The sequence below is a fragment of the Lacerta agilis genome, chromosome 13 (assembly GCF_009819535.1).
Source record: "Lacerta agilis isolate rLacAgi1 chromosome 13, rLacAgi1.pri, whole genome shotgun sequence".
Lineage (NCBI taxonomy): Eukaryota > Metazoa > Chordata > Lepidosauria > Squamata > Lacertidae > Lacerta > Lacerta agilis.
The window spans coordinates 9,679,545-9,967,902 of record NC_046324.1 but is presented as its reverse complement, the minus strand read 5'-3'; the positions used below and the strand labels follow the sequence as shown (position 1 = coordinate 9,967,902).

The 288,358-nt window shown below is 42.4% G+C and overlaps 4 protein-coding genes across 17 annotated transcripts; 3 read left to right on the top strand and 1 right to left on the bottom strand.

The window, feature by feature from the left end:
• The first annotated feature begins 22,202 nt into the window (after positions 1-22,202).
• PKM (pyruvate kinase M1/2) lies at positions 22,203-43,564 on the top strand. 2 transcript variants are annotated; one of them, XM_033167391.1, is made up of 11 exons: positions 22,203-22,325; positions 27,524-27,684; positions 28,828-28,919; positions 32,409-32,540; positions 32,866-33,052; positions 33,324-33,594; positions 33,974-34,124; positions 34,904-35,056; positions 39,159-39,325; positions 41,971-42,152; positions 42,444-43,564. In XM_033167391.1, exons 2-11 carry the CDS (start codon positions 27,543-27,545, stop codon positions 42,548-42,550), a joined length of 1,584 nt encoding a protein of 527 aa, XP_033023282.1. In that variant the 5' UTR covers positions 22,203-22,325; positions 27,524-27,542; the 3' UTR covers positions 42,551-43,564. The 2 variants fall into 2 exon arrangements, with proteins under 2 accessions (XP_033023282.1, XP_033023284.1); XM_033167393.1 differs by lacking the exon at positions 39,159-39,325 and adding an exon at positions 38,468-38,634.
• A 9,151-nt stretch (positions 43,565-52,715) lies between these two features.
• On the top strand, positions 52,716-134,110 carry GRAMD2A (GRAM domain containing 2A). 4 transcript variants are annotated; one of them, XM_033167037.1, is made up of 13 exons: positions 52,716-52,798; positions 53,087-53,201; positions 101,097-101,192; positions 103,672-103,732; positions 104,516-104,588; positions 105,596-105,699; positions 110,787-110,885; positions 119,960-120,031; positions 124,707-124,769; positions 126,607-126,763; positions 128,754-128,853; positions 128,963-129,070; positions 130,464-134,110. In XM_033167037.1, exons 3-13 carry the CDS (start codon positions 101,107-101,109, stop codon positions 130,465-130,467), a joined length of 927 nt encoding a protein of 308 aa, XP_033022928.1. In that variant the 5' UTR covers positions 52,716-52,798; positions 53,087-53,201; positions 101,097-101,106; the 3' UTR covers positions 130,468-134,110. The 4 variants fall into 4 exon arrangements, 3 of the variants coding, with proteins under 3 accessions (XP_033022928.1, XP_033022927.1, XP_033022926.1); XM_033167036.1 differs by lacking the exon at positions 53,087-53,201 and having other exon boundaries at positions 52,724-52,798; XR_004427745.1 differs by lacking the exon at positions 52,716-52,798 and having other exon boundaries at positions 52,817-53,201; positions 128,963-129,124.
• A 9,108-nt stretch (positions 134,111-143,218) lies between these two features.
• SENP8 (SUMO peptidase family member, NEDD8 specific) lies at positions 143,219-153,434 on the bottom strand. Its single transcript, XM_033167034.1, has 2 exons — positions 153,281-153,434; positions 143,219-145,214 (listed from the first exon to the last, which is right to left on the bottom strand). Exon 2 carries the CDS (start codon positions 145,168-145,170, stop codon positions 144,535-144,537), a length of 636 nt encoding a protein of 211 aa, XP_033022925.1. The 5' UTR covers positions 145,171-145,214; positions 153,281-153,434; the 3' UTR covers positions 143,219-144,534.
• Positions 153,435-153,886: 452 nt separating this feature from the next.
• Positions 153,887-287,171, top strand: MYO9A (myosin IXA). 10 transcript variants are annotated; one of them, XM_033166759.1, is made up of 45 exons: positions 153,887-154,048; positions 156,197-156,278; positions 188,878-189,790; positions 196,917-197,011; positions 200,719-200,781; positions 201,774-201,873; positions 203,857-203,913; positions 206,270-206,367; positions 207,751-207,877; positions 216,070-216,159; positions 221,561-221,677; positions 222,019-222,153; positions 224,522-224,643; positions 227,907-228,048; positions 229,181-229,376; positions 235,511-235,618; positions 240,287-240,362; positions 240,526-240,669; positions 241,424-241,463; positions 242,170-242,292; positions 243,884-243,964; positions 245,164-245,274; positions 246,993-247,115; positions 248,197-248,346; positions 249,653-249,972; positions 250,521-252,152; positions 253,484-253,571; positions 254,338-254,553; positions 262,180-262,292; positions 263,890-264,050; positions 264,574-264,782; positions 266,203-266,319; positions 267,284-267,472; positions 268,814-268,861; positions 270,275-270,386; positions 271,086-271,147; positions 274,403-274,595; positions 275,377-275,505; positions 277,005-277,110; positions 278,406-278,537; positions 279,782-279,905; positions 281,074-281,127; positions 284,033-284,235; positions 284,563-284,705; positions 285,955-287,171. In XM_033166759.1, the coding sequence occupies exons 3-45, from the start codon at positions 188,948-188,950 to the stop codon at positions 286,437-286,439; spliced, it is 7,977 nt and encodes a 2,658-aa protein (XP_033022650.1). In that variant the 5' UTR covers positions 153,887-154,048; positions 156,197-156,278; positions 188,878-188,947; the 3' UTR covers positions 286,440-287,171. The 10 variants fall into 10 exon arrangements, with proteins under 10 accessions (XP_033022650.1, XP_033022651.1, XP_033022652.1 ...); XM_033166760.1 differs by lacking the exon at positions 156,197-156,278 and having other exon boundaries at positions 254,341-254,553; XM_033166761.1 differs by lacking the exon at positions 156,197-156,278 and having other exon boundaries at positions 263,893-264,050.
• Positions 287,172-288,358: the final 1,187 nt, after the last annotated feature.

Here is a 288,358-nt window from a genome sequence, read left to right as displayed (position 1 = left end):
AATTACTCGTCCCTTGCTAAGCATGTTCATTTGGAAATGGTGCCATCGATTCCAATGGGACTCCTTTCTTCCCAAGTAAGTGTAATTAGGTGCACAGCATTTATCATTTATGTGTGGGCAGGGCAAGTGTTTATGTACCTGCCTGGTTTCCTCATTGAAACTTGATCCAGTGACATACATTGTCCTCTTCCACCATGAAACGTGCTGTGTTTGCCCTCTGCTGGCAAAACTACAAGGTTGCACAGGAAAGATCCTGCCTCACTTCTGAGTTTCTGTTCCTAAATCTCTCCAGAAATTGGTTAAGAAGGCTTCCCATTGTCACAAACAAGAAATGTTTGTGATTTATTTTCCCGTGTGATCCACACTGATCACTTTTATTAACATTAACTGTTAACGAAATGTTAAAAAACCCAAAACCCTCTGTTCTATAGCAACAGATTATCCCATTTTTTGTTTTGTCTAAGCTGGCATTTTGTGCACGTGTGACGTGCTGCGGATAATATTTCAAGGAGGAGTTACCAGCTGCATACTTCCTAAGATTTCAAAGCGAAATGTGAGGTTAGTATATTCATTTAATCCTTCACCAATTCAGAAGTCTATAGATAGCTGACACCTATGAACCTGCCCATGTTTTAAGATCAGTTTCCGAGACCCTCCTTGGGTGTCTGCCATTAAGATCCATTAGGGTGGTGGGCACTATAGGCAGGGCCTTCTCAGTGCTGGCTCCCACCCAACAGATATACAGCTAGTTCCTTCATTTCAGGTTTTATATAAGGTTCTAAAAACTAATCTGTTTTTGTCCTTGGATGTTTAAAATTATTTATTTATTTATTTTGAAATAAAGAGAGTACAAAAGCACAAAATCAGCTGTCATACATTAATGTTACATCCATATCAATGGTAACAATTCAGTTTTGCTCCATCTTAGAACTGATGGGAAAGGAAGAAAAGAACACACCTGCCTCCCACAAGAAAAACAGCAGACATTTATATCCATGTGATCTAGGAAACAAAAAGTTCAACATCCAATTTGGGTTAAGTAAAAACTCTAAATAAACAATGACTCTTTCCTTCTCCCCACTCCCCCCAAAACCACTGAATGTATTCAATAAATACGACTCAAGAATGCAAATGGAAGTTTAATGGTGTGCAATTTTGTGAGGTATGTGAACAGTGCCGGATTTACGTATAAGCTAAACAAGCTACAGCTTCGGGCCCCCCAAAAAATTAAAGGGAAAAAACTGGACGTACATTTCCAAAATCTGAGATAAAAAACAAATAAAATAAAACCTACCGGTACATACAGCAACAGTGTTTTGTGTTGTGTAGGCCTGCTAGCCTGCTCCATAAAATATCACATATAAAGGTCCCCCTTACCTTCAGTAGCTTAGGGCCCGATCAAACCTAAATCCGGCACTGTATGTGAGAGATAGCAAAGAAAAGAAAAATGGGTTACAAATAAGAAAAAGTCAAGCCCTCAGAATTCTAGCATAAAATTCTGCTTAAAAACCTCCAAGGAGAGTTCATCACCTTCCTTGGAAATCCATTCCACTGTCAAACAGCTCTCTCACTGTCATAACATCTATGCTATGTTTTCAATATGGATTGGGCTCTCCCTAGTGGTTCCCTTTCTGACTCCAGATTTTTGTGGGGCAGCACTGCCCCTTTTCTTTCAGCCTCTTGCACTGCAGGAGTTTGGACTACAGGTTTGGAGTTTAATATATGATATAGACTCATGACATTCAAAGCGAGATATGTCAAGCCTTTGCTTGTTATAATTGTGATGATTATGGCGTAAAGCTGATGAGAACCCTAAAGTTGAAATTGTTACATTGGGGTTCTCATCAGCTGTACGCCATAATCATCATAATTATAACAAATAAAGGCTTGACATATCTCGCTTTGCATGCCATGAGTCTATCTCATATATTAGTTTCACCTTTTAAGTTGAATTACTGAAAGAAGTGAGAGCTGGACCATAAAGAAGGCTGATCGCCGAAGAATTGATGCTTTTGAATTATGGTGCTGGAGGAGACTCTTGAGAGTCCCATGGACTGCAAGAAGATCAAACCTATCCATTCTTAAAGAAATCAGCCCTGAGTGCTCACTGGAAGGGCAGATCCTGAAGTTGAGGCTCCAGTACTTTGGCCACCTCATGAGAAGGGAAGACTCCCTGGAAAAGACCCTGATGTTGGGAAAGATGGAGGGCACAAGGAGAAGGGGACGACAGAGGATGAGATGGTTGGACAGTGTTCTCGAAGCTACTAACATGAGTTTGGCCAAACTGTGAGAGGCAGTGAAGGATAGGCGTGCCCGGTGTGCTCTGGTCCATGGGGTCACGAAGAGTCGGACACGACTGAACGACTGAACAATGACAACAGCAACTGAAAGAAATGAACCTTTCCACGATGTTCTAATTTTTTGAGTTTCACCTGTAGATGACCCTTGTGGTCCTTTCCATTTCTACAATTCTAAGATTAACAACAGAGTTCTAACCATGTTTACTCAGAAGTGAGTCCTATTAGCTTTACCTTTAGCTTTACCCTAAACAGCCTCAGTCCAGTATACCTGAAGGAGCGTCTCCACCCCCATCATTCTGCCCAGACACTGAGGTCCAGCGCCGAGAGCCTTCTGATGGTTCCCTCGCTGCGAAAAGCCAAGTTACAGGGAACGAGGCAGACGGCCTTCTTGGTAGTGGCACCTGCCCTGTGGAACGCCCTCCCACCAGATGTCAAAGAGAAAAGTAACTACCAGACTTTTAGAAGACACCTGAAAGCAGCCCTGCTTAGGGAAGCTTTTAATGTTTAACCCAGCCAGATGGGTAGGGTATGTATGTATGTATGTATGTATAAATAAATATTATTAACTCAGAGGTAGTGGTGTTAGGTTTGCAGCCTTAGGAATCAGCTATGTTTAAACCACTAGGTGTCAGTATCAACATTTTAGATGCCTTGATAACCAGGCAACTGGGATTTCCCAGGCTTGGGAAAGTATGTAAATCTTTCCCTCCCCCTCTGCAAGGATTCACTGAGCTTAGTCAAACAGAGATCTCATGTGGTACTATAAGAATTAGTTCCCTGGGGAACTAGCTTGACGATTACGGCAAAACTTTCCTCCAAGTCTGCATAGCAAAATGCCCAAAAGTACCAAGCAAATGTTCCAATGGAAGAGCTTGTCTGCGGACTATAATTTGTGCAAGCTAGTTTGAGAGATTTGCCCAAATTAAGTGACAGGAACAGAGACACAATTTATGTGACTCTACGGGTGACGCTGTGGTCTAAACCACAGAGCCTTGGGCTTGCCGATCAGAAGGTTGGCGGTTCGAATCCCCGCGATGCGGTGAGCTCCTGTTGTTTGGTCCCAGCCCCTGCCAACCTAGCAGTTCAAAAGCACATCAAAGTGCAAGTAGATAAATAGGTACCGCTCCGGCGGGAAGGTAAACGGCGTTTCCGTACGCTGCTCTGGTTCGCCAGAAGCGGCTTGGTCATGCTAGTCATTGTGGGATAGTCAGTCAAGTCCAACACTCTAAGGGAGGACCAACTGCCACTTTGTGTCAGTTAGCTTTGGTCTGTTGGTGTTAATAGAATCACTAATATACCGTAGTTTGTATAGTTTATATATTTTGTTTTGTAACCTAAATATGTACATGAATGAATCTGTCAGTAAATTACTTTACTTTGGTTATTAATCAGATTCATGTGTATCTTTATTTTGAGAGGGATAAAGGGATTGACAATCAAGAAAAGGACGAAAGACTCAAATGAGTCAGCAAGCCGTTTGCCGCTGTGCATGTTTAAACAAGGAACTTTTAACTCTGCAACTATATTATATAAAAGTTCCCACAATTTGAGTCTTTCGTCCTTTTCTTGATTGTCAATGCCTTTATCCCCCTCAAAATAAAGATACACATGAATCTGATGAATAACCAAAGTAAAGTAATTTACTGACAGATTCATTCATGTACATATTTAGGTTACAAAACAAAAGATATAAACTATATAAACTATATTAGTGAGTCTCTGACTTAACACATCTTTAAGCAGCAGCAGCCTAACCAACCAAAAGACCAAAGCTAACTGACACAAAGTGGCAGTTGGTCCTTGCTTAGAATGTTGGACTTGACTGACATCATCCCACAGTCACATGACCTGGAAGCTGTCTGCGGACAAACGCCGACTCCCTCGGCCTATAGAGCAAGATGAGCGCCGCAACCCCAGAGTCATCTGCGACTGGACCTAATGGTCAGGGGTACCTTTAGCTTTAGCTTTACTACCTTCAGTTTCCTACCTTTGTTCTAGTGAAAGGCATCCTTTGTTGTATTTGCATGTTGTGGCAAACAACAACCCTGTGCGGTTGGGTGGGACCATCCCCCAGTAATGAAGTTCTTTTTTATTCATGCCTAGTAATCGGGCCATCAGAAAAGAGAACTGCATAGCCGTATAAAATAAGCAAAAGTTAAAATAAGCATAAACAGCACACAAGCAACAAAAATTAAAACAGATAAACTGAACAAATGTTTATTTATAATTAGATAAAAGCAAAATTGACCTTAGTGGTGTCCTTTAAGAATTTGATAAGGAGAAAAGGATGGAGGCATAACTAGAATAAGTTTGGCTTTGGCGCCACCTCCTGGTGACCTCCCTTCTTTTTGCCCTACCAGTCCCAGGGGATATGGTACCAATCCCTGCTGCATCCAATGAGCAACAGTTATTCATTAAACCTATTCCCTGCTTTCCAGCCAAGAATGGCTCCTGAAGCAGCTTACAATTAAAATCCAAAAGTACAAAATAATTTGCAATGTATTGGTGTGTGTATGACCCTATCAGTCCCAATGGACACCAGCCGCCACCACAACACCCTCCTCACTATGCCACTGGCTTTGCTTTCTTCTGTGTTGTCAGAAACTGTCTCTTTTTCTAAACAGGTTATCATTGCTTTATAGCACATTTACTGAACATTTCCTACATTAGGACTTTAGAGTGGCATATAGAAATTTAATAAATTCAGCCCAGACACTGAGGTTCTCCTCTGAGAGTCTTCTGCTGGTTCCCTCACTGCAAGAAACAAAGTTACAGGGAGCCAGGCAGAGGGCCTTTTTGGTGGTGGCACCTGCCCTTGGGAACACACTCCCATCAGATGTCAAGGAGATGAGTAACTATATAACTTTTAGAAGACATCTGAAGATGGCCCTGTATCGGGAAGCTTTTTAATGTTTAAAGTTTTAATATGGTGCTGTGGTCTAAACCACTGAGCCTAGTGCTTGCTGACTGGAAGACTGGCGGTTCGAATCCCCGTGACAGGGTGAGCTCCCGTTGCTTGGTCCCAGCTCCTGCCCACCTTTCAGTTCGAAAGCACGTCAAAGTGCGAGTAGATAAATAGGTACTGCTCCGGCGGGAAGGTAAACAGCGTTTCCATGCGCTGCTCTGGTTTCGCCAGAAGCGGCTTAGTCATGCTGGCCACATGATCCAGAAAAACTGTCTGTGGACAAACACTGTCTCACTCAGCCTATAGAGTGAGATGAGCACCGCAACCCCAAATTTGTTTGCGACTGGACCTTACGGTCAGGGGTACCTTTACCTTTACCTGTACATGTTGTAAGCTGCTAAGAGTGGGTGGGGTAGATTGGTGGGGTAGAAAATATTAAGAATAAGAATAATTCTGCTGAGGCAGTGGGGGGAGAGGAATGGGACCAGGGGGTCTCAAGATAAACCATGGAAAAGTCGGCCAAGCCTGCTTTTGGCTTGCAGATCTTTGTACTAAACATCTGCAGTGCGAATAAGTCCTTTTCAGAAGGAAGACGCAGAACAGTCCCACCCACAGACCTGCTGCTGAGAGAGAGAAAGGCAATAATCAAAATGATTCAGAAAAAGACTCAGGAAAGAACATGAGCATGAGTCATAGATAGACTCAGGATGACTGTGTTAGCTGAGCTGTTCTCCTTCAAAGTCCTGTGGTGATTTCAGCACTGAATAAAAGAAAATGCTGGTAGTCAAATTTCTGTTGGTGTGAAATTTCTACATTCTGAATTGTATGGTCCTATGGGAAAGCTACACGTCCTCCTGGTAAAGACAAGCTTCCATTTAAAATAATAATAATAAAATTTAATTTGTTTTGCTTTAGGCTAAATGACATACAGTATTGCATTAACTACATCTTCTTCTTTGGCGATCACTCGTAACCGAGTAAGATTGTCTTCCGTAAACACGGTTTTAACAATGAGTCTGTAAATGACTGTGGAGGTCAATTCTGGACCCACACGTCCTTCCACAGTGGGGACATTGGTTCGTGGGTGGGAGTTGATCACGGTGTGGATTTGCCAAGCATACCTTCCTCTTAGCTCATTTCTCCCTTGCGTTCTGAGTTCAAGTGTCTTCAAAGCTCATGATACCTATGGTAAAGGCTGTTCTCCAACTGGAGCACTCACAGGCCAGTGTTTCCCAGTTTTCAGTGTTTATACTTAAAATCCGAACCTCTCCTAGCTGGTGTACCTGGGTGTAAGGATAGCACCATTGATTAATATGACTGTTGTAGCAAGAAGGAAAAGGAGAAAAAAACTTGGGGTTATTGATTATTTTAGTCCGAGTATCACAGGTAATAGTGCCAATACAAATACTTTAAAAGGTAAAGGGACCCATGAGCATTAGGTCCAGTCATGTCCGACTCTGGGGTTGCAGCGCTCATCTCGCATTACTGGCCAAGGGAGCCAGCGTACAGCTTCCAGGTCATGTGGCCAGCATGACAAAGCTGCTTCTGGCGAACCAGAGCGGCGCACAGAAACGCCGTTTACCTTCCCGCCGGAGCGGTACCTATTTATCTATTTGCACTTTGATGTGCTTTCAAACTGCTAGGTGGGCAGAAGCTAGGACCGAGCAACGGGAGCTCAACACGTGGTGGGGATTCGAACAGCCAACCTTCTGATCAGCAAGCCCTAGGCTCTGTTGTTTAACCCACAGCGTCACCCGCACTGTGCAGCCAATTATCATAACATGTGAGGAGCAAAATTAATAATATTTGCAGCACCTTTGCAGAACTGAAAGACAGGGTATAAATTTTGTTTGTTTATAGAAAGAAGTCTGATTGTGCAAAATGGGAGATATTAAAAACAACAACAACCACCTCCCTTTGCATGATTGGCTTCATAAAATAAAGAGGGTAATGCTTTTGCATAAGATTAAGCGGTTGCTGCATTGCAAAATGGGAAATGTAAGTGCTAATAGTAAGTTCCTCAAAGGCTTGGAACTTCTTTATTTTATACCATACTTGAATGATAGATATAAGCATCACACCGTTACATCTCAAGCTTTGAATTTAATCTGATACGATTTACACCTAAGTTTCATAAAGTACCATCTGGCTTCCTGTTTTCTTACTGTGTGACTTTTATCAGTTTCTTTCCTTTATATTTATTTTGTATTTTATTTTTTGATAAATAAAAATAAAAAAGAAACCCAATATCTTTAAAGCCATTTTTTATCCATTTAAATTTAATTAGAATTTTAAGTGAAGAATGCCAGTGTCCATTCAGGTCCATTATTCTAGAACAGGGGTCAGCAACCTTTGTCAGCCATGGGCTAGTCCACTGTCCCTCAGACCATGTGGTGGGCTGGACTATATTTGGGGTGGGGTGGGGGAAATGAACGAATTCCTATGCCCCACAAATAACCCAGAGATGCATTTGAAATAAAAGGACACATTCTACTCATGTAAAAACACGCTGATGCCCTGACCATCCGCGGGCTGGATTGAGAAGGCAATTGGCCAAATCTGGCCCCCGGGCCTTAGGTTGCAATGCCTGCCCCTGTTCTAGAATGATCATGGGCTAGTTCCATTCAAAATGGAGAGTTTATGTCTAGCCAATGTGGTGTTATGTGACTAAACCATTCCCAGCCCTCCCTCCCTCACAAGCATAAAACCACAACCTCAAGGGTTTAATTGTTAAGGAGGAAGTGACTGGGTTTTGAATAAGATGGGGGAATGACTATAATGTAGAAGTGGAAATATTTCATTCTGAGCTCATTTTCAAAAGTAGCATCTGAAAAGGTTTTCAGTTAAGAGAAACAGAGCTGGAGATGAAATTGGTACTCGAGCCCCATCTGCAGTATAGTGCAGATTTTAAGTAGTATCATGCCACTTCAAGCATTCATGTCTTCTCCCAGAGAATCCTGGGAACTGTAGTTTGTTAAGGGTTCAGATAGTTCTCAGAAGAATCCAATTCCCCTCCCATAGCTAATTCTCAGAGTTCCCTGGGAAGAGGACTAGGCTCTGGGAGTTTTAGCCCTCCAGATATCATGGCCCTCCAGATGTTGCCGAACTACAGCTCACATCATCTCTGGTCATTGGCCATGCTTGCTGGGGCTGAAGTTGTAAATTCAGCGACATCTGGAGGCTCAGTGGTTCCCCACATCTGGGTTAGCGGATTGGACTAGGACTGGAGTAACCATGATTAAAATCCTCACTCAGCCACTACATTCATTTTGTGACCTTCAACCAGACCTTAGCTTAATCTACTTCACAGGATTGCTGAGACCACAAAAATGGCAGAGAAGAGAAATATGTTCTCTGAGGGAATGCTGGGATAAAAACCACATATACTTAATATAATTATATAATATAATATACTTAATATACGTATAATACTAACTCATCCAAGGGTCCTTCACCTTTACCTGTAATACATATAACCCGACCATACCTTATTCACACTGCAATCAAAGTAAAAAAAAATCATGTTTATTTTGAAGTAAATCTCGGTGAGTTTAATAGAGCCACCACCTTTTCATAGGAATGCAGTCTTAACAGTCCAATCCTAAACGTGCTGAATCAGAAGAAAAGTCCCATTAAGCTTATTGAGATTTACTTTCATGGAAGCAGGTCTGTCAGGAGCAAGCCAGCAATAAATCACATGGGGTAAGTGAAGTTAATTCTTTATTAAAAGAAACAGGATCTGCTCAGGAGTACCAGGTCTAATGAGCACAGCTGCTCTTCTCGGTAGGCTTTGCCCCTTTGAGGAAGTTGTGGAGGCTGATGGTCGCTGCTTTCCCACAGCAACCAAAGGCTCCTCCTCTCCTCTTCTGCCACTCTCAAGTGGTTTTTTTTTTTGGGGGGGGGTGTTTCTGAACCCTAAGTTGTGGAATTCCCTTCCCACAAAGATGCACCTGGTACCTTCACTGTACAGCATTTAGTGAATGCTGAAAACACACCTCTTTACCCTTGCATCTGATCCCTGGGCAGTGTTAGAAACTGAGATAAATGGCACCTTAAACCTAGGTTATGGGCGCAACAACGGAATGTGCACTTTTTATAACGAGAATACAAAGCTGAAAATGAATGAACTTATATTCATTTTTCACATGGTCTAGTCCTCACCTGAATATTGCAAAAAACAAAGCCCTGCTTCCCCTGCCCACCCTCCTAATATTCTTAAGAGGGTCTCTTCTCCCTCCCTGCAATTTTAATCTAAAATCTTAGACTCAGTACTGTGTCCAGAGCTCAGAAACTGCTTGCGCTAATGAAATTCCTTGTCGCAAAAACGTCTAGAACAATGTGTTATAAGAAAATTTCTCTGTCTCCCTTGTGGGGTTTCTAGAGCCCCGTATAGAGTTCCTTACGAAGGTCTCTATTGGTTGGAGAGAAGAAGCAGAGGCCAACCAGGGTATATGGAAGCAAGGCAGCTACGTAGTAAGCCTGATCTTTATTAATAGAAATAAGCTGTTGCAAAAGGTCCCCACTCACCACAAGCAGGAGGGACCCAGAACGAAAGAAAACCATAATTTTTATACCTTTTGATCCACAGGCAGATCTTCCTGCCCAGCAAGAACGTCAGTCATATATCAGAAATACAGTACATCACAGAAAGGAGGCACATTGGATAGTTACAGGTAAGTTTCACAGGTTACAGGTAAGTTATTGACACCTCCTGGGGGGTATTATTTAGGAGAGGCAGGCATGGGTGGGTTCCACCTGTCACCTCAAAATATCTTCCTGCCAGTTCCTGTTTTTTTGCTTATATCCTAATATCAATAACATGCTAACAATTACTTGTTGTCTTTTGCAGGAACAAACAGTGGAGAGCACATTCTTAAGAATGTGAAAAGGAAGTATCAAAGGAGCGTCTAAGACTTGGAGTTTTTCTAGCATAAGACTTGGAGTTTTTCTAGCGTAACAATGTATAGAATGTATAGACTTAAATGTTGTAGTTTAATGTTGAATTTTGGATATAATGGAGATGTAAAAGATTTGGATTATTATAAAAGATGCAGAAGGAAATGGTTAACAAAAGGACCCACAAAGGGGAGGGCATCATGCAGTGGGGGGGGGGGAGGAAACACCACTTAACAGCTTATGAATCCACTGAATGGAGTGGATTGACATTGTGAATTGGTGTTATTCATTACAGACGCAGTAGACGTCGCTGTGTAGCTGTTAGAGCTCCTTCACTTTTGCCAGATGCAACCTTATACCCAAGTATCAATTATTATACCTAGTTTCATTTGGCTTATGATAATTTCTTATAACAAACAGGAGTTTTGAACGCTGTGCCCGAGATATGTGCTTTCAGGGCCTGCCCTATTCCTGTGATTGTAATTTAACTGTTTGTAATACCCAAGTTTAAATTGTTGTAACCCGCCCTGGGACCTGCTGGGGAAGAGTGGGTAAGAAATTATTAATTAGAATAATCAGGGCTATATTTCTAGAGAAAGAGATGGCGGAACTCACCATGAACGCTTCCTTTGTTCTCTGAGAATGGCAATGGCGCCCACCTGAGGTGCAGAAAATGAGTTCTGGTGAGTTCCGGCTGAAAAAAAGCCCTGAGAATAATAATATTAATAAGAATGATTGGGATTCAACTAATGAGTCCCATCAGTGGGTGCCCAGTGCAAGGACTTCCATTTGCCTGACAGGGCTCCCCACCACCACCCTTTTCTCCTCCCCTATATGTTCCCCTCAAATTGGCCCTGTGTTGGGGTCAAGAGAACCCCTGGAACAGCACGCAAGGGGAGGAGAGGGGGGTAATTCCACCTGGCAAGCCGAAATGTTCGTGCTGATGGAACAATCGTCGAATTCTTCCTCCTCCTTTTCTTAATAATAGGCTAATCAGTGCTTTCAATCCTTCCTTGGCAAGCAGAGCGCCACTGGAACCGGTTGCGCTCAGAAGTTTTCCATCAATAACTCCCTAGTGTAGCCAGTGAGGTTCTTGGTCAAGAGCCATTATCTTGAAGACCCCTTTGCCAAGTGGTTATTTCATGGGTAGACAACCTAAGGCCCAGGAGCCAGATGCGGCCCAATCGCCTTCTAAATCCGGCCCTCGGACAGTCCAGGGATCAGTGTGTTTTTACATGAGTAGAATGTGTCCTTTTATTTGAAATGCATCTCTGGGTTATTTGTGGGGCATAGGAATTCGTTCTTCTTCTTCTTCTTTTTTCAAAATATAGTCCAGCCCACCATAAGGTCTGAGGAACAGTGGACCAGCCCCCTGCTGAAAAAGTTTGCTGACCCCTGCCTTAGTTTATAGATGCATGGCAAAAGACTTCAAGGTTATAAAGTTTATGACCACACTAAACCCTTTTAGTTGTGCATCTGCATTCTGCCCTCCAGCATCTCCCGAGGGAAGAATACAGCTGTACAACAAGGGACTTAAGTATGGCTACAAAATTTATAGCCATACTGAACTCTTTGTTGTGCACCTACGGCCTTCTCTCTACAGTGGTGGAGAAACCCTCTCCGCCCCTCCTTCCTATGCCACTGTCTCTCAAGAGAGGTTGGAAGACATGCGCCTGAAGCAGTATGGGGGTAGAATTTCAAACTCTGATAAGAAAGTGGTCTGTGTTGCCACCTTTAGCCAGCTCTATGCAGCACAGCCCCATACATGTACCCTCAGAAATAAGCCCCATTATGTTAAATAGGGCATTCTCGCAACAGCCCTATGAGGTGGGTATGGCTGAGAGGAGACTTTAATCCAAAGCCTTTACGGTAGAGTTCTACTATTGTTCTACAGTGTGCCATGGGAGGATAGGTTTGGAAGGGACCCCAAAATCTGGGGTTCTTTCCTGTGTCTGGAGGATACAGCAGGATACCAGCTCTGTTTCTGAGCCTCTTCCTTTCTACCTGCTTAGACTCTCCTGCAGTCACAAACATTTACATAGGTGCAGGCTTTGGGTCTGCATTTCTGCAACTTCTGAAACTCTCCCGCTGCTCTGAGGCTCTGGGAGTTGCTTCCTTTCATGGAGGAAGGCATTATGTGTGTCCTTTGCAAAGGAGGAACATCCTTTCCTCCGTGTATGAATCAAGCATTTTGTCTGGTTTGGTTTCCATGTCTGAGATATTCGCTTTATCTTGTTGATAAAAGAAGTCTATTGTTTAAACAGGTCATGCAGTTACTAGGACTTTTCTTTCATAACCTCAGACATAATTTTCCGTCTTGTTATATAACTTTAATTTATTCTTCTGCTGTGAACTGACCTACTGTACTGGAAAACAAGACTGTAGGCTACTCTCCCACCTCCCTGGCAGTGAGATGCTCCTGAGACAGGGATGCCTGATCCACAGTGTGATTCCATCTTTGTTCTTACAGATATAAGTCCCACTGAGTTCAATGTGACAGACTCCTTTCTTTGGGTCTTTGGGCAAGGGCTCTTATTCAATATTGCTTGCTCCCTTTTCTTCTATTTGGGATTGCATTTTTACAATGCAATCCTAAAGGTAAAGGTGAAGGGACCCCTGACCATTAGGTCCAGTTGCGGACGACTCTGGGGTTGTGGCGCTCATCTCACTTTATTGGCCGAGGGACTCAGCGTACAGCTTCTGGGTCATGTGGCCAGCATGACTAAGCCACTTCTAGTGAACCAGAGCTGCACACAGAAACGCCACTTACCTTCCCGCTGGAGCTGTACCTATGTATCTACTTGCACTTTGACATGCTTTCGAACTGCTAGGTTGGCAGGAGCAAGGACCGAGCAATGGGAGCTCACCCTGTGGCGGGGATTCGAACCGCCAACCTTCTGATTGGCAAGCCCTAGGCTCTGTAGTTTAACCCACAGCGCCACCTGCGTCCCTATTTAGCAATCCTAACCATGTCTAATCAGACAAGTAAGACCTATCAAATTCAGTGGGAATTGCCCCCAGGTAAATGGGGCCAGGATTGCAGCCTCCGTATCATTCAGATTAGAAAGCAGAGGAGACTAAAAATGTATTTGCAATGTTACGCACAGCACAGAGACTTCAGGGGTGCCAGCACATACCCCGGCTTTGATTTCCTTGGAATGAAGGTCATCAGAGACTGTGGTGTCTTTGGGGTATATGGTTCTACTTACACAGATACGTGAGCTGAGCATAAGATGAAAGTCTTCATAGAATTAGCATCCCAACAAATCTTGCTCCCCCATTGGGTTTCCAGTGGGGTTCCCAGAGATAGTTTTGGGTTCAGCACAGAAAGCAAGGTTTTCCCAGCTCCAGAGGAAACCATGCAAGATGGGCCTCTGGCCTGTTTTCCTTTCACTTGGAATGACCTTGCCTCCTGCTAGGTAAGAGGTGAAGACCTGCAAGCCCAGCAAGTCTAGCTGCTGTATGGTCCCAGCTCCAGAGACTAGAGCAGACTCTGTTGCTCCTCAGTAGGATATCACCTCCAGCCAAGAGAGGGGAAGGAAGCGTCACATCTGTGATGGCCAACTCTTTAGTCATATAAAGAGATGCTTTATTATGAAACCTTTAAGATAATATTTTAGTTTCCTATTAATTTTGTTGCTTTGAATGCATACATATTCGACTTATTCTGTAATGCTTTATCATAGAATTGGAAGGGACAGCATCTAGTTCAGCTCCTTGCAATGCAGGAATCCTGCCCACAGCTGTCCCTGAGTGGACTTGAAACACCAACTTTCTGTTTACAGCCAGACGCACTAACCCATGGTGCCACTGGGGGCTCCTTAAATGATGTCTTAATGTCAACCATTTGAGATTTTTTTCTTAAAAATATAAAGCAGTATACAGTGGATCCTCGTGTTACGTACCGTCCCCCTTACGAATGCTTCGGGTAATGAGCTCCACTAACCCGGAAGTAGAAGCTCCTGGTAGTGAACTTTGCCCCAGGATGCGAGTGGGGAAGTCGCACACCGGCGGCGCAGCCACAATGGGAGGCCCCGGAACGTTTGTAACCGGAGGTACCACTGTAGAAATGAAAGGAATATGACGACGACTAATGCTTAATGGATTTGGCTACACTGGTTTGACCACTGTAGCAGTTCATTCTGCTACAAGAATCCATTTTATATACAGTACATATGATACATTTTGAAGATCAAACCTATCCATTCTCAAAGAAATCAGCCCTGAGTGCTCACTAGAAGGACAGATCCTGAAGTTGAGGCTCCAGTACTTTGGCCACCTCATGAGAAGAGAAGACTCCCTAGAAAAGACCCTGATGTTGGGAAAGATGGAGGGCACAAGGAGAAGGGGACGACAGAGGATGAGATGGTTGGACAGTGTTCTCGAAGCTACTAACATGAGTTTGGCCAAAATGTGAGAGGCAGTGAAGGATAGGCGTGCCAGGCGTGCTCTGGTCCATGGGGTCACAAAGAGTCGGACACGACTGAACGACTGAACAACAACAACAACAAGTTTGGATGGGCCCAACAGAAAGCATCCAGACTAATCCCCTCCATCCTATTTGCTTTATTCAAACTTCCTTTATTCACACAGCTATAAGCACAGCGCCCACCTAGCAGTTCGAAAGCACGTCAAAGTGCAAGTAGATAAATAGGGACCGCTCCAGCGGGAAGGTAAACGGCGTTTCCGTGCGCTGCTCTGGTTTGCCAGAAGCGGCTTTGTCATGCTGGCCACATGACCCGGAAGCTGTCTGCGGACAAACGCCGGCTCCCTCGGCCTATAGAGCGAGATGAGCGCCGCAACCCCAGAGTCGGACACGACTGGACCTGATGGTCAGGGGTCCCTTTACCTTTACCTTATAAGCACAGCGCAGCTGGATGCAAATATTTTTGGAGGGGTCTCTGTGTTAGTCTCTTGCAACAAAAATAACAATGGGTGTTAGCCTTTAAAATGCCACAAAACTCCTGGTTGTTTTTGGAAGCAAAGAGCCACTCGAAGGACTATTACCCTAAGTCAGACCCTGAGACAGAGTCCTGCACCCCACAAGGTGCCTTTAGACTTCTTTACAATTCTTTCTCTTTCTCTGAGATTTCAGCTGCCCCCCAGTCCTGCAGCCGCCACTGGTTAACTGAAGTTCTCCAAACCTCTGATGGGGTATCTCATTCAAGAAACAAGACACTTTGAACTGCAAGGAAACCATCATTGACATGACCATTATCCCCCATTCATTAAACATCAACTGAACATCCTGGACCATTAACCAGGAATGTGCCTAACAGAGCCATGACACCTTCAACAATACTCAGTTTGGTTACAGAAAAGAAATGCAAAGGAATTAAGTGCCCTTCTTAAGCTCTTTTAACATACTGTAAGTACAAAGATGAAGCATTTTACTGGCCTCTGAGGAGGAATCCCTCTCCTTCAGAGATGGGGAAGGAACAATAGCATAAGAGGGGGATGGGGAAACTGTGTCCTGCCATGTTGTTGGATTGCAGCCTCTGCCGCCCCTGTAAAATGGCCATGGTGACTGCTGAGGCTGCTGGGAGTTGGCATCCAACATCATCTAGAAGCCCATAAATGTTCCCTCCCCATCATGGGCATAAGACATAGTTTTTGGATGGGTTTTTCTTTCCTGTGGACCAATGCAACTGCCTTGGTAGGGGTTTTGTTGTTGCTGTTATTTTGCAAGTGAGAGACTGTTTTTCACCCTTCCCTTGAAGTAGATTCATTTCTAATTCCCAGTGCTCCTTCTTAAGAACATGAGAAGAGCCTCCGGATCAGGCCAATCTAGTCCAGCATCCTGCTCTCACTGTGGCCAACCAGATGCCTATGGGAGGCACAAAGGCAGGACCCGAGCGCTTTGTGCAAATCAAGACAGGAAGCTACTACCTGCAGCGACAAGGAGAGACATGCCTTCTCTTGGTAAAAACAGGGCTAGTGCAGACACACCTTAAGTGAATACGGTACATCCTGTGTTACATACAACACTGGGCTGCTTTGCCTCAAGAAAGCCACACCCAGGTTTAGTTTATTAGTTTCTGCAATGCATTTCTGGGAAGCCTGCTTGCCTACCGCCGTCATACATTATCCCTCTAAAACGTCAATTTTAAATCTCATGGGGAAACATAGCATCCTTACATTTTCCAACTGTACAGTAATTTTTAAAGGAACAATAAAATCTTCCTGGTCCTGCAAGGCAGATGGAAAACAGACCTATGTGGCAGATGACTGCCATTCATTCATTATATTTATCCTCTGCTTCTTTCAGCCAAGATTAACTCTCAAAGCAGCTGAAAATCCACACAAATGTACAATATTTTTATGAGTATTTTTTTTTGGGGGGGGGAATAGGCTATATGCCTGAGTCCCTTAATAAAATCAATGGACATAACTTACATCCTGGTCATTAACTGGATGGGTCTACTCTAAGTAACACTTTGTTGAATGCCATCCCTGGTGCCCTTCAGGTGTTTAGGACTAGAAACTACTATCAGCAGGAAAGATGAGACAGAACATCAGCTGAATCAAGTCAGGCTGCTTTATGGTGGTAACCAACTCTTTTAAATCCGTTGACTGCTAACAGAATAAATATATTCAAAACAAAATAAGAAATAAAAAACATTCCTTCCAGTAGCACCTTAGAGACCAACTAAGTTTGTTCTTGGTATGAGCTTTCGTGTGCATGCATCTGAAGAAGTGTGCATGCACAGAAAAGCTCATACCAAGAACAAAAATACTTGGTCTCTAAGGTGCTACTGGAAGGAATTTTTTTTATTTCTTATTTTGTTTTGACTATGGCAGACCAACAAGGCTACCTACCTGTAACTAGAATAAATATATGATACTGCCACCTACAGTTAAACCTCTGTGCACCAATCTGTACATGGAGGCAGGTGACCACAAGGAAGGAAGCAGACACAATTTCCTTCTTTAGAAACTCTGGGGCTACCCAGCTGTTCCATATGGTAAGCAGCTCCTTGCTAGGAGAGCCAGCTGATTTATCTCCCAACTCCTGACAGATGATTCTCTTCTCCAGCACCCACAGCAGTGCCACTTCCCTTTGCCCATGGGTTACTATTCTGGAGTTGACATTTTGCTGGCCCATGGATTTAGCAACTGCTTATCTCTGCCATCTGAAACTGCTCCTGCTGCCGGGAGCCTGGCCTTAGCAGACGCGGGAGGCAGTGCAGCCAGGGTCAGAACATACGGATATGAGACTAACCCAAGTTTTCTGTTTCTGTCAGGATTGTTCTGTTGTTATTTGTAAGATGCTTAAAATCCCCAGCACTATATAAACAATCTAAAAGGTGGATCCCTCCACTACATAACAACAACAACAACAACAACAACAACAACAACGGCTTATAAGGTAAAGGTAAAGGTCTACTGGACAGTTAAGTCCAGTCAAAGGCGACTATGGGGTTGTGGCGCTCATCTTGCTTTTCAGGCCGAGGGAGCCGGCATCTGTCCACAGACAGCTTTCCAGGTCATGTGGCCAGCATGACTAAACTGCTTCCGGCACAACAGAACACCGTGACGGAAACCAGAGTGCACGGAAACGGTGTTTACCTTCCCACCACAACGGTACCTATTTTATCTACTTGCACTGGTGTGCTTTCAAACTGCTAGGTTGGCAGGAGCTGGGACAGAGCAATGGGAGCTCCCTCCTTTGCAGGGATTCAAACCACCAACCTTCCGATCAGCAAGCCCCAGAGGCTTAGTGGTTTAGACCACAGCACCACCCACTTATAGTAAGGGAAGGCAACCAGAGGCCTCTGGCCTAATTTCTCGTGGGTAGCAATAATGGAAATATGGGGTGAAGCAGTATGCTTCTGGATACCTGTTGATTCCTAGCAAGACAGAGAGGCACTCTGTGTGATAGTTTCCGGTCTGAGAAAATGGTCACTTGTACCTCCCCGGAAGGAGTAGGTTTGCAGTCTTGGCTCCAGACTGGAGGGCCAGGCCATTTCAGTGGTTAGAATTGACTTTTACCAGCTGAGGCTGGTGCAACAGCTACAACTGTTCCTCAACCAGGAAAACTTGGCAGTTCATGCACTAGTTACTTCAAGACTGGATTACTGCAGTGTCCTCTATGAGGGGCTCCCTTTGCACTTGATATGGAAGCTGCAGTTACTGCAGGATGCTGCTGCCCGATTGCTTATGGGTGCAAAACCCTGTCCACTGCTGCTCTAGAGTCCTGTACTGGTTGCTGTTCTACTGCTAGGCCAAGTTCATGGTGTTTCTGTTTAGTATTAAGGTAAAGGGACCCCTGACCATTAGGTCCAGTCACGGACAACTGGGGTTGTGGCGCTCATCTTGCTTTACTGGCCGAGGGAGCCGGCGTACAGCTTCCGGGTCATGTGGCCAGCATGACTAAGCCGCTTCTGGCGAACCAGAGCAGCGCATGGAAACGGTGTTTACTTTCCCGCTGGAGCAGTACCTTTTTATCTACTTGCACTTCGTGCTTTCGAACTGCTAGGTTGCGGGGATTCGAACCGCCAACCTTCTGATCAGCAAGCCCTAGGCTCTGTGGTTTAACTCACAGCACCACCCGCATCTGTTTAGTATATGAAGCCTTTAAAAGCTTGGGACCAATTTACCTGTGAGATTGCCTTACTCCATATACGCCACAGGACTACTTGGATTTGTGGAACTGGCACTGTTACAGGCACCACAAAATACTTATTCTGCGTTTGTAAGAAATTGATATTTCAGTGTAGCAGCATCCAAACATTGGAATTCCCTGCCTACTGGCATCAGGTAGATAGATGCCTTCACTGTACACTTTTGGGGATATGCTAAAAACATTTTTTAAAAATATAGCCTATCCAGATATGTAGAATGTAAACATGTGTTTTCATGTGGTTTTTAGTTTATCATGGATTTTAATTATTTTTGAATGCTTTATTGTTTTTACTGATGATTTTAGTGCTCTATTCCTTTTGTAAATGACTTCAAGGCTTTATTACAATCCAGTAGTATATCCATCTTGCACAATAAAATAAAATAAATTCAAGACAGATGCCAACAGGGGCAAAGATTTTAATAAGGATTGTTGAAAGAGGACAGTCTTTAGCAGGTGTGTGAAAAGACAATAGACAAGGTACCTGTCTGATATGCAAAGGAAAGGCATTCCAAAAGGTAAGTGCCCCCACACCATCATCTTTAGTGGGAAGGATTATCCAATGTAGCTGGTTTGCAGGAGATTCAGGGCAGGGAACAAAAAGTGTGGTGCATAACAAATGCATAGAATTAGCTGTCACAAGATGTGATAATGGCTACTAGCAAGGGCTGAGGAACCAGTGTATAATAGCCTAAACAAAAGAATATTGTAGTGCCTTAAATATTAAGTCTGCAAATTCACCTTCCTGGAAGTAAGCCCAATTGAATTCAACAAGTCTTACTTGCAAAGAATTAGAATTACACTAACACATTTAAAATGGTGTACACTTTAGTTATCAACAACTATTTCTTTAACGATTACCCAGTTAACTATGACCACTGTCTGTACTTTTCTGCATTTCATTTTATTCCTACCTCACTGTTTATAATTACACACACACACACACACACACACACACACAAATAATTTTACATTCACATTTATTTTAATAGTAAATGATTACAGTTTGAAGAAACTTGACATTTAAAACTTAACAACAAAACCCCTCCAAAACGCGGTTTTTTGTTTGTTTGTTTACAAAATCCCACTCTGCATAAATCTGCAATAGGCCTCCTGTCTCCGGTTGAAAGGAAGTGGACAACAGCAGGCCAGGGATCCTAATAGGCTGTACCAATCTCATTCAGAGCTATGTTTAGCTGTGCATTAACAACCATACTTGTTCACATGCCATCCACTAGTAGATTAAGCAGAGATTTTCTCTCTGGGCCACACTTTCAGTTTGCCCTGGGAGGGGTTGGGGTTTTTAATTGCTGACAGAACTATCTGCATCACACCACAAGTTATGGGCAACAGGTGGTGAAGACTCACCAACAGTGAACATCCTAAATCACTCCCACATGGGAGATGTGGCACTTCAGAAAATACTTGCCATTGTTTGCATGCATCATCTACAAATGGACCATCTATCCCTAAGAAGACTCTGGTGCCCAGTATAAATCCTGCTTTCACAAACCGTGTGAGTGGTTGTGTTGATTGCAGATATTGGATATTATTATTGTTCTTTATTCATTGCCTTCCACATATATGTCTTAGGGTGAGGTAAAAAAAAAATTACAGAAGCAGCTAAAAAAAGTTTAAAACAGCACAAAATTAATTTAAAAACAATGCAAAGCAGACACCCATGGTACAGACCTATCCATCCTGGGAAAGCTTGTCAGAAAAATAAAATGTCTTCAGTTGTTTCCAGAAATGCGGATAGCAGGTCTCTGTCATATGTCAACGGACAGAAGACTATCCACAGACAAGTTCTATCCCAGGCTTCCTCAACCTCAGCCCTTTAGATATTTTTGGCCTACAACTCCCATGATCCCTAACTAGCAGGACCAGTGGTCAGGGATGATAGGATTTGTAGTCTCAAAACATCTGGAGGGCCGAGTTTGTGGAAGCCTGTTCTATCCTATGTTCCCCTATGGACAAGCATGGTCTCCCAGAGCAAGTGCCTGATGTAAAACCTGGCAAAAGCAAGCTCACACCTCTGAGTTTGTATGCATACTTAAGGTACATATGCAAGAGGCTCATTTATCATTATGTTTTGCGAATGATTCATGCTTTTATGTAGCTGTATTATTTTATGTTTTCTGCCTGTCCCTTGATCATATTATAAAGGAGTTGTGTTTTATGTTATAAATCAAGTACTGCTAGGAGTTGTTTGTTTTCAAATGTTGTTGTTGTTCAGTCGTTCAGTCGTGTCCAACTCTTCGTGACCCCATGGACCAGAGCACGCCAGGCACGCCTATCCTTCACTGCCTCTCGCAGTTTGGCCAAACTCATGTTAGTAGCTTCGAGAACACTGTCCAACCATCTCATCCTCTGTTGTCCCCTTCTCCTTGTGCCCTCCATCTTTCCCAACATCAGGGTCTTTTCCAGGGAGTCTTCTCTTCTCATGAGGTGGCCAAAGTACTGGAGCCTCAACTTCAGGATCTGTCCTTCTAGTGAGCACTCAGGGCTGATTTCTTTGAGAATGGATAGGTTTGATCTTCTTGCAGTCCATGGGACTCTCAAGAGTCTCCTCCAGCACCATAATTCAAAATGTATTTCTTATCAATTAAAAAATCCTGAAAGTGTGGCCCAGAGAAAAAAGTTTGTGAACTGCAGCTCTAGATAAATCAGTTTCAGACCTGCAGTTGCTCCACAACCACCCTCTCCACCACCTTTGCCAGGAAAGGGGCGATGGTGACCGGTCTGTAGTTTTTACACTCTGTTGGGTTTAGGGTGGGGTTTTTTTTGACACCACTTCCTTTTTGAGGACAGTGCAAAAATGTCCATTGTGCAAAAATGCATTTACCACACCTCTGACCCATTCAGTTGCCACTACCCTGGCCAGCTTTAATAAGGCAGGGTGGTCTGGGATATAATGAAACATCACTGCAAGTTTCTTGTCCACATCTGCAGGCCACGTTAAATAGGGATGATCCCACAATAAACGGCTTCAAGGTTGCATTGTACCTCTAATGGTACTGCTGCAATAACGAGCATCTAAATTGCTGCGGGGCTGAACAACTTTATCCTTGATTGCAGCTACCGTAATTGTATCGGGTGCTCCACACAGGTCTCGGTTTGAATTTATATTTACAAAGAAAAGCGGGGTGCCAGCAACTGAAGTAACTATATAATTGATGGGCTGCAACACAATCCGGCTCTTGTTTTTCCTCAGAAGCAACTCCCACGGGAAGCCTTTATCACGTCCCCTTTAAGAGCCGCTTCATCACGTCCCCTTTAACGGCCGTTGCCATTCAGGGCCCGCGTGCCCGACGGCTGGCCGTTACCCCATTGGTCCGTTACTTTCTCTTGTCGACCGATTCCTTCCACGCTGCATCTTATGAGTCCGCCAAACGGAGGAAAAAAATAAGTCCAGTTGTCCCGCCTACTATGGAATATTTACGCGGGATTGGAGGGCGAAGGAGGGCTGACGACCGGCGGAAGGATCGTGGGGGCGGTGATATGTCCTTGCTCACAACTACCTTAAACGCCGTTACCGGCAGCTCGGCTGCTCAGAGAGGTCGAGACTCTCCGAGGTGACTGACGTTTGATAGCCGGGCAGGTAAGGCTGGTGAGATGGGTAGGGCGGGGCGGGTTTGGTTATCCATCAGCCGCTGCACGTAGCTCCTGCAGAGGTGTGAGGAAGAGCCCTGTCTCTCTAACCTCTCCCCAGCGCCCCACATCCTTCTCTGTCCCGCTTTTATTCACCTACGACATATTCTCCATCTTTATAGCCACCTCACTCAATGCAATTTAACGATTAAAAAAAAACCCACCTAAAGCCGTATAATATATACCCCCCCAAAAAAACATTATTGGGCTTGCGAGCAAACGGGGAGCATTCACCGCACACACCCTGAGGGCGGTTAGGTAATGGCCTGGCACGCGGCCTACTGTCCGGAGGAAACCCCAGGAAATGAGGGGGACCTCCTGAGGCGCCGAGGTTTGCGAGGCACAAAAGTGCCCCTCGTTTCCGTCTCCATAGCAACGCGGGGGGGGGAAGAAGAGAGGGCCGGGAAGCACCCACGTGGGGGGGGGGAGAATGCTGCGCACGCGGGAGCGCACTTTTCGAGGTGCCCATCATGGCTTCCTCCATCTCTTCACGCTCTTCCTACCCCCTCTGATTTACTTCCTCCTCGTCGTCGTTATTTTCCACGCTCTCTTTCTCTCCCCCTCCTCCCCGAAAGCCGCCTCTGCGCATCCTTGAGCTGATCACCCCCCCCCCGCGCCAGGAGCCTCCCTCTCTGCTGGTGGAAGCGGGAGGTATCAAGTTTCACCGCGTGCCAATTGTGGCTGGGCTATCATATTGCGAAGGGCCTGGTTTCATGAGCGTTATCTTTTCGCAGCGACAAGGCAATCAGAGTTTCCTATTTCCTTGCTTTCCTCCCGGATCTAACCCCAGTACCACGCAGGTTTATGCGCGAGGTAAACGCCGCTAAACCACAGTGGGTTGTAACCCAAGTTGTATGCAGAATAGGTCCATTGAAATTAATGGATCCGAGTTACCCATGTTTTAAAATTGGTCTACCCTTGAGAAGGACCAACACTGGAGACATCCCCATAAAAAAGCATGCGTAGCATTTGCAGCCTTATTCTGACCTCGAGTAAGGATGCTTTTCTCTAGTTGCCTAAGGTGGTATTTTAACTCCCGCATGCTTTGGAGTGAGTGCAGGGACGGCAAGACTTCCTTGGGAGCACAGTCTACCTACCATGAGGCGTTTCCCTAGGGTGACCTTGGCTATTGCAGCAGCAGCTCTGTGCAGGCCAAACAATTCACGCTTGCGGGAGTAGGAACAAATACTAAGAGATTCCATCAGTGTGGTTGCCTGCACCTATTGTTGCTTTTGTGACAATACTGGGGTGGTTTTTGGAAGAGGCATGACTAAGGAACCATAGCATGTCAGTTTTTTTTAATCTGGAAACAAGTTTCACCTTCATACTGGTTTGGTGGGGAATGAATAATTGTAGCTTGTGATCAATATTTCTCAGAATAACAATAAATAGTGCTGAATGAAAACAGTTCTTCAATAAGCACAAAAATTGTAGAGAAACTGTTTCACATAGGTAAGGTTGTGTGAACCAATAGCAGGTTAGGAAGCCGACCAGTAGTCACAATACTGCTGCCATGCCAGTAACAGGTTCTTTATGGTATTCTGTACAGGGGTCCACAAATTGGCTACTAACAGCATGTATTCATTTGTTTAGTAGCCATGCTTCATGCAGAGGTTTGGTGGTGCTTCGAAGCAGTATTTCCAAATCTTGGTGTGAAGTGAGATTGCTTCCCATTTTTCTGAGACATGAAAATTTAGAAGGGGAGAAGTCATTACTAGCTGCTCAACCCTTGGGCTTTTTTTACAGATGTGATGTAATTTCCACTTACTGGAAGAAGGAAATGACTGAGCGATTAGCACAGTTAATGGAAATTTAAGTAACCAGCTTAAGTTGTTGCTTCTTATTTCAGTTCTACCTGCCTGCTGGAAATACTTTTAGATAAAACAGCTAGTGGGGGACAACAATTTATTTCAGTTTAACATGTTCTCTCTGTATCATATAGTACTGTATGCTGTGTCTAACCTGTAGCAGCTTTCCCTTGACATTTGTTGCCATGTAGAAACATGTCCACAAGCCGATCGTTCAGTAGGCCTTTTTGGCTATAATTTCTTTGAAATCTTTGTAGCTGAGTCATCTTACATTGCCAAGGCCAGTTGGAACACCTGCAGTTGGCGCAAATCTTTTCAACCAGGAAATGACTTAAACTGGAAATGCTCATATATGGAATCAGATTAGCTTTTCAGGGAACAGAATTTATGACAGTAGCTTGATATATGTTTATAATTGTTTTCAAATACGTTTATAGATGTTCAATCAGACATATTAAGAACTCAGCTTTTCCATGATGCTTTTGGCTTGCTGCAGTATTCTGTGACTTCTAGCACGTAGGATTTGAATTAGACTGTAGTAACAGCCTATCACCACTACTGTGTCTGTGCGCAAGAAAGCTTCAGGCAAATGATGCAGCCAATTGATGGCACAACCAATGTATCTAAATTTAGCTAAGGGCTTGCACTTTTGACTGGGTATAAATTCATTCATTTCACTTGGTCAGCAAAGTAGTCTTTACTTTCTGAAAAGGAAGGACTATTAAAGCAGCACATCCTAGTGAAGTAGTTTAAAATTTATGTTGGAAGTTGATAGAGATTAGATAAAGACATATTTTAGTGAATAGTGCATGTGTTCTTAAAATAGTCATGATCCACCTTTTTGCAAAAAGAATAGCATGGGGCTAAAATGTTTAAAACCACTTGCCCTGGGATATCCCAATCTTATCTGTTCTCACTAACAGCTCACAATAGACTTGTTTAAAGCTCGTCACATAATTAAGCCTTTCTTTGTTAGTGAGTTTATATTAGATTATATTGCCCTGCCTGCTTGTTCATCTGTTCTGTTTTGTGTTGAGGGCCCATGTGATCCTCCATTTAAAATTGATCTGCACTAAATTGAAATCATTACCTTAAGAGTTGTAGACTACAGATATCCTGGTTGGATCAGAGTATTTAAAATGATATTTGGGGTAACAGTCAGGCTACCCGTCTTGTACAGATTGTAGGGAAGCATTTAAAGGTATATACTGCTTATTCTACTAAGTTTCTGGTAGATAAAATGTGATAAGATTTTAAGAATTAGATTCTCTAAATTAGGTGATAGACATGATGGTGGAGGTGTCACTTCAGTCTGCAATCATTATTGTGTGCTTTTCATTAAGAGTGCTTAAAAGCCCTATTATGAGTTGGAGTGACATATAACTCTGAAGTGGCATATAGTTTTTTCAGGTCTAGGCAAATCCCAATACATAGCTGTCAAATTTCTTGGATACATTGATTTGATTATCCTGTTCACTTTAAAATAATAGTCTCCTGTTTGCTTGGCAAAAAAAGAAAATGTGGATTAAGGAGATTACTGTTAAAGTCTTTATTTTTATAATGTTGCCTTATGTCTTAATTGTAACATACATTGTAATTGATAGGCAGCGTGACACATTCCTTGCACAAATGACTGCTTTAATGTCTGGATTTAGTAAACTTACTGTACTAGGACAACCTTCCTAATTTTCAGAGGGATTGCTTGTTCTACCCCCAAATATTATATAATGGTTTTGCAGTTAAGCCAGCATAATATGTTTACCAATGCATGGGAAGGTGCAAACTTTTATATTTCTTTATTGAAAAATTAAAAGTATAAAATTATAAATGCACAAGGTAAAATAAGCTGTGAAAAGAAAAATGTAAAAAAACAACTCATTAGTTTTGTATAATGTATTGAAAAAGTGGAGCAGTACCAAATGTAGCAGTAAATGGAGAGTAAGAGTCCTAAATTGCTTAATACTGTTTCCCATTGCAATGTTGTGCCAAAGTTTTTTGAAGCCCAATGTAAACTGTCTTTACGGACCTACAAAGAGATGTCATTTGAGTAGGGGGTGGCCTCCTCAGAAATGGATGATAGTTTAATTCATAAGAAAAATGCTAAGCTAGACTAATTTAGTAAAGAGCTGAGACAAGCTTAAGCTGAAAGAGTGCCATTTTAATACAGTAATGCTTAAATAGATATTTGCAAAAAGGTTGTATAAATATGAACCTGGTTGCATAACAATCTTCCTGTGCTGGGAAGACATTGGTCTGCATCACTGTAGCAGCTATTTCCTGTCTATCTCTCCCCCCCCCCCCCCAGCATACTTCTGTTAATTTGAAAGTGAGTCAGCATCTTCACTGAGGCTAGAGCTTTTATTTCCTCTGAGAATTGGCTTATTCAAAGGGAAGGTGAGGGATAGGAGAAAGGAGAATGATGCTTGCAATAAGCTGAATCTGAATCGGATGAGTTAAAGCTCTGACTACGAGGGGAAGCTGCACGAGGGAAGCTGCACGTACTACAGAGATCCTAACCAGAAAGGGTGGAGCTAATGCACATAGCCTAGAGCTGCTGGGAATAACCATACAACAAAAAGGGGGACAGGTTTTACTCTTTGAGAGTAATTAGTATAAATTAGAAGTGCTTGCATTGTAGGTTGTAGAACACAATATTGACAACGCATTGCTAGTGAGAACCATTTGTCCAGGGATAGCATGAGAAGCCAACATCTTGTATAGTTGAAACACATTGAGTTTAGTGGTATGTCTTTTTTCCTGGATGCCTGTCTTTCTTATTTATTTAGCTAGCTATGCTCACAAGTTAAGTGTGTGTAAGTTGCAAGTTACTTTTATAGGCTGGCTGCCAAAGTGCAGTATTAAGTGTAAGTCTATTTAGTTCAGGTTTACTGGGTTAGTTTTAAACTTCTATTTAGATTAATCCATTATATGTTTGGCAGTTCCTAAACATTAGTTAAATAAGTGTATGCAATAATGTGCCCTTTTATGAGAATAAGCAGCAGCAAACACTCAAGTTGCTCCATCCTTGGTTGAGAATGCATTAATGCAATGCTGTGCATATGTGCATTTTATATACACGCAAAACTGCATAGGAGTAAGTCGATTTGCTAGCTGGGACAGACCTCAGCCTGTTCCTTCATGGCAGTCTGTCTCTTTTGCCAATCTGAGCATGGGCTGAAATCTTTCCATTGAAGTTAATCAATTTGCAATGAAGGGCTTCAACCTATCATGTAGGAATCTCTTCTGCATGGCTACATCCCAGGAATGTATTAAATGGGAAACATGTTCAGTTGATTGCTGCAAGGTCAAGCAGATGTATTTCCTTTATTTCTTTTTTTAGATACCAAATCTCAGCAGCCATGTCAAAACAACACGATGCTTTCATCCAGACCCAGCAGTTGCATGCTGCCATGGCAGACACATTCCTGGAACACTTGTGCCGTCTGGACATTGACTCTCCCCCAATCACTGCAAGAAACACTGGCATTATCTGCACAATTGGTAAGGAGTTTAATCACAAATTTAATGTAAATTTTGAACACTATTTGCTCTGCCACCTTACAGTTTTTACTAGCCTACTTTACATATCAGCTAAGTCAGTCACCTACCTGAGTAAAGTTTTGAAAGAAGCCTTCAGATAAATATTGGAATACAAATAGATCTTCTTAATTGTTTTTATTATATTTTGTACATCATCTCAAGATACGTATGGAAGGCAAGTAACAACAACCACAATAACTGCTGCTATAAAAATGATCATATTTTCCAATAGATAATTTATGTGTATTCCTTCTAGCAGTATTAGTGAGAAGTAAAAAAGTAATGAATGTAGCTAGCAAACTAGAAGATGGGAGTTAGTCAGGTACTTGGCTATGTTGGAACACCCTTACTTTTGCCCTGCGTAAGATTAAGGAAGTAAAATCCTGTATGCCAGGGGTCAGCAACCTTTTCCAGCCATGGACCGGTCCACTGTCCCTCAGACCTTGTGGTGGGCTGGACTATATTTTGGAAAAAAAAAATGAACAAATTCCTATGCACCACAAATAACCCAGAGATTATTTTAAATAAAAGCACACATTCTACTCATGTATAAACATGCTGATTCCCAGACCGTCCGCGGGCAGGATTGAGAAGGCCCATGGGCCACATCCGGCCCATGGGCCTTAGGTTGCCTACCCCTGCTGTATTCTATGTACAACTTACTTACTTATCACATTTATATCCCACTCTTCCTCCCAAAGGAGCCAAAGGGAGCAAACAACAAATGATAAACATTTTATGGCTGCTATGAATATTTTAATAGTTGAGAGGCTTTCCCAATAAATGTGTTCATTTTGGCTGTGTGCCCCTCTTCATGTTATACTAGCTAGAAGGCTAAACATAGGTTTTCCATGTTTTTAAGACCTAAATGCACATTTCTAGCATCTAGCCTATTGTTTAATAATAGCTTAAACAGTTATTTTGCAGACAAGAAGACAAAGGTGCAGAATAGTCAAGTAGCTCTGGACAGTTATCTGGACTTTAATACTCAGTTAGCAATGCTTTCAGTGCATCTGCTCTAAGTATGACTTAGTTGGATACCACCTTTAGACTTGTAACTATTAACTGGCATATGCTAAAGAAACTTCATTTTCAAATCTCTAGGCCCGGCTTCTCGGTCAGTGGAAATGCTAAAAGAAATGATTAAATCTGGAATGAATGTTGCTCGTCTCAACTTCTCTCATGGAACCCATGAAGTAAGTAGATTTGAGGGCAAATATTGCACTCACTTGAGAAAGAACAGTTCTCATTAGATCAGTCCTAAGTTTTACCTTGGGGCTAAAGACTTGAGACCTCCTTTATCCAGTCTGATGTTAAAAAAACAACACAACTTTAAACCAAGCATTCCAACAAATATGCAAACCTCTTAGCATCCATATCTAAAAGTGCAATTGAGTCCTTGTTAAAATGCTGGTAAAATACATTTTCTTGTTGGTCTTCTACTTTCAGATAAATGTGGTAGTCGAAACTTTAAATGAAAGTTAAAACTGCATATAGCTGGAAAGCAAAACGATGAAATGAGTTAAAATAGTTTCTCCAAGAAGATTGTGGCCATCTTGAATATGGAACTGTTTCCATGCAGCCACTGTGCAGACTTTGGAGGCACAGAGCAAATGTCAGAGGCTGGATCTCAAAAAAAAGATGCCTGTTACAAGTACAGCGTGTCCATTTCAGTATTCACTGAAAGTTCACCTGTTAAAGGTCACTCCTCTGTTACCAGATACTGCTGATGCATGCCTGACTTCCAAACAAGATCTTGAAACATGTTCACCCTTGTATCTACAAACATCTCCTCCTGTTAGGAGTGGTTAAATTAAACTGCTATGCTCTGGTTCATGGGGTCTGCTCAGGTACAGTGTCATTTGAAGCTGCTGCTTCTTTATTAAGGTTATAGCAGTACCTATATTAAGAAAATTTAACCAGTATTACTCTTTTTAGGATATGTTCTAGTTACTTCCCTGCAAAATTATGAGATCTGCAGGGAGCCAGTTAGATATGACTGAAATGGAGTTGCCAGTCTGGTAAGATACAGCAAATCTGCAAGGCTTGCCAAGTAAGATTTGGGAATAGAATTATGTTGATAGGATTTTGGCACTTTAAAAGCAGAGTGCTTAAGGTCACAAGACTTGCAAGTAACTTGTAGTAGAAGGTAACCCCCCTTCTTCTATAAATAAAGCAGCCTTCTCACTATTGCTACAGGATGGGAGGCTCTCAGGCTCCCATTCCCAACTGCAACTTTCCTTAAAGGCCACCTGAATGCCTTTGGGCTGGCTGCTGTTAACTCTTTGAAAGGTCAAGCTGCAATCTGGGCAGCAGCTTGCAGAATTATGTTAGCTAAGAAAGTGTTTTGGCCTCTTCTATTGGTCTTCTCTTTAAAAGGCATCACGTTGAATGTGCATAAAATACATCAACACTCCTAGACTGTTTCATTATTTTAGAAACTACTGTATGTGATGAATTACAAGTGGTCATTTTTACACACACACACACTGCAGTATGTGCGCATAAGTCTTACTGGTGGTATTATTTAATTTCTATACCAGTCTTCATTTTTAAATAAAATGGGTATGCTTCATTTTTAAATAAAATGGGTATACTGTGGTGAGCCAGGGGAGGCTCACCACAGTAGGTGTGTGCCATATCTTAAGCGGGAGAATCATTTCACAAAGTGGGCCACTTTGGAGAAGGCTGTCTTGCACCTCAAAATTCTGCAAGACTGACCCAATTGGTTAGCTTCTCAAGTTCTTGGTGAATGAGCAGGTCTATATGGGAGAAGGTGTTCTTTCAGATTGCCTGGTCTTAAGTAGTTTAGGGTTTTATGAATTGATGACAAAATCTTAGACTTTGCTTGCTAGCAGGGTGATGGTCAGTGCAATCTCTAGCACAGGTGTTATATGTGCATGGTAGGATGCTACTTGGTAATCTAGCTGCTGCATTTTGTACCACGCAGCTTCCATACCAGTCTTAGAGGCAGCCCCACCTTGGAGTGTATTGCAATAGTCCAGTCTCGAGGTTATCAGTGCATGTGTCCCTGTAACTAGGCTATCCTGTTCCAGCAACAGTTGTAGTTTGCACATGACCTAAAGCTGCAAAAAAGTACTCCTAACCACTGAGGCCACTTAGATCTCCAATAACAAAAGTGGAGGAAGGAGTTCTCTCATCTGAGTACCTATTAACAGAAATAAAGCTGGCTATCATCAGCATATTGATGGTACCATGCTCCAAATCCTCTAATGTCTGCTCCCAGTGGCTTTATATAGATATTAAAGAAGGTTGGAGACAAGATGGTTCACTGTGGCAGCCCACAGGACTACTGTCTGGGAGTGAGAATCACCAAATGCTCTCTGACACCAGCCCTTCTTCAGCTAACACGGTGCCTCCCAAGCAATAGACTGTTGTGGAGGATGCCGTGGTTGATGGTATCAAAAGCTGCTGTGAAAAGCAAGCAAGAGTAGCAGATCACACTCCCTTTCATGAAAGGCACCCATCTGGCAACAGAGTGAGATTTAGTCCCCAAACCTGATCTGAACCCAGAGTGTAATGTGTCTAAATAATCCGCATCCTTCAAGACCATATTTTGCTGAACTGCAACTAGTCTCTTGAGCTTTTTGCCTACAAAGAGCTACTAGGCAGTAGTAGCTGAAAGCTTCTGGGTTCAGGAACAGACACACTACTGTCTTCTTAAAATTTTACCTGGGATCCTAATGTCCCACTGTTAATGCAATTACTTATTTTCTGAACCTGTTTTAATGCTGATTAGTTAAACTGCTGTTCTGTATGGTGATCAAATGAGCTAGTTAGCCACTTACCTATTTCTTCCTGCAGAAACTTAATATTTTGGCATGGTATAGTACCTTGCTGCTTTCTTCTTTTAATAGCTGTAACAGTAAAAGTTTACCTAACCTTGATTGTAAACTTTGCCTGTCTTCTATTGCTGTTTGATCAAGATAAGAAAACAGTTTTCATAGGCTAAACTGTGAAGTGAAACCTATCTTTTAGTGAGGATTCAGCTAATCTGACTTTAACTAGAGGTGAAAGCTCTTTTCAGCAGAGCCCTGTGGAATCAATAATTCTGGTGCTAGTTGAAGATGAGAGCTTGATTACCACCTAACTTAAATCAATCAGATCTTTATTACGGTCATAGACCAGCATACACCTAACTTCATTTGCAGGTGGCTGTCTCTGTCTCTGATACATTGCTATCATTGAGCAGTGGATGAAACAAACTGAGTGTGTGTAACTCGCAACTTGCATTTTAACTTTTGTGCATTCAGCTTTGAGCACTTAGCTTTGAGCACTTAGGAAACTTTGTCAGTCCCACCTGCCTTTAAATCCGGAGTGTTTTGAGTTGCCTATACACAGTTTTGGTTTACACACTATCCCTGAAATGTAACACCTGTAAAATTTGAGAATCTCCTATATTGTGTTAAGTTTTCAAAATAAAATGTGGAAGTCTTAGGCCATATTTACTTGTGCTAGAAACTGTTCTTCATTCTTCATATTTGACAAGATGGAAGTAAAAGTTATAGGATATATTAAGTATTAATATATATAATTGTCCAGCTTCTAGACACAGAGCCCAGGCAATACAAAATGTAGTGTCCATTGCATCTAGTTAGCCAGACAGCTCTGTGTCAAGGTAAGTGATTATTTTTGTTCTGTAACCATTGTATCTTCTGTATTAGTACCATGCAGGAACAATCAAGAATGTACGAGAAGCTACTGAGAGCTTTGCTTCTGATCCTATTTCGTACAGACCTGTTGCTGTTGCACTGGATACTAAGGGACCTGAAATTCGAACTGGACTCATCAAGGGGGTAAGTGTTGGGATGTAGTCTTCTCCACAAATCCAGCAAGAGTCATCTGCCAGAGGGCATTCAATCTATCCAAGTCTTGGTGGAAGAAGGGGAACTTAATTGAGGACTGTTTTCTGCCCTATAACTTCATGTTTCCACTTCCAGATGTACCATGCCTGGTTTCAGCACTTGGTTGAAAATTGAGGAAATTCTAGGGTTATCCTAATAGGGTTAGCCTTTCTGCTCCACTTGTTGCATTTACACTGTGGCAGCAGTCAGGATGACTTAATTCTGAGTGAAGTGGATATCCTCTGGCAATGTCAGTAACAGTTGTTTGTCCTTCCAGAGTGGTACAGCAGAAGTGGAGCTTAAGAAAGGTGCAACTTTGAAAATGACCCTGGACAATGCCTTTATGGAGAAATGTGATGAGAGCACACTTTGGGTGGACTACAAAAATCTCACCAAAGTTGTTGATATTGGCAGCAAGATCTATGTGGATGATGGACTCATTTCCCTGAAAGTTATGGAGAAAGGTGTGTTTGGAACGCATTCCTGTTATTGTGGCCATACCTTAAATAGGAATACATATTTATGTGGTGATGCTACTTGCTATAACAGTGGTATTTAGAAACTGCATAAACGTAATTGCTTTCAGCATATTAGAAACTGATATGAAGAAACCAGGTGTCTGCATCTTGACAGATTAGGAAAGAAATTAGGGATAATTGTGGACACAAGGGGATAATTATTTTGGAAATGACCTTATTTTGAGTTACAATGCTGAATTCTTGGAACTCTGTGCAGGTGCTGATTTTGTCATCACTGAAGTTGAAAATGGTGGGCTGCTAGGCAGCAAGAAAGGTGTAAATCTGCCAGGTGCTGCAGTAGACCTTCCTGCTGTTTCTGAGAAGGACATCCAGGATCTAAAATTTGGTGTGGAGCAGGATGTAGACATGGTGTTTGCTTCCTTCATCCGAAAGGCAGCTGATGTTCATGCTGTCAGGAAGGTGCTGGGAGAAAAGGGAAAGAATATCAAGATCATTAGCAAGATAGAAAACCATGAGGGTGTACGTAGGTAAGTTGGTTATTAAATTTGTTATTAAATACGTTTCTTGAAAAGTGAGCTGCATGCCAGGTTGCACCTCCTAAAATGGGTCAGTAGCTCTGTACTTGCTGTCAAATGTTGACAGTACGCTGTGAAGGATGCAGATTGTGAAATGCAGTGCTTAGAAGCATCCCCCCTGTGTGCTCAAATATATGGGGGCAGATCCTTCTCCGGAAGTGGGCTTGTCAGTGATTTCTTTCTCTTGATATCTGGGACAATGTGTGGTTTTGGTGTGCTACAGTATTCTGGAAACTCCATATAAGGTAGATAGGCAATTTGACTCTGACCCCTTGCACCCCCATTCAGTATCAGTTTCACAAGAAATAATTTTGTCTTTTGTGCATTTCAGGTTTGATGAGATCATGGAAGCTAGTGATGGCATCATGGTAGCTCGTGGTGATCTTGGTATTGAGATTCCTGCAGAAAAAGTCTTCCTTGCCCAGAAAATGATGATTGGTCGATGCAACAGGGCTGGCAAGCCAATCATCTGTGCTACTCAGGTACTCGAAGAAAAGTTGACTCTGAAGGCTTGTTATGCTATTAAATGATACCTTCTGTCGCAATCAGTAAACATGGAAAATGTTAGTCTAAAATTCTGAGGTCGATTCCACATCTCTGATAGGATCCAACACAGCTTGAAGAATGTTTCTTGAAATTCTTAATCAGAATTCTTATGGGTACTGCAACAGTCTAGTTGTAAAAATGGTTTAAAAATGGAGGCTATGGCTATAATAATAGTAGTTACAAGTTATAATAGTAGTTACAAGTACTAAATAAATTGCATAGTGCACCATTGTACCCTCCTGCTTGTTTTGAACAAGTTGAAAAAACTTAAATGTGTGGTTTAGGAAACATAACACATCATTTTGACAAGTCTTTGAGCAAGCAGAATTGAGATTTGATAGGTTTGCATTTTTGTTACAGCACATTTTGTGATTAAACATCATAGAAAATGTATATAGGCTGTATATGAATATTATGAACTAATGTGAGTTTGGATACCGAAATAACTGCAAGCAAGAAAGCATGTTCCTATAGTGCTATTGCGTACATGTTTCATTGGAAGCAACTCCCAATGGGTTTGTTCTTCATTGTGCAAATAAGATTGCAGTTACTTTTAATTTCTTAATATGTCTTTAACCTCTGGATTTTATAATGCTGGCATGGTTACCAAGGATTCTGCTTTGATGAACAGTACAGAAACTAAGCATTTCAAATTTTATGTAAATAAGATGATTATCTTGCAGTGAAACCTATTAACTTCACCTTGTCTCATTAGATGTTAGAGAGCATGATTAAGAAACCACGGCCAACACGTGCAGAAGGGAGTGATGTAGCTAACGCTGTCCTGGATGGAGCTGACTGTATCATGCTTTCTGGAGAGACTGCCAAAGGAGACTACCCTCTGGAGGCTGTCCGCATGCAGCATCTTGTAAGTGATAACCATTCGAAGTCAAAAGACAGTACCTGTATACCTAGAAATATTAGCATTGCTTATGCCTTGTTACCCATTTTCCCATCTGCTCAAACACCATCCAGGTCTGGTGGCTAGCTTAATATTTTATACATGACATGTGGCTGTTTTCTCACTATAGCTTGCTATATGCCATAGGTCCCTCATGCTGCCATAGACTTCTTTAATGGCATTGAAACACAAAGTGCTTTCTTGCACTGACTGCAAGTATAAAACTTATGCAAAGGCAAGTAGAACAAATTCTGAACTGTAGTGATTAGTTTTGACAGCCTTAAGTGGGTTCCTTCCTACTGAAGTGTCTGAAATTGTCCAACTTAGTATATATTGTATTTTGAGACAACTTCAGATACTGTATCTGGGATTCCAATTATTGAATTGTATTGTTTTGATGAATTTGTTTGATTTATTTATATACTGCTGTGTTAGATATTATAGTGATTGCAATGCTTGGTTTTTTTAATGCTACTGTGATTGTTGTGAGCTGCTTTGAGTTCAACATTTGTTGTTGGAAAAGCAGAATACAAATACTAAATCAAAGCCGAGACAAATCAGGAGTGGTCCTGGAGTATGTTCTCCGTTTCACTCCTCATAGGTAAGAGAACTTGTGAATTGGGGACCATCCTATATTTTAAGTTCTGTAAGTGGCATGGGGGAAAGTGTGTGAGCCCAAGGCCCACTCCCAATCTCATCCTGGAGGGAAAAGAACATCTGATTCACACTCTTCCCCTTTGGGATTGGACTGTGACAGTTAATTGCCAGCACAATTGTTTTATGCACAACGGTTGTGCCCTTGGAACAGTGTTTAATTTTTTGTGTGCATGACTGACACTTTTTACATGTTTAAACTGCCAGAAAACTCTCTGCTCTGCTTTTGGAATTCTCCAGTTTCTCATTGACAACATGGCACTTTGTGCCAGAATGAAAGTACTGATTGTGTTGATTGTCTGCTGTGAATTACAGCCTTGATAACCTACTAGTTTGAGAGCTGCAGTTCAGGTTAGCTAGCTTACTCCGAACAACTCTCACATAATAGTATGCTAACTACCTCTTTGCTTGGACTCGTCCTTATGTAACCTGGTCCATACTGTCAAGCAGTTGAGGGAACCAGTTCATGTGAGCTGGTGGCAGATAAGCATGGTTGTGTTGTAATGCAGCCTGATTTCTAGCCATCTTGAACTCACTTTCATTGAAAGTGTTGACTTTACTGGCTTTTGGTATCTTGCCATTGTACTCATACCTTGCTATTTGCTTGAAGCATGACTGTCTGAAAAAATGGGGGTTTCATCAGTGCTGTTTAACAGCTACAAAAATTACGTATTAAAGTGTCTTCAAAATGCCTAGATGAACCTGGTTTTCCTGTAGAGTTCAAATGCTCTTCTTTAAATTTCATAATGGAGCTTACCACCATATTAGTGCATGCAGGATCCCTGGCTGAGTTAGTAGTTCTTGATGCATTCTTCTGAAGTAGTTAAAGAAAAATAAAATGGGATGCCTGGAAGTTGAACCTGGAACATTGAAAAGATTAGAAGTTAAGTTCAAGCCCCTGTCCCTGCTACTTTAAACACCAATACATTCAATTAATAGATGTAAAGAATGCCTTACTTTTAAGAACGCATGCATATAATTGTGCAACTTAACCCCCTGCCAATTATAAGCTAGATTTTAAGCCTCATTTGAGAAATGTACAAGAAGGTTGTAAGATTCAGCCAGTACATGCTGATATGGACTTACTATTGGGTCGCTCTTGGTCTTCTTAGAGCAGTTTTGCCTCTTTATGTTACCCTAATGACATTAAGTATTTCGAGGATTTTAAATCAAAAGTTTAGTGCAAACAAACTTCTTCCTTGATTCCCATTATGTTGGGCATATGTTGACATAGCTTGGCAGATGCCCTTCTGGGGAAAAAGTAAGCAATACTTTAAATAGGAAATAGGAGGGGGAAGAAAGATAATTCAGCTTTGTGTTGTGCAAAGCTTCTAACATAACACAACATAACTGCTAACCCAGAATCTTGTTCAAGACTTGTTGCTCCTTGCTTTTGGTGCTTGGTATATGTCTGAGATCTAGTTCTTACAGATGGGGTTGTAAACCTGTTCCTGGACTGTACCTAGAACAATTTTCACCAACATGCCAGTTTTCTACGTGGGATGAATTTTTCTTCTGTATGGAGGAGCATTCAGTCGTGTGAGCCTCCATCTGCTGAAGACCTGGGTTTACCATTTCATCTATGAAAACCAGGGCTTACTGTTGGGCCACACTGCATTGATTCTCATGAGTTGCTCTGCAGCTGTGCAACACTGAGTATTCTATTGATTCTGGTCATCTAAATAATGATGGGTTCTCTGGCTTTGTACTTTCTTTCATGTTCACCTACTGCTCTTCTATAAAATATGCCTAATATTGCCTAATAGGGTTGAATGGGAATAAACTGCACTAATTTGCACAGGTGGTCCTAGGAAAGTATCCTTAATATGCCATGCTCTTAACTCCCATCTGATCTTATCTAGACTGTCTAGATGCAATAATTCTTGCTGTCTGCATGCTTTAAAAATGCTATGCAAGTCTCTGGCTGATAAGGACACATGTAGCACCGTCTATTGAAATATGACGGTGTAAACAATGTGGTAGAAAGCACATTGAATTCAGTGGTATTCCTGAGTAAGTCTACATAAGATTGTACACTCAGTTTTCAATCCCAAGAGGAAAGTTCCATCTGAACCCAATGGGGGGGCATATAAGCAAATAACCTGGACATTAGCAATTATCCTACATGTTGCCTGCCAGCTAACACTATTACTCAATTATACATGAGACTTGTATTGCCAAGTGTGAAAGATTTTATTTCTAATTAAAGGACAGGGTGGTACAGTAAAATAATGAAGCTGTCTGGACTCAAACCATAGAAGTGCCTTAATAGAGGCATTAGTTATCAAAAACTGAGGATTATAAACTTGGACCCAATTAATGTAGTGAATCTTCTATAATATTAACAGTGCTCAGACCTGCAGAAGCAGAACTTTGAAGTCATGGTTTTAACAGTCGGGGACTTCTGTCTTCTTTCTCTGCTTGACAGAATAAATAAACATGTTTAATTTCTGAGGCAGGATGCTTAAGGGCTTTTTCATGATGACCACTAATCTGTGGTTATCTTCAATTAGGCCCTGTATCATGTCCAAATTATGGCTCTAGTGATTATTTTAACTTTGAAAACCAGGTAGTTGAACCACCCTGCCTTTAATCTTGCATGACTGACAAATAAGCAATTAACTCTCCTTGCAGATTAACTTTTATCATATCACTCTGGTGAATTTCTTTCCTTTCTATGTCGCTCCTCTTTTTTTCTTCCCTCCCTCTTACTCTGGCCTACAGATTGCTCGCGAGGCTGAGGCTGCAATCTATCACCGCCAGCTGTTTGAAGAACTTTTCCGCCTCACTGCTAACAACAGGGACCCTCTTGATGCCATGGCTGTAGGCGCTGTGGAGGCCTCTTTTAAGTGCTTAGCTCCAGCTGTGATAGTTTTGACAGAGTCTGGCAGGTAGGGTTCAGAGTTAGGTACACATCTAGGATTTGTAAGGTAACTCATAATTCATTCTACAGTGGTTAGAGGTTTTAAAAGCAAGCAGCTGCTTCAAACCTATACTTGATAAAACCTGTTCCTCATATGGCATTCTTCCAAAACCAAACCATCAGTCTGCCTTCATCTTTCTATCAAAGCAGGATTTGAGGTAGGTAGAAGCAGAGCAAGAGTGACTGGCAGTTGCGCATGGATGAGTGTAATGATTTTGGCAGAATGGAGTGGGGGTGACATGGCAGATGTTGTCTTCAGAAGGGAAATCTGTGTGCCCAGTGGGTGCAGTCCAAATAGCATGTGCTAATTTTGCTTTTGTTGAGGGTGCGCAAACAGTACTCTTGGCTGAAGTTCCCCATCAATCGCATTACTAGATGCTCATTTGGGTTTGCTGCTATAAGCACTCTGCCAAGTCCAGACCCCACCTTCACTCATGCCGCTAGTGATGACAGATGTGAATGTTGTCTTCCGAACGCATGTTGCTCTTATAGATTGCTCGCGAAGCAGAGGCAGCCATCTTTCACAGGCAATTGTTTGAAGAGCTCCGACGGCTGGCCCCGCTGAATCGGGATCCCACTGAAGCTGCCGCTGTTGGCGCTGTTGAAGCTTCCTTCAAGTGTTGCAGTGGGGCCATTATCGTACTCACCAAGTCTGGAAGGTAGGAGGTGGAAGGTTCTGGCAGAAGTCACATGGACTTCACGTGTTTAAGTAGCACACAACATGAACACCTGTCCCAATCAAATACTGTATTTTTCATTGTCTGTGTGGAGGAGTGTATGTTACATTGCTACTTACTTGGATTTACCCGGATCTGGATAGTTAATTGCACATTAAACCTTTATATTGTCTCTCCAAAGGAAGTCTCAAGATAACTTAAAGCAATTAATTTAAAATAACTTTGATAGCAAAAACTAAAAGCAACATCCAGATGCACTCCACTCCTTGAGCAGTAAATACTGAAACAAGATTGTTAAAAACAAGAACAAAATCAAAGTGCAAACCTCAAATTATATGTAAAACCAGCCCAGTCTAAAAATGAAATTTGAAATACATGGTGGACTAAAAAAGTTAAAATTTGAAGCTGTAAACTGAAAATGCTGTCAGTAATCTCCAAAGGTTTATTAGACTGGGATGCAGTGCCTACAACTGCTTCCTATGGATCTTTGCCATTGAGCGGAACCTTGGAATAACTTAAAGCACAGGGAAGGTTAATATGAGTGGAAAATCCTAAAACATGCTGGGCACAAGCTGTCCAAAGCTTTACGCTAGACATGACAAAACCTTTGCTATACAGCAAGCCCATAACTTGAATGCGGTGGTTGCTTTCCAGGGATCACACCTAAAGCTAAAATCATAGTCATATCCCATTGGGTTCAATGGCAGTTGGGATTGCCAAAGTCATTTCCCCCGGAACCCCACACCCTTTCAGTTAAATAAAAATCGCTATGTGTGTAAAGCTGAATATGCACAAATTGAATGTAAGTTGTGGGCTTACTGTACTAGAATTTCTCTGGCACAAAGGGAAATGGGTGGGAAAATACATGTATGCCCCATTAATGTAGGGTTGGCACTACCGGTAATTCTATATTTTTGACACATCTTGAATCGGTTGTCTTGTCAACGTGCAGATCAAAGGCTGCGGAATACTAAGTAGCTTCTGTTTTGCCTTTAAATATAAGGTTCCTTAATGCCTGGCTGTCTGAATGTTCTGTAACAGAACCAGACAGCATGAGACTTTCACTTGAGTTCAGTTTTGTTCATCAACATATTGGAATTATATTGTAAATGTATGTGGCCATTTATCAGGCCAGTAATATCTACATTAATTGAAGCTAGGATCAGTGCAGAGTTCTCATGCCAAATTATGTAAGGAGTAACAACTGCATAGAAACACTAGGTTGCTCAAGGAAGACATTGCTTTGCATGTTTCATATATATTTAGTTCTTGTAATTATAGGGTGTGAAAGGGGCAACAAAGTGCACACCGTGATACGTCATTGTAGATGGTGCTACAGTGATATTTCTGCACAGATTTTCCTTAAAATTGGGTGGAGGTTTTAAGCTGTGGTGCAGACGTACCCTTAATATTATTCCTTGCTTGTAAAGGGTTCTTCCCAGCCTCATGCCTGACCTTTCTGAAGAAATCTGAACTTGAAACAAAATCCAGAGCTAAGTTAGACTTTCCTTCTAATAGTACTGCTGTGGTCTCCTTGAGTAACTTAAAGGTTTCTGATACTGTAAGTTTGCATTTGTGAATATCAAATAGTTGAATTTTTGTAAAGCAACAAACTGAAAAAGGTCTAAGACAGTTTTTCTGTTTAGATTTATTAGCAATGAGAATATGGGGTCTGCTGAAACCATAATGTACACATCTTAAATCTTGGGATACAATCTTTTGGTAGCTTTCTAAAGAGAAGTAAAAGCAATAGTACTTCTTACTCCATTTGTGAGTAGTGTGGTGGTTTAGTTTGCATTTCTTCCCTATTTCAAGCATTTACTACATGATCCCTGTTCTTTTCAAAATGATGATCCCCTAGCAAGTAGCACACTGAGCTCTTAGAAGAACTGAGAAAATTTACAAACTAATTAAAATAGCTAGAGATGTCATACAGTGTAAGTAGCTTTGTGGACCAAATAATGCCTATGGGTCGCTTCCTTTAAAAAAAAAAAAAGAATTTTTGAAATGCAGAATCTGATCCTGACTAGCATAAGGCACATTTGTGGTGGTTGAGTAATGTATGTCATTAGTTTTCCAAGACTTGCAGGCAAACTCAAGCACACCTGCTTTCTTAGGTAAACTAGCTTAATGTATTTGGAAGTATTTCCTTAGTGAAAACTTGTCATTATCCTGGCCTTTTAGTCTATTGTCAGGGCCCAAGTATCTTCTTCACTGCTGCTTTTGTCACCCAGGAGAGAGCAAACAAGCACATTTTTTTTTTGCTAAAATGTCTGGAGAATTGAATGAGCTTCCTGTTTGCTACTGACTTAACAAATTTGTTTACTGTGCTGAAAATGCAAAGGCATCCTTCCTTTTATTATAACAGCATTTGTCAGGAGGCTACAGTGCTTGGAGATTATACTTGCTAAATATTGTCTGGGGGTATTTCCATATATCCAGAACTTGAAGAGTATAATACCATATAATCTGGAGACTAGTGTGATGTAGACATCAATAGTTGGTATATTAAGTCTCTCCTTGGAAGCTGCCTTGACTCCTTTCTACCCTGGATTCATTGTACACAGTGAAATGTGTGTGATCTAGATGAGATGACAATTGAACCTGCCACATGTTCTCCTTTGTAGATCTGCTCACTTGGTGTCAAGGTACCGCCCACGTGCTCCCATCATTGCTGTGACCCGTAATGCTCAGGCAGCACGCCAGGCCCATTTGTACCGTGGTATTTTCCCTGTGCTGTGCAAAGAGCCAACCCATGATGCCTGGGCTGAGGATGTTGATCTCAGAGTTAATGTGGGCATGAAAGTTGGTAAGTTCATAAATGTTGCTCTCTGTGGAAGCTTCAAAAAAATCATACAATAATTTTATCTGTCAGCTGGAAACATCCCAGAGTTTTGAACCAATATTTGACAGTTTGGTGTATTAGAACAATATTACATGAGATTTTAGGCTACAATTGAAGCTATTATAGCTTTAACTAGTTTCAGAATAACTTGGTCAGTTTGGGTTCTTAGGTGTTACCAAAACCATCGCTATGCAGTTCTATAATTTATCATATGTTTTAAGACCCATTTTCTCACTGCTTTCTTTTTCTTTCCAGGTAAAGCTCGTGGATTCTTCAAGACTGGTGATCTAGTCATAGTACTTACTGGGTGGCGCCCTGGTTCCGGTTATACCAACACCATGCGTGTTGTGCCAGTTCCATAAAATCAAACCCAGCAATCTCAACGCTCCTCTTGTCTCGCCACCTTCCCCTTGCATTAGATCAGCAAATTGCTTGCAATATTGTCTTTGCCTGTAGAGTGGATAGAGGCTGCCAAAAACCACCAAGTGCAGTAACTGGGGGAAGAGAGACTAGGTCTAGAAATACTTGAAATAGTTCTCTAATTAGAACCCCTCCCCAAACTGTCCTGCCTTATTTGTTAGGAACCAGCGTAAAATTGTCTAGCGTGGCAACTTGGGCTGCCCAGTGTTTTTCTTTGGCTCTCTGGAGTCCAAAGAAACAGGAGGGCCTTCCTCCAACTAGTAAGGCATTTTATGCAGTGGCAATAACTGCCATGTTCCTTTTCTCCCACCCCAAAGGTCCCTTTTCTGTAGTTCCGTACTGTCAGGTCTCCACGCAAACACTCCGGATTAGGATCTGCCTAGATCGCCATAGCTCTCCTTTCTGTAACATCTCTAGTCTTGCTGTGTCCCTGTGGGTATACAGGGGTTTTTGGTACACTGTAACCAAAACTCTACAACGCAATCACTTGGATATCTTAACTGTACACTCCAATAGGTAGTGACAAAACATCACATGCTTGTTCCTTGAAGTTCCAGAAAACCTGGTTTTTAAAATTCGTTGCTGTATCTTAATTGCCAGCACAGCTAGAGGATAGCAATGGAAATGAGTGTCTACAGGGTTCTTTTGCTCCCAGAGTCTACTCAGGTACAGATTGCTTCAGGTTTGATATAAAAACTAAAAATGGCGTATTTTGCATATGGAACTTTAAAGGGCTGAGCAGTGCAGCAAAAAAAAATTCACCTGATGCACTCCCCACATCTCAAGCTGCTAGGAGTTGCTTGTGCGCCTGTTGCAGTGTTGTGTTTTGTGTTCAAGTTGAGTCGTGTTTCCTGAGCACTATCCTCTATAAATCAGGATGATTTACCTACTGTAACAGGTGTATCGGGCTGTAGAGTACAACTTTGTACATCAATAAAGCAGAGCTCACATACCTATCTGTGGTTTAATGGTTCTTTTCATCTTGTTATTTCCTGATGCCTTGAAACTGGTGTGTAGAAAAAATAGCTGCTGTTCTTTCAATCTAGATTATCACCAAGGTGCCTGAGAATTATAGCTTATAAGGCCCCGTGACAGATGCATACAGAGGCGGCCCTCCACATGTTTGGACAAGAACTCCCATCATCCTATTTTCAGCTGTGGGCCGGTCCACTGTTCCTCAGACCATGTGGTGGGCCAGACTGTATTTTGAAGGAAAAAAATGAATTCCTATGCCCCACAAATATCCCAGAGATGCATTTTAAAGAAAAGCACACATTCTACTCATGTAAAAACACCAGGCAGGTGAGACACATTTTAAATAAAAGCACACATTCTACTCGTGTAAAAACGCGCTGATTCCTGGACCATCCGTGGGCTGGATTGAGAAGGCGATTGGGCCACATCCGGTCCATGGGCCTTAGGTTGCCTACCCCTAGACTAGGGTTTGGAGTTCAACATATGAAGGGACACAGGTTGGCTGCTCATGATTAAGTCTGTCCAATCCAATAGAACAATAGATGTTTCCAAACCCCTATTGGGGACAAAAATCAGCGCACACACTGCTGTGCTTTGATACCCTGTGCAACATTTTCCATGAACACATTGTTTAGTCTCCTTTCCATATCCTAGAGAGTACTGGCTGTTCAATGGCCTTTTGCTGCCCCCTTCAAGGGGATCTAAAGCTTTGTACCAAATGTATAATTCTTAGTATTTCCTTAACAGTTAATTATATTTATATACTACTTCACACAAAATGCTTGTCAAAACGGTCTGCAAGCCAATAAAAATTGAGTAAGAAATTCATTGAAAGTACAAATTGAATGTATAATTTGTAGTGTTTCAATTGGGCTGGAGTGCTAGCAAATGTTTGTGCCCCTGTAGAGACACCTCCTCACCTAACACGTGGATCAACTCTGGCGTGGTTGTGTATGTCTGGTGCTGGGAAATAAATTCAAGCCGGGAAATTGTGAGGAGACCCAGGAGCCCGAAAAGGACTTCAGTGACAGTGGAGGAAGCCCCAAAGAGACCAGAGACACAGCAGGGCTTTCTTAAGTCTGCTCAGCCTAGCAGCGGATGCACATGGTAGCAAAATAAGTGTACAGCTAGTGAACTGTTATTGAATTGCACCTTTAAAACTACTAGGAGAGAATAAAGTTATTGTGCTAATTTTACAACACCTCTGCCACCATAATACAAGCGTTTTCACATTCAACACGATCCATGTTAGGACCTAGTGCTTTTGCACTGAATTTCTGAGAGCTAATTTTTCCTTACAAATACGTGTCTTCAAGAACTGGCCTCTGGGAACATTTTCAATAAGCTTACTGTCTCTGTTGTTCAGTCATTCAGTCGTGTCCGACTCTTCATGACCCCATGGACCAGAGCACACCAGGCACGCCTATCCTCCACTGCCTCCTGCAGTTTGGCCAAACTCATGCTAGTCGCTTCGAGAACACTGTCCAACCATCTCATCCTCTGTCGTCCCCTTCTCCTTGTGCCCTCCATCTTTCCCTATAATAAATGAAGGAGGCCAAAATCACCATCCTGTTAGAACGGGTCAGCAAACTTTAAGCAAGGGGCCGGTCCACTGTCCCTCAGACCTTGTTGGGGGGGGGGGCGGACTATATTTTGGGAAGGAGAAGAAAATAAGAATCCCTGCCCCACAAATAACCCAGAGATGCATTTTAAATAAAAGCAAACATTCTACTCAAGTAAAAACATGCTGATTCCTGGACTGTCTGCAGGCCAGATTTAGAAGGCGATTGGGCCTGATTCGGCCACTGAGCTAGGGCCCTTCTGAAATTCCTGCTGTTTTAATGCAAAGCCTCTAGTACTGCTGGTGGGTGCAGATTTTATATAGTCTCCCCCCCCCCATTTCCTTAATCCTAAAAATGCATCACACTTAGGCCATTTTACAGTTAAGCTGGAAGCAGTGGGACTAGGCACTAGTACATTGATTGTCACTTGGGGATTTTTGTATTTCACTGAGTGCATTTATTAAATCATCCACTAGAGGGGGAGCTTTCTCCAGAATTCCTAGTGGTAAATATTTTCCTGTAAAAAAGGAGGCTTAGATTCAGAACAGAACTTTTATCAAATCAGATTCCAAAGGTAAAAGCATTGGTTAGGTGACCTTGATAGAACTTTTTCCCCTAGAGAAAACAAAACAAAATGACTCCAAAGAACTGTCTTTTTGTGACCTAGCTAAATGGCAAGTTGTGCAGAAGACTGATGGTTTGTTTATGAATCAAGTTGCTCCCATTTAGCCAAACTGATAGGAGGAGTTACACGTAGGTAGCTGTGTTGGTCTGCCATAGTCAAAACAAAATAAAAAATTCACGAAAGCTAATACCAAGAACAAACTTAGTTGGTCTCTAATGTGCTACTGGAAGGAATTTTTTATTTTATTTTGTTTTGATAGGAGGAGGAACAATCTGCACTGCTCCTGCAAAGGCAGAGTCATGTCAAAAGTCATATTTGACTGGTCTGAGAGGTTTGTGCATGTTTTAGTTGCAACACCTGAATAGGTGACAGTCCTAAGCCTCTGAGGGGTTGTATTAAGGCAGGACACTTGGATGCGGGTGCTGCTGTCGCCAGTTTGAATCTCTGTGAGCTTCCTTTGCTCTGTCCCAGCTCCTGCCAATTTAGCAGTTGGAAAGCATACCAGCACAAGTAGATAAATAGATATACCACTGTGGTGGGAAGGTAAACTTCCAGTGTGCTGTGGCTTCCATCACTGTGTCCTGTTGCACCATACGTTGTTTAGTCCTGCTGGCCACATGACCTGAAAAAGCTGTCTGCAGACAAACACTGGCTTCCTCGGCCTGAAAGCAGAGGTGAGCGTCACACACCATAGTCAGATTTGACTGGCCTTAACCATCCAGGGGTCCTTTACCTTTACCTTTTTACTGTAATCTTATTTTATACTCTGAGCTCATTTGGAATGATTTCTCTGCTGTGGAATTAGATCAGAATAGGTTGGACAGTGTTCTCAAAGCTACCAACATGAGTTTGATCAAACTGTGGGAGGCAGTGGAAGGCAGGAGTGCCTGGTGTGCTCTGGTCCATGGGGTCATGAAGAGTCAGAAACGACTAAACAACAACAAAGGATTGTAGTTCTATCTGTGGATAAGAGAAAATTGTGTTCAACTGAAGCTTATTGGGGATACCTTTTCCCACTTCTGGCCACCCAGGACATTAAAAAGTAAGCAAGCTTTTGGGTCCTCCAGAACTCTAGCTTTTAAGATGCAGTGTGTAAACCTAACAGACTAGGTTCCCCCAGGTGCTGTGCAGATTTATGGTCACACCTAGAGAGGCTGGGATGAAGTAACTAATTGGTTGGTTCCTATTTCTTCTCATTTGACTACTAACCCAAAGATATTACTGATGGGGGCTGGGTGAGCAGCTAAGTTCTGGATATTAGCTTTTGCATCAGCAGCTCTTCAGTCCTGGTCTGTGGAAATCTGGTCTGATTTGCATATCAGCCTTTCACAATCTGCATGTCCCCCTTTGCAAATGCACTAGGGTGGCACATGTGGTTCTGTCAATGTGAAAATCTTCCATCTGGTCCCATAAGGGCAGTGTTCATTTGCAGTCTGGCACGTAAGAGACTTGGGACATTCAGAAGGAATAAAGTATTCAATCTCTGGCTTTGACGTTTATCCTGAATCTCTCCTGTAAGTTATGGATAGTGTTGTTGCCAGGACTTAATGCAGCCAAAGGTTCTGTGATATTATTTGTCAGGTGCCACCAATATTAACAGAACGAGGCAAGCAGTTATCAGATTTGCAGTCTTCTCCATCAACTTAGGCTTTGCTTCCTGTTTATCAGTTTTCCACAGTAGCTTATTTGACTAGAACTAGCTCAGTTGTCAATACGTTGTAAGAAACAAAATCTGCTCTTATTCCCTTATGGGGTACACAAGATTCCTCGTAGAGTCCTTTGCAGGTGCTCCATCCGTAGGAGTAAATAACACGAGGCCAACCAGAGAATATTTAGAAGCAAAGCAGCTAGTAAGCTTGATCTTTATTAAAGCTGTTGGAACAGGGTGTTTTCCCCCACACACAGGAGAGCAGGAAAAAGACCACGAACAAAGGAGCGCCTGGCCTTATATAGAAATTTGAAATTGCCCACACTGGAGTTCAAGACCACCCCCAGATACATCACACCTACATCTCACAAAAAGGCGGTCTCCAAGAGATTTCAACAGAATCTGAGTGCCCTTGTTTACCTTCTGTCTGCCAGTTTATGTGATAATGCCTTCTCTGATTGCCCTTCCTGATTAGTAGGCTGGCCATTCCTTTGAGATGGTAATCATTTTAATTCCTGAGACAATGGGAAGGTTCTCTCACCTCCCCCCCCCTCCCTGCTTGCAGAGAAACATTTTGTCAGTTTGGGAGTCAAAATGGTTTTGAGGCCTGTCTTCCTGTGCTGCTTCACGCATGTGGCCCATACACTTGTATATGTGTCTGCTTTGTACATTGATGAACAGGTGTGTGTGTGTGTGTGTGTGTGTGTGTGTGTGTGTGTGTGTGTGTGTGTGTGTGTAGAAGGATCTGTAGTGCCTCGCCATCAATCACAACCCTGGATTTGAGTTGGAGGAAAAGAAATGGCAGGTTACAGAAGAGCAGCAGGGAAGGGCCCTTGAATGGAAAGTAGTGTGAGAGATCTGAATTGATTGGGAAGGGAGAGTTATTTTTATTATTTTTTTAAGGAGAAAACAAACAAACAGATGGGCGCAACATAGATGCTAACACAAAAAAGGTAACAAAACAGAGCCTTTCCCAACTCCTTTCTGTACTCAAACTTTGTTTTAAACCACAACTTTAACCCTCAGTGCTCTGCTCAAATTTCTTTCCCATTGTTCAGCTGCCTTCTGTGAGAGAAAGGATGCAGAGCCCTCATATATTCCATTGTATTTTCACACAATGTATTTTCCTGGTACTCTGTTGTTTTCAACGTAAAAGTTCCAGATTCGATGTAGCAATTTATAACCAGCGTTTTATTAACACGCAAATACCCATATATGTGCAACATCCCATCTTCTTATATTCCCCCCCCATAATAATATTTTGACATTAATTAAAAAGTTAACGACAATTTAAAAATGATTATAATACACCGTAAACATTCAAGTAACACACTTTTTGGGTTGTTAGGAATAATATGGGCTCTAATTGATTCATTGTCAACCTGAAAACCTCCTTGTGTTACACGAGATACCATCAATATTGTAACTTGCAAGTTCCATTATGTTTAGCTTGATTTTATTCCGGATGCCCTTCACATCCTCTTATGTGCCCCCCAATTTCTCTGAAATCACTTTGCTTTTCCCGGGAGATCAGCAAATGGTACAGTCTACCCTTTGGTTGCTTTGGGTTACATTAAAGGAGGGAAACTTGAAGGAGAAAGCAGATTCCTATCAGAAGTACTGGCAGGAGTTTGAGCTGGCCCTGCGTCCTGAGGCTTGTTAGAGCATCATTTGTTGTGCAGGAAGAGGCTGGATGGGCTGTGGGGAGCTGGAGGAACTTCCCTGGGGATCTGTTAATGAGGCAGGTGTCTGCTTTAGAATTTCCGGCAATGCTGCAGGCTGGCCTTGTAACAGCAACAATGATCTCAGCTGTGCCAGAAGAATGAGGTACTGTACACTAAACTCCCTGCTACAGACTCTCCCTTTTCACTAAACCCTGTTACCTCCTCTTCCTAATCATCTCCCTCTGAGCACTCAATGTTGTCCCACCATCAATCCCTGAGCCAGTCTTCTCTTGGAGGTTCCCCAGCTGGTTCCTCTCACCATTCCTCTGCGTCTGTGGCATCAGGATTGGGCCCTGAAAATTCAAGGATACCTGTGACCTGGCAAACCTAATGACAGTTAGTGAGGCCTGGTTAAGCTCCTGCAAGTTCTCATTAGAGAATAGTCCTCACATGCAGAGCAGACCAAAAGGGTTAGGAAAAGCTCACAAGGTGGCATTGGATATCCAGAATTTCCTGCTGTTTGATACAGTGATGACCTTAGGCAGGGGAAGGCAACCTAAGGCCTGTGGGCCAGATCCAGCCCAAACGCCTTCTAAATCCGGCCTGCGGACAGTCCAGGAATCAGTGTGTTTTTACATGAGTAGAATGTGTCCTTTTATTTAAAATGCACCTCTGGCTTATTTTTGGGGCATAGGAATTCATTCACCCCCCCCCAAAAAAAATAGTCTGGCCCCCCACAAGGTCACACCCAAACCCTATGCAATCTGAAAAAGGGACAACTTTTCTGAAGTTTGGCCTCCATTTATTGAATACATTAAAGTTAAGGAATATGATTGCCAGCCACCGTCTTCTCATGGATTTCTATTGGTGAAGCATCATTGGATAAGATGATTTTGAGGGGGAAATGCTATAATGCTATCTTTTGAATGCTACCACTCTCTCCTCTCTCCTCACATCCTTCCTTTCCTTTCTTGCTTTGATCTTTTCTCTTAATTGTTGTTGCTATTGCTTTGTGTATACCAGTAAATGAAAATAAAGACAATTACCAAAAAAAGAGAAGCATTTCATTTTTAAAAATCTTGTAAAACAAAACTAATAAACAAACATAAATAAATTGGGAGAATTCATGAGGGAATGAATTTATACCCTGAGGATGTCTACCACACTTGGCTGAAATGGATTCTAAATATCTTTCCCTTAGGTGGGAGGAAGCCTTCACTGCAAGAGAACCATCTTTCAGTGTTGAGATTGGTAGGACGGAATGCAGGGAGACCAACAGCAGGTGGAGCCAGAGCCAAATTCTGGCAGACCCAACCAATTCTAATTTTGTTCCCATCCACCTCCATGTTATAGTTCCCAGAGAGGGGATAGAATTTAAAGCGCACAATCATGAATTATGGGAACTGTAGTTTAAGGGTACTGAGAATTGCGCCTCTGTGAGGGGTAAACTATAGTTCCCAGGAGTGGAGGCTGGTCCATTAGGGCTAATGGGGCACTGTCCCACCAACCACAGTCTGCTCTCAGACAGCCCCCATCTGCCTGTCTTCGTGGGGTGGCGCTGCCCTGTGACTGCTTCTCCTTCCGGCAGATATCTTCGTAAACGCAGGAGAGAGTTGAAGGGGAAAGCTTCCAGGATCTCCGTTCTCCTCCTGGGTGCCTTTGATCGAGCCAATGTTGTTTTAGTACCTTGGTGTGTGTTTTCCCAGTTTGTGCCAGAGTGGGCTTAGCAGTGCTGGATTGCGAAAGTTCATTTTCGTGGCAGATGCCCAGAGCAACAAGGCTGGGTGCTTTGTTTGTTTTAATGAATGGAAATAAATAACATAATGACAGGCTGAAGGAACAAGAAAGTCTCTCCACCCAGTGCTGGCTTTGTGGGAGTACGGAGCCTGGTTGATATCAGCACATACTAGAAGGTAGGAATGATTATCCAAGGAACTCATGGCAACGCTTGGAGACAGCGAGGAGATTGCCTTGACCTTATTTAAAACAAAATAGGAAATTCTTTCCAGTAGCCCCTTAGAGACCAACTGAGTTTGTTCTTGGTATGAGCTTTCGTGTGCATGCACACGAAAGCTCATACCAAGAACAAACTCAGTTGGTCTCTAAGGGGCTACTGGAAAGAATTTCCTATTTTGTTTCGACTATGGCAGACCAACACGGCTACCCACCTGTAACTTGACCTTATTTAATACAAGCTGCAGAACGGGCAACACTTGGAGCTGGAAGGGACCATGAGAGTAATCTAGTCCAACTTGCTGCAATGCGGGAATCTTATGCCCAACACTGAGATTAAGAGTCTCGTGCTCTATGACTATCCAGGTGTGCAGTCACTCTTTGCTCAACCCTGACCTACTTTGAATTAATAAATGGGGCATGTTGTGACGTGGTTGCAGGCGGCAATGGAATTGCAATGAAATCATGGAAGGCGGCCTCTGAGGTCATCAAGTCCCTTGCTCAGTGCAGGATCTGCAGTGCGCATTGGAACAGAAACAGTTCAAGGATGGGAGGAGCCACATGTCGCTGGTTCCTCAGCAGAGCCTTCTTCTCCTGATGAAATGGCAGCTGCCAGGAAGGAAAGTTGAGGGAGGCCACTGAATGGTCACCTCCACACCACATGGAAAGCACGTGGCTCCCCCGCAAACAACCATGGGAACTATAGTGAACCCTTCTCAGATCTATAATTCCCAGCACCCTTACCAAACTACAGTTCCCAGGATTCTTGGGGTCAGCTGTGTGGATGTGATGAGAAACTGTCCTTTTTGCATATCAGTGCCGTTTAACATCTAACTTGCACACTGTTTTCTTTTACATCCATGTGCATGTATATACTATAAATATATTCATATGAGGATTGCTCTTCTGATGCAGTGGACTTTAGTCCCCAAAGGTTCATGCCATCATGTCAGTCTTTATGGTGTCACATGATTCTTCGTTTTTTCAATGGGGATTTGGGAATAAGCCCCATTTAACTAAACTGCGGGAGGCAGTGAAAGATAGGCGTGCCTGGCGTGCTCTGGTCCATGGGGTCACGCAGAGTCCGACACGACTGAACGACTGAACAACAACAAAAGTACTAAAACGGACCCCTGACCGTTAGGTCCAGTCGTGAAGGACTCTGAGGTTGCAGCGCTCATCTCGCTTTATTGGCCGAGGGAGCCGGCGTTTGTCCGCGGGTTGCGGCAGCAGGGCAATCAATACTTGTACAGTATGCATGTTTCCTTTGCTAGGAAGCAAGTCCCACAGCGATCGGACTTACTTCCGAGTAAACCTCAAAAGGCTCATGCTGCAGGGCTGCAATCTTTTTCACACTCACACAGGAGTGGATCCCACCCACCGAACTGCATAAGGATGCTGCTGCCAGTTTCTCATCTGGAGCGCAAACAACCGACGACACGCCACCAACCCAACATTCCCTTATCACCGGAAAGATCTCCGCCCCGTCCGCCACAGGACGCGTCCCCTTTAAGAAGCGACACCGCCGCCGCTGCGCACCCCGCCCAAACCCTGGGGGAGGGACCTCGCGTGGAGGGTCAGCGAGCAAGCCAATGAGAGCGCGAGGATGGGATAGCGCGCGCACTCGGGGAGGGAGGGCCCCGCCGCCGCCACCGCTGCCGCCGCCAATAGGCTGACGAATGGGCGTGGCTAGTGCCGGGCGATCGCGAGCTGCCGGGAATGACGGCTCCGCGGAGGGGGGATCGCGAGGGGCCGCCGGGCAGGTATGCGGGTTACATCATCCCCGTGTCAGACTGCACGTGGGAACGCGGGAGGGATGCGTGGCTGGGACCCGGGAGCAGGGAAAGAGGCTCCTCGGCTCGGACGCGCCTCGGGCAGGCGGGCGGGGGGCTCCCTGTCCTGCTGCTGCCCGCCTGGGGCTCGGGAGCCGGGGGAGCAGCAGCCCTTTCCCCGCGCCTTCTACGTGCCGAGGGTCGGCCTGGGGAGAGAGCGGGACCCGGCGGCTCCTGCCTTCGCTCTCGTTTTGATCAGCGCAAACGATTTCCCTCCAGGCTCGTCTCTCCTGAATCTGAGCGGTGGTGGGATAGAGGCGGGGAGCTTCGCTGGCGCTTTGGCTTATGCCGTCGTCTGGAACCTTTTGGGCCAGGGCAGTCCCTCGAGGAAAGGGTAAGGGGCGGCACGCCTGACTGGGGGTCGGGAGGGAGGCGCGGGCGGGGGTGCCAAACCGGCGGCGGGACCGGCGTTTGAAACCCTGGGCTGGCCTTGGGGGCCGAACGGGGAAACGGCGGCTGCTTTAGATGGTCGTTGAAACTGTGACAAGCCAACCAGAGTCGCTGCTGCGTTTCTTTTCCTGACTGCAAGCTGCTTTAAAATGCCTTTACATATTGTGATTTCCTCTTGCTAACCAGCCCTGAGCCCTGAGACTCTACAATGATAGAATTGTAGAGTCGGAAAGGGGTCCCTAGGGTCATCTAGTCCATCCCCCTGCCATGCAGGAATCTCGACTAATTGCGAAGGGTGTGTAGTTAATAATTATAACAGGTGAATCTCATTTGCTCATTCTGCTGAGTGGGGCCCTGTACTTCTGCCTAAAAGTCCAGCCTTGATGGCACCACCAGGTATGGTCGCTGAAGTTGCATCTGCATGACTATGACTGTGGCAGCATCCTGTGGGGAATTGAGCCTGGTAACAGAGGGACTTGGCATATTCCCCCGATGGCAGCCAGAGTCTGAAGGGGCCACTCCTCAACAGCCTTGGTGTGGGTCTCTAGGCCGAGGGATAGTGTTGCCCAGTCTTAACTCCTATAGCACAGGATAACAGACAGAAGCCCTCCCTCTTGGTGATAATTCTCCCTTGCCAATGGGATCCCAGCTGCTGCTATAGCAGGTTTTCCTCTTTAAAGCCAGAACGGGGGAAACTGTGGCACTCTGGATGTTGTTGACGATCAAGAATAATGAGAGTTGTTGTCTAGCGACACGTGGAGGCCTGTGGGTTCCTTAGCCTTATTCTGAAGAAGGCCTGTGTGGTGTAGTGACAGGGGAGACCCAGGTTCAACCCACTTCAATCATTTGTGAAGCCCACTCTGTAGGCTGTTCATATCCTAACCTACCTCACAGGGTTGTTGTGATGGTAAAATGCACATGAGGTTAGAGTGGGAACAACTACATACATTTGCCCTGACCTCTTGGGAGGAAAGATGGGACCGAAATGCAATTTAATAAATAAGGTTATTGTGCTGTTTACTGCCAGAGTGGGTGTGAAAGCTGATTAAATTGCAACAGGACGTTTCAGAAATTATCCCTTGGGGGTTTGGGAACATTTGTTTGCACTACTTGGTGTAGTAGGATAGTTAAAATAAATAAACAAAAAACCTGTTTTGCTGATGAGAGAATTATAGTTCAGAGCCTACTTGCTCAATGTTACTCAATTGGTGACCCAATCGATTCGGGCACAATTTTCAAAGGCCTTCTCTGTGTTGGCACCCTGTTTACAGGGTGCATTCCTTTCAGTGGTATGGTTGTTGCTGATTCTTTTTCTTTTGGCAACAACTTAAGGTGGATCTATCTACTCAAGCTTTTGGAGGGTGATAGAAGTAAGGAGCTGTGCTGCAGCCTTAAAGATTCTTAATGTTTGTTGTATTCTGCTTACAATATTTTATTCGCTCTGTTGTTTTTGTGACATGGAATGATTGTTCGTGGCTGTCCTGGGGTCATGAATGATGAGGGGTGGGTCAGAAATATTGTAAATAATAATCAAAGTGGAAGGATGGATCCTAACCCTTTTCACTCTTACAAAGCTAGGGCATTATGAGAATGAACAGGTTGCAAGACTGAGTTCAGTTTTTGGAGATGAGCTGATAACAAGGAACACTTCTAAAAATATTTGGATCTGGTGGCCTTTTCGGATGCTTGATCTATTGCTAAAAAGTTTCTTTTAACTCGGGAATTAAAGCCTTGATGCTTCCTGTCAATGCCCAGCTCCCCTCCAGGTTTAAGAGCGATGCCTGCTGTCCAGAGACACACGTCCCAGTGGCTAAAATTGCATCATACGGCCGTGTTGGGCAGGGAGAGGTTGAGTGGCAGATTTGGAAGCCGTGGTGGCTTGCCATTTCTCCATACACAATCCTGGCTTTGTTGCTGCTGAGTTGAAGAACTAAACTGAGGAGGAAGCTTCTGCCGTTTCTGATTCCCTAGAGCCCAACAGGGAAGGTCACGGGAGACGAGTGAGGCATGCTTTGCAGCAGACACATGCGGGCTTCTGTATGTTAATGATTCCCAGGTGGAAGTTTTGTAAGCCTCTGTCTGGTGAGTTAGACAACTTTTATTTCAGAGAGTGCAGTTATGCTCTCACTTCAGCTGGTGCCTTGGGGAGCCTGTGCTGCCCCCCTCACCCTCGGCCCCCTTTCCCTTTCTGTTTGTCTCTCCTTTGGGTCATCTGCAGGTTAGATTTGCCAGGTTCCTGGGGCTGCCAGCTGACGAAGCTCTTTATGGCATGATTCTGGAAATTCTTCCCCCTTGCCCTTGGTGGGATTGCGTGGATGAGACCGTCTGGGAGGCCTGCAGTTCTCTGCTCTAACAGGCCCGGCATTGTTTGCTTTGCACTATTACACATCTATCTCTGCCAGTGAGGACAGAATGTCTGATTTCCCTCCACCTCCCCTCCTTTTCTTTCCTTTTGCTACACTTGGGCATGCTAATTATTTTTGGTGTTTTGCTCTTCCCCCACCCCGCTGCTTGCCAGAGTGCTTTCTTTTCCCCCTGTGACATATGCTGGGATATGAGAAATCGGGGCATCGCATGACCTTGAAGTTTGGAGGGAAAGCTATGCAGGGTGGTTGCAGCTCTCCCAAAGGACTGTATGTTTCCAAACATCTTGGCCACTTGGCTCTCGGCTGAATGTAGCTTTGTCTCTGTAGCTGTGTCCAGAAGCTGCTTTTGATGGTGGCAAGGCAAAGTAACAGAGCCTTGGAGGTGGGACTTAATTGCTCTCCATAGGTGGGCAATGCCTCCACCCCCAGTGCCAAAACAAGACAGTCGGTCTCAATTTCCCAGGTTGATTTGATTCTTGGATGCCAGTCTGGTGGGTATTGTCTTAGAAAATTTGATTGTTTTGCTTGGCCACCTGGCAAATTGGGGTGGAAACCCCCCAGAATATTTGGAGATCTAGGTTTGTAGAAGGACTGTTGTAGAGCACTAGAGCCACATGCTGTGCCTGAAGAAGTTCCTGGGCTTGGTCTCCAGGTAAGGCTCGGGAAAAACTTATCTCCCAAATTCTGGGCAGATGAGCTTTAACACAGATGATACTGAATTGGATGGGCCGATGCTACAGGGCATCTTTCTGTGTTCCTAACCTGGGTATGTACCGGCTATGACGTTTGCCTGCGTCAGTTCTGATCAATGTCTTGTCTTAAATGACCCCAGATTCTTCTTGAATGTGGCCACTTCCTCCCAAATGTTTATTGCTGTTGCTAGCACGTTTGTGCGGTGGATGAATAGCTTGGGATCCGTCCATGGAAGACTATAGTCCTTTACAGGTGATCGCTTTTTGAGAACATACGACCAGTGTTCAAAGTTCCCCAGGCGCCAGGTGTGTTTTGCTTCTGGTGTGGGTCCAATTGCAACTACCTGGAGATTTCTGGGTGCCGGATTGGTGACTACAGTTTAAAAACATTTGCATTAGTATATGTGAGTTTATAACATTGCATATAACAGGGTGGATAAAAATCAATGATTTTTTTTAAAATACAAAAATCAGATTTATTGATTTAAATCTGATTTTTCAAATAAAATGCTTTTGGAGGAAAAATCTTTCTAAAGATAGTTTTCTGTTTAAGTTACATTGTAGTCCAAAGGCTATTCATCAGGAAATAAGGATTTGTTTTAAGTTTTTCATGTGTGCTAAAACTCAGTCTAAGTTTTTTTTAAAAAACCGTTTAACCACATCAATTAACAAACATGGATACATATGCTATAATGTTATTGTTTTACTTAAATAAATTGTTATTAAGTAAATGATTATTTTTCTCCTTCCAATAACGTACAGCGGAAAAGTTGTCATAATATAAACAGTTAACTTATTAAACCTCACAATAATTTCATGATTATCTATCTATGTATTTCTAATAGTATAACCAAATCAGTAATGTTTGATATAACTGTAAAAACTACTCTGAACATTTATTATTCCAAACATGAAACCTTCATCTGGTTGTAGATATTAAGATTATACCAGCAAGAATGAGTCTTTCTGTTAAAAAAATGATTTAAATCAAGTCTTACTGACTAGTGATTTAAATCAAGACTTACTGACTAGTGATTTACCGCAAATCGTCACCCACCCTGGCATATAACACGTCCTGCTGCATTTGGCCAAAGGTCCATGAATTTTAGAATTTTTCATGGCCCTCCATTGTGATGAGAAGCACCAGGCCATGCGTCTGAAGCTGTTGCCATCTTAATTACTCCTACTATCTCTTAGCCCTACCTTGGATGCACACAGTGTTGGAGGCGAGGCCCAGAGGCATTTGGGATAATGAAGATGGCCGCTGTAGCTGCCTCCTCTACCCTTTCTCTCTGCCAGTTTGGGCTGAGGGAGTGCCAGGAGTCTGGTGCTGGGCTGCTTTCATTGTCGTCATCCACAGGAGCATGAGGACCTGCCATTGGTCCATGCAGCTCAATGTTGTCTGCATGGATTGTCAGAGGCTTTCCAGGGTTACAGACTGGGGACATTCCCAGCCTTAACTGGGGATCCCAAGGATTGAACCTGGGGCCTTCTGCATGCAAAGCTGAGGTGGGGAACCATCTGTGATGCATCGCTGCTGCAGCCTCCCACTGCCACCCCCCTCTGCACACACAACCCAGTAAACTTTGCAAGCTCCCAGTCATGAGCAGCTTGCTCCGACCTTCCCTAGACCAGCTGCTGCCAACCCTGTCCTGTACAGCTATCCTGCATATGTGCTCATTTTTTAAGATCCCACCAAGTTCTTTGGTCGAACCAGTTTGGCTGGTTTCTGTTGCACTTCCAAGACATACCTGAGGAAAACCAAAACTAGCTCTCAGAGGTGACCTGAGTACAGCAGCAAGAGACATTCACATTTTTGTGTGAGCATTGTGGTTGTCAGAATTATACCAATGATTGATGCCCTCTTCTGCCGTCTCCATATAATTTCTAGTTCCTAGAGCACTTTGGTTTTTTAAAAAACACCCAAAAGGATGGACATTGAAGTACTTGTGTGGAGCGTTAGAAAAATGAGCCTAGCAACACCTTGCAGGAATGCACTGCTGTCCAAGGACTAAAAAATAAATAGAAATCAGTAGGAGTTAAATTGATTAGACCAGAAGTTGCTTGCTCATCTCGTTCAGGTTATTTCACCACTGTTTATGAAAGTGGCTAAGAGCAGCAGTTGTAATTAGGAAAGCCCAAGGAACATTCAGTCACTGTAGTGAGGCTCTGTCCTTGCCCTTGTTGTGTTTTGTGTAGTTAGGGTTATGCTGGATCAGAACCTTTGGCATGGTAACAGCTGAAGAAGAACTCAGTCCCATTGCTCCATAGAAGTAACAGTCTGTACGCTGCCTAGAAAGCAGGATGAATATTGCCCATAAAGTGGTACCTCAGGTTAAGAACTTAATTCGTTCCGGAGGTCCGTTCTTAACCTGAAACTGTTCTTAACCTGAGGTACCACTTAAGCTAATGGGGCCTCCTGCTGCCGCCGTGCCATTTCTGTTCTCATCCTGAAGCAAAGTTCTTAACCCGAGGTACTATTTCTGGGTTAGCAGAGTCTGTAATGTGAAGCGTCCGTAACCCAAGGTACCATTGTACTTGTAGCTATTGCTATATCCTATTGGTGTAAGGCATGCTTTGCCAAAGGTAAAGTCCTTATTTCAAAGCAATTGCTGTATTCTGTGTTCTTGGTAGTTTTAGGGGGGAAGGTATTCACTAGGGGGGCCTTGGCAAAGTGTTTTATTTTATTATTTTATTAATATCTGACTGTTAGGAGAAGACATAAGTGAAGGCTGAAGGAAAAAGGACAATACTCCTGGGTGCTAGATCCTCCCCCAAAACTCCTGGGTCTAGTGGGTGGTGGAATTTAATCAGTGATTGGAGTATTAAAATGGGCTGCCAGGCGCTGGATTCAGCAAAGTGTTAAAATACAGGTGAAACCAGTTTCCCCGTTCAGGAAATTGTATGGGAGAAGAGCCATTACAGAGAACAAAAGGAAGTTAATGGGCGATTAACAAAGCAAATACTCTGTGTCAGTAGATGGGTCTGAGCCCCTCCTTCAATGGAGAGATAGTTAGAGACAAAGCAGAGTTGAGTCTTGGGATTGCAGTTGGGGGTGATGTGGGATGGAGGAAAAATAGTTGTAGGCTATAAGCATCAGCAAGCTGGAGAGAAAAGTGAATGTCCTAAATGCAGCAAGCTGAGCAGAGTCAGAGCTATGGGAGAAGCAAGACGCTTTGGAGTGTAATGCTGGCAGCCCCTCCATCGCTGGCTCAGGTTGTACATTTGTGTAAATAAACCATATATCATAATGATAGCACAGTCTCCACTGTGCCTCTTTTCCAAAGGAAACATGAGCCCTGGGTAAGTGCCTGGAATCCCTGGAATGTCTCACAACTCAGAGATTGCAGTGGCGTCTACAGAAATATATTCTTATTTTATTAATATCTGGCTGTTTAGGAGGAGGCAGAAGTGAGGGCTGAAGGGAAAAAAATTAAGCACCCATAATTGGGGGGGGGGGCTAAGGGAGAAGAGGTGATGTACTAGAGGTGGCCAACATGGTGCCATCCGAATATACTTGGACTACAAGTCCCATCATCCCCAGCCATAGGCCATAGCTGGGGCTGATAGGGGTTGTAGTCCAATAACATCTTGAGGGGACCACATTGACTACCCCTCCTATGAGTTTAATTAATATTGGACTCATTCTTTGAGTGTGAACCCCTGTGTAGCCAAAATGAGGAAGGTGTAAGCAAGCACAGGGGAGCCCAGCATTTAAAGCAGTACAACATACCCCTCAACTGTCCTGGTAAAACCAGGACATCCTGGGGTTTTTTGTGTGAGAGCACAGCGGCCATTTTGGGCGCCATGACCTCACGCCATCTCGCACCGTAAAAGTGCACTTTTCAGGGCTGCAGTCTCAGGTGGTGTCCCAAAATGTGCATTTTTGAGTGTCCTGAAGAAAACACATCTTTTGGGGCTATGATTTCGCGTGGGTCATGTGACTTGTGCACGATTGTTGCCCCATTTTTTCACCTCAACATTGGGGAGAGTATGGTATAACAAGGGGAGTGGTCAGATATGGGGGAGATAGCCTGGTAAGAACTGAGCATGCTCAGTAAGCTGGAGTACTGACAGACAGTTTTGGGGGTGGGGAGAGAAAGTGGCAGTGAACTAGGGCTATCCTGAGAACGGTTAGCATTCGTTGGCTGGCTGGCACCCTGCACAGACTCATGGCATTTTGTTGCAGACCCACTTGCTATATAATATTTTTCTTGTCTGCCTCGGATCCCTACAGAAAGGGACTTTGCTTAGCCCTTTTCTTCCTTGCTAGCATAGTCCCACCCCTTGCAACCCCCCCCCCCCAAACTCCCTGTGAATAAATATGACTCAAAAAGCTGCCTTTAGCATTTTAGTTATTTCATATTTGCCATGCTTTAAAGAGGAGCGCAGTGTGACCTGTCAAGTCTTAACTGCCTTCGTTCTGAGCATGATTTCGCCAACAAAGGATGCCCTTGCTTGCTGCGTGTGTCTGTGTGTGTCCGTCCCCCGCCTCCGGCTGTAGAGAAGCGTAGCATTTCTCCGAATCTGCACGCAAACAATTTCCACTGGAATGCAGGCTGGGGCAATGCAGCCGTACCCATCTAGAGCAAGGAAATGAGGTCACCGCTGAATGAGGGCTGTGTCTCGGAAATTCAGGCTGCCTGCGCGAAACTCTCGGGACTTGGCGTGGGCATTCTCGAGCAAATCTCTCCTGGGAGTTTGATTCAACATGCCTACAGCTTGATTGGGACTCTGTCGGGCTGGTCTCTTGCATAAGCTGTCTTGCTATGTTCTCGGAGAAGCCAGGGACGGAGGATGGTTCTCTGATGAGGAGTTGCTTCCCACATTAATTTTCTACTGGTGCCTAACCCGTGGCTGCTGCACTGCGGCTCCCTTCACCCCTGACGGTTGGCCGTGCTGACTGAGGTTTTCAGCGATAGAAAATAGCCAGGTGCCAGGCGTGCTTTGTGACTGGCGCGGGTCCAATTGCGACCACGTGGAGATCTCTGGATGCCAGGCTGGTGACTAGGGAAAGCGAAATGTCCTTTCGAGAAGGATCTGAAATATTTTCCTTGAAGCTTGTCTCTGATTTATTCTGGATGGTTTTATTTGATTTTTTCAGTGTGTTGTAAACCGCTTTGAGATCTGTTCTTTAAAATATAAAGCGGTATAGAAATGAAAACAACAACAACAACAACAACAACAACAACAACAACAACAACAACTTTTTTGGAACAAAAGGCACTTAGACATTCCGTTGTGGCTACCATAACCCAGGTTTAAGGTGCCATTTGGCAATTAGATTGTATATCTGAGTTACTAACACTGGCTGGTGCCGTTCTGTTTTTATTGTAATTCTTGGTTTTCATAGACTTTATATATGTATATAATTTTAATTTTATCAATTAATTGCTTATTAATACTTGTTTCCCCTGGTTCTTATAAGCTGTCTTGAGTCCTGTCAGAGGGTAAATAAATAAATATATTATTAAAAGCTAAATCAATTACAACTTTAACAGCTGCCCTACTGGATCCACCCCAAAAGTCTGCCTAGGCCATGGTTGCTCAGATGCAGCTGGACTAAAACTCCCCTCAGACTTGACCCTGGGGCTGATGGGAATCTGAAGGGCAACTGGTTCTCCATCTCCCTCCCAGAAGATAACAGCCATGCATGAGTGAAACCCTTGGTGCTCATCTCCCATCTGTAAATGAGAAATGGTCACCAAAACCCCCCACTAGCAATGTAATCCTAATACAACTGAATTTGTGGGCAGGGCTTTTTTTTCAGCTGGAACTCCCCGGAACTTAGTTCCAGCACCTCTCAGGTGGCTGCCATTGCCATTATGAGACGAAAAGGGAGGCGTTCATGGTGAGTTCTGGCACCTCTTTTTTCTAGAAAAATAGCACTGTCTGTGGGTAACTGGTTTTTTAAAATCCGGGTCCTAAATGCTCGTAAAGCGGGCGTCAGGAGGCTTACTGTGGAAACGGAATTTCCACAAGTGGACATTGCCACAAGGAAAGCCATCTCTCTGGTAGCTAACACTCCTAATCCAAACCTCTGAGCAGACCTAGACCACAGCCCCTAACACCCAACTTAAGATACGGGTAGGTTCCTGCGGGAGCAGGTGGCCCTTTAGATTTGGAAGTGAGTTGTGCATCTTCATCTCCCTGTGGAAGGGGGCCATCTGTGAATCGGTTCTGAAATTCTTCCGGGCAAGATGCAGCAACGAGGATGGGCATATTTTGAGAGCTCAGCAAGTCAGCCGGCAGCCTTTTGCGGAATGAGGCCAACAGCTGTTGGCCTCCTAATCAGGATGAACTTGGTGTTCTAAAAACGGGGAAAATATATCGGCCTTAGTTTTAAGCCTTGGTATGCCTCTGATGTGTTTATGTAACCACATCACCCTTGATTTCGGGGAGCGTTTGGGGGACTGATGGCATTAAATCGCTACTGTCTTAGGGTTACAGGGCTTTGTGCGTGGTGAAATGTTTTTGCCAGTTTTTGAAAATGAAAACCAGCTTTGCTTGACAGAATGGGAAATTTGAGCACAGAGGTCACTGGGATGCTCTCAAAGCAAAGAATGAGCGAGTCATTCTTGTAATTGTTTTGCATTTTATATATATATATATATATTGTGTTACTTTGTGTTGTTCTGGGTGGCTCTGAGGCTGCCTCTTGTGGCTAGAATCCTGTCTAAAATGGTACTTCTGGCTCATGTTCAGCTTGGAATCAACTAAGACCACCTGGACACCCTTTCTGGAATCCAATAGTTTTGGATTCTGGAACCCAAAAGGAATTAATAAAATAACAAAAACAACAACTGGAAGTCTAACCAGAATTAGCTTTATTAAATATATTTCTAGACAACAATCTGGATTCACATAATAAAGAATTAATAAGCCGTTTATTACAAATGACCCAACATAACCAGATACTGTACTGAACTGGAAATGCCTTTCTGGCACAACGATAGACAACTGACACAAAACAGTTTGGGAAACAGCCCTCCTGGAGGGATTAACAAATAAAGTGTGGTTGACACGGGAACAGATCAAGAAAGATGGCTTTACCCCTGTGTGATTTAATTGCATCACATACTCCAAAAAAAGAGAACACCCCCCCCCCCCCGCATTTGGCTCAGTCTGGTTGATATAAATTTAAATTTAAACATAAATTATATTTGAACCCCGCTTCCATGTTCATCAATACACCAACACTTTACAGGCAATGACCATTTTGCATGGGGGTTGAGTTCCTGACCCACACGCATGTAAGCCCACTCCGCCCTCTTATGCCCTCCCCCTGCCCCCTTTTCCGGCCACTTCCGGGTTGTGGTGATGTGCGCATGCACGGTCGTGCGTTCTTTGAACGTGTGCGGAATGGGAGTTGCCTGTATATTGTTTCGTAAGAGGAAAAATGACTATTGCTCATACTTAATCTAAGCACAATCACAAGGGCTCCTGGCTGGGCATTTAGCTATGCAGTGCTGAATATTATCTGTTAATTCTGTTCTATCCTGTTTCTCCTTTGTTTTTGTTTAAATCAATTGGCAAACCAAGAACCTATACATGCATTGACCACTAATAATGCACCATATGTTGTAGATATTGCTGAAAATTTATTATACTATTTTTGTTACGTACAACTGATGTGAGACTTCAGTGTTTATTATTTCTATGATCCTTGTTTATAAAACCCAATAAAAAGCTACTAGATCCTTTCCACTTACAGTTAGCCCAAGCTGCATCCCTCATCCTGCAACATTTTTGATCATCTTGGTTGCCCTCCTCTGCACACATTCCAGCTTGTCAACGTCCTTCTTAAATTGTGCTGCCCAGAACTGGACACTGTATTCCCGGTGTGGCCTGACCAAGGCAGAGTAGAGTGGTACTATTACTTCCCTTGATCTGGATACTAGACTTCTGTTGATGCAGCCTAGAATAGCATTAGCTTTTTTGCTGCTTTATCACGCTGTTGACTCATGTTAAGCTTGTGATCCACTAAAACCCTCTAGATCCTTTTCAAATGTACAGTCGTACCTCCGCTTACGTATCCCTCCGGTTACGTAAACTTCAGGATACGTAAGCGGCAAACCCGGAAGTATATTTCCGGGTTTGGGCTGTGCATGCATGCGCAGAAGCGGTCTCTCCGGTTACGAAAAGCTCAGGATCCGGCCGGAACGGATCCCGTCTGCAACTGGAGGTACCACTGTACTACTAGTAAGCCAGGTTTCCCACATCTTATATTCTTCCTGCCTAAATGCAGAACCTTATATTTGTCCCTGTCAATGTCAAGTTCACTGGTTGGTAGTTTCCTGGGTCTTATTCCCCACCCCCTTTTGAAGATGGGGACAACATTTGCCCACCTCCAGTCTGTAGGGACCTCCCCTGTTCTCCAAGAATTCTCCAAGATCATAGGCAGAGGCTCTGAGATTACATTCGCAAGCTCCTTTAGTACCCTTGGGTGCAGCTCATCAGACCCTGGAGATTTGATTTAATTTATAGAAGCCATGTGTTCCCTTACCACCTCTTTTCCTATCTTGGGCTGCAGCTCCCTCCTTACGTCATTTATTATGTTATCAGCATGTTGGGCATTGCTCTCCTTTTGGGAGAAGACAGAGGCAAAATCAACACAGGAATTACATTTGTAAAACATAAGAAAAAGAATATCGCACGTTGGTTTTTTCCAGCCTGGTGTCCCAGCCTGTTAAGAGGGTTTTAAACTTTGATCATAGCTTGTATGGTGTTAGCTGTTCCCTCCTATGCAAATCTGTTAAGCATACCCCCCATGCTCTCCTCCAAGCTGTTAATAATAATAATAATAATAATAATAATAATAATAATAATAATAATAAAACTGGGCCTGACAACGGAAATATCCTCCTGGTGTTTGTGTGAGAAGAAGTGGTCCTGGATAGTAAACGCACGGCATGACTGGGCAAAGTTTGTATGGCGAAGCATCTAGGCAGGAAGCTAGAAATGGGCCATCTGGAAGAATAAAGCGAAGGGTTGCCAGCATAGAGAATCGAGTTTTGCTGCAAAAGGTGATGGACTGTGGAAAAGTTTCACATTGAAAAGGTACTAAAGGGTAAGTCTGTGCTGTACTCCATACCGTGTGTGTACACACACACACACACACACACACACACACTGTTGTTGATTACAGCCTGTACAATTAAAAAAAGTAATACAAATAAGTGCTTTTAGAAAAGCACTTGGAATTTGAAATGAGGGCAAAGTGGGCAGATGGATTTGCAGTTTGATCAAAAAGTGGTTTCCTGTGCATCCAAGGCCACATTAAAAACTTGTTTGTGTAAGTATTCAGATAGCTCAGAATGAGGCAGCCTTAAAGTAGCTTTTAGGATAGAAATGAATGGCTTTTGGCCCTCCATATGTTGCTGGATTTCATCAGCCCCAGCCAGCATGGGCTTGTGGTGAGGGATAATAAAAGGTCAAGGCTCTCTCGGCGTCGTGTTGTTGTTTTTGAATGCGTAAGGTTTTGTGCTGTTGCTGCTGTGTTGTTTTTTTTAAATAATTTTAATTTTAAAATGTGGCCTTGGGTCAGGCTATTACTTGGCTAATTTTGGCTAAATGGAAGTACCCCAAAGTGGGAGCTGCTGGAGGAGGATACCGTGCCCCCCTGTAGCTGATTTTACTTGGCTAGAGATCCAGCATTGACTCCCTCCCTCTTCACTGGCTTCCTGCCTGGGAAGGGAGAAATGAATCTTCTGTGTCCTGTGGACTTACCTCAAGACCATCCGGAGTGAATGGAGTCTTGTTCTTGTTTAACCGTTTCTAAAAATACAAGGAGCCAGGAAAACGTTCAGTGCAATGAATAGGCTCTAGATTTTAAGGAGAAGAAAGCAAAGCGTCTTCCTTCAGTGCTGGGGGTGGAACGGCATCCTTCGCCATATGTAACAGCAACTGGATAGATAGAGGGTGCATGGCAACCCGCCATTGGCCCACAGATCTGTTATCCAGCACCTAATCACTTTTCCCCAACGCATATCACCTATTGTCTCTTTGCTTAATGGTAGGGCTGGCCCTTTGAGAACTGTTGTAGAATATACCGCAACTTGTGGTGTCGCAGCCAATGGTATGGCACTTTGAAGGATTGTTTGGATTCTTGCAGGTTAGGCATAGTAGTAGTAGTAGTAGTAATAATAATAATAATAATAATAATAATAGTAATAATAATAATTTATACCCCGCCCATCTGACTGGATTTCCCCAGCCACTCTGGGCGGCTTCCAACAAAATATTAAAAATACAATAAAACATCGGACATTAAAAACTTCCCTAAGCAGGACTGCCTTCAGATGTCTTCTAAAAGTCAGATAGTCGTTCATTTCCTTGACATTTGATGGGTGGGCGTTCCACAGGGCGGGCACCACTACCAAGAAGGCCCTCTGCCTGGTTCCCTGTAAGTTGGCTTCTCGTAGTGAGGGAACCGCCAGAAGGCCCTCAGAGCTGGAACTCAGTGTCCGGGCTGAATGATGGGGGTGGAGATGCTCCTTCAGGTATACTGGCTGAGGCCGTGGGGGGGGGGGCTAAGGAGGACTGCTATTGGGCAGTGACTGGTGGCCTGACTAGCTAGCATGGGGCACCTTTCCCAGCCTTCCTTTGAGGAACTCAGGTTGTGGTTCTCCCCTTTTTTATCCTTATGATGTAGGTTGGATAGAGAAATGATGATACTCTCCCCACTGCCAGCTGAGCAGGGATTTGAACCCAAGTCTCCCTAGTCCTAGTTTGGTTCTCTAGCCCAGGTTAGTCAATATGGTACTCTCCTGATGTTGTGGACTACAACTCCCATCAGCCTCGTTACCTCTGCTCTAGCAACCCAGCCTTACTGGCTGTTGCAGTCTATGCATTTCAGTACCACCACAATTGGTTCAGCAATCTGGAAGGCTGCAGGTTCACAGCTCCTTCACTAGGTAGTCCTAGGCAAGTCACCATTGTCACGTTCTCAAGCCGTGCTCTGTAAAATGAGGATAATGATGCTGGCCTGCCTTTCTAGGCTGTTGTTAATGGATTCCTGAGAAACTGGACATGAGGCCGTTTGAGCTGTCATGGAAAATGCTGCATAAACGCAAAGTGTGCTTTTACTCTTACGATTCATTATCCATGCTAACCTTTTCCACCAGGGAGATCTCAATGGATTCTTTGTTCAGATGTACATATCAGATTGTCATATTGGTACAGGGACAAGGCGTGTCTCTCCATCTCTGCCCACTGCCTTAATCAGATTGCCTGGTGATCAGATTAAGGCTCTTTGCTTTTCTCTCTAGCGTGCCAAGGTGACGGATCTTTGGCAGCCATCTGGATTTAAGCCTGATAGAAGTTATACTTGATATTTGCCCTATATAGCCTGACACGTACACCTCTTTGCAGCACACTGTGCTCAGATTGACACGTGTCAGATGTGCATGGCTTTGGAAGCAACTTTCGCAGGAGGTTCTTGGCTGGCAGGATGATCAGCACTTTGGAACAAGTGTGTGATCTGTCTCCCTGCCACTTTCATAGGTGCTGCCTAATGTTCGTTTCACGCTTGCAAGGTGCCAACCTTTAGTGTGCAGACACCTACACTATGGAACTCCCTGCCCATTTATATCAGGCAAGCGCCTTCACTGTATTGTTTTCAGTGCCTGCTAAAACCCTTTTTCTTCCAGCAAGTCTATCCCGACATGCAATTTTAACACATGATTTTAGTAAGTATAAGTGTTTTAAGACAGCTGGTTTCATTTTCTATTTTAAAATTTATGTTTTAATTTATAAATTTATAAATCATTTTTATTAAATTTTGAAAATTTTATATGTGTTGGAAGCCACCCAAAATATCAAACATTAAAAACTTCACTATACAGGACTGTCTTCAGATGTCTATTGAAAGTTATATACCGGTAGTTGTTTAACTCTTTGACATCTGCCGGGAGGGCGTTCCACAAGGCAGGCGCCACTACCGAGAAGGCCCTCTGCCTGGCTCCCTGCAATTTCACTTCTTGCAATGAGGGAACTGCCAGAAGACCCTCGGAACTGGACCTCAGTGTCTGGGCTGAACGCTGGGAGTGGAGATGCTCCTTCAAGTATACAGGCTGTTTAGGGCTTTTAATGGTCTGTGAAGATGGGTATTGGATCTCAAAACATATGGAGGGCACCCTTTGCTCCCCTGGCTCTGATACCTATAGACCAGCAGGTGCTTAGTGCCGCCATGGGTGTTCCTGAGCTCTTGGCACCCTGCTGTCAGTGCCCTGCCTTGCACATGTTGGAGAGGGTATACATCTGCCTGCCGGTGAGCAGCTTAAGGAGATCACCCAAAGGCTGTGGATCTCGAGGTTGACCTGCCAGGAATGCTCCTTTTTAAAAGTTGCCAGCTTCCTGATTTGGAGTTTGTATACTTGCCGTTGCTTGCAGACACAACGTTAGCCTTCAGCAGCTAAGTCCGGCAAGCAAGGAGGCACCATGGAGAATGTCTCTGCTCTGGGCAGGTAAGGCAAACTGCTTGGAAAGAGCCACTAAAGAAAATTTCTGTAGTAGGGAAAAGGGGAGTTAGCTGGAGAGCAGGAGGGATTTGGATTTCAGAAGGTGCTGGAAGCAGAACTGAATGGACGAGGGCTGCCCCCAGCTGAAGATGGGTGTGTTGGCAGCTTCTAAGGAAAATAATACTCATGCACACAATGTTAGTATTATTATTATTATTTGCATGCAGGATTGTGTGTCCAACAATTAGTTTTTTTAAAAAAATAGTTTTTTAATTGAATTTTCCAAAAGGATGCAAATCCAAGAACAGTCAAACAATACAAAACAAATCACAATAAATCAAAACAATACATTCTATATGTACATTTAAGGGGGGGAGGGTTGGGTGGCAGAAGAGCTGGTGGTCCCAGACCCACCCAGTGCTCAGACGGACAAGCAAATAAATCTGTACATGGAGTTCACGCAGCGGAGAAATCCCCGTCTTCCTTGTGCTTATGGAAGATCACCTTCTCATAAGCTGCCCGTCAAGTCATGTCTTCTGTCCATCGTGTGACTGTATGGTGGGGTAAGTGGACCTCTCCTTCCAGTATTGAAGCATATTAGACGTTCAGCCACAATGAAAGCTAATTTTAGGCTGCATACACACTGTACTTTTGAAGCACATTCTTTCCCATCAAAGTATTCTGGTGCCATAAAGTGTGTACGCAACTCAGATTGACTCTTGTATATCCACCTCTTGTGGTTTTGTGCATAATTTGTGTATTAGCCCTTGGGGTGATACTGCCAGGCTAGCCAGCACATGTGTGTGCGTTTGTGATTTTTCTCTCTTTGTGTGTGTGACTGCTGAGGCTTTATTTTGCCTTGGGGTTTCTCAACGGGCCTCTGTTCTGGATGGGAGTATGTAAGGTGAAGGATGGATCCTGAACCCTCCTCAATGCATTGCCTCTTCCCTTCCCAGCTTTATAGCTGTGGAATCCAGCCTTTGCCCAGACAGGCAAATCCTTCTCTTTATCCGCTCTTGAGAAATCCTAGCTTAAAGTATGCCTGAGCAAATCTCTGCCTTGTCTGTTTTGAGGCAGAAAATCCACTTAAGGGATGTGTGTGTATGTGTGTCTTTGTCGAAGCAGACCTGGGCAGTTGCTGCTTTGTGGGTTGGGGCTTCAGGATGGCTTAGAGGGTCAACTTGGCACTTTGAAGGCAGAGGAACTGCAAGGTTCACAACTCCAAATCTTGTCTCTATTTCTGTGATGTTTGTCTGTAGAGCTTGTGGAGTCGGGGTGAGTGGTTGAGCAGATATGTCGCACAGATTGACCTAAGAAGGACCTGCAACCATATCAGCAGTGGCATAGCATGGTGGTGTGGGGTACAGGGGTGGTTGCCCCACCTGGGTGCAAAATTGTTAGGGGTTGCAACATTTCAACACCTGGTGCTGCCTCAATACAGCTGTGTACTTCCGTCACTGGGCTCCGTTGAAAATGGCTTCTCCATGCAAACCAAGAAGTGACCTCTCCAGGCAACGGAACAGCTCTTATTTTCTTATCGCTGTGCCTGTGATCTCCTGGTTGTTATGGATGCTATTGATTAGGCAGCTGAATGCACATGTGTACTCCGTCTGTTTTCCTCCCTCCCCTGTGCGTGGTCCCAGGCACTGGCAACCCAAGCTATGCCACTGCATGTCAGAGTACTGGTGGAGGCAGGGATAGAAAATAGCCAGGCACATTTTGCAACTGGGGTGGGTCCAATTGTAAACAAGTGGAGATACAGCTTGTATAGATGCCAGGCTGGTGACTGGCGAAAGCAAAATGTCAGAGAAGGACCTGAAATATTTTTTGTGAAGCTTGAATTTGTTTTATTCTAGATTGTTTTAGTTGATGTTTTAATGTGTTGTAAACCACGTTGAGAGTCGTTATTTAAAATATAAATAACATAAAGTGGTATAGAAATGAAACCATCATCATCATTGGAAAAAGGCACCTAGACAGTCCATTGTGGTGACCATAACCTAGGTTTAAGGTGCCATTTGGGTCCTAGATTGTGTGTATGGGGAGGGGGAGGCAAAAGCTAAATAATAATGGTGCTATATACACCTTTGTTCAGGAGGGAATTTTACAGCTTTTTACAGCTTAGGGGCTGCCACAGAGAAAGCCCTCTACCGAACCGTCACCACCCATAACTTCTGAGGCTGGTGGAATTACTAAGAGGGCCTGTCTCTGATCTCAACTCCAGAGGCTATTTAGGGAAGAAAGCAGACTTTTGGAAATCTGGGGCTTTAAACACTAACGCAAATTGAATTGGAGCCAGAAACAAGTGATGTCTAAAGCTGCCCTCCTCCCCAACACCACCCCCGTCTTGTCTGGGTTCAACTTCAGCCTGTTCGCCTTCCTTCACTTTCATTTGACTACACTCCCAAGTTAGGAGTTACTGGCACAGTGTGCAAAGAATAAAGGCAGTTCTTAATAGTATTTCTTGTTTATATAGCACCAGTGATGTGGGCCGGTGCTTCACAGAGTGATACAAGGAGAAGACTGGTCTGTCCATGGAGTATTTACACCCTGACAGACCCTTAGGACTTATGCGCCCTTACTTTTGTTCCACACTTTCCAGGCAGAGGTCCTCAATTTAAAGCTCTGTGTCCAAGTGCTCTCCCCCGCCCCCTGAAAAAAACCTCTCTTTAAAGCTGAAGCACAACAAACAGCAAATTGGGTTTCCAGTGGATTGCCTTGTGCTACAATTCAGCAGTAAAAAGCGAGATTTTGCAGGGAAAGCTTTGGAGAAAGAAAGAAAGAAAGAAAGAAAGAAAGAAAGAAAGAAGAGTGCTCGGACACAGAACTTTAAAGCTTGGACCATGCCTGGAAAGTTTGGAGAAAAGGTAAGTGGGTGTGTCAAGTTCGACAGAATGAGAAGCACACGCCAAAAGGAAGTGTATTATTGCACCAGTCCATGTTCAGAGTGCCTGAAGGAAACGGTTGAAATTTTGCAATGCTATTCCAAGTGCAGAGAAGAGAAAACAGAAAGTAAAATGACCGTTAGGTGGTCTGGGCCATTGCTTAATCAGTGAAGTTGAATGCCTTTGTTCTTTCTTAAGCACCAGGAAGTGGCTGCACTTAACTGGATTAGAACCCAAGGGGTGGAGTGGCCCTGTTGCGTGGTGCTCTCACTCTCAACAATGTCTGTCCCCTGGAAACGCATTCCTGTGCCAACGCTGGAGTGCCAAACATAACATCCAAAAATAAATGCAACAGTCAGGCTACACAAGAGGTTGACTTTCCCCCTCTGAAGCCAATTCCATCTTTCATTCCTACCTCACAAGGTCATGTGTTGTTCTTTAATATGTGTGTACACACACACACACACACACACACACACACAGAGAGAGTTCCCAAGGACTCCTATCTTGCTTCAATTCTGTCCTCGCAATGACCCTGTAAGCCTGGTTAGGTGAAGGTCAAGGTGAGTTGCCCAACAGCTTTGTGGCTCAAGAAATACCATAGCCAGCTGCTATTTACCCACAGAATTCTGTCCGTTTTGTCCATAGTTAAGCTGCCATTTGTCCAGGCTTGTCTGCTCCGACTGGCAGGGTTGCCTCTACCTGTGCAACTGTAAGGGAACAGTCACAGCACCAGGCAAAAAAATGCAGCCCGTGTGTATGTGTGGAGACAGCTTGGGCACCCATAGTGGCATGTACTATGTGAGCTGCCCATCTGTGCCTTAGGATCTCAGGCACAGAGATCTGTAGCATCTGCTCTGCATGCAGAAGGCCCCAGGTTTGACACATGACATCTCCAGGTGTCTCCTGCCTGAAACTGCATAGCTACCAGTCAGTGTAGACAATAATGAGCTAGATGGACCAGTGGCCTGGCTCAGTATAAGGCAGCTTCCTATGTTCCTCTTTGACTTTCAACCTCAGTCCTGGTGTTGGCGCACTTCATCCATGGGCACCTGGGCCTCAGCACCCATACTTTGCTTGCCATCTCTTCCTTTTGCTTTCTACTTAAGGTGCTGGAACATGTTAGCTCAGCCAGTAGAGCATGAAACGCTTAATCTCACGGTCGTGGGTTTGAGTCCCGTGTTGGGCAAAAGGATTCCTGCATCGCAGGGGGTTTGCCTGGGTGCCCTCATGGTCCCTTCCAACTCTGCAGTTCTGTAGGCTTGGATCTGATGTGCCCAAACAAGCTTCTAGGTGGAGCCACCAATGCCTAATAGAGTGAACTTCCCATCACCTGCTTTCCCATCACCTTGGCCTTGTTCCTGTAAACAGCAGTAAGTCAGGTGTTCTCTGATAAGCTATGCAAACATCTATATGCCATTGGGGGGAGAGGCTTCATGGAGGAAGTGTTTGGATGGTGGTTGTGGGGAGGAAACTAGGCATTTCACACATCTTCTTGTTAGTACTTGTATGAATGGCTAACCCTACTACTGTATAGTGAGATGCAGAAAGCCTGCCCTTGTTTGCAGCACAAGTCCCATCTCAACACCTTGGCCTGGAAGCTGTGATTTCATGCTTACATGAATGAGAGAAGGCCAGCATTTCTGTGGACACTCTGGAGAGACTGCCTCCTTCCCCAGTTGCTAAAATGCCTTGCTTGGATGTTTGCCTGAGACAGGTATGGTGAACCTTTGACCCTCCCAATGTGGCTGAACTAGACAGGTCCCATCAGCTCTAGCAAGCATGGCCAATGACAACGGATGATGGCTCAGCAACATCTTGAGTTCAAAGGTCTACCATACCTAGCTTCATAGCTGCTTGGGGATTTGTACTGTTCATACCTATGGACTTCCTCCCCCTTTCCCTACTTCTACCCAAAGTCTCAGAAGTGCTGTCCTTTTGATCCCTGGGGCCATATCCTGGCAGGGAGGACGAAGCGAGTCCAGTTGGTGCATTCCTTTCCCAGTCTCAACATCTCCAGGACGAGCTGAACTCCTCTTGCTGCCTTGGCCCTGGGAATGGCTAAAAGTAGCAACAAAGCTGACCCAGAAATAGCTCCAAGATTTCCAAGAAAACAGTGGCATGTTTGAGATCAAAAGATTTCTCTCTCTCTCTCACTCTATTTCTCCCCACCCCTCCCCTTTACAAACCTCTCTTCAGATCGTTCTTGATAGAGAAGTATCCTGCATTGCATTGCCCTTGCTTTGAAACAGTGCAGTGTCTGGAAAACAATCAACTTGGGGGTTTGGAGCAAGGAAGGTGGCATGTCGCTGAGTTAAACCATGACTTGCTGGTCCAAGTGTCCAAATCTGGTTAGTGCATCTGCTGCTAATGGTGCATTGCATGCTGGTGTCTTGGTCCCGGGTGCCACGTGCCTGGGATCAAAGCATCCATGGCCATCACAATGTGCACTGGCTGAGAAGGAGGCTGAGTAAGGCATAATAGTAATAGTAATAATAATAATAATAATAAGTTGTTTATACCCCACCCATCTGGCTGGGTTTCCCCAGCCACTCTGGGTGGCTCCCAACAGAATATTATTATTAATAATAAAGCAATTAAACATTAAAAAACTTCCCTAAACAGGGCTGCCTTCAGATGTCTTCTAAAAGTCAGATAGTTGTTTATTTCCTTGACATGGGAGGGCGTTCCACAGGGTGGGCGCCACTACCGAGAAGGCCCTCTGCCTGGTTCCCTGTAGCCTCGCAGTGAGGGAACTGCCAGAAGGCCCTCAGAGCTGGACCTCAGTTTCTGGGCTGAACACTGCGGGTGGAAACGTTCCTTCAGGTATACTGGGCCGAGGCCGTTGAGGGCTTTAAAGGTCAGCACCAACACTTCGAATTGTGCTCGGAAATGTGCTGGGAAACGTAGTCTTTCAGGACCGGTGTTAGATGGTCTTTGAGGCCACTCTCAGTCACCTGTCTTGCAGCCACATTTTTGATTATAGTTGTAGTTTCTGAGTCCCCTTCAAAGGTAGCCCCATGTAGAGAGCATTGCAGTAGTCCAAGCAGGAGATAACTAGAGCACGCACCATACTGGCGAGACAGTCTCTGGGCTTGAGCTTCAGGCCTTTTGGAGGAAGTGCTTTGACTCAGTGGTAGAGCATCTTCTTTGCATGTAGAAAGTTCCAGGTTCCATCTTCATCCATCTCCAGGTCGGGCTGGGAGAAAGCCCTGTCTAAAATCCTGGAGAGCTGCTTCCTGTCCATCTAGGCAAGACTTAACCGAGATGGACCAAACCGTTTGACTCTTTGAGTACGAGGTCACTATTAGAACGGCCATATAGCCTAGGGGTTCCATATGATCTACTAGTATACTCATATACTTGTGTACCTGACTGGTTTTTCTCTGTTTTATCTGTATTTTAAGTTGTAAGGGCCTGTTGGCTACGTGAATAAAGTCTGATTCTGAACCAAGGTGGACCATTGGTTCTGACTTCGTAGAAGACAGCTTCCTAGGCTCTCCATATTTGCCTGCGTGGGGCTGTTTTGTTCTCCTTCTGCATGAGCGAACAAGTCAGGAAGTCACAGTTAGCCATCGCTTCCCCATTGTGTCCAAACTAGGGAACCAAAGTTAACAGCTTCCAAGCAAGCCAGGATGCAGAAGCCAACTTTCAACCACAGTGTCACAGTTTGGTTGGAACGGGAAGGTACGGTTAACAGCAACTATCTTGCTTGTTTCTCTCGGTTGCGCAAAGTGCCTGAAGCTCGTGCACATTTCAGTTCATCAAAGGCAAGATTTGATTGTCTAAACATGGATGCTGTGAGTAGTGGGGGAAGGTAGGAAGTAATGATGATAGATGAAGCAGTGGAGGACCTGTAGGAAACCTTCTGCTCTGCTGAACCACACTTATCAAGGATGTGCTAAAGCTTCACTTTTAAAATGTTGCTTGGCTGTGCTTGATTCTCATGCCAATAAGTACAGTAGGTTGGGTTCTTCAGAATATCCCCACTCAAGCTCTCTGTTTTGTATGTTCCACGGCACCACCTTCCCAGCTTTGTTGGACATTGCAGCTCTGGCCTTTTACTGTGGGTTATGCCTGACCAAAAGACAAAGAAAAAAATTGGTAGCTGCGACAAAATGTTGTAGCATGGAGTACTCCTGTTCATGATTCCACCTAGAATCCGCCTTTCCATGCCTTAACTGGACTGTTTTACTGTCCCCATTTATTGTGCCACCAGGTATTTTATTTGTGTACTTCTAAAAACGTTTGGGTTTCTTCAAATGCCATCCTGCTTTTGAAGGATGAAATCTTGGAGAATGAGTTTGCTAGATGGTTTTTATTTTTTAAACAAGATACCGGTACCTAAATCAGTCTCTCTACCTCACCTCTATGCCACCTTTCATTGTCTTCCTTTGTTAGACAAAGTGCTAATTCATACGACAAAACACTACCTGGCTAATTAAATTAGCAGGATGAAAGTCAATCTGTGATTAGTCTAGATGTGTGTGTGTGTGTGTGTGTGCGCGTGCCCCATCGTTTCTCCTCCGGAATGGAAGCTCCGGTTCAGTATTAAACTGCTGAAAGAATATTTAGTAATCTTGGCTAAAACATTCCCTCACTCCCTTCTATGTACTTGACCTAGTTTGAAGTTCAACAAAAAGAGAAAGTGGGAGAGAAAAAGAGAAGGTGATAAGAAAAGAAGTATTGGGATGAATGTATTGTATAAGGACAGTTCAAGGAGGCAAGCTTTTCAGCAGCTACAAACTTCATTATGGCTTTTTGCCGCTGCCTTGCAAGATTTTATCTTTCTTTCTGCTTAGTGGCATAGTATGTGTTCTGCCTGGAGGAGGCCCCAGTTTCAATCCAAGGTATCTCCAGTTAAGATAACCAGGGAGCAGGTGATGGGAAGGACCCTTCTCTGCCCAGGAACTTGGAGAGCGGCTGCCAGCCAGAGCAAACAACACTGGGCTAGGTGGGCACATCGTCTGACCTGCTATAAAGCAGCAACATAGGAATGTGGGAGAGCTGTCTTGTACTGAGGCAGACTGTGGCTCCATCTCTCTGAGTATTGTCTACACTGACGGGCAGCTGCCAGGGACTGAAGCTCAGTCGTTCTGCAAGCAAAGAAGGCACTCTGCTGCTGAGCTACGCCCCTACCCCAATAGCAAGGTGGATATATACAGCCGAAGCCCAATATACTGTATCTCATAAAATCATTGTTGTAAACAAAATCTGCCCTTATTCCCTTATGGGGTACACAAGAGCCCGTATAGAGTCCTTTGTAGGTTTTCCATCGGTAGGAGAAAATAACAGAGGCCAACCAGAGAATATTGAGAAGCAAAGCAGCAAGTAAGCCCGATCTTTATTAAAGCTGTTGCAACAGGGTGCTCCCCTCACATGTAGGAGAGAGGAGGATGACCCAGAACAAAGGTGTGCCTGCCCTTATATAGACATTTAAGTTGCCCGCCCTGGAGTCCAAGACCACCCCCAGAAACATCATACATACATCACAGAAAAGGCGGTCTACAACAGAAATCCGAGTGCGTTGTTTATCTCCTTTCTGCCAGGTCATCTGATATTGCCTTATCCGATTGCCTTTCCTGGTAGTCTGGCCATTCCTTTGAGATGGTAATCACTTAATTCCTGAGACAATGGGAAGGTTCCTTCACCCCCTCCCTCCTTGCAGAGAAGCATTTGGTCAGTTGGGGAGTCAAAATGGTTTCAGGACTCTCTTCCTGTGCTGCTTCAGGCATGTGGTTTATATATTTATGTACTTGTTCGCTTGGTACATTTATGAACATTTATTATATATATAAGACCTTAATATTTTTATTACATCATAGAGTTGGAAGGGACCCTGTGGATCATCTAGTCCAACCCCTGCAATGCAGGAATATGCAGCTGTCCTTTACGGGGATCGAACCTGCAACCTTGGTGTTATCAGCACCACGCTTTAACCAGCTGAGATAAATATGCATGCCTTATTTATTTCCTGCATCTCATCCAAGGTGTACAGAGGGTGCTATTCTAGTCTAGCCTCACCACAACCCTGCAAAGTAGTTTAGGCTAAGAGATGTGTTATAAGTTCGTGCAAAACTAATCTTTAGCGACAGCGCCATGCTCCGTCCTCTGCTATGCCCTGTCGCAAACCATAAGATCAATTGAGGGCGCCCCTTAAGTGCCCCCCCACGTGCCAAGTTCAGAGAACAAGTACTGCTCCTGTGTATTGTTGCCCACTCCCCCTGGACAATAGGAGCCATGGTTTTCAGCAGCGGCTGGAAATAAATCAATAGAAGAGTTGGCTGCAATCCCTAGAGGTTTTTTAATCTATTTTTATTATTGCTTAGATAGCACCTAAGGATCTGTGGTTGCGTCAGTCCGCTCACATGCTTTGTACCTGAAAATACTTTAAATAGCTTTTCTTTTCACTTCCTCAGTTTGCCAGCTTTGGCTAGTCAGGCCACCTGGGAGATTTTGGCCACAGCAATGCAGATGTTGGTAACTTCAAGACTGGCTTACTGAAATGCACTTTTGTGGATTCTGTGGAAACGGTAGTTAGTGCAGAATTCTGCAGCACGGTTGCTGACCAGAGTGAGATCTTGTCGGCGTATTGCACCTCTGCTCAAACATCTGCGTTGGCTGCCGTTTTGTTACCAGGACAGGTATTGGACTATAAAGGTTTTATTATTGGTAAATAAAACCCTTTAAATTTACTTAAAGGATTGTCTTGCCCCACATGACGGCTTGAATCAGCAGAATTTGCACTCTAGTAATGTTTGTTCCACAACTGGGAATAGTTTTATTTTATTGCACTTTGGAACTTTGTTTAGATTTTTTTTTAAAAGTGGTTTAATAAATGTTTCAAATGAAAACATACAAAATATAAATAAAACTAGAAATTAGAAATAGTAGTCACAGCACTGACTTTGTGCTCATGTCTTGTTTCCAGCGCTCCTAATCTTGACCTTTATTCCACGGGTTAAGGCTGCAATCCTGAGATTCCATTGAACTCAGCGAGGTGTCCTTCCGAGTAGACCTGTATAGGACTGCACTGCTCAGTGGTCACCGTTCTGCCTATTTGTGTGTGCATCCATTTTCGCATGTGCAGACATGAAAGGGAATAATTTTGAATCTGTGTTATTGAAAATGCATCTCTGTGTTATTTGTGAGGCATAGGAATTCGTTCATTTTTTCTTCTTCAAAATATAGTCCGCCCCCCCCCCCCCAGGCCTGAGGGACAGTGGACTGGCCCCCTGCTGAAAAGACACCTGATCTAGACAACCCAAGGCCAGATAGAAGTTGCTCACAGTTGTGCACAACAGCAGTGGGGCACATTGTCAGCACAATGACTGCGTTCCTTCCTGAGCAACTTTCTGAGGGCCACATGCCAGTAGGGTGTGGGGCCGAAGGGCAAAGTTGGCAGATTAATGAGTGAATTTTAGCTTTGTAGAATATAGGCTAGTTTCTACACACACACACACACACACACACGAGACCCCTCTCTATCTTCAATCCAGCCAAGCAAGAAGCATCATGAGAGACATTCCAGCCAGGTGAAAATACTGGCCTGGGGAAATAGAGAAGTTAGGGGGCACTTTTGGCCCCTGTGGCTGAGATCCCACATCTGTAGGGTATAGTAATGACCAAGCAGATGAACTACTTAGCTTGTATCTCTGAAGGAGAAGTGGAAGTATTTCCCCACTGGTTCTTACTCAATTCAAAATGCAAATATATGCATTTATAGTTGTCAATGTGACTCTGGAGCTTCAGGGGCCGGTGGGTGGAGGGAGATTTTTTGAACAGAGAAACAGTCAGCAAAGCAAAGGTTGACACCTCCCCTGCTCCGCAACCCACCACTCTCCCCCTCCCCGCCTCTTCTGCTCAAAATTACCATCAACCGCTTTTCATTTACAATCATCTGAGTACACGTATAAATAAAACTTTACACGTAAAAAGGATCAACTTGCAGTCCTATATTTACATAGCCAGGAGCAAACGCCATTGAACTGAATGGGACTTGCTGAGTAGCTGTAGGAAGAGGCTTGCAGCCCAGTTCTGATCAAGGACAAAAGAAAGGTGTGTCTGTTGGTTGGGTTAAAGATGTACTAGCAAACCATAATTTTCCTATAAAATGTTTTTTTAAAGAAAGGAATAAATAAAGGTGTGTGTATTTCTTGGGTTAAAGATATACTAGAATATACCACAATTGCCCCTATGAATTGTTAACACCCAGAGCAGCTTGGAATGGCAGGGACAGTGACTTGCAGTTCAAGCGCATGCATGCACTAGAGGTGAACATGCATCTGCTCCCCTCGCCGCCGCTCAGGTCTCTGAACTTCTTGAGATGTTAAAGAAGGTGCCCCTTAAACTCTCCCCCTCAGAAGCAAAATAGGGGCAGTAATTTTCTAGGGTCCATCAGTTTGACCCATGCAGCATCTTCCTACCCTGAAGCATTGTATGGGAACCAACTGGAAGCAGCTCCCACACTATGGGGCTCACATTAGTCAGCCCTTGGATTGCCAGTTTTTGCTCTTTCTTTGTTTTTTGAGAGGGAGAAAGGCTCTTCTTCTGCCTTGTGAGCTGCAGGACGGGTTGAAATCCAGAAGTTTGAAGCTGTATACCCCGGGTACCTGGGATTGCTTGTGTGATGGCATACTTCCTCCAAGCTTCTCAGAAGCATCTACACCAGGCTTAGGCAAACTCGGCCCTCCAGACATTTTGGGACTACATCTCCCATTATCCCTGACCACTGGTCCTGTTAGCTAGGGATGATGGGAGTTGTAATCCCAAAACATCTGGAGGGCCGAGTTTGCCCATGCCTGATCTACACTGTAATTCTGCTTGTGACTAAGCTTGCTTCATTCAGACTGCTGGTCTTGCACTGAGGGGTCGCCAGCCTTTTTGGACCAGCAGGCTCACTTCGAATTTTGAGGAAGTGCTGCGGACATCCATCACAACATGGCTGCCATGAGCAAGTGTGGAATAACACAAGGTGACTGCCGAGCAAAAAGACACTCTGGAGATGAGGGCCTGCCATTTCAACCCTTCCCCGCAAATCCCACCTTCACCAGAACCCCCCCCCCCAAGTATGACAACCACCAATTTGGCACCTGCAGGCACTGGGTTGGCAATTCTTGGTTTCCACTGACTGGCAGTGCCTCTTCAGGACTGAAACAAGGAATGCTCCTAGCGCCTGGCATGCAGATGCTGGGGGTGGAACCCAGAATCTTCTGCATGTACAGCAAGTACTCTGCCATTGAGCTACATGGCCCTTCCCAATCTTAAGCATGTGCAACTGAAACCACTAACTCTAAGCAACCAGTACATGTCGATCTTAAAACTTTAAGACTCTATTAGCTGAAGAAGAATCTCCGAAACAGGGCCTTGTCCTAGCGCATTAATTTCACCTGGCATATAAACTTTAAGAAATAAATCTATCCATAAGAGACTTGAAAAACCTGAATCATTTAAATCATCGTTGTGCCCTGAGTTCTTGTTTCTCTACTTTTTTCTGCTACTGAAACCACGGCACATCGCTTCCCTGCTTGACCCCTGCATGTGCTTTAGTTCCCCTAATCAGGGTGGTCCAAATTTTCATCTCAAATGGACCAAAAGGGTATTTTGCCATGGAACCTGTGGGCCGCACACTGCCTTGTGCATGGGGGGGGGCAACAAAAAAATTGAAGCCCCCACCCCAGCCCTCCCTCTGCCTTCACAAAGCGAGGCTCTGGCGTGGTCCTAGAGCCCTCCTACCTCCTTCCAAAAATTGGGAAGGTACAAAGTACAGGTGAAACTCGAAAAATTTTCATGGAAAGGTTCATTTCTTTCAGTAATTCAGCTTAAAAGGTGAAACTAAAATATGAGATAAACTCGTGACATGCAAAGCGAGATATGTCAAGCCTTTATTTGTTATAATTGTGATGATTATGGCGTACAGCTGATGAGAACACCAAATTAACAATTTCAACTTTGGGGTTTTTATCAGCTGTGCGCCATAATCATCACAATTATAACGAGCAAAGGCTTGACATATCTCGCTTTGCATGTCATGAGTCTATCTCATATATTAAACTCCAGTAGCTAATGAAAACAATTGCTTACATAAATGGACTTTTCCACGATATTCTAATTTTTCGAGTTTCACCTGTAGGCTTTGGGAAGGAGGCAGGAGGACGCTAGGACCCTGTCAGAGCCCTCAGTCCTGCTTGCCAAACCCAGCTCCAGGTTATTTTTTTTTGGGGGGGGGGGGTCCATCAAAAGTTGCCTAGGGCTGCCAGAAAAGGCCTTGAGGGGCCGCATGTTGAACTTGGACCACTCTGCCCCAGATTGTAAACTACTTGATGTAGAGATTTGTCCTTTTGCACTTTGGGGATTGCAAGAACATAGGTCTGTGCCTCTCTTGGTGCTTATAGTCTGAAGTTGAACACAAGAGCAATCACAAGAGGAGGGGGGAGAAAGTGGACCTGGAGATTTAAAGTGACATGCACACTGACGGCGCTCGATATGAATGAAAAAGAAACGAAAAGCACTGTTCAGGACTAGGGCCTGCATAATCTTTTCTGTGTTAACACAGAAATCAGTTCCCTGCTTCTGTGAAACGATTTCCTATTTGCGTCAGTGGAAAATCCCTCAGACCTCTGATATGCTGTGGCATGCTGGGGTGTGTATATGTGTAAAATCCGTACTCTTTATTTAAAATAAACAAGTTTTAAAGCTTGCTGTAGTGTGCTTTGCATGAGGCTGCCTTTGGAACCCATCCAGAAGCCCAGAACAAAAAGTAGCAGCTAAGATTTTGACGGGGGAGGGCGGGGAGGGCAATTCTTGCTGGGCATGCCTAATAATAATAATAATAATAATAATATTTATACCCCACCCATCTGATTGGGTTGTCCCAGCCACTCTGGACAGCTTCCAACACACATAAAAACATAATATAACATCAAACGTTAAAAACTTCTATACCCTAAATGCCTGTATAATCCTACCTTGCCAGTGATGTCATATGTGGAAGCCTTCCTGTGGGTTCTGCTGCTGCCAGCTACAATGAATTTGTGTGGTTCCTGGCCTTTGGAACCCTCTGCCCCAGGACACCTGAGTGTCTCCCTTTCTGATCTTATCCTGCTGCCAAGTGAAAAGAGTTTTCTTTTCCAGCAGGCTTTTAGCCTGAGCTCCTACCTGACTCTCCTTTGTTCTAGTTTAGACTGTTACGGAAATTACCGGGTCGAGAAGGCTCAGCTCCCGGTCCTACGGAGGAAGCCCGTGGTTCGCTGCGGAGGCAATGGAGACCAGCCGGAGATTGGAGCAAAAGCAAAGGAGTTTATTGCGCAACAAGGTTCAGGAGGATCCGAACCCCGAACAAAAGTTCCCGCGATAGCCCAGAATACATAGCGAAATACATCACAGAAACGTCAGAGATGGGGAGGGGAGAGAGGAGGTTACAGTAAAATTTACATAGGGGAAAAACAAGTTTTGCATATCAGGAAGGATGGCAGGAACCGGTGAATGGATCTAGGGTGGGTGTAATACACATTGAAGGTTTCTTCTGCGTCAGGACAATAGAAAGCTCCTAGGAGGATGTCTGCTGCCATGGTAGCTGATGGATGGGTGCTTGACTGGATTATCGGGAGGGGTGTATCTCCTCCTGCGGACGTGACTCGCTGCTTAGGGGATTATGAAAGCCACTGAGTGGAGAGTCCAAAAATTATGCAGTATCGAAATAATATACTTCTGATGATCGGAGGATGGCGGGGACCGAGGGGTTAGAAAGGTTATTTTACAAGGAGCAAATAGACACCCGAACCAGGCAAATCGGACACTGCGTTCAGGAGTTGTGGATTTTTACAATAATAAATATTTCGAGCTGTCAAAATTGGGCCACCCAGCGTCTAAATTGTCCATTTGATACATTGTTGCAAGTTATAATTAATAGTTTCCCCAACTGGTTACATTTTGGTTTCGATTCCATTGTTCTCCCAGCAGGGAGCCTGTCAAAACCCACTTAGTGTTCAGTCAAGCGTGAAGGTGATGATTGAATCATAGTAGCTGATCTGAACGTTCCATTTTGCAGGCTGAGCTGAATGCATGCTCCTGATTGGTGGGTTTCCCGTTCATTGAGAAAATGGAGCGCGTACGGAGCGCTGTTTTGACAGGAGCGCTTCTCCGAAGGCAGATTGAGGCTTGGGGCGCAGATCGGGACATTTAGGGGAAACCCTTTATCGCGAGGGTTTTATGTGGTGCTTGTGCGACTTGTGTGGTGAAGGGGTACCCGCTCATCGTCGGGGGGGGCAAAGAGAAGAAAAGAGGCTTCCAGGTCCCGCATTTGGCAGCGCGGGAGTCCCGCGAGGAGGCTGCGCGGTGGGGGAAGGTGGTGGCTGGAATTTTCCCTAACAGTCCCGCATTTGGAGATAAGATTTGTATCTGGTTCGCAGAACCACAAATCCTTTTCTCCACACCTACACCTTCGAGACTTGGTACTCACCTTCCCCACGCGCCTCGGCTGGTCGTATTTCAGGGAGAGCGGGCCGGTCATGGTTGGATGCCAACATCGGGTGCAGGCATGGTGGGCTGTCAAAAGCCAGCTGATCGGAGAGTATGATGAGCTGTCACACGGCTGTCAAAGTGGCAGGTAGTCACACCGGCGAGCTGTCAAAGGTGGCCAACGGGAGACAGGGTGTGCTGTCAAACAGCTGTCAAACGGCAAGCAGGTAGACCAAGGCAAGCTGTCAAAGTAGTAAGTCCGAAAATGTGGAGAACTGTCAAAAGCTGTCAAACGGCAAGCAGTCAGAATAAGGCAAGCTGTCAAAGCGGTGAGTCCGAAAATGTGGAGAACTGTCAAAAGCTGTCAAACGGCAAGCAGTCAGAATAGGGCAAGCTGTCAAAGCGGTAAGTCCGAAAATGTGGAGAACTGTCAAAAAGCTGTCAAACGGCAAGCAGTCAGAATAGGGCAAGCTGTCAAAGCGGTAGGTCCGAAAATGTGGAGAACTGTCAAACAGCTGTCAAGAGCTGTCAATAGCGGCAAGTCCGAAAATGGTCGGTGGGAGCGATGTACGGGGACTCGGGAATGGTGAAGCAGGAACTGGGGTGCGATGGACAGGAACTGGGTTGCGATGCTGGGGTGCGATGCTGGGGTGCGACGAACAGGAACTGGGGTGCGATGCTGGGGTGCGGTGATCAGGAACTGGGGTACGATGCTGGGGTGCGATGCTGGGGTACGAGGAACAGGAACTGGGGTGCGATGCTGGGGTACGGTGCTGGGGTACGAGGAACAGGAACTGGGGTGCGATGCTGGGGTGCGGTGCTGGGGTACGAGGAACAGGAACTGGGGTGCGATGCTGGGGTGCGGTGGGCTGTACCCCCGGGTATACGAGGGGTGGGAATTGAGCGCAGTCCAAAGGGGAAGGGCTTCAAGGTCCTGTTGGGGCTCTCCTTATGTTCTCAAGTCGGAAGGAGGGGCTTGAACGAATTGCGGGTCAGTTTGAGCTGGCAGAGGGGCACGGAAAGGATTTGGAGGGTGTGACTCTGCGGTTGGTTGGGCCACCGAGACCTGGGTGCCTTGGGGTGGCCAATTCCCTTGGGGATGAGGTGGCACCATTTGCTGGTTCTCATAACCCTGGGCCCAAGGGGGGTGCGAAGGAAAGGTGGAGTATGGTGAGTTTCCTCCGGGGAATGGGTAGGAGTTGGTTCCAACCCATGGGCTCCCCGGGTATAAATATGGGCAGTTTCGTCTTAGGTGCCCTGGTTGAAAACACAGGTGACAAAGGCCAGTGGATGGGCCCCAGGGTCGTGGCATGGATGGGCTTGCATTCAATCCTTCCCCTCTTCCTCGCCCCCTGCCTCCTCCCCTGGCCGGGAACCCTGGAGCTGGGAAGTAAGGGGTTTCCATACTGAGGGCAAGCACTGCCTCCTCCCCTGCCCTGGTGTCCATCCTTTTCTTTTCGTCCCGGTTGTTAAAGACGGACTTGGCGATGGACAGTATTTCGCTAAAAGTTTTCCCATCGTAGCCAACTAGGAGATTTAAGGCTTTCCTTATATCTGGCGTTGCTTGGTCTTTAAAAAAGCCTTTTACTATTATATCATGGTGCGGATTCTCGGGGTCTATTCCGCCCCAGGTTTTAATAGCCGCCACCAACCTAGAATAATAGTCCGACGGGTGTTCATTGGGACCCTGGATCACAGTCTGAACTTTAGTCCAGTTTATGGAGCGCTGCCCTGAAGCTTTAATGCCGTCTAAGATGGCCTTTTTAAACAGGTTCAGACACCAGACGCCATTAGGGGTATTGAAGTCCCAAGCAGGGTTGGGTTCAATACGGAGATCCCTAGGTGTCAGGGCCTCCACCCCTTGAGGTCTTCCTTCTTGGTAGTTTTCCTGGTTTAGGGCTTCTTCAGCCTTACTGAGAATGTCAGCCTTCTCAGCCTCATTGAATAGGGCATTTAAGAGTACGTGGACATCCGTCCAAGAAGGGTGATGGGAAGAGAAGATTGTAGCGATTTGCCGGTGGCACTTGTCAGGGTCATCCCTCAAAGAGGGCATCACGTTTGCCCAGTTTACTAAGTCTGCAGTCCGGAAGGGCTGGTGGGTGTAAATCATCCGTGGGGCCCCATCCGGAGTTGCAGGAGGGATGGGGAAGGCACGTAGGGGCATCTGGTAGGAGGCCGCCTGGTGATTGATTCCCCCACTCCCTTTAGCTTTTCCCTTTACTGGCTGCCGGGAAGCAGATGGCGAGAAAGCACCCTGGATGCGGATGGCAAGGTCCTTAGCAGTCTGCACCATAGAGCGGGTGGTCATGCCCTCCACGTTCTCAAGAAGATTGGAGTGGGGCGACAGAGTATAGGCAGCGTGGTCACTGACTGGCGTTAAGACCGGGTCAGGTTCCATTTGGTCGTTGGATACTGTGGCTATCTCTTCCTGGTCCATGGGTTGAACTATTAGCTGCCCGCCTTGAGCTCCTGCCTGATTGTTCGGGTCTGCATCATTTTCGGGTCCCGGGAGATTATTTTGCCCAGGGACATCATTCTGTGCAGGGGGAGCTGTGGGGGCTTGTCTGGGTCTATTATAGTATAGCGCCATGGCCTGATCCATAGAATCATCGTCTGATGGATCCTCATAAGGGGGTGGTGCAGGACCTCCCTTGGGTTTCCTAGAGGCTTTCTTAGGAGGTTTTATCATAGGCATCTGGAGAGCTGGGGCATCCTTCAGAGTAGTAAGGATTTGATATACGACCTCGAAAGCTTTTAGGTAGTCCAACTGGCGGGGTCTTTCTTCTAGTAGGTGCTTCTTTAGAGCATTCAAACGATCCTGGTTGAAGGATCCCTCCGGTGGCCAGCGGAGTTCAGATGTCAGTTTATCAGTAAAAGATGGCCAGGTGTTTTCGCAGAGTTCTTGCAACTTCTGCCTGGATAATATTTCTGAGCCCGGAATCTCTTTCCAGTGATCTAGTACAAACTCGAGGGGGGAGTCGGGTTCCGGCTGGGTAAAAGAAGGCTTGCGAGAAGCCTTCTTCCCAGCGGAAGTACGACTGGGCTTCGAAGCCTTGGCACCCATTGTTCCTTGGGTTTTAAGAGGAACCTGGGTTTTGGAAAGGAGGAATGGGAAAGGTATCTTAGTAAGTCGGGTTTTCTTGCTAAGGGAGTGGGACAGGGGGGTTTCTTAACATAAGCAAAATACAGTACACGACGTTCCAATAATCTAGCCTGGTCCCTTGCGTTCACTAGTTCGGCTAGCGGGGCGGCTGACCAGGGGGATCTACTCTAAACTACCTCTTCCTTTCCTTTTTCTGGAGCTCCCTTTTCCTCTTCCTTTCTCTTCCGTTTCTTCTCATCTATTCCTATTTCTCAACCCCCATTTTCCACCCATTTCAGGGTACCCCCACCTGGCAACCTCCTGCCTATCGTTAACAGCTAAGGAAGGGAGCCCTACTGGACGCCTGCCACTGCAGTGCCAGATCGGGCAGCCCTTTAGATAGAGTTAAACGGTCCGGAAAAACCTCCCTTGCGTTCGGAAGCGGGCTCACGCACGACTAGCGTGTTTTACATGGCCCGACCGGGGCGGCTGAGGTTTAGGATAGTGCAGAGAAGTCCTTTGCCCCTTGGCAGCTGGCAAAGTAGAAAAAGAGCCCAGTCCCTTGCGTTCGTTAGACCAGCTAACGGGGCGGCTGACTGGGTATTGGAGAAAAAGAGATAGAGCTCAGGACTCCCCTTTCGAGTTGAGCAGCAGTCCACGGGACAGACTGAGAGACAGGCAAGAAATGATAGGCAAGAGAGCAGTAGATTGCGGTTGCCAGGCTTACCTCCCCCCTCCCCCCAATCACCAGTGCACTGGATTTATACTTACGCGTCTTCCACCGCGATCCGCTGGATCGTTGGAGACGAAGCCGGCTGAACTTTGCCTTTGCTCCCCGGTTGGCTCCCCTTGAGACCTGCAATTACCGCCCGGAGGATGGCCAGGGATCCGTCGAGTCTCCACGGGAGAAAAGGGTCCCGTTGCCGGCTGAAGGCTCGGTGGGGGTCCCCAGCCACCACGGGAGAACGCAGGTCCCGGGTTTCGGCACCAAGACTGTTACGGAAATTACCGGGTCGAGAAGGCTCAGCTCCCGGTCCTACGGAGGAAGCCCGTGGTTCGCTGCGGAGGCAATGGAGACCAGCCGGAGATTGGAGCAAAAGCAAAGGAGTTTATTGCGCAACAAGGTTCAGGAGGATCCGAACCCCGAACAAAGGGTGTCCTGGACTTTTAAAAGTTCCCGCGATAGCCCAGAATACATAGCGAAATACATCACAGAAACGTCAGAGATGGGGAGGGGAGAGAGGAGGTTACAGTAAAATTTACATAGGGGAAAAACAAGTTTTGCATATCAGGAAGGATGGCAGGAACCGGTGAATGGATCTAGGGTGGGTGTAATACACATTGAAGGTTTCTTCTGCGTCAGGACAATAGAAAGCTCCTAGGAGGATGTCTGCTGCCATGGTAGCTGATGGATGGGTGCTTGACTGGATTATCGGGAGGGGTGTATCTCCTCCTGCGGACGTGACTCGCTGCTTAGGGGATTATGAAAGCCACTGAGTGGAGAGTCCAAAAATTATGCAGTATCGAAATAATATACTTCTGATGATCGGAGGATGGCGGGGACCGAGGGGTTAGAAAGGTTATTTTACAAGGAGCAAATAGACACCCGAACCAGGCAAATCGGACACTGCGTTCAGGAGTTGTGGATTTTTACAATAATAAATATTTCGAGCTGTCAAAATTGGGCCACCCAGCGTCTAAATTGTCCATTTGATACATTGTTGCAAGTTATAATTAATAGTTTCCCCAACTGGTTACATTTTGGTTTCGATTCCATTGTTCTCCCAGCAGGGAGCCTGTCAAAACCCACTTAGTGTTCAGTCAAGCGTGAAGGTGATGATTGAATCATAGTAGCTGATCTGAACGTTCCATTTTGCAGGCTGAGCTGAATGCATGCTCCTGATTGGTGGGTTTCCCGTTCATTGAGAAAATGGAGCGCGTACGGAGCGCTGTTTTGACAGGAGCGCTTCTCCGAAGGCAGATTGAGGCTTGGGGCGCAGATCGGGACATTTAGGGGAAACCCTTTATCGCGAGGGTTTTATGTGGTGCTTGTGCGACTTGTGTGGTGAAGGGGTACCCGCTCATCGTCGGGGGGGGGCAAAGAGAAGAAAAGAGGCTTCCAGGTCCCGCATTTGGCAGCGCGGGAGTCCCGCGAGGAGGCTGCGCGGTGGGGGAAGGTGGTGGCTGGAATTTTCCCTAACAATAACCTTGTTCTAGTTTATACTTGCTCCTTCGTTTTGTTTGACTCCTTTATGGCCATCTTTGCATCGTGCTGGGTTAGCCATGTGATTTTGCATTCCAAATTTGGAAAGGCAGTGGGGGGAGATGAAAAAACAAAAACCCTGGGAGATCCAGGATTTGATTTCCAAATGTTGCGAGGTGATGAAGTGCTGATTGCCCAGGAAGCAGTCTCCAGTGATATTTTCTGAGCAGAGAGGTACCAGTTTTCAGCTCCACAGTTTTGGAAAAAGTGCAAGTTTGCACCTTTTAAAGCCTTTATCTCTTATCTCAAATCTGTTTATAACCTAACACCTGTATTTGCACTGCAACACTGGTTGCAGATAAAAGGTAGACTGGGGGGGGGGAATAGATCCTCCACTTCCGTTGATGAAAACCTGTTTATTGTGTAAGAGTTTAACAATGCACTGATGATAGTCATTGTTTAGATGGGGGGCTTTTATCCATTTCCGCAGTCACACAATCAATCAATCAATCAATAAATCAATCAGTAGTTGAGCTGAGTTCCACACAGTCACAAAAACAAATTAACGGAAAAAGCCTCAAAAACAAAAACGCAAAATAAACAGCAAAAACAAAAGCGCCATACTGAATCGGCTCCAGAAGTCTGTTTGATTTCCGAAATGTTTGAAAACCAAGGCACTGATTGGTGTAGGCGCCCCGGAAACAATAGCCAACAGCTGCATCAGATGTTCAGGCTGGACTATATTTTGAAAAAAAAAAATTATGAACGAATTCCTATGCCCCCAAAATAACCCAGAGATGCATTTTAAATAAAAGCACACATTCTACTCATGTAAAAACACCAGGCAGGCCCCACAAATAACCCAGAGATGCATTTTAAATAAAAGGACACATTCTACTCATGTAAAAACACTATTGTGATTCCCGGACCATCAGCGGGCCGCATTTAGAAGGCGATTGGGTTGCATCTGGCCCCCAGGCCTTAGTTTGGGGACCCCTGACTTAGATGGAATGTGGCCCCTGAACTGAAAAAGTTTCCCCATATACATATTTTTAAAGTTTTCTGATTTTTTGGAACAAAGCTGAGTTGGGGGCAGATAAGGAAGTGGGAACCACCTTCAGGATTGTCTGTCTGTCTCTGCTTGTCATGGACCATGAGCACTAGAGTCCACCCTCCTATCTCCCCATTTTGCACCTTGGAAGTTTTTCCTGGGTCTCAAACACAAAACAAAAGCTCTTTGACCGGGAGGCACTTAGCTACACGGAACAGCTCTCGCTGGCACCATGCCTGGCTCCTGCTGCAGGCTGGGCCTCGCTGTTTGGTTTTATGGGGCCCTCTTCACCGCTTAGCCTCTCTTATCTTGAATGGTTTGTCTATTTTGGGCCATTCCTTGCCCTCTTGCAGAGCGTGAGTTGCAGCTCTTTCAAGGCACCTGAGGGCTTTGCCAGTCTCTTCCCGTGGGATAACCTTTTGGCCCAACTGCTGTTTGCTTTGGGTTTTCCAAAAGCCTCTTGCTGACCTGGTTAACTGATAATCCAGGCTATTGCAAGAGAGATAAAGAGATGGGGAGGGGGGGGGAGCACTGTTACTCCAGGACTTAAGCAGCTTTGTAACAGGATAAATCACCAGGGTTGCCAGGTCTGCTTCCAAAAAATAGTGGACAAGCGGGGGGGGGAGGTTAAAATTAAGTTAAATTATATATTTTCTTACAAACATTTTAACACGTATTAAAATACCATTTCATCATAAAGCTTTTGAATAAAAAAATGTCCACTATTTGAACATAATGTGAAAAAGTGGACTGTCCACTCAAATAGTGGACACCTGGCAACCCTATAAATCTCCAAATGCCATTGGCTCTCTGGCCTCTCTCTATACCTGATCAGTGTGGTGAGGTTTCAAGATCTTAGGGCCTTTTCGAGCTGCCAGCCCTGGTTTGCAACAAAGCGTGGCCTGACCACATCCACACCAAACATTACAAAACAATACTATTCCACTTGGACAGTCATGACGTCCCTCAATGAATCCCGGGAACCGTGGTTTGCTGAAAGTTGTTAGGCAACCCCCTGTTCCCCTCACAGAGCTACATTTCCCAGAGTGCTCGGGGAGGAGGGATTCCCACCCTGGGAATTGTAGTTCTGTTGCGCGGGTGGGGGGGGGATAGGGGTCTCCTCATGACACTCAGCACCTTTAACTAACTACACTGCCCAGGATTCTTTGGGGGAAAGTCATCACTTTTGAAGTGGTAGAACTGTGTGGACTGTGTTGTAAGAATTTTAAGGTATTTTATTTATATATAATAATTGTTATTAATGTACCAAAACAAATAAGGCCACATGTCTGAAAAACAGCACAGGAGGCCAGGCCTCACTCCATTTTCACTCCCAACTGACCAAGTATTTCTTTGTCTCAGGAACAAAGGGGGGGTTGCCCCTCCAGCTACTCAGCAGCCCTCTGCCTGAGTGATAATCTCTGGCATCCTGATACCTGAGTGTCAGACAAAAGGGTGTGATTAACTTGGCTGGGATATAGGGAAATGTAAATATCTTTTGTTTCACTTGATGGGTTTTTGGTGAAGGGCAAGAGGAGACATGGGGGCAGGGTCCAAGATGCTCAGATCACTGCTACCAGATCCCCAGATATTTTACTTTATTTTTAATCTCCAATCCTGTTAGTTGTTGTAATTCCCTTTTCTCTTTTAACTCTAAATTTTTGGTTAGTAATGATGTTTTTTGATAATTTATTTTTAATCCTGCTAATTCTCCGTATTCTTTAATGGTCTCTAGAGCTGCTGGTATACTCTCTAACGGATCTTGGGTTGTTATTATGATATCATCGGCGAAAGCTCGCACTTTATAAGAATTCTTACCTAGTGTTATTCCTTTTATTTTCTTATTATTTCTAATGTTTTGTAGGAGAATTTCTATTGTCAAGACAAACAGTAAAGGTGAAAGGGGACATCCCTGTCTTGTTCCTTTGGAAATTAAAAAGCTTTTCGTTAGATTCCCATTTATTATAAGTCTCGCCTTTTGGTGATTATATATTGCCTCAATTGCCTTTTGCATTCTTCCCTCTATTCCAATTGTTTCCATTTGTTTTTTCATAAACTCCCATGATACATTGTCGAATGCTTTTTCTGCATCCAACAATAGTAAGGCCGCCTTTTTATCAATTTTAAATTCCAGATGTTCTATTATATCTACGATGTTCCTTGTATTATTATACAGTTGTCTCCCGGGTATAAAGCCCGCTTGGTTGGGGTGTATTACTTTTTTGGCCAGTTCTTTTAATCTATTTGCTATTATTCCAGCGAAGATTTTATAATCGCTGTTTAACAGGGAAATTGGTCTATAGTTTGACATTTTTTCCTTATCTGTATCAGGTTTTTGCAGGAGTGTGACATATGCTTCTTTCCAAGAATCCGGAATTTCTGTTTTTTCTAATGTATGATTCATTATTTCCAGTAAAGGGGCTACCAAAATGTCTTCTAATCTTTTATAATATTCTATTGGTAGGCCATCTGGCCCTGGGGTTTTCCCTGATTTACTCCTTTTGATTGAGTTTTTTATTTCTTGTATTGTTATAGGGGTGTTTAATTCTTTCACTTCCTCTTTTATATTAATTCCAATTTTATATTTTTCCAAATATTGCTTTATCTCCTCTTTGTTTTCATCTTTTTTATTATATAATTGTTCATAATATTGGACAAATTTTTCCATTATTATTTGTGGATCATCAATAATTGTTTCCCCTACTTTTATTCTATTTATTAATTTTTCATTTCTCTTTTTTTTCAATTGCCAGGCCAAATATTTGCCCGGTTTATTTGCAAATTCAAAGTTGTTTTGTTTCCAAATCCTTAAATTCCAATCTATTTCTTGTTCTATTTTGATTTTATATTTTGTTTTTAACATATTAATTTCAGTTTTTAAATTTGTTTTTTTTGGATTTTTATGTAACTCTTTTTCTTTTTTCTCTAGTTCTTCTAGAATTCCCCTTTTCTCTTTTTCTCTTTCTCTTTTTTGTATGGCATTTTGTTTAATAAAATATCCTCTAATTACTGCCTTACTGGTGTCCCATATTGTTTTTATATCTGAATCTTTTTTGTTATTTAGTTTGAAGAATTCTTGTAATACTCTTTTTGCGCCATTTATTACTTTTTCATCATATAACAACGAGGTGTTCAATTTCCATCTTTTAATACCTGACTTCCATTCTGAATTTAAATGTAGTAATATCTGATTATGATCCGATATTGTTCTAGGTAATATTTTGACTTCCTGGATTCTACTTAATAGTTCAGAAGAGAGCCAAATGGCATCTATTCTGCTTGCCATATTTTTTGAATCCGAAAAGAATGTATATTCTCTTTCGGCCTCATTCTTGAATCTCCAGGCATCTTTCAAATTTAAATTTTCTATCATATTGAAGAACGATATCGGTAATTTCCCCTTTTTATTTTCCTTTCTACTTCCTGTTCTGTCAATTTTCGGATCAATTACTCCATTTAAATCCCCTAAGATTACCATTTTACTTTCAACATATTCCAGCAATTTTGTTTCAACCTTTTTAAAGAACTCTGCTTTTTTAGTGTTTGGCGCATATATTCCTATTATATGTATTATTTCTCCAAAATAATTTATTTTTAATACAATTATTCTACCTTCCGGATCTGAAAATATTAATTGTGGTTCTAAACTTGTTCTTACATATATCACTACTCCTTTTTTTTTAACTTCATCTGCAGCTACAAATTCTTGTCCTAATTTTGGGTTTATCAGCAGTCTTTTATGCTCTTTTTTAATATGCGTTTCCTGAAGACATACAATATCATTCCTTTGTTTTAATAATATGTGAAATATTTTATTTCTTTTATTTTTACTGTTTAATCCATTCACATTCCAAGAGGAGATTTTGAGATTCATTTATTTATTTATTGAAATAAAATCTGTTGGTTTTTTAAGAAAGAAAAAAAAAAAAACAAAAACGGAATAAATAATATATTTTATTATTTATTCACTTTCAGAATTGCTGTCTTGGCGTGAAGTTTTCTGATTAGGATTTCCTTTTAGTTGTTGTTTTTTTACTCCCAATTCATCTTTATACTTTCTGAAGAAGATATCTGCATCCACCGGATTATCAAACCTCCTTCTTCTACCTTTAAAGTGGAAGGATAATCCTTCTGGATATTCCCATTTAAAAAATATGGAGTTGGCTTTAAGAGGTTTTGTTAAAAATTGGTATTTATCCCTCTTTCTCAAGAGACGTGGAGGAACTTCCTTCAGGATTACAATTTCTTCCTCATCTATCATAAGTTTCTTTTGTCTTCTAGTTTGTAAAACCCTGTTTTTCCATTTATTTGAGGTGAATGTTATTAAACAGTCTCCTGGCCATTGATTTTCTTTTGCTTTTTTCGAATTAACTCTAAATAAGCTTTCAGTATTGTCTGCTAGTTCTTCTTCTTCCACTTCTAACCAGGTAGCTATTTCTTTAGTTAAAGCCCCTTGTAGGTTTTCATCCAACCTCTCAGGGACACCTCTCAGTCTTAGGGTCTTCTCCTTGGACTGCATCTGTAACATAGACATCGCGTCCCAAGTAGCCTCTTGTGTTATTTTAAATTCTTCCCTTTCTTTATCTGCCTTTCCCCCCTCTTTTTTATAATGCTTTATTTCCTTAGAGGCTTTTTTGATGATCTCTTCTAATTGTTGTGTTTTGGTTTCCCCTTCCTCTATTTTTTTTGCCAGTTCCTTATTTTCTTCTGAGAGCGCATTTATTTGTGCTCTCATCTCAACAATTGATTTTGTATTGTCTTCCACCTTTATATTCATTGTGTCTAATTTTTCCTCAATTCCATTCATTTTGTTATTCATTTCCCTTTTCAATTCAGTAAATTCTTTTCTCATTTCGCCTATATCTCCTTTCAGGCTTAAAATTAGTTCTTTCACTTCCATGTCTATGTCTTGGCCTGAGTTCCTTCTACTCTGCTGATTATAAATCACACTTTGATTATATTTCTTATTTGTTGACATAATAGTATCACCTTTTCAAATACTCTCAGCCAAGATTTCACTATAGTTTACCCCTTATTTCTTTCAATCCTTAGTCTTATTTTACTGGTCTTCAATTATATTTTAAATCCAGCCACTAGGGGTCACTATTTTCCTTTATAGGGATGTTATTACAGTTCAGGCCTCTGGTGTCGCTGTCCTCCTTTCTTAAACTTTCAGGTCAAGTTGCAGTGTCAAAAGTGGCCACTGGTGTCGCTGTCCTCACTTTTTGGATTTCCAAGTCAAATTGTAGTGTTCAGGTTGACCACTAAAGTCGCTGTTTTCTTTCCCCACAATCCTTCTATCTGCGGCCCTTCTTCCGTTAATTTTGTCCTTATTTTTTGTTCTTTACTTGTATCCTTCCTTCCTTAATTCCCAATTAAGTTCTTAGAAGTCCACGCCTCCTCACCATCCACGCTCCTCCATTTTCTTTCCAAAGTTCCCTTCTCGCCAGACAGCAAACAAACAACAGCAGATCAGCAGCTCATAACGGCAGTTCAGCAGCTCAACAGCTTATTTATTTCTCCGGTATGTTTTTTTTCCAATTACCTCCTCTTCCCCCTTAGAATTTCGTCAAATAAATAGTACGGAGAAGTTCGTCTAATGCATCAGAAAATCATGTTGTCTATAATAAATTCAAGTGTCCTTACTCCCTTTTTATCCCCCCTTTTCTGGTTGGAGTCCGGGGGGAGGTTTGTAGCAGTACAGTTCTTAAATTTTAAAAGCAATTCCTCTGAACCTCTTAATTTCTGTGCTAGGTTCTAAACAGCGAGGTTAATTTCCTCTGTTCTTCCGTCTCAACCCCCTTATTTCTACTCTTATTTTCCTAGATGGCTGGGCTTATTTTAAATTGTCCTTCTTTAATGCCAGCTAGGTTATTCTGGGGTGACAAAAATAGGAAATTTTACCGCTGACCACCTTCCCGGTAACGAGGCTTCTTGCTGGTAGGCGTTGTACCCACACGTCCAAGTCCCCCGCTCTCTCGTCGCGACGACGTAGAATTCGGAGGTCTCGTCCGACGCCGCTGGGTGCTCTGACTCAGGGTCACTCCCTGAGTCTTTTTTGGGGGTCGTGCAGCCTTCACGGAGCCCCGAAAACCTCTCCAGCAAGCGCTCCCCTCTAGAGTTAAAACGGAGCTCTAGCGGAGCGCGTCCATCCCGGTGCGCGGTAAAACCGGAAGTCCTGTGGTTAACCTCTAAAAGCATTAATTTATACGAAGATAATTATGTAAAAACCTGGAAAGACATTAAGAAAAATATGGAAACATGGAACAGGTTGCATTTATCATTATGGGGAAGAGTTTCCGTTGTCAAAATGAATATATTGCCGAAAATGATATTCCTATTTCAATCCATTCCAATTCTAGGGGGCATGAAATGCTTTAAGGACTGGAAAAAAGAATTGACGAAATTTATTTGGAACGGGAAAAAACCCCGTATAAAGTTTCAATTATTGACTGATTGTAAAGAGAGGGGAGGTTTTGCATTGCCCAACCTAGAATTGTACCATGCAGCAGCAGGGCTATTATGGATAAAAGAGTGGATTACATTGGAGAACCCAGAGATTTTGGATTTGGAGGGAGCAGAGAATCGATTCAGCTGGCACTCCTATTTGCTATATGATAAGGTTAAAGTCCACAAGGGGTTTTTAAACCATCTCATAAGAAAATCCTTATATAACATTTGGTCAAAATATAAAGGAATTCTAGAACCAAAAATACCCCTGTGGACTTCACCGGTGGAAATTATTACAGTTAAAAAAACAAATATGGAGGGGAGGTGGGCCACATATCAAATATTACTAGAAAAACAACAAGAGGAATGGTCTTTAAAAAAATATGAAGAGGTAAAGGAATATCTGAATGGCTGGCTACAATATTTCCAGATTCATCAAAGATTTATAATGGATAGAAAATTGGGCATTGCAAAAGAGAACTCAAAATTTGAAAAAGAATTAATACAAAATAAAGGTAAATATATCTCACGTATGTATAAGCTATTATTAGAGTGGGACCTAAAAGAAGAACAGGTGAAGTCGGTAATGGTCAAATGGGCCCAAGATTTAGGCCACAACATACTGATGGATCAATGGGAAAGGCTTTGGCAAGTAGATATAAAATTTACGGCCTGTTATTCTTTGAGGGAAAATACCCTTAAGATGATGTATAGATGGCACTATACACCGGATAAACTAGCCAAAATGTATAAAAATAGATCACATTTATGTTGGAGGTGCGATAAAGAATGTGGGTCATATATGCACATGTGGTGGAATTGTCAAGAGGTTAGTATATTCTGGAATAATGTTTATGAAGAATTGAAAAAATTACTGAAATGTACGTTTAAGAAAAAACCGGAATTATTTTTACTAAGTATAGTGCCAGATGAGATAAAAAAACCAAAAAGAACATTAATGCTATATGGAATAACAGCGGCCAGAATATTAGTAGCCAGGAATTGGAAGAATAAGACTATACCAAATATGACAGATTGGCAAAACTTGATGTTAGAGTATTTTGAGTTAGCGATGAACACTGGAAGGGTAAGAGAGCAGACTAAACAAAAAGTCCATACTGAATGGAAGCTATTTGAGGAATACCTGGAGAATAATGGTATTAGGAGCTCCTTTATAGCAGAAATAGACTGAACCAGATGATAAATCAACTAAGAGGTAATAAAGAGACAAAAAGGAACAAAAAGAAAAATCTACAACTGTGCGATAAATATAGACAATGAACAGCAGAAACAGCGAGTTTAGTTGGAAGTCTTTTTAATTAACATCGAAATGTTTTAATTTGTGGAAATTATGTTACAATTTTTTGTTTTTGATGTTTGTATTAGATCATTATGTTTGGTAAGAATGTAAATAATTACATCTTTTCTTTTACTATTTTCTTTTCTTTCTTTACCCTTATCCTTCCCCTTTTCCTTCTCCTCTTCTTCTTTTCTTCGTCCAAGTGGTGTTTTGTTGTATGTTATCTATATTATGTTTTGTTGTATGTTGTGATATTTGTTATATGTATGAGTGTTTTTTTAAAAGAATAAAGTTTATTAAACCAAAAAAAAAACAAAAAACAGATCACTGCTACCAGACCCTCCCAATTTTTGATGTACAGTAATTCTGATGTATGGAGGGGTGGTCTTGAGCTGGAAGGGGGCAATTTCAAAAGTCTATATAGGAGCTTGCACGCCTTTGTTGGAGGTCTTTTGCTTGCAAGACACCCCGCTGCAGCAGTTTCTAATAAAGGGCTATCGCCTTGCTTTGGGAGATTCTGTATCGTCTCTATTTGTTCTTAGGTGCTCTTGACAGGAGGGGAGCCCTGCTGAGGCTTTCCCTCGGGTTCGTGGACTCCCTTCTGGGGCCGAACCTAATTTTTATTACACCTGCCAGGGGGCTGCGGTCAGAACTGTTAGCCACAATCACATTCCCATTCCTACACCAAAGTTTTGTGCCACAAATCTCAAGTTGCACAAATCCTTGGTATAGTTATTGAGGGAATATCGGATATCAGGTGACTCTCGGTGTGCCTGTTGGGTTTTGCACTCTTTCCAAACAAGTCTTTGCCTTAGTGGCTGGTACATTTTTAGGTACATGAGCCAACTCCCATTTGCTTGTGTAAGGTGGAGGTGTGTCTACAGGTGGCATGTGTGTGTGGCAGGGGTGGGGGGTGGGGGAAGAGGGCAATGCCCTCTCCCCAGACAAGTAGCTTTCTTTCCTAGGCAACAGGAAGACCCTTATTCCCCATAGCTGAGGGGCAGACCATCTGCTTTGCATGCAGAAGGTCCCAGGTCCAATCCCCTACAATCTCCAGGTAGGGCTGGAAGAGACTCCTGCCTGAAACCCTGGAGAGATGCTGCCAGTGTAGACAATACTCAGCTAGATGGAGCAATGGTCTGACTTGGTATAAGGCAAATTCCTATATTCCTTCACCTCATTCAGCTAACATCTCTCCCCCTGCTTCTCTGACCACATCTTAATCTCCCAGATATGCTTCAAGAATTGTAATGACTTAAACTCAGCCTAGTATTAGTGTGCTATTTATTGATTTTGTTTAGGGGTTTGTTTTCTGTGTGTGTGGTAAATATGCCAATTCCCAAATGAGACAGTGAGTGAATTTGCCTTGGATAGAATAAAATTCCCTTCTGATTTTTCTCTTTTGTCTGTGTTAACTCTTGGGGTGCCTCCAGGTCCAACATCAAACAATCTCTAGAACAGAGTGTCTGGATTGCATGTGAGGATTGTTGTAAGAATTTTAGGGTATTTTATTTATATATTAATTGTTATTAATGTACCAAAACAAATAAGGCCACATGTCTGAAAACCAGCACAGGAAGACAGGCCTCACTCCCAACTGACCAAGTATTTCTTTGTCTCAGGAACAAAGGGGGGGGGGTTGCCCCTCCAGCTACTCAGCAGCCCTCTGGCTGAGTGATAATCTCTGGCATCCTGATACCTGTGTCAGACAAAAAGGTGTGATTAACTTGGCTGGGATATAGGGAAATGTAAATATCTTTTGTTTCACTTGATGGGTTTTTTGTGGAGGGCAAGAGGCATGGGGGCAGGGTCCAAGTTGCCACCAGACCCTCCCAATTTGTGATGTAATTCTAATGTATGGAGGGGTGGTCTTGAGCTGGAGGGGGGGAATTTCAAAAGTCTATATAGGAGCTTGCACACCTTTGTTGGGGGTCTTTTGCTTGCAAGACACCCTGCTGCAGCAGTAATAAAATACAGGGCAATCGCCTTGCTTTGGGAGATTCTGTATCGTCTCTATTTTATTCATAAGTGCTCTTGAGAGGAGGGGAGCCCTACTAAGGCTCTCCCCCGGGTTCATGGACTCCCTTCTGGGGTTGAACCTAATTTTTATAACAGGATTGCAGGCGTGTGTGTACACTGCACACTTCGTAACTCTTGGCAGGTTTTGTGTCGCTGAATAGAATGTGGGCTTCCAGCCGGAGCATTTTGTAACCTTGCTCTCTGTCAATATCTAGGGATCTAGGCCGGGGTCCCCAAACTAAGGCCCGTGGGCCAGATGCAGCCCAATCGCCTTCTAAATCCGGCCCACGGACGGTCCGGGAATCAGAGTGTTTTTACATTAGTAGAATGTGTTCTTTTATTTAAAATGCATCTCGGGGTTATTTGTGGGGCCTGCCTGGTTTTTTTTACATGAGTAGAATGTGTGCTTTTATTTAAAATGCATCTCTGGCTTATTTGTGGGGTCTGTCTGGTGTTTTTACATGAGTAGAATGTGTGATTTTATTTAAAACGCATCTCTGGGTTATTTGTGGGGCATAGGAATTCGTTCATTCCCCCCCCATATAGTCTGCCCCCCCACAAGGTCTGAGGGACAGTGGACCGGCCCCCTGCTGAAAAAGTTTGCTGACCCCTGATATAGGCCCTAGTGGTCGTGCATCTGCTTGGCATGCAGAATGTGTCCCAGGCCTCCATTCCCAGGTGGGTCTAAGGAAGACCCCCGCCTGAAACTCTGGACAGCTGCCATCCGTCTGCGCAGACACTTATGAACTAGATGGGATAGTGGCTTGGCTGTGTCCTGTGCAATGTGCTATGATCACCACCTAATGGCTGCTTTTTCGTTTGGAATACAACCTGTATCATTCTGTGTCTCCCTCCCCTTCTTTTTCTGCAGCACGAAACCAATGCATGAGAAAGCAGGGCTCATGCACAGCCTGGACAAACTGGAGACATTACACAAGGAAAAGAGCTTGGATTCTCCAAATGGCAGGTGAGTGTGGTTTCATTTGTTTACGTTTTGCTTTGCTTTTTAAAGGGACGGAGTTCATCTCTCCCTCCCTCTCTCCCTCCCCCCCCTCTCTCTCACACACACACCCCACATTGCTTCCCCTTCCATTTCTGCTGGGATCATGTCTAATAGCTACCATCTGGGTGTTTGTAAACTGGGCTAAGTTGACATTAGGCGTCAATTTGATGTGCTCTTACTTGGGAGAGAGCCCCATTCAAGAGCATGCTTAGGATGACACTTTGACAGCCCATGTTCAGCTGTAAGAAGTCGACACAAAGGGCCGAAATAAGTGTGACGTTAATTGCACGAATGCGATTGGGTGTTTAGCTTTTTGTATAAATGTTGTGTTTCGTTTTTCCCGTCTAAAGAGCAGCTGCAGGGAGGCAGCGCAGGATCAGGACTGTGGCACACAGGGAAGGAGAAATTAATCCTTCTTCCCCATGCTTCATCACCATTCTGCCCTGCCACCAAAACTGGTCAGACCTGGGAGGGGAGCCTCTGTAGAGCTAATACAGAATATAGGGCTGTCGCTGGCTACTGCTCACAAGGTGTATGTCTGGACCCACATCCTGTGTGTCCACCACCCACATGTTCCCTAGAGATTTAGGATCTTTTGCTGGAGTCAGAATGCACAGTCCTTACTAATGGGTGTTTTTACTCATGACCTTGTGCCTAACAAAGGAGTTCACGCACCAGGAAAGAAAGAACGGGTGGTTTGTTACATGACATAAAGGAGGCAGTGTACGCAGTTGCTGCTTTTGACAGCCTGGTTGTACGTAAGCAAGCAGGGAGAGTCATACACAGTACATACACACCTTAGATCTAAATTGGACCCCTAGCTACCCAAATGCCTGCAGAGTAGGCACTGCAACCTTCCAGAGACCCATGCTAAAGAAGGAAGAGGAAGGGGGAGTGTGTACCTGCAGGGGCGTAGCTAGGTAAATTGGTACCCGGGGGCAAAAAATTTTTTGTCAACCCCCCCCCAAAGGCATGGGAAGGTCAGGTTGTACCCGGTGCGGAAAATTTATTGTCAACCCCCCCATTGATCCCCCCCCGCAAAAATGGTTTTACGTTATTTCATATTTTCTTACAAAGGAATAATAACAAGTAATAATAATAAAAACCTTTTATTTATATCCCACCCTCCCCAGCCAAAGTCGGGTTCAGGGTGGCTAACATCAGATACATAACATTGGTATAAAATCAAACAATAATTAAATTACCTCCTAAAAACCTCTCAAAGTCTAATTAGATGGCTTTCTACGGGGTTAGGGTTGGGAATAGTAAGTGTTCTCTGAACTGAAATTTCAGCCTTCATGACATAGGAAAACAGCCAAGTGAACAGCTGTTTTGGTGGAGAAGGGTCAAGATATTAACCGATATGCATGAAATTTCATATATAGCTATATAATCCCTAGTATAGTAAGATAAGACCTTCGGAGCAGGCATTAAAAAAAATTCTTTAAAAAAAAAATCGAATTTTTTTCTCTCCCAAAAAATTGTTCCTTGATAATTTGTCATCCCCCGCCCCCCTTGCTACGCTCCTGTGTACCTGTCCTGAAGTAAGTGGAATGTAAGTTAGGGATCAGAGATCTGTGCCTTCCTTTGCGAGAGTTATGTGGCCCCCGTTAATATCCTGTACAAACAAGGCTCCAGCATCTCTCTCACCTGTTCCCTGGTCCAGTGAAGCTGGTGGAGCTTGTGAACTACCCAACCATGCAAATCTGAAGTTTAAAATACTATTTGGGGGCAAATGTAACTACGAAGCGGAGAAGGATCTTTGTGGATGCATGTGTGTCACAACACCTTCATGCTGCTCTTTTTATTTCCTACAAATTCTTAGTGGCTAGCTATTTTGTTTGCCGTGGAAAGGACACAGCCCTCGTGAGATATGACTAACAGGAAACATACAGATAACCTGTTAGTCACTTCTCATGAGGGTCATGTCCTTTCAACTTGAAACGTGACTTTACTTTCAGGAGGAAGATTCCGTTGTCTACGCGGAACCCGATTCTTTCTTACAGGAGGTGATAGCGAAACTTCGCCGGTATAACATAGGAATAGTGTGCTAATCTTTTACAGTAAGGGTTAGGGGGGGGCAGAATTACGGTAATAACTTGCCTTTTCGGTATGATACGGTCAAACAGAACAAAATGCAGCATAAAAAGGAATGGAAAGCAGAAAGACGGAACAGCAGCCAAAAGAATCGATTAGGTAAACTGAACTTCAGAAGCCTGTCCTGAAAGTGCAGGTCTTTAAAAGCCCGTCTTAAAAGAACCAAGACCTCTAATTTGGCAGACCTCAGTAAGTAGATTATGTTTGCAGACCCCAGAATGCCCTCTTGGCAGCCGCCACCAGCCTAATTGAGTTTTGAGGGGGATCTTGATAAAAGTGCAGGGTGTTTTCTGTGTGAGCCTGGCCGTGGAGGTGCCCATCCGTGGAATCTCCCTTTGTCTTACAGCCTGCACCTGAGTGATGCCATAAAGGAGGAGGAGCTAAAGAAATGCCGCAGCGAAGTCACGGTGAGTCGGGTTGGGCAGGGTGCTGATTTCCAGGACTCTGCAGCCACTGCCCTTGGTCAGGGGCAAACCATCTGGCCAGATTCTGCTTGCTTTTCCCTTGTAATCTTTCCTCCCTGCTGGACTGAAATCTGCCTCTTGGATCCTGGTCCTACTGCTCCACCTTCTGCTCTTGGCTTAAACTTTACAGGAACTGTGGCCTAGTGACACCTGCTAGATACTTACCTTTTATGGGCTCTCTGCATGCGTGTTTTTATTGTCACTGTCACCGGCTTCTCTCTTCGGGTGGGGGTGGGGGCGGCTGGGAGGTGTCTAAATAATTGTTAGGCACTGCAGAAGGAAACAAGTTTTGAGCAGACAGCACAGGAATAGCCAGCTTTCCATATAAAGCAGGAACGTTTCTCAGCCCGGGGGCTGCATTCCCTTCTGGGCAACCTGCTGAGGGCCACATGCCAGTGTGGGCGGGCCAGAGACAAAAGGAGGCGGAGCAACAAATGTCATCGTTACCTTTGTGCAGTAAGCTAATGGATTTTACTCCCAAACAGTTTACTTTCCGGACAGCGTGTTGCTTGTCTCTTTCCTGAGCTCTTCGTAATGGGTCCTGGGAGGAGGAGGAGGACATGATGTTGTTGATGTTGATGATGAGGATTTAAGTGAAAAGGCTGCAAGAATGGTAAACCTGTGGTCAGACTATTTTGCCCAATATCTGCCTGCTGCCAGTGCACCCGGGCGTGACCTCTTTGATATCCTTAGCTCTTTTTCATGTCTGTTTTTTTTTTTGCCTAGCCTCCAAATAAATACAACTCTCAGTACCACAAGTTGTTCAAGGACATCCCTACCGAGGAGAGTGTGCTGAAAGGTGAGTGGTAAACATTGCTTAAAGGGAGGAAGTGAATCATAGAGTTGGAGGGTAGCATTGGAGGCTGGCTACTCTGGCCTGGCGGATCACTCGTTGGCCATTGGCCGGCGAAATCAGCTGGCTGTATTCCGGCTAAAGCCACCTCCTAGAGGGCAACCTTAGCCCAGAGTGTCTAATCCACCTGGTTTTCTGAAGGCCAAACTAGATGCGACACAATAGATGTAATTAGTAATCGCTCAAATGCTTTTAAAAAGGTAAATTGCAGGGGCAACATGGACCTGGATCTTGGAATGGGGGCTTGTGGTTGCCAGCTTTGCCCATCACTGTGTCCCAATCTGGATTGGCCCCATTGGAGCAGGGGGAGAACTTAAATTTGCCTTGTTGATTGAGAAAGAAGTTCCAAAGTTCCAAATAACAGGAATGAGGAAACTTTGGTCCGTGGGCCAGTCTTGGCCCATCAGGAAGTCCAAGCTGACCATTGAGGCCATTTCCTACCAACCACACCCACCTTCCAATCAGCTGGTGTCACTCGGTCAGGGTGGCAACAGCTGATGGGGTTCAGTCCTGCTTCTCCAGCAAGTTCCCTTGGGGGAATGAGATGGTGAAGCAGTCCCATGGGGGAGCTTTTGACCACTGGGTGGGGCCACCCACCTATCAGTCTCCTGATGCCATCGTGACGCCACCCACCTGTCAGAGTAAATCTGCAGTGGTGGGGAAGGATAAAGATCTGATTCCTGCCCCCTGTAGAATAATAACAACACCTTCCTTAGAACTAACAGAACATCATAAAGTAGTAGGCAAGTTTCAAGTTCCCTTCCATTGTGTATTTTATTTTATTTGTAACGCTAGTGGCATATTCCAGATCTCCTTTTGTTTATGTACAGCCGATGCCACCAGCAGGGTGCATTAAATCTTGACTGGGGGCGAACTGCTTTGGGAGGTGATGTTTTTTTCCTGCAAAGCAGGACCAGCACACCCTTTCACATTGATGCCTTGTCTCTTTGCAGTCTGCTCCTGTGCTCTCCAGAGAGACATCCTTATCCAAGGCCGCCTCTACATCTCCCCAAACTGGCTCTGTTTCTATGCGAACCTTTTTGGGAAGGATATCAAGGTGAGTCAGTAAACATTAGCAGACTAAAAGAGGGAGAGTGTTAAATGGAAATCTTATGAAGCGGCGACAGTAATAAAAACCACCTACCAAATGCTTGGGCTTAGGAAAGTCTGCCTACTTGCTTTTTCAAACCTGTTGGCCAGTCAAACATTGATTGCAACATTGGATGTGCCTTCTCCAAGTGAGCAGAGTGTTGCCTCTCAACAGCAGCATCTCAAATATAGCACAAGTTCTGGGGGAAATCTGATTCTCTTTCCAGAGCTATGCTTGGAGCTGCTGGCTGCAGGGTCAGGGAGGGGGGGGGTTTGAGCCTTTTTCAAAATATATATTTATTTTTGTTAGTTTTCCAAATGACTACAAATCCATCCGAATTACTTTAATTTAATACAATTTCTTAAAATCAAGTTTCCCACTCCTGTTGCAAACATATGTCCGTCTCTTCCTTGTGTTGCCACATCTTCTCACCTTTAATTTCCATTTCAGCCATTACTTCTTGTTGTCCATTCTTACAGCAGCCATATTTTCCTCCTCACAGACAGCACCTCTGTCATCTCTTATAAATATAAAATCCATTTTCGCGTGTGCAATCTTTCATAATCTTCATGCTGTCTCAGACCTAGAGTGCTGGAAGAGTTGAATATTGTCTTCCTTTGTTCATTCTTTGCAGCACATTCAATCTAAGGTCCCAGGGTGCGATATTTGCCAAATGTTTACATTCCCACTGTCCACCACTTAGATACAGGCCCTTGACCCCACATGGTTTGGGGGTAGAGACTTGTCCTGCCTATAAGCTTGACAGGTGTTCTGAACTTGGGGTGCCCCTTGGGCTTGGCCCTAGAGGCAATCCTGCTCCTTGGCCTCTTTAACTCAGACACGAGGCCGAGCTCTGTCTCTGCTCTGAACTCAGAACACCACTTGGGTTACTAGAGTCCATCTCTGCTGCCTGAAGTCCTGAGTTGAAGTTGGATGTTGGGATAAGGTTACCAGATTTTTTTCAAAGAATCCGGGGACACTTTTTTTGAAAAGAGGGGGGGGGATTATTTTAAAAAGTTATTTAAAAAAATAAATAAGAAGTAATATCTTCTCTTCTGTGGTTTCCTCTGTCGCGTCGCACGGCCTTCCTCTGGGCCCCGGCCTGCTCTCTTGGAGTGCTAGCCGCTGTGCAGTAGGCTCGAGTCGGGCCTGGGCTCATCCCTCCCGGTGCTCTCCTACCTACAGTTCTGGGGTTATCTGTCCTTGCCCTCCCGGTGCTCTCCTACCTCTCCTCTTGAGTGGTGGCAGCGGCGGCAGCAGTGTGGCAAGGTTGGGGCTCCCCTCTTTTTTCTCCTTCCTTTTCCTCTCTCTCTCCCTTCTCTTCTCCTTCTCCTTGTGTCGGCTCCGGGGTTTTCCTGGCCCCAGAGTGCCGCTGGTCAGTCATCCGGGTGGCCAGGCGCTCTCGCTCCTGACTCAATTTGGGTTGCGGGGGGTCAGTGGTTCCCCCAGTTGACGCGCTGGGCATCCCCGGTTCCCCCTCGGCAGTGGCAGCGGCAGAGGCAGTCTCAGCAGCCCGGAGCCAGCCTGGTAGCGCAGTTGGCTCTGGCTGGCTTCAGGAGCTGCTCTCTGCCACGGCGCCCGCCATTTTGCCTCGCCGGAAGTCCCCACATGATGTGTCTTGTGCCGTTGAACCAATCACGCAACATTAATTCCCTAATAAATCTACAACACTTAAAATATAAATCCGGGGACATTAAATGAAATCTGGGGACATTCCGGGGACAGATTTGTAAATCTGGGGACTGTCCCTGGGAAACGGGGACGTCTGGTAACCATATGTTGGGAGGCACACCAGCTTGCCTCTGCCTATAGCTCCAGATTTGGGATCTCACTCGCCTGAGCCTGGCTCCCCACTTGCCATGGCGAGGGGAACAAGCAAGATGGTTGAGCCCAGCTTTCCAAGGTGCAAGGATATCTTATGGAAACAAATGTCGCTTTTTTGTTTTGTTTTGTTTTGTTTTAAATCCTCAAAGCAAGCTGCTTTGGAGGCAAGGCCTGTCTCTGTGGCATAAGAGAAACCATAGCTGAATCTGATAAGTGTGCAGAATTCTTGCTACTTTCCTTGATTTACAGTTCTGGGGTTATCTGGTAAACACTGCCGTTGATGGGTAACGCTCGTCCATATTTAGAACAGACTTCCTTAAAATGGTGCCGAATGGCTGAATTATTTATATCCTGAGCGCTACCTATTTAAATAAACATTGCTCAGGAAGAAGGCTGCTTCCAGCCCAGCCCATTTAGCAGGACTCTTCTGTCGTTACATTGCAATTTATCTAACTGCAGCCTTGAAATTTTTCCTCCGACTGTTTATTTTCCTTAGATTGAGGGTCATGTCCACAATCTGTGGCGTGTTCTTCTTTCTCCCTCATGTGCTAGGCACTAAGTAAAGGAGATGGCTTTTCTGCCTTGATAGATAGATAATACTTTATTCGGCTATAAGCCCACAAGGTAAAACAAATCAATAAATAAAACAGCATTTTACATTTTAAAATATCAACTAAAATATTTCAACGCATAATCCTTGATGTCAGGAGCCAGAGTCAGGAGTAGCTCAGCAATAAAAACAACAATACTGGAGTCCGTGAAGTTAACTCTTTATTTGAAGAAACCCAAACAGCACAGACCTAGTGATCACAGCAGCTCTTCCCTGTAGGTCGTGCCCCAGTGAGGCAGTTGCTAGGCCTGAAAGTCCCCACCTTCCCACTGCTCTCTAAGGCTCCTCCCCCAGCAACCTATGGCTCCATCATCTTGTCTCTCGTTGCTCCTCCATCTTCATTTCTCTCTGTGTTCTGGGAGACCAGGGGGAAAGAGAGCTGGTCACAGCAGGAGGGGGAGACTCCCTGGCTTCTTCAGCAGCCTGTCTCATCTCTGTCTCATTGGCCCCACTCCTCTCCTGACTCTGATTCTGCACCGCTCTCTGCCACAGCCTCTTCCTGCTCACTAAACCCTGTTGCCTCTTCAGCTTCCGACACCTCCTTCTTCCAGTCTTCTCCCTCTTCCCCCTCTGACCATACATTTGTCATCCCACCACCAATCTCCTATCTCTGAGCTTCTTTCCCTGGGGGTTCCCCAGCTAGTGCCTCCCACCACTTCTCTGCATCCAGCCTGCCCATGACACTTGAGAGTCTCCCTAGTCCTTTTGTTTTATTTCGAAGGCTGGGTATGTTTGCTGAATGCCAGTCCCTCCTTTACTGCATCTGTGGTGCTTGCTCTGACCCACCACCCAGCATAATGACAGCCGTACAAACCCAATGGAGGAGAGAGGGAACCTTGCCCTGGGAAAGACTTGGCCCCTTTCTTGTTCTAATCTCAGCCGTTTGCCTGGGGCTAATGTGTCACTGCCCTGCACCTTCAGGCTGTTGCAAGGGGCTCCCTGCCAACAGCAATGCCTGCCGGGGCCCTTTGCCTGCCAGGGCTTTTGCTGTGGATCCCCAGCAGCTTCATTTGTGGTCACTGTCCTAATTCTTCTCAAATGCAATGGTCTGGAAATTGCACCATTACAGAACATTTGGAGTCAGAAATAATAATTAAAAAATGGCCCTGCCATGAAACCTCGCGTCCAGCACATGCTTATTTACAGCAATGTGAGTTACTCTTGGTTTCCCCCCATGATATATAGTAATCTGCCTCTGCGCTGTGTCAAACTATTGATCTATCTAGCTCTGGGTCATCCACATCTGCAGTAGCTGTGCAGAGTTTGGGAAAGGAGCCTTTCTCAGTTCTTCCTGAAACGGGGACCTTCTGCATGAAATGGGGACCTTCTGCATGCTCTGCACTGAGCTACGGTATATTCCTGCAGCTTGGAATTACTGTAAGAAGTTGCATAACTGATTTCATCAGAGCCCATGATGGGGCAGAAAATGTGTACTGCAGGCAAGAGCAATTTTCTGATGTTTCATTTCAGCCTCTGCAGTGCCTTCTGTTTCATCTGTTCACAGCCTAAGTATTTCCAGCCTTTATTGACAAGGAGCAGAATGTGGGTAGGAAAAACTACTCATGGGTTGTTGTTGTTTTTAAACATCAATGTTTGACTGGCTAATAAGGTTAAAGAAGCAAGTAGACAGACTTTTCTGCTTGCAAGCATTTGATGGGTGGGACGCGGGTGACTCTGTGGTCTAAACCACTGAGCCTAGGGCTTGCTGATCAGAAGGTCGGCGGTTCAAATCTCCGCGACGGGGTGAGCTCCCGTTGCTCGGTCCCTGCTCCTGTCCACCTAGCAGTCCGAAAGCTCCTCAAAAGTGCAAGTAGATAAATAGGTACCGCTCTGGTGGGAAGGTAAACGGCGTTTCTGTGCGCTGCTCTGGTTCGCCAGAAGCAGCTTAGTTATGCTGGCCACATGACCCGGAAGCTGTCTGCGGACAAATGCCAGCTCCCTCGGCCTATAGAGCAAGATGAGCGCCGCAACCCCGAGTCATCCATGACTGGACCTAATGGTGCCTGGAGTTGTTAGGCGATCCCCATATTCCCCTCACAAAGCTACAATTCCCATACTGGTTTTAACAGCCAGTCCCTCTTCCCAGGGAACTCTGGGAATTGTTGTTCTCTGAGGGGTGTCCTCACAACTCTCAGCACCCCTAACAAACCACAGTTCCCAGGATTCTTTGGGAGAAGCCACAAATATTTAAAAACTTTCGAATGGCAGCAGTTATTTGACAGTGGAATGAACTCCCTTGGAAGGGGTTGGACTTTCCTTCCTTGGAGGTTTTTACACAGAAGTTGGATGGCCATCTCTCATGGATGTTTTAGTTGAGATTCCTGCATTGCAGGGGGTTAGACTAGATGACCACCGGGTCCCTTCCAACTCTACAGTTCTGTGATGCAAGGAAAGTGACAGGAAATGACTTTAAATGCATAGTGCAAATGGGGTCTTACTTCCATTTGCGCAAGCCTCCTCTCGTGGAAATCTATGTGGCTTGTTTCCAGACTGAATATGGTTAGGATTTGGGTGATGATTCTGCAACCAGAAATTAATGACCCAGGGAGTTATCGTGTGTGATCCCATGACTTCAGCTCTTGGCTCACGCACAAACTACATCCATTCTTCTCCGTTTCAGGTTGTCATTCCTGTCGTCTCTGTCCAACTGATAAAAAAGCACAAAACAGCTCGCCTGCTGCCAAATGGACTCGCTATCACCACCAATGCCAGCCGAAAGGTAAGTGACGCAGGCAAAATATCTGTACTATTTGAGGTCAAAGCTGTGAACATTTTCACCTATAAATACTTGGCCTTTTAGCCTCTACAGCAATAAATATGCTGTATTTTTTGGGGGGAGGGGGTCAGGGACATTAAATGCCCATGTGCAGATATCCAATGTAATCTGCTGCACCTAGGAATGAACAGAGTTGCCTTATGGCCCCGCCCACTCCAGGCCTGCAGCTTCTGATAGGTTACTCCCAAGGGAATGTGGCCCTTGACAGAAACTGGCCTAAGGAATGGGAGCTTGTGGCATTCCAGGCGTTGTGTTCTAGCACCTATCAGACCCAGCCTTCATGACCGACAGCTAGGGGTGATGGGAGTCGTAGTCCAACAACCTCTGGAAGGCCACAGATCAGCCACCCTGGCTTTGAGCCTTTGGCCTGCAAAGCAAAATCAGGACCTCTTCGCATTTCCACCCAGCCCTTCAGAACTCCCCCAGTGTGTATTGTGTCCCTTTACGACGTTGGGTTCAGTCCCAGCCTGCCCTCTTCATGGGTTACGTCAGCTTGGAAGGGAACGGGAAGTTGCTGGTTGTTTCAGCAGAGAATAGTAGGCTCCACGTCAGCGGCTAGCAGGTTCTAGTGCACTTGATGCACCCATTAACTTTTGCTGGTGAAAGCTTATGATGTAAATAAATCTGTTCGCCTTAGATGTGTCATGCAATCCCCCCCCACTTCATGTCCTTGGCATTTATGTCCGGAGGCAATGATTTCCCACTCAGTACTTATATTGCATATGTTTTTTGTTTGTATGTAAAAACCTATTATCTAGTGCCCTTTACTTTTTTTTTTTTATTTTTTTTTATAAGATTTTATTGTTTTCTATTAAGACAAAGGGAAAACATAACATAAACAACAACATTCACAATATAAAAATACAAAATACCATACATAAACACAGCACAAAAACATAATCAAACAATCACAATAAAAAGAAACATATACAAACCTTTAAACTAACATTTATCCTCTTACTTTTCTTGTTACTATCTTCTCTATTTTGAGGGACTTCCCCCATTCCCTCCACTGTCTTCAAAATCATATATATCTTCAAGGTAGCTTTGTATCTTGTTCTATTCACATTAACTCAATTTTTAATACACTTTACTTTGCTTAATCATATCTTAACTTTAACACCAAATCTTAACACAATTCCTAACAATTAAATTTTTCACACAAAAATATCTTACCAACAATTTTATCTAACATATATCTACTAAAGCCGCTATTCTATTTAATTCTGCTCAAATATTCAATTTTACTGTTTTGACTAAATAATCCTTAAATTTCTTCCAATCCCTTGACACCTTCTCCTCCCTCTGGTCCCGGATTCTGGCGGTCAGCTCTGCGAGTTCCATATATTCCATCATCTTCATCTGCCATTCTTCCACCGTTGGTATCTCTTCGCCTTTCCATGTTCTTGCCAATAAGATTCTAGCTGCTGTTGTGGCATACATAAAAAACACTCTATCCTGACTGGGTATCTCTTCATTGGTTATGCTCAGGAGAAATGCCTCTGGTTTCTTACAAAAGGTAACCTTCATTACCTTCTTGAGTTCATTATAAATCTTATCCCAGAAAGCATTTACCGCTGGGCACAACCACCACATATGAAAAAAGGTACCTTTCGCATGTTTACATTTCCAACATACATCTGACATTTTGGTATTCATCCTGGCTATCTTAACTGGTGTCAAATACCATCTATAAACCATTTTCATTATGTTTTCTCTTAAACTATGACAAGCAGTAAATTTAATACCTTTTTGCCACAATCCCTCCCAGTCATCCATCATAATATTGTGTCCTATATCTTTCGCCCAATTTATCATTGACGATTTAACCAATTCATCTTTCGTATGCCACTCTAGCAAAAGATTATACATTTTGGAAAGGTTTTTAAAGTTCGATTCTATCAGTTCTGTTTCCAGTTTTGATTTTTCTACTTGAAAACCAACTTTTTTGTCCATTTTGAATGTTTCATATACCTGATGATAATGCAGCCAGTCGGGGACCTGACTTTTCACTTGATCGTAGCTTTTTAGCTTAAAAGAGTCCCCTTCCTGCTGCAATATGTCCATATATCTTAACCAGTTTGCAGACATGTTCGGTCTCTTGTAGGCCTTGGCCTCCACTGGAGAGATCCATCTAGGGGTCTTTCTCTCTAACAAGTCTTTATATCTAGACCAAACCTGGTATAAGGATTTTCTAACTATATGAGACTTAAAAGTTCTGTGGATCTTAGCCTTGTCATACCAAAGGTATGCATGCCAACCGAACATATTATCATACCCTTCCAAGTCCAATACATCAACATTCTCTAGTTTAAACCAGTCCTTTAACCAGCAAAAGGCCGCTGCTTCGAAGTAAAGTCTTAAGTCCGGCAGGGCAAAGCCTCCTCTCTCTTTAGAGTCTGTTAAGATCTTAAACTTAATTCTTGGCTTTTTGCCCTGCCATATGAACTTTGATAAGTCCTTTTGCCATTTCTTAAAGCAATCCAGTTTGTCCAAAATTGGTATGGCTTGGAATAAAAACAGCATCCTTGGTAGGACATTCATTTTTATCACGGCAATTCTTCCCATTAACGACAGTTTCAATCTTGTCCATATTTCCATGTCTTTCTTTATTTCCATCCACAGTTTTTCGTAATTGTCCTTATACAGGTTCAAATTCTTGGTTGTGAGGTTGATACCTAGATATTTTACTGTTTTGACAAAATTGAGGCCAGTGCCTTCCTGTATTCTTTGAATTTGTTCTGCACTCATATTTTTTCCTAAAACTTTGGTTTTCTGCTTGTTTAACTTGAAACCAGCTACAAGTCCAAATTGTTCGATTATTCCCAAAGCTCTGGGGACACTGCTTTCCGGTTCTTGCAGGGATAACATCAAATCGTCTGCGAAGGCGCGTAGTTTGTATTCCTTCTCTCCCACACGAATTCCTTTTATCTGTTTGTCCTTTCGTATCATATTTAGGAGGACTTCCAGGACCGTAATGAAAAGTAAAGGGGAGATAGGGCACCCTTGTCTTGTTCCCTTTTCAACTTCAAACTCCTCCGATATCACACTGTTTACTATTACTTTAGCTCTTTGCTCTGTATAGATGGCATTAATGCCATTCAAAAATTTTTGACCAACTCCCATCCTTTCCAAATTCTTTTTCATAAATGTCCAAGAGACTTTATCAAATGCTTTCTCTGCGTCAACAAACAATAGTGCCGCATCTGTATTTATGTTTCTCTCCAGTTTTTCTAAGATGTCCACAATAATTCTCGTGTTATTACTAATTTGTCTTCCTGGCAAGAAACCTGCTTGGTCTCTATGTATATAGTCTTTCAACACTCTTTTCAGCCTTGTAGCCAATATATTTGCAAAAATTTTATAATCCACATTCAAAAGGGATATTGGGCGATAGTTTTTCATTTGAGTCTTATCAGTATCTGGTTTTGGAATCAGTGTGATAAAGGCTTCCTTCCACGTCTCTGGTGCCCTATCTCCTTCTAGTATCTTGTTGCATACTTCTCTTAGTGGCTGCGATAGCCAGTCTTTCAATGTCTTATAATATTTTGCTGTTAGTCCGTCCGGTCCTGGAGCCTTCCCCAATTGCATGTTATTTATTGCATCTTCTATCTCCTGTGTCGTTATTGGGTGGTTGAGAGTAACTAGTTTTTCCTCTGGGACCTTTTGCAATCCATTCTTTTCCAGAAATCGGTCAATTTCTGCTTCATCTATCTTCTCCTCCTTGTACAGTTGCTTGTAAAATCTTTGAAAACACCATCTGATTTCCTCAGGTTTCTCCACGTTTTTTCCGTTTACTACCAAGGTATTGATGACATTTACCTTTTGTCTTTTCTTCAATTGCCAAGCTAGTAATTTTCCACATTTATTAGCCGATTCAAATGTTCTTTGCTTCATCATTTTCACTTTCCATTCGATGTCCTGATTCATTATATTAGCATATTGGGATTGCAAGTATTTGATTTCTTTTTGGATTTTGACACATCTGGGATGTCCTCTTAATTCTTTTTCCTTTTCTTTGATTGATTTCAACAATCTCTCCATCTCTGCATTTTGTTGTCTCTTCTTTTTTGCTTTTTCACTAATGAGAAATCCTCTCATTACAGCTTTACTTGCATCCCAAGCAATTCTTTTCTCCACTTCGGAGCTCCAATTTATCTGAAAATATTCTTTCATCTTTTTCACCGCTCTTTCCACTAGCTTGGTGTCTCTCATCAAAGCGTCATCCATTCTCCATCTAAAAGAGTCCTTGGAAATCATTTTTAAATTTAACTGTACAGGGTTATGGTCTGAAAGAGTTTTAGGGCCAATTTCTGCCTTTTGTATTTTTGGAGCCAATTCATTCGAAATCCAAATATAATCTATCCTCGACCATGACTGCTGAGGTTCGCTGAAGTATGTTGCCTCTGTATCTGTGGGATTTTTTAATCTCCAAGAGTCCACCAAATTCAGATTGTCCACCATTTCAAAAAAAGTCTTTGGGAGTTTCCCATCGTTCGTTAATTTAGTTCTTTGAGATCTGTCCATTAATGTGGAAACTGCACCATTAAAATCTCCAAGGCAAACTAATTTATAATCCAAATAATCCAACAGCAAATCATGTATTTTCTTATAAAAAATTGACTTTCCATCATTTGGTGCATAGAGTCCCAGAATCAAGAATTTTTCGCCTTGTATGTTAATTTCAATTGCGATGTATCTCCCTTCTTCATCTTTAAAAAGCTGTCTTGGGCTATATTTCTCCTTTGCGTATATCACTACTCCTCTCTTCTTGGCCTTATCCGATGATATAAACTCTTGGCCTAGTTTTTTGTTCTGTAGTAATCTTCTGTGACGTCGGGCTATGTGGGTTTCCTGTAAGCATATTATATCCAAATTCTTCTTTTCTATGCTGTAGAACACTCTGCGTCTCTTTGGTCTCTGATTCAATCCCCGGACATTCCATGTCATTAACTTGAGCGCCATTTTCCTTTCTCTAGTCTTCTCCTCCAGTTGCTTCTCCTTTCTTGTCTTCCTCTGGATCCTTGCCTGGGCTGGGTAGGCTTGGTGGTGGTCCCGGCGGTGGTGGAAATACCTCTGGAAACCTGTAGAATTGTGCTGGGTCAAGTGGTGTGCCTTTAAATTGTTCCAGGTGCTTGTCCAAAAACTTCTGCTTCTCCGCCAGGGACCTTATTCTTATCTTTTTTCCTTCAAACGTAAATGCCAGGCCTTCTGGAAATTCCCAACTGAAGGGGATTTTCCTTTTTCTAAGCTCAGTTGCCAAATCGTTGTAGGGAACTCTTTTGTCAAGGAAAAATCTGGGGATATCCTTATAAAAAATTACTTTATTCTGCTCAACCACCAGGTTGTTTCTATAATGCAAGTCCAGAAAATAGTCTCTGTCGTGTCGATCGTGTAGCACAATCAAACAGTCACTGACTGTTTTGCTACTTTTCTTTCCTCTGGAGCCTCTTGGACCAAATCTGAAGGCCTTCACTATGCGCGCTGAGACGTTGATTTCTTCTATCTCCCAAAATCCTGAGAATAACTTCACTATGTAGTCTTTTAGGTCTTCCCCTTCCAATTCTGGAAGATTTCTTAGGCGGATGTTGCCCTCTCTTTGATGTAGTTGCAGAAACGCGAGAGACTCTTCAACCGACCTCTGTCGTGATCCAATACTCTCTATCTGTTCCAAATCTAAATTATCCAATTTTTCCTCCACCTTTTTTATTTTTTCCTTGACCACTTTAATTTCCTCTGAGTCCTTTTTCAAGGTGGTCACCTCTTGCCCAATCCTATTAATCTCTTCTCTGTTCTTCCTTACGTTCTCCTCAATTTGTCCAATGGATTTTTCTAGGGTCTGCGTAGAATTTTTAATGTCAGCTTTTATATCAGCTTGTAATTTTTCTATTGCTGAATTCACTGCTGTATTTCCTGATGAAACTTGATCTTGTGTTTGCTTCAACCCGTCAGTCACGCTTTTCAATCCTGCTGCAATTTCTGCAACACTAACAACTAATTTCTCCATTTGTTCCTGTAGAGTTAGGGAAACAGAGCCTTTTCTTTTTTCAGAGCCAGTTCCTTTAGATCTAGTTTCCATTCCCTGTGGGCTCTGCAGCTGTAATCTCAAGGTCACTCCAGTTTCTGTAGTAACAATCTCAGACATTCACAGCAGAAGGCCAACAGTCCCAAAAGTAAACACCAGGTGGCCAGCAGCTCAGTCCTGAGAACAAAGAGGCTGCTGAGCCAGGAGCCCACACCAGTCCCGAAAATCCAACTTTTAGGCAAAGGGTTTTAATTTTCCAAAATATAAGTTCCTTAAAGCCAAGAAGGGCCCATTTTCATGTAGCCCAAGTCAGTCACAGTTCCTAACTTGCAGTTACCACCAAAGTCCACAAAGTAACTTGTATCTGGTTACAAAAAAGTCAGAATGTCTCCACTGGTAAACAGTCACTGAAACACCAACAAAGGAAAAAAAAATGGCAACAATGTATCACAGCCCGCTACTGACCCGGAATCCTAATCCAGAGGGTGAGGGGCATCTTCTTTTGCCATATCAACTGTTTTTAAGTCTTTAAACATCCTTTAAACAACTTTTAATCAACTTTTAAAAAGTTCGCAAAACTTTTCCGTTAGTCGCGGCTTTGATCTTTTAGCGCTACCAAGCTCGCGCAAACAGTTTAAAGGGAACAGGCTTCCTTTTGCAGTTCCTCTGCAAGCAGTGCTCTTAAAACTTGTAAAAATAATCCAATTCTTTAACTTACAGAGTTTCTTTGGAAGTTTCTATGCAGGAAGTGCCGGGTGCTCGAGTCTGGCGGGATCGCTGCTTTGATCCTCCGCAGGCAGACGCTTCTTCAGTCCCGTGCCGGCGCTCCGCTCGCCCGATTTTCCCCCTTACGAGGGTCAATCGGGAACGGAGACGGCACGTCTGGGACCCACGAAGCTCAGGTCCACGGGACGCTCTTCCCGTGGCTTTAAGGGACCCGTGGCGCAGGCACAGAAGTCCCTAAAGCCTGGCGGAGGACGGAGCCGTCGGACTCCCGTCCGCCATTGACCGGCACCTAACCGGAAGTCTATCTAGTGCCCTTTACTCCTTGTGTCACATCGGGGATGGAGAACCTGTGGCTCCCTGGATGTTGACTGATTCCAACTCTCATCAGCCCCAACCAGCATGGCCCAACTGCCCAAGGATGAATCGAGCTGTAATCCAACTTCTGGAAGGGCCACAGCTTGCCCATCCCTGCCCCACATGAAAGGATTGCCAGCACTTCTGCGGTCACTGTTTCCTCACCTTTGGTTCTGCTAGCGCGCCCTCTTCTTGAAGGCGGATTATCCCCCTTACATCTGCCTTGATACCGATGCTTCCTCAAATCTTGTGCCATGCTGAGTTCAGTTGATATCTTGTTTGAGATGAGAGAGCTGGAGCTGCCATCTGTGCTTCAGCCTGTTCATGCACAGTGTACCCACCTGTTCCCTGTGGCCAAGTGCGGTACTCGTTTTGCCACCCTTTCTTGGACAGGCTGTGTGTGAGAAGGGTGCTCAGAGCACAGAGGGCAGGGGAAAGGGAGATGGAACTATTAGAAATGTGGCATCCTTCTCCGGTGAGAGCAGACACTCACAATATTTATTCTTTTAAAACAGGCTTGGGACTCCCTAAGCCCACCAGCCCCTGCCAGCATCAGGGATTTGGGGAACTGTAGTACTACAGCCGCAGCAGGGAACCTTATTCCTCCAAATGTTCCTGAACCGTCTGTGCTTTCTGAGGTTCATGGGAGTTGTAGTCCACCTACATCTGGAGGACCAGAGGTTCCCCATGTGTGCCATCTGACGGGACACAGGTTCCCCATCCCTGGTTTTAAAACATTCTAACCCTGCCTTTCGATTAAGAAAAAGTTAAGTTTTGTGGCAACAGCTTACGATTCAGAATAAATAACATGAAACAATGTCCGTAAAATTGCACAGCAACTTGAGCACAGGAAATGAAGGCTACGCCTCTGGTTGAAACCCTAGAAGAGCAGGGGTGGATGGAATGTGGTTTTTCGAACCAGGCATGTACACCACGGCTAAATGAACTTTTGCTATTTTGGCAGCCGCCTGATGGGTTTTCCTTTCATGGACTTTCCAAAACTGAAACCCATGAAACTCTTCCAGATGCATGCGTGGCTTCCATTGCAAGCCACCCATTGCGGACGGGCTGCTGGCATTTCAGAAAGAGGCCACAGGAGGCCTGGCGTAATGCAGCCTTGCAGGGTGGGGCCTCGGCCTTCTGGAGCCTTGCTGGGTCTGCCGGATTCTCATCGCTCCCATTGTAGCAGGAAAGGTTCAGTGAGCCCTGGTGATGTCCTTGCAGGGCAACTGGTTACAATGGTCTCTTGGGGGTAGGTGACAAAGGTGGAAGGTAGTCATGGGCCTATTGCTACTTGGGTTGTTGTGAGGATAAAATAGAGGGGAGCATGTTCCCTGAGCTCCCTGTGCAAAAGGCACCATTAAAAATAGAATAAATAAGGTCTTCTCTCTGCCATGCGTTCAGAGCACTGTGACAACACTTTAACCTGTCATGGCTTTCCCCCAGAGAATCCTGGGAAGTGTAGTTTGTTAAGGGTGCTGAGAGTTGTTAGGACTCAGTGAGAAACCATTCCCAGAGTTCATTGGGAAGACGGATTGATTATTAAGTCACTCTGGGAATTGTAGGTATGCAAGGGGAATAGGGAGTCCCCTAACAACTCTCAGCACCCTTAACAAACTACACCTTCTAGGATTCTCTGGGGGAAGCCATGACAGGTCAAAGTGATATCATAGTGCTTGAAATGTTTGGGGTGGATATGGCCTGTATAAAATGTTCTATGAGGCTTGCAGGCTTACAGTTCTTTGCAAGTGCCCTCCAAAGGGGGCATATTAATATCCATTGTGTGTGTGTGTGTGTGTGTGTGTGTCTTTAAACATGCAAATGCTGAATCAGCCTGGCCAGCTGCTGTGCTTCAAACTTTGCTGCTCGCACCATGATTATTCACTGCTCCTGATTTTTGTTTTGTTTCCAGTACATCTTTGTGTCCCTGATCTCTAGAGACAGTGTGTACGATGTGCTGCGGAGAGTCTGCACCCACTTGCAGGTACTTCCACTCCCTCCCTGGCAGTCCTCATGGTATCACTTAAAAGAATTGGTCAGCTGGTCTCAGCAAAGGGTCAAAAGAGTCAGATCATGGAGGAGCTCGCTTTTAAAAGCCTGCCCATTGCAATGGTCCTTAGGTGTCCTTCCATTTAAGTTGAGAGGTTGGTGGCAACAAGAAAGGAGAGGGTTTTCTTGGTGGTGGCACCCCCAGGTATGGAAATCTCTCCCTGCTATCCTTTCCGTTGCCAGGCAAAACCCTTCTTATTGTACCATACCTTTAAAAAAACCCAAACCCATTTCTGCTATTTGATGGTTTTGGATTTAAAGAGTTATATTCTGAATTGTTAATTCAGAATATAACTCTGTAAATCCAAATGTCGTTAATTTGATTTCGCAAGCAACAATTTTGTAAAATTTTTGTAAAAACTTAAAAAACAAAACCATTGTTTTGTTATAAATGTTATATAGGATTCAAAAAGTTACAGGATTTGGAAATGAAAGATTATTGAGTAGGGATCACTTACTGCATGTAGCCCTTTTGCAGTCATTATAGCCATGGGATTTTAAAAAAATCTTACAAATGAGTTTCCTCATTAATGGCTTCCCCAAAACTGTTGCCCAAGGTGAGCTGCCTCTGTCTAACAGAAGGGCTAGTTTTGAAAGCATGGCACTTAATCGGTTAAAGCAGAGCTGGGGGGCCTGCTGCCGCAGAACATCTCCCATTATCCCTAACCATTATCCACACTGAATGGGGGGTTGCTGGGAGTCCAACAAAGATTTGAAGGGCCAACTGATGGCTGTTTTTGTCTATTTGCCACTCCTCTAAGCTTGCATTTGTGAGCCACGTGCGTACGAGGCAGCTATCTCTTTCCATCCTGGGTAAAAAGTAAGTGGGGATCACTTTGCTGAAGCAAAAACAACTATTTTAAAACTCAGGTTTTATCCCAAGACACTACCCCCATGATACCCAGAGAAGAACTCACAGAGTCCTGTAATCTTGAGAGAGAATCAGGAGTTGGTGGCCATGGCATCTTGTGGAATGCCTTAACAACCCAATGTTTGGGTTGCACTGGCCTTAAGGTCTGCTTTTGGTAGGTAACTAGGCAATTAACGCTCTAAAGGCCTGTCTGATTTGTCTGGAGTACATTTCGTTCCTTGCTCCACCGGCAAAAAGAGAGGGGGGCACTTGGCTAACATTTTGTCCTTCCCTTCTTGCTTCTTAGCCTGCCTGTCTCTCAAACAGGCACTGTGCCACTTCTTCACTTCACAATCGGTAGTCATAGGACGTGAATTAGATAACTCTTGTCACAAGCTTCAGTTGGATCTATTTCTGGCCGGTGTTGTGGCAGAGGAGCAGATCGTCTTACTGGGATCTTAGGATCAGCCCCCGCGCCTGCCCCGAGCTCCTCCCAAGCAGTCCTAGGGTGTTTTTGTTCAGGAAAAACTCCCCTTTTGTTTGTCTGGATGAGGCTTTTGTTTTGAGGTTTTCTTGAAATACAGCCAGGCCTTTCATGACTACAAAAGTATGCTAGCTGCGTGGCAGAACGCACGGGAGACACTTTTAAATGCCTTCTGAAGGACAAATATTCCTTTTCCAACTTTGCCTTTGATGGCCATGTGAGTGCATGGAGCTGCTTTGCACCAGAGTCAAACCACCGGACCACCTTTGGCCCCACCCACACCACCCATTTAAAGCACACAACTCCCCCCCCCCAAGAATCTTGGGAGCTGTAGTTTGCTAAGGGTGCTATGTATTGTGGCTCTGTGAGGGGCAATTTACAGTTCCAGGGATTATTTGGGGGAAGCCAGGTGCTTTAAATTCATGGTGTGGATGGAACCTCAGGGCTGTGTGTGGCAGTGGCTCTCTGAGGTCTCAAGAAAAGGGTTTTCCAATTCTCTGGTCCTCCTAACTCAGGAATGGGGAACCCTTATCAGCCATTTTTTACCTCATGGGCATTCGGGGGGGGGGTAGGAACCAACTCCTAGGATCCAAGATCCCTTTGGTCCCCCCACTAAAAGATTTGAGGGGCTTGGCCCCCCCCAAGTTTATTGTCATTGCCATTCAAATGGTATGTGCGACGAACCTCCACTTCACACTCTCCCCTTGTTACTAAGTGAATTTCTAATCAGGTGTTCTGGGTCAAATTTCAATCCACCCCACCTGTCCCTCTGAGGTCCGTCTGTTATGTCAATCCCCTTTTATTTATAATCTGGGAATCTCTTAGTAACGGGAGTTTTCCTGTCCAGCGGCTGTGGCTGGTTATATCCTCTGCTCTGGGCTTCAGGGGTTAAACTCTTCTTTGCCTACAGTTCGGGGTCTCTCTTTCATTAGATCCCTCACTATATCAGTTAGCTAAGCCCTCTTAGCAACTCTGTGGCAATGCCAAGGTTTCCGCCCCCTAGCCCCTCCTGAGGGAACTCCAAGACACAAACTATCACCCTGCAGGTCAGTTTTGTCCTTTCCCTGAGTTCACCTCCTCATGAGCCTATATAACTCTCTGGACCAAATGAACGACGATATTTTCTTAGCTCAACAATAAGAAGTCTTTATTTCTTTCAGAACATAACGGTTTCAGTAATGGTTTATAAGCTTAGTTTCATAACAGTGTAAACTCTTTCTTTCAGCATCATATACACATCTTCAACCTAACCTAACCTACCCACCACTATCCTGGCCCCACGCCCTCCTTCCAATCACCACCCTCCCCTCTCTAACGGCTGCTCCCTCCATTTTAAAGAGCGGAATGTCCCGCCTCCCATGGGATATCTGCCACTCAAACTGGGGTACCCATTAACTCATAAAACACCGTGGGTTTCTGAAAATCCCTTAACTTAGATCCGATTCGTTACAGTATGCGTAATCAATTGTGCAGGGTGGGGTCTGCCAGCCCCCCCATATTTTATTCAAGTTAGCACCCCTGGGGGGCAGACAGGCACATGCAAATGGTTTGTGTGGCCAGAGGCAGAAGTGGGTGGAGCAACCAATTCATTGCAGCACCTTGTAGAGCAGACAGCACTGCAGCTACAGAAATAAGTCAGATTTCGGCCCACACACATCCTCTCTCCAGAGGCATAGTTCAAGGATCCATGTCAGCCTGGCAACAGCGCTCAGGAAAGTCATTGTTGAAAGAAAAATCTGCCCTCATTCCCTTATGGGGTACACAAGAGCCCCTGTAAAGTCCTTTGCAGGTTCTCCATCGGTAGGAGTAAAAAACAGAGGCCAACCAGAGAATAGTTAGAAGCAAAGCAGCTAGTAAGCTTGATCTTTATTGTTCTGTTGCAACAGGGTTGACGTCCCCACACACAGGAGAGGGGACGGGACGGGACCCAGAGCCATGCGTGGAAGCACTTAAAAAGACATTTTAAAAATCCCCCCCTTGGAGTCAAGCCCCACCCCCAGAAACCTCACGCATACATCACAGAAGGGGTGTAGCCCAAGACCACCCCCCATACCTCATGCCTACATCACCAAAAAGGCCTGGCCATTCCTTTGAGATGGTAATCTCTTTTAATTCCTGGGACAATGGAAAAAACTCCCTCACCCCTCCTTCCTTGCAGAGACCCGTTTGGTAAACATTTGGTCAGTTTTGAGAGTCAAAATGGTGTCAGGCCTGCTGCTCCAGACATGTGGCCTAGTTTGCAATTTCTTACAACATCATAGTGCAGGGCTGGGAGAGGTGTGGCCGGCGAAGGGTGTTTGTGATCTGAGAAGAGCCCTGAGGGCCAGATAGAGAGGCCTGGAGGGCCACAATAGGTCACCTTGCTGAGGTTTCCCCCACTCCTGGAGTTGCATGTGCTCTGCCACTGAGCTATGGACTTCTCAGTTCAGTGCTCAGCATGGTTTTCTTTCAATTATTTTTTTTACTGAATTATTGGTGCAATAATACAGAGACCACTTAAAATGCAAAAAAGTATAACTCAAAACAAAGGCAACTTTCCATGACTTTCTCTTAAGAAACAACGAGGACTTGTGTTAAGCCTGTTAGATACTGTGCCATGAAATACTTTGTGCCCCTCATTTAAGCGAGACAGACCCGTTCTGAAGTTACCGGTCTTACTCAATGATATGCCTGGGAATTAAATTAGCATTTGAGGTGGTTGCACCTGGTGCATATGTGTGGAATGGCAGCTTTGAGAGGGGAGTGATTTTGGGCAGGGAAATAGGACAGAGGGGAATGTTAACCTTCCCTCCCTCTCTCTGGTCCTGATCTGGATCAGCTCTCCCTGGTTGCTATTTTAAAAAGAAGGGCAATAATGAGAGGGGTGATGTCGAGGTTGATCATTACATCTAGAGAAATAGCAGTATTACTTGCACTGCTTTCTGGGCCAGGTTTATTACATGCACAATATAGCCCGTAGGCGCAGCACAGCCTTGGGTGCGGAAGAGGAACAATGCTGGTATTTCCCCAGTGTGGCTAATAGTTAAAATGCTATGAGTCTTAAGAGAGATATGTGGGTTTAAGTCATGACAAGAGTCTTACAGTCCCTGAGAACTGGTGATGCTGTACAGGCTGCTCAGCCAGCTCTTGGGGGCAGAGGGAATAGCTGATGCTTCAGGATCCAACCCACGGGGGAACTGCCCTTCGGTTGGTTTGCACATCCTTCCGGAGACCCTTAAAGCGAGTGGCGGCTCTGTAGAGAAACTCCTGTCTGTTAACGCCTCATTCTCTCTGCAGGTCTCAAGCAAAAAGAGCCTGAGCTTGAAGGAACTGACTGAAGAGCCTGACACGGTTTCACTGGTAAGATGTTCTCTTGAATCCCCACTACGGTGATGAGCTCCCATTGCTCCGTCCCAGCTCCTGCCAACCTAGCAGTTCGAAAGCATGCCAGCGCAAGTAGATAAATAGGTGTGGTGGGAAGGTAAACGGCATTTCCATGTGCTCTGGCTTCTGTCACAGTGTTCCATTGTGCCAGAAGCGGTTTAGTCCTGCTGGCCACATGACCCGGAAAGCTGTCTATGGACAAATGCCGGCTCCCTTGGCCTGAAAGTGAGATGAGTGCCGCAATCCCATAGTTGCCTTTGACTGGACTTAACCATCCAGGGATCCTTTACCTTTTACCTAGGTCCAAACCATACCATACCACGATATATACTATCAAGACATATTATCTGGATATAGTAAGAATATTTAGGATGGTATTCAGTGCTAGTCCTATTCAGAATAGACCCACTGAAATTAGTGAACAAGCCTATCTTAGATCCATTAATTTCAGTGGGTCTGCTCTTGAGTAGGACCAGCATGGGATTATGACCCATACTGTCTGGGTATGCTGTATATATACGTTATGAGTTGTATCCAATGCAGTGCTAAGTTAAATATACTGAGTTGTATCCAACATTAGTATTACTCAGCGTAGAATCATTGAAATAAACAGGCATAATTAACATAGAGCTATTGATTTCAGTGGGTCTCCTTTGAGCAGAATTTTAGTTGGCTGCAATCCAATTAGCAGCATACCGTATATACCCGAATATAAGCCGACCCGAATATAAACCGAGGCACCTAATTTTCCCACAAAAACCTGGGAAAGCTTATTGACTCGAGTATAAGCCGGTTCACCTTTGCCGCTGTGGAGGAGGAGGAGGAACGAGCAGCCCGAAAGCAACCCTTTGGGCTGCTCCTTCCTCTTCCTCCTTTGCCAAGTTTGCATTTATGCGAGCAGTTCAGGAATGGAACAAGCTGCCTGGGGAGAGTAAAGAACCGCCGTTCTTGTACACTTCTTAAGGAATGGTTGACTGGGGTGAACGGGCGGCGGCACGAGCGGAGAGAAAGGGCTTCTTTCTTGTTGCCCCCACCGCCCGCCTCACTCAAGTATAAGCCGAGGGCAGCTTTTTCAGCACAAAAATGTGCTGAAAAACTAGGCTTATACTCAAGTATATATGGTACTTGTTTTGCACGGGTGAGCCTGCCGATTGCTGCTATCTCTTAACCACATTAATTGGCATAAATTATAACGACTAGAGCTGGGCCTCTATGCTTGGCTAACTGCATTGCCTCAAAGTACTGAAGGGCACCTTCTTTCAGATAGCTCAGACTCTTAATCTCAGGGTTGTGAGTTCGAGCTCCACTTTGGGCAAAAGGTTCCTGCATTGCAGAGGGTTGGACTAGATGACCCTCAGGGTCCCTTCCAACTCTACAACTCTATGATTTTATTATTCTTTTCCTCCTCACTCTCTTTAGTGTAGAAATCTGCTTAGTCCCAGGTCAGTCTATTGTCTGTCTAGCCTGCTATTGTCCACTCTGATTGGCATTGGCTCTCCAGGATCTCAGGCAGAGAAAGCCTTCCCTCTCACTTGCTGCCTGGTTCTTTTCCCCCCAGTTGGAGATGCCAGGGATTGAATTTGGGACTTTCTGCATTCAAAACTGATGCTCTGCCACTGAGCGATGACTTCTCCCCGGAGGAGAAGGCTCACAATGTCCAGGAGGGGGCAGTGTTGCACTGGGAAGAACTAGCCTAGCAGGCTTTGTTGACAAACCTCTTGCTGCGTTAGCTCTGCCCTGTAGGTTGACACTGCAGTGAAAGATCGTGGCTCCTTCCTGCAGCCAGCTAACCCGCATTCCATGCCTTCCACAGGAGGTGATTGTCCCAGAAGTGAAGTGGAGGAAGGGCTCGCCGGCTTCGTTGTCCCTGGCCCTCCCAGATGCAGGCTTCCAGTGCATCCACCGGGCATCTATCAGCAGCCTCAGCACAAAGGAGAGCTCTTGTAACTCAGAGGAGCCCCTAGTATCAGGTACAGGGCAGCAGGAGGCTGGGAAAAGGCCCTTGGTGCCACTGCATGTTTTTCGTTTGGCACCTGCGGACTCTCAGGCAGAGCTTCCTCTGCCCCGCCTGATCTAACAGCTGTGCTGGCAGCAGCACCGACTGTTCAGCTGTCCCAAGGACATAAGCTGCGTCTTGATTGCCCCATGTAATCTCCGTCATGCCAGCCGCCGCATCACGTCCCTCCTGAGTGCATCCATGTGTCGGCTGCGCACAGATGGCCATGCTCTTTGTTCAGACTTGGGAGACACATGCTCTCCTTTTCCATTTCGCCTCACGCCCGGGGCAGTTCATCCCGTCAGCAAACACATGGATGCAAGCAAACACCATTTCCTTCTCAGAATTCTTGTATAAAACTTGGGTTTTAGATGGCGGGTTGTTACTACCTGAAAACATATAGCCTTCATGTGGGCCTTACTTGTGCCTTCTGAAGCCCCAGTGACCTTTGCCCAGCAGTAGGGAAGGCTACCATCTCTCCGCTGCTGGGTAGCCCACAAAGCAGCCTTTTCCACCAGGGCAGAAGCACCAGTCGCCAGTAGAAGTTTCTACCCAAGCGCAAATGCAATAGTTGGCTTTAAGTCTCTGTGGTGTGTTCTCAGTTGTGTGCAGCTGAGCTGCAAATGCACCCCATGGATCCACCAGGAGCTGTGCACTCAGTATTGTGGGCCCCGTTTCTTATAGATAACTTTTTAAATTCCACCTCTAAAATATTTTTGTCCCGTATCCATGCCGTTCAAAGGAAAGCAGCAAGGCAGTATTGACTGCTTGTTGAAGGAGGTGTGCTGCGGCAACGAAAATTCAAATATTTGCTAGCACATTTTGATTGGCTTTTTAATATTCTGGTCCTGCATATATAAACAAATTCTTGTCTGAAAGATAGGATTTAATCTAATTAATCTCTGCCTTCTGTATTGCTCATTGTGTGAGCAAAACCATGCAATGGGTATTCTAACCACTGTTCTACCCAATCGTTGATTTGGTGAACCTTCACACTCTTTCATGCGTGTGTGAAACTAGCCCACTGGTGGACTGCTTGTAATTTCATTTGGCTATAGTTTATTTTTTTTAATATTCTGAAAAGAACCTCTACTCTTCGAAAGCACACCAGTGCAAGTAGATAAATAGGTACTGCTGTGGCGGGAAGGTAAATGGCGTTTCCGTATGCTCTGTTTTCCATCACGGTGTCCCGTTGCGCCAGAAGAGAGCCAGTGTGGTGTAGTGGTTAAGAGCGGTAGACTCGTTATCTGGGGAACCGGGTTCGTGTCTCCGCTCCTCCACATGCAGCTGCTGGGTGACCTTGGGCTAGTCACACTTCTCTGAAGTCTCTCAGCCCCACTCACCTCACAGAGTGTTTGTTGTGGGGGAGGAAGGGAAAGGAGAATGTTAGCCGCTTTGAGACTCCTTCGGGTAGTGAAAAGCGGGGTATCAAATCCAAACTCTTCTTCTTCTTCTTTAGTCATGCTGGCCACATGAACCAGAAAGCTGTCTGTGGACAAACGCCGGCTCCCTCTGCCTGAAAGCAAGAGGAGCAGCGCATCCCCATAGTCACCCTTTGACTGGACTTAACCGTTCAGGAGTCCTTTACCTTTTACCTTACTCTTCAGCAAAAATATTTTCCCTGATCTCAAGTTTCTCCTAACCTTCCAAAGCAGATGTTGCAGGGGCACAGAAGGCAGAAAGGTTGGTGAGAATAGCCCTGTTGGGCTAGGGCAGAGATGGTGAGTCTTTGCCCTGTCCCTGCATCAGATGTTGCTGAACTACAACTCACATCAACTCACACCATAGGCCATGCTTGCTGGGGCAGATGGGAACTGTAGTCAAACAACCTGGAGGGCTAAAATTTCCCCCAGCACTGTGTTAGCTGATGCCCACTCACACTGCATTGGATCTCACCCTGTGTGTGTGTGTGTTTGCATTATATATAGTTTTAATATTCAAGTGCCTTTTTATTATTATTCCAGAAAGTGCAATAAACACTGAAGAGGAGTTAGAGGTGGAGCAGAGCTACCAAGCAGAGTTGAGGCCATCTGATTATCAGCTGCTGAAAATCTTCATTGTCTTGTAAGCCTGCAGCCACCCCCCCCACGCCCCCAATTCCTATCCTATCTTCAGGTTGGTTTTCTGACTCTGTGCTCAACGGTGCCTCTCCGTTTTGTCTCTGCTTCCTCAGGATCTGCCTCCTGGTGGTGTCCTCCTCCTACCTGGCTTTTCGCATCTTCCGCCTGGAGCAGCAGCTCTGCTCTTTGAACCGGGACTATCTCTCGCGTGTGCCCCGGAGGTAGGAAAGCCTTCCGAAGCCCAGCGAGTGTCTGCAGAGGAGCCCTTTCTCGGGGTCTGGAAGATGGGATGGATAACCTTTTGTTCTCATTATGCCAATATTGAAATATGCCCTTGGTCACCACATGAGGCAGGGATGGGGACCCTGCAGGGGTGGTCTGGATGCTTTTGGACTTCAGCTGCCATCATGCATGGCCAGTGGTCAGGGATGAGGGGAGATGAAGTCCTGCGACAGGTCTGAAGGGCCCCGCAGGCTTTCTATTTCTGCTATAAGCAAAGGTTCAGCATTGCTTCAGGAGTCTGCAGCTTGTGTACTTCTCTTTTTTTTAAAGGGCCGATTGACACCAGCTTTAGTGGCAGCAAAGCGTGGCCTGTAGCCAGTACTACTGCTACTACTACTACTACTACTAGTAGTAGTTGGTGACTTGTGGAAGCCCCATGTTGGGCAAAAGATACCTGCATTACAGTGGGTTGGACGATATGGCCCTTGCGGTCCCTTCCAACTCTACAATTCTATGATTCCGTTCTTCTGCTTAGACTGCTTCTAAAAATCCCAATTCTGCAGTTAGAATATCCCAGTTCTTGGCTGGAATAAATTGTGCACATTTCAATGAATGTTTACTTGATTCCTGCTCCTGCCACTGCCAAAAGGCAATTCTGCATCTGGACCTGTTTCCTTTTATGGACTGGGATGTGGGTGGTATCATATTCCTCGAGGTGGGAGCACAGATGTTAGGCATGGACAAAGACTTGAGTTGTACTGAGTTAAGATGATTACTGGAATTTCCCTCTCTCCCCCCAAGTGAGCTTTAGTTCCCTTAAATGTATATCATTAATTGCCTTAAAAAGGTCCTTTGACTTGAGTCATTAACCCCAGAACTTTCTTTTAATGCACATTCATCCATGTGGGACTGGTCCAAAATATTTTTGCTGCAGAGGTGGAACAGCAAATTGTGACATATCTCCCCTGTTCCCACTCCGAGTTAAGGTGCAGAGAACTCAAGGCCAGCCAAGTTGGTACCTTTTAGATATTGCTGTTGTCTTGTGGTCTTGCAAACCACCGTGATTTTGCTTTGAAATGAAGGGCAGTGTACAAATAACTGAAGTAAATAAGCAAGTGATGCCATAGGCACCTCTTCCTTCTTTGTAGCAGTAAAAATGCAATAGTAAAAAACTAAGTAACTAACAGCTTGATGCCTTTTCATGGTGGCTCGCATCAGGTTCATTAAGCAGACACTTCACTCTACCTAATATTAGGGCTGGCCCTGAACACACACAAACAAGGAGCTGCATTAAATCAGGGGAAATTCTCTTGCCATTTGTGGGGCAGTCAGGTTTCCCATAGGATTGGTTCAGAGCCTGCTAACAATGGCCTCTTTGTCTATTTCTGACAGGTGACTGTGGGCTCAATAAAGACAACAATGGAGAAAACAGTGCCCGCGAACATAGATCTGTGTTGTGTCCAAGGAGTTAACACGACTGCTGTGAAACCAGAGCAAATGAGCCCCATGCTCTTCCTCTGTGTTCCTCCTGGACCAAAGCTCTCTGCTTCCGGTGGCGAAATCTAGAAGTGCTTTCTTGCCGTCAGCAACCCATTGGGATGCTTGGCCAACAGTAGCCAATGCAGCAGCTTCCAGATGTTGTTGGGTGATGACATTCATTGCCCCTGGCTGTTGGCGGGAGTCCAGCAACATCTAGAGGGGACCGTGCTGACTGCCAAACTAGCTGTACAAGGGCAGCAGTGGTGTTTGTGAGAGTTGCCAAGGGTTGCCAGTGCAATATCGTCTCCATTGATGGTGTCTCTGGCCATACCTTCCAAAGGCCACTGAAGACGTTGGGTAGCTTGCTCTCTAGAGCGGCAAGAAAATTTGGAACTGCAGGGCTTCCTCTGAGGCTCCCCTTTGTATTTCAGAACTGCAATGTCTTCCCAGGGCTTTGCTCCAGAAGGGCTGACTGTTACCACCAGCAAACTTTTGTGGCTGGTCCTCTTTCACATCCTAATGCATCCTAGCAAGGTCTGGAGAAGTAGCTGGGTTCTCTTCTAGGAGGACTCTGAACTGCTGCTAGTTCTCGTTGCTTTCTTTCCCCTGGAGGAACGGGGCAGCGGGAGAAAGTTGATGATGGATTTTTTTTTGCTGCGGCGAAAAGCTCTGCTTTGGAAGAAAGATGGACGTATCCTTTGCCCAAGGCAGTGAAATCATCTCCATTAGAATCCATCTTCTTTCACTTACAGGATTCCTGTTGTCCAGGGAATGCTGCTGGAGCAATTCTTGTGGCCCTGCAAAATTACTGTAACTGCTGCAGCAATGTTCAGCTAAGGGACCCTGTGAACTGCCAGGCAGGCCCTGAACACTCATGGAAAGATGCCATGGGTATGCACTTTCTGGGGACAGATATGACTTAGTGGTGCATATGGCCCTCGAAGCACTTTACGTGGTTCTGCCCCACTTAACCCAAGGGCTTTGCAGCTTGGCACTGACACAAGGAAGCAGAGACAGAGGTAAAGCAAGCTGATTGCGCCATTTCTTTGTCGCTGGGGAGGTTTGTGGCCCTTTGCAGATGCGCCAGTTCTCTGCTTGTTGAAAGCAGGTGGAGCCAAGGCCGTGCCCCCTTCCATCGTTCTGCAGCACAACAACACAAGACAGCTCTCTGAACCCCAAGCCCTTGAGAGGCCAATTCATATGCAGGCTTGGAGTCAGCCATCTGCATCCCTAGCCATGGAAGCCTTGAATGGCTTGTAAAGATGACTTGGGCTGCGATTGGGGGCAGAGGGAGAGGACTTGTCTGCCCCCATCAGTGCTACTGCCCTGGACAAACTGGGAGAGTTGGCCAAGGGTAGAATCATAGAGGCAGAACATCCAGGGAGCAGTTAAGAACATCGGAAGAACCCTGATGGGTAACTGTGAGAAGCCCCACTGGATCACCGGGAAGCCATGATCCTTGCCCGTGAGAGTGAGGACCATGCTGAAGAAGCTTGGTTGTCTTCGCAAGCAAAGTTCTCCAAGGTGGACTTGAGGCCACGTGAATGAACGCCTCTCTAGCACAGACTAAATGAATGAACGAGTGTGTGAGCTAGTGTGTGGCCTTTGGATACAGAGCAAGCAGACCACTTTGGGAATGGTCCCGTTCAGAAGGAAGTGGGCCCTGCCTGTGGGATTAAGGGTGTTGCTTTTCAAGCTTCCTGCTTTCTGAGAACCCTTTCCTTGTGGTCTGGTCTGCTGGGAAAATTCCTTCACATCTTCCAGTGGACCACCTTGAGTGTCATGTAAAGATTTCAGCGCATGTTGCTGGGTATAAAGTCATCTTTGGTGACATGTCGGTTCTTGGGGCTCAGGATTGTGTGTGGTGACTGTGCAGCAAGCCAGAGGAGCTTCTTGGGGAGGGGGCAGAATTTAGCCGGGGGTGGGGGTAGATGGAGGCAGGGTGGCGTGTTGGTCCTTTATGTTTGGTGCTCCACTTCAGATAGCAACGTCTTGGAATTGCACCCAGGAAATTGCACCCATGTGCCAGCATCTTGCAGGGAAAGGAAGGCCATCCTCTAGGGACGCTTGTCTGCCATTCTTGGTCTTCTTATTGAGGGAACGCCTGGGTCCCTCAGCACACAGTTTGAAAAACATTGCATTAAAGGAACATGTTCTCATACCTAGGGACAGTTCCAGGTTTGAAAGGGCTGCATTCTGATGGGAGCCCCCCACATCCGACAGGGGGACTACTGGCAGTCCTAGGCCACATCCAAACCAAATACTTTTCAGAACTATGATAGCAGTTGTGGCTTCCCCCAAAGAATCCTGGGAACTGTAGTTCGAGCACTAGAGTTACTGTTCTTAAGAGCTGTTTTACAATTCCTTTCCCCTAGGAGTTCTGGGTAATTGTAACCCTGTGAAGGGAACAGGGGTCTCCCGACAACTCTCAGCACCCTTAACCAACCACAGTTCCCACGTTCCTTTGGGGAGGAATCCTATAAAGTGGTATGAAAGTTCTTTACATGTGTGGTGCGGATGTAAAGGGCCCAAGTGGGTTTATCTGGCTGTGGCGGTGCTTGGATCAGTGACGGAGGCTGGGCTGGCGCCTCTGGAAGATGCTGTCGAAATTTCCCAGAATGCCCTGGGGTGACACTGTTGTGTGTATTTTCATGAGTGTGTCTGTGGGAAATGGAAGCTTTCATACAGTGCTGACCTGATGACTAGAGATTTTTTTGGTGGGGGGCCAGGGCAGGTATTCTAATTTCTGCAGCTCCAGGACTGCTTGAATGAGCAAGGTTCAGGAGGCCCAGCTGGTCTGGCTGTGGCATGTCGTTCTGAAAAAGCACACCCCGTCTGTGTTCTCCTCTTCTTTCCCTGCTCCCAGTGCCAGAAGTTTACTGGGCTGCTGGACAGCCAGTTGGCTTCTTTCTTAGCAATAACGTCTCAGGTGTTCCTCTTCTTTTTAATCAGACCTCCCATCTCGTGGGAGGTAAATGTAATATTTGTGCTGATTATGATGATGATTACTATTTTGGAATGAGCTGCTAAGACAAAGTCCTTTTGTTTACTGGAGAGTTGTCTTGGCTGTGGGGTCCTGGTCTCTCGGCAGTGGGCACCACAAGGTGTGTTTGTGTGTCCAGGGTCTGAGGGGCAGGTTGAGGCAAGCAGCCTCAGGAAGTGCCAAGAAAACCCGATTTCTAGCAAGGCGGTTGTGTGCTGCATTTTCTATCACTCCCTGTAAGTCTGTGTTCGAGCATAATGGTTCAGAGCATGAGCTATGAGCCAGAAGGCCCCAGTTCAAATCTCAGCTGAGCTATGAATTTGCTGGTTGGCCTTTGGTGAGCTGCTGTCTCTCAGTTCTTGGGAGCCCTTTTCTTTTCTCTAATTTTGGGAATAACAGTACTGGCCTACCTTACAGGGATGTTGTAAGGATTTCAAGGTAATGTAAAGCGCTTTGAACACTTTGGGAAAGCGCTCTATAAATACTAAGTATTATCATTAGTGTTATTCAGTGTAAGCAACGATTCTATTTTTCCTTGTCCTTTCCTTTTCTAAAGTTCAGAACAATTGCACAAATATCCTACAAGCTCGTTGTTTTATGGCTTCGTTGTCCTGTAGGTGACATGTGTTCATAGTTGTGGGAGGATATCAGCACCAGCAGAGGCACACCAGACCTTGTAGCCTCTTTAGTCCCCTTCGAATTCTCTTTAAGGCAGTGGTAGGGAATATGTGGCTCTCTAGGTATTGTTGGGACTGCAGCTCCCATAAGCCTCTGCCAGCAAGGGATGATGGGAGTTGAACATCTGAAGAACAGATCCTTGGCAAGCAATGAAAGTGTTAAGCACATACACATGCACACCTCCTCCTGTTTCTCTTACCCTTCTGGACACAGCAGCTTTTCCTGCTTTAAAAAAGTACGCCATGTTACACAAGTTGCTTCAGTTGCAGACTCATTTATTTATCATCAATCTTTGTTTGCACAAAGTCAGCAGGGTATACACCAGCCGTTTATTGAGCATTCATTCTGATTCGTGTGTGGGGAAGGTGATGCCACGAGTCACATCAAGCGATTGCCATTCCACACACTTCGTGCATTTTTGAATCACTTTCCTTTACCGGAAAAAAGTGTTGTTTTGTTTTGTTAGTACCAGTAGGTGTGTTGCACAAGATTGCCAAACCCGCTTTAATCACATAACCAGAATTTCCTGGCATGTGATTTAATCCCACCTGTAAAAGAGCAACATCTGGAAGCACCTGCAAGCCTGCCTACGCTGTCTGATTTGGCCCTGCAAGAAAATAGGGAGTTTCTCGGCAGTATCCGGGCACATAGAACGAAGCTTGAAAGGTGTCTGGCAAAATTCACCTGGCTGCATGATGAGATTCTGATTTGCCCATACCTCCACAGCCCAGATTTCTGATTTGATCACAAAAGATAATGTGATCTTACTATGGGCCAGCTTCTTCTGTTGACTAGCTTATTCATAGAGTTTCAGGCCCGGATGTCCGTCATGGCACAAGCCATAACCTGAATCCACCTGTTCTATTAATGGAAACAGCGAGGCTGCTGAGAAATGCCAAAAAGGTTGAATTATCTGAATTGATCCCAGAGGCATGGAATTGTTCTAGGGAAGGAATGGACATCTGCTTGGTTGTCAAAGAGCAGGCATGTGCACCTACAAGCCTTCAAAGTGTGGTTTGGCGAAAAAGTCCCGTTCTCCCTCACCAGTGGATATTGGTGGCTGGAAGCTGACATCCAGCCCCATCTGGAGGGCCACAGGTTCCACATCCTGGAAGAGCATGGGAGTTAAGTTTTCCTGATTTCAGCTGCCATTTGCAGAGCTGTGATCATGGCGCTGCTTCTGCTAAGGCAGGAGGGAAATGTACAGTCAAAGGTCTGTGTTGGTTTCCCAAGCCTGTGTGCACGCAGCTAATTCCATTTTAACGGCTTCAACACACAGCTGTCAGGAGTTCAGGAGTTCACATTTCAGCTGTTGAGAGCTGAAGTGTTGAGATTCTCTTGTGGGGACGAGCCAGGAACCTCTGCCACCCAAGGCCAGGAGAAACAGTCCTTTAGTGTTTTGTAAATCCTTTTTCGCATGTGCCACGTTCCCATCGAGGCAGAGGCATCACGGATCAGCTATGCTTGAATGGGACACATGCCTAGCAGTCTGCCACTACAAGCTATGCATATTTGGGCAAGGTATTTCGGATGTAGGGCAGAATGAATGCTGCTGTGAATTGTGGCAGCGCTGGCTTTCGCAGCAATGCAAGTTTGACGCTGAATGCTCCTACCTCCTATCTCAGTGTGCTGCTGGGGCATTTTTGCAACAAAGGCTGACTCTCCAGTGTTTCTCCTGAAGGATAAAGGTGTTGTCTCGTCCAACCGTGACTCCCAGATGCTATGTTGCAACTTGGCAGTGTAGGGTAAACCACCTCACACATATCTTTAAAAGTATTGATGTCCTCAAATGTCTGCAGTGCTTCAGCAAAGTTTTGGGTTGGCAAATACTAAAATGCAGGCAGATTTTTTTTAAAGATCTGAATCTTATAGCTGAAATTGCTTTGCCTTCCAGCCTGGTGATCCACAGGTCCCTTTTCCCCTCCCTTTCTTTGCTTGCTTAAGATGCAGCAATTATGTCCCGCAGAAGAAAAATGTGAACAACGGGGACAATTGAGAAACCATGGCCCTCCAGAGGTTGCTGGACTCCCATCAACCCCCAGACAGCATGGCCAGTAACCAGATGTGATGAGAGTTGGGAGTCCAACATCTGGAAGGCTGCAAGTTCCCTATCTCTGTCTTAAAAGTACAGGCACACTGGCTGGACATATGACAACCTTCTGCAAGATGCTGAGGTGGGTCCTTTGCCAAGCTACAAGCCTAGGAGAAGCTAGCCCATGTGACCAACTTCTAGTGAGGACTACGACAGAACTCCTAAGCTGACTGATTCTCCTGAGGACTTTTGGGGGCCCTCTGTCTGGTGCTCCCCCACCAAACAGGAAAGCTGCCATCTGGGCATTTTCCAATTTGTCTGCACCAAACCCCCAGACCTTGGCCTTGTGGCTTAATCAGCTTGGTTTTTGCTGGGGGAGAACTGTAGGTTACGACTTCTGAGGTTCCGCAATTGCAACGAGGACAGATTAACAGCATCCTCTCCTGCTAGTTCAGTGCCAAGCAGCTGCTGAGCTTTCTGACCCCATTCTGACTGAAAAGCTCCCGAGTTTGTGAAATTACAACCTGGTAACATCTGCTGCCTTGCTAGGGTGGTGGGTGGGGAGGGGCTTGCCTGGATGGTGGTGCTGAGAAAGGGCTCAGGGCACTTAGCAATATTTCATAGAATTGTAGAGTCCCCTTTCAGGCTTACGTTTGAAGTGGAGAAGTTGTCCTCCAGCTCGTTCAGTGTCAGGGAAATGAATGTCCTCCACTATAAAGGACAGTATGGGAATCTCTCCCCCCTCTCCCCCAAGTATTTCCATGTTTGTTCACAGAAATACTTCCATAATCCTCTTATTCTAGTTTAATCACTGCATAGTCTGTGGTAGCAATTGCAGAGATTAGAACTGTCACTCTGCTGTTTACTCATTCTTTCAAAGGAAGGCTGCATTTGTGAGAGGATCCAGCCAAATACAGGACTTGGCTGTGTATCACTTACATAGGGATGAGCGGGGAACCTGTGGCTGTCCTGGTGTTTGTTGGACTTGAGCTCCCATTGGCCCCAGCTAGGGTGGCCAACGTTCCATCAACATTCTGGCTACTCCTTGGTTAAATCTTCTGTTGCCCTTTCAGCACGGTTACAACTCCAGATGTTGCCCAGCATTTGTCATGCTTAAGGGGTCTAGAAGGTCCCTTGTGTCTCTTGCTTCCCACAACCATTTACTGTCTAATATAGCAGAGCCTGACAGTTAAGAGAAGCTGCCCCTGGGCTTCAGAAGAAGATGAAGGAGAATGCCTGTTGCTTGTTTTCTCAGGATGCTTGTGAACCAGCCATGTCCCTCCATGCAAGTTCCTGGTCTGTGCCACTTTGTGTGTTGGCTACTGGGCATTTCCAGGGGGAAAAGATTGCACTCGCTTGCTGTAGGGTGTAATACTGTTTCAAATAAAAACTCAACATTTTTCTTAAAATGCTAGAGCCAGACAAGCAGCTGTTTTTTTCCACTGTGCTGCAACACTTATGCTGTACAAACTAAGGATAATAGTGCTGGATGCTACCATCTCATGTGTGAATGATAAACATCCTAATCTCCTGCAGTACCTTCTTGCCTGGAAGACCTTGCAGCAATTCAACAGGATTCTGCAAAGCAAGGGCTTTGGTGCTTAAAGCATGAGGGGGGGGGGGAACCCGCTCCGATTGTTACTAAATATCAGGGACCATTGTTGATTTCTCATTTTCCTTCCCTGATAAACCACTGTGCATGTTTTTGGTTTCGGGGAGTGCCGTGTTCAAATGCTGATATCGCACAATGCTAACACTGAATTGTATCCAAGGTTTTTCATACTCTGAGAAGACCAATTACATGGGCATGACAAATTTAGGTCCATCCAGTTCCATGGGTCTGAGTAGAACTTAGCTGGATACAACCAATTGCTATTTTTCAGGCTTTAGCTTTCTCCCCAGGGTCTCTACAACACCTTAAAAATCTCAATTTGAAAGCTCCCATGCGCAAAACACTCCCTGGAAATGAAAAGGCTTAAAATGCCTCTTACCGCTTACCCTTAAGAGCCCCCCCCCCCCCAGCTTTCACTGCATCTGCATTCTGAGGTGCTAAAATCTCAGAAGCATTGGGAGACTTGCCTCCCCCACTGCCAAATGCTGCAGTAAAAAAAACAGCACAAAAGCTGTGTGTGCACCCTTTTTAAAACCAGAAAAGTAACCTAAATGAAGGAAAGTGGAAACGAGAGTAAATATATTGGGTAGCAGATGCAGGGAGACCAGGGCCTGAAACTCTAGGCAGCTGAAGCCAGTCAGAGTACTACTGAGCTAGACAGACAATTTTCTTGGCCTACCATAAGGCTGGCTCCTATGTGCCTAATGCAGATAAAAAGGAAAACAGAACTGATCTGGGCGTGGGGATGTTTGGTGTATGTATGTCATAAAGACAGCTGCTTTTCTGGGGTAGATCTGGCGAGAGGTTCTAGCTCAGTGCTAGGGCAGCTATTTTGCTTGCAGAATGTCCCACTCCCAGCTTCAGTCCCTTAGCATCTCCGCTGAAAAGCTGGGGTAGGGGGAGAGAAGAGAAGGTGTTTAATGCTTCCTCTACTGTGCTGTTTTCCTGATTTAAGTACCCTGCCCAGCTGCCACTGATTCCTTGGCTAGATGTACTAGCTGGCTCCATCAATTGCGTATTCTTCCGCTTATGTGACATTTAAATGCGAGAACAGCAGACAGGCCAGAAAGGATTTTAAGAAACAACAAGTGTGCTCTATCATATAATGTTTTAGGTACTGCTAAGACTCATCTCTTTCCCTGACCCATTTCCCCCTCTCTTTATGTCTTATGCCTCATTTCACCACACACGAATTATGTTGCCGTGTGCAAGCAAATTTAGATTTAGCACGGTTAGAATGAAGTGCAGAGAGGGGAAAATGGGTCAGGGAAAGAGATGAACAAACTTTCTCATACTTTCAAATATAACACTAAATCTGCTGCAGCCCTTGCAATGTGGGGAATCTCTGGCCCTACAGTTCAAAAGCTGAAGGGCCACAGGTCTCCCCTGCGCTACAACATTTCAAAGTAACAAATGTGGAGGCATCATTAATTAAAATAAGAAACCATTATAGCTCCACCTGAACAATAATAAAGTGGAAGAAAACTAGTGCAGCAGAAAATCTCCAGCATCAGTGAATAAAATTGTTTAAGTATTCATCCTGAAAGGTGTGGGCTAATAAAAAGGCTCATCCAGCATGAATGTTTGCCACTCCAGCACCAGTATGAGCCTGCCTGCCTGTCTATCCAGAGACTTCTCTACCTTTTCCACAGCACACTGAGTGCTGGTTCTTCTTGCTGCTGTCAGTGACCACATCGTGATACTTCCAAAGGAAAGCACTGGGAGCACAGCAAGCTGTTTATTTTCCTTAGAGGTGTTCAGCAGTAAATGCTTAAATGGAAGCATTTTATCATTCTTATGTACACAAGAGGGCAGTAAAATCCTCCACGTGCATGCAAAAGGGGGGGGGATACCCTGAAGGGGGAACACCACAGCCAGGCTATCTTCCCCAACCTAGACGCTATTTCTTTGTTGTTTCCATTCTACTGTCCAGTTCACCTAAATAATTAGCAGTGCTGGAAAGTAGAGAGCGGTAGCTTGCTAGGGTGACAACTGGAGAACATGTCCCATTTGAGCTGCCCCTGTTTTTCTCCTGAAGGAGCTGTGCTTCTGCGGTGCCAATGAGGCACACTTTGCAACCTCACCCAGCTTATTCAGCAGCAACTCTCTTTGCAGTAACTACAAACAATAAAAACACATGCCTGTGGAGGGGGTGGGAATTAGGTGGGCTTCAATGAAATAAGCAAGATCTATAAAATGTTACCCATTGATTCTACTCTCCCCCCACCAACTCTCTCTCTGGATCCTGCCCTGTCTCCTGCAAGTGATACTTCCCACTTCATTATTAGTGCCTTCTTTAGCATGGAGGCTGTGTCATCCTATCCCAAGCCTGCCACCACCCCAGCTTCTCCATATAGTTAAGTCTTCTGTAGTGGTGAGAAATTGTCCAAATAGCACAGAGAAATATAAGTTTGGTTTTATCTTTTTCATGCAGCCTGCAAAATTGTTTTAGCCTCTTTGTGGCTTTACCAGCTCTAGCTGCTTTATCTACCCTGTCCTATGAAAACAGGGTTATGCACAGATCAGAGGCAGCTCCTGCGTTATACCAAGTCAGATTGCTTCTCCAGGTATTGCCCATTGTGAGGAGACCCATCTCCTGTCACCCTGATCCTTTCAACTGGAGACTTACTTTCTGCATGCAGTGTGTGTCCTCGACCACTGAATTGTGGTCCTTCTCCATATCCTACGAAGCAGGAAAGGGCCTCGATGTATTTGAACCAGCACATACAGAAAACATCCATATGTAAATAAGGAATTGTGAAGATACCTAAATGAGACTTGATAGACACTCTCAAAAGGCAAACAATAATGTTTTTGTACATCTATGAACTTTGCCTGAGATTGTCAGCAATCACATGTATCATAAGCGCACAGATAACGACAGCTGTAGCCAACTCCTCTATGATTTTCTGTACCATTTGGTTAAATGGCACAACTATCCACTTTTACCATCTCAAAAAGTTGCTGTGACCAAGTCAGGGCAAGAGGTTAGTGGAGCAGACCTCTGGCTTAATCAATAACCTTCAGATTAAGAGCTGGTGTTGTGTGGGTGCTTCAACTCCCTGCTCACACATGCAGCTCACTGGCTGAACCTGGGCCTGTCCCTACCTGATCTCAGCCTGCTCTACTTCACAGGGTTATTGTAAGAAAAAGTGTGGGGGGACGGACGGACCAGGCATACAGCCTTGAATATTTTTTTTGCACTAAGAGCAACATAAAAAACCCACATAAGTATCTAATTAAAACACAGCCCTTCCTCTCAACAGAAGGACCACAATTTTTAAGGTCCTGCCCATCCCTTTTCCTTTCCCCAGCTGTTACATCAATATTCCATTAGAGATGGCCCTGGCTGCACCCAGAAAGGAGCAGGCCTTTGGCCTTAGCTCCAGTAGCTGTCCAGCAGGTTTTTCTGGCACTGCGAGTATGCTATAGATTTTTTAAGGCTATCAAAAACACAATGCATGGATTACAGTGTTTACAGACTGGGCTTTAACAATCCATTCATGAAAAATGGAATAGGCTAAGGGTTAAGAAAAGTGATTGCACAGTTTCCTGGGTGAAATTTTTCCGTGATCAACATGACACTTTGAAAGATAAGCCTGCTGGTATGCCCCCCCCCCGTCCCACTCCAGAGAAAGGAAGGTGTAGATCAGAGGTCAGCAGAAAGCCTCCAGAGGTTTTGCCAAGTTATCGGCTGGAAAGCCAAGTGGGATTTTGACTCCCAAACAGCAAAGTTGTCCCACTTATGTGGGTAGAAAGCCTTAGCTTTTCCTTTATTCCCCTGTGCAAGAAGTCTTTCTCGTTTCCTGAAAAGCTGCTCTGCAAGTTTTTTAAAAAAAAAACAACGTGGGGAAACAACTCATTCCACACTTCATGCACACTGAAGCTGTCTCTTCTGTATTTAGGACACATGCCACATATAACGGTTGCTATGAGATACCATCTACAGACAATTTGGGATTTTCAAATTAAAGGTTCTTTGAATAGATGTTTTCCCCATTATCTCACTCTTTAGAGAGGCGGCATGTAAGTTTTTCGAACACCTACCAAAATGGCTGCAACCCAATGTACTAGTCAACTAAGTTTATCCTTTATCAAAACAGGGCTGGCTGTAGCACACAGCCAGATTAGATGGATACCTTGAGCGGCAGAATACAGGCTTCCTATTTCAATTTGGAGAATATTGCTCATACCTTCCATTATCTATATACAGCCCTTAAGCCAGCTGCATGTCTAAAACATATGAGAGGTGCTTTCACACCTTCCCTTTCTAGCAGCCTCTTCGTTTCCACAACCTCCCTGAGCAACTTTTTCCATTGTTGATCTGTTTAAATGGTTAAGTTCTGAATACTGAAGGCTCCCACTGGCAAGGCATCATATGGCAAGCAGTGAGCAATCTTAACTGGATGCACCGCTGCTTCCCTCTCTCCCCACCCACACATCACACCATCATTTGAGGCTTATCTGACAAACAGTATATAAGCAGCTCCCATCTTACAAAAAGTGTTTGTCTTTCTCTTTCTACTTGCTGACGCCCTTGTTATTTTGAAATTGTTTGCTTTTCTCCATATATAAAGAGAAGTAGTTTCACCTGAAGGCTACTGTACTAAACCTCTCTAGGCATATTTACCTTGGAGAGAGTTCCATCAAATATGGTGAGAACTACTTCTGAGCGAATGTGCATAGGACCAGATTGCAAGTTTCCTAGTCTTCTGTAGTATGAAGGGAGAGATGGGAGAAAAAGAATCTTCCCCAATGCTCAGGATCGTGTCATGCAGCGTCAAGCATTTCAAAATAAACAGCTCAAAGTCACCTAAACCTTTCTTGGCTATTTCTTGTGAAAGTTTTATCCCACCACCATCACCTGTACTTACCTTCCTAGATGTTAAACTCCTGACGCCCCTTCTTCAATCCCAAATAATTCCATTAGCAGCAACTGGAATCAAAGCAGAAAGCAGACATGTGGAGGAACACATAGTTATTTATTAAACTTTTCTGAAGTTTTAATTTGTTCTGAACATCCCCCCCCCCTACTACAAAAATGAACTCATACTCTTTGCTTTCAGTGTGATTCAATTTTTTTATGTTACACTACTATTTCACAAATATTTTGACAGGCTGCTAGATAGGCTCCTTTTCTTCTGGGGCAACAAGAAACAAATGGAAGGGGCTTGAGTCTAATGACTTTGTTCTAGCCAGGTACAACAGCAGGTTGACAGCAGGTATGCACAGAGCAGTTGTTCTAGGGATGCTTGCTCTAAGACCTTCCTCCTCCTCCTTCCTGTTATGCATCCTACACATCCCTTGCTTATTTAAAGGAGCTACGAGAACAAAAGCCCCCATGATAAACCTGAACACAACTCTTTGAAGTGACAGTTCTCTTTATTTTTGGCTGCAGATTTTCCCAAATGGAGTAAAAGTCATCAGACGTCCTCTCTACACATGTGCAATGAAAAAATGATTAAAGCTTTTCTGCCCCAACAGTGCCATCACACACTTGAATAATTGAAGAACTTGTTTGCTGTGTTTCCTTGTACAGCATTAGGAAATAGGATGTGCGGCTAAGGCATTATTCCTTGGTAAATAACAAAATAAATAAATAAAAGCAAGCAGGAAAAATGAGGGATACAGCCTTTTGGGCTCCACCACCCACCAGGGTATGCTATCCAACAGGATAGGTCCACTTACTTTTTTAAAGCAAAGCTGCATGTTTCACAGAAGGAAGCAATCCAATGTTACCCAGCAAGAGAAGGGTTTCATATGCAGCCAAGGATAGCTCCCTTACCACCCCACATATTGTTACAGGTGAAGAGTAACTGCAAGCAGGAGACACATCAAGAGGACTAATGAATCCATTGCTTTCTTTTGTTACCAATACGCTGCTTTTCTAAGTTTCAGATTCCCAACTTACTCCCCACAAGGCATGGAGCAGAATGAAGCAAGCTGCTATGCACTTGCTGTTGTAGTGGAAATCAAAGCCAATCCGTGCTCCTAATAAATGCAGATATACAAAATTGCTCTCATGCCCTCCTGTTTTCATAAGTGTATCCAGGAATCCTTAGTTCTAGGAACTAAGTCCAGCTAAACACATCAAAGTGATGCACGAAGTACTGCTAGAAACTGAACAGCAGAAACTACAGTATTTCTTGCCAGCAAGGTTTACAATATAGAAATTCTTTGTCATCATACTGATATGAACAGTTTTCTCAAGGTAGCCAAAACGTTTACTACAACAATCCTTATTCAGAAAAGCAGGAACAATTATTTTGGAGAGTTCTGAAACAAGACGGCTGGTACCACTGTAACATCTTATCTGACTTCTGATGGTTTCTGCATGAGTTTTGAAAGATGGCTGAAACAATTGAATAAAGGCAGAAATATACAATGTCACTGACTTCACTGAAAATTGATCACAGACAAAGAATTTGGGTGTTGTGAGAACTTTTTGGGATATTGGAAAGGGGTGGGATAAATGGCCAAAGCCAGAACTGCCCAACACTTCAGGGAAGACATGTAACTTTCCTACGACTCAGCTCTATTCTGATCAGCAGCAGAATAAGGCAGTGCAGAAACACAGAGGTAAATACATTCTTTCTGTTAGGAAAACCCTATGTACAAGCTTCCCGCCCCTCAGACACTGAGAGCAAGACAAGAACGACAATAATTGGAGATTGGCAGGTCACTTCTGGGACAGCTTAGCAATGAGTTCCTTCCATTCTTCTCTCTTGCCTGTTATGTAGGAGGGAGTAAGGAGCTGAAGCACTGGCTCCTGCTGTCCCCGGAAAAATTCCTGACACAGAGCTTCTGTGTTACAGATTACGTACATCCCACAGTCATAGCTATTCTGCTGGGCAGGGGCCTTCTCCTCTACAAAGGCAACTTTGCCTTTCTTGCCGAGAAAGACCTCCAAATTCCCTGCTACCCGTCTGGCATGGGCAGAGTTGCTCCTGGTGTGGGAATCATAGTGAGCAAAGCGGTTTTTGTCTTGGAAGTAAACTAGTAGGCTCCAGTGTGTGCCGCCAGCAGCCTGGCTGGAGTTGTCGTTGATGGCCAGGAACACTATTTTCTTGTGGAGGAGGTTCAAAGGCTCAAGAAATAAGGCCAGCTCCTCTTGGCTGCTCGTGCACTTGATGAACTGAGCCACCTCGGGGCCAACGAAGCACACTTGATCGGAGAAGTCTTGGAACTGGTCGCTGGCAAAGTACTCAAAGGCAAACCCGATAATGTGGTCGTTGAGCCAGCAGGGAGGATCCAGCAACAAGACATCTGATTGTCTCAGCAAACTGTCCATGTAACTTAGGACAACAGGGTCCATTCTATCCAGGCAGACTCACGGCAGTCAGAGAAACACCAACGCCTAAAATAATCAAGGGTGAAAAGAACAGATTACTATTAAAATAGGTTGGGCTTTCCTCGTTGCTGAAGATGACCAACACAGTATGGAATTATGCCAGTTAGCCTGCTGAGGGTCCTATTAGCCTCTCTACGTGATTATGATCGCCACCAAACTCCACCCCACCCCCCAAGTTTTCTGGTACATGCAGAAGAGGAAGAAATAGCATTTAGTCTCCCTGAGGTAGGGAAAAGTTAAGAAATAGTGGGAGAAGAATCCTTTTCATACTCAAACCTGAGCATAGGTGAGGGAAGATCCTGTCCCTCTCTCAAATTCTGGGAGCTTGCTGGAGAGCTTGAGGGCTTGCACTGCAGTACAGAGAAGTAACAAACAGCAGAAGACTCTGCTCTTTCTTGCCTTCTCTAAACTTCTGCTTAAGTGGGACTGGATATGTGCTGCTAGACATCCTTCTTATTAAAAGACCAGGGATTCTTTCCACAACCATTTTTGTGGATGCTTGTAACTGATAAGCATAAACAGGAGAACCAATTTATTCAGCTACAACCAAAATAAAAGGGACAGGTTCACCTACAGTTGCCATATTTCAGCCTAATGTAATTTGCAAGGTTGTAGTGAGGATAGAAAAGGACATGTAATCACTTAAGGCTCTTTGGAGGAAAGGAGGAATATAAACTTAAATAAAATACATACCAGAATAACAGACCAAAGAAACAAGCCTAAGTATTGCAAATAAGGCCATGTAAGGTACCACAATAAACCACTGTAAACTGTAACATCCCATTACAGTCCATGGGAGGGGATGAGGTGCAGCTTCTATTTTTAAGCCAATACTAGAATCTGCAAGGCTGTATAAATTTTGTGCCTAGTTACCAGAGACACTACCTGTACATTTCCTCTAGATGGACAAAAAGGCAAAAGCAGGGGGAAAGTCACATGTAGCAAACCACTTTAAAGTGGCATAATGGCATAATTTACCAGCTAGATCTGAAGTAAGATATGATATAGTTGATGACACATTGATTCAAATACCAAGGCTTGCTTAAATAGGACAGATCTACTTAGTCAATCATTAAGATGGCTCCTTTAAATTTTCAAAATTATTTTTAAAACACAAGAGGACAGCCCATGGCACTATAGAAAACAACCCTAGCAAATGATGGACTTATGGTGCATGGTTTATTTAAAAACAATTCCAGAGAACTTTCTGCCTAACAAACCCACTAGGCAGCAGGAGAGAAAAATTCCACAACCGCCTTCTCTTCTATTCAATAGACTTTTTCAGGATTTGCCTTCAGGCTGCAACTAGACATTATGCCAGGCATGGGGCTGCTGCTGAAAATGACAGCCCCATGCAGAGTCTTCTCTGAAGAACATTTATACACGCTTATAGATGCCTTTCCTCCATTTCTTCAATTCCTGCCAAAGCTGCCAGTTGTATGGTGCAGGAATGAGGAAATGGTGGCATGCTGCCACGTGTAAATGTCCCTAAGGAGTGCAGGACACATGGCTGCAGTTTTTAGCAACTGTCCTGTATCCAGTATAACTCTAGTTCTGTATTAACTGTGGCATCCAACATGCCCTCGCTGCTTCTCTAAACTGAACTGTCTTTCCAGATAAACTGGAAGGGATTCTGGAGCACTCTCATTATGAGGAAGATTGGCAAGAGTGCAATAGGAAGTGAAAGCAGAAGCCAGGTAGGAAACAATAATCTGATATGCAGGGTGCTCCATGACAGGTAGTCTAACATCAACTGAACTTGAGAGCATATTTTTAATTACCAGTACTAATCAGCCCCAGATTAGCCCTGAAATCAGAGACTTGTAGAGTTCAACAGGGCTTACTGGTAAAATAAATGTAGCCGTGAAATTATTTGAGGCTTCATGTTCTGTAAATATCAACTCTTTATCACCCAGGATCTGGTCCAGCCTTCTGAAAGCAAAGCTTGCCCTGTGCAAACATTGTCCCTCTGGCATGACTCAATGCAAATCAGGGAGCACCCACCCAATTCAGCAGGAATGAACTCAAATGTGCTGGTTTATTTACTCATCAGGAAGGAAGTGGGACCCTTCTAACTGCAGTATAATTGATTCTGGGACAAAGAAAAGTCAAATTTACCCACTACTTCTTCAGATGAACCAATGAACCTTGTCAAGCTTTGTTAGCTCAAAAATTAAGCAATATCCTTTTAAGATCTGTACAAGGAAACTAAAGTGATATACATGAAACATACTGCACGCATACACCAGTGGGAGGGAAGATCTCCAAGGAACCAGATTTTTTTTTACTCTTTTAAGTGTCTAGAAATTTCCACATATGTCAAAATGAAATGTCTTACCAACCAATGCACAAGGCACTGATCATTCCAGTTTAGCGTTATCAAACATATAATAATAAAATGTAAGGGGAGCAGTTACAGTTACCTAACACAACTTGTCACTCAGCCAGCTGTATTCTTAATCATCCCTGAGATTCAAAATAAGAAAAAAGGCAGGGCTGGTTCTGATGTATATGGAATCATCCTTTGGCTGCAAAAACAACACCTTTTAATACACGTGAGTACCGATAATCCTCAGAGTTTGCTAGCAGATAATACTGGAAACTACTGCTAGAATCCTGAACTGCTGTGGCTTATGGCTATCTATTCTCAATTCCCCCACTCCCAACCACTTGAAAATTGTGGAGGATCTTGGTGGATTACTCAATCATCTTTCTTAATGCTGATTGTATATATTCACAGGTGAAAAACAACCCAAAGCAATCTCAGAGAAGGGGTGCTGACCTCACTGTTCTTTAACTCACTGTTCAGTATACCTGAAGGAGCGTCTCCACCCCCATCGTTCTGCCTGGACACTGAGGTCCAGTGCTGAGGGCCTTCTGGTGGTTCCCTCACTACGAGAAGCCAAGTTACAGGGAACCAGGCAGAGGACCTTCTCGGTAGTGGCACCCGCCCTGTGGAACGGCCTCCCACCAGATGTCAAAGAGAAAAACAACTACCAGACTTTTAGAAGACATCTGAAGGCAGCCCTGTTTAGGGAAGCTTTTAATGTTTAATAGATTATTGCATTTTAATATTCTGTTGGAAGCCGCCCAGAGTGGCTGGGGAAACCCAGCCAGATGGGCGGGGTATAAATAATAAATATTAACTCTTTGCAGGGGATATGGGCTCCACTGCAAGTCCAAGTACCGGGTGGGTTAAAGGTCTCAGGCAAATGGCTGAGAGTTAATCCTGCAAAATTCCTCTAGTGCCTCTCCGCAGGAGCTCTTACACCAACTTGATGGCACTGTGGCTGTGTGCAGCTACTCAAAATCATCAGCAGAAAGCTCGTTGCACCCTTAGCCACCAGGGATTCCATAGGTGGTTCAAATCACATGACTTCACTTAACTCTGGGGTTTAGTACTGACCTGTGGGAAGACAGGGGCAAGGCAAGGAATAGCTAATGTGTTCAGATGCTGGTTAACTTACTAACATCTACCTGTCCATCCCCTCGCACTTCTGCAGACCACCTGAGTGGAGCTCGTGGACCACTAGTGGTTCACAAACTACAGCTTGAGAACCCGTTCTAAAGAAAGCTGAACAACCCATTTCACAAAAGAGGTTGTTTCCTAATAGCAGCGATAAGTGCAACTTTCAAGACAAGCTTTCAGTTTTCAAAATCCTTAGTTCTTATTCTCCACGAGACCAGGCATTTTGCACTAGGAGAGGATCCCTTAATTCTACCACAGCCTGGTTTTTGAACAAAATACTTCAGGAATATCTAATGGCAACAGTAGAGTACTTAATGTCTAAAAAGAGATAGGATACAAAACCTTACCATTAATCCAAGATGTGACGGTATTATTACTATCATTATAAATAAGATGTGGGATGCCTGTTTGCCACTACATACCAATGAAAGCTAAACTACACACATTTTTAAAAGCATTGTCAATTCTATGTGTGTTTCGGCTGTGAAAATTGATGAGGGACATTGAGCAATGTGTGACCATCCAGAAATAGAAATATGAAAGCAATTAAGTCTTCCACGGATACAAATATGTTGTCTTGGGCCAGGCCCCAAGAAACAATTATCAACCTTACCAGTCTTCACAATTAAATAATCTACCATTTCCCAAGATGATTTGAAAGGGAATGTCTGGCATTGAATCCTAGAAGATTATGATTACAATCTCTTCTAATGTATGAGTAACCTTGAAATGCCATTATAATCTATTCCTGTGTCAAGTGTGGTGAAGAAGTCAAGTCAAGGAAGTTATTAGAGGCAAGAAGACTTCCTTCAGAAAATGGAAATCTTCCCCAAATTAGAATAAATTGAACTACAAACATGCACCCACAAAAGCAGGTACGTAATTCAGGATATAAAAATATAATTTGAAGAATATATTGCTAAGATCATTAAGACCAACAAGTAAAAATTAGTTAAATACAACAGAAGCAGGAAACACTCTCGTGAGCTGGTTAGACTGCTGGACAAAAAGGAATTTAAAAGTTGTGCTGAAGGAGAATAAAGACATTCAGGAAAACCTGAATGAATTATTTGCCCCTGCCCTGCATCTTGTGGAGGATGAAGACACCTGAACTGACTTTTTGCAGGACGGGAGGCTGAAGAACTGAGGCAAATAGTGACGAAAAAATAAACGAACTTCTAAACCTTATTGACAAATTAAAAATTAACAAGAATCACTCCTGGGATTTTGTCTTTAACGCTTGCTTATAAATGACTTAGAATTGGGGATGATCAGTAATGTAGCCAAGTTTGCTGACAACAGAATTTTAAAAATAAAAAGAGATTGCAGATTGCCCCTAAAGGATATTTCAAATTTGGATGAATAGGCAATAACATGGCAAATACGTTTCAATATAAAGTTAAGTGTAAAATGATACACATTGGGTCAAAAAGCTCCAATTTCACATATATGCTGATGGAGTCTGAGCTGGTGATGACTGGCCAGGAAAGGGATCTTGGTCATGTGGAGAGTCCAAAGAAAAAAATGCACCTGAGTGCAACAGCTATGAAAAAGGTTAATTCCAGCCTAGGGATTATTATGAAATGAATAAAAAACAAAACTGCCAATATTGTAATGCAATACAACTATGTCTCAAAAAAGGATACTGTAGATCTGGGAGAGATGCAGAAAAAGGCAACCGAGATGAAATGGGAGGTGGAGCAATTCCCATTTGAGGAAATGAATGTTTTGGGGAGTTTTTGGTCAGAAGAAAGGTGAGAAAGGAGGAAAGATGTTGGAGATGTGAAAGTATACATGATATGGAAAATGTAGAAGGAAGGAAACCACTTTGAGGTTTTCTTACAATCAAATGTTATGTACATTTTGTTAAAGAAAATAAGTACTACTTCACACGGCACATATTTAACCTATAGAATTTCCTGCCACAAGATATGCTGATGGCCAATGGCCACAAACTTCTAAATTTAACCACCAGGCCTTGCACAGCTACAGAATTAATCTGCATTCTGTTCTTTGCTTAAACACCTGCAAACTCATGTTTACAGCAATGCAGTAGTTTTCCAGTTTTCTCCCAGAGCACATAACTGGCAATCTCTTGTATGCATTTGTTCCCAAAAGCAAAGAAGCACTGCTAGTTCTATTAGCTGTTACTTGAAACCTCTTGACAGTGACTCACCATATAAATCCCACATCTAAAGAAAATCCTTGTTAAACACCAACTCAGTTTCCTGGGAGATGTGACAAAGCATATGGTATATGCTATAGAACGGAGAGGAAATGGAGCCTACAATTAGCAAGGGGGAAAGCATGCCAGGGGCTTTTTTAGGCCCAGCAAGTTTCCCACATGATGGCAAGGTAGAAATTTTATTGTTGATACCCAAAATTGAGCCTGGAACCTTCTCCAAACAAATCTTAGTCTCAAACACAGAGCTGCAGCCTCTTTCCTAATGGGTAGCTCTTACAATACTTCTGAAAGATGCTGAGGCCACACTCCCTCAGAAAACACAAGTTCATAGTCTGAGGGTGTTAGTAGGTCTACCTTTGTCTTTGGAGACTAAAGTATATTCTGTGGCATGAAGAACCTTCATCAGTTGGGCTGAAGGCACCAGTCATGGCCCTCAGGGACAGAGACAGCCTGGCCACAGTTATCCATACTTTGGTAGCATCTCATTTGGTTTGCCATAATGAGCTGCCCTTGAAGACTGCTCAGAGGCGGCAGATGGTTGAAAATGCTATGGCTAGATTGCTAAGTAGGGCCAACAGAAGGGAACATACCTCAACAGTTTCAAAATGGCGATATTTACTCCCAGTCTGTTTCCATGAACAATCTAAAGTGCTGGTTTTAACCATTTCCAGAAAGGTAATTATATTTGTTGGTTGCAGCAACAAAAAGGAAAAAAAATAAGTATTGTGACACCTCAAAGATTTAACAGATTTTATTACAGCACATGCTTTTAAGGACTAACTAAAGGCCACTTCCTCAGTGAAAGTGCCACAAGACTCTTTGAGGTTCAAAGCTAGTCCAACTCTGTAAGATGGGTGGTGAATGCAGAAATGACACCAGAGGTAGAAAAGCTCTGTTTTTCAGGGCTTTTTCAAATTTTGTATATAATACCATAACTACCAAGGGAATATGTATGGCCCAGTGAACTCAGCAGAGCTTACTTCCAGATGTAACACAACCTTATGGTTGCTCAGATTAGTCTGTTACAGAAAAACACAAACCAAAAGTATTGTGTCACTTAAAGATTAGCATATTTATTATGGCACAAGTTTATACCACAACAAACTATTAACATGAAAAATGGGTGTTTCCTCTCCAACCCAACTCAAAAAACAAAACAAAACCATGAGTCTTCTGGCACCTTAAAAAACCAATAGATTGACTGTGGCCTGTCAAGAGCATTTATATGCCATAAGAAGCTAATATCTACGGACGTGATGCTAGTTATACGAGAGCAATGTGTAAGATTGCATTGTTAATTTCATAAGTGGGCCAACTTGATTATATGTTTTTACTTTCATCTTTTACTTTCATCTTTTTGTGCATTGCCAAATGCAATTATGTGCCATAATGTGTGAATTTCTTTAATGTCTCATAAGCATGGCTTCTTAGGTTACCGGTACCTTCTGTTTATTTAAGAAATGTACTGAGTTGCAAGAGGTGCAGAAAATAACCAAAAATATATAGGGGCTGAAGCACTTTCCCTATTAGGAACAAGCATGATGTTTGGGGCCTTTTCCTATAGAAAAAAAAATGCAAATACGGAAGGACACAAATCACTGCCACTAGAGGTAGTTAAACAAATTAATGAAGGGAATAAGTCTGCCAAGAGCTACTAATGATATCTATACAGAAGCTCCATTGTTTGGGAATGCAAGCAGGAGGGCTATGCTTTTCTGCACTTGCAAAAAATGTTCCTGTTTAGACAAGCCTACCACTATGCTTAGAAAGTTGAGATAATTTTAAATCTGTTTCAGCATTTTAACTTTTGTGTGCTCTAAAGTAGGGTTATGTTTTCCTGATTTTACTGCTTTATCTTTTGTAAACCACTCTGGAGGTTGAGTCAAGCGGCCTTTGACTGGATCTGGTACAGCGATTCCTAGGTACACGGCTTGCACCAAAGCTAAACTAGGTAACATCACCACCACAAAATCCAATTGAAATGCAGACTGGCTGCGACTACTTATGCACTGATATCTACGTAATGAACATTAAAAATACAGTTTCGTTATTGGCGGACATGAATATATTCATGCAGGTTTCTAGAATTAAGTCAAACTTTATTTCATTTTGAAAATCAGCATCCTAGAGGCCAGGGGATCAAGTTCTGGCAGCGAAAGGCCACCCCCCGCCCGGCTGAGCGGAGGCTGCGACCACCGACCACGGGTCCCTGACACCGAGGGACCGAGCGAAGCGCTGCCCAGAGGTCGGCGGGGGGAAGGGACCCACGCCACCCACCGCCGGAGCACGCTTATCATCGATCAGCTCTATCTCTATCGTCCTCCTCCATAATATTCTACCCTAGAGGCAGGATATCTCCACACGCAGCGGCGCCGTTGCTCCCCACTGACACACCTCACGGAGGAAGAAGACCTTACCTGGGCGCCGGCCTCATTCTCCTCACGACGCTCTCGCGGTGGCTGCGGGCGGCCGTAAAGCACGGCGAGCTTAGCAACCCAAGGGCTGTCAAACAGGAAAGCAACTTCCCCTTCCCCTTCCTCCCCCCGCTCCCTTTCCGCGGTGGGAAAAGGAAAGGGGAGCTCATTAACATACGGGACCAATGTGCCCCAGACTGTGGTGGTGAGGGGGGAGTGGGAGGCGCAGCTGCTCTGGCTGTTGTCACCCGTGCGCCCCCTCCCTCGCCTTTTAGGTGCGTGGGCGGGGCTTAGTGTGCGGGTTGGGTTGGGGCGCGGCTGTGGGAAGGGAGAACGAGCCTCGCTCGCTCGCGCGACTTGGGCGTGTTCTCCTCACAGTTTGGCGGAGGAGGGAGGGGCGGGCGGTGGAGGGGGCCCGAGAGATAGCGAGCGCGCGAGAGAGCGAAGGGCGGGGATTGATGAGGGAAGACGAGGCGTGATTGGAGAGGCGGGTTTTGCGCGTGCCTTCGTGTGTGTGTGTGTGTGTGCGCGAGGGAGGGGGAGGGGGGAAGAGGAGCGAGGCGAAGCGGCGTCTTCCTCACAGAGCAGCGGAGGGTGGGGGCGAGGAAAGGAAGGCTGAGGAGCGCGGACGCGAGGCGGCAGCAGCAGGAGGAGGCGGAGACTGCGGCGCGGCGGTGCTGGCGGTCGTCGTCGTCGTCTTCCCCTCCCCGCCTCTCCCAGCCCGTGAGGGGGCACGATAAGCGGAGGGATGCGGCGGCCCCGCCCGACCCACAGGTGAGGCGCCTTCCTCTCATTCCCCGGAGTCCCCGGGAACCCAATCCTGCCGGGTTGGCGGCTCTTTCTTCCTTCTGCTCTTCTCGGTGCAGCCGGTTATGAAGCGGCGGGGGGCGACGCGGTACCGCGGATGGAGCCCTTCTCAGCCGGGCTTCCTTTCCCCTCATGGTCTCCGGTCGCCGCCTTGGCACCTGCGGCTGTGCTAGGCTGCCGCCTCTGCTGCCCCTATGCCGCCTGCTTCCTTCGTAACCTGACGGGCGGGAAGAGAGGAAATGGTTGGGAGGAACGGGGGAGGGGGGGGGAACCTAATCCTAATCCTGATTCTAATCCTGACGGAGCGGGTGGCTGGGCAGGTTTCTAGTCCCTTGCGTCCTAAACGGGGTGGGAGGGAGCTGCGGGATGTTCATTCATTCCAGGGCATCGGTAGCCTTCCATCTCCCTCTGCCTTCCGGCTTTGCTGGTTCTGTCCACCGTCAGGGGCTCCCGGGTTCCTCTGCATGTTTCTCACCAAATGTATTTAAAAGATTCCTCCCCCAGTCCCCCTTCTAGATATTACCTTTCCCCCCCTTTGGAAACTGCTTGCAAGGTCATGGAGCCTTCTGCTTCGCTACCCACCCCCATCCCTGCGGTGTGGATGTAGTATGAGATCATCCATTTTTGGAACCCTTCTACAGTGTCTTGTATTTCTGGCACTGTTGGGGAAAAAATGATGGTTGCTGTTGCATTGCATGTGTCTGGGGCTGAAATCTGGGCTACAGCTGCTCCATTGTGATCCAAATGAAAAGATTCCTGGCCAGGCTGGCTGATAAAAGAAAAGAAAAACCAAAAACACTTCCCCCCCTCTCCTACACGATGTAGAGGGTCTTTTGCCTGCATCTCTTAAATTTCAGAATTCTCCACTTCCTGAAGACTTTGTCAGTGAAAACTTTTGTATTTCAGTTTGTTTTTTAATTCTTTGCAGCTGTGTGTACTAGATAACAAAGCAACCTTTTCTTATACTTCAGTGTAATAGCAGGATTTCTGGAAGTAGCTATGACTCCTAGTTTAGTCTGTGGGTTTGCTGTGCAGTTAGAACACTGCAGTATGGAGACAAATCAGTACATTCTGTCACATCACTGCTAAGCAGTGTTGGACTGAAACATCACTGTAAGCGATAAAGGATGCACAGAATTTGTTGTGGCTATGTTTTCCTCAAGGGTATTTTCAACATGACTCTGCAGTGTGGATAGCATTGTATATAGAGCTTTTGGGCTTAAATGTAAAAATCCTTTAAAATGAAGCATCAAGTGTGAAAAGGTTTATATCCTGGGTTAGCCAGTGTTTGTTTTACTCTTTCAGTAATGACAAGCCATGCAATCCCCACTCTTTCTTGTGTCATGTTGTGCTTTTTTCTAAGCCTTCTTAAAAGCAGGCTTTAGTGACTGGGTGTTTGGCAGCAGCATCAACAGAAAATTGGCTCAAAGCCGCCCTACCCCAGTCCACCCCAACCATTTCAGCAAGCTTCCCTTTTAATACACAAACACACACATTTCAGTCTGTGCACTCCACTGCTCTTGTACGTAGTGTATTATGTCTCCTAACCCTTCCCCCCTAAAAAAAAAATCAATTTTCTGCAGAAATGAAATTAACAAAGCTCCCTTTTAGAGGAGGAAAAATGGTTATACAGCAGTGTAGGAGAATGAATGTATTACTCTAAGGAACTTGCATGTGAGTCCTGCAAAGGTGAAAATGCAGCCAAGGATCACTTTGCAGGATGGTGTGGATTTTTTTTTGATTTTTTTTTAAAGAAGGGACCACAGCCTTTTCAAAGTTAAGCTCTTCTAAATCCATTCGAATTTGTGGAATTACTAAACAAGCATTTGACTTTCTTCCATCAATACCAACAGAACTGAAAAGTTCTTAACTTTGGGTGGATTATGTTTATCATTATTAAGCATGCAAGTGACAGAAATAATCCAGAAAGAAGTACAAGCCGTCCATGGTAATATGCTATGGAAACAAGACCAAATAAATTATTTTGCTATTTGTCCTCAGATATTGAAAATTTGTACAAAAACTAGAAATGGTCAGGCTCCTTAAAACAACTAGTCATGCTGAATGGATTGCACACATTAAGTAGGATTTTTATACTTTTCTTTATCCAAACAGCTGGCCACCATGTGGTATCAGAAACTGCTTTCTACAGTTCTCTCAATTCAGCCAGGCTTTCTTATGTGACATTGGCAATGAGGTAGGAGACTGCTGTTGAGAAACACAAATTGAAAGCCCCTTTGAGTACCAAGAATTAGACGCACTATGCTTTGGATCCTAGTCTCAGTTTTGTTGATTAGGAAAATTACCCAAGACTTACATAACAGGTCTGTACCGGCTGCATTTAATATTAAAGAGAGCCACATATAATTATGTACTGCTAGTATCTAGCAATGTATGTTTTACATAAATTTTATGTGATTTGGTTATCATGATGCAAAATAAAAAACATACTTATTTTCATCCATTATACTTTCAACACACCTGGTTGAACGTCCTTCAAATCAAATACTGTAAATACCTACCTGTATAACTCCCTCGTCCTTGCAGTAGCTCTGCTTTAATAGATACTATTGAAAATGTTGGCTATAAATTGATACTAAACCTACTGAACTCAGACAAAAGCTTTGTTAGTTTTAAAATAAAAAGGCAACCTATACTGTATTCCATTTATGGAAGGTGAGGTTATAGAATTATGTGGCAAGTAGCAGGAGTCAGAAAAGGTAGATAAGTTTTAAATGTGTACTTATTAGTATAATAAGCACAGATTTACAAGCAAACACACAACATTACTAACTGTTCACGGTTCAGGTATTTGATGCTACAATCAACTAAAAGAAGTTTCTCTGTTCCTTTCGTTTGAATTTAATAACTGTATACCATATAGTGTTTTTGTATATGCCTGCTAAAGATAATAAAATATGTAAATAAAACTTAATCAGCTGTGCAGTATACTAGCCACAGCGACCATGTCACTAACAAGCACCACAGTGCATGAGAGCATCTGGTGGAAGTTGCTTGGTTTTCATTTAGTGTTGTTCATCACCTAAAAATAGCAAAAAATTATTTTTAAAGAGAATACTGTATCTAATGTAAAGAAAGATAAGTTTGCCAACTGTATCTCCTTTAAATGTGACCAAAAGTCTTTATTCACTGTATAGTATACTTCACTGTTTAAATCAAATTTGAGCAAGGTTTGATAATAATAATAATAATATTTATTTATTTATTTATTTATTTATTTATTTATACTCCCGCCCATCTGGCTGGGCCCCCCAGCCACTCTGGGTGGCTTCCAACAGAATATTAAAATACAATAATCCATCAAAAATTAAAAGCTTCCCTAAACAGGGCTGCCTTCAGATGAGAAGAAATATTTTGAGAAATATTTGCTGATATTTTGAAAATTAAATATAGTAAGGTTTGTATTCATATAATTGTTTGAACTGTTTGGCTTTAGAAAGGTTGAAAGCAATAGTTGATATCCAGCTAAGTTATACTTGGAATAGATTCATCAGGATCAATGGACTTAAGTAATTTAAGTTCATTGATTTTAGTGTATCTTCTCCATGAATCTGTTAGCTGAATATCACCCCGTGTTTCAGTAGATCTAGTAGTTTTTTCATGAAGTTATGCTTAGGAGGGTAACTTAGTATATTACTGTGGCTGTCTGATTAAAATATTCCGGGTTTTTTTTTTAAAGACTCTGTCATGAGAATTCATATTGATAATTCACATATATCCATGGAGTTTTGCTAATGTATGCTCTTACAGTGTTACAGTATGGCAGCAACTTTAGTGATAGTTGTGAAAGAATAGACATAGCAGCTAAAAATATTTACTTAAAAGGAAATTCAGTGCTTTGTTTCATCTCTGGTTTTGACTAACGGTAGTCACCCATCAGATGATTATTACACAACTAGACTTTTAATATCATTTTATCTTTGCTTCAGTTTTTATAAGAAATTTTAAGGATAGAAAGTGGCTTTTTGCTCCCCTGGCAAAGTTTATGTAATGGGGATTCTATACATATGTAATATTCTCATATATGGAGCACTGAGGCTGAGGTGCCAGATAGTAGGCGGGTACATCTTTATAAAGGGTCACAAAAGGTGCTTTGTCATTAAAGATGAAGAGTTTTATTTATGCTTAACTTCCAGTTATGTCTTACCATAAGTTGGTATTTGGTGTTAATATGAATGTAAGAAGATCCCTGCTATGTCTATTCTTTCAAAGGCCCATCTAGTCTAGTATTTTGTTCTCATGGTGGCCAACCAGATGCCTATGGGAAGTCCACAAGCAGGACCTGAATACAACAGAGTTCTGCACACTTGTGAATTGCAGCAACTGGTGTTCAGAAGCATACTCCCTCTGACAGTATCACCACCATGTCCAGGAGCCATTGATAGTCTTATAAGCCATGAATTTGTCCCAAATCTATTTTAAAATCCAAGTTGGAGTCCATTATTACATCTCATGGCAGTGAACACTATAGCTTAACATTGTGCTGTGTAGAGAAATACCGGTACCTCTTTTGATGTGTCTGACATTCAGCTTAATTGGATGGCCTTGATCCTGGGTTCTGGTATTCAAAGAGAGGAATAGAAATGTTGCACTGGTTGGGGTCCTTGAGTAGTGGGCCATGGTGCAGACTGGAGGACTTTGGGGCCTATAAGTGGAAATGTGGATGTTGACTCTAGGTAGCTTGCCTATGCACTGTTGATGAGGAACTTGCCCCTGTTGCTCTTAATAATCAGGAGCTCCATTCCGAAACAAGGAAGTTCAAGATGAGCCTGTCCCTCTGGAGTAGCGAGTCATGGCTGCACTCAGTGTAGAGGCTGACCAGGAGGTCCAGCAGTACTGCCACACTCAGGATGCTCTTACTGTGCTACAAGCCCATCCACCAACAGCTGCTCCAGATTCCTCAGTTGCTCCTTGGCTGATGTGGTGGCAGAGGAGGCAGCTGCGGCTGCTGAGGGGAGCAAGTAGGGCAGCTAGCTGAGTCTACCAGGCAGGAGGGATGGGTCACAATAAAGACAGTGAAGGTGCCTCAGCAGGGTCCAGGCAGCCTGGATGAGCTGCACCTTAGTCTTGGCATCCAGGCTGCTGCCCATGGAAGGCGTAAAGCAGGGGCGTTGGCCAGCAAGGGTGGAGGATGAGATGTTAATTGTTGGTGGGCTTCTTCTGGTCAGGTCTGAAGTCAAATCCTTGGGGCAATGCAAAAGGCAAGGTCCAGGAACATTCCAAAGTCAAACATAGGGCGGTCCAGTGAACGACTGGTGCAAGATGAGCTGGTGCAAGTACATCATTTCAGTCCTTAATTCTATCCTTAATAATGTTTTCCACCAGTTTCCCCAAAAGATGGTGGAACAAACCAGCTGGTCATTTCCTGGATTCCTTCTGGGATCCCTTTTTTAAAAATTAGTACTACATTGGCTGCTTTCCAGTCCTCAGATACAGAGGGTGATCTTAGTGACAAGTTACATATTTTTGTTAGAAGATCAGCAATTCCATATTTGAGTTAAGAACTCTCTAAACCTATAACTTCATTTCTTATCACTATTTTTTGCCTCAGTTCTCACACTCCTTTCCTCAGGAAGTTAGTTAAGGCACAGGAGTCTGCTTTATACCTGCCACTGTGGACAAATGCCAATAATTTTGCTTCTCGGCAGTCCCCCCCTTTCCCCCTTTAGCACACCTTTGACTCCCTTGTTGCCCAGAGGTCCAACTGCTTCTCTAGTCAGTTTTATTTTTTTTGCTTCTAGCATGTTACTTTCCAATCATAATTTTCTTGATCATATTTTTTTTTTTACATTTAGCAATGTACTACTCAAAAACCATTGTTTTTACTTCCTTCATTGCCTGCTGGCATTTATTTTGCCAAAGATTTGAGTTCCTTTTTGTTCTCCTTTGTATGAGATATCCATTTTCTGAAGCTTCTTGCATCCTTTTAACCCTGGGGATACCTTTCCTATATATTCAAACTGAGCTTCTATTATTGTGGTTTTGAAAAAAACTCCAAGCTTTTTGAAGATATTTGTCTTTCCTGCCTTTCTCTTTCAACTTTCTTATCACTTCCCTTATTTTTTGGAATTTCTCCTTTTGAAGTCAGTTTTTGCTGTTTAAGACTTCTTTCAAAATTGTTAATTTACATATGTTGAATTTGATGGCATTATGGTCACTGTTCCTTGTGTGTTCAATGACATGTCTCATACCAGGTTTTGGGAGTCATGGTCCCTCTGGTCAGTTTTATAATCTTCTAGGCATATTCTTTTAGGGTACCTATCTCCGAGTGAAACACATATTTACCCAATATTTGTGAGAGTAATAGAAGTCACTCATTACTGCATCCTTTGGATGTATCCCTGATTTCATCATCTATATTAAGGTCACCCTGGGGATTTTGGTCAGGTCAGGAGCGTGACAGTATGTCTCCAATAGTGAATTACTGTCACAGGCTGATACTACTGCCCATTGTGATTTCTGTGGAAGATTTTGCTCCTTTTCCGATTTCTAGTTTGTTGGACTCCTCTGTCCTCTTTAATGCATGCAGTACTGCCACCACCAGTATTATTTCCTCTGTTCTTCATATAGTTTGTATTCAGAGATAATAATGTCCCACTGGCATTTTCCATTCCAGCCACTATATCTATACTCTGGTTGAAGACCAAGCATGGCAGCTTAACCCTCTTGACATAGAGGTTTCAGCATTAGCATAGAAAGACTTATTGAAGACTGTGTGCTTTCAAATGTGTTTGGTGTGTGAATTTTGCTATATGGCCCCTTGGCCATTGCTATCATGTGCCCTGCACTTTCAATGCCTAGTTCTACCGCTTCCCTGTTTTTGATAATCATAAATGTTTTCACTCATCCCTGTGTGTGTAATTCACCATGTGAATTTTGCACCTGACTGTCGGCCACTTGAAACCAAGTGAAAATGCCTCAGGATGGCACCTGATGTACTCACCATCTGGAGGTGCATGCCTGGGCATCCTTGGATCTTGCCTGTTTTCGCACGCTAACAACACATCCTTTAGAATTCTATCTGTGATATTTTATCTGCACGATCAGAATGAATTTCAGGAACCAAAAAGTCATATTGAATGATTTCCGTGCCATCTTATCCCAGAATGGCAGCTAGACATTCCATTTTGGCGACTGTAACCTTAGCTTACCAGGTGCAAAATGTGCCTGGCATCTTGTGAATTTTGAATGCTGCTTCTAACACCCCTACCCCAGTTAGTATCCTTGGTGAGAGGACATTGCTCAGCCCTCAAGGAATGGGTCTCTTTCTCAGATTGATGCCCTTCTTCCTTGAGACTCTGGTTTTTCATGACAGTGGAGGAACTGTCACCCCAGATGTGAGATGCCACTATCATATCCTTGAAGGCTTCATCCACCAATCTCTCTGAGCTTTTCCAGGTCAGCCACCTTGGCCTCTAGAGAACAAACATATTTCCTGAGAACTAGAAGCTCATTGCATTGGGCACACTCCTGACCTCTGCCCGGTAGGCAGATAGGTTTGTTAGGTGATGTGCTATGCAGTACTCTGGATAGCCCTCACACCTTTACTGGCTTTATTCCTGCATACTTGTTGTTTACTTGGGAACCTGGGATTTGTTTGGTTAAAATAGAAGGGTGAGAGTAGTCTGCCCTGGCCTCTTTGCTTGGCTGCTGAGCTCCCAAGCCGCAAAACTTAATTGTTTTGTCACTAGGGCCAATTCACTTTGTCAGCTGAAGCGCCCCTCTTGTTTGTAAAATAATCTAGAACATTATTTTACTTATTAGGCACAGATGTGTGTATTGGACTCCTCCTTTCACTAAATAGAGTATTTAAATATCATGGTATGTGATCTTTTTTTTTAAAAAAAAGTTAAGATTTTTACATGGCAATAAAAGATATTTTGGAAAGAGACTGAATTCCTTTCTTCCAGTTTACAGTGTCAAGTGATTTTACAGCATGTTGAGGTTCTGTTTCTGAAATCACTGAAGCAACTGTAATATCTATTAAATAGCAAAATATTTATTTTAAGGTAGATTAAAAGTTAATTCAAGTACTTTAGAGTATATTTCAAGCATATTTTTTTAAGTTTCTGTAATTAGTATTCACAATTTTTTCAGATATGTTTCCTTTCAAAACACTTGTTTAGAGATGATTGTAGTCTGTCTGCCAGCTGGCCATCCCAGCACTTGGACAGTCTTTCGTGAATAGAGGCAATGGCTGACTCTTTCTCGTGCCATGGGGGGGCTACATACACTTCCCACAATTATATTTTGGAAGCAGTTTGCATGCAGTTTCCCCTTTCCACTGTGTAATAAAAAGTCTTTAGTGATGCCAGTCCAGCATGCCTACTAGCCAAGTCCTGTCCCACCTGCTACAGAGATTATCTGTTAGTACAGTGGAACCCCGGGTTACGTACCCCCGTGTTGTGGACGTTCGAGTTGCGAACGCCCGCAACCCGGAAGTGTTTCCGGAGCGCTCATGACCCCTGGATGCGCAGAAGCGCTCTGCACACTTTGCGCATGTGCAGAAGTGCTCAAATCGCGCTTCTTCCAGGATTTTTTGTTTCCCCCCGTGCGTTCGTGATACGCACGCCCGCGTTACATACCGCGACCCGGAATGGATCGCTTACGTAACCCGGGGTATCACTGTAGTGGAAGATGAGATGAGATTGATAAATGTTTCCTTGACTTGTGTTTGTATATGGTAGAGTGGGGCTGCAGTCCAAAATACAGTGGTACCTTGGTTTATGAACTTAATCCGTTCCAGAAGTCCATTCTTAAACCAAAGTGTTCTTTAACCAAGGTGTGCTTTCCCACAGAAAGTAATGGAAAACGGATTAATCCATTCCAGACAAAAAACAACCCCTGAAACAGCAATTTAACATGAATTTTACTATCTAACGAGACCATTGAACCATAAAAATAAAATCAATAGACCAGGCTGCAAGCTTCTACCCAGTATAAAAACCCTTATTGCAGTGGCAGCATCCTGCCCACGCTGTCCTGTGCCTCCTATGGTCACCTCTCCACTTGTCTGCAGGGTCAGTCAGGCTTCCCCTCCCCAATCTCTCTCTCTGTCGGGCTGTGATGGAGACAGGAGAGACCCCTGGAGACTGCAGGTCTCCAGCCCCCATTTCTCCAGAGGCGCAGACACCAAGGCACCCCCCTCCCTCTGCTTAAAGACTCATACAAAATGTGCACTTTCCTGCCCAGATCCTAGAACTGGCAACTCTGCTCAGATGCTGGGTTTTGCTCAAAATTTGAGTTTTCTGAAATATAACCCTACAAAGTAATAAACTTATAGTTTCTGTTTTGTGAAGAATAGTTACACCTTTGTATGTACTGGAATAGCATTTATAGACCTCCAGTAAATAAGGAAGTGAAGAGTGCTGGCAGAATCCCAAGGCTCCTAAAAATATGGTGCTGACATTGAGGAAATATATTTAACAATGTACATAAATGGTAAAGGTAAAGGGACCCCTGACCGTTAGGTCTAGTCGCGGACAACTCTGGGGTTGCGGTGCTCATCTCGCTTTACTGGCCGAGGGAGCCGGCGTGCAGCTTCCGGGTCATGTGGTGCATGACTAAGCCGCTTTCTGGCTTAGAGCAGCACACGGAAATGCTGTTTACCTTCCTGCGGGAGCGGTACCTATTTATCTACTTGCACTTTGATGTGCTTTCCAACTGCTAGGTTGGCAGGAGCAGGGACCGAGCAACGGGAGCTCACCCTGTCGCGGGGATTCGAATGGTCGACCTTCTGATCGGCAAGCCCTAGGCTCTGTGGTTTAACCCACAGCGCCACCCGCGTCTCTAACTATGTACATGGGTAGTGGTTTTATAGGGTAGTGCTAGCACCCAAGCATTAGGTATTTTTCCCAGTGTTGAATGAAATTATGTGTAGCTGTGACCCATTCTGCCAAGTTAAATGGCTCTTCGATTATTACTAAAGAATTGGTGATAAAGATTAAAAAGCAAATACTGTAGTTTCAGAAACTAAATTAATTTGAAGTTTCTCTTTACTTTGTATTTTATTTTCATTCCCAGTTACAGAAATACACACAAATGTTCTGTTTCACAAGCAAACCTTTGGTTCTCTAATTATTGCCCATGAAAATCCTTGTCTATGAGGGGCAAAGCACAGGGCAGCTGTTAAATATTTTCCAAATAAAGTGAACTTACAACACCAGTAGAGGAAACCAGTCTGTATTACATTTTCTAGAGGAAGAATTTACAAATGGCTGTTGTCATTCCAAGACTCAAATATATGCAGTGGAGTCCACAGTCATTAAAACAAGTGGGAAATTTGCTGCAAGTTAGGCAAGCCCGAGTCTGGGGAAGATAATGTGGTGAATTTTTCTCTTGTAAAAGTGCCCTTTTATACTTTTATATTTTTTATATATTGCTAATGATCTGTAAACTAGGTTACTCATCCTTAGGATAGTGTACGGAGTAAAGATCAGTGTTAATTTTTGATAAAAGTATATAGACTTTGGACATATATTAGCTATTGTAAGTACGTCATTAGTAAAATTGAGGTTGTTTCAAACTGTGCGGACATGATCCTTTTGCCAGATGCATCTGCTTTATAGGAGTTGAAATATGGTAGGAAAATAGGGTAGTAAAATACTTTTTAATATATTAAAAATGCCATTTGAGAATAAAAATGCATACATTACCTGATGCGCTGCTATATTCCGGTAGGTACCCTTTCTCCCAGGGGGTATAATTCTCTTACCAAAACACCCACCAATGAAGGCAGGCTAAGGGCTACAGCACAGTCCAAACACAGTAAGATCAGACATGGATCATTTGTCTAGGTCCAAAACATGACCCAGAGGCAAGATCAGGAAACTATCCAAGGTCAGTATCACAGAGAGTTCAGGGAAGGTACAACACAGCAAGGAGGGGGAATTAGAATCGGGAACAAAGAGCCAGAGACCTGTGGTGTTCCCAGAAACTGGAAAACTTAAGAAGGGAAACCTTATATGCTCTGGTTCCTAGATCCCACTCTGACCACAGCTGCTGGTGATGGCAATGTTTCAAGGATTGCTTGCTTATGGGGCTGTGCAGTGACTTTGGAGCAACAGAGACATGCTATGCATGTCATTGCTCTTCAGCCTGATCTTGGGTGCCAGTGTTCTTGAGGACTGGAGGGTGGTTCCGCTCCTCTTCTCCAAGGATTCTTCATCAGGTCTTTCCACAGAAGGCTATTTAGGGACGTCTTCAGCACGCAGGGCACCAGGCGCATTTTGCGCCTAAAAATTCTCCATTTGTGAGCACCTCAAAAAGTCTGGGTTCCATTTTTTGTGCCTGGCTGATACTCAAGGATTACTGAAATGTATGTACTTTGAAGCCTTGAAGCATACGTTAAGGATAGACAATATGTTAAGAAGTTTAACAATAAAGAGTAGAGAGTTTTGAAAACTGAAGTATGGCACTAATATTTTTATTGTCAACACCAGATTAAACATGCATTAATATCACATTTTTAGCAGAAACTGTTAACAGTGTGTCACTTACGTGAATTGCTTATTAATTCATGCATATCAAAATAATAAATTAAAAATTTTTGCTCCTACAACCCAGGTTCCAGAAGCCATTTGGCTCCTAGCTTTTTTACCCTAGTTTACAACACTGTTCAGCACTGGTTCCAGTGAACTCTGCTATCTCCTCAAGGTCCTTGACCCCTGGGGTGTCTGCTTCACCCTCTGAGGACTTCATGTCTGATACTAGGTCAGGGCCAGGCATAATGTGTGGCAATATTGATCAAGGAATCAAGAAGTTAAAATACTTTACACTAACTTTTTTTTGTTTCAGATATTGAGATCCAAATACTGTATATATATATTTGGCCCAAGGCACTCATAATGTTTTGTCCACTGTTGGAGGGGAGGGTGAGGGGAAAACACTTAACATTTTATGCAAGAGTTCCTGTTGGAAATGAGTTCCTATATAGGTGTGTGTGGATGTGTATATTTTAATATACTGTATTGATCAAACATTTGTTGTCTATGAAGAAACAGGAAATAAAAGCTGGTAGTTTGCATTATTGCCATGGGTATAGGGCGGTATACCTACTTACTTGCTTGCTTGCTTACTACTCTCTCTTGGGCCGACCCAAGTTGTTGACCCTTTTTTTAAGATTGACGTAGTTGAGCTTCTTTTGGGGTTGGAGTTGTTGAGCTTCTTTTAGGATTGAAGTTGTGGAGGTTTTATTTTTGGATTTTACCCCAGGAGATAAACTGCCACAGGGGCCGGATTAAACCGACCCACGGGCTGGATTAGACCCCCCAAACGGACTTTGAACATGCCTGATCTAGGAACTTTGCTTGCTTGTGGGCTTCTATTGCTTTGTGAAAGTAGTGCAACCATTCTTTATATGCTGAGAAAGCAATGTGATATATAGACTACTAGAGTTAGAGAAAATGTCTGGGGATGCATCCTGCACAGAATTGTGTAGCTAACCGCTGTTGATTTTAGAAGAAATCACCTGCATAATTGTATCCTAGACCGTGACTACACATGTTCAAATTTGACAGAGTGCTCTGAGAGAGAACTGTACCCTAGGATTGACACAATTATCAGAACCCATCCTAAAGTCAATGAACAAGTTTCCTCAGTGTTGCTGAAAATTCTTTTAAAGCTGTCCTAGTAAAAACATAACTCTACTTTGAAATAACTGCTGGCTCCTTTATTTAACTAAACCTCTGAGATTCATCATAATAGAGGCATGGCATACTGAAGCTACTGCCCATGTTACTTAGCTAATGGCCTCATGCCCATTTAAATGCTCTCTTGGATACGGCTTCCTTGAATAAACCTTCTGGAAACCCATTCCTGTTTTATTGCTGTGTCATCTGTCTAATATAAGCAAGACCAGCTTTTTTCTAGAAGTGTTCAGCATCTTTAAAGAGCTGTAAAAAGAGGTGGCTTTTCAGAATTTCCATAGCTGGCTCCTTTTACACCAATGTTATTTTGATTTTTTGATTATTGGCTGCTGATGCTTCTTTTTTGTACACCCCTTAGAGATATTTTTAATGTATTATGTGGTAAAGAAATTAATCATTCAGCTGCACTCCACACCCAGTTCCAGGTACAGCAGGTTTGTTGAGTTTCCCAGGGGGTCCAAAGGATGAGGAAAGTGGTCCCCTCCACTCACAGCTCCTTTTTCACCCTTTGTCCTAGCTTCTTCCAGCTGCTTTGTAATGTTGGAGAGGATGGGAAAAAAGAAGTAAGTGTCCTCAAAAGGATTCAATATTCAGGAGGTTTTGACCTAGAACATGATACATTGGTACCCCGGGTTACAGACACTTCAGGTTACAGACGCTTCAGGTTACAGACTCTGCTAACCCAGAAATAGTACCTCAGGTTAAGAACTTTGCTTCAGGATGAGAACAGAAATTGCACCGCGGCGGCAGCGGGAGGCCCCATTAGCTAAAGTGGTACCTCAGGTTCAGAACAGTTTCAGGTGAAGAATGGACCTCCAGAACGAATTAAGTTCTTAACCCGAGGTACCATTGTACTTTAATGGTGCAGGAGTTAGAATTTCTGACAGGTTTTTCCCCCCCTCACTACTTGTGGATTGTGCAGGCAAACTCTGGAGAACTGGGTGGCACTTGATTTTTCTGTTTTCATAGTGGGGTGATGAATATACACTGGGCTTTTCCACCAGAGTCAGAGTCACACTATTGAAAGATTGCAAAAATGATGTTGCTTTGGGAAGAACAACCTGTTCCCACTCTAGATTCTTTAGCTTTTCCAGACCTAGGACCTGCCTTTAACCAAAATATGCACTTGGGGACCTCCCCACCCTTATATTTTTATGATGGTAATGCTGCTGGTTTGATTACCTTTGTCCCAGTAGTGAATCCCAACCCATCAGTTGAAGACCAGTGCTGTAGATCATGATCAGCAAAACTGTTGTGAGGGAACAGCAGCATTCACTCTTTGTGATATTGAGACCATTCATTGGTTAGTGTGTAGTAGCAGATATAAAACTGAATATCTGGATTCAATTCCCGATCTTTGTATACTTTTTCATTCCTTCTTAGATTGTTCAAGGTTGATTTGCTCCAGAAAAGTTGTTTGCTCTTTTCTCAATGTAAATAGAGATGTGTAAAGGCAGTAGGAGAAGCTAATGAATTTCAGTAGCAGAGGGATTAGATTTCATGTTTCTTGTTATAGAGGGAGTCTATAAGTACTGATAACACAGCCAAAGGCAGCAATTACAGTCAGGCCAATACTCTTTGTTGTCTCCAGTGAGCCTAGCCTGTAATATGCTGCACACTCATTATCTACCTCTTCACACCATGCATATGTTTCTGGCCTTTTGTCCATTTTGTTTTGTTTTGGAGCAGTGATAAACTGATGCCATGACTGAGTGGCAGTAATCTAAAAAGACCCCACACTCCCTGAATAGTGTGTTAAGTTGGTGTAGCACCACACAGAGTGCGCCATCGTTCAGTTCTGCTGATATGGCAGTACTGTGCTATTGTGTGCAGATCTTGGTGATGGATGCCTACATCCGTATAAGAAGAGAGGGGAAGCTTGTTGGTAGCAGTATGGATGGAATGGCTGCTGCTTCTGAGTGTTGGTCAGGGAGCATGTATTTTTCAGCTATACTGTTGTGCTGAATGCTAAAGTTAATGTCTACCTTCCTAGCATAGGAGCCAACTCTAGGAGCCAAGATCCCTTTGCCCCCCCATATGATATTTGAGGCCCCTCCCCTGTTGATGGGCATTGCCATTCAAATGATGTGTGTGTCTTGTAATCGATTATGTGGGGCTTACCTGCCCCCCCCAATATTTTATTAAAGTTGGCACCCCTGCTTCCTTAAGTTCTTCAACATGTACCCCTTTTATGCAGGCTTTTATAATGTGTTGATGAGAGTATTGCTTGCATGTTTCTCATCAAGGCTTATGTTGAAGGGAGGGGTTTTAAGTTGAGATTGGTCATCTAAATGGATTTTTCAGGAAGTATGCACAAGCAGGATACTGTATTAGCTTCCTGCCTGTCCTCGTGTGTGTGTGTGTGACTTTCTTTGGATAACCAATGTCAGCCAGTATAATCTTCATCCATGAGGAATCATTTTCAATGCATACTCATGGGAGGAAAATTTTATGGAGGTGATAATCTTCACTGATCTCAGCTGGTTAAGTATTAGGTCAAATATAGGGAAGAAACTTGTCTGGACAGATTTAATTTAGAAGAATAATTAATTACCAAAGGACTGCTTTTGCCAGACTGCACAGTTTGTTAACAGTTTCTGAGATAACTATTAGCTATGGTTTCAATATACTGTACTGGTCTTGTTTAAAGGCCGGGGTCTGACTTCAGAGATGTCTGTCAGCCCCAAAAACTATGATTCAAAATGTGGTGGGTTTTAGACTGTTTCTTTCAGTATCACAGTGGTTTGTATTCATTGGATGCATGCCATAGAACTTTGTGTGTGGAGTAGTGAATGACATAATCATGGAAGAATGCAGTCCCATTACTGTTGGAAAACTGCTACTAGAATATGCAGAATAATTTGAACTGCAATATTCATTTTGTTATTGACACCAGCTAATTTGTACTTAAGTTAATTTATGCTTCACATATATTATTTTGTACATATGAGTATCGTGCCAATTATCTTCTTCTGCAATCATTTGTTGTAGCAATATTTTTTAAAAGAGAAAGCTCTGCTAGGCATAAACTTAGTTCCAAAACAGATCATGGTAGTTCAACTGAATTATGCCACTGGTTTACATTCTCAAGTAAAGAACCTCCAGTTTCCCTAACTCCTACTGAAATTGAATTTCTGGTAATATCAATAAATTCATCATGTAAGTGCAATGCTAATTTGAATGCTAAATACAAGATCTAGTTGGTTGAAATGAGGCTGTTTGTACAGTAATGCTTTAGGACTAAAGCCAAAACGTGTGAACTGGCAGTGATCTAGAAGTTTATTCTGACTTTTAAAGAAATATTCATTGCCATAATTATGCAATATGATATTGGTAGTAAAGATGAAATTTTATTTTGGATGTCTAACTTCACTGTAGCACAACAGATTGCTTGACTAAGTTGTTCCAGTTGTTTTGCTGTTTGGATATAAGCATATCTGATGAATTCGGAGTGAGAAACTGAGGTGGTGATGGTGTGAGAGAGGAGACAGTTGGTTGTATCACCTAGGTTTTACTCAAACAACCATTGAAATAAAAGGTTCTGCTAAGTTAGTTATGCTCATTACTTTTAGTGGGTCTGCTCTAAGTACAGTATGACTAAAATTGGCTACAATGCAGTATCCCAATATGGCTTGTGTACTGCTGTGCTTTCATTTCTACATCACTCTCTCATTTCCATCATATCTTTTTTTAAACTACAAATCCTAGTATGCAATTCACCTATCACAACACCACAACTTAGAATCCTGAGATCCTTCTCATATTCCAGTTTCCAAGTCTCATCCTACGTGTGTGTTGATTTGTTCCCCCACCTCTTAAATGCCGAACATTGTCAGCTGCATTTAATTTTATTAGATTAGAAAAGTGGGCCCAAACTGTCATGGTAACTTTGAATGTCATATTTTACTTCAGATTTGACACATTCTCTCTACTCCATAGTCTCTTCCTTAAAACAATCAGCATTTTTTTTCCAATTCATCTGATTAAAAAGTAGTGCTACTAGAGCACAGATCAAGTTGATTTGGGGCTGAATCAGACTCACATGCTGTCAGTTGTCAGTTTCTGACTTAAATGAAATTTAGTTTCTGCACAAAAACACTATGTTGGTTATACATTACTAAGATTAAAACTGCCTATATCTTGTTTCTGCCATTATGTAATATTAATTTTTTATTCCTTTTAAAAAGCTTTATTTTAATAGAGATGTTAATTTACACAAAAGTATTGCAAGTTTTGCAAGTGTTCTTATTGTAGTTGTAGATGGCATCTGTAGGAGTGTTGGAACAGATGAAAGTATGAAATGTAGCTTTTAAAATTCTGTTTTTGTCATTAATGCTGTATTTGTGGCAGTATTTGAAGAAATAAAGTGCTTTGAATTTTCTCTTCGTTGAATCACATAAAACTTTATTCCTGTATTGAGAAGGAAGAAAATCTGAAACTGGCAGTAGTGGATTGGGTGTGGCTCTGAAAAGGGACTGTTTTGGGTGGTGTGTTGTGCAGAGTTTTGTCTAATTATAGACACCAACAGAGAGAGACAAGGATAGGGTCAATTAGACCATCGAGCAGTGTTTCCTTTAAATTACTAGTTGGAGCAGACAAAGGAATAACAGAGCACTGACAAATTCCAATTTACTGTCAGTATGCAAAATTTCTCATTTGTTGTTAAAGGATTTGGAAATAAAATATAATGGTAAATTTGTAATTCTGCTTTCCGGTAAATTGCCATTTTCATACTGTATTGCCTGCTATGCACAACCTCACCACATCTCCTTCAATATATTTATTAAATCAATTTTTTTTGGCAAGGTCTTTTCTGAGCCACTGTACTCTTGCATATTTCTGTGGCTTTTATTGTATATCTATTCATTTTCTCACCCTCAGTAATGTTCTCTTTCATTTTCATCAAGATGGACTACAGGCCATCTTCTTAGACACTAGGTCAGGAGTTCCCAAACTCTGGTCTGTGGACCACCAGTGGTCCATAAACTTCCTTCAAATGATCCGCTGCATGTCTCTAAAACTACAGCATCTAGCACAGTGCATTACAATCACCAGTGGCTCCTGCCTTGTAGAGCACACAGCCCATTGAAGTTAGACGGGCTCCAACATGGTAACCTTTCACCTGATACTAATAACACTCCTACTGGATGGATTTTTTTAATTTTTTATTTTGTTTTGACTATGGCAGACAAACACGGCTACCTACCTGTAACTCCTATTTCTGTAAGCTTTCCCAGAAGGATTAGTTGACTCATGGGCAGTACAATACTGAATTCCTTTTTTGGAAAACATTGTTATTTATTGTGTTTTTTGTTATGAACCACTATGGTATTTTGTAACTCTTAGATAAATATTTCACATAAATAAAACACAAAATCAACATGCATATTTTTGTCCATAGTTATCAGTTAACAAAAATGCATAAGCTATTGTTAAAATAAGCCTCTTTATCAGATGGCTGGAAGAGGGACTGAATTTTTGTTTTGTTTTATTTATTTATTAAATTTGAATACTACCCTTCATTTGGTCCAGAGAACTATAGACCTGGCAGCCTAATGCAAATTCAATGTTATTTGGCTGAAACCATTATTAATGAGAAAATTATGGGTTGATACACCAGCATGGTTTCATCTGGCACTGTATATTAGGAGTAACAATGAAGTATCTGACAATCTGATTATATATTTAGCCTTTAAGACAGCCTTTCTTAATCGTACCGAAATGTTGTTAAACTGCAATGTACATACCAGTAATCCCTGACCACTGGCCATTCTGACTAGGAATGATGGGAGTTATAGTCCAACAATATATACCGTATATAGGAACCTAAAGCTGAGAGAGACTGTTGGAAGCCGTCCAGAGTGGCTGAGGCAACTCAGTCAGATAGGTATTATTATTATTATTAATTATTATTATTTTGAGGTGTTACATAAAAGTTCAAGAACTGCTACCCCTCTGGAAATTGGTACATATTGTATTTACTCAAGTCCAATGCGCCATTGATTTTAATGCACACCTCAGTTTTCAGAACCTTGAAACCAAAAAAAGTATTTGCTGGCGAATGTGAATGTGCCATCAAATCTAATGTGCACCATAATTTTTGCAACGTAATTTGGCCAAAAAGGTGAGCGTTAGATTGGAGTAAATATAGTATTGGAGTAAATATAGTATTAGAACACTTTCCCTGAATTTGTTCTTATTTGTAAGTATTCTTGTAATTTAGTAATCCTTTATGTCTTCAAAGGGAAAGAGAAAGAAACCAAAGTGCAAATAGTATAGTAGTTGTACTTTTTCGGCCTGCTTTCAGTAGCTTCTTTATGCCAGTTCCAGACAAATTGCTTTCTTTCTGAAAGTATATTCAAACAACAAGCTGCATTATCTTAAAAATGTTGCTAATTTATAATCTCTTATTGTGGCCCATAAGATTACTACTAAAGAGTTGCTTGTAAACCTGTCTTTCTTTCTATGGCCAGAGAAGTCATATATAGCCTAATGGGTATATTTGAGTGATATTTGCATCAGTTTCATTCCAAGTATTGTTAATTCTAATTGTTTATTACAGTACTTATAACAGTCTCCCGCTTTCAGGCTAATATTTTGAAGGGCAGGGGTTAAAAGGAAGTAAATTCTCCAAGAGTAGACAAATGAGTACATGTGAAACTAAAGAGTCATATGGGAACAGTTACTGAGATGCAGCCATCTTTTAAAGGGAAGACAAGTTAATAATTATTTTCAGTTTCTCTTTCTTGGAATAATGTGTTCTTCTTATTTTAAGCATCTAAGTCATTCTTCATTTCTGCTGCAGTTTTCATAGTGGGTTTTCATATAAACCTGGCCCCTCTATCTATTTTTTACTCTGTTTCTACTCCTCCCATTTGTTTTTGTCGGCAGTAAAATTGTATTGAATTTTCTAAATTCCAGACAATCCCTCATTCTATTTTAAGAATTCTATGCAAGATTCGTTGAATGTTGAAAACAAAGAATGGATGGTGCATCGTGTTTCTTTTTTTAATGTTTTAGGTTTATCACAATCAGTACTTTTATTCTGTGGATGTGATAGTTTAGTGAATGCCTTGCCACTCCAGCAATAATCTCATGGGGCAATCGTGGCTCCAGAGAATTGATTTGTGAAACATAACAATCTTGTACCTGTAGTCCCTTATATTCAGATTGTAATTGCTGGACTCATTTTAATAATAGATTTAAAGATAGTCTCAGTTATCCCTAGATGACAATCCTCTACATGGACAAGAACCTTTCAGGGTGTTTCAGCCACAACCAGTTATTGATTCTCTTATGCTTGCATCATTTTGTAGGGAACTCTGTACTTCCTCCATTTCAAATGTGAGATATCCCTGTTTCAACATGATCCCATAATGAAATGTGGTAAATCGGGAGCCTCTTACTTTGCCGGGAGTTTTTCCTAGAACACCCCTAATTCAGACAAACATAAACTCAGCCTTTTATTTAGGTTAGTTTGATAGATTCAGATACACTTATTTTTAGCAAAATCATTCATTGTATAATTCGCGTTTACAGTATTTATCATATCAGCAAGTAGAAAATAGTTCTAAGTTGTCTTAAACAGCTTATATAAGCTGGGACTGCTAGTGTTTCATTGGAATGGATAATACAAGAAAGCCATATCATCTACAGATGCACTGAAAGATAGTTGGCTAAGAACTGTCTATATCTCAAGTCCCATCTCTAATAATTGAAAGAGGCTCTCCTCTGTTTTATCAAAAGGAACTATATGAAGTAGTGTTTGGAGGGTGCTAATAAAGTACAGGGCCTTTTTGGTTGTGATCACCTGTCTATGGAATGCTCTCCTAGTGAGGCCTGCATGGCGCAGATGTTAATATCCTTTTGGTGCAAGGTTAAGGCTTTTGAGGGATGGTGAGCATAATGTTTATTGCTATTTCTCCCTCCCTCTCTGGTTAGGTTTTATTGTTCTATTGCTAAACTTGATGGCTTTTAATTATGTGTGTAAGTTGCCTGAAAATGTTTTGCATAAAGTGAAGAATTCACTCAAATAATATTTTGGTAGACCCAGAGTTTTGTTTCTGTTAACCTCTTCTCCGTTATTTCCAATGATGGAGCATGTGGGACGAGTGTTGTAGGTTCTAATACTTTATGCATCATACCAATTATGTGTAGTGTCCATGCAAGCTGGCCATGCCACCAGGGGAATGAATGTGAAGAGTTACAAACATTTTATGGGCCCTGAATGAAAAACAAGGTAAGGTGGAAGAAGTTTTTGTTGATTCATAGGATCAACTTTTTTTCCAACAGTGACTCATTGCTCAGTAGTGAAGACTTTGAACCCTTCATGGTTTCTCCAGTTCCCACCTTTTTTGGTATGGCAACCCACAAATCCAAATTTACTAAGTATAGCGACCCATTGATTTATGGTCACATGAGGGATGTGGGTGGCGCTGTGGTCTAAACCACTGAGCCTCTTGGGCTTGCCGATCAGAAGGTCGTCAGTTCAAATCCCCATGACAGGTTGAGCTCCCGTTGCTCTGTCCCAGCTCCTGCAAATGTAACAGTTCAAAAGCATGCCAGTGCAAGTAGATAAATAGATACCGCTGTGGTGGGAAGGTAAATGGTGTTTCTGATTTCTGTAATGATGTCCTGTTGTGCCAGAAGCGGTTTAGTCATGCTGGTCACATGATGTGGAAAGCTATCTGTGGACAAATGCCGGCTCCCTCGGCCTGAAAGTGAGATGAGTGCCACAACTCCATAGTCCTCTTTGACTGGACTTAGCCGTCCAGGGGTCCTTTACCTTTTTTTACCTATTGTCACATGAAATTTGAACCTTAGCTCTTGAACCAGAAGGTGGTTCCCAAGTGTTAAAATATAAGACTTGAGCCTTTCTGAAGTTGGGTTACAAGTGTCAGCACATCATTATAATATGCCAACAAAACAAAATGTAAGAGGTATTTTTCAAACCAGTTAAGGATTACAAGCAATAATTATTTTCAGTTTCCTTATAAAGCCTGCAGCCCACTTACACATGCTTCATGATCTACCAGTTGGGGAACACTGCTCTAGTGCTACTCCCCTTTTATTTCCCACTGACTAGTCACACACCCTCTGTATCACACACCTCTCTGAGTTGGTACTTCCCTAAATGCTTTTAGAAGGGATTTGCAATAGAAGCTGAATAACAAAGTGCTCACCACTCCCCTCTCCATGACCCTTCTAGCATTGGTGTCAGGTAGAGTGTTCTCACAGGCATTGACACCAGGCACATGAAATTACAGACAGTTATTGCACTCTCCAAAATGTACTTGTGAGAAACCATTAAAAATGCTCTTGACAGTACTATTTTAATCTTTTTAGTTTCTGGTTCATGTTTTTGGAGAACTGACAGTATTTCAGTACTCTGTGTCTTGTATATGTATCAGAATGTTCAGTAGCATTTACAAAACCAGCCTTTTTATAGCAATGTGTCTGCTGTGTATAACCACCACCACCACCTATCTCCCTCAAAGGAAATATCACCCTTGTGTTCGTTTGCATTGAATATCAAGCAAGTCAATCCAAAATGAATAGGTAAGGGACCCATTCAAGAACTAGCTAGAAATTCTGCCTTTGTGCATTGCAAATTCTTGTTAATGTGAGATATACTGCAGAAGTTGTGAAGGTCAAGCTAGATGATAACAAAAATACAAGACTGCATTCATGTATCTGGGTTGTTGTTTTTTGTTACGTAACAGCCTGGGCAAGGTGGAGAAAAGAGGAACCAGAATCTCAAAGAGTCCTCTTCCTCTGCTGTGGTCCCAAATAAAATCTTCTTCCACCATAGCTCAGTTGGTTAGAGCATGGTGCTGATAATGCCAAGATTGCAGGTTTGATCCCTATATGTGACAGCTGCATATTCCTGTATTGCTGGGGGTAGGACTAGATGATCCTCAGGTTCCCTTCTAACTCTACAATTCTGTGATTCTGTCATTACCACCTAGTTCCTGAAATTTCCACTTGGTAGAGAAGAGAAGCTGCTATCAATGTGGAGGATTTATATTTTCAGTTTGTCATGAAGCTTTGAATGTTTGAGATATCCCTGAGGGTGGTGAACAAAATGTGATTAAATTACTCACATTACTTCAAAATGCACTATTTTAATTTAACATGAAACCCAGAGAAACTAAAATGTGTGTGGTATTTTAATTAAAAATTTCAATTAAAATGAAATCTAAAGACATGTATACTTAAAATATAAAGAGCAGTGGAAGGTCAAGAAATGAAATATGACATTAAAGAAAAATAAAAAATGAATTCATGTTTTGAAGCGGCAAATCCAGAGCACATAGTAGAGTAAAAAAAAAATGTTATTAGAGATGCTGTAGGAGCTTGACAGAGGGATATATTGCCAGGAAAGCAGAATTTGGGGATGTGCAAAAGAACATGTACAAAGTCACAAATCAGTTACTTGTATTTTCGGATTAGTCTGGTTACTTACATATTTGGCTTATTGGTGATAGCTAATAGTTTCATTCAGGATAACATGACTTTTCTTTGCTACACCATACGCTAGCACTGTTGATCTAGACAGGTCTTGCAGGTACCACACACCATAGCGGGCACAGAGCTGTGTATACAAGCATCCCTCCCCCAATTATGCGGGGGTTACATTCTGGGCCATAATACTCAACCAAACCATGGCTAAGTATGAGTGAATGATACCTCACAGCAATAATTGTCCTGGCTTCGCTTCTCCGTTGGTCTTGCTGTTGCTGCACTACCTAGAGAGCTAAGCCATGGTTTGGCTTAACATTGTGAATGAATCAAGGCTGGTAGTTCATATTGTTGCAGACAAACCACGAGCAGTAAGCCAAGAACAAATATTGGCTACAGCTTGTTGTTTGCTGGAGCAAAACCATGAGTCTTGCTTCAGATGTAGCACTAAGCCAAATAATGGCTTAGCTCTAGGTAGAGAAGCAGCAAGACTGGAGGAGGAGCACAGTGGCTGCAATTTTTACCCACATGCTCATGTATTAGTGCTTAGCCATGGTTACATGTTAACTATTCCGTTGCCAACAACAGTATTTTTAGTGCTTATGTAGTTCAGTTATTTGACGTCAGAACCACACACTGCTCATGCAAGGCTTTGCTTTGGGGTTGAAGGCCAGGCTGTGTTAAAAATATGTAATGTGCAAGCTGCTCTGTTTATAATAAGGCATATTATACATCCCTCACACGTGCTTCCTTCCCCAGGAATATGGGGGATATGTGTGGGATGTAAACATACTGCAGGCAGATGTTGGATGAAAAAAGATAAGTGAATGAAGAAAAGGAAGGCACACAAAGTTCCAGTTTAAACTAATACAATCTAAATTCAGCTGGGAAATCTGAAATTGCAATTAAATTCTGCCTTATGTGTTTAATTTCATTTTAATCTGTACTTTGTTGTCTTGCACTTTCTCAAACTAGTTCGAGGAAATGAGACGGGGGTTTCCTTTGTCACCTATCGGAAGAAAAACTTCTCACTAAGCAACAGTTGCTCTTAGTGCTGTGTTATAAATGTAGAGAGTATAAAAAATTGCATGGTTTAAAGAAAATGGATAGATTCCCCCTCCCCATTTCCCTCATACTTGAAAGTCAAAAGATCTGTGGTCATTCAATGAAATTGATTGCTAGTTTCATTGCAGATAAAGCACTTCACCACAAAACGTTATTTCTGGAATTTACTGTCTCTGCATTAAAGGCCACCAGCTGAGAGGCTTTAAAGGGGAAATAGACAAATTAATGGAAGAAGAGAGATCCATCAACAACTATTAACTGTGATAAGTATATACAACCACCATGTTAGAGGCAATATTTTTTTCTATTTGACAAAATTTGTACACCACTTCATTGTAAAAACCTATAAGCAGTTTACAAAAATATAAAAACTAAATTTAAATTATCAAAAAAAGTCAGAAGTTAAAAACAGTACCAGTTGCTGAAAGACTATTGTATTCTTGCCCTTCATGTGCACTTCCCGGAAGCATCTTTTTGGCTAATGTGAGCAGCAAGACAGCAGATTTACATGGACCTTTAGTACAGTCCACTAGGTGTGTTGTTAGCTTGGGCTTCCTTCAAAGCGAAATGGACAAAGCACTTCTGCAATCCAGTCTAGTTAGTTTTACCATTTCATTCGCTAGTATACAATGCGTAGAAGATGAAAACAGAACACAGTTGAAACAAACTGCCCCCCTCTCCACAAATTGTATAATTATACAATTACTGATGCAGCATAAAGATTGGTGCCAGCACAGTATTAAAGGGGAAGTACCGGTAGCTTCTGTACTACAAGGAAAAATGCATATAGCCTCTGACATATGCTGGCTAAGCTTCTTCGAAAAGTAAGGCTAGTGTTGAAGGTTGGGATTGAAGTTGGGTTCTTGTTCTTAAAAGAATAAAAAAAGACTGCTCCTGAAAATCTATACTGTTGTCATTCTGTTTTTCAGTCTGTAGTTTCATTGAAAAATTGTAGTACCGCCTTTTAAAGATGACCTTTTAAATTTAGCATAACATACCAATTTAAACTACTGGACTATTTTAAAAAAATAGACAAAGTAGAAAATAGCTTGAAATATATCCTGCTATTGTTGGGCTCATTGGCCATTGGCATACTCAAAACAACTGCTTTCTGCCACTAGGTTGTTGTCATGTTCCTTGATTCACTATATCTACGTGGAAAAACATGGGCCTCCTGGGGCCCAAGTAGCTTTGCCAGTTCTTTGCCTTGTTACACCTCTTCACACTGTGATTGGTCACTGCCCTTTCCTGTCTGTATATAAATTTCCCCTTCCTGTTAGCAGATGCTTTTGTGCAGCAACAGACATGCTGCACTTCATAAATTCTCCTTTTCACTACTGTATGTTCCTGCTTCGATTCTGTGCCCTGCAAACCTTTCCCCCTCCCCATGTTTCCGATAGTCTTGCAACCTGTGTCTGTTCTCTTCTGTCTCTCCCCCAGCACATTTACTGTCTCTTCCTGGATTGCCTGCCTAGAATTGACTTCTGTTTGCCTCTCTGGTATTAGTCTTGTTCTGCTTCAGATACTGCAGTTTAGCCACATCACTGGAAAACAGACAGATCTGCAAGTCCCTGAATCCTCATGAGTAGGAAGTATGTGACAGTTATGAGGTGGACTGTTGCAGGATGCAGGTTCTGCCTTCCTGCTTTCTTTGGGACATAACTTTTTTCCCCCCAGAGAGAAGCACAAGAATCACAAATATGCTTTGGCTTATATGTTGCATTTGTGCTGGGTTACGAAAAAAAGAAGAAACTGAAGGATTCTGCTGCTGTTTCTTGTCTTCCTCCAACTTCAGCACAAAGAACTTTGGGAGTCAGTTGCTCACTTGCAGACAGGTTTGGCTTAGATATGTTTGATTGCAAAAAAAACATTTGTTGGTGCCTTTTTATTTTTATTTTATACCATCATTCAATTGAAGTTTCCAGCATAGTTTACAATGATAAATATAAAAGCAATTATAAGATAAAATATTGTTCAATCATAAAACAAAAATAAAGGACCATTAAGAACATTAAAAGGCCTGAGAGAATAAAAATATTCACCTAACACTGAATAAAAAACCAGCATAGGTGCTAGGCAAGCTTCCTGTGGACAGATGGACCAGGATTCTGAATATGATAAGCAGGAACTGTTGCATTCTTGCAGAATTGCAAAATGGAAAAAGAAAAACCTTGGTGCTTCAATTTGCACGGTAGTTCTGAATGCCCATCTTACTAGAAAATCTTCAGGGCTCTCTTCTGAAACTGACAAATATCCAAGAAGCCAAGCATCTGAGGCTGAGAGGTAGCATCTGCCCTATGACTGATCCATTACTAGTGGACTGTGACAGAACAGGCTGCCCATTGAATGGATCGCTTGTTCTGTTCTTTTTCCTCCGGCAGTTGCCTGCTGTGTCAAGTGCTGCTTAATGTTCCTAATTCTGCCGATGAAATGAAGTGAATATAATTTTTTAAAACAGTAGGCTAAATTTCCCAGCATTTGACCCTTACACTACCACACTTCTTTTAGCATTAGTCACTCTTCACTATTGCCTTTCCCTAGGTTCCAGGAGTATTAAGCAGCACAATTCAAACATTTGAGCAATTAATATTTTCAGCTGGTTGCTGTTTAATTTATATACCACTTAATGCTAAAATAGGCACTTTAGTGGTTTATATGTATAAATGTTACACAAACATTAAAATATAGTGTTGAGCAAAGTTGACTCTAGTAATCTAGAGGGCAAATTCTGGAGTGTCTTAGAGTGTACTAGTGCTTGCAAATAGTCACAATGCATTTAAATGATATAGGAACACCATCCTGGCCCCATCCATTAGAAAAAGAGAATCTGCAGGAAGTTTGTTTTCATCCTCACTTCCATAAGGATACTGTTTAAGCTCCCAGATGCCCCTAAAGGAAAACAGTCTGGCCCTGTCCAGAATACCAAGTGGTATATGAAAAGGACCAAGGTGTTTGTGTGTGTGTGTGTGTGTGTGTGTGTGTGTGTGTGTGTGTGTGTGTTTGGTATTGCAACCAAAACTGCTTGTAAACTGCTTTGAGAATCATTTGATTGAATGGCAGAGTATAACTTGGAAATAAATGCATCATAATGTTGGGTGTTAGACTACCACCACCTCAAATAGCACTGGTGTGTATACCACTTCCTTGATTTCAGTTTGTTGGGTGTAAGTAGGAGTCTAAACTTGGTGCTTATAAGCCAATAACGTTTGTGGCACACAAATATGTATGCAGAGAAGCCTCCAGAAATAGAGTACCACCTAAGAGAAGGTCCTATACCTAGTTGTCACACTTTAAAAGTTGTAACTTGTATCCTAAGGTTGATCTAAGCATTAAAGCTTAGTATTTTTAGTATAAAATACGAGTTTTTGTTTTCATGCTGTTCTTTTGTCTGTCCTTTTTATTTTTAAATGTTCTCTTTGCAACCCTCATTTCTTTCCATTCTTTCTTACCTGTCAATGAACTGGATGTGTTCTGGAGTCCAGATGTTTGTAGCTGTGATCCAAACTGCCTTGTTGATTTATGTGTATAATAGGGTGGGGAATATAACCTTATATCCAATTTTGTATTTCTGAGTGATGGTCTCAGTTTCTGGATACCTACACTTTCAGTGAAATGTGGAGTTGGAAATGTCACCAGGGGTCATATAATCCAACCTCCTGCAATGCAGTAATCACAGTATCCCTGACAGATAGCCATCCAACCTTTGTTTAAAACCCTCCGATGGAGTTCACCACCTTGCAAGACTGTCAAACAGCTATTGCCACCAGAAAGTTCTTCCTAATACTATTCAGAATCTCTTTCTTGCCATTTGAATCCATTGGATTCATATTTTACCCCTAGAAGCAGCAGAAAACAGACTTGCTCCATTGATCATTTGACAGCCTTTCAGATATTTGAAGATGGGTATTGTATCACCTCTCAGTCTTCTCTTCTCCATGCTAAGCGCACCCAACACCCCAAGCTGTTCCTCATAAGGCTTGGTTTCTTAACTCCTTATCTTCATTGCTCTCCTCTGCACAGGTTCCAGCTTGTCAATACCCTTCTTAAACTGTGGTGCCCTGAACTGGACACAATACTCAAGGTGGGGTTTGACCAAGGGAGAATAGAGTGCTACTATTACTTCCGTTCTCTGTTGATGCAGCCTAAAATTGCATTAGCTTTTTAATTATTATTTTCTGCTGCATCACACTGCTCACATTATGGCCTACTAAGGCCTCTTTTTACAGCCAGGTGCCCTTCATCTCTATTTGTGCAGCTGATTATTCCTACTTGAGTGCAGAACCTTACATTTGTCCCTGTTGAAATTCATTCAATTTATTAAGGTCATTTGAATCCTGATTCTATCTACTGAGGTATTAACTGCCCCTCTCAGATTGGTGTCATCTGCAAATTTGATGAGCATCCCTTCAATCCCTTCAAATAGTTTATAAAGATGTTGAACAACAGTGGGCTCAGGACAGAACCCTGCAGCACTCCACTTGTCACATTTTCCAGAATGGTGAGAAACCATTAGCAATCACTCTTTGGGTTCGGCCAGTCAACCAGGTACAGAATCACCTAACAGTAACAATGTCTAGCCCACGTGTTACCAGCTTCTCCACAAGAAAATCACGGGGAACTTTATTCATTTAGAGTCAGTGTTTTAGAACAAGCAAGGGTTGTTAGTGGAGTAGCAGAGAATGGAAAAATACATATATTAGTGTGGGTGGTGAGAACAATTTGGTGAACGGTTCTCGGAGGTACTCATATTATATAGTAAATTATAATCCTTTCTGTTCATCTAGCCCAGAGGTATACACCACCCTCCACGGCCAAAACCGGGCTCACAGCGGCTAACATCAAATATATAACATATTACCATAAAATCAAGCAATCTATTAGAAAAATCCTAACTGCTCAATTTTTAAAGAGCAAGCAAAAGCATATGATACTATGCATCTTTTCTTGGAAGTCATGTGCTGAGTGTCCTGTGAGACAGAAGTGCTTTGGCAATGGAAGCATTTTCTCTTGTGAACAATAAGTATATCCTTTTTGTGAGATGGACTGATGGTCTAACTTGGTAACATATATTCATGTCTGGCTTGAGTTGTGCTCGTGATGAAGTATAGTACAGTACCAGGAAGCCATGAAATCGAACCTTGTTAGCTTCCAGATACTTAGATACAGTACTCAGTTGCAAACTGTGGTGAGATGTTTTAGCTCTGTTTCATTTTCTTTTTGTTAAATGTGTGCTGCCCTGAAAGAACTGGAGCCTAACAAATTACTTTGGGAAGTCCTTTCACTTTTAATGTACAACTTGAAGATTTTCAGGAAGTGTAATAAATGCAGACTTCTCACTATGTAGATCATGTGGCTTAGTTTCAGTTGAAATCTGTGTAATGTTTAGCACTGCTGTCCTCTTCCGTTTTGGAGTGAAAGAAATAAAGGCAACAGCTCTTTAAAACTGAGGTAAATGGAGGGTGGGGAAACATATATTTCTTGGTTAAGAGCAATCATGTCCAACTCCCAAGAGACTGTGATCTACTCCCACTATAAAAAATGGCAATGATCTACCAACCCATTGGATTTACAAAAGTTGTTCAGCTTTTTTTGGGTAGATTGCTGTGGATCACATGATCGACCAGGGGCCTGGTTTAGAGGTACCGGTATTATGGTTCCCTCTAGATGTTAGCTTTCAGGTTAGTTGACTGTGGTCCCAAGGTTTAGGCTTAAAAGCACTTCTGTTTGGAACTTTCGCACAGTACCATTTATAATTATTTTGATACTTCATTTTGTTCTGCTTTGTCAAAATGTCTTTGCTGTGTTTTTGGTATGTGTGATATACAAGCCTTTCACAGTGGAGCTCCCTCAGATCTTTTGAAGCCTTCCCCATGCCCCCTTAAAAAAAATAAGGGTAGTGAGTTTTTTTGCTTTGCTTTTTATACTGTAAACAAAAAAACAAACAAAAAATCAAGGATCCATATGTAGTACAGATGTGGAGAAGCATCCTGAAAGCCTTGACCATCCCTTCTTTAACTGGAGATGCCAGGAATTGAAATTAGCACCTTATGGTTTATCACTGAACAATGTCCTCTCTGTATTGTTGCTTTCCATTTTTGCCCTTGCTTAATTTTAAGGTTTTGGTGGCTTTTAAAAATATACCAAACAGCTTTGGAGAGGAAGACACTGCATTGTCATCTTTATGTTTGAGCTACTGTGCATTCTTGGCAGGATTATTGTTCTTAAATGGAGTATAATGCATTGGGTAGCATTTATTGACCTAATAAGATTTCTTTAAACAATTGGCTCGTCTACATTTTCCAGTTTGCATTGAAAGCACATAACTTGGACCAAAATGCATGCTTTTCTTGTAGCTAGCCTCTTTCCTTTGCTAAAATGCAGATGTTGAGAACTATGTGAATTTTAAAGCTGGTGTTCCTGGATTATTCCATAACTGACTTTACACATTTTGTAGGAAGATGGGTCACTGTAGCTCAATCATTATTTGGACCTGATATTGCTAATGAAAGCTACAAAGTGTTTTCAAGGACACTGTAGCTGGAAAACTTTTGTTTTTATTATTTAGGTTTACTACTACTACTGTTAAAGGTTATTCATATATGGGAATATATAAAATACGGTAAACTATCAGCAGCTTCAGTTATAGGGTTGTCATTTTATATTTGGGAAACAGATGCAACAAAGATCTTAATTTGGAGAAACTATAGCTAATATTAACTTAAAAACTGTCTGTGGACATACGCCGGCTCCCTCAGCCTGTAAAGCGAGATGAGCGCCACAACGCCAGAGTCATCTGCAACTGGACTTAACTGTCAGGGGTCCTTTACCTTTACCTTTTACTACTCCTGTTATCCTGCTTTTAGGATGCTACAAGATTCTACAGTATTTTGGTCCTTGCCTGGTTTTGCTTCATAGGGCTGATTAGTTTCTGGCTGTGTTCTGGTTTATCAGCAATTTCAGCAAGCACCTAGTTCTATATTGCTCATCTAGAAGCATGGATTGCCCTCATACTTGTAGACTGACACAGCAGTGGCAGCTGCACTGCTGAGATGTATGGGAGAGAATGGGCTTTGACTTTCTTGGGCCTGTATTGTGTTGTGCTGGCAGGAGAGATTCAGGCAGCCTTCTGAAGATAGCCTGAGCATTAGCCTCTTATGCATTTCTCTGTTTAGAGTTGAGTGGAACATGCCTATGCTTTATGTGTTCCTACATTATGATTGGGGCTTGGAACCAATAGGTAGCAGGTCTGCGGGTGGTGCTGTGGTCTAAACCACTGAGCCTCTTGGGCTTGCTGATCAGAAGGCCAGCAGTTTGAATCTGCACGATGGAGTGAGCTCCCGTTGCTCTGTCCCAGCTTCTGCCAATGTAGCAGTTCGAAAGCATACTAGTGCAAGTAGACAAATAGGTACCGCTACTGCAGGAAGGTAAATGGTGTCACATTCCTCTGTGCGCCAGTAGTGATTTAGTCATGCTGCCCACTTCACCCGGAAAGCTGTCTGTGGACAAATGCCAGCTTCCTCAGCCTGAAAAGTGAGATTAGTGCTGTACCCCATAGTCACCTTTGACTGGACTTAACCGTCCAGGGGTCCTTACTTTTACCTTACCTAGATAGCAGATCTGCATATAGTTTTTATATAGCTATGTCAACTTGATGACTAAGTTTTGCCTGTGTAATAACATCATGTGGTGATATGGGAAGTACTGTAGACAGGCTGGCACCATAACGGCCTTGCTAAAGCTTCCTATCCTCAGGAGTTTGTGATGTGTTAACAAGTTGGAGGGGTCAAACTTTTTTCGTTTTAAAGGATTGATAAAAATATGCCATGTCATTGCTGCTCATTCTTCACCTGTGTAATATTTCCCATGCCACTGCATCAAAACCACCTGGATTGAAATAATCCCCATTTTTTAATGCTCTAAAGACACTGCATGTAGTTGCTAGTATGCCTTCATTAGTGTCTTGTTTTGCTGAAGGACCACAGTGAGAAGGGATTTAAGTTTGAATGACCAAAGTTCCCACTTCCCCAGCTGGGCTGCTGGTTAAATTTTGTTTCCATATCCATGACTCTGCCTTCATCCCTGTTCTGGTTGCCAATTTGGGGGGGGGGCAAGAAGCAGATTAGCTATGGTGCTTCCAGTGGCTGATACAGGGCAGCCAATGCAGTGCCCTTCAAATGTTGTGAATTGCATTTTCTGTTGTTCCCAGCCAGGGTAGTCAGTTGTCAGAAATAAGGGAAGTACCGGTAGTTCACAGCATATGAAGAGCATCATGTTGGTTACTTCTGCGGTATCTGGAAGGCATGTGTTGATTGCCCTTGCAACAAATAGAGAATGTGTTGGCCTATGTTTTAGGTATTATTTGCCTATTCCTTCTGAATTATGAGTGGTTGCAGGAAGATTGAGGGCAGGATTGGTAGGAGTGGGCTGGGGATAGTCAGTTGAGAAGCTGATTAAGGAAGGTACTGTATAGCTAATAGCTGAGGTTCTTTTGGAGTATGGCAGTGAGCATTATCTGAATAGAAGAAATAATCAGAAAATCAATCTTCAGGTGAATGTAGGAGATACAAAGATAAGGATGCTGACAAAGAGGATGAATCGGGCAATGTGCAGGAAGGCAAGTAGCAGCAAAGATGAAAAATAGGAACATGGCTTAGGACAAGAGGAAGCAGCGTAAGTGAACAGACCAAGTAACCTTTTGCTCAGGAAGGGTATTATAGGTTGTCCTGGAGGTCAACAAGGGTCAATAAGTTGCTTTGGAGGCACAGCCACACAAAGCAGCAATCCCTTGCTATATTTAGGCTGCCGTCAGAGCATAGCAGTGGAACCCACCAGCGAAAGAGCATAGCAGTGGAACCCACCGGCGGAAGCCTTTGTGTAGCTGGCAATCAATCCACATATATCATAGAATCATAGAGCTGGAAGACACCAACTCTATAACTGTTTATTGCATCAGTGAAAATCAAGAATCCAAACTCTTCTGAAGCTATACAAACTGCCTTGAAAGAGAGGTCTTGCACTATTTTATGTAATAGAAGGAAGAGTACAAACTCCAGTGCTCACAGGTACAATATTTTTTTATTGTAGCTCTACATGTTTTGGTGTGGAATGCTCCTTCTTCAGAAGCTATGATCAAAGACCACAGACAACACCAGTACAGTAGTTCTTTAAAATGTGATGTACCAGCTTGAAAAAGTGGCAAATCAAAAAACCATTTCTGATCATATCTGTACTGAACCTCTGCAATGTATCACAAAGCTAATCCTGCTACTATTTGTAAAAGACATTCCAGAACAGGTATACTAAAAGTATACTTGTTCTTGCACCTTGTTATAATTCGCCTAGCAGGATTTCCTGTAGCATTCTCAAGCACTTGTTGTCCTGTGAATGCAAATAATGAATAAACTGCAACCCTTCTATTGGACTACTACCATACTCTGAAAATGCTTGCCTCCCATTATGTGCTAAGAGCTGGTGACTGGCCTGCTTCATAAAAGGAAAGCTGCAGGAGATAATTTCTTTAGCTTGTCACAGCTCAAATGTTCTTTTTAAAAATGTTCATTTACATCTTAATCATTTCATATTGGGGGCATTAGAGAGTGCCATTATAATGTATGCAGTCTTTCCCCTCAGATGCATTGTGAAGGTTAAATGTAAAGCTTCCTGGCAGTCAGCTGGCAAGCGTGGGTATATACAGTAATAGCTTCATGGGAATTGGCTTTCAGGAAATGTTTCCATTTGTTATTACATGTGAAGTATAATAGCAGCGTTCTGATCTCCTGCATGTATCCTGAATACCTGCAGAGGGTAAGACCTTCTTGCTAAGTTTATTCTTTGCCATGCTGTTTTTGTGGAGATGTGTATATTTAGCAAACAAGACAGTACTTTTTTCTGAAACTTCAGCTTTGTGCATCAAGATGAATCACATATACATAAATAAGTAGTCCACAGTGAGATGTAAGGAAATAAAATTTCTTTAAGAGAATGGATGCATAAATAATCAGAATACAGCTGGTTTACTTTTGTCACCAGTACAGCATTTGAATATTCTGTATTGGTGCAATGTGCTTTAAAAATGGTTTGACCCATTTAAAATTGAACTGGGCATTTGCCTGAAATCTTAATCTCAGTGCAGAACGTTGATTGACAACAAACAGGTAATCTTGGATGAAGCAGATTACCAGCTTGGTCCCAGTTTTGTTTAAAATTTATCTGAAGACATTGGGAGGGGTCATTAGGAGATTTGGGGTGAAGTGTCATCAGTATGCTGATGATGCCCAGCTCTACTTCTCTGTAACACCTAAATCAGGAAAAGCTGTGCAAACCCTGGACTTGTTCTTGGACTTGGTTGTGGGCTGAATGAGGGCCAGTTTACTCTTGAATCGTGGCAAGAGGGAGACGTGGTGGGTGGTTCCCAAGTTCTGATAATTGGACTTTGGATGGGGTCGTGCTCCCCATGAAGAAGCAGGTACATGGTCTGGGAGTGTGCCTGGATTCATCTTTGTCGCTAGAAGCCCAAATGACCTCAAGTTTCAAACAAACAAACAAACAAACAAACAGACTTGCTGATTGAAAAATAAACTTATTTTTGCTTTCATTTTGTAGTGTTGATGCCATGATCATTATTCAACCATTCTGAAGATGGATTACTGTTACTGATGGGAAGAAGTCCAATATGAGTGGAAATGATGTTGGAGGAAGAAGACGCTTTGAGGACAGCGAACACACACTACACATATACCCTGGGAACATTGCTGAAGGGACCATCTATTGTCCTGTTATTGCACGAAAAACTTCCACAGCTGCTGAGGTGATAGACTCTCTCATTAACAGACTTCAACTGGACAAAACAAAATGCTACGTTTTGGCAGAGGTGAAGGAGTTTGGTGGGGAAGAATGGATCCTCAACCCCACAGACTGTCCTGTCCAGCGCATGATGTTGTGGCCCCGAATGGCCCTAGAGAACCGTTTGAGTGGAGAGGACTATCGCTTTCTTCTAAGGGAAAAGAACCTAGATGGGTCAATACATTATGCCAGTCTCCAGTCCTGGTTGCAGGTGACAGAAGAGCGGCGCAGGATGATGGAACGTGGCTTCCTTCCTCAACCGCAGTACAAAGACTACGATGATTTATGTGCTTTGCCAGACTTGAATGAGAGAACTCTCCTAGAAAACCTTAGAAATCGTTTTAAACAGGAGAAAATTTACACCTACGTTGGGAGCATACTAATAGTAATAAATCCATTCAAATTTCTCCCTATTTACAACCCTAAGTATGTAAAAATGTATGATAACCATCAGCTTGGAAAGCTGGAGCCCCACATTTATGCAGTAGCTGATGTAGCATACCATGCTATGCTTCAGCGTCGGAAGAACCAGTGTATAGTCATTTCTGGAGAAAGTGGGTCTGGGAAAACACAGAGCACAAATTTCTTGATTCATCACCTCACTGCTCTTAGCCAAAAAGGATTTGCTAGTGGAGTAGAACAAATAATTCTTGGAGCTGGACCAGTACTTGAGGTAAGATGAAAGTCTTGCTGCAGCTTATAATACAGCTTCCCACCCCATCATTCATAGTGTGTTATAAAGTATTTATGTCTTATGATTACCATTCTGTCCTGGAGCCTGGAGCCATTCACCCCCAACTGATAGCGATATGCAAGGCTCTTCTTCTTTTGTAACTTTTCTGTGAAGACATGTGGAAAACATTACCTTGGAATTTTAAATCCATATGGATTTTTTACACCAAAGAACTATGAACAGGATCTGGCAGTCTGCTTTATCCTACTCACAAATCTTTTCTGGAAAACCCTTATGGACTATGTTGTATTATAATGTCTTCCATGTATATTCGTCATATGTATTCATCATGTGTATTTGTCACTGAGAATCATGGCATTCCAAAACATAGTGTTGGAATTGGCAGAGTTTGTGGTATGTGTCTTGAAAAATGAGACTTCTGAACTCAAATTTGTTAAAAATAACTTCTGGTTTTTTTCTCCCAATACCTTAGGTAATTAAATAAACTTAATTCTAAAAAGTCAGAAGTGAAGCACTGATATTACTGCAAATGGGTTTGCAGTTCCCATTGTTAGTGTTTTAACAAAGGGAAAACTTAATATTAGGAGGAGAGTGTGAGAGGTGGGCAATAATGCCATCACACGCTCGCTCCTGGATCAGTTCAGAGTTGCTCCTTTTACTGCTTCCCCCCCCTTTGTAAAGAGGAATGAAAGGTTTTGTTTGTTTAAGGCAGCTTACAATCATATAATCATACAGTATTAAATGCCATAAAACAAACCAAAGAATGTGCATCAGACAACAGAGGTGGCCTCATAACAGTCACACAAGTCTTAATTTTCAAAGACCCGGTTACAGAGGTGCATCTGAAAACTATATAATAAAGATGTTTAACACACCTCTATGGGGAAGGAGTTCCACATTTTTGAGAGCTGCCACAGAGAGTTTTTAAAGTACAGTATAAATGTTTTAAATGAATATATTGCATGTTATGAATGCAACAATCTGATTTGGGAACTCTAGTTTTAAAAAAACAAAACCAGGACACAAATCTAGTAAGTAGCAAATCTTGCTTGCTCTGCTTCCAGACTTTGGGAAGGAGATGGGGAGGTGGTGGTTCTAGGTCTAGGACCTTGCCAGAGCTTCATACCTCCTTCCCAAAGCCCGGCACCTTGTTTACCTGGCTTAAGCACGCACCACAAGGGCTGGGGGAGGATATCAGCAGTGTTCGAAATTAGCCAGGCACATTTTGCATCTGACTATCAGCCACTTGCAACCAAGGGAAGATACTTGGGTGCCAGGATGACGCCTGGCATCTCCATCTGGTGGTGCATTGACTGTTTCCACACACTAATACCAGATCCTATAGAATTCTAGCAGTTATATTTTATCTGCACAATCAGAAAATTACAGGACTCACAATGTGCTTTCTGTGCAGCCTGAGCAGAAGCAGTGAACAACGTTAAAGTTAATAGTTGTAGCTTGTCTTCACTTCCCCACCCCACTGCCTTGCTCACATTTGTGAAGAATATTCCTACGTTATGAATGGTCCATATCACCATTAAGAAAAAGAGGTAGGAATAAGCCAATATATATGTGGTCTGTCCTTGGATAAAGTGATTTTTCTTCTTTAAGTTCTCAAAGTTCTTAACCTACCTGGTAACTCAAGGTTATCATCTGAACTAGCCAGGTGTTTAACTGATAACCACAGTCAGTGTTCGAAACTCCCATTGTTCTAGACACATTTTGCAACAGAGAATTTCATTAGGGTGAGCAGTTTCTGAAATCTGGGTGCAGTATTTCAGATTTAAACTGCAGAGTGGAAGGAAAGGAGGACCTTTTCCTGCCTACCCACTTCCAGCTACTCTCTGAAAACTGAAGAAGAGACCCTTTTAAGAATATTAGGGAGATGGGCAGGGAAAGGACTAGACCATGTGAAAAATGAACATAATATTTTAGCTGCAGTTCATTCATTTTCAGCTTTGTATTCTTGTTATTAAAAAGTGCCTAGACAGTCCGTTGTTGTTCGCATAACCTAGGTTTAAGGTGTCATTTAGCTCCTAGCTTTCATATATCAGTTCCTAACACTGATCACAGTCAGTCCATAATTTGAAAAATAAGACTTTAGAGCCGTCTTGCCCAACTAGACATTCTGTTTTGGCCACTGTAACCTTGGCTTAAAGATACATTTGGCTCCTAGCTTTTATATACCTGAGTTTCCAAGAGTGGCAAATGTTGACCTTTCATATAGAACTTAAAACACACTCTGAGCTTTCCCTACATAGGGAATATATTTTAGTTTATTACTACTGGAAGTCAGTTAAGGTGTATTACACTGCAACAGTGATATTCACCAGGAAATTGCCAAGAGCTGCTTTGGATCTTGGAAATGTTTGGAAGTCTGAAGGTGTGATAGCTAAAAAAAATGTATTTTTAAGCAAAATTCCTCTGACATCTGCTCTTCGTTATTTCCCTCCCTTATACTCAATCATAACTAAGAGTGAACCTCTCCTTTCTTCACTTCCACTCTCCCCTTCCCCCATTCATGTCAGCAGTTTCCCTCCCCAGCCCCCGTCACACTTGCCAAGTATTTTGTTGCTCTTACCCCTCCTCTGTTTCTAGCCTGCTGTTTTGCCCCATGCCCATTTCCCCACCTGTTGTGATCCTTCCTTAATCTGGGTCTCGGCTACTAGTTTTCTTTATGCAGTCCTGTTTCACAGCCCTCTTCCTCACGTTTTAGAATGAAATTACTTTTGGTGGGACTTTCCCTTTCTGTCATCCAAGCTCCAGCTGTGCTGCTTCCTAGCCAGTTTGCTTGACAGTGCTCTGATTCAGCATCTCATGCTTTTCCATTTGTCTAGGGATTTAGGGAATTCTTTGTGCTATCAAAATAATATGAAAATGCAATGTCTGGTAGGTAGCATCTGTTTCAGTCAGTTCCAGCTATTTATGGAGAGGCAATGGACTTTCTTCAATGCTCTTTTATATTTAGAGTGATTAAACCAAGTGTCTAAAAGAAGAAAACACTCATTTATTCTTTGGTAAAACAATAAGCATTCAATAAGCAATCACTGTGACAACTGGCATTTGAAATCTGCCAAAGACAATAAACTCTCCTCTGAGAAGACTCATTCTTTCTCTACATGAATCAGCTGGATTAACGTATGAAATTCCCTGAGCTGTATATGCATCGTGACAAAGCTAATATTCATTCCACTAATTAAAGATAGTCAGAATTTCTCAGAAACCTATTAACTAATCAAGAGCCAGTGGTGATCAACTGTGATTTGCGGTGTCTGATATTTTGAGGGCAATTTCATATGCTGTTTCTTCCTGTCCAGTAAACATGTTTTATGTGCATACATTTCTTTTCTGCTCAACAGCACCTGAGACAATGTATACTATTAAAAATGACAACTAAACAAACAGCTGTCATACTAATGCATGTGGGATGGGAAATGATTATTATACAACAATAACATCAGCAGTGAGCTAAACATAGAGTAAATTCAGCAGCAATTTATGCAGTCATAAGCACTAAGAGCAGCAAAGGAGCCATTCTAACTACAACTATGATACTGTCTGCAATGTAGAATCTCCATCAACAATCAGTCAGAGCCATTTACTGTAAGAATGTATTGTCTTGGCATGTGGACAGAATGCTGTCAGAGAAGAGGCCAGATAGGTTTCCTTTGAAGATTTAAAAATGACAATTCATACATTTACAGTGACCAAAATGGTTATTTGCTCAAAATGGGAATATTTCATGCCACGTGTCTATTGGTTGCTGGTTAAAGGCTGGAAAGTGACATGGTGAAACTAACTTTATTAAAAATAGAGAAGGCAAACAAAGAAAAATTAAAAATAAAAATTTATTGGAACTTTATTGGAATAATAAAGTGAAATATCAGCTTGATCATGCTCTTTACTTGGAGATGTACAGTACAGCATATATTTTTGTTTGTAGGATTTCTTTTCTACCCTTCCCTATAAGATCACAGGGCAGGTTATGACAAAGCAATGGATACAATTTTGAAATCAACACTTAATAGCACATCAAATATGCCATTTTAAACAGAGAATAGAACTGCTTCTGCTTAAGCAGTCCAAGAACTCTAGCTGGATTGTTTCCCACAATTGTAGTGACAGCAACCCATGCTCAGGAACACCAAGTGGCCACTCAGTTTTATGTGACTTCCTGTGGCAGAGTTGATCTGACTCCAGGACAGAATGATACAGCTTGAGGACCTATAATTCAAATAGTATCCCAAGTGTTTATTCCTTGGTATAAGGCAAGTAGCAGGGGAGAGGGATCATGTGCCTCCTCCATGCCATTTCTTGATATTCCCACTAGGGTTTTCTATTGCTCAGACCAGTTGAGCATAAAGGTGCTTAGATGTGTCTAACTCTCTTCTCTCACTCCTTAATTTCTCCATATTCCTTTAATCAAGGTTCTTTGATGTTCAGTCCATCTTCTCTCAGCTCTAATTAACAACCAAGAATATTATTATGAGCCAGCCTTGCAAGTACAAGGCATAATATATACATGTGTAGATAAGAGAAAATGTGGAAAAATAATAACCTTTAGTGCTATTGTATCAGGAGTAAGAAATTATCTGACTTTCCATAAGATTTGAAACTTGTTTTAAAAGCTTTGAACGGTACATTATATATATTTTTAAATTATCCTCATTCTAAATATTCCTCTGGATAATCTGCTTGTGTTGTTGATTCCATTATGTTTGAAGTTCTAGCCAATGTGCCTATCAAAAGTGATAACAACAAATGGATTAAAGCTGGGTCTGTTGACTACAGCTGTATTTTTGTTCTGGGGTCACTTTTATGTTATCATTCCAAACCTTTAAGTGGAAATATCTTTTATGTCAGGCGTGTTGTCACTTGTCATCTTTTTACAGCGGAGTTGCATTTTCTATATAGATTTCTAGGGGTGGAGAGAAGAGATGCTTAGTAAACATCCATTTAATGAGCATGTTACTGTTGCCAAATTAAACTCTGTCTTAGTATTTTGGTTTTAGATATGCTGTCTTGGATTTTAGATTACATCTACCACATTCTACAAATAGAAGTTAATAAGAACTTTTTATATCCTATCCAACTGTAATCATGCTGCTTAGGGTGGTTTTTAACCATTTAATATTACTAAAGTAATAAGGAACCATACCACAAAATAATAATGGTATCAAACCTAAATGTTTGAGGACTGATCTGTTTTCTCAAACCATGGGATGCCCTGGTGTTGCACCCTGTAATAATGTAGCAGTTTTTTGAGTGGAAAGTTCATAACAAGAAGTCACCATTCTCCTACTGCAGTTAAGTACACAAATCTCTAGGATATCAGACGTGCTGCCATCTACAAGATTTTTATATTATAATCTCATTTTGATGCTTTAAAAATATTGTTTGGCTTTCCATTCACTGCCAATTACATGCACCCATTTCGAACTACACAGTCTTCTATTCATATGGCACATAATTGTGATAGAATCAGTTGGTGTGAGATCAGTTGCTATTGCTGTAAGAGTAGCCTTAGTAAAATTTGGGTTGGCATGCTTTCTGATTCTTGCCCGCATACTGTACAGTATAGAGTTAGAGTTATTACACTTAGGATTTTTACAGTTGCTGTCCTTGGTACCTCAATCTGAGGAGCTGGCATTGTTAGGCACTGAATGGCACAAGGCATGCTTTTTGAAAAATTCAGACAATTCTAAATCTATTGTAGTATTGTGGCCCGTGGTCTGCTGGGATGCCAACTGGCAATGGAAGCATCCTGTTCAAATAACAGAGGGCATCTTGCTAAAGGGAAGCCATGGAAACAAAAGTTTTAAACTAGTTTGTTGCATAGGTAGTATTTGATTTGCAGTTTCATTAGGAATGGCCACTAGGATATTTGAAGATACATGACTGAGTTTGTTCATAACGTTCAGTAGCTTATGTGGATGAATTTTGGCTTATGGCTTATATACGAGAAAACAGACTCAAACAGTGGTGATGACTGCCATCTGGAATGCCCCCCCATTATCTTAGAGCTGCTGACTGTTAAGTGCTTCCCTTGTTTTTCCAGGCTTTCCCTGTACTTTACCTTTCTCCTGTGTTATCTGTGATGTTGCTTTCTGTTTTAAATTGTTTTGGTATTTATTTTACCTTTACTAGTTTGAGTTCATTTAATGGAAGCTGTTTAGAGATATTATTAAATAAATAATGAACTTCAAATAATCTACAACCAAGCTTTTAGTCTGGTATATAAATCCAGTCACAAGCCATGTCAATTTGCAGGCATGGATTTAACAATCTAAAAAACCAGTTGTTCATTAACTTACTGTAACAGTAAAATCCTCTTTGCACTGTGTTTCACTCTGTACAATTCAAAACCAGATGCGTACTGGAATCTTAATGGACAACCAGTAAGCATGCTAGTAAGGCAAAATATTGAATTCTGGAAAAGTTAATATTTTACTCTTTAAATTTCAATAAATAACTGAAAAATTGATAAAATTCTGTGGGCGGCGGTAATTTTATTCCTATGCAGTATTGAACTGAAGGGTGAATTGCATAGAACTGTAGACTCAGATTAAATGATTCTCCCACAGCCTACTGTTTTAAGCACTGATTTTGTTTTGGACAGATGTACTTATGAGTGCCTCCTGCCCACCTAGCAGTTCGAAAGCACGTCAAAGTGCAAGTAGATAAATAGGTACTGCTCCGGCGGGAAGGTAAACAGCGTTTGCATGCACTGCTCTGGTTCACCAGAAGTGGCTTAGTCATGCTGGCCACATGACCCGTAAACTGCCTGCGGACAAACGCCGTCTCCCTCGGCCTATAGAGCAAAATGAGTGCTGCAACACCAGAGCCGTCTGCGACTGGACCTAACGGTCAGGGGTACCTTTACCTTTACTTATGAGTGCAATTTAAGTTATTAGAATAAAAATGTATGTGCTGCCTTTCTACCAAAGAATGAAAGTTTAAAATTAGTATTACCTGATTTCTTATATTATTATTTTTAATTTCCCCCCTCTAATTTCATACTGGAAGCCATATATTAAAAGCAAGTCTAGGATGTGCAAATTGTTGAGCCATTTCTCAGTTCTTTTATATCTCTTTATTTTGGCAGGCATTTGGGAATGCAAAGACTGCACACAATAACAACTCAAGTCGCTTTGGCAAGTTTATCCAAGTGAATTATCAGGAGACTGGCACTGTCCGTGGGTAAGTAGCAATGAGCAGCGACTTAAGGAACTTTAAGCATGGATGGGTTGCAGCTGTTGGTATTTGTAGATGCCTGATGAGAATGTTAAACATCCCATGTAAATCTGTTCCCAGTTACTTGTCTGTGCCATATAAGACAAATAATTGACTTGACACAGGTATATTCTGTTAAGGAAGCTTTAACTTCCCACATTTTTTTAACTATAACACTGTTACTGTATAATCACAAATGCTAAATCTCTAAAACTTGCATTCTCTTTACTGATATAAGAAATTGCTGAACAAAGTCTGTTGTCCACCTAGGAATTGGCACAAATCTTTCTCTGAACTTCACAGGGATTTGGTTCAAGCTTGGACTGCACATATCGTCCACAACTGGGGCAAATATTTTGCTAAGTCAGCTTGAATTTTATGAAAGCCAAAGGAGCACCATTTTAAGAGATTTGCACTTAAACCAGAGACCAAATTGCTCTGGATTGTTTCCATTCTTGCTTTTAATAAACAATTTGAATCCAGTCTATTAATGTGGGAATTGAAAGTCTGTTCTAAGCTACAGCTGTTGTACTCTATATTCTAATGTCTCATGCCCTGCATTTGTCTGACTTGGAGCCCTATCAATCTGTAAAGTCTGAGAACTGTTGAAGCTAGAAGGCTTCTGGAACAGCCCGACACATCCTATTATCTTGGGACTGTAGATTTTCAGTTTCTGAATGGCTTTGTCCAATCTGATGTATGTGCTGCAGTTGAGCTATTTGGAATCTTTTAGTTCCGTTTAATTAAGCTCTGCTTTCATGACTGAGGCTATAAAAGGAAGGGCAGAGTTTCCTCTTGTCTCAGTTCTTCCTTGTTTAAAGTGTGGTGTTGCTTTTCCTTGTCAGTGATTGCCCAGTAAAGAGTCATGCTATCAGTTTTTATAATGCATGTTAGTCTGTGATATATTTCTTATTTGACTGAGTAGGAAGGAATTTTAAAAGGGGCAAGATGTAAATATCCTATTTTGATGGATACACACTGTGTTGGGGACAGTCGTGTGTATAACTGTTCTGCTATCACATCAAGCACTATCAAATGTGTATAGTTAGGACTCCCAACTTGTATTTGTTGAGATGTGAAGATGACTCCATAGATGCTTTTCTTCAGTACCATGAGAAGTTGTAGTGCTATAATTTTGACTCTCAAGGAAGTTATGAGTATCAGACATTTTTCTTTGGATCATAATATATTTATTGAGTTTTGCTCAATAAATAATATATTTATTGGGTTGACAAAGAAAAGCTTTTCACTGGGCTGGGTTTATTTAGGTTTTTTTTGAAGGGTGCTTGTATTCAAGAAACTTGTGCTTCTACCAATCCTTCTGCAAAGCACATATTTCACTCCCTCATGTCTATTAGTCATACCAAGCAATCATGAGTATTACTTTACATATTTCCCATTGGGTAATAAAACTACTGTTCATGAGCAACTGTTGTCAAGCAAAGAAAAGAGAAACGAATCCAAATTTTGTCGTCATCCATTAAGTAACAGCACACATGAGAGTGATCAACATGGTAATTCTAGTGAGTGCCAACAATCAAGTAATTATTTTAAGTCAGGATCTAGCTTAGTTTTGAGAGTTCCCTTATTTTTCTCATCTCGTTTTTCACTATGGATGTTTCAAAAGAATAGACTTATCACAATTTAGGCCTTGTTTTCCAACATCTTCTGAATATATCAAAATGCCAGCTTCATAAAAATTGGATTACTTTACACAATTAAGATATTCTCTCCAGTGTTAATGCAGTAACATTGATATATAGACACAGAAATATTACTGCAGAGGCTGCAAAGGTGTTTTTGTATGTGTGTACAGGATTAACCTAATACACCATCTCTCTGGTGAGAAGGTTGATTTTTGTTTTAATGGGCTGAGCAGAACAGAGATGGAACAGTGGAAATTAGCAGTATAATATGAGCTTGTAGAAGACTCTGGAAATATTATTTCCAGTTATGTGATTGTGATGAGGGAGGTGAGATAGTGTTCTGCAACAATCTAGGTTGGAGACTAGTTTCTTTACTTTGTTATTTCTGAAAGATATATTTAAAAAGCGCAAGTATTTTATCACTTGGTCCCACAAATGATCTTCAGAGCACCCATTCCTGCAACCGTTTGCCCTCGTTTCTTCAACATAACACAAAAAAGAGCTTTGATTCTTGCAGCAAAACCTGCTATCATGGTAGAAAGGAGTGCTATATTTCAGTGATCACTGCAGGCCAGTATTGTGAGGTATTATCTCTTGCTATATGTGTAGTTGACAAGGCTGCAGATCATATACAATATAGCAGCATTCCTTTTCTAAGAATTGTTTCTTATGTAGCAATAATGGTACCATCCATGCAGAAGAGGGCGGTATTATTAGTTTTGAGGAAAATCCTAAGGTTTATAGAAGTACAAAAAATGGAGATAAAAACTAAAGGGGAGGGCAAAAACAGCCCAGTTGAGGACTGAGCATGCTGAATGTTTTGGGTGGGAATTGAAAAAGAAGTTTGGATTTGATATCCCACTTTATCACTACCCGAAGGAGTCTCAAAGCAGCTAACAATCTCCTTTCCCTTCCTCCCCAACAACAAACACTCTGTGAGGTGAGTGAGGCCGAGAGACTTCAAAGAAGTGTGACTAGCCCAAGGTAACCCAGCAGCTGCATGTGGAGGAGCATGGAATCAAACCTGGTTCACCAGATTACGAATCCACTGCTCTTAACCACTACACCACACTGGCTCTATATTATAGGTGGGAGGGGTAATGGGTCACATTGGAAAAAAGCATAGCTGACTAGGATTTTGAACAGGAGCATTCCATACTGTGTTTTTGGAATGCAATCTCCAGTCTACAGGTCTGTGCAGCAGAGTTCAGGGAGATTCCATATTATAGATATAAAACCTTTCCATTGTACTTGATGAGTACCACCCCGCCCCCCCCATGGTGTGGGGAACAGGAAAGGGAGCGGGAGGAAAGGCCTCACCCACGGTAGAATCCTGGGAGTCAAGTAACGGAAGACACCTATGTTAAAATTGCCAAAACTGTAATAGAAGTCATGCTCAAAATCATGCTCAAGCTTATACTATATTTCATTTTCCTCATCCTCAACAACTCATCTCCCTGCCCTTTGCACAAAGATTTAATTTAGGATTTGAATATCATTATTTCAAAGAAAAGTGAAAAGATTTTGGGCTACCATAGTTCAGAAAAAAAGTTAAGTAAGGGAAGGACATAAGAAATGTAGATAAATTTGAACGGTTTGGAAAAAATGGAGACACCTTCCTGCCACATACATTCAACACAACATGCAAATAAATTTATGAATTCTGTTACTGCAGGATATTCTTTGTTTTATTACCTTACTCTAGTGCTTGTGAGTTCTTTTTCTGAAGAAGGAATGTGGAACTTCAGCTTAACTGCTCCAGAAAGTTCATAGACATTCAGCTAGGAAGGTTTGGTTAGAATGAAAAGAGAGAATCCATTTTTCTAGAGGTTTTAGTGTGTGGTGATATCTAAATGTACCTATGACATTTTTCTTACTTCCATGTTCAGGCTTTTATATCAAATACTAATATTAAGATGATTCTATCCTCATCAGTCTATGCAATGACCAGACCCGTTACTTTTTAAAAGAGAAAGGTACAAAAATCAAACTATTCGCAGGCTTAACTAATATTCTTGTTTCCTCTAGAGCTTATGTTGAAAAATATCTACTGGAAAAGTCAAGGCTTGTCTATCAGGAACATAATGAGAGGTGAGTACTGCTGGGAAGGGGGCGGGAATAAAGAAAGGTAAACCAAAATAATGATTAAAATAAAGCACAGTTATACTGATTTCTAAGATTTATATGCATGTATTTTGTGTCTTGATATATATGATGTTAGATTAATCTGTCATGATTAATACTGACAGCAGTTCATGCCCTGGGTTTGAGAATTTGCTCATACAACACTATTCCTGTCTTGAAACTCAGGCTTAGAGGAAGAAAAAGGACGAGAACAGCTATGAACTCATACATTTGTACAATCCCATTAAGCCATAGTTTGGCTTGCTATGCCATGCAAACCAAGCAGTGAATTACCAATTGTTAGTTTTTCATCAGCTTAGCTTCCAGTTGTAGGCTTCCGGAGAGGAGATAGTGGTCTCTTTGGTTCTCAGTGCATTTTGCTGCTATGCTGAACTAAGACATGGTTGAACCTAGGCTTGTGGTTTAGCACTCTCTAGACTAGGGGTAGGGAACCTAAGGCCCGTGGGCCGGATGCGGCCCAATCACCTTCTCAATCCAGTCCACGGACGGTCCGGGAATCAGCATGTTTTTACATGAGTAGAATGTGTCCTTTTATTTAAAATGCATCTCTGGGTTATTTGTGGGGTATAGGAATTCATTCATTTCCCAAAAATATATATATATAGTCTGGCCCACCACATGGTCTGAGGGATGGTGGACCAGCCCGCGGCTGAAAAAGGTTGCTGACCCCTGCTCTAGACAAAGCATAAGCTGTAAGTAAGATTTGCCCTATGCTTTATAACTCATGGTTTATTTGGGGAGAGCTAGATGAAATTTGAAGCCAAACCATGTTCTTGCCAAGCCATCATTTGATTTAGCATTACATGCAAACTGGATGTCTGTGTATTTGATTTGTCAAAAATATATATACTAGTATTATTCATACTTCCAATGATTCTTACTAACATTTTTGTATTGATGGTGATGGGACTTTTAACACAATTTTTATTTGTTTCCAGGAACTACCATGTATTTTATTACCTTCTGGCAGGAGCAAGTGAAGAAGAGAAATCAGCATTTCATCTTAAACAGCCTGATGAATATCATTATCTTAATCAGGTGGGAATATACCAGGCAGTTTTTAACTGAATGTATATATTTGTCCCTAGACCAATGAACCACTGTTCTGGTGCTGATGTTTTAAAACTAATTTTATTGTTACCTGTGCATGGATGTCCTAGCACAATAAATTTGTAGGTTTGGGGAATGCATCTAAGTAAGAAACAATGTTTTCAAAGCACTTTTTTCTTGCCTTAAGTGGCCTATAGAAAATATAATGTGTTTTTTGGATTGTAGTTTTCCTAAAGAACACGAATGATTTTCTAATTAAAGAAACAGCTAATATCATTCATCTGGAAAACCATATTATGATATTTCTACTCAAGAAGAGACAAATCCATTTACAAACGTTGCATGATTTTTGCCATCCTTTCTGATAGCATGATCTGTTTGTACTTTAACAAATAAGGCTAACCCCAGTCCATTAATTCCATCTATGGTTAAATAATTGAAATTAGGGGGGGGGGTTACTACATCTTATACTAATACGCTATAGCACTTATATAATTTGTTTCCTTCGGGATGCAAGGGTAGCTGATTCAATACAACAGAGAGATGGCAGACGGGAAGAGTAGTTATGGTTATGGCAGGACACACTGTGCCAGTGCTCCATTAGAATTTCCCAATACAGTGTTTAAGGCTGAATCCTAAATATAAGGCTGAAAATACATAGTGTTCATATAATGTCAAAACAACATGGATCTTCAAGCTTGAGATCATGTGGGATCATTGCAAAAAGTTTCTCTTCAAGGGTTTAGCTATTTAAAATGAAAAAATTATTACTCTGACTGAGGAGCAAGCACATACCCCTCTTTATATAGCAGAAGCTGGATTATTATGAAACATCAAGCAACATTTCACACAAGCTTGCTGTAGATCACTTTTAGGATTCGGTTAATCATTAAAATAATATATCTGTTAATGTGGTTAACAAAATAATTTTTATTTATGTGGCAAAATGTTCCAGGTTCTGCCTTCATAAGTAGTTCTGATAAAAATGAAAATATGATGCTTCAAGTGTGGCAGTTCTAGCGCTTTGAAGATTGAATGTTCAGAAGGGCTTCCTTTGCTGAAGCTAAGTAATGTAGGTACTATCCTCCAGGCTGAGGAAGTGTCTTGTTAATATGCCCAGTGTGTAACATCCTATTATGTAAGCAAGGAGGGAGAACTTCTAGATGTACACACTGAACACATTAACATTGCATGGCCTCAGTCTGGAGGATAGTACTAACAACACTTGAGCAAATGAAGCCCTTTTGAACATTCCATCCTCAAAGAGCTAGAATTGCCACCTTGGAAATATAATATTTTCATCAAAACAGCTGATAAAAATGGAAGCCAAAATGTTTTGCTACACAAGTAAAATCTGTTTTGTTAATCAGCAGTGTGTGTGTGTGTGTGTAGTGTATTGGGGGTTACTATGGTATGTTTGCAAAAACCCTTAAATATTGCAGATGGTTCTTGATAAAAGAAATGAGTGAGCAATCATGATAGATTTGTGTGGAAGAAAAATCTTCCAGCTCACATGATTGTTGTAGGAAATAAATGCAGTGTATAAGACGTAGCACTCATAGTGTTGTAAAAATTCTAAAGCATCTTAAATTGTACTCCTTTTTCCTTCTAAATTTTCACTTTGTGGCCATATTCCCATTTGCAATATGACTCATTTGTTAGATCCAAACTTACTGAGCATAGCTGCAGTATTTGGCAGCCCATAGAAGTGGATTTCTAAGTTTAATTGTAAGGTTAGATAGGTTTCTTTTGTAACATGAAAAAGTAGCATGATGTATGTGCATTCTCATATCAGATTTCATAAGGTAAGGAGAAATGGAGAAGGCGGATCCTAGCCATCATTTTCTAAAATGGGAATGCTTGTAGCTTAATGATTTTAAATAAATGCTTAACTTCCTGTCTGTAAGGAAGTGGAAAGAAATAGTGGCATGGGATTTGGAATGCTATTTACCCAATCTGCCTTACTTTCAGATGACAAAGAAACTCCCCAAACAGAGCTGGGATGACTGTTACTATGAGTCTGAGCCGGTCAGTACAAGTACATCCATCCATTCTGGGTTACTGGTGACAGACATTTCACTCACTCTGGCTTTGCACCAAATTGTAGGGCAAATACAAAACCATTTCCATTTGATTACTGGCAACACAATTTCTGTGTCCTCATTGGTTTGTTAGATTATTTGTGGTGGTATACCATTTTTTATGTGTATAATTTTTGTATAGGGTTATTTTGATAGGTTTTGTTAAGTAGTTGGATGATGTTATTATGTATATGAGACACTGCAAAAAGCATAATATATACATGATAAAACTATATTCTACGAGTAAGAGAGAGAGAGAGAGAATGCAATGAAGCTTTTGCCTGGATTATCCTATTCAGGATAATTTTTGATATAGCATATTCTGGGTTTTTTAAAGCACAAAAATAGTGATTATCAATTCATTAAACTAGTGTAATCTTTTCAGTTTTAATGGTCTACACAAGATTATTCCGTGGGCAATTACGGATTTTTTTTTTAAAAAAAAATCAAACAATTTAGTTAAAGGTTCAGTAAAAGTGTCATCTGAAAGGAAGCGGTTTACTGCCATGTTTGTTTGCAATGGCCAAAAAAGGGAAAGGGTCTCCCCACTCTTGTGTGAAGTCAGATTATTGTATTTAAATTATGGGTTTTGTCTGTCTTGATATCATTCCATGTTAATCTTAGCTCAGAGAGCATGACTATTCTAATTGCATGTTAACAATTCTAACTTGGATTTACTATTTCCCCCTTAATATCATTCAGGAAAATTTATTCTTGAGTGTTACGTTAGATTGTAAGAAGGTTCACAAATGAGATTTAGGCATTTTAAATTTATTTAATTTCTATTAGTTTTATTGCTTTATTCCTCCCACTCAGAAAAAAGCTGTAAGTACAAAATGTTTCAATAATGTAGCAAAAATCTTGTATATTTATTTCATGTGAATGTTTATTTCCTGTCTCTTCTCTTTTATTTATTTTGATAATTTATGTACTGCTTAATTTACAGACATCTCTAAGCAGCGTAGAGGACCAGTGATTTAGATTTGTGTAGTTGACAGATTTCTTGCAGAAAACATAGTTTGAATAATCTCCTATAGCTTGCCTGAAGCAATTATGAATAAGCAGAGTGATGTGGGATACTTGCCCATCTTGAGCAGTTGAACTTTACTTTTTGGTATGGCAGACTACACTGAAATTTTCAGACACTGATAAATTAAAGTGGCTACACTTGAGAGGTTAATACTGTGTTAGTAAATGCTGCTATTACTGCTAATCCACCCTCCAATATGCTGACGCTGTTCTGCTAATATTTAATTTGCTGTTTCTATAAGCCTATAAGCTGTCCCTATATAGATTACCACTTGCCCCCTTTTCCTATCTGTATCCTACTGCAGTGTTTTTCAACCACTGTTCCGCGGCACACTAGTGTGCCGCGAGATGTTGCCTGGTGTGCCATGGGAAAAATTGAAAAATTCTAGAGAATTACTTTATATATAGTCAATATAGGCACAGAGTTAATTTTTTTAACATTTTCTAATGGTGGTGTGCCTCGTGATTTTTTTCATGAAACAAGTGTGCCTTTGCCCAAAAAAGGTTGAAAAACACTGTCCTACTGTCCCATCCATTCCTGGTTAGGACTCCCACTTCCTAATACACTTCTATATCCTCTCACATATTCAAAGAGCTTCCTTCTGGCGCCCAGAGAACTGGGTCCTCTTTTTCACCTGTTCCCTAAGCAATCAACTCTGACATGCATTCTTGTCACATAGAGAGGGATCTCAATCACTTCTGAGCTGCTTGCTGCTCTCTTGTAGATTCAGTGGGGTCTGCAGAATTGTTGAGACCATAAAAACAATAATTTATGCCATATTTGGAAAATAATATTGAGGGATTAAATTCTGTATTTGGGAATAATAATTGTTCAAAGAGAGAGTGAAAATGAACTCTTGTTCTGGAAGCAGAACAAAATGTTTGGGTATTTGTAAACAGATGGAAGATTTTTCCTGCAGATTTGTCAAGTAATTTTATAGAACTCAAAAATCAATTTATTCATCTTTACACAAATATATTCCATGAATGCAGACAGCAGACAACTTTGGCTTTCTATTTTAAAATGTAGATCATGCTCTCTGTAGAGTGGAACTTGATTATTTTGCAGTGATGGAAGGCCTAGGGCCAGGCTACATTTACTGTCCAAAGAACGAAGTCATTTTTTAATTCAGGAAAAGGTGCCTCTGGTGGTGGGGAGTGGTGCAGGCAGCTTTTTCTCCATTGTCTTTTGCATAGCATTTGCATGGGTGGTTCCTGCCTCTCTTTGATGCCCATCTCTTCTAATAATTGCTCCTCATATTTGGCCTCAATAGGATTGCTTCTCTGTTGAAGGGGAAGATCTGAAGCATGACTTTGAGCGTTTGCAACTAGCTATGGAGATGGTGGGCTTCCTTCCCAAGACTCGCAAACAGTAAGTTGATGTTCCTTATAACAGTGCATTATTAAGTCATGGATTGGTGTTGTGAATGCTGCAGCATGTGTATTTGATTGACGATCAGCCAACACTTTCTGAAGTTTTTACATGATTGAATGAGTTGCAGTCATAATACTGTGAATCTGCCAGAGGGTGGTTAGGAGCAGAAAGCTATTGAAGTCAGCTAGTGCCATTACTGTTTCAAAAATGTTACTGTGAATAAGCTCCAACAGGACTCTGTATTAATTACTATTGCTTTGGTTATTAACAACTTTATTTTTGTAGCCTGCTTTGATTTTCTGGGCTTGAGTAGGCTAAAGATCCCAAGCACAGAACCCAGTACCGGTACATATTATATAGCTATACTTAGATGGCTTGCTAAATGGTTAATTGTACATGTCACTAAATCAATAGGTTGCTAAATGACCACAGAAACATTCAGAACAGATTTGCTTAATAACATTTTTTTTTGTTTTCGTATCATTTGTCCCTTTATTTTTTAAAATATTTATGCCTCATAGCCAGACACTGGAGACACCTGTCAGGGGTAAACATGGACCAATGATATCAAATTGTATGGGAATCGGCCTTACTAGAAAAGCCAACCAATAAACTGAAACTGACACGGGGACAAATAGAAGAGGACACCTTCACTCCAGTATGGCTCCCCTTTATCACATACACAGCCCAACAAGACAACAACAAGAATCCACCGACAGCATATGAATCAGTCTGGCTTACCTGACCCAACAAGCCCCCCCCCCCAAACGCAAACAAGCCCCATTGCAGCCAACCACAGCCAACCAACCATACCCTGCCCCCAATACCTCTCACTACCAAGGAAATGTAATAAACAAATAGAAAGAGAACCTACCCAGTTGACGCCGACACAAAACCCCACACATACACTATACAAAATAATATAAACTTCACCACACCACCCTTCATTTCCCCACTCTTCTTCCCCAACCTTATACTGTACTCAACATTAATGTCTCACAACAAATGCAACTTATTTGTAAGAAAGACTGTACAACCTGAAAAAAGAGACAAGGCCTGTACTTTTGTAAACCAAGAAAATCATTTTATGTGTGTGTGTGTGTGTATCTATATCTATAAGTAATCTTAATATAATATCTAACAGATCCTAGTAAACAGGAAAAGCTGTGGTATTGTATTGTTAGGTGTAGTATTGAATATATTTGCCTAATTGCTGATAAATTCAATACATTATATGTGACAATATGCTAGTATATTGAAATATTGCTTAATAAAGTCTGGCATACAAAATCACAGAGCCCAATATGTAGTGAAATGTTGGTAAACTTGCATTTACTGTGAAGAAAAAGAAAGAGAAAATGTGTTGTTTTATGCCCATAGGATTTTTTCCATTTTGTCTGCAATACTACACTTGGGTAACATCTGTTACAAGAAGAAAACCTACCGAGATGATTCCATAGATATCTGTAATCCCGAAGTCCTTCCTATTGTCTCAGAGCTGCTAGAGGTAAGCCATGAAACTTTGACATGATTTACCCAGTTCTTCCCTTTCTTTCACCTTGGGTATTTTTGGAAGTGGGACTGGGGAGAAACTCAGCCTCTTAAAAATATATATTTTTGATAGTGAAACTATTGGTTTTGGTAGTTTGGTTCATTGGTCTTCAACTGGTGGGTCAGGACCCACTGCCAGGTCAAGGTGGGTTGCAATAGCAGCACTATCATCACCACCATCCAGCTATATGAAAAGAGTGTTCCATTGTCATGTTGCTACTGCCGCACTCTGATGACCTCGTCTCTAGCTGATGCAATGGCCTGTAGGCTACGCAAATAAAGTTTGTTGTTGTTGTTGTTGTTGTTGTTGTTGTTGTTGTTGTTGTTGTTATGATGTCTCTAGTTACCAGCTCCTTATCTGAGGGGTGGGGACAAGGGAGGGTTCTGGAGTGGATTTGAGTTTCTAATATGTATATTTTAAACCACACTTCATGGTGGGAGAAAGTAGGTGCTTATAACACTGCTTGCCAAAACTTTGAAGTTGTCATCAGAGGCACCTGTGAATGAATGAATCAAATGAATGTAAAGCTTTCTTTTTTAAAAAAACAAAAAACCACACCATACTTAAAATAAGACAGACAGGTGCAGTTCTCCCATACTTTTATAATAGTTTTTGACTTCGATCACTTGCAGTTTTTACTTCCTACTGACTTAATATGATTTCTCGCAAAATGCTCATCTACAATAAGTTAGGTTTGTAGTAAATTTCATTAGCATCTCTGGAGTGTTTTCTGCAAGCATTACAACTGAAATAGCATTGTGTACTTTGTAAAAGTGCATCAGATATGCATTTCCCCCCATGTTTCTTTTTCAAGCAACTAGAGTAGAATAAAATCAGTGCAGGTCAGGTGGGCCAAAACTCAGAATGAGCTCAGGCTTGCAAGAGAGGTTAAAAATAATAAGAAAGGTTTCTTCAACTATGTTCAAAGCAAGAGGAAGAGCAAGCAAGTAGTAGGTCCTTTGCTTGGAAAAGACAGAGGAATACTCTTGTGGGACAGAGGAGGTGGAACTGCTCAACACCTACTTTGCCTCTGTCTTCAATGAAAAGGAAAGCAGTGCCTGACCTGGTGATAACAGAATAAATGATGCAGGGAAGGAACTGCAGCCCAATACAGGAAAAGAGGTGGTAAGGGAACACATAGCTATTTTAAATGAATTCAGATCTCCAGGGCTTGATGAGCTGCCCCCAAGAAGTTTACAGATGTAAAGGAGTTTACAAATGTAATCTCAGAGCTTCTGTCTGTAATCTTTGAGAATTTTGGGAAATAGGTGAGGTGGAGGCAGACAAATGTTGTCCCCATCTTCAAAAGTCAACTTGACATCAGTACCAGTAATGGTCCTAGAACAGATAATTAAGCAGACAATCTGTGAACTATTAGAAAAGAATGTTGTGATTACTAAGACCCAGCATTGGTTTCTCAAAAACAAGTTTACAGGGCTATGGCATGAATGTAAAAACTGTCCTACATTTTGTCTCACAGGAATTATCTAGCATACATAAATTTGTTGTCTTTGAGCCTTGAGGCTCTATACAGATTTATACATACATTCATCCATTTTTTAAAAAACAAACCAGCCTTCACCGGAATACATTCTAAGGCAGTTTGCAGAAATTAAAATACATAGCATGACTATACATAGCTAATAGCTGTCAATAGTTCTGCCCTCTATGATTTTGTCTTATTTCCTTTTAGAGGTATCTATGCCACTTCCCATTTCTCACATAACACTTTTGTTTCTCCTTGCTGGTAGTTTGTTTTTATTTTGCACACATATATACCATCCTTTAACCAAATTGTTCCCAGGGTAGTTCATGTCAAGATACAAAGCAGTTTTAAGACTGAAAACTTTAAAAGCCTAGGAAAATAAATTGTTTTGGTGCCAGATAAACACTAAGAAATTAGATACCAGGTGAGCCTCTTCAGTTAGGAAGCTTAATAGGCAGGGCACCACTACTCTTTCTGGAGAGCATTGGGCTCTTTGGTTGTACCAAGAAGTTAATGACACTTGACTTCCAGCATGAAGGTCTTCGAAACAAGGGCAGAAGAGATAATTATTCTTAGCTCTTGGCCTGAGATTAGCTCTCCATTTGCTGCAATTCATCTGCTTTGTCTGAAACAGCATTGTCAGTTCTGGAGAAGTAATCTTCAGTCTGTCTTGGCTTCCAACCTGCCTTTTGTATGAGTCTGGTTGCATGATCTCTGCTCTTCTGTCTGAGCTATTTTGACATTTATAGGTATCAGTATTCTTTTATTAGTCTTTAAAGTATAACTGGCCACAGCACTTCATTGCTACTCGACTTGTGGCAGATATCTCAGATCTACAACTGTGCTCATGTCCAGAAACAAATAGGATACTTCATTTTTTCAACAGAATGTAGGAGTGCAGATTTTAAATATTTAAAATTGCTGAGAAAAAAGGAGCTTTAAATAATCAATGTAAGTTATATTTCCTATTTTGAAATTTGTATTCCTTTATAAATCTGACTTTCTGTTGCATTCAGCATCCGAAACCCAGTTTCTCATTCCACCTCCCTTAGAGGCATGATTGGGTGGGGAGAAGAGTAGGGGCCTTTGCAGTCAATGCACCCTGGCTATGGTACAATCTTCCCCATGGTTGTCCAACGTGCTTTTAATACTTCTTTTGTTATTATCTAGCCATGCCTCTAGTCTGTGCTGAGTTTCTTCTCTTGCTGCATTAATTTTTATTGCTGATTTTTATCAGCATTGCTTTTATGCATCCATTGGTTGTATAATTATACTTTTAATTGTGAGCTGTCTTGGGAACCCATAGTTCAAGATGAAAGGCAGAATTTAAATCCTGATCAAGCATGCATAGTAGTTGGTTGCTGTAACAAAACATATTAGTTTGCAACTAAGAATAGTTTTTATTCAACATAATTTATTCAATATAATCCAAAACGTTTTGGTAATGCAGCCTTTTTCACGTGCAAAATTATATCTGCTAAGAAACCCACCAGATTTGTTTGAGCCTCTCTAAACAAGCCAAAGATATCAAACAAGATTGCTTACTTTAAAGCTAAGGATGCTAAGTAAGCATACACTTACGGTACTTGGAATTTAGTCCAGTTCACAAAAAATGGGATTTTCTTCTGACTAACCTGAATAGAATTGGGCTGTAGAGTTCAGGATCATACACAGAAACTGAATGTGTATTGCAGTTCTATGCATGCAGATCCCAATTACAATCCTGGTAGGGTATATATTATGGTTTCTCCTTGATTATTATTATGCATCTGGCTAGTTCTTGGCTCCACTAGGAAGTACAAAATAGCTACAATACCTCACATGCATAATTCTGAAATGCTTAATCTCCAGAAGTCAAACATTCCCCCTCAATGGTATTTTCCCTTACAGAGACCAGGAGAGCTGTATGTATGTTCTACTCAGAGTAAACCTACTAAAATTAATGTCCCTAATTTAGCTGTGTGTGTTAATTTCAATTGATGTCAGGGCTGAAGTCAGATGCAGGTCAGCACAAAGAAGCAGAGGCAGTTGTCAGTGCTTTATTCAAGGAAACTGCATACAGCTCAGGAATACTTCCCAGTAGGTCTTGCCCCTGTGGAGCAGTTGCTGGGACTGAACTCCCTGCCTTCCACCCCTTCTAAGGCTCTTCCTCTCCCAAACGTTTCCCAAGCAGTCTCAAACTGTGTCTGCCCATCTCTGACCTCTGTTCCACTCTCCTCATTACCCTGTGTGTTCTTGGAGACTAGAGGGAGCTTGCCGCAGCAGGAGAGGGAAGACTCTCAGGAACAGCTTCTTGCCCCCCCCCCCTTCTCTGCTTCTGCCTCAAAGTCTAAACTTCTCCATGTTACAGGTTCCTTCTGCTCACTAAACTCCCTTCAGTATCCAGCACCTCCTTCCAAGTTTCTCCCTCTGATCTCTCATCTGTTCCCCACAACCAATCCCTGGGTTCTGGGCCTTCCTCCTCTGGGATTTGCCTTGGAGGTTCCCCAACTGGCACCTTCTCATTGTCCAGCCAGCCCCTGACAATTGACCTATTTTAAGTATGACTGCCATTGGATACAACCTAAAGCCTTTACCTAAGCCTGTTTTACAGGACACCCATGAGCTTTGTCTGCCCTCGTGGTGTCCCTTTATATCCAATTTATGCTTGCAGTGGAAAACCATGGAGAAAGGAGTCATCCCTCTTCAACAGATCTGGGCAGCCCTCTTATGGACAAAGTGGGCTATAGCCCTGCCAAGGTTTTGAACCCCACCCCAACCCGAGGCATGGTCCAATCGTTCTCCTGTCACCCACAATAATATCAATATGTTTCCAGTGACTGCGAGGCTTTAGTCCATCTTCTCTGCTTAGCTAGTCATAAATTTCACTGCTGGTAGATTTCTACCTTGCCTCCAAGGAGAGGAAGCAGTTATTTTAAAACCCAAGTTACTATATTGCCTAGAAATGGCTAAGGAGTATGGGCAGGAATATTGTCCTGCTGTTTTCTCTCTCAGAAGCCATTCCTCAAGGCACTGCATCAAACTGGGAGATGAGCTGCTATGGAGGGTGGTTTGGTCACAGCCCTCTGTACACCATTGTGGCTGTTGTGCACATTATTTCCTTCCAACAGAGGGTCAGTGTGTGCGTGTGTGTGTGTGTGTGAGAGAGAGAGAGGGGGGGTGTATGTGTGCCCCCCCTTTTACATTCTTGACCACAATAAGGCAGATGGCAGGGGAAGAGCTCTACATACACGTTTCTTTGGTTGAGTAAACAAAAAAAAGTAAAAATTGTTCTTTCAGCTCATTCTGCTGCATATCTACTCCACCGCTAATATTTAATGTTGAATACAGCCATGTACTTGAATTTCATTCATACTTCACTGTGTGTGGCATTTCTCAAATAACTGTGGACAAATCAGTTTGTGGTTCTTTCCTAAATTGGCAGGGTGTGGAGAAGGGTGACACATTGCTTCTTTCTACATGGCCACTTTAAGAATTGCAAGCCTTTCATATACTGTGAGAAAACACAACATATGAATACTTCAGATAAGTGTTGAGTGCCGTTATTTGGGCTGGCAAAGGTTTAAAGTGCTTTAATTTGGAAAGCCGAGATTGCAATGGGTACATCTGTCAAATTGTTGTTTAAAAATAACCGAGTCTTGTTCAGCAAAGCTGCCAGACTGGTTTAATTTATTCCTTGCAATAGCAAATGTTGGCAGTCATGCGCCTCTTATACAGACCTGAGATTTCATCCACATGTCATCACATTGAGTCTTGGTTTCTCTGTTTCATCTATTCTCTAAAACAGAATATATAAGCAACTGGAATGTTATTTACTAGTAAAATATTTCACACATCTGACAGGGAGAACTATGTTGTGAAGAAATCTCACAATTTGAGTGCTCAGAGTGTTTACTTTTCAGGCATGTTGGAAAGTTGTCTTAGCGCTTATGAGTTGCAGAAAGCTTTGGCATTAGTTCAGTTCTGCGTGGAGATTAAAAGAGGGGGACCACTTTACCTTTGTTCACTGTCCCTCTCCCTAGGTACTAGTACAGTACTGGAAAGGCTTGGGGACGATCTAGTGCTCTCACCCTCCGTTCCCTTCGTTATCACAATGTGCTTGTGCATTTTCCAGGTTTGGTTGGAACAAAATTCTAGACAAGTTCAAATAAGAACGTAAGGCAGTGGCTTGTTCAGTCTATCTGTCCATTTAGCCTGGTATTGCCACCTCTAGTTCGCAGAAGTTTTACATAGTGTCAGGCAGAGGTCTTTTCCTAATTTGCTACCCGATCCTTTGAACTGGAGATGCCAATGATTGAACCTGGGTCTTCTGCTTGCACAGCATGTGTTCTACCACCAGTCTATGATCCCTCTCCATTTATGAGCTATGCATGAACTGGCTTTGGTTACAAAGATAGAATAACTGATAGCACTGTATAGGATTATTTATCAAGAATATTTTCCCCAAAGGGCAATATCCATATAGTACATTCTGAATCTCGTTGTGCAGGCTAGAACCATTCTTGCTGTGAAATGTGCAATCATTTAAAGTACTGTGTGTTCATATTGGCCTTTTTGTAAGGAAATCCAAGGTCAAAGGTTCAAAATATCTTCTAGCTGGAGCCAGTTTTTGTTTTGAAGTTGGAACTGACTAGGGATCATGAAACGGAGGCCAACTATTCTGAGACTGTATTTTTCATTTTATTTTACTAGCCTGAAAGTGTTATGAAGGCAAGGTTTATAAATGGTGTCTTTTACAGATACTGTGTTAGAGGAATGTGAACTTGTGTCCAAGTGGAATGAAATGCTTTTAGTGAATCATAACACACACGGGAGTTTAACCTCTCCAAGTAATACAACCCCGCGTAACAATTTCTGCTTCAGACATTTAGTATGCATTCCTTTTGTGTGTCAATAGCTTTTATAGTGTTAGGGTTACTTCTGTGCTTAGAGCTGTCACTTTGCCTTGCTTATGGCACTGTCATTTTCTGCATCTGCCTCAGATTGGCTCGCTTTTTTGCTTCACATCAGGAGGTCTGGATGTAATCATTAGGCAGAATTTTACATAGGAGTCACTATGGAAAGCCATGAGCTCCATGTGGAACACTGAACCCTCTGTATCGAAAGCATATCTCCTTTGTTTCGTTCTCTGGAGTCGATTGAGACAAGGCACTTCTAAAGTCATGGAGCTTATTACTTCATTTTACAGGAAGGTAGTGGACTGTGTTCCCTGTTCTGCAGAACTTCCAGATACTTGTAGCATGTAGAGCACACTGTAAGCAGAATAGCCTTGTATGAAAGTGGTGTGTGTGTGTGTGTGCGTAGGCAGAAGAAGGCAACTTTTGCATCAAGAATATTGGACCTCATGCCCTTTAAACTGACACTTTGCAGTAGTTTATGATATTGTTTCTCACCAAAACTTTCATTGAACGAAAGGTAATCTAAATCCAGCCCTTCCTAACTAGGTGCCCTATACATCTGTTGGACTCCAAATCCCAACATCTGCATGGGCAGTGTTCTGGGATGATGGCATCTGTAGTCACAACAACATAAGAAGGGGGCTAGGTTGGGAGAGGCTGGCCTGGTCAAACATTGTTTCCAACAGTGGCCAGCCAGTTTGAAAGCAAGGCATGAAGTTGATGGCCATTCCTTGTTGTTCATTGGCAACTTCTTTTAAGCAGAGGCTCTCCATAGGATGGTTCCATTGAGATCTATAGTAGCTGTTTTCTATAGTCTTTATCTATGCTTTAACAACAACAACAACAACATGTGAGTTGGTGGCTGTCACCACAACTTGTAATGAAGTCTATAGTTATGTATTGTGCACAGTGTTTTTTTCTGGGGGGATGCATACCCCTAAACATTTTGTGAATCTAAGTTTGGCCTTATTGAGAGACAGTATTTCAATTTGAATATGAATAGGAAAATGAGAGTACCCCTGAACATTTTTTATTAGAAAAAAGCACTGATTGTGAAATATGTACTTTCTCCTGTCTGCTTTGAACCTATTGCAAAACTGCCTTTTTAGGTGAATCAATTATTTGGGGGGTCAGAGTGGGCTCACGCAGATGAGTTTTAGATGAGATATAAGTTAAAATCAATGTTTACCTATTTTGCAAAACAATAGTGATCTACATTATGCCTCATAGGGTATTGTGAGAATGAATAGGACTATAAAGTAGTTTGCATATTAAATACTGTATAAATGATTAATAAATACTAGGAGAATAGGTGTATATAAAACTTCTCCACTGGAAAAGGAAGTCCTTTATAACTACCTTAAGGAAAATCCTATATTCAAAAGAAAGATTTCAGACTGCCTGAATCTGTAGTCCCTGGCCAAATGCAGGTCCTGTTTCATGAGTAGCATGGACTGCCCTTTGCTATGAAGTAGGAACCTTTCATGGGCCTAGGGTAATGGACGTATTTGATCACACTAGAGAGCTGTGTGGTTTTGTGTAGCTTTAGCAACTGAAAGTAAGCTTTCAGATACTAGTGCAAAAGAGAATAATAGAGAAATTAGGAAACATGATGTAATACAGTATAGAGTTTATTTGTGTGTTAATGTCAGGCTTATAATTTGAATAACACTGGTACTTGAGGCGCACAGTCTAGTTCTGCTCCAAGTGTTAACCTTTATATGTTTGTAAAATTAAGATTAATGGTGGATTTCCCCCCTTAGGTGAAAGAAGAAATGTTATTTGAAGCACTAGTTACAAGGAAGACAGTGACTGTGGGGGAGAAGCTTGTATTACCATACAAACTGGCAGAGGTATGTATAGCAGATGTCTTAAATTTGGGAAATTACATGAGATAGCCTAGGAAAATATATCTGCACAGTTTAGGTTCCTGGAAAATGTGGGGGTGAGGCATAGGTGGCAAGGCTTACAAATGTGTAAGCAAAGATAAGACCATCTTACAACTGAATCAAGAATGAATTCTAAATTCAAATCATACTGGGGATGAAAACAAACATGGAATATATCTACAGACTTCACTGTTGGCAACTGTGTGTATTTTATTTACCGTCACTACTGTTTAGCTGTTTGACTCCTCCTGCTATATTTTTCTAAACTTATTTCATCTTTTACCACAGTGTGTCTCCTTTAGCAAAACGTTCCAGTTATCTCTCTAGTCTGGGAAGTGTGCATTACTAACTTTCTATTTCAGTTCTTTATCCTCAGCTATCAAACTGAGAATAATTTTATAATCATTTTAGGCATGTAAAAAGTGGACAAAGAAGCAACTTTTGAAATGTAGAGATCTTGATAATCTGTCTTTAAAATTATGACTGTTTTTCTGTCCTGAAGTGTAACCCTTGAATGTGTCTTAGTAATTCTGATCCCTGAAGGAAAATATATGGACCTACATTGTTTAGAATTCCAGTGATCTGAGGAATTCTGACAACACCTCAAATCCCTACGTAAACTTCAAATAGGACCAGATGCTATTTGGACAGTTCCAATTTCCTATACATGTCATTGTGTTCAGCTGTATATTACTAAGAATAGGATATAATATGGCAATATTGATCACCTTATCAGGTATAATTTGGAATTAATAATGTGACTGACATTTAAACACCCCTATGCGACCTGCAACTAAACTGGTTGGTTCAGGTGTGTCAGACTACCTACTGAAACATTAATAAACTGAATTGTTAGTAACTTGGAAAAGCTTCAGTCACAGCTGAACTGGAAGTAAACATCCAAGGATATGGCCTGAGTCCCCTTGTTGCATTAGTGCCTGCTGCTTGTTGTTAGTGTTTGCAGTGATGATAAATGTTTTGTTACAGATATTGTCATGTTCCCAATTTGCATTTTCAAATGGCTTGCATTTTTTGCAAGTACCGCAGCTGTCAAAGTGAGCCATGAATCCAAATCTTCATCTGTCAGCAGAATGCTGTCCCAGCTAGCGTCCTTTTAAAAGATACTGTATTCCCAGACAAGCCTCCAGGGAGAAGTGGTATTTTACATTATCTTTCCAAAGTAATAAGGAATACCTGTGTTGAACTCCAATTGCGACTTCACACAAAACATTGCTTTGGAAGTTGCAAAATATTACAAAGTATTGTCCTAGTTGCATGTTTCCTCCATGATCTCCCGTAGCACTCATTTTTGGAAAACCAAGATGACAAACAAATAAGACTCTTAGTACAGTTATTTACTTTCCCCCTAGTGAATAATGTGAGAATATGTTTAGAAGATTAGCTGGACCATTGCCAAAAATGGTGGACCTCTGTTCTGAAGATCCTATTGTTGTAAAAGGCATTTTGATAACAATGCTGCTCTTTGAATTGGGATTTGAGGGGGAGAACTGAATCAGCAGAATGTGAAGTACATACTCTGTCCTCTCAGACTGAGGGTGTCCCTCCTGTATGCATAAGCAAGTGGTTTTGCAAGAAGCTATATTCAAAAACAAGACTCTATTAAGAAATATTTGTGGCTGGGAAATGGTCTTGAATATATCATCTGAGTGTGCAGTTGATGATACACATGTATTTGGCTTTGGCCATTATATTAGTAGCATATGTAAGATATGACATCAGTAAAGTTAAACGGAAGAAGAGAAATTGAGAGGAGGGAGCAAATATGGCAAGCATCTATTTCTTGTTTGAAAAAAAAAACAATTATGGTGTATGTTAAGGGCTCATCTCTAGTTAAATCACACAATTGGGATTAAAGCTGATTTGTTTCCTGTTACTTTTCTTTAAAAATACTTTTTATGGAATGCACGGAATACACCTTTCTCTGCTTTAGCTTACAGAAGTGCAAAGAGAGCATCTTGCTCTAATAACTGGCAGAACAGAAGCATGGTGGAACTATTCTCCAAACTTCTTTTAAAATATCCCCATTTCTATCTTGTTCTCTGTTAACATAATCATGTGACTTTAGATGTGACGTCTGATAGAGAACAGGTTATTCTGCATCCAGGGTTTCCGACAAACATCCCTGGAGAAATTCAGGCAATTGTTAAGAACGTTTGTAAATTACCCCCGACACATATGACCCTCCCTTGTTTTAATGTGTCTATCTCAGGGACTCTTGCCAAGTGGAGGAGGCAAGGGAGAGGCAAAGGAGAAGGGAGGTGGATCTGTCGCAAAGGATGGCAGTAAAGTCATATTGTTGCAAGGCTGACTGAAATTTTATAGTGGTCATGTTTCACTGTAGATCCTGCTATGGTTTGCTGCCGTTCCCAGAGGCCACTTTACCAACCACAATGTAGTTTATTCATTTGGCCACATCCTAATGGTGCCACACAATCACATAATTGGGATTTTCGCATGGTGCACATGTACTTGGGGAGAGGGCTTTTGCCCATGGACCATAAACTGAGCATCCTATCATATGCTTTAGCTTGTTTGTTGCTGTTGGAGAACTTGGAACTTTTTTGAGTGTCTGGTACTTGTCAGAACTTGGACACTTTTAGCAATTGCACAGTCTCTATTGAACTGGAAGAGACTTATTTCCATTCAAAGAAGTGGTGGATGGGGGTGGGGAAGAAGTAAGGAAGAAAATGGTAAATGGTGCGTCTTTTACTTTCCTTCCTTTTAATCAAGGTTAAACTTTGCTGATACAATCTGCCTTCCTTGTGCAAAGTTTATTTTACTGGGGGGGGGCTCTGTTTTTTAAAAAGATAATTACTGGCAGTTGAAGTTGCGTTCCTTTGTGAGTTTTGACATTAATACTATCAATAGGAGGACTTGGTTTTTTTTTGTTTAATTAGCACTATGGTTTACAGCCTGTTGTCTTTGTAAACTATAGTGCTAACTATGCTTAAAATTCTACAAGGCAGGCTTAAGCAGTATGTGGTTGGAGAACTCCCAGAAGTGCAAGCTGGATTTTGAAGGGGCAGAGGAACCAGAGACCAAATTGCGAACATGCGCTGGATTATGGAGAAAGCTAGAGAGTTCCAGAAAAACATCTACTTCTGCTTCATTGACTACGCGAAAGCATTTGACTGTGTCGACCACATCAAACTATGGCAAGTTCTTAAAGAAATGGGAGTGCCGGATCACCTCATTTGTCTCCTGAGAAATCTCTATGTGGGACAAGAAGCTACAGTTAGAACTGGATATGGAACAACTGATTGGTTCAAAATTGGGAAAGGAGTACGACAAGGCTGTATTGTCTCCCTGCTTATTTAACTTATATGCAGAATTCATCATGCAAAAGGCTGGACTGGATGAATCCCAAGCCAGAATTAAGATTGCCGGAAGAAATATCAACAACCTCAGATATGCTGATGACACAACCTTGATGGCAGAAAGTGAGGCGGAATTAAGGAACCTTTTAATGAGGGTGAAAGAGGAGAGCGCAAAATATGGTCTGAAGCTCAACATCAAAAAAACTAAGATCATGGCCACTGGTCCCATCACCTCCTGGCAAATAGAAGGGGAAGAAATGGAGGCAGTGAGAGATTTTACTTTCTTGGGCTCTATGATCACTGCAGATGGTGACAGCAGTCACGAATTTAAAAGACGCCTGCTTCTTGGGAGGAAAGCAATGACTAACCTAGACAGCATCTTAAAAAGCAGAGACATCACCTTTCCGACAAATGTCCGTATAGTTAAAGGTATGGTTTTCCCAGTAGTAATGTATGGAAGTGAGAGCTGGACCATAAAGAAGGCTGATCGCCGAAGAATTGATGCTTTTGAATTGTGCTGGAGGAGACTCTTGAGAGTGCCATGGACTGCAAAAAGATCAAACTTATCCATCCTTAAAGAAATCAGCCCTGCGTGCTCACTGGAAGGACAGATAATGAAGTTGAGGCTCCAGTACTTTGGCCGCCTCATGAGAAGAGAAGACTCCCTAGAAAAGACCCTGATGTTGGGAAAGATGGAGGGCACAAGGAGAAGGGGACAACAGAGGATGAGATGGTTGGACAGTGTTCTCGAGGCGACTAGCATGGGTTTGGCCAGACTGCGGGAGGGAGTGAAAGATAGGTGTGCCTGGCGTGCTCTGGTCCATGGGGTCATGACGAGTCGGAAACGACTGAACAACAACAAATAGTTTACAGCTACTCCATGCAATTCCCATACTTGGCAATGGATAAATAAAGTGATCCACATAGACTAAGAATGAAATGAAAAGTGATGCCCCTCCCTGAGAATCATAAAATATGTGAACAAGAGAACTTTTGCAGGCCACAGTAATCTATTAGATCTCCTAATATGAAACCTTGGCTCATTTTCCTTTCAGAAAATGTTTTACTTTTGGGAGCAGAAGTTTTGTGGAAGCAGTCTTGTACTGTATGGCAGTATTTTGTCCTTTTTCCTTTAAAATTGTGCAGAAGGTTTTGAATCAAACTACATGGCAGAACAATAAGCACACTAAAGGATTTATTTCCTCCCAATATATTTTAGTAAACTCAGCAGGTGTCAAAGTAATCTTTGCTTTAACCCTAGAGAATGTAATTATTGTATTAGAAGTAAAGATGTTAATCCATCCTGTTAGAGTGTTCATGGGATAAAACGGGGGTATGCGTACAGACGTTACTACTTCCCCAGGATTATTCTCGCCAAGAAAAATCAGGAATGGTGTTCGGGCTAATGGGCGGAAAATAACTAGAGAATGTAGTTTTGCTAGTAGTGAAGAGAGCTTTGGGGTATATGTGAGAAGAAGAGTTTGGATTTGATATCCCGCTTTATCACTACCCGAAGGAGTCTCAAAGCGGCTAACATTCTCCTTTCCCTTCCTCCCCCACAACAAGCACTCTGTGAAGTGAGTGGGGCTGAGAGAAGTGTGACTAGCCCAAGGTCACCCAGCAGCTGCATGTGGAGGAGTGGAGACACGAACCCGGTTCCCCAGATAACGAGTCTACCGCTCTTAACCACTACACCACACTGGCTCTCAAATGAGACAAAGGTCTTCATCCAGTCTCATCCTGGATAGAAATCCTGCTTGCAAATAAGAAATGGCATAGAGCCAGTATAGTGCAGTGGTTAGTGTCAGTCAAGACAGGGGAGACCTGGATTCAAATCACTTCACTGGATGACATTGGGATAGCACACATGCTCAGTCTAACCTACCTTATAGGGTGATTGTGAGGGTTGAATTGGAGGAATGGAGAATGTATGCCTAACTCTTGAACTCCTTAAAGAAAGGTGTAAATGTTCTCAGAAAATAATGTGAGTGACTAGAAATAATGTACTCATTCTCTTTTATTTTTAGGCTGTTACAGTGCGGAATTCCATGGCTAAATCGTTGTACAGTGCTCTGTTTGATTGGATAGTTTTTAGAATTAACCATGCACTTTTGAATACCAAGGACTTTGAGGAGAGCACCAAGGTAACACCTAGGCTTGGTTTAAATGTCAGCTTAGATTCTATCCATCCTTCATATTGCAGTTATATAGGTTTTATTTGTGTTGTCATGCTCAGACATTGCACATAGCCATTTTGGTAGAAGAATGCTGGATTTTAGCAGTAGTTTGAGCTTGAGGACGAATCTTTGGACTTTTGTGACCAAATAGAAGCATTGCCTTAAGACTTGTATACAAAGTATATTTTTATTTAAGATCTGAACCAAGTCCGAAATGATTGCAAGTGCTTTAATATGTGTGTTCTTGTGCAACCTATGAAATTCATGTATTAAGGGTAATATTTCTAAAACTTCACTTTATGTTGCAGACTTTGTCCATTGGAGTACTTGATATTTTTGGGTTTGAAGATTATGAAAGTAACAGTTTTGAACAGTTTTGCATTAATTTTGCAAATGAACGTTTACAACACTATTTTAACCGACACATCTTTAAATTGGAGCAAGTAAGTCTTTAAAACTACATAGTTGCGCTTTTTTTTTTACTAATATCAAAGTTTCATTTATTTTATTAATATTTTACTAATATTGAATATTGAATATATTACTTTCACCTGAAAGTAATTTCACTACATGATATCTATTTGCAGGTGGTAGTTCTAGTGTTACTATTTTTTCATAAAACCATCATATCTTGTAAAAAAGAAAGTATTTTGTTGGAAGTGCCTAATCAAACTGCATGCATGTGTTCTCACCTCTCGGTTGATACAAAGATCATAGCAGCCCTCAGAGAGCCTTAATTTTTCTCTCTTCAGTAGAATGTTGGCCTGCCATCTCAGCTTAGGCGACATCTTATGCAGTGTCTGGCTAACTGTGCAGGTGAACACAGGACTTGAAATTCTAGTTTGTGGGCAGTTGGAAACATTTGCTTTACAAAAGCAAGGCTTTCTGCAAACATTCATGGATATTTTGCTATTGAAACTTTGTTCAGAGGCCAAGTTGCCAGAATTTGGGGGAATCTAAGGTGGCAACTCGAAGCAGGTCATAAGTGTCCAGGGGTCAGGGCTACTGCAGACTACAATGTATTTGATGCTGGAAGGAGTATAATCAGAGATGAAACTCTGAAAACCTTCTAGAGGAAATCAGACTCTATTGTTCTCTAAAAGACAGGTTCTGTAATTAAAAAAAATTCTGTGTTTTCATTTAATTACTTGTTAAAAACAATGTTTAGCCACTATTTGCCTGGTCAATAGAGCATTTTTTTTGGCCATCACAACTCAGCCATTCAGTGTATGGAGACAGGACTCACAAACCACCCCCTCCTTGGGGTGCACAATTGCAGGAAGAAAAACCTTCTGATCTTCCTCTAAGGCTCCTTCCTTTCTATATATTTTCCATATAAAACTGATCCTAAAGGATCTACATTGGCTCCCAGTATGTTTCCAAGCACAATTCAAAGTTCCAGTTACAGGTAGGTAGCTGTATTGGTCTGCCATAGTCAAAACAAAATAAAAAATAAAAAATCCCTTCCAGTAGCACCTTAGAGACCAATTAAGTTTGTTCTTGGTATGAGCTTTCGGTATCTGAAGAAGTGTGCATGCACACGAAAGCTCATACCAAGAACAAACTTAGTTGGTCTCTAAGGTGCTACTGGAAGGGATTTTTTATTTATTTTGTTTTGACAATTCAAAGTGTTGGTGTTGACCTTGAAAGCTCTAAAATGCTTTGGCCCTGTATACCTGAAGCAGCGTCTCCCCCCTCATTGTTCTGGTGGTTCACTCAATGCGAGAAGTGAGGTTACAGGGAACCAGGCAGAGAGCCTTTTTGGTACTGGTGCCCAACCTGTGGAACGCCCTTCCAGCAGATGCCAAGGAAATAAACAAATATTGGACTTTTAGTAGACATTTGAAGGCAGTCCTATATTAATGTTATATTGTGTTTTTAATACAAAATCGAAAATTCTTTCTAGTAGCACCTTAGAGACCAACTGAGTTTGTTCCTGGTATGAGCTTTCGTGTGCATGCACACTTCTTCAGATACACACGAAAGCTCATACCAGGAACAAACTCAGTTGGTCTCTAAGGTGCTACTAGAAAGAATTTTCGATTTTGTTTTGACTATGGCAAACCAACACGGCTACCCACCTGTAACTGTGTTTTTAATGTTTTGCTGGGAGCTGCCCAGAGTGGCAGGGACAACCCAGTTAGATGGGCAGCATATTTTTGTTGTTGTTGTTGTTGTTGCTACTCAAACCTTGGAGTTAAGATTTATCTCGGCAACTCAGCCATTCTCTAGATGTGAAACAAGCTGCATGGCCTTCTGTTGGCACTAGGAAGGGGGGGGGGGAGAGGAGTTGAAGGCAGTTCTTTTTTTCTCAACTTGTTCCTTTAACTAGCCTGAGATGTAAGTCACCTTCTCACCCTTTGTAGGATTGGAAGGTATTAAGGCATCATCCTAACTGTACTTTAAAAAAGTAGGGAGATTTTTCAGTGGAAGAGACCTCCTGCCCTGTTCCCTCATATTCCCTCCCATATCTACACAGGGTGCAGAAATGTGGCAAATCGATATGTTGATAATTGGCACATTTGGTAGATGCAGCACAGGATGTTGCTGCAACTTCATTATAGGCTACCCTACACTTGATGTAGGAAACACTTGAATGCCATGACACATTAAAAATTGTCTGTTTACATGGTTGCTGGTGTTTGGGGGAAAAATAACATCAAAGGAGCAGCCCTCATGCACAGGCTTCCTGAGTTTGTTAGCATATGGCTTGACTTTTCACTGTGTTTTTCAAAGCAGATTGCTTTAAAATACTGCTAAAATATTATGTGGGGTTTTTGCCTTAATGAATGTAACTTGCTTCCATCCCAGGAGGAGTACAGACTGGAAGGCATCAGCTGGCATAACATAGAATACACAGACAATTCCGGCTGCATAAACCTTATCAGTAAAAAGCCAACAGGATTGCTCCATCTGCTGGATGAGGAAAGCAAGTGAGTATGTCGTTGCCCCACTCTTGTGTCTGTCAGGTTTCAGATCACTAAAGTCCTGTGGTGGTGGTGGTGTTTTGTTTGCAAGTGAGTAGCAGCCTAAAAGTGAAAACTGAAATAGGAAAGATCCCGTATGATTATCCATCCATTAATATTTTAAAGTTCTCCTTACCCTTAGGAAGGATGATACAAATGATCAAGCTGTCCCCAGGACGAGAATGCTCACTCAGGTTAATATGGTCATCCGTATGGGATGTGCTGGATCTGCAACAAAATATTACATTGGGTTGTTGTTCAGGGTGCCAGCCCATGCCCTTACCAAGTGCTTTTTTTCTTTAAAAAAAAAAAGAGAGAAAATTTTAGGGGTACTCTCATTTTGACTCAAGAAAATCACCATTTAATAGTTCAAATGAGGAAAAATAAATACAGTAAATGGACAAAAGTACAAAGTGTCACAAAATGTTTAGGGGTATGCATACTCCTGCATCCCCCCAGAAAAAAAGCACTGCCCTTACTCATTTTGCACACACTATTCAGTGTCTTTCCCCATCTGCCCCACTCAGTCAACATTCCATGTCCACTGAGCATATTAAGTCCTCTATTAAATGTTTTCAAGGGTTTCTTCAAGCCAGCTGATGGCAAGGGTGGTGCCATTTTGTCTGAGGAAAGATTCCCATTCAGAAAATGAGTTTACAGTTGTTACAAGAAAAATACTGCTCCTTTTCCCTTATGGGGTATCTAAGAGCCCGTAATATCCTTAAGTAGGTACTCTATTGGTAGGAGAAAATAACAGAGGCCAATCAGAGAATATTGAGGAGCAAGGCAGCTAGTAAGCCTGATCTTTATTAACTGTTCCAACAGGGTGCTCACAACCACACGAAGGAGGCAGGAGGGAGGAGGGACCCAGAACTATGGAGTGCAAGCTCTTATATAGACATTTGAAATTGCCTCCCCTGTAGCTCAAGACCACCCCCCAAAATAACATACATACATAACTGAAGGGGCGGTCTACAGCAGAAAACCTGTCTGCCAGGATACCTGATAATGGTCACTGATTGCTTTTACCTGAGCATCCTGGCCATTCCTTTGTGACGGTAGATACTTTAGTTCCTGAATCTCTTACATATATTGATAGTTTGCTCAGCTTAGCAGATACTTGCCTGACTGTATTTGCAAAGGGAGGTGTAAGCCCCTACAGTCCAAAGACAACTGGAAAGCTTTTTCCATTTCCTTCCTCCTTGCAGAGAAATATTTGAGGTTAATTTGGGAGAGTAAGAAGGCTTCAGGGTTGCTCTCCTGTACAGTTTCAGACACTATACTTATGCATGTGTGTTTGCCTTGTACATTTATGAACATATGATTTATATACTGTATATGAGACCTTAGAATGCCTATAACAACAGTTATAATATTTGTATAGTATAGATGATATAATCTATTCCATTGTGATAGGAGAGCAGGAGAACCAGTCTTGGAAATGTGTTCTGGAGATATGCATTACTCAACAAACACTGTCTTTATGTCATTATCCTTCCAGTATTTCCCCTTCCCATCAACTCATACTTGGGTCATCAAGTATGGCATAGTTTCCTGTCTTGCATCTAAAAGAGTTCAGTTTTTTTCTGTGAGACTTGATGGACATGAAAATAACCTTTTCCTGAAGGGGTTTTTGTTAGTTGTTCATTTCATCATTAAAACTTGGTGGTCATCAAAGCAGGAAAATATGTCTGTGCCCCACTCGCAGTTTTGCCACAATCATAATGGGGACTAGGCAGCATAGGCAGGGATGTATACTGAGGACCAGTGTGCGCAGAGTATAATAGCTGATGAGGTCCCAAGATAAAATTCTGTGTTGCAAGTCAAATAAATAAGTTGCAATTGAAAGTGATTATTAGCAATAGGAGCCAACTCCTAGGGACTAAGGTCTCTATCCCACCCACCCCCAATAAAATAATTGAGGGGGCCATGCCTCTCTAAAGTTGATGGACATTGCCATTCAAATAGTGTTCATGTGCCACACCCTGTGATCAATGTTTTATTCAAGTTGGCACCCTTGGTTATTAGACAGTTTTGGTGCGTGAATAGATTGTTTTCCCCTTGCTGAAGTGATGCTTAAAAACAAAACAAAAAAATGTTCTTTCTGGAACAGGCAGTTTTCACAGGAGAGGCTGGCTAACCCCAGTCCCAAATGCAATCCCAAATTGAATGCATGCTCTCAGTTCTCAGTTTTGCTAGAAAGTTGGACAGTGACCCAAATACCCACAGAGCTATCACTTTGTTTGAGCAGGAGTGTCTGCAACAAACAGATCAGAAAAAGGGAGATAGCACCAGTGATTTATGATACGCTTCTCAGTGTTCATGATCTCAAGGGAGGGTGGGAGGCTGATCTTGTGGTTCAGATCTTAGATTGTGTCTGGAGGAAAGCACCCCTTCGGACAATTGCAGCTTCCATAAGGAAGAACCGGCATGGCGAGAGAGAGGCTGAAAGGCCCCGCAGGCCAGGAATTTATCCTTGCCCTGGGCGTGGTGCCAAGCGCCATTATTGGTCAGTTGGCACTGCGCCCAGGGGAACACCCTCTGATTCATGCTACCGTTTGCCAATTTGGTGGCAGGGGGACAATCTGGTCTTCAGTAGGCTGGTTCGCAGAGGAAGGCCCAAGGCCCGCCCTCAAAGCTGCCTGCCTGAGAAGGAGTGAGTGGACATCTTCATTTTATGCTATTGACTATGGTGCCAAACCCCCTCTTTCTTTCTGTGTTACCCTTCATTTCCCCCCCTGAATTTTGATATACATACACTGTGAGTGACCAAACATTATGTTGATTTTTCTGTTGTTGTTTTTTTCCTGTTATTGGTCTGTTTGTTTCTTTTTTGCTACTGTATACCATTTACTGAAAGGAGAGAAAAACAATAAACACTTAAGCAATAATGCTCTCTTCACACACTACTCTTTTCCTGCATGAAAACAAAATTTATAAATCCAATTTGTTTGAAGCATGATACGAGTGTAGTTTTTGCTGTGATGCAAGTATGCTGATCAAGCCGCTACACTTTTGTCTTCCCACTAAGCAGCCCATAGATGATTAGTTCCTGTGTGCTGGGAAAGGAGAGTAGAAAACCAATCAATTTTAGCTCCATAGACATGTTGCTGTTTTACTAATTATCTAATTATCTAATGATTTGGGAACTGAGTATATCTGTATGTTTTATAGGAATACATGTATTAAAATCATCAACTAAAAACATTCTCTTCTCTTCATTCATTCAGTTTCCCACAAGCCACAAATCAAACGCTACTAGACAAGTTTAAGCGTCAACATGAAGGGAACCTCTACATTGAATTTCCAGCTGTAATGGAACCTGCTTTCATCATAAAACACTATGCTGGAAAAGTTAAATATGGTGTGAAGGTCTGTACATTGTTCACTGCTAACATTTTCTCTAAAAATACGGTAGATGCAACTCTTGCTTTTAATATTTGAAAGCCGTAATAATGCCTTTGGAGGCTTTAGTTGTTGAATTAAGTGTTCCTTATCATAGAATCATAGAATTGTAGAGTTGGAAGGGACCTTGAGGGTCATCTAGTTCAACCCTCTGCAGTGCAAGAATCACAGCTAAAACATACATGACAGATGGTTTATCACCTGTAGAATGGGGATTTCCATTCTAGTCATGTGAGTTTTGAATCTGCACTTTTTCTCTTCCTGTATTTGTGCCAATATTGGAACTTAGTGGATTGAATCAAGAATATATGCACTTTAACACAATCACCTATTGCTTTTGTTTTTCCTTTTTATCCCAATTGAAGCTGAAGTCTAACCATAGTTACCTGCATATAAGTCCCATTGATTTGAATGGAACGTAATGCACCTGAATGTGAGCATGTATATGGCCTAATTTTTAATGAAAATATCAGTTCATCTAGCACAGCCCACCTGCAGTAGGAAAAGCTTATCATGTTCATGCGCACAGACAGAGCACATGAAGAACATGTGTACATTGTCTTGAGTTTGAGATCATTATACAGTTCTTATAGGGAGGTGTAAGAGCATAAGTGAGATTCCATTGCATTCTTGTCATTCCATGATCCTATTCATATTTCCCAAGTTAGATTGCTTTCTTAGGCAGTGTTGGCAGTAGTGACAATGCATATTTCATCTAATTTGTAAATGCTTCAAAAACATTTTGAACAATGTTAAGCTTAAGGAACATCTTACAACCTTATTTGGCCAAGCAGCTTTAACAGATGCATTAAACAAATGTACAGCATACTATTGAGTATATATTATTATCCTGACTATTGTAGAAATCAAATGATTTAGGAGCATAGGAAGTTGCCCTATACCAAGTCAGGCTACTAGTTCATCTAGCTCAGAGTTGTCCTACACTGATAAGCAGTGGTTGTCTTCAGGGTTTCATGTAGGAATCTTTCCCAGGCTTACCTGAAGATGTCAGGGATCGAACCCAAAACCTTTTGCCCTGAAAACTTGTACTCTACTTCAGGACTTGCTGAACACTGTATTTCCTTTCTTTCCTCTTTAGGATTTCCGAGAGAAAAATACAGATCATATGCGTCCAGACATTGTCGCTCTCCTAAGAAGCAGCAAGAGTGCCTTTATTTGTGGAATGATAGGAATTGATCCTGTTGCTGTGTTTCGTTGGGCGGTACTCAGAGCTTTCTTCAGAGGTGTAGTTGCATTTAGGGAGGCGGGAAGGCGGCACATTGAGAAGAAAACTGGTAGGTGGTATATTCTGTAACTATCTTCATATAAAATGGGTTCTTCCTCTTGAACCTCTCAGAGGTCTCTGCTGTGTCTTTTGGGGCTAGCCTCCCAATTTCAGATCTTGCATTGTAAGAAATTAAAGTTTTATATGCTTTACATCTGTTATTCCCCCCTCCCCCAAAGCTTGTGGCACATAAAAAATGAACCTCATGATCCCATGAATACAAAAATTAGATGGATCTTAATTGTTTAGGACAAACTATTGTGTGAGCTTTTGATAGTGCATAGGTCTTAAAGTTGATTAAACATACCTGATAGGAGTATTGATATTTTTAACTGAGTCTATCTTGTTGTTGTTGTTGTTGGCAAAGTCTGAATGCATGGAACATTTTAAACCATAGGAAGTATTGATGTTTGGGTGATAATTCACTAAGGGGCAGCCATCTCAAACCTATTGCTTGCTTTCATGAAGAATGGCAGATCGTAAATTAAAGTTTTACAGTATCCTCATGCATGGAAAAGCTAGCTCTACTTTATTTGTATAATTCTTCATACATAAAATGTTGCAATGCCCTTCCCTTTCTTTCTGGGAAGAAGGCTTTGAGAGTAGCCATGATGCAGACACCTTCCTCTGTAATTAGCTTGGAGACATTCCTCCATTTCTCTATAGAGATGATTTCTAAAGAATAGGTAGATGGATTTTATTTCCAGTCTTAGCACCACAATACTACTATAGAAAACAAAGCCCTCTTCCTGCCCTTTAAGAGTAAAGGACAGCATTTCCCCACTAATCCGCACTGGTGTGGGAATCACTGTAAATGCTGCCATTTCACTTTGCTCAGAATGATCTGGGCAAAGTAAAATGCAGTTTATTTCAGCCACTACCATTCCAGCACTAGAATGGGGAGGGCTGGAAATGCTGTGTGCAACAGAGGTGCTATGTGATGGCATGTCTGGTGAGTGTATGTGGTGCATTTCTGTCTGTGTGTGCATACATTGGCCATGCCCACCACTAGCGTGGGACCCTTGGTTTGAAAAAAGTTAGTCACCCCTCTATTAACATTTATAAAACAGAGGTCATTTCAGAAGTCCTTTTGCATTTAATCATTACAAAATTAATTTCTCCCAGGCTGGCTGTTTGGGGCCTGCTGGTTACTGTGAACTGGGCCATAGTCATCTCCTTGTCCTGGTTCTCATTAAAACCTTTTAATAACCTAACCTCAACCCTTTTCGCCCCAAAAACTACATTCTAATGGTCTCTGAATCTGTAGCCTTGTATATTTGAGGATATTTTACTTAAGGTGTGCATAGTATTTTGTGAGGCTTGTCCTTGTTTCTCTCATGTCTGCATTTTGGGGGCGTTTTTCCTTTCAAAACTGAAAACAATTAGCTCAAATCTTGGGGAGATTCACATTGAACATACTCAAATGCTGTTACGTATTACAATTTGTGTGTAAGCATTTGTACTAAAGAGCATTTAAAAATATTTGGCACTTAATTGCAAGTTACTCAGGATATTAGTTTTGCAAGTATGCTTACAAATGTTATAGTAAAATCTGGCTGCTGCTAATTTAGAAATAGAATAATGGAATTGTGCCTGATGTTCTAGTCTATTTCACAATAATTTTTCAACTCTGCCCATGCAACAATGGAAAGATAGAGGATTTTATTCACTTCTTCCTCTACTGCCCACTATATGCCTCAATAAGATGCAGGCTTCTCTCTCTAACCCCGTCGACTATCGCCAGGGACGATGACCGCATGAAATATCTACTGTTGGATGCCAACCCCTTGGTTTCACGTGGAGTGGCCATCTACATATTACAGGCCCTGAAACTCAGGACCACCTTTTTGGCCAACTTCCCTTAGCCTTAGTCTTATGTATATTCCCAACATAGACACTGTCGTCACGCCTGCTAGTGCTTTTTATTTTCATTTTATTTGTTTTAACCTGTTTGATTTTACTTCCAATTGTTTTAACTGTTGTATTCTCTGCATAATCATGTCAGGCTACTGCCTGGTCTTTTACTATGTGCTATGGCCATAGGGCTAATGCAATAAATACATTGAAATTGACAATAATTTTCGTATGCTCAGCCCTTCCAAGTGTATCATAGCTACCAATCAGTTTGTTCAAGAAACCACTGTTGCTAAAATGCAGATTTTGTGGCACAGGTACTAACTTGTTTATCAACTTCATAGCTAGAAGAGCAAGAATTTGGGCTATTGCACAAGGTATTGTTTTCATGTAGGATGGTGGATGTGTTCACTACAGATATACTGTATATGACACACATGCGCCTGTTTTGCTGTGAGTGCATATGCTGAGAAGCTATATTGGCAAAAATATACTCATATGTGATGGTATACAGGCTTTCCATGTTTGCTCTTATTTAATTTTTTTGGCAGGGAGGGGGGGATGTCATGTGAGAAACAAAATCTAACCTGCTTTCACAAATATCCAGAGTGTTAACTGTGTCAGTCTCTTGCAGCTTTTAATATTTCTAAGAATTAAACACACATAGTGCAGATTGCTGTAATCTTATTCCTAAAAATGGGAAACTTGAGGGGAGAGGGGAATAAGAACTTTCCTTTTGGACAAATGAAAATACATTTTTGCAGTGCTAAAAGGTTCTCACTCTGGCCAAACTACATGTTGCAAATGTGTAATGTTAGGAGTAGCTGCTGCTTGCATGGGTGGGTGGGAGGGATTATTGGGTCAGGTTAGTCATATTGATTCGAACTGGGGGTGGGGGTGGGGGTGGGGGAGGAGTAGCTTCCACTAAGAAAAGCAGCTTTCAGAGGGGGCATTTTTCAGCGAAAAAGTGGTAAATTTTCTAGCCAACTCAAATCTAGTTGGAGGCAATGATGGTGTGAAAAATTAAACTTTGGGCCATGGAGAATGTGTAAAAGCATTAAGTGGAATAGTCAGGGCTTTTTAGTTTCTTGCACCTGGTATAGCTTGAACTCCTGATGTGAGCATTCCACATCAACACTTAGATATACTTCCTTAATCATATACTGCTGTTCTTTACAAGGGTAGCTTTTATCTACAGGTGTGTGGAACATCTCATGGACAGTCAGAAAGCAATAGGAAATATTATCTGGGAAAGCTTCTACAGTTACATTTATGGTACATATGGAAAGTATCTCATGCCTGTGTCTAGTTCGTTTTAAATCACTTATTTTGTTCTTTCTGTGCCAGTGATGCTGAATATTGGTGCTGTGCATTAACTTGAAGTTAATATTTATTTGCAGTGTTTTCTTCTGTAGCTTTTCGTACTTCTGTTTATGTAGTTTAGCTTTTAAAATACATCTGTTAAGTTTCTAGAGTTGAATGAATGCAAGTGTCTACAGTTTGTGCTTTTCTTCTCCTGACTCAGCAAGTGATACTGTAGCCCTTCTACATTTATAGTGGCAAACTTTTATCCTGATAGCTGAAAGTAAAAAAAACAAACTTCATGTTTTCAAACTTTGTTGTTCAAATTTTAGTGAAGAAAGATTTGCATTCCACACTAAAAATTGATTAATATATATCACATAAAAATGATCCACATTCAAGTGGACCTGTGAAATCATTATGAATGCAAACCCTGACTTTTTAAATTGTAATATTTAGATGATATAGAAAATTTCAAGCAAAGAGTCTATTTCCATCATTGTAATTTCCCTGTAATATTGGTCCTGTATCATATTTTGCTGTAGTTCTTGGTTCATCCTCTATCTTAATCATTTGTGTTAGGAATATTGTGCAAAGTTAAATAGCCACCCTTCTCTGTTACACGAGACTGTTTTAAGTATCTGGCAACTCTTTCTGTTTTGACCTATGTTTGTGTTGCATATAGCTATTCCATGTTACTGTCAGTATAATCCCTATTATGTAACCATTTCTGCTGGCTATTGATGGTGAAACAAAGCTAGTACTTAAAATGGTATAATTTGAAGTAGGCTGCCCAGTCAAGATCATAGAATAAACATGCAGCATCCAGTTTAAAATGAACTTCTTTGTGGTCTGTCCACATCTAGACTGCAGCTGTTCTGAAATTTATTCAGTCTAATCCATTCCTTCGGCCAGTCTTTCATTCCATTTCACCATCAAGGTCGCTTCCAGACAACTTGTTTGTTGAACATTCATCCTGATTTGTTTCTACAAAGTTTGCAGGGAAGTTATATGATGTGGGCTGTTAGAGATGTGGTCCCTAAGCTTTTTGGTATTGCAACCCACAATTCCAAATTTGCTTGTTAGTATGATCCATTTATTTGTCATCACATGAATTTTGGACCTAAGGTCTTCAGCAGCTGTCAATTTCATGTGTTTTAATTGCAAGTTCGCCTATCTAATAACCATTATTTGAGGCATCCAAGCAAAAATTTACTTAATATCCCTCACAGTGTAGAATTGTTGAAATATTTATAGTACTTGCAGTTATTCACAGTGTTTTATTTTTAATGGTGTTATTCACAGTGTTTTATTTTAAATCTAAGAACACCAGTCAACTTATTGCAGGCTATTAATTCATAAACTATGAAAGTTATTTTAAAAACATGTGATTAAACAGGCAGTGTCAAATATAATTAATGAAAAAGTTCATTATGGCGAGCATCATCAATAGGATGGCTGAGTTTGCAATTTTCCAACAAGTAGGTCAATGCAGTGTTTGATAGTTTTCAGACATAGTCTGAGATCAGTATTGATAGATAGCTTGCTACTGTCTTCATAGCTGTCATTGCTGAAAAACCCGGTATTGCAAAGATAAGCACAGAGACTGATTTAGCAAGCTCAGGATTCTCAGTGGTAACTGAGTAACCTAGCAATTTTGGTAATTTGAAGCCAGATTTTAAATAGCCTCACTTCCAGAAAAATATATTTGAGGGTCCAATCACATGATAGTTTCATGAATTGTTCTTTTTGCACAAGTACAACTTTGTGACATCACTCAAATGTCTCTGTTTCTTCATCAGAACATTTTTGGGCAAACTTAAACTACAGTATAGAAACTTCAAATCTCCCTTGGCTTAACTATGAACTAAACCTTGTGGCATATCTGCTGACGATTCCTCACAAGTTGCTCATACAGAGAGTTATTTTGAGTGTCTTTTGTGCCTGCATATGAGAGGTGAGCTGTAATAGTCACTCAAATTGTTGCTCAACAAGCGCCTTGTGGTGAACCATCTCCAGATCTGCTTCTAGGAAGCAGTTGCCAAGTGTTACAGTGCAAGACTTGAGCCTTTCTGATGTTTGGTTACAAATGTCAGCATAGCTTTATAAGAGGCACTGCCATTTAAGTCTTTATCTTCCTGATTACCAGTATGTTGTAACAACAGTAGCATGAATCAACACGAATAATAACTCAGGATGCTTGAAAGTAAAAAACTGTAACAAAGAGAGCACCTAGAATAAATTATGTAGATTAAATAGGCCTGTCCTGCATTATGAGAGTCCACATGCAGAATCTGGCATATCTGATGCAGGATTTATTCAAGACTGGAAGTACAAGATAAGTAATAATTAGAATTATTGGAGACATGGATGATAGTTTTCTGTTTTCAAGATTAAAGCCCTAAGAGCCACATAATAGCAACAATTGTTATGATTTGTTTTGAATTACACATTTCAGCAAGCTATACATAATCTGGAAATAATTCACAGCCCACATCAGATACACATATTTATAATAATCAGAACAGCTTATTTAAAACGATGCATTAGGCAGTGCCCTTTGGAAAATGTGGTCCTAATTGCTAATGGGTAAGTGAGCTCATTAATCCCATTAAACAAAGAAATGTCATGCTATTTTATGAAAATGCTATGATAAAACTGTTAACACATGTCATGGCCATGCATTATAAAATGCAGTGCTGTTTCATTGTTGATTCCAATTTATAATTCATTATTTTGGCTGCAGCTTTATCTTTTCAAAAAATGAAGGGAAGTTGCCCCAAAAGTAAAAGATCAGTTCATCTCTGTCTTGTGCACTCCTCAGAATTGCTAGGAATGGTGAAATTACTGTCCATAGGCAGAAAGCACCCATCACTTTTGAACTTTTCTGTGTCAATAAGGCAGTTGTCCGCACTGTTCTTGACTCTTCATTGGTTTCTGCTTATGTAATCTTTCTCTTTTCTCCATGTTTTTGTTTTGCTTCCCAAGGGCATGATGATGCGGTTTTGAAAAGTGTGGATAGTTTTAGCTTTCTCCATCACCCAGTTCATCAGAGGAGCTTAGAGATCCTGCAGAGATGCAAGGAGGAGAAGTACAGTAAGGCGCCATATCCCACCATCTCTCTGACATGACACTCACACACAGCAGGAAATGGAAACCAGGAGCATACTGAGTAGCAAGGGTGGGCAACCATGCTTGGAACCTTGTAATGCAGAACCTAAAGGCATCTTGAATGACAAGACTTGTTAAAACATGGGAGGGATCTTAGTGCCCCTTTCTTGGGAATTTATAGGCAGGATGGGGCCTAGAGGTTTGAGTGGATGCTCTGAATCCTGTTTTTACCTCAGTCATAAAGATTTCTCCAGTATATAAGCCTGATTAAGGCATGGAGCCATTTTACCGAAGGAACTGTTGATTAAATCTCCTAGGTATCCCAAGATTTTAGTTAAAAACTTTTCATTAGTGACAGCTTTTAGAGAGAGGAATAGTCTAATCTGTATTCTAGCTAGATTTTTTTTTGCAAGATTCCACCAAATTCTGGTGCCCTCTTTTTTATACAGTAGTGTCTGCATGTGGATATAAATGTATATACATCTTTTTTAAAAAGAAAACCCTCCACTTTTTGAGGACTCTAGTGCAACGTACAATAACTGTTCTGCCTTTGGAGGATTTCCTTCATAGAAGAGAATAGATATGCACTTGGTCTCCATTTCCTTCTCCTCACTTCCGTTTGTTACATAATGAACTAGTCCTGCATGAAAACCAGGCCCGTTTGCCTTTGATACTAATGATGGCTGGATTTCTGTTGTGGGAGGAGAAGGGGTCTAGCAGCATGAAACATAACACCCTCTGCCATAAAGAGTAGCGCATGGTGTTTCAGTGTTACAATTACATTGGGAGCCTACTGAAGGGTACCTTGATGCTAACTTGCTCATTAAACAGCTTTGCATATGCAGTAACCATTCCACCTTAATGATCAGGCGCATCACCATTTCAGACTCTTGAAACAGGAGATTTTTTTTTTAAGTTTCTTTTCAAAGTTTGCCTGACGCCTTGGACAGAAGTGATTCAGCTTTTCAGTGTGTTGGGTTCCAAGGAAGACTGAAACCTTGTGCCTTCACAGACCTCCATTTTTGCATTTGTGCTGTAATGGCTTATAGAGACGCCACATCGCTGCTAATCTTAATAAAGGAAATGCCTTTCCCTCATGTATATGTTGTGTATCTTTTGGAGTACTATCCCCCACAAAGGTTGGTGTTCCCTCTGCAAGGGTTGTGGATGGTGTTAACCTATAAGAAGAGCTGAACAGATGGTGGGATATGAACTGAGTTGAAGGAGTTGCATGAGTCTTGCATTACATGGATTTTCCCCATTGTGTTTGAATATAAGAATATGTAATTAACAAGAAAAAAATTGTAAAAGCGTGCTCTGAAATCAGTTGTGGATAGAACAGTGTAAGAACTGCTGTGCTGGACAAAAGGTCCATCCAGGCCAGCATTTTGTTTCCAGCAGCATCAAACCAAACTCCTGTGGGAAGCTGGAAGTCAGCAGCCTTCTCCTGTTTGTCCTCAGCATCTGGTATTCATCTCTTTGTCCTTAGCATCTAGCTCCATCTAGTCAAGGGCAATAGTTGTTGATTAGGCCCAATGAATTTTCCCCATCTTTTTATTTTTAAAGAAGTATCAGTTAGTACTCTTGGCAATAGCTGTTGCTAACAAAATCCATAAAGTGTTTTACGTTTTGTGTGAAACTGTGTTTGTCCTGAGTCTTGTGCTAATCAAGTTCATTGGGTTAGCTTGAGTTCCAGCATAGAGAGAGGAAGAAAAAATGCCTCCCAATTTTCAACATCATTCATAATTTTAAGTCTTTACTGTGTCCTTCCCCGATCTTGCTTCTAATTCAAAAAGTATTGAATACTGGTGTCTTTTCCCATTAGGGAAAAAGTGCTGCAACCCCTCAGTTACTTTAGTCGCCCTTTGCTTTTTCAAGCTCTACATTATCCTTTCTTAAGGTGACCAGAACTACACACAAGTGTTTCAAATGAAGTTGCACAATAGATTTTATATAAATATATTAAGATACTGGCTGTCTTTATCAGTTTGCTCTTACATTGCATCTCAACAGCCATTTTGTTGCCCATTCGTCCTATTTGGAGCTTTCCATGGGGAGAATGCAGATGATCATTTACCAAGCTGTAGCTTTACCATAGTGTGTTTATAACCACTTGTTAAGCCAGCCATCTGTATGCTGTGTCACGCAGTGCAGAGAAACTTCCAACTCTCGCTTCTGTGAATTTCTAATCAGGTTTGGAAGGCATGGTATGATTTTACAGAAAACTGGTCACCAGTATTATTTATTGATTGATAAATTGATATATCCCCCTTCATCCAAGGATCACGGGGCAGTTTACAATATAAAAACACAAAAATAGTAGTTAGGTGCACACTGCTATAACTTTTAATTTGCAAATTATTTTTGGTATATATCCGTGGTCTGCTTGGGATTCTTCTGTCCTGAACAGTTTGCAAACTTCTGCAGACTTCACTCTTTATTCCATGACTTATGAATCAGTTACGTAGCAGTGGGTGCGATACACATCGTTAGGGGATGCCATTTATTGCTTTCTGTTAATGAATGGTTCTTTCTCCCCCCCCCCCCAAGGACTCCTTATGTTCAGAACATTACAGTAGCATATTATGAAGCAGCCTGCACATATCACAGTGGTTCTGGCTCATATGTTTGTGTTTCTGAATCTGGCTGGTTTAAACATAAAAGGACCTATACAGCTCAGGACCCTGATACCAAATGGAGTACCTCCCTTCACTTGAAGATCATGTGAGGCCCTTTTGCAGGTGCCCCCTATCAGAGAGGATAAAAGGGTGGCAGCAAGGGAGAGGGGATATTTAGTTGTGGCCTCTAATTTATGGGATGCTATTCCCAGGGATGCCTGCTTGCTCGGCACTAACCACCTCCCAGGCTTTTGAGAGAGTGTAATTATCATGCTTATTGCTTTTTTTGGGGGGGAGGAACAGTATTTTATGATTAAAACCTAATGGTTATTTTAAATTGTGTATGTAAGTGACCTAGAGACGCTTTGTATAAGGTGGCTAATAAATTGAATAAATATTATCCCTTGTTGCTCTTAAATCATGAATGATGCAATTCATGCATAGTTGTTGACAAAAGGGCCTTACCAGCAGCTCGTAAAAAAATTCAGTGGTCATGAAAGAAAAAATAAGTTTACAAATGCTAATTTAATGTTTTGAAAATGACTAGGCCCAGAGAAGATTACAATGCATGAGTGATTCTTGCCAAACACAGTAAGACTGCTCACCTTCAAATCTCATCATGAAGATAGAGCTTTAGCTTATTGAATCACCTTAATTTATTAATATCTATCTATCTATCTATCTATCTATCTATCTATCTATCCCTTCAGTAATCTTTTCATGTCCTATGGGTATACTATGGCTGAAAGATTTGTTGTTATTTGCTCAGGGTTTGTTTTTTGTTTTTTTGCTAATTAGGATAATTGTGGCCTTATTAAAAGCAATAAGTCTTGGCTTGACTTCTAGCCAAGTGTGTGTGGGGTGTATAATATCTTCTTCTTCTTTTGTACTTCCCTTACACAAGGGTATATCAAAGGGAAACAAACCAGTAAATTTATTTTGCAAATCTAGTTACATAAAATTTGGGGTCATTCCATACCAGATGATTGGGTTCAAAGGTTCCAAAATTGTTAAACTAATCTTATCTGCCATTTGACTCCCTTTATAAATCCAGTTTGAGGATACTGAGTGTTCTAAATACTGAATAACAATTATCAGCTAATCCTTAGAAAACCCTGTAGATTAGGTCTGTTCTGTATCTGATTAGTTGTGACATGGTGGAGGAGGGAAATTGGAACCAAGAATTTCCTGATTCATTTCTTTGCCACTGTGCTGCACCATCTCTGAATACCTATGTTAGGCTTAGTAATGCAGGTTAGAGCTCCCATAGTTTTGCATTTCAGATGAGACTTTCAGACTCACTTAAGGCAAGCCATGTTTGTGTTCAATTCTGCATAGTATGCTTTGCAATAGCAGCAGTAGCTTTTAATATGGAACAGCTAAGAAGTGTATCTTGTATTCAGTAAAATATATTGAACCATAGTGCTGGGCTTTTTAAAAGAAAATGCCCAGATCAAAATATTGAACTTTGTTCCTGGTAACTCTGTTATCAGGTTGAGAGGTTGTCCAAGCACAGTATATAAGAAAGATTTCCAGTTAAGCTATTAATAGAATCCAGAGGCTTATTCCTGCACAAATTTGTGGTGTTCCTATGGTCTGCATTGTTCTACTTTTATAAGAAGGAGAAAGCAGCTGACCTTTTACAGATAATAATCTTATTAGAGGTGTGGCTCTTAGTTGCAATATTTTCCTCCTATAAAAGCTTTCCCCTCTGTGTTGTTTCTTGGATATAGAGATGTGCATCTTTTAAAAAATATATTTAAAATACGGCTTTATATGTAGGATTACAAGTAAATTTTGTGGCAAACGAATTTAAGGCATCTTTTCTGCATTTTAAGAGCTTAAGTCAAATATACCATTATTACCAGCCATGGCTCCTCGTTTATGGTTCTTCTCTCCCTCCCCCCTCCCCCAGTTCCTAGCATGTACCATTTTCAGCACATGTTGCAGTCTGATTTTTCCCTCCCAAGCTGGTGCAGAGAATTTATCTAATGCTAAATAGAATGTTAATTTTTTTGTTGATATGCTGCCACAGGTATTGCCCGCAAACGTCCCAGAACACCACTTTCAGATCTGCAAGGAGTTAACACTATCAATGAGAAAAGCCAGCGGTAAGTCAGATGGTGTGATAAGTGAGATTGCTAGAGCAAGAGCTTTACATATGAAATTGTGACTTTGAAAAAGTTATCTTTTTACCAAAAATAAAATTAAAAAATGCCTGGATATTCTTTGTGAAAGCTAAGCAATAAAGTGTATTTGTTTCCAACATTGCAGTGATATGTATGGAGTTGGTTGGAACAGCAGGATGGGTGTGCGACAGAGCAGACTCTCCAGCCAAAGCAGCTTCCTCGACAAAGATGGGATATTTGTGAATTCAACTAACAGCAAGCTCTTGGAGAGAGCACATGGCATCCTCATGTTAGTTCATATTTGTTCTTTGTTACAAAGATAAATTGATCTCTAGGGATAGCAACAAACATGGGACAAGTTGGGGTAAGAGAGGTCTCTATTTCTCTTCAGCATCCATCACCCGAGGCACACAGATTTACAATTCAGAAATCCTGAAAAGTGTATCTTAAATCTAGATGATGAGGTAGACTGCAGAACTGGGACACTATAAAATACATGGAAGCAACCTTTGAACTGTTCTAGACCCCCAGTGCTCTCTTCTGGTCTTGGGAGTTGACTAGAGACTCTGATCAGTAGAGCCAGAGTTTTTATTATGAACATTTATTAAATTAAAAGGGGTTCCTGTGTTACACAAATCTTTAGGTATTTGTGAAAGTATTGTAATCACATCAGTTATATTCTCTTTTATAATTTCTAAATACCCCTTCAAAGATGCAGCTGGAAGAATACAGTATCTGAATTAATTGTCAAAGAATGTCTTCAGTTCTAAAGAAGCTTGTCTCTAGGAGTTGAGTGGGTTAGAAAAAAAGATGTGTGAAACTTGTGTTTTCAGTGCAGTATCTCTTCAAATAGATGCACACACTTCCACAAGCAAGAGTGCAAGGGACCACATGAAACCAGCACTCACTATAGACTTGTTGACACTGCACTATCACATGCTTTGCCATTGCACCAGAAGCAAATGTTTTTCTCTTGAAGGTTTACAAATTAGCATTAACATGTCCCCGCTGCTTTAATGTGGATCTTGGTTGCTTTTTCTTAGGCGAAACAAGAACTTCAAAGCCAAGCCTAACCTTCCAAAGGTGAGAGCACTAGAGCCAGAGAACCTGAGCTAACATATTTAAACTAGATGAATTTCACAAATGATGCTGGTTTTTTTACAAGGCTATTCCTTTTTCATAAGAAAGCATACAGAAAGTGTACACTGTCCATTAGTTCATAGTGAGGTTTTCACCATGTGTATAATTGATGTATTAATGTGATGGGCACGTTTGCAAACCAGATAAACTGCTGTGAGTACCACAACCACAGAGGTTGTGATGGCACGCTCACTCACTCCATATCAACTGTTAGGTTTTGAAAAGGGGTTTTTACTTTTTTCAAGTGGAGTGGGAGGGTGGAGGCAGTGGATTATTTTCCTGGTAAATGCAACTGGGAATGCATGGGCCCTTCTCCAGCTATAATCCCCAGGAAGATCACTGCCACCCCCCAGCAACAATTAGACTTTGGAGAGGAGCAATTTCAGAGGCTTACAGCTGGAGGGTAGAGATTTACTCTTTCCTCTATAGTTGAGACTCCCCAAAATAAACTTTGCACTTCCAAACTGCAATTGGGCTTGAGCAGAAGCCTAATTTCAGTGGGGGGGGGGGCAGAGACCTGTGGGTACCAGGGAATGCATGTTGGTGTCACATTGGCAGCCCGTTATCCACTGTTGGCTTCTTGCATAGATTTGTGCTTATGTTGGTTCAAATTTCTCATAACCAAAGTTAGAATCTTTGTATTTCTTAGCACTTGCTTGAAGTGAAATCGCTCAAGCACTTGACGAACCTAACTCTACATGACCGTATCACAAAGTCTCTTCTCCACCTTCACAAGAAGAAGAAGCCCCCAAGCATCAGTGCCCAGTTCCAGGTAACTTACCATTGTTAATTTCATGAAGTTTAACTTAAGGGAAAACATGTGGAATATCTATTTCCAATGGAAATAAAATAGGGATACTAGGTGGACTGGAATGCAGCCTACACTTGGTTTTAAAAAGAAAAAACAACAGTTGGTTGCAGTTCCCATTTTCTTTATTATTCCTGGTTGTCCCATTCATTTTTACATCACAGTCGTTTTTCTTTCTGTTGGCCAACTAGTAAATTCTCTAGTTCCCTCTGGGCCTTTCCAGCCTTCTGTAAGTTAACTCGGTAACTGACTTGCATTAAAGAAAAGATTGTTGCAAGCCAAGTCATTTATGTATGGCTTATATATTCTTTAAAATCCCTTAGACATCAATCAGCCCTCTGGGGTCATAGTTACCATAACACAGTAGTAGAACATACGCTTTGCGTGCAGAATGTATCGGCTTCACTCCTATTACCTCCATTTTAAAAAAAAAAGTCAGAGGTAGCTCGACTGGGAAATAGAACTCTGATTCAGATCCTGAGGAGTTTCTGCCAGTCATTGTAGACAATACTAGGCTAGACTGATTAACTGTCAGATGTGATATACAGTAAGTCAACTTGATATGATTATATGACTTTATACTGTGTATAGGCTGTGACTCCTAACTCCACAGATGCCCATATGAGTCCTTAATAAAGTTAAGGACATGAATTCTTGTATGTCAGTTTGAATTTTTTTAACAGTATACTAATTACCCATATACTTTCTGCCAAAGCTGTTTTAATTTCAGCAGTACTATGCTCTCTAAATAGCTTTAAGTAGTTTTCTAACCTTCTTTAATTAAAAGCATTTATTTATTTATTTATTTATTTCACTGCTTAATCACAATTGTCTATAAGCAGTGTACACCAGACACAATAGAAGTCCAAAAATTATCTAACTGACACTAGTCCAAGGCCTTCTCAACATTCCCAAGTCAGATGTTACAGAGAAATATTTGGGTATCATCAGCGTACCGATGACACTTTGCTCCCAAACACCTAATGACTTCTCCCAGTGGCTTCATGTAGATGTTAAATAGCATCGGAGACATTATAGTGCCCCGTGGCACCCTTTAATTCAAAAGCCAAGTGGTTCAGGTATACTCATACAGTGTTATCTTCTGAAACCTACCCTGGTGATACTCTGTCCCCATCAACAGTCTAAGCCCAGAATTTCCACAAGCTGGAGCCTCCGGTCCAGGCCTATAGGTGAGTGTTATGTAGCTGAACACCTTGTCTCTTAAGTAGATAAATGAAGCTGAATTTTGAATAAAATATGCAGCATTCCAGAAGGAGAACTGCTGAGGGACATGTATGCTATTGTTCTGATCCAGTGACATGCTTTTGAAGCTTTACATATGTGTACTTAATGCCATTATTATGCATTATATAGCAAAGCCATTTTCATGTCTTTGAATGTCTACAATAAGAAGCAATGTTATCACAATTTCTATTTCATATGTGTGTTAAATTACAGTTTAAAAATAGCATAAGGAGAGGTTTGGCAACATGTTATTTTCTTACCAAAATAATTGTTGCAGATGCCAACTCCATAATTTTATTTTCCACTTTAGGCATCGCTTACCAAATTGATGGAGACCCTTGGCCAAGCAGAACCCTATTTTGTCAAGTGCATTCGCTCCAATGCTGACAAGGTAAATGCCTCTTCGATCCCAAGTAATCTACAATGAAAATCAGTTTTGCTGGACTGTTACAGCCCATCCAAATAACTTGATTATACTAGCCATTGGCCATGACAAATCTGAATAAAAAATAAATAAATGTAAAGGGGTGCCATGCCCTTTTGATCTTTCAGATCAACATAGCAATAATCCTCAATACCATCCTGCTATATATCAGGAGCAGGGATTCAGCTAGCAGTGGGGTAGGTGAGCTGGGGGTGGGGGGGAATCACATTTGGCAACCAATGTGCCCATATGATTTCAGATAGTACCTGGGTAGACCAGTCTGAAAACCCAGGACAGAAATTTTCACAGCCTTCTAGTGGCTATGGTGACACATTTACCAGAAGTAATATGTTTAGTGTTAACTCTGGAAGTGTATACTTGATTCTGACCAAACCAAGCCTTGTATGGACTTAACACTAAATACATTACTTCTGGTAAATGAACCACCATAGCAACTAGAGGGCTGTGAAAAATTGTCACCTCGGGGTCTCATGCCAAAGAGGACAGTGCTTTTTTTCGAGAGAAATAGGTGCCGGTACTCACCATGAAGTTGTTAGAGTAAGTGCCACACTTTAACAACAACAAAAAGAGGTGCCAGTACTGTGTACCCTTGAGTACCACCTTTTTTAAAAAAGCACTGGATAGATATACCATTAGCCTTGGCAGGCTGAAGTCTAGGATTCCTATGCCTCCCCAGGGATTGGGGACTAGATAAACAGACTGCTGATATTTCCTCTCTAACTGCATTCTCTGGGGCTGAAGAAGGCCTTTGACCAAGGACCAAGTTGCCCCAGTGTCTGTGGAAGAGCCTTATTTAGGTGCCCAGACTGTTCTCTGTCTCCACTGGGCTTCTCCCCTTTTTCCTACTCTTTTAGGCTTTTTATATCCTCCCTTCATTCTGCCTGAGGTACGGCAGCTGGGCTCCTTCCCTTCCATCAGGAGCATGACTGAGTGCTCCACCCTTCCTTTTCCCAAGTGGAGCCTCCTTAGAAGCCATTGCCTGGTGGATGCTGGTTGTGTAGACTGGGATCTATTTAAAGGGCAGCCGTCAGCAAAGGACCGGTGAGCCCTGGTAGCCATCAAAGTCATCCATGGAAACTTGCTTACCTGGATGAACTTGCAGTCAGTGTGTAACTGTTTGGCCCTTGTATGTTTTGCTTTTTCAGCTTCCCCTGAGGTTCAGCGACAACCAGGTGCTTAGACAGCTGCGGTACACAGGGATGCGAGAGACAGTGCGCATACGACAGTCAGGATATAGTTCCAAATACACCTTCAAGGTTAGATTATTTGAATCTCCCAAAAAAGTATTGGTGAAGTGGACTCCAAGGGACTATGGTCAGTTGGGCAATTCCTTGTTTTAAATGTAGGTGAATGCATAAATGTATGAAAAGTATTATTTCTGCAGCTAAAAATGATGCAACTGGCAGAACAAATAGCCATGTCAAATTAGTGCTTGCAAGCATGCAGAGTTGTGGCTGGGAATGTTCATTGGGAGCTGCAGCTGCTATTTGGCAAGGACTGAGAAGTAAATAGAAAATCAGTGAAGGAAAGGAGGGACCATGGGATGCTGTAGAAACGTGCAGGAAATAGTGATATTTGTGTAAAACATTTGTGAATTACTATACTTTTACAAAACAAATTTCCAAATTGACATGTTAATTAAAGGAAAGTCGACCATATTCCTGCTACACTAGTGTTGTGCATTGAGCTACTTGGAGTGAGTTATTCAGAGTGATAGCCTCTATTGTGCTCCTTTGAAAGCGGATGATTTGAACTTAGTGCAAAAGGTAGTCTTCTGATTTTAATAAATCTTTAGCTTTATTTTCCATGTAGCTTTTCTGAAGCTACAAATTGACTGTAATTAGACAGATGTGTCAACTATAATGTGTTTTGCTCACTGTTTTTGTAAACATTTTTAGTTATATACTTTGTCAGACACCTAAAGCTGAAGTTCTTGTTTACTACTCCTAGTTACATTTCTTGAAATGATCTGTTTTATAAAACCCTCCATAGTCTTACTTAACTTAGTGGAAGAGAATTAGTTTATTGGATAATCTTCTAATCTCAACCATGTATAAATGTTACTCCATTAAGGGCAAATTCTCCTAATGTTTATGCTACATAGAGGAATGTTACATTAGAATGAAATTTAGGTTTCAAAAAATCCATGAATTAGTGTTTTTGTGTCTTTTTTTGCAGCAGAGATCAGTGATCATGAACTGATCATGAAACTTTCTAGGAAAGCCTATGTAGATTTTTGCATCCCAGTGTTACATTTTTCATACAGCCACCAGAGCGATGTGGGTGGGGAGAGCTTAATATTGCTCCCTGCCCCCCCAAGCTTTCATGCCTTTCTGATTAACTCAGTTGTGTAAACTAGAGAGCTTTGAATATAATAGGCAATTAAAACTGTTACTTTTTGGTATCCACAATGACAGTCCTTTTCAGGATTGCTATGTTTATTTATTGATTATGCATTTAGAACATTTGTACTCCACTTGTCACGGCATTTCCGTGTGCTGCTCTGGTTCACCAGAAGCGGCTTAGTCATGCTGGCCACATGACCTAGAAGCTGTCTGCCGACAAACTCTGGCTCCCTCAGCCAGTAAAGGGAGATGAGCGCCACAACCCCAGAGTCATCTGCAACTGGACCTAACGGTCAGGGGTCCCTTTACCTTTACCTTTACCTGTCAGTTGAAAAACCTCCCAGAGCTGCTTACATACAATCAGTTAAAACAAAGCAGTCCCTTCAGGTTTATGATCTTAAAAAAGCAAACTCCGGCACCAGTTCCTAAATAGTTCTTGTAATGATCAGCCTAGAAACAGGTCAGGGCAGAAGCTAGTCTTTCAGCAGAGCTGGTGGAATGATCCCTGTTTCTCATCTCATCTACTAAGGCAGCCTCTATTTCCATAGATAGAGTTGACTTCAATGAACTTTCAAAGTAAAATGACAAAATGTGTTAAGTAACATGCAGAGGTATGCCTAATTTTTCAGGAATTCGTAGACCATTTTCATGTACTCCTGCCGAGAGGCATGGTACCATCCAAGGAGAATATCCAAGAATTCTTAAGGAAAACAAAGACCAACCCTGACAATTATCAAGTGGGACGAACAATGGTACGTTCAAAGCCTCATTTCCCTTTTGCTCCCTGACACAATATTAAAATACACTTGTCCCTTTCTAGTATCATTTATGGGTGTACCCTGCTGCCATAGTGGTGTTTTTCAGATATACAGTGACCCATTTAACATTTATTGATAAGATAGACCATGGCTTATCAGTAACAAGCAAATGTATGGGCTCCCAGAGAGGAGATTTGGGATGTTTGCTCCTTGCCAGTCATTTTGCTGCTTCTCTGAGCTAAACTTCAGTTTGGCTCAACATGTTGTCCAGACCTGGGCTCATAGCTTAGCTTTCTGCAGACAAACCACACAGTGTAACAAGTGTTTGTCCTATGGTTTACAGCTTGTGGTTTGTTGGGGAGAGCTAAACCACGAACCCAGACTGGGATAGCATACTAAGTCAAACTGTGACATAGCTTAGCTCGGTGCAGTCCATCAGCAAAATGAGCAGGGGGAAGCAAAGTAGCCGCAATTTTAGTGTTGCATGTAAATAAGACAACGTCTGGTAGAACTCAAAATGATAACTCCCCGAGACTTTTTTTTTTTTTTTTGCCACACCAAAGTTGCCCCAGATGCTAGAATGAGGCAACTAACCTTTCAATTCATTTTCAAGTACCTGAACTTCAGTTGGAATTTCTTCCTGAAGGTGGGGAGGCTGAAGTAAATGTGACCTTTATTTTATTTAAAAGGCATTTTGTGGATTTGCTTCACTGTGTGTCTTAAAAAATAAAATAAAGAATTTCTTTTATTTTTTATTTCTTTTAAGTTTGTGGTGATTCCCTCATCCCCTTCAATATTTTTTTTTAATGTATTCAGGCTGCAGACTTGAGGTAAAACCCAACAAAGAAGTTCATAAGATTCCATATGTTCAGCCAGTTGTGTCTCTGGATGAATATTCAGGCTCTTTTTTCCCTTGTGAGTGCCAAGATTGGTGGGCAGAACAGGTTCTTCCTGTCTTTTGATACTTACACCATTGCAATTATTTTGCAGAAATCTTTATAGGTGCATGGTGGGGAACTGACAAAAATTTGTTCAATAATAAATAGGCATTTATTATTGCTCTCCACATTGTTAGGTTTTCATGAAAGAGCAGGGACGTCAGCTTCTACAGGGCCTGCTGCATGAGGAGGTGTTGCGAAGGATCACTCTACTCCAGAGCTGGTTCCGCACTATGCTCTACAGGAGGCAGTTCCTGAATTTGAAGCAGGCAGCTGTGGTCATACAGGTGGGTGTCAACAGTGTGATTTTCAGTAATTTCAGACATTTAGCATGCCTGACGTTTATCTCAAGACAAAAGCTGTTTCTTTTATGTTACATATAGGTCTGGTTTGTACATAACACTAAGCCAAACCATGCCTTCCTTTGGACAAGCAAATGTGTACACTCCCAGAGAGGAGATTGTGAATGCTTTGCTTCTCCTCAGTCATTTTGTTGCTGCACTGTGCTGATTTTGAACACAAACTTGAGGTTAAACTCACTCTAGACAAAATGCAAACAGTAACCAAGATTTAGCCTATGGTTTGCAGTTCATGATTTCTCTAAACCACGAACCTGAGTTTGGACAACACACAGCCAAACTTAGTGCAGCACAGTGCAGCAGTAAGATAATCAAAGGAGAAACAAAGCGATCACAGATTTTGCTCATTTGCACAAAGCCATGGTTTGGATGACACACTAAACCAGAGCTTTCCAAACCGTTCACATTGCTGACAAACTTTTTAGCTATGCATCATTTTGTGACATAGTAATTCAGTTTTGCTAGCAAACTGGAGGTTAAACTAACCCCTTATAAGAGCATTTGTGCAACATACCCACACATTGCAGCTGACACACTAATGTGTCATGACACACAGTTTGGAAAGCTCTGCACTAAACCAAACCATGGCTTGGCTCAGTGCAGCGCAGCGCAGCGCAGCAGTGGAACCACTGAGGGGGAACAGAGACCACAATATCTTATCTAGGAACATGCTCGTTCACACTAAACCGTGGTTTGGCTTAGTGTCGTGTGGAAATGAGGGCATAGTTATGTGCAGAACAGTGGCATTGTAATAACAAGGAATGTGGAAGAGTTTAATACATAGTAAGGCATCTGTCAGGATATTTATGCACAGTTAAGAAAATTATTTTCATATCATGTGTATATCTTTAATAACACTAAAAGTCCCTTCTCAATTTCATTCATACCACAAAATATTTGTCCAGGTTGTTATTGAAAAACATGATTGCTCTCTCCTTTGCTTTGTCTTCTGTCATCTTAAATGTCAGTAAGACACCAGCTTTAAAAATGCTTGCACCTCATCATTTTTAAACATTTATTATTATTATCTGAGGACAGATTGGTCATCCACGAGAATAAGATAATGGCTGTTCAGCCTTTCTTCTCCATTCAGTACCACTTGGTCTTATTAATAGGGGAAATTGTGGTTATGCTACTGGATCTTTGTTAGATATTGTTTTCAAGGATCTTTCTTTTAAGGGAATCTGACACAGTATGGAGTACTGGAAAATATTTTCTCTCACTCTTCCCATAGCAATACTGGCGTAGTTACCAAAGAAGAAAGCAAGCTGAGGAAGAAGAGTCCCTAAACAATTCCATCTGTTTAGGCAAGGCAGCAGTTGTTCTTCAGGCCTACTGGCGAGGCTTTGTGGCAAGGAGAAGATTTCAGCAAATGCGGGTGGCTGGCTTCATTATCCAGAGCTACTGGCGGGAATGCTTGAGGCACCGGAATGCTGCGGCTACCATCGTCCAGGCAAAATGGCGATGCTACCACACCAGAAGTGTCTACAGGGCCAAGAGAAACAAAGTAATTTTGTTGCAAGCAGCATATAGAGGATACAAAGCACGGCAGAGGTAATACATGTAACCTTCATGGGAGGACAAAAGTGTGTGTAAATCAGGATTTCCCAAAGTGGCCAATATTGACCCCCTGAAGTGCAGCAGGTGAATAAAGACTTGAAAGGGAGTAGAAAAGGGCCAAGGGGTGCAAAGTTGCAGCGGAATGCTGCGGACAATTTAATTAGGAACAATGAGCTCAGAAATATGGGGCATTAAAGGGTTAATTAAGATGCAAACTCAGAAGCTTACAGCGTGGCTTTCATGCTTGTTAAACCCTATCACACCCATATCATCTCTTCTCATGTATGCTATTGTTATTAATTTCACTTTTCTTTCTTTCTTTCGTTTACATTTTATTGTTCCTAGTAATGGTGATTGACTTAATTATCTTGCCATATTGCTAGAGGAACAAGCTTGGAAGAAAAAGGAAAGTCTCATAGAACTGTAGATTTGGAAAGTACCCCAAGGATCATCTAATCCAAATCCTTGCAATGCTTTAAAGAGAAGGGTGAGAAATTTGCAACAAATAATTCTAAAATCTCTTTTCTTTCTTTTTAAATAAGGTTGAGGATTTTAAAGGAGCAAAGCTTAAGAGAAGCTCCATTGAGGAATGGACTCGCAGTTAAAGAAGAGGATGGACTTGCACCAGGGGACAACCTGGATATTACAGGTTCAGATCCTTCTGAATGGGAAGATCGTTCATTTGAAGAGCGAGTGAAAGCTGTGGAAGAACATAAGTCAGTGATTGAAAACAGAGTGGGTCAAAATGATCCCTTGGATAATTCTGAGGCTTTATTGTACAAACACTATGAGAGAGCCAACAGCCAGGGTGGAGAGAGCATAGATGAGCAAGTTCTTGTGAGAGAGAGACCCAAGTCATTGGAAGACCTCAACCAAAAGAAAGGAGTTCGTGCAAAGCGAGAGAGCCGGCGGATGCGTGAACTGGAACAGGAAATATTTAGTTTGGAATTGCTTAAGGTCCGGTCCACTGGTGGGGCTTCTCCCTCAGAAGAGCATCAGTGGTCACCAGAGATGATTTCTGAAGACACGCAATCTCCCAGGGGAACTCCAGAGAGTGAAAGCTCTCAGGGAAGTCTAGAGATGCTGAGCCATGAAGACACTCAGAAGGGCAGGCAGGACTCAACCTTGCCGCACGAGCCTGTGCCCAGAAACTTGCTACCAAATAGCCCTAAATCTGACAATGTTAAATGCATCCCCATCCTTGATGCAGATGTAAATAGAAATGTGTTGGATGGAAAAAGTTTGGCTTCAAGCTCTGAATTACCAGAGTGCCTTGCTGCTAAAGATGGGTCAGTTTGCGATTCTCAAGGCATTATCTACAACTTGCACACAAGAGAACCACTCATTTCAAGCAGCCTACCTACATTTTACCTGCCGCCACAGGACAGCCTCAGAGCTGGCCAGTCAGTTATAGAGAATAATTTGAGGAACAAGCGAATGGAAATAGGGGGAAAGTTTTTGTTCCCAGAAGTCAAGCATACCACTGAACTGGACGGGGCAGGGCAGAGCAGAGCCTTTCATGGGGAATGTCAGCCTTCCTTCAGAGGACAAGAAGGCCCTGCTTCAGAAATGCTATCTTCAGATCCAGTTATCAAGAAGCTGGAGAAGCTAAATGTGGAGAAGGAAGAGCGCCAGAAACAAAAGCAAATGCAGAACGAGAAAGAAATGATGGAGCAGATTCGACAGCAGAAGGAAATTTTGGGGAAGCAACGTAAAGTTTTTGAACAGCAGAACAGGGTCAGGGAGTCCTCTCAAGGAGCCTCTATCAGGTCACCAAAGAAAACAGACAAGCCTCAATCTCTCCTCATTGGGAGTCCCCAGAGCAAAGGGGAGCCTTGTCTTACAACAAGTACAGGGCCCACTTCAACGGTGGATATTAAAGGTCTTACTGTCACAACAAAAAGAAGCCCACCTGCTTGCCAGAAAGAAAAGACTATCATCATGATCCTGGAACGAAAGGAAGACAAGACCCCAGTTGTTCAGCAGTCTGCTGGAAGAGATCAGTTAAACTTGCAAATGGCTGCTGAATCTCAAGAGGGCTTGAGCAATCTGCCCGCAAGAGAAAAAAGGTTCAGGTTGCCCCGAATTCCTCGCCAGGGTACTGAAAGCTCTTCTAACGAAACTAGAGGTGGTTCTATTTTCTTTACCCCAAAGGATAGTCATGTGGGTCTTAAGTGAGTATGATGTTGCAGTATTTCTATTTCATTTTCACTTTCACAAGGCCTGAGCCCTCCTAGAAATATTAACTGCTTGGAGGAAAACCAAAGGATTCTTCCCCCAGAAAAATCAGCACAGGAAAAATTCAAACATCAAAATGGAATTTGTTTCTTTTGCTTTCTATGTGGTGTTCCTGTAGTAGATTTATATTTTTAGTATACATATATGTTCTGGCTTTTCCATTTGTATGCATATTGACATTTACACAGGAACATGTGTGGCTTACCTCCAACCCAGAACAGTATTAATGGGGAGAGGGGTCTATATATATACCTATTGATAGCGATGATGTTGGGAGTGTGTATGTGAAAAAATTTCACTGTTTTACTCTGTGCTTAAGAAATCAATGTTCTACCCCCAAAGTTAAAATTCTTCAATCTATATAAAGTATGCATCTTAAATAGATTTACAATATTTTTTTAGTTTCCACAATCTAGGTTTCTGCTAGTTACAGGTGGGTAGCCGTGTTGGTCTGCCATAGTCAAAACAAAATCGAAAATTCTTTCTAGTAGCACCTTAGAGACCAACTGAGTTTGTTCCTGGTATGAGCTTTCGTGTGCATGCACACTTCTTCAGATACACTGAAACAGAAGTCACCAGATCCTTAAATATCCACTCCCCCACTATATTTAAGGATCTGGTGACTTCTGTTTCAGTGTATCTGAAGAAGTGTGCATGCACACGAAAGCTCATACCAGGAACAAACTCAGTTGGTCTCTAAGGTGCTACTAGAAAGAATTTTCGATTAGGTTTCTGCTAGAGAGAGATAAGAACCTACTCAGAGTGCTGAAGCACCTGTCCTCTTATTTGGTCATTTTCAGTTTCAGAAACTTTACCCAGACACTGGCTATACACTTCTGAGACTGGGGTTATAGTGTAGTACTGGCTGAGAGGCTTTGCTATGAATAGCAGAGGGCTCAAATCTTGCTCTGTCATGAACTAAATTGGTGGCCTTAAGCAAGCCATTCCATCTTAGCTCCCTCCTGTCCCAGAATATGGAGTAATAATCCTGACCTAACATGCAGGGTAATTGCAAGGATTTCAACAGGGTTGCAGACAGTGTGGCCCTCCAAATGTTGGCATGCAACTCCCATCAGCCCTGAGGATTGGCCATGCTGGCTGAGGCTGAGGCTGATGAGAATTGAAGTCTAGCAACAATTGGAAGGCCGAGTTTCCATCCCTGGATTACAACAATGTATGTGACTTGAAGGTGCCTTTCCCAAACTATGCATCCTGAAGTATGTATCGGACCTGTTGTGGGTCAATCTGCAATAATTATGTTTTCTAGTTTCAGCAAAGAATCTTCAGCATATCCATTGCTTCCAAAAGAAGAACATAAAAAACCATTAAAGGTTTCTGGACAAAGTAGGGGAGAGGTACGCAACAACCTTTTCCTTCTTCTGTATAATTTTTTATTCTGTTGGCTACTTTCTAATAATATGTGAGTAAAGGGGTGGAGCAGGATTTTATGCAGGGAAGCAATTGCAAGGTTTAAGAGTGCTCTATAGACAGCAATACAAAGATAAACCATTTGTTTGGTTTTCACTGAGGTAGTAAGGGTGTTTGTGGACTGTACTACTTCAGGCTACAGGTGGGGATTCACATGAATGAATGGTCCTTCAAAATAACAAATCTGTGCACAAAGAAAACTAGCATGTTCAGGAAGTAAGCTAGGCAAAGACCATTCTCCCCAATATTTAGCTTTCTAGATGGAGGGAATATTTTTTAAAGAGGAGCATTCAATCATCTAATTGCCCACCTGCAGTGTGAAGTCCAGCGAAGACACTGGATTACCATCTCAGTGAGAACTGAGTCCAAGTCCTGCCCTGAATTGACCCTTCACATAAGCTGTGTCAAAAGCAATTGTGCTGTCTGTTTCTGTCCCCGTCCCCCCAATTATTTTTATTGGCTTCCATTACAATACATTTTCTTTGTGCTGTCCTTCATTTTTGTTGCTTACTACCAACTTGTTAACTCCCCCCCCCCTAAAACTTGCATTTGGAAATTAGCTTTTTATTTTAATCCTTATGGTTGCATGTTCCCCTTTGTTTGACTTCAAACAGCAGCAGAATCACCTGTTGTCCTTTTTGTTTGTTTGTTTAAAGCATTTTCATGTTATTTGTTTTATCGTTTGGTATCAAGCAGGTTGCCAGACCAGCCCATAAAAAGAAAGCCCGCATGGCACGGACACGCTCTGATTTCTTGACTAGAGGTGCTTTTGCTGATTGGGAGGGGGATACGGAGGAAGAGGATTACGATGACAGTTTTGAATTCCTTCTCTCCCTTGACCAACCTCCTCACCCTGAGCCCGGCTGTGCAGCCAGACTTGGGCAGCCCTGTCACAGTGACTCTGAAATGGTAATTGATCCAACACACAGCTGTGTGGGAGCATCTCTTGGCTAACCAGTAGCTGTACTGACACCTTCCACTGCTGTTTCTCCCTTCTTGTAGTAGCCTGTAACCTCTGAGAACATAGTCACCAGCATGTTTCATTTTTCTCTTTATTTAACAGTATTTATATACCGCTTGGTTGCAATAAAACCTCTAAGCGGTTTACAAACAATAAAAATAAAACATAAAAATTATCCTTTAATAGTTAAAAACAGATACTTAAAAACATTCAGAAGAATCAGAATGAGGAGAATCTTTATTTGCATCAGCTACTAGCCATAGCAATAAAATAAAATGTACTGAAGATAGAGGTAAAAACTTAACTCTATAAAATACATTTTGGAGGTTTACATCAATAATCAAATAATAGATCTTATTCTAATGGCCCCCACTAAATACCTTGCAGTTTTTGCTGTCACCTGATCAGCTTGATCTGCTAAAAGAAAGGACACAGCCATGGACAATAATAGAGGGGGAATTCAGAAGATTCAATTCAAACAGTAGGCTAAAAAGACATGTGCATTAATCTCAGCTTCTACATGTCCAGATAAACAAAAATGCCCAAAAGAACACAGATTACATCAAGTTCTGGAGACACCTTGGGATGGTCTGAAATATGGGGCAGCCATATTGAGTTAGACTCTTGTCGTTTCTCTCTGTAAGTTTCCAACATTTCATCCTGACTTTGAATGGCCCAGATATGGAGATTTGCAGGTGAAGGGGCTGGTGTGTGTGTGTGTGTGTGTGTGTGTGTGTGTGTGTATCAAGTACATTATTGAAGAGCAATGGTTGCATCACCAGGTGCAGGGAACATGATTAGCCCCCACACCAGTAGCATTATTGACTGGCATTCATGCCTGTCCTTCGAAGAAAAACCAATTGTTATTGGAGGCACCCTTCTGGTTGGAGCACAATCTGCTTTACATCCCTGACTCATTTATTTTATCTTATTCATAATCTGCCCACTATAAATACCATGTTTCTGTACAAATGAAATCATTAAAACCTCATAAAATGGTAAAATCCTAAAATGCAGAGCAATGACCAAGATTAAATGAAATTAATTCTCTAAATACACTGTTGAACAGAAATACTTCCAACAGGCAATGGGCTATCAAATAAAATAGACAAATATTACTGAGGCGTAGTCTGCCTTCCAGATTTAGAGTACAATAAATGACCATGCCTGTTCCTCAGGGAAACTGGAAATGAATAAGGCAGAGTATCCCCCTAAAAGTGGCGGTAGAACTGTTTATATGGAACAGCCATTTCCTAATTCCCTGAAGTTCATATTCATTAACTAGCCTTCAAGGCAATGAGTGCTTTTAAGTACTCAAAGCCATATCATAGGGGCTTCTCAAGAGAACTTAGTTTGAAAACTTTGAGGATATAGTTGTGTTACAACATTGCTACCAGAGCAGCTGGTTAGCATCTTCGTTGACTCAGTTCTTGTGGTTGTTACACAGATTGTTATGAAGAGCCCAGTGAGAGGGTAGTGAAGTAGCTTTAAGCTTTCTCCCTTGTGCACACAGGAAATGTGTTATGTTCTTGGAGGTTTACCTTGTTACACATCACTAGTTCGACTATCAGTAAAGCTTTTCACACTGGGAATCACTGCTAAGGTGCGAAGGGTGCTGGGCTTACTGTTTGCTTGGAGAGCTCCATTCTTGGAAGGAGTCCCATTCATGCCACTTTTCAAAATGCTCCTCTGATTCCGCTGCCATAGTTTAACACATTTCATTTGCATGCAAGTAGTCCTAAACTCTCATCTCATTTGATATTCTCTCTCTTCCTATGCTGCCCTTGGGGCTTCACAAGCTTTCTCACTGGTAGTTTGGCACACTTACTTTGGGGCAGCTGCTTGCACCATCAAGCTCTGCTTTTTAGCTTATGCTGAATTACATTCCCATTGTTATATATAAAAACTGTATAAACATGTACATAGGTATGCCATATACATGTGTATAAGTATACTGCATAGGCATTTAAAACTGGACGTGTGAATATTCCCAACATATATTTAGTTTCACTGGATTTAAGCTCCTGCTTTCCTAAAGCTGGTAGTTTTTGACCACTGGGACCAGTTTCTCTTTCTAATCTGGCTAGTTAGAGTAGGATATATTCGGTGTTTGATCAATTTTCCTGTGGTTCATTAGTATTCAAATGTTAATGGCTACCCTTTGCAGAGGCTGTGTTTTAATCTCAAGTAATAATAAAGCAACCTTCAGTACAGCAGTGGATATAGGAAAGGACAGAGGCATATATTCATAAGCATGTAGGATATTTATCTTGAGCTTCCAGTAAAAGAAGCAGGCAAGCCAGGCAGTCTGACTGTATGCAGAGTTGATTGATTTCATGAAAGAAACAAAGTAGGTTATCGCCTCTGCACCAGTTGGTTGTTAGTGAACAAAAGCCCTGAAAGTCAATGTTTTTCCAGTGTTGTACATTAGTCACGGGCTTTTGAGTGCATTAAAGCAATCTTAGGCATAGCGTGTTAGCTATTTGTGATAAAATAGGTGCCTTACACAAGACTTGAAGATATATCTTCACTTGACAGGTTGGAAACAGTAGAACAACAAGTATTATTCATATACAGTCGTACCTTGGATCCCGAATGCCCTGGAACTCTGACGTTTTGGCTCCTGAATGCTGCAAACCTGGAAGTGATTGTTCCAGTTTATGAACGTTCTTTTGGAACCCGAACGTCCGATGGGGCTTCCGCGGCTTCTCATTGGCTGCAGGAGCTTCCTTTAGCCAATCTGAAGCCGCGATTTGGTTTTCAAACGTTTTGGAATTCCACTTCCAAGGTACGACTGTATAAATATTAATGAATACAATGTGTTTCTCTCCCTTGAGCCTAAGAGAGGGTTTAGTCCTTTTTGTTTTCAAAACTCCTTTATAGCAGCGCATAAGTTATTAATCCTTAGCTTGCCTATCCTCACAAACTCCTCCAGAAAGTGTCTGCTTGAAGTCACCACACTCCCATGTTCTCAGGCGAAGAATCAGCTAACAGAATAACCAACCGCCAACTTCCACCTCCTTTCCCCAATACCATTTATTTTTTGTGAAATACATTTACAATGCAGATAGAATACAAATACTAGCATAGCATTGATTTATAAAATCTGATTAAGTGACAACCCTTCTATTGCTGACTAGCTTGGCTAACTGGCCATGGCAAAGCAGATCATGATCCCCCACTGCACAGAGGAATTGAACATTTGTTCCTGGACAGTGATAAATGTCGCACAACAACATATACATGAATACAGTATAAGTAGAAAATAGTTTTTTTAAATGAAATTAATGGTCCTCTGCATTGCACAGTGCAAAGTCTCATTTTATAGCTTTTATGAGTTCTGCACCAGAAATGACATCCTTTTTTGAATAACTTACTTGTGTGGTTGGGAGATGAATCTCAAGTTTAGGACAAAGAAACATTTTTTTTTTTATGTAGCAGGAAACTTTTCCAGTCACAATGCTGTGTTGGGTATTTACGCTGAGAGGCATGACTACAGGTTCTTTTTAAATCTTTATTTTATTTATTTCAACAATATATTCATCTCTAAGTGGTGTACATAGTTTATTGTGATTTGTAGTTCTGAAGCTTCTGAATAAATTTCAGAACATAGAGAAGTTGAGAGATTAACAGTTTATCCTTCCAAATCTGTCTGTTGGCTGCAGTTGGAGGTGCAAGCAGAGGTTGCAATTCATCTTCTTACAAAGTATGGAGAATGATCGCATTTCACTAGCCTGCTATTTTTCAAAAGAAGTCAGCAAAGCAATAATATCTATAGTTAAGCCATTCTTCATTACAGATATAGTGAAGCTATCTGGTCCTTTTAACTTCTACTGCATTACAGTCATTGTGTTTTCTCCTACTGCATATGTTCAGTTGCTCTAGCAAAACTGGGTAGATTGTACTTGTGCACCACTGGAAGAGAGCATTGTTCAGTCAGAGGGCCACATTTCCTCATGGACAACCTTCTGGGGTCACAATGCCAGTGGTGGGCAGGACCAAAGGCCAAAAGTGAGCAGAGCAAAAAATATGACTTATCTTTTGTAAGATAGGTTGCATTCCAGCCACACATGTCAAGAGGTTTTATAAACCCATACACACTCCTCCATGATTATCACTTTGGATTTCATAGAATTGGGAGTTGGAAGGGATCCCAAGGGTCATCTAGACCAACCCCCTGCAATGCAGGAATCTCAGCTTAAGCATCTATGACAGAGGGCCATCCAACCACTGCTTAAAAACTTCCACAACTTCCCAAGGGAGACTGTTCCACTGTTGAGCAGCTCTTACTGTCAGAAAGTTCTTATTGATGTTTAGTCGGAATCGCTTTGCTTTGTAATTTGAGGCCATTGGTTAGAGTCCTACCCTCCAGAGCAGGAGAAAGCAAGCTTGCTTCATCTTCCAAGTGACAGCCCTTGAGATATTTGAAGATGGCTATCATATATCCTCATATTTCCTCATATATTCTTCTCCTTTGCAATTTCCCCTTGTTAGTGTGTATGAATAACTGAGAAATGAATGCAGTTATTCAGAATTTAAGTAGGGAATAAGCTTGGATATTTTGGCAAGTGTATGTGGAATATAGTAAGTTGGAATCTGTCTTATAGCACTGGCTAATAAGAGGTTCTCCAGAATCTCAAGAAGGGTCTCTTCTCCCACCACCATCTACCTGATAGTTTTAACTAGAGATGCCAGAGAACTGTGTGCCAAGCAGTGATTTTATCACCAATCACTGGTTCTTCTCCAAAGGAAAGAACAGTTTTACATAGAAGTGGTTGAATTTCTTTTAAATAAGTTTAAATTTTTCTTTAAATTTCTGGCGCGTACTTTTGGAATCGTTATTAATTTTTTTCCACTTGAGAATATTGAATTAGCTTTGAAATGTAAAGCTTAAATGACTGAAGTCCTTTATAGTCATTCATAGTCCATCTGATAAAGCAGGTGTGTGAAATCCTTGACTCTCCAGATGTTGCTCCCTTCACCACTGACCATTGGCCTTGCTGGCTGGGGATGACCGTAGTTTTAATTCAGCAACATCAGGAGGGCCAAAGGTTCCCCACAGCTGCAATAAAGTATGGTGAGCTTGTCTACCAAAGCTAATTCACAATAAGAATGTGTTAATGTTTAAGGGGCCAGGAGGTGCTTGCTGGGTTTTGTTTAAGCTTACAAATGATTACACTGATGCCGCATCTTCTTTGCTCGTGGTAAAGGTGTTGCATCAGGGACGGCTAAGGACCCAAAACCCTTTGGCACCTGTCCTGCAACGGGGGGCGGGGGGGAGACAAACAAATTTTCTGTTCTGCCTTCTACACATAGAGGCCCCAGTGAATCCCTTTTTTGTATGAGGGCAATGTCATGACTCTTGTGACTTAACAGACCAGATCCCTTGGGAAACTATGGTTGCTAGGTTTGGAACAAGCCAGGATCCTAAAACGGTAAGCAGAGTGACTGAAAGAAAGCAGATGGAATCAAGAGAGAAAAGAAACTGGTACAGTAAGTGCACAACTTGCAGGGGGTTACATTCTGAAAATTGCACCCAAAGCCAAAATTATGTATAGTCAAAGCATATTGGGTTCAGTGAGGGGTTGAATTGTGCAAATATTTTCCCCAGACACCCACCTCCTTTCCACCTCCCTTTTAATTTATTTATTTTTTAAAACAACAACAACAACTTTTTGCCAAGCACATAAAGCAGAATGCACACGGCGGTAAATTACAGGCTTACTCTACTATTTTACTGAGGGTAATCGGAACAAAAGCAGTTATAATATTATATATATGTTATATAATATTTGGAGAAATACAGTTCAGGCCTGGTCCAGAGCAACTATACAAGGGAAAAACTCATTCACAACCACACAGCCAATCAGAGCTCTAGATTGAATAATCAAAGCATTCTGAATGGTTGCTAGGCAACACAACTGCTCTCTTGCTTGACAGTTTAAGCACCAATAGGATGATTCCTGGTGTTATACTTCAGTCAAAAAACGACTTCAATCAGTAGTTCAAGATGCTGGCTTTTCTGAACTGGGTAACTGTAGTTCCTTGTTTCAAATGCAGTGGGAAACTAGTTGATTGAAGACATTCTGGCTTTTCACAAGTGATCACACTTTGACTACTGTGTACAGTTCTGGTCACCACAGTTCAAAAATGATATTTTAGAACTGGAAAAGGTGTAGAAAAACTCAAAAGATTGTGGGCAATTTCTCTATATAGAAAGGTTATAATGTTTGGGGAGCTTTACTTTTTAAAATGCGAGTGAGAAAAGTATGATAGTGATATGCAAAATTATGTGTGGAGGAAGATGATAGTGATGTATTTTTCCCTTTTAATACTAGACCCCAGGGTCATCCAGTGAAGCTGAATGGTGAGAAATCTAGGACATACAGGGGAAAAAATACTACTTCACACAAAAATCTGTTGATTTTGCCAGCACATGATGTGGTAACGGCCACCAGCTTAGCTGACTTTAAAAGGGAATCTGACAAATTAATGGAGGATAAGATTTTCAGTGACTACTCATTGTGAGAGCCACGGGGAACAACAACAGGAGAGGGCGTTTGCTCTCGCATCCTACTTCTGGTCTTCCCAGAGGCATCTGGTTGGCCACAATGGCAAACAGGATGTTGGGCTAGATAGATCTTTTCTCAGGCACATGTACAAGTATTGTTCCTGTATCATCTTACTAAACCAAGTTAAGTTCATGGGGCAAGGCAGTGCATATAGCAACTCTGGGAGGGCAGACAAGCTAGCTATGTCTTGTTGCTGATTCATACATGTATCTATTCAAGAGCTAGGCACAGTGAACTTATGCATGCATGTCTCACCTGGCCTGAGTCGACTATTAAGTCTAGAAAAGGGAGAGTGGGACATTATTTTATTGTTGTTCTTTAGCAATGTTACTATTGCTTCAATGTTACTGTTGGAACTGAAAATTCACAGGCCACTGATTTTGACTGTAGTGAGGACTCCAACTCTTCTCCCTTCCTTTCCCTTATCTAGCCCTACACTCAGTCTCATCAGGGGGAAAAATCATTTCCAATAAACTGCTTTGTGTTCATTTCTCGTATCTGAATTTCCAGTAAACTGCTAGACGTCTGTCCCGCCCCAACCTCACTGTGCCTGGAAAAGTTGCTATAGCAAACCTCTCTACCACATAATCCATAATCACATCTTATAAGGAGGGTGTGAAGCATTTTCAGAAGTATAACTGGAGTCCACAGGCACCATCTGGCAGCTTCCAAAAATACATCAGACAGAAAATAATCATGGAGCTCCTTGCTGTTTTCTCTGCTATTGACTTTCTGAGCCAATAGTGGCAGGCAACTGATGTACTGTATATTCCTTCCCTCTGTAACAAGGGACCTGTAGATGTTTTCCTTATATAGCTGGTTCTTTGGCAACCAAGCAGAAGTCAAGGCGAACCATTTTTCCTTCAAGTATATTTTTCATAGTGAGTTGTATTTTCTGCAGCAGCTTAAATATCTCCACCGTTGTAAGATGGTTGTGTATCCTTACAATATCCAGTGACCATGCCGGTTCTGAAGTATTTATTGTGCTTTTAATTGTTGCAGCTGCTACAGCGCTTCTCTTCAAATGAAGGCCAAACAACGCTTCACAAAACAATGTCTCAAGGAGAGATTGGAAAACTGGCAGCTGCACAGAAGACTGCAGCTGCAGATGGAAGGTATAAAATGTCTAGCCAAAAGAAAGGGGGAGATCCTGAGTTAATTGCTTCTGATTTTCTTTTTCCTTCATATCTGCATTTTATTTCCAGTACGTGTGGACAAATTTCCAAAAGCCATTCCGTTCATATATATTCTGCTTTCTCATTTGCATAAAAGATTATACATTTTGGAGGGAGGAATTGGTGCAGATAGCATATTTGACTATATGATTCCATTTGAGGAGTTAGTTCTCATGAGATGATGAGAAATGCATCTGCATGGAATAGAGCTGTAATTGGAATGCTCAGCACGAGAGATCCTGTGGCATGTAGGACATTACAGGATTTAGTTCAAACAGTTTAACCCAGGACAGCTTGTTCATTAAAATCAATCTGCTGGAATTTAAGGTGAATCTGAATGACCAGAAACATTGTCTTCAATTACTTTTCGTACCAGCTTATTTTCACAACTAATGTATTTTTCTGTATATAAGGAGTTATTTTCTAAAGGAGGCTTTTCACAGGAAGCTGATCTGTTTGTTTCCAAGGGTTAAGGAAGCAGTTATGAGCAAAGGAAAGCATGTTCATGGCATGGAAGAGACTTTTGAGTCTCTGATGATACGGGAGATTGAGTGCAGCAATGATACAGCAAGATGGAAAAATGAAGTGTAAACGAACACTGCCTTGCAAAGTTTCTTAAAACTCATAGGAAGCCTCTGAGGAGAAACTGTATGAGTGATTATTTCAGACATTCCACACAAGTAAAGAAAGAATGGAAAGATTGCAAGTCATTAACACTCTTACAAACTTGCAATGTCTGAAGCTGTTCTCAGCTAAAGCAAAAGTTAATTGACTGCCAAATCTATTCTTATCGCCTCCAGCACCTTTGGAAGAATGGGAAGAAGGTGTATTGCCAACTCTGGTTATAATGCCTGATAGTGATCGGCTGGAATTTGATGGGAAAGTCACTCAAGACCATCTTTTGGTCCCAGCAAAAGATGCACAAAATATGATTGGTGGGGTAGGAAGCAATCCTCTCTTCCTCTGTAGAGACCCCTGCATCTGCATCACACTTTGAGCATCTTAGCTGTACTACAAAGGCTTGTTTTTAATTCCAGACTGGCAATTATAACAACCTGACATTGTTGGAGGATACATATTACTAAATTCTATATAAATCTCTAGTAACAGGCAGCATTCTATAATGTGCTATTTAAGCACTGTAGCATTAGTTGACTTGGTTGCTTGACAGATCTTTCTGAAAGCTAATGACTTACCTTAGGGCCAGTTCAGAAGCATGTAATTGAGATGAGAAGAATGCAGTTAACCACATTTTTAAAATGTATTTCTGATAGGTTTGTTTGTTTGTTTGTTTGTTTGTTTAAACAAATCCCATATTTCAAAGCTGAACTGATGAAGCCTTTGTATCAAGCTGAGTGTGATACAATGTGGAATTGAATTAATGGGGTTGAATATTTATACTGTCATTACTTTCCTCCTATTTTCCAAGTGACAATTAGAAAATGTTTAGGAGGGGATATTTACATTGCAACAAAAACGTACGGAATAAAACTGGCAGCCTGACTTGAAGTAATTTCTCTTTTCATTTGCCTTTTAGCAGGCCTCAAAGAGCCAAGATGAGATTTTGGGGGAAAGGGAGACATGTTGAGAAGAAAACACACAGGGAGAAGCTTGCTACCCAGTCAGAGCTGTTGGAGTTGCATTCTGATCAAGATGCACCAGGAAGAGAGATAATTTCAGGTCTACAACATGAAGAAGGTAAGAGAAATGGCACTATTGCATTTAATGCAAATTTCAGGTAGTGAGAGGTTACATATGAGACACAGAAGAAAAAATAAGCAGTGAGGGATTTCATACCAGTTTTGATCTATACTGTTTACGGGGGGTGGGGGTGGATTCTGACATAGGTGCTTGATACAGGGTGGCTGCAGACAACCATTTGCCAAATCATAATGGGCCACTTGGTAAGCTACTTGTCTCTCTTGTTTTGCCAAGTAGTAAAGAGAAACTTTCCCAATGGTTGCAAGCACACTGTGCAAAGTTACCTCTTGGCAGCTGTATTCAATATTTTCCCATAATTTGCCTTGCCTTAGATTTCCTAGAATAATCCTGACAATGCAGTGGGTTGGGAATCCTTTGGGCATGCAGCAGCTCCTTGCGCACACATCAAGGTTCCAGGGGCATAAAGAACCTTTGAACTGGAGCATTGATGCTTGCAATGTATGTCTGAGCTGGAAAATGCTGCTGCTTGATGTGACACGCATTACTTTGCACTTTTTAGAGCTGACTCCCCCAAGGAGTCCTGAGTTGTCTGGCATCTATCGAAGGGAATGTAAGGAGAACAAAGAGCCATCTCCCAAGGTGAAACGAAAGCGCAGCCTGAAAATCAGCAATGTGACAATGGAACCTGCACAGTGGCAGAATGACGCTCTTCAGATCATAACCAGCGTCAGTGACTTGAAAAGCATGGATGAGTTCCTCTTGAAAAAGGTAACTGAACTTTAAAAATGGACAGCTCAAGAGTCCTGCATCTCATATCTTTTATAGAGAAAAATTACAAAGGATAGTTTTGGCACGGCCATTAGCCATTATACAGTGGTGCCTCGCAAGACGAAATTAATTTGTTCTGCGAGTGTTGTCGTATAGCGGAAATTTCGTCTTGCGAAGCACGGTCTGAGGAAGCGTGGTTTTATGGGGGGGGACACACCCGCAAAATGTTTTCGTTTTGCGAGTCGCGGCCATAGGAAAATTCATCTTGTGAGTCACCCTTTCGTTAGCGAATGCCTTTCGTCTAGCGAGTTTTTCGTCTAGCGAGGCATTCATCTTGCGAGGTACCACTGTGGCTATATTATGAAGGCAACTGAATTCCAATTAGGCCACAAAAGCTGGGTGGGATGCACTTAATGCCTGTAGCCCTGTTTTGTGCTTTTCATGGAAGCATCTGTCTGGGCTTTGTGGGGAACAAGAAGCTAGACTAGATTGATCTGATAGCTGGATCAAGCAGAGCTCTTAAGTTATAAATAAGTAGAACTGTTTATAAGATGGTCTTTTAATTGTGGGTATCTTACTATTCTATGACAGGTCGCTTCCACCTCCCATCTGGGGTGTGTTGTGCTCTGGTCTCCCGGGCACACATCCTTCCACCTCAGCGTGGGCGGGACAGCGTTCCGCGTCAAGGCGAGGAGGTGTCCCATCCACCTCCACCGAGCACCCAATCAGGAGGCTCGGGGGCGTGGCTGGGACGATTTAAACCTGGCATGATGCCATTTTGTTCCCTTTTGAACTCTGATATTGCAGTGAAGATGCAGGTTCACTGTGCCTCTGTTTCCTCATGGTACAGAAACACACTTCTTGTGCATTGTTGCAGGACCTCTTGTCAGTGGGACAGGGACCACCAGTGTTGTGGGGCTGGAGGGCAGGTACCTCTCCTCACCCCATAATAGCATCTCCAAATGCATTTCTTAATCTTCAGAAGTGTGCAGGCATTCACTTTATATGCAAGAAAGTTAAGAAATGCTCTCAAAGTCCCCCTTTGGCATGGGGCTAAGTCTACTCCCTGCCCCTAGTGAGAACAAGTTTAGCCCCGTTTCAGCTGTGTCCCAAGTTGTAATTACCATATTTACTCGAATGTAATTTGCACTTTTTTGGCCAAATTACGTTGCGAAAATTAGGGTGCACATTAGATTTTATGGCACATTTACATTTGCCAGTAAATAATTTTTATGTTTAAAGGTTTTGAAAATTCAGGTGTGTATTAGATTTGATGGCACATTCGATTCATGTAAATACGGTAGCTCACACCAGAGCCTGATGGAATTAACCTTATCATTCCCTCTGCCTCTCAGGTTCTTTTGCTCATTAGATATTGAAATTTAATGATATGGTTTAACTTTATTCTGTTGTTTCACAGATGAATGATCTTGATAGTGAGGACTGCCAAAAGGACACTCTGGTGGACGTTGTCTTTAAAAAAGCCTTGAAAGAATTCCGACAAAATATCCTCAGTTTCTACTCATCGGCTTTGGCAGTAAGTTGCAGGGTTACTATGTTATGAAGTGAAGAACTTTAGATTGTAGGCTCTTGGTTGCTACCAAATTTCAAAACTTTGCAGAATCCTTGAAATTTCTCATTACTATTGCATACCAGGGTGACACATTAGCTCTCTTAAAAGGGGGAAGTGGATTAACGTCTGACAGCTTCTCTAGGTTGACTACAGCTCATGGTTTGTCTAGAGCAGGGGTAGTCAACGTTTTTATACCTACCGCCCACTAATGCATCTTTCTTGATGGTAAAATTTCCTTACCACCCACCTGTGCTCAATGGAAGGAGAAGAAGAGTTTGGATTTGATATCCCGCTTTTCACTACCCGAAGGAGTCTCAAAGCGGCTAACATTCTCCTTTCCCTTCCTCCCCCACAACAAACACTCTGTGAGGTGAGTGGGGCTGAGAGACTTCAGAGAAGTGTGACTAGCCCAAGGTCACCCAGCAGCTGCATGTGGAGGAGCGGAGACACGAACCCGGTTCCCCAGATAATGAGTCTACTGCTCTTAACCACTACACCACACTGGCACACTGGAGGATTCAGCTTGTGCCGTAGAACCTCGTACTTGCCTACTGCCTACCTAGAATCCTGAAACACCCACTAGTGGGCGGTACGGACCAGGTTGACAACCCCTGGTCTAGAGCAAGAAAACCAGTTGTGGACATAACACTTAGCCAAATCATGGCTTAGTTCACAGCAGTGTGGCAGCAGCAGGACTAGAGGGAGGAGCAAAGTGGCTGCAATCTTCTGTTCATCTATGTGATAACAAAATTAAGAACAAACACAGCTAATTAAGTTTGTTACTTATAATTTGTGTTTGCACTGTTGCTGTACTGTTGTTGAGCTTTGATTTAAACTGATACTTGCTTTGTATCGCAATATAAAATTTAATAAATTTGAAACATTGCAGATTGAGAGAAATTCACTTTCACTTCTTTGTTCTTTATAGATGGGTGATGGAAACTGCATCCGGTACAAAGACCTACATGCCCTCTTTGAACAGATTCTAGAAAAAACAATGAGGCTTGAACAAAGAGACTGGCGTGAATCACCTGTCCGGGTCTGGGTTAATACCTTCAAGGTGTTTTTGGATGAATATATGACAGAATATATGCCTTCAAATTGTACTGCCTTAAAGGTAAACTGGTCTGGCACATCCTACCAAATTATTACTCTTACATCCCACCCGAATAAGGATCACATTCTTTTTCTGTACCTTAAGAGCCTCCCTCTTGTGATCTTACTGCCTCTTAAAGCTTTGTTTTGTAGAAAGGGCATTTGTTGCTGAGGTCCTTGCAGTAACCACTTTCCTTGCAGTTTGCAATATCTCTCATAGTCTCCCTAATTAGTATGTTAAATAACAAATGCAATTTGAAAAGGTTAGCTGGCAGTAATCAACACAAAATTAAGATTATGAAGCATCAGTGTGAGGTGAGAAGGTGAAGTGGCAGCTCTGGGAGGAGACAGGGCAGTGTGTGCATACCTGAGGAGCAGCAACTGCCAATCCAGAGCTCCCTCAACCTCAGTGCTACCTCACCCCACCCCTGTGAACAGCAGCACTACCCCCAGAAGACTGCAGCTTTACCCACACCAACCACACTCCACTGTTGCAGAGCATAATGCTTTACTGGAGATGGACATCTCTTTTACATGGTAAAACCTTTGTGCGTGGGGACATGGATGAAAATAATTTTTGCAAACTATTGACTGTATCCTTCATTAGTCCTATACAGAATAGGCCCATTGAAATAAATGAACACAACTAACTTAGGTCCATTAATTTCAGTGGGTCTACTTTGAATAGGACTTAGTTGCAGGGCCAGCCCACCCATGAGGCAAGGTGAGGTGACAGCCTCAGGTGTCAGGATTTACCGGGGAAGCAGATCCTGATGTAGATCTTCCATCACCCCTTCTTCCCTGGCAGGGAGGGGGACATCATTTGGGGGTCTGCCTCAGGTGTCAAAATGGATTGGGCCAGCCCTGCTTAGTTGAATACAATCTCATAATTGTACACCTGTGTGCTCACATCTTTTTAATGGCTGCCATTCTAGAATAGAGCCAAGTTTCTTGGACAGAGCTGGAAGCATGGAAAAAGATGCAGAGGGCAGTTGTTAATACTGAAGTAGTCAGGGCAGGATTGTTCTTTAATTTATTAGTCCCTTTGTTGGGTATCTTTTTAAAGGCACCGGTATCACCATGGCAGCAGGATTCTAGACCCCTCCAACCACCCCAGAGCTAATTGAGCAGTGTCTTAGGAATGCTAGAGTGCTGAAGGCTTGAAGTGAAATGACAGAGGGATGTATTGGGCAGGGGAGAAGCATTATATGAGATTCCAAATGCCCATCTGACATTAATGGGGCCCTTGAAAAGTGCTTGTAAAGGATTCAAAGTTACACGAGGAGGCAGAATGAACCATAGGGGTGACTGGGAGAACAGATTCTGAACCTGTTAATTTCTGATTTAGTTCCTTCTGTTTCAGGTAACCAAAACAGAAAGAAAAAAGAGAAGGAAGAAGGAAACAGATGTTGTAAGTTGAAAACTTCCTTCTTTTATTGTTTAGTTGAAGTGTATTATTTTGCACCAAGTATTCAGGTGGATCTATTACAGGAGTAGGGAACCTGTGGCTCTCCAGATGTTGCTAGACTACAACTTACATCACCCTTGACCATTGGCATTGCTGACTGGGGCTGATGGGGGTTATATGTGCGAAGGGCACCAGGTTCCTCACCCCTGGTCTATTCCCCCATAATGAACTCAAACACTACAACAACTGATCCATAAGTTCATTAGATTTTGCTTGTGTGCCTCTTGAATCCTATTTGGCTTTTAGTGTTGGAATGCAAGAACATCATTCTACTTTGATATAACAGTCATAGTATAGCTGATAATTTTGTATGAGCCATAGCTGAAGCTAGGAATCACTTAACATGCCATGGGTCCTGAACAAAAAAGTTACATTCTTGTAGTCATAAAGGAATAAAGTGTTTATATATATTTTAGAAATTAAGTAATTAAGCTCTGTAACAGTTGTGCCACCAATGAAACAACCCAGAGTTATAGATCAGGAACAGATCTTCACAAACCATGCTTTTTAGTTAATTTTACAGTGGCTATAAGACAGCTTTCACCAACATGGTGCCCTCCAGTGCCAAGTGTTGCAAGTTGTAGTCCATAACATCTGGAGGGTACCAGGTTGGCAAAGCCTTCTGTAAGTTAAAATGCTAACTGTGTGTGTGCACACACACACATTGGTGATTATAAATTAAACATGTAGAACATTGGTGCTTGCCTTTAAGGACAATGGGATTCATAGTTCAATTTACTTCACTCTGCTTTTGGTGTTTATCCGAATGACACTCTTCACATTAACTTGGCTGTGGTTGAATTTATAGATCTGCTTGCCCTAACAGCTATTTTTAGAATGAACTACAGACTGCAATTAGTTCACTTTATAATTTGAATCATTAGACTACTGTCCCGCTGTTGAACAACCCAGATCTTGCTCAGCATCATTACTAATGACAAGAAAATTGGGGCTCCCCAGTCGCACAGTCCCTTGTGAACTAAGATATGACAGTGGGAGAATATCAAAATCTCATAAGTCTAATTATGAGCATCAGGGACTAGGATTCTCTGCCAGTACTCTGCTGATAACTTTCTAATGGTTGTAACTTTCTGGAACAGCCACAGGGTTGGATGGATTATGAGTCTGATAAAGTAGGACATTTTTATATGTTAAATTATTTGGCATATCACATGCATTCTGGGAGTCAGGGAGCCAGCAAGGCCAAGAATGTGCTTTTAGCATTCCACCCAAACAGTGAAATAGCAGCTGTCTGAAATGCTTTGGTATAGCTTAGTTTATCTTTTAAGCAGAAGGGTAAACACTCAAATCTGTTTTCAGCTGTCAACTGAATGTCAAACTGAATTTTTCATGTAGGTAGAAGAACATAATGGTCACATTTTTAAGGCCACTCAGTACAGCATTCCCACTTACTGTGAATTCTGTTCCTCCCTGATATGGATCATGGACAAGGCCTCTGTTTGTAAATGTAAGCATGAAGCGTTTATTCTTACTGATTTACTATGTACCCTTCCCATGCACTCCTTTCCTTCTTTCCTTTTTTAAAAAAAGGTTCTCCCCTCCCCCTTAATAGACATTTGTCTTGGATCCAAAAAGCATATGGAATATAATAGTGACTATTTGCGCATGAAAGTTTTCACTGTTTTCCCTCTTTGAAATCAGTCAGAAAAAACAGCAGCAAGTTGTAGTGTACAAACAAGCCATATTTATACCAATAGCAAGAAAGACAGTCACGGGAATAGAAATGTGCGCAAATCGAATAAAAAAACCCGTGAAATTCCCTGAAACGAGAAGTAATCGACTATAATGAGGATTTTCTGAGAGAAATACCATGCTATTTCCTGATATTAGGAGAATTATGTGTCCAGTTCCTAAAATCCACCCTGCCACCGCCCTCTGCTTACCCCTTCCATGACACAAAGTAGTTCAGGATGGGCACAGGTCAACTCTACAGTCGGTTGCCAACAGTGAGCACCAGAAAGTTGCATGTTCTGAAGGCCCTCCAGGTTTTAAATCCTGCATTTGCCCCATAGTTCTAATGCTGGAAGGAATCAGCAGGTGTGATGGGGCGCTCAACCAATTTCCCCTTTTTAAAATGCTTTCCTGTCAGCGTCAGCCACAATACAGCAGCATTCAAGTGTATTCATTGTTGTGTTCCTGATTTCAGTATGCAAGCATGCTTGCCACAGAAAGTGCTGCCTTAGGACCACAACCAAGTGCCCCAAAAAGGTAAGGTTTTTTTCATGTTCAGCTTGCAGTGGTTTTTCAATATTCCCTGATAATAACTTGCATTATTGGATTGTGAAGGACCTGAATTTTAGGTACAGAAAATCCAGATTGCTATGGCAAAGTGAGTCTTCTCCTAGGCTCTTGTCTTCAACTCTGCAACATAGGTTCTTTGTCAGCCCCACTTATCATGGAGAAAGGTGTTCATATCTTCCTAGAAACCTCACAGGTAATGGATAATGTAGGACCTGTGTTGCAACTGCCATAACAATATTGATTTTCTAAGGCCCTTACTATAACGTACGTGCCTTAGTATTAACCATTTGGTTCCACAGCACCCACTAATTTTATACTCCTAGTTTCCAGATAAATGAGTAATGAATATGAAAATAAGGAAAATTAATTTAGTTTCTGGCCTACCTCTAAACTGTTCCTTTTCATTTTTCTGTGTTTAGTTCATTCAGTCAGTGGCTGATGTGACTTTGGGTAATGTATTAGGACATAGCATGGACAAAACTGTGATGTTTGAGATATCCTTTGAGATATTCTCAGGGTATGTTTTTGTGGACCAGGGTGCCTAACTCTTTCTGTATGTAACTAGCAGTCTTTTTCTTTTCACTGTGAAGCCTGGAAATACATTTGGATGTATTTCTTTGAAACAATTTTGGTTTACGTTGTCCCTGGTCTGCCCGACCCAACCCCCCACCCCCCGGATTGTGCATGTGCTGTGTTGTGAATAAACCACATTTGCACAATTTCTGATAAACTGTAGATGATAGGTCATATACAGTTAGGGTGCCAGTTAGTCGAAAATAAATAGGATTTTATTTCTAATAAATAGCACAGCCATCTTAATCTAGCTGGGCCTAAATTTGCTGGGCCTGCTATCAAAAATTTAGCAAACAAGAAATGAGGGTATTCCATCCAAGTAAAATCTAGAAAATGTGAGGTTTTCCTCATACTAGAGGCTTAGTTGTTTGCTTTCTGGATCTTGTGTATTAAATGTTTAAATCTAGAAAAAGCAAGCTTGGAAATGATAATAGTAATGCTGGAACAATTGGCTTGGGATGATTTTGTTATACTGTTGTGGTATCACTGAGGTTTTATCTTCTTTGAGTCAGGGTTTTCCATTTTAAGAATGTTTCTAGTTTTTCAATGGTTACAGAAAATGTAACATGAAATGTGAATGAAAACGTTTATTGAAGAATTCAGCCAAATCTCACGACTTCTGTGGCCTTGGGGCCTACCTCGTTATTTGGAAACTTTTTGATTAATACTTCCTGGCAATTTCAGTCTAAAGCAGTATTTTCATATCAGGATGGTGTTTCAATCCAGGAATGTATTGTATGCCGAGTTTAGAAATTATTAGTGGATCTCAAACATTCTCTTATCTCCCGGTCATTTCATTTTAGGAGGGTTGCTTATAAAGAACCATTTTCCTCCTTTTCAGTGGCAGCCTTGTAGCTTTTTAGTGATAGTTTGCAGTGACTGATCATTCTTATGCCATAATAAAGAGTGCTTACAGGGCTGTCACATCAAAAGTTAGACTATGCTGTAATCCTAAGGAGAAGAGGCTGTAATACCTCAACCCACTGTTTGACCCATTTTCTTCAGGTGCATTCCTGCATGGAGAGCCTTATCCAGTGAAAATCACACCCTTTTTCATGTGTTAATTGTTATGTTGAATGAGAAAAAAGATAACCAAATGCTGGAAGATCCTGGTGTTGTGTCCCTTTCTCATTCATTCCTTGGGTTGAGAACTCTTTGCACTTATGATCAAAGCTTGCTTTAAAGCCCTGCACTTTTTCCCTCAGTCAGAAGCTCTTGTCTAGGTGGAAGTGTGGTCTTAATTGTTGGCTGCTGAGTCTTAAATGGTACAGTATAAAAAATGCATGTCCAGGTCTTCCAGTAGCCTCTTTGGCTGTGTCACAGCCTAGTCATGTCTCTGCACTGAGAATTTCTACTGTTATGCATTCACCTGCAAAGCTGAGGCTTGTGAAATGGGAGTCCCGCACTTCAGCAAACCAAGCAGTAAAGCCTAGAGAGAAGGGCAGAGTCAGCTTTGAATGGGGACTGCTTTTCATAGCCATTTTTTTGACTGCGGCTCCACTTTTAGCTGTTTTTTCCCCTTTGCTGTTAACTGCAACTGTGGTGCTGCTGCTATCACAGTGGTGTTAACACAGGAGTATAACAAGAACAACAACTATCTAGGAAAAGGCCTTTCATTGGTCTCTTATTCTTATTTGTACTATGCAGATTTATAGACTTCTTCACAGTATAAAGCCAATGAAGTAGTGCACAAGACAAAAACAGACTAAAACTAGGTGCCAGGCAAAAAGCTTTTCTTTATAACCAGATCTTTGGCCTTTGACAATCTGTGGGCTTTGAGAAGTGGGTGGAATGTCTTTAATGCATTGGTTTTCTCCTGAGACTCAGAGTGTTTCCCCATGGGGGTACCACAGAAATAATGTAGTTTGTCAAAGGAGCCGTGGATTCAAAAAGGTTGAAAACCTCTGCTTTAATGTGTTCCCTCCCAGTTTTAATGTCTCTTTCTAGGGTTGGTTGGTTGTAAGTCGCTTTGAATTGCCTTGGCAAGAAAAAGTGACAAACAAATTTAATAAATAAATACATAAATAATAATAAAACTGACAACACAAATTCTAAAAATAATATCAAATTCTAAAAATAATATCAATTCAACAAACTCTAAAAACAAACCATCTATATACAAACTGTAAAAGTAACAAAAGAATTTCATCAGATAAAGGTTTAAAAACTCCACAACTGTCTTTCAATATTGTCTCATATGTTTGAAAATTTTGCAATTGCTGTTTCTAAAACTATGTGCTTTAGAGCCAGTGTGGTGTAGTGGTTAAGAGTGGTAGACTCATAATCTGGTGAACCAGGTTCGTGTCTCCGCTCCTCCACATGCAGCTGCTGGGTGACCTTGGGCTAGTCACACAAGTCTCTCAGCCCCACTCACCTCACAGAATGTTTGTTGTGGGGGAGGAAGGGAAAGGAGAATGTTGGCCACTTTGAGACTCCTTCGGGTAGTGATAAATCAGGATATCAAATCCAAACTCCTCCTCCTCCTCCTCCTCCTCCTCCTCCTCCTCTTCTTCTTCTTCTCCTTCTTCTTCTTCTTCTTCTACCTGTTACCAGGATCCATCCTAATGCATCCTAGGTTCACTGAACTGTGGACAGTATTGTTTTGTTGCCTCTTAAAAGACACTGATAACCTCATCTCTCTTCCTCTAGTACGATCCTGAGCTTTCCTCGCGGCAATTTGGGGTTGAACTCTCCCGTCTGACCAGTGAAGAGCGAACAGTGCCATTAGTGTTTGAGAAGCTCACCAGCTATATAGAAATGCACGCACTGTACACAGAGGGCATTTACCGGAAATCCGGATCAACCAATAAGATCAAAGAGTTGCGGCAGGGACTGGACACAGGTGAGGAGCCCTTCTAGAAAAGAGGAATCCTCTTCCTCCTGATGACGTGTAACACAGATCCACACTGTTTTAGAGCTATAAGCTCAATTTGTACATCACTCCTAATTATGGTGAAGGAAGCTCGACTAGACTTTGGCATAATAGCTGAATTGACAAATAATTTTTGACTGTCAGCCAACAGACCAGAACTGGGAACATGCTTTGAAGTAAACCATAGTTTGTGCCAGCTTTTGTTTGCTGTTTGAACAGATAAGCTATAGCTATGGCCATTATGTTGTCACCAAGGGCTTATGGATTATAGAATTGGGTGTGCTGAACATAAGGAAGATGAAAACAGATAAGCAGGTCTTGACAATGCTTTTCTGCATGTTTGCAAGCTTGGGAGCTCAAACATTGGTTTGGACTCTAAAATCATAGTTGGCTATGATATATGAAGTTGACTTTTTGTATCTTATATAAGGATGACAAAGAGTTCAGTAGTTTCTGACCCATCCTCAACTGTTACGTTAGTATAGAGCTGTTGGCTTGATCACTGAGAGGCAAAATATATACCGTATTTTTTCATTTTTAAGACACCCCCATGTATAAGACGCCCCCTATTTTGGGGGACTCTGATTTAAGAAAATGGGGGGAGATGGCCCCTGTGTATAAGACGAGTCCAAATTTTGAACATTATTTTTTTAGGGGGGGGGGGGAACCTAGTCTTATACATGGAAAAATACGGTAATTTCCTTCTTAACAATTTTCTTCTACTCTGATTGCCTCCTTCTCTTTTAACTAGATCTTGAGAGTGTGAATCTTGATGACTACAACATCCATGTCATTGCCAGTGTGTTCAAACAGTGGCTGCGGGATTTACCTAATCCTCTCATGACATTTGAATTTTATGAAGAATTTCTGCGAGCTATGGGTAAGAAAATGTGTACTTGCAAATAATGACTGCTAAAAACCTGCCCAAAAAAGAATGCAGTTCTACTTAGAGGAGTTCAACCTCTTTTTTAAATACTGAACTAAAAAGTTTCATTTCCCACAATAGGATTGTACAGTATTGTGTTCTCTCCCAGTTGATCATTTCTACAGCTTGCTTTTTTGTCCAGAAGGATATTTGCATGCAGAAAGTCTGCAAGGTTGTTGTAGTATATTCCACTAGGACTAAACTACAGCAACACATTTTACATGGAGCTGCCTTTAGCTGTTCTGGAGCTTCAAGTTGAAGATAAGCAGAAATAACAGCAGGTGCTGTTACCATTATCACTGTATGCCACTATTCCATAGTTAAACCATCCTCAGAGTGGTTGTTACATAACTACAAAAAAGTAGTCAAAAGCAATAAATGAAAACATCACAGTAAGTATGCAGTAAATTTAAGCAACCCCCACATAACTAACAATTAAGATACAAAAACATACCAATAATTCAGCATATTCAAAATTGAATACTGACCCCAACCCAAACTCCTAAACAATACCCTACCCCAGAGGTTTTCAACCTTTTTGAGTCCATGGCTCCTTTGACAAACTACATTATTTCTGTGGTACCTCCATAACACTCTGAGTTTCAGGAGCACAATTATGTCATCCCTTGCCTGCAAAGCCTTCAACCCCTCACCTCTCTTCAGACACCCTCCCTTGTGGAGGTATCCCTCAGATTCCCCTCCCCTCCCCTCTCCTCAGGAGTCCTCACCCACTTGCTTGCTGACTCTGAGGCCACCTCAGCTCTTGGCAACCAGCACCCCCTGGCCAGCCCTAGAGGCACCATTTGCCTAGGGAGCTTGTAGCCTTTGGGAGGCAGAGACACGAGAGGGCATCCGAGGGAAGAGGGAAGAAAAGAGGGAGAGAGGCTGGTGCTGCCTGCAGTACACCTGACCATCATTCAAGGCGCCCCAGGGTGCCACAATGCACTGGTTAAAACCACTGCCCACCCCAATAGTCTCTAGACATCCTGAGCAGCAGGTTTTGCAGGCACAAAGATAAGATGGGCCCTGACCACTTTCACCAGCAACAGCTTTTGTAGCTAGACTCAGTCAGAGCTCCTCCTAGTGGAAATAGGCCAGCGAAGCAGGGAGGTGGGCTATGTATGGGTCACTATATGCTAGCTGGGTTCTTTCTTTGCACTGCAGACACAAGTCAAGTGCTGGTTTTTAAGTCCCACTAGCACCCTTGTTAGCAATGCTATCCCTGTGCCACATTTGGATTACAAGAGCACTTCCTCTCCTAGGAGGCTCACCAAAATCTGAGCATCAGGCAGCTTCTGAGACATTTGGAGGGGTAGAGTGAAGCCAGTGGGTGAGAATGGGATATCTAGCAATTGGATCTTAGATTTTAATTTGAAGAGGACTTTATATTATTGAAGAATTCTAGTGTGTGTTCCAGTGATTGAATTGAATTGAATTGAATGTGCTTTCTGCAGGTTTGCATGAGAGAAAGGAGGCCATTCGTGGGGTCTATTCAGTGATCAGCCAGCTTTCTGGTACTCATCTGAGTACCTTGGAGCGACTGATCTTCCACCTTGTAAGGTAATGAATGATAGCAGGATTTTTTTCTCTTTCCCTCAATGTATATCATCATGTAACATACATGTCCTCTATCTTCCTGTAAGCATCCTTGTGGTGGCAGACTGCATGCTCAGAGACTTTTACATGTATACTATAGCATGCAGTGTGGCAAGAAAGCCACCTTGGATATCAAGTTCTGTGTGTCGTCAACTTGCTTAAAATCACACTGATTATGATCTCCCAATGAGCACTATGGTCCAAGCACACACAGCAGCAGCTAGTCAGATTGTTCTAGGTACCGTATTTTTCGCTCCATAGGGCGCACCGGACCATAGGGCACACCTCGTTTTTAGAGGAGGAAACAAGATTTTTTTTTCTGGTTTTCCTCCTCTAAAAGCCCTGTTTTTTTGAGGATCAGCTAAAAGTTTTGTAGCTTTTTTTGCAAAGGGGGAAAAGCAAAGCTCCTTTTGCAAAGCGGTAAAAGCAAAGAGGAAAAGCCCCGTTTTTATGGGGTTCAACTCACATTTCTGCAGCTTCTAAAGGAAAGGGAGCCTTTTCTACAGTTTCCAGACAGATAATCTAATCAGCCAGTCACATGTCGCTGGGGAAACAAACAACCTCCCTCTGCAGCACATTCAACAATGGAGGCCTGGGCAAGGGGGCGGGGCTGAAAGGGAGCCGGGGACTCTTATCTCTCTCCGGATCTCTTGCTGATCAGCTGATGAGTGGGGTCCTTTCAACACCCCCTTTTCTCTTTGTAAAATAAAAAGCATGATCCTCTTTTGGCCCCTGGGCAATTCAGCTGCAGGGACCACCATTCGCTCCATAAGACGCACAGATATTTCCCCTTACTTTTTAGGAGGAAAAAGGTGCGTCTTATGGAGCGAAAAATACAGTAATTAGCCACTGTCCTTAAGTTCTCAAGCAAAACGTTAGCATATGTGTTTTTACCCTGTGGTCCTCATGTTAGTGGAAATATATTGTATTATTCTTATTCTAATGCACTTGGAGTTCTCAATGGGGCCAGCATATCTTATGATGTGTCTAACAGGCCAAAGAAATTGGCACCTTTGTATACCATCAGTGCTGAGGTCATAAATAGAAGAGGTGTGGCAAAATGTAGCACATGAATTGGGCTCTCGTGTTTTAAGGACAAACGTTCCCCACAACCTTTGAGGGTCCTTTCCCATATCTCTTTACATCCCATCCCCAACATATTTGGTTTTATTTCTCTTTAACCTGTTTCCAAACTTCGTAATTTCCAACTTGGTGCCCTCTCACAAAAAATGATGGTGTCATCATTTGGTGCTGTTTAGAATTGCCCTAGAGGAGGAGACGAATCGGATGTCAGCTAATGCCCTGGCAATTGTGTTTGCTCCATGCGTTCTCCGCAGTCCAGATACTACTGACCCTCTTCGGAGTGCTCAGGATGTCTCTAAAACAATCAGGTAAAAAATACATGCTGCATTGTAATTTCTGAAGCCTCCTCTATAATGTGCCACACCTCTGTGAGGCTGCCAGCCTTTTCCTCTTGCGCTACTTTGCATTTGTCAGAAGGGAGGTACCCTCTGAAAGCTGAGAGGGTGGGAAAGAATAGTGGATGGAAAAGAATAAGCCTTTTACATAGGAGGGAAACCCTCCAGTGCCTCTTTCTTCAGAGAACTACATAGGGAGATGGTTGCTTTTTACACTTTTAAGGAGTCATGAATAGCCTTGTGAGACACTATCAGCCATTACACCAACCCCACTCTAATCTTAGACTGATGAGCATGCCTAGTGACAATCATATCTCACACCAACAAAGCAGATGAAGGCCACTGTCCATACTGGGACTAGGAACAAAGATCCAAGGTTAAATGTGGGCATGTAGAGGTGAATAGCAATTAACACAGTTGTTGTCTGAAAAGGCAACTGAGTGATAGCAACACAGAACTCAGATGTGCAGATCGAGAGGAAGAAGGAGCAGAGGTCAAGAGAAAGAAAGGTGTGGCAAAATCAACTGTGAAAGAAAGTGAGATCCATCACTTTCCTACCTGCTCAGCTTCAGTGTATTCTCACTGTCTGGTGGGTATCTTACTAGTGATAAATTATTAGTAAAAATGGAAGTTTGTGAAAACCCTTCCCCTGAATGGACTGAATATGTGCAGTAGGGAGCAGTTCTTACACTTTCTATCTCCACTCCACTTTATTGTGTTCAGCCAGAAGTCTCAAAGCAACTTCTTTGTGTATTTAATTGTACATGATGATGAAAAATTGCATTCTTACCTCCAATGGAGAGAAGAGATGAGTGGGAAGTGATGTTTTTTCTTTCCCTATTGCAGTAAGCATCAACACCCTTCTTCTGAAATGCTTCTAATCACACACACACTTGCAGAAATTCCAGGGTTGGTGCTTTTGAGGGGCAGCCTTAGTACCTGCATACAATACACTGTGAAATTGTGGAGAATGTTTCAGGGGAATCGCTAAGGATGACCCATAGTGAGACTGGCCCTGTCAGTCATGTTGGTGGCAGGCAGGGAGTACTGCTTTGGAAATGAGATCCCTGAAATGGCAGCCATCAGAATAGACTTGGTCTGCCAGTTTCTCAGTCATAATGTTCAGAACAAGAAAATTTTCAGGTTTATCTCTTTGTGTTTACATTCTACAGTCAAATGTAGCTCAGTTTTCCATCTTAACAAGTTTTCTCTTTCAGCTGCATTGAGCTGATTGTTGTAGAGCAAATGGACAAATATCGGGCTCGCCTTAAAGACATCAGCAGCCTCGAGTTCGCGGAGAACAAGGCCAAGAGCCGGCTCTCGATGATCAGGAGGTCTATGGTAAGGAGAAGGAGTGGATGAATTCCTGGCTGACCATCATAACAGGAAGAAATTTATACCGAGACCCGTGGTCTTCCTGTCCCCCAGTCAGCCCACATTCGTTAGGGTAACTTTCCTCTTCAAGCGAGTATTTGGAGATGATAGATTGTGTGTTTCAATGCCACACTTGTTTAATAGCAGATTTGTTTAATACAATATCTTGGAGCTGAGAACACATCCATGTCTCTTCCCCCTCTCTCTCCCCCCCCCTCCTCTTCCCACTTCCCCAATCTCCTCTTCTTCATGTCTTTCCAAACCTTACACATCCTCAAAACCTTTTAACACACAGTTGGGTCTAGCACAGAAGCTAAAGTTTGGTTTTATCCTGGATTGAGTCTTCAGAGCTGCAGATATGTACAAAGCAAAAACTCAGAGAAGGTGGGAGCAATATGTATCTGGCATTATCCCACAAAGACCAACCCATTAGTTCCTTGGCGGGGGTCTGATATTTTTACTTCTCATGGTTGCCTTGGTGAATTTGGGCCACTTTAGCTTGTGTGTAATTGGCCTTCCTCTGTGAGCAACCCTTCTTAGCATCTGGTTCTCCTTAATCCTACAGTGTTCTCATCTGACACAGAACAGGCTTCCATTTGCTTCCCTCCCACATGCACGTGCCAGTGGGATAACCTGTGGTGAAGCTGCCGTGCATATTTCAGTCCAGCACATGCTGAGCTCCTTTTAGCAGGTTGCTTTCTCTTGCCTCGCTGCCTTTCTGAAATATGAAAAGCTTGCACACTGTTAGCTGGGCTGCTGAGTTGAAAGACAGTCTCCGGCGCTGAAATGGCCTGTGTTTTCCTCTGTTTGGAGATGAACACATGGCAGGCTTTGTAATGTGTCACATTATCTGCTTATATAATAGGGCTTGGCTAGTCATGTGGCAGGTGACCCAGTTACTGCTGGAAGCAAGCATGGGCCCTCTGAGTCCTCTCAGCATGCTTTATTGAGAGCACACAATCAGTGCGAATCCACCTCTTTTATGCAGCACACAGTGGCTTGTAGTTTACTTATGCTTTCTCACAGTTGCAGCTGAGATCTGGCTTCCATTTGAAAGCCTAGCGCCTCTTTGAGAAGGGTGATGGCACGTGCACTCTAACCTACTCCTTTCCTTTTCCTATCCTCTCTAATCCAGAAACCTGTACTCATTGCCGTTAGATTTATGAGCATAACCCGCAGTTCGATCCCGGTATGTATCAGAATTGCATTGCACTGACCTTGTGCTGTAACCCTCCACTCATTTCAGTGCTGCTGCATGCTCCATGCCCCAACACACTTCATAACTGTGTGTGTGTGTGTGTGTGTGTGTGTTCGTTCATTGGTTCGTTCTCTCTCCCTTAAACTATCCTTGGGTTCTTCTGGTAGAATAGGTGCCAATAGGGAGCACAGATGAGGCCAGTTTTCCATAGGGGTGGCAGGAAAGGACTCTGAATAGTGACTGAGGTTGCAGTGAGCCAAGTACATAGCTTTCTTTCAGCATCTGATCTCCAATGGTCTCTAGAGGAGGGTAAAACACCAGCCTTTCTCTGCTACTAATGGAACAGCTTTCCAGTCACAGATTGAGGCTGGACTTCCAGGCAATTCCAAACAACTAAAGCAGGGATGGGGAACATATGTTGGACACCAACTCCCATCAGCCCTAGACAGCAGCACCAGTGGTCAGGGATTACGGAAACTAGTCCAGCAACATCTGGAAGGCGCCACATTGCCTATCCCTGAACCAAAAGTATAGCAGAGTAAAGCTAGTTCACTTGGAAAGTTGTATTTGTGATTTGTGACCTTGCCATTCCCTTGAGTTGGTTTCCTTACATTTTTATTTTCTCCTTTTCTGCCTCCTCTACTAACCCTTTATTTATTTTCTTCTAAGTGATTTTTCTCTTCCTTGTCTTGCCCACTTGATCAATCCTTTTTTCATGTTAAGATCCTAAGCAACAGTTGCTTGGAAGAGGGCAAATTCAAATCCATCCTTCTCAAAAGCTATTTCCCCATCCAACTTTTATTAAACCTAACAACAGCAGCAGCAGCAGCAGCAGCAGCAACAACCAGCATGACCTTAGTTAGAATTCTCAAGAAGAACCAGAAAACAAGAAATAGTCCATTACCCTGCCAGAGAGGGGCAGTGTAGGAGTCTGCTTTCCCCCTCTTCTTGCTAGAAGAAATGCCAGTGGTAATTCTGAATCTTCCTTGCATATAAATGAACATAGGAAGTTGCCTTGCAGTGAGTCAGATCTGTCTAGCTCAGTATTGTCTCCAGGATCTCACTGCTGCTCTCCAGAGTATTTTACTTCATCAGAAGTGGGGTACTGCCAGTGTTGGTTCATCTTGACTGGTTTGTTTGCTCTGACCATAAGTGGCCCGTTGGATCCTAGGCAGGGATCTTTCACAACACCTGCTACTCAGGATGCATTTAACTGAAGCACCTGGGATAGAAGTTGATACCTTAGGCATACAAAGCACATGTTCTATCACTGAGATACAGCTCAAATAATTGGATTCAAGTTATATATTAAATACAGTCCTGTGTAATTTTATTTAAAAATGATGACACCACCAGTGGGGCATAACCACATTAGAGAATCAAACATATTTAAATTTAGATAAGCATTCAGGCATTACTATGAATGGAACAACCTGTCCCACACATACAAATTTAACATAGGCCTTTTCTGGAGGAGGTGGAGCTCTGGGGGTTGTGATTCTGAGCAGAGGAACAGTGGAGATGAGGAGTGAGTGGTGTTTCATCTACCTGCCACATCCCTGCCTCAAATCGCTGCTCCCAAACAACTTTTCCTCTGGGATTTCAAGCACATCTTTCTGAGAGTGCACATCTGCAATCCTTTAGGCAGAAAAGCAGCTGTACAGATTGGAGTACAGATCTGGCAGTCCGAGAGAGGGATTCAGTGCCTTCTCCCCACCACTTTTCTCCAGACCTCTTTCACTTGAAGCTGCTTCTCCCTAAGAAAAACAATTACTGTGTCTACACGTTGGTGTACTGTGCAATTGCCTTCATGCCCTTCCCAAAACCAACTGGCAGGGTGCTGAAGTAGATGGGACCATTTCATCTGATCCATCAAAAGTTGTTTTTGTGTTTCTATGCAGATTCTCAAGGGTGTATAGAAAAAAGATCTTTCACACCCCATTCTCACTTTTGCAGTTATTCTTCTAGAGTTCAATGCAATCTTGCAAGTGTGCAGTTCAAAGCCTTGACTCTTAAGAAAGCAAATTGTATCGAATTTGCTTTCAGTGCTTGGTTGGCTCTTCTTGGCACAGAGGCGCTACCTTGGAATTTTCTGTTTATCTGGGACTACAGGACACAGTGTCCATCTAAGAGGGGAAAGGGAATTCTTTCCTGTTATAAGTGCGTTGGCTCCACCCTTTCAGAGGTCCAGGATTGCTTCTCTAGAGCAAGCTTATTCAAGAAGAAGAAAAGAGACAGCACTAAAGGAAACTGTATAAATTGAGACAGGTGTGATCCTGTAGGATCCAGTTCCATAGGGTAGTCTCGAACTGCCTGAACATAATTTGAATATTTAATGGCACTGTATTCAGGGATAGCTACCCCCATGCACTTGTTAGTCATGGAATTTCACAACACAGTGCAAAATGGAGGATAATCAACTTTAAAGGTGGATTTATCTCTTGTTCTCAGACTTTCCACCTAGAAAAATACAAAGGTATTTTGTAATAATGTGTGGGAAGATTTTATATAGTACAGTATACTATATATAGTATTGCATAATAATATATATAACATATAGAAATCCAAATATTCTCTTCTTGCACAGATGCTTTGGGCAATAGACTGAGGCACCTTTGTTGTAAACTACATTTGTAGTATAAAGGAGTGACTTCTGATATTTGCCAAAATTCTGCTCATCATGTATAGTTGAAATGTTTTTTGTTTTTTTAAGAACCTCTGAAATAATTAATGTGTCCTTAAGTGTATATTTGCTTCCTGTTTTGTCTTTCTCTGCCAGTCACAAACAGGTCTTGTTTGTTTGCTCATTATATTGCATACATGTATCAGGGGTGTCAGTAATTTTCAGAGTAGGCTTAAAAGGCCGTGCTCCTCATTAGCACTACTGTGCCTGCAGGGCAAAGGTCGGCTACATCGCGGGGCCTACCCAAGTCCTTCATCTCCAGCTCCTCTCCGGTTGCCATCTGCCTCTGATGCTGCTGAAGAGGTCCTGAGTAGCGAAGAGGCCATGGAGGCGGAGGTCTCTGAGCAGCAGAAAGTAGCCATGCAGGAAGAAGAGAGGGTTTTGACGGAACAGATTGAAAACCTTCAGAAAGAAAAGTAAGTCTGGATGAGTGGAACTGAGGAGCAGGGAGGGTGGTCAAGGTTGCCCTGGTTCAAGAAATGAAAGCCTCACATAGGAGTTGCAAATTCAGATTGGGAGCAGGTTTGTGATAACCAAATGCCTTCTAGAATCACCCCAGATGTAAATACCTTACAATGTAACTTCAGTTAAAATTGTTCAGTTTCGTTTGCCCAAGAATGTTTGCTCCTGATAATGTTGTGTTTTCTAGTGATCTAAATACTCCAGTACTTCTAGACTCCCTGCTCACGCTGCTGGTTTCTCTTCTTCCCTTTAGTCCAATTGTTTTTTGTTTGTTTCCTCAGGGAAAACTTAACTGTTGAGATGCTGGTACTAGACCCAAGAGCCTCTGATGATGAAACTCTGGAATCTGAGGCCTCCATTGGCACTGCCCACAGCTCTGAAAACCTCAGTGTTGGTTATGAAGGAGACACTTTGGACAGATCAGGTGAATAAAGGCTGTTAATAGTTAATTTGTCCATACGCACAAGATGGGATTAACTATCTTTGGGTGTCTGTCTTTGCTTATGCATTATAACTGATGTGTCTGCTTTACCATATGTAAAATTTGAAATATAAATCAGTTTTGATGTTGCTTGGAGAAAATGGGATTCATTGCCTCCTGTGTGATGAATTCAAGAATCCCTCAAAAACCTGAGTATTGCAACTTTTGTGTTAAAGCAAAGTTCTAGACCTCATGGTGGCAGACAAAAGTATGGGTAGCCAGCTCCTGCAAAAGTTGACTGTATCAGGGAAAGAAATATCCCCTAGGCAATTCTGCATTCTAATACAGTGGGCGCTCGGGTTGCCAAAATGATCCGTGCGGGAGGCACGTTCGCAACCCGCAGCACCGTGTCTGTGCACGCGTGGGTTGCAATTTGGCGCTTCTGCGCATGCGCAAAGCACGATTTGGCACTTCTGCATGAGCGCCAAAACCCAGAAGTGACCTGTTCTGGTACTTCCGGGTTTGGCACGTCCGTATCCCGAAAACGCGCAACCCACAGCGAGCGCAACCCGAGTTATGACTGTAATGGTGATGATCTTAAAGGTCTTCCCAAAGTAATACAATAGAGAATAACCAACTCCAGCCTTTCAAAATACCTCCATAGTTTGCACACAACCTGCTCTGTGCAGCTCTCCCAGAGGTGATATGTCCAATTGGGTTAAATAGCAGAAGAGAACAGAATGCGAGGAAGAGAACTATTGATAGACTGGGTGCCCTTCCCCATGGTCCATTAGAGGCAAGAATGCTCCCTTCTCCAATTGGCTGATTGTCCTGGTACTTGATGAAGCAAATAAGTTATTCTAAGGGAAGAACAGAAGGGATCACCAGTTGGAGAAATCAGTGAGTAGGGAGCACAATGTTTTACATGCACCAGACCCTGGGAACGGTTGGGTTTGGAAGCAGGGAATATGTGCTCACCACAAAAAAGGAAGGCTTAGTTACAGTTCAGTTATGTAGCAGTTTGTTCCAAGTAGTATTTATTAAGGAATGTAAGAAAAAAATTCCCAAGATAGTTTTACAAACAAGTTGGGAATCCTACCAACATGTGCAGCTGTCTTTTTGTTTTGGATGTGCATTCCCATTAGTGGTTTTCCCTGATTATATTCTGTTTTCCATACAACTCAGTAAGATATGTGCATTTTGGGGTAATGCCAACACTTCTTATACTTCTCTTGTATCTGTTTTCTGCCAGATAGAAATTTAGCACTTGGCTTCACCAGACCCATCAAGGCAGACACCATCACTACCAGGCCTCGAAGGCACCTGAAGAAGCAGCAGGAATCTGTGGAGTCGGTAGACTCCTCTGTGTCTGCTCCATCTCTGTCACCCTCCCCTTCCTCTTCTTCCTCCTGCTTACCTCATGTAACTAGGAAGCGATTCCAGATATACTCAAAATCGCCTTTCTACCGGGCAGCTCCCTCTGGGGATGCCTCAGCACTGGAGCAATCGCCAGGGCACCTCAGAGGTTTGGATGACAAGCCACAGTTCACCACTAGAGGGACTTTCAATCCTGAGAAGGGCAAGCAGAAGCTGAAGAATGTGAAGAACTCCCCACCAAAAGCCAAAGAGCTCCCAGAGGCAACTGCCGGGACCGGCCGGAAGAGACACCCTGATGCTGCCGATTACAACAATGCCCAGCAGCTGGTGCTACTTGGAAACAATGAATTTATGGTATGAGCCGCGCCAGCTGATCGCAGCAAAATTGTAACATCTCGTCCATGACATCTTGCTGCTTCTTCAACACCGTCTGCTGCCACCAGCGTTCTGGAACTCAGTGTGTTGGGACTCAGTGTGCGCCCTCAGTAAACCTGAAGGAAGGAATAGCCGGTGAGCGGTATCTGCATATTCTGTCAGTCCCCAGTTCTGTCTGTGATGGGCAAGGGAATGTGGAAGCAGCCAAGAACACCAGAAGACAATTGGAGTTCAGGGTCCTATTCTTGATCCCAGCTGTCAAAGCAGCCGACTTTAGGGATTGGGTTTTTGCACTGGGATTCATAAGCATGGGCCCTCTTAGACGGACCCACAGCATAAAAGAGACCAAACTCTTGTTTGAAGCTATTCCTTATTTGCTTCATTATGTTGTCAGATATTTAAAAATGTTCATTTCCACCCAGGCACTTCTCAGACAACCGTCAGGTGCATACCTGTTGTGGAAAAGAGAGCTTTTTGACTTAAAAAAAAGAAAGAAAAGGTCAGAATAACAAATGCCAGTTTGATTCCAGATAGGTCAATGCCAAATATTTGTGCCGAATGTTCAGTAGCCATAACCACAACAGGTGTTCTGTTCTCAGGGCACAGGATAGGCAGCATAAATATTAGGAGGTAGAACCCTTTGTTTTTCTGGCTATGCCCTGGACACACTCTGCTGCTACATGAGCAAAAAGCGCCACAAACAGACTGACGGGCAGGGGGAAAAAGTCACTCCCAGAATCACTTTACTCATGCAAAATGCAGATGGGTGCAGAAGCAGTAAGGAGGGCTGCTGTCGCAATCAGTCTGTTTAAAATGTGATTTAACATCACTTTTTTGCTGAACATCAGTATTAAGCAAAGTCAAAACAAAATCAGAGACTACTTGAAGCTCTTTGATAGTATTATGGTTACTGAAGTTCAATGTAAATATGTTTTGTTTTGTTTTTTAACTTCCCCCCCCAACAATGTGGGACTTAACTCCCCCCCCTTTAATGTGGGACATTTAAGCCAGGAAGGTAAAGGCAGGGGGATGCTAGAATTAGATCTGAGGTCTTGACAGTGAGAAACAACAGAAGGTATTCGTTTTTTGCATCCTTATGTCATGAGGTAATTCTCACCAGAACCTTGGATTTGGAGCTTTCAGGAGTTTGTCTTTGTGATGAAATAGCTGTGAATGTGTGTGTGGGAAAAGTTGCTCCAGTTCTTGACTTTAGCAGTAATGTATGTATCTTTTAAAGTGGACCTTTGGGGAGCCCCATTTTTTCAGAGCATCACTGAGGATAGCAGAAAATATTCGGATGGATAAGGTTTGCCCAGCTGCTTTGTACCACCCATGCAAATATAGCTGTAATTTTAAAAAACCTTTTAATATAAAAAAACTACCAACAGGGGCTTTGTACTGTGATTGTATGCATGAGAGCAGGGAATTTGATAACCTTTAGTTTCCAGCTTTTGTTATTGATTGTATGCAGGTCCTACGCCTCATTTCCAGTCAGAGTGGTCTGACTGGCTAAGAATCAGTGATGAGTTGATGGTTTAAAACTAAACATGCAAGCAGCCCCTTCCAAATTCAGGCTGGGGCCTCCAATTACAAAAAAGGCAATTAAAAATTGCAGCTCCATTTGTGTGGGTCTCGTGGCACAAACCAGCTGGACAAACTTCATCCCACTCGATATCTACTGCCACTTTACACTTTTGCACTTGCCCTGTTAGTCAGACTTTGTCTGGCTGCTGACACAGGAATCCTCAACTGTGCTCTTCCTGCTTCAAATTACCCTTTAAGAAAGAGAGGAAAAGGAATAAAGCAATGTAGGACACCCACAGCCAGAAAGGGTACTCTACTCTTTGCACCCACCTCCCTAAATGCTAGTACGTTGCAGACTAATAAGCTGCACTCCTCTCCTC

Coding starts and splice junctions, on each gene's coding strand:
- MYO9A (XM_033166758.1), top strand. CDS start 188,948: ATGAGTGGAAATGATGTTGGAGGAAGAAGACGCTTTGAGGACAGCGAA. Junction 248,347..249,652: donor AGGCAGCTGTGGTCATACAG/GTGGGTGTCAAC, acceptor CTCTTCCCATAG/CAATACTGGCGTAGTTACCA. Junction 274,596..275,376: donor GCGGCAGGGACTGGACACAG/GTGAGGAGCCCT, acceptor TCTTTTAACTAG/ATCTTGAGAGTGTGAATCTT.
- SENP8 (XM_033167034.1), bottom strand. CDS start 145,170: ATGGACCCTGTTGTCCTAAGTTACATGGACAGTTTGCTGAGACAATCA.
- PKM (XM_033167391.1), top strand. CDS start 27,543: ATGTCAAAACAACACGATGCTTTCATCCAGACCCAGCAGTTGCATGCT. Junction 28,920..32,408: donor TCTCTCATGGAACCCATGAA/GTAAGTAGATTT, acceptor CTTCTGTATTAG/TACCATGCAGGAACAATCAA. Junction 35,057..39,158: donor CTGTCCGCATGCAGCATCTT/GTAAGTGATAAC, acceptor TTGCTCTTATAG/ATTGCTCGCGAAGCAGAGGC.
- GRAMD2A (XM_033167035.1), top strand. CDS start 52,852: ATGCGTGGCTGGGACCCGGGAGCAGGGAAAGAGGCTCCTCGGCTCGGA. Junction 105,700..110,786: donor TTTTTGGGAAGGATATCAAG/GTGAGTCAGTAA, acceptor TCTCCGTTTCAG/GTTGTCATTCCTGTCGTCTC. Junction 110,886..119,959: donor CCACCAATGCCAGCCGAAAG/GTAAGTGACGCA, acceptor TTTTGTTTCCAG/TACATCTTTGTGTCCCTGAT.